Genomic DNA, 288,358 nt, shown 5'->3' with positions numbered 1-288,358 from the left:
AGATTTCGAGAATAAAGTCATAGGTTTACGAGAAACAAAAGTTGTAATATTATGAGAATTAAGTCATGATATTATAAAGTAGTCATTTTACGTGTTATTTGGAACGTGGAGCATCTTGAGATGTAAAATACTTCATATTTTGGCACATCAGCACCACATTATCATCAGTATCAGGACCTTGAAAAGATTGTGAAAGAAACTGAGTTTATTCTGAAGAAAGAACCACACGGACCTGATGGGGAAACTGACTCTTTTGTGGAGGAGGAAATTACTTTTTTTCTCGTAAAGTTATGACTTTATTCTCATAATATTATGACTTTTTTTTCTTGAAATAGTATGACTTTATTCTCATTAAATTACAACTTTTTTCTCTTAATATTCTGACGTTATTCTCGAAATCTCTGATTTTTTTTTTCCCTCAATGTGGCCCTAATACTCCGTCATAGTATGTTAGTGCTGTTCACTGTAAAATTGTCTAATCCCAAATCTTTCTGCTGTTGTCTCCTGCAGTGATCGTGGTTCTGTTCACAGCGTTGAAACGCCAAAGAAAGCAGGAGCCTCTCATCATCTCCAAGGAGGATGTCCGGGACAACGTGGTGAGCTACAACGACGAGGGCGGAGGAGAGGAGGACACCCAGGCTTTCGACATCGGAGCACTGCGACACCCGGACGCCGCCGCCACCTTAGAGGAGTCCGCCAAACAGAGGCGTGACATCATCCCCACCGACACCCTGCTGTACCCGCCGCACCGCCGCACCGCCCCCGCCCCCTCTGGCCTCATCATGCCGCCGGTCAGCGTGGCGTCACGGGATAACGGGGACGTGCGTGAGTTCATCAACCAGAGGGTGCTGGAGAACGACTGTAACCCGACAGCACCGCCGTACGACTCGCTGGCCACCTACGCCTACGAGGGCGCGGGCTCTGTGGCCGAGTCGCTGAGCTCGCTGGGCTCGGCGTCGTCCGAGGCCGAGCAGGACTACCACTACCTGAGTGACTGGGGGCCCAGGTTCAGGAAACTAGCTGACCTGTACGGGGCTGAGGACAGTGACTTCTCTTAACGAAAACACCACAAACACACACACTCACTTCCATGTCAAAGACAGGTTCAGGAGCGATTTTGAGGACATCAACGTCGTGACTACCACACACTCAATATTAGAGATTGTGAACATTACTGATGAGCTTTAATAAAATCTGTTTAAAAATACAGACAATCCACACGATGAAGCCACCTGATCCACTGCACATGGATCCAAAATGGAGCTTACCAAGTTATTTTCAAAAGGGGACAAAAGTCCTAAAGATGTGATTTTGGGAATGGGAATTAATGGATGTAGAAATGTAAATTAACCAGCACAACAGTGAAGCCCAAAATCCTTCAGTTAAACCAGTGTCAACCCCTTCAAAGACTCATTTCTGGTCTGAATAGAATCTTGAGGATCTTTTTTAGTATTTGAGAATTGGACTTAAAATATGTTCAGGCTTTGCTTTAATCTCTCCTGGGTTACCAAATAACCTTTTTTGCAGAGTGTTTCTCGTGGCTTTACATGTGCCATTCAAGGCAAACTCAATGGAGGAAAGTGTTGGGAACCAGGTCAGTCAACAAAACCCCAGTGGAGTTTTTCAGGACACTTACTTCTGCAGATAGGAAGTGAAGAGTGTGGGGAAGACAACTTTTTTTCTTTTTTTCTTTTTGACTAAGTGCCCTTCTGCTGCCCTTCGAGCTGAACTGTGGATGCCTGTAGGTTGGCTGAGACTGGAGGGGGCTAATGACTCTTAATATGATTGCGTTTTGTCTTTTTTGCTGTCTTGTACAAAAGGACCATTCCAGAGGAGCTGCTCTGAAGGATCCTCGCTTGAAAAATCACCTTCTTCGGAACACAGAGTAAAAAGAGGACAACTCATATGACTAAATGCACTGATTTCTTTACGCAGGTTTTTCGACTTTTTGTTTTGGGTAGATTTTTAGCTTCTTGATTAAGTGTATATTGTGTCAGAAATGTGGTTGAACTGAGTTATATTGGAAGTATGCTAAGTTCTATAAATCTTTAATTTCACTGCAGTCTTTTTTTTCTACAACAAAATACAACTCCGGATATCATATATGTTGAACAATGTTAAAAAATGGCTTTTCATTTGAGAATATGTTTAATATTTACATGAAGGACACGGAGAAGCCCTGCCTTCGCAGTAGAGCTGTCACTTTTCATTCAGATTTCAAACTACTGTTTGCTTTTACCAAACTCAAAAATACCAATGTTTAAGCACAATAAGCCATTTGTCAGGCAAAGATTGTGGTTGTGGATTTTGGTTACATATTAGAGCAGCACTAATCAATATTTTTATAATAACAATGGATCAAATGATTACATGTAACGTGAAAGGGGTGGATTGTAGTGACGAGCCTCCAGAGGAATACTCCAGAGTAGTAGTGCTGTAGCGCCTTTCAGCTCCGTTGTTTTGTTTTTTCCAGCCCGCAATATTACTGTTTTGATTGATTCCCACCGTTCTCATTAGCCTCATCTCCAGTAGCAGGGAACTGGTGAACACGAAGCATCTAGCAGCTAAAGAGATGGATATTTTTCCTCAGGAGTTGGTGGAAACCGAACCAGAGCTAAAAGTAGAGGGAATACATGTTGTTGCTAACCATATCTGCTGTATGTAAACAACTGTTGTTAACACATTAGCCATAACAAGAATAATGTGATAATAAAAAAGTAAATAAGCAGCCACTTAGCTTAGCTTAGCTTAGCTTAGCAATAAGCTAAAAAGGGGCAAATAGACTGGCTTTGTCCCAAGGTAACAAAATCCATCTACCAGCATCTCTAAAGCTCACTAATTAAAGTGGCAGTAGGCAGTATATTTTTGGCATTATTGGGCAAATATTCCATAATAACCTTTCAGCATATTGTAATTCAAGTGTTCTGAGAGAAAACTAGACTTCTGCACCTCCTCATGGTTCTGTTTTCAGGCTTTAGAACATCTAGCCTGTGACGGGAGACTTTGACCAATCACAGGTCATTTCATTGAGAGAGCGTTCCTATTGGCTGTGCTCCCGCGTCCTTCACGAGATTTAATAATGGCGTCACAAACTTTCTCATTTTACAGCTAAACCGTGCACTACAAGATGATTCTGAAAACATTTGAGGAGAGAAATAGGTTTTAACGTAACAGAATATTGATTCATATTTGATCAGCGCTGTCTAGTTTGACCGCTTGGTTGGAGTTCGCGAGTGATTGACAGTCGGCTCTCATAGACAGCAGATGGACAGCAGATCTCGGGTCAGCTCTGACTGCTTGTTTTCCTCCGGTCTGTGAAATCTTGCAGATGCTGTTAGGAGCACCAGAGGACACATGATTTTTTTCAGGTTACCTGTTTCATGCACTACTGTCAGGATATAGCAACCGTTTTATAAAAATAACTTATTTTTTTTAATATTAGCTCCAATCTCGCTTTAACACTGTGTATCACTTTTTTTTTCAATACAAAAACCAAAGTGTAAAACCAAACAGGTTGTGATTTTATTTTTATTCTATTTCTATTTCCTTGCTGGGTGCAGTAACTGCCTAGAGTCTCCCCCGGTTGCCCTGCAACCTTACGTTAACAACAAGACTCCCAAGTGGTCAAAAAAAGCAATAAAAGCAGGTTTAACACAAAACAGAGGTAACTTCTAAAATGTGCTAATCATGACACCAAACCATCTGAGAAGTGATGTGTGGAAGCATTGTGGATTCTGTAGACACTGCAGATGGATTCTGAAATTGTGGATAAAACTAAGGTACAACTGCCTTTACAGTAACATTATCACGACAACAGATCCAAAGTCACCTGTTAGCTTGTCACTCAGAGAGGTGGCGGAGGCACCGCGGATGAATGGAACGTCAGTTTTACAATGTACCATTAGCTTAGGATTCAGCTCTGTGGGTTGCGTTCAAATTAACTTGAACAAATTGTGTGTTCGTTCAAACTTGACCTTTTGAAAAAGTGACAGCCCTACTTCACAGCCAGCATTGCAGCTTGAATGTCTTTCAGTGACTGGTAACCTCATTTTCAGCTTCATATTATTTCCTGCTCATACAGTACCTGCTTTCTCCCGTGTACTTGCATAGTTTGAGGATGTGATTCAAATGTTTTTGCCCAAAGGTATCCTGGCACAGATTTTATTCGCTGCTTTGTCTGAGAAGAGAAAAAAAAACCAACAGCTTTCCTTATTTACTGGTTTATTTGCTTAGTTTGATTCAGCCCACCCGCGTCTCATTCAGAGACGCAAGGTTTTGTCGTTAAATGTTGTAATTAACTGAAGCTGGAAGGCAGCGTATTCATTTGCTTTGATGTCACAGTAATTACTGAAGCAAAAAGTCAAGTAAAAATCACAACATTCAACCTCAGTGCTGTGTTAAAAATAACATATTTCAAGTGAGGGATGAAACTATGAAGTTGGGATCATTTACTGATTCAGACTTTTTGTTATCCTGAATTGATATCAGGAGTTTGTATTGTGTGTTTTGGCAGTTCCAGTAAAAGCAGCAGTTTGTTCCAGTTGTGTTTTGTGACCGTGGTCTGCTCTGAAGGCTTAAAACTAAAATGTCCACATATTTTTCTTTATATTGTACTTCATTCTTTTTGTACCAAATATTTAAAGGACACGATGATGATATTCTTGGAAGGAGGGGAAAAAAATTCAAACTACTGTCCAGCTTCACTGTTTTTTAATGTCATTTTGGAGGTGTGAAACTCGCTGTGGGCAGTCTACCGTCCGTATATGATGTATTATCAAGTTGTTTCATTTTATCAAAATAAAGTTTTACAGTGAAAGAAACAGCTGCGGGGAACCATGTTGATTGTCATTGTTGACATTTATCTCTCAGTTTTTAAAAGTGCCTGTTTTCTTCAGCAGTTGAAAATCACAACACATTCTGCTGCTCCTCCAGTTATTTCTTCCATCTCCGACAGCAGAAATCAGTCAGTGTTTGGTTTGTCCATTCTGGGCTACTGTAGAAACATGGTGGAGCAACATGGCGTACTCCGTGAAGAGGACCTGCTCCCTATGTAGATATGAAGGGCTCATTCCAAGCTAACACGAAAACACGATTCTTAGTTTCAGGTGATTATACACTAATGAAAACATAGTTATGAATATTATATTTCATGAAGTGTTACATACTGTTCATTTAAATAATACCTCTAAGATAAAAAAAAAAATCTTATGTTTAAATTACCATAAAACTAATTTGCACACAGCAAACAGGTTGTTTACCATGTTTCTAAATTAAATATTATCTACAGTTTGCACTTTATGGCCATTTGTAAGGGACAGACTACATACACGAGATACAGAAAGCAGGAGAAACAGAGTGTTAAAGGTCCCATATTATGCTAATTTTCAGGTTCATACTTGTATTTTGTGTTTCTACTAGAACATGTTTACATGCTGTAATGTTAAAAAAAAACTTTATTTTCCTCATACTGTCAGCCTGAATATGCCTGTGTTTACCTTCTGTCTGAAACGCTCTGTTTTAGCACATTTCGACAGAATTGCAACGGAATTGCAACAGAATTGCGTTGCTAGGTAACAGCTTGGATCCATGTGTACTTCCTGTCAGCTGATGACATTCACATACACACTGCAACCAGAAATAAACTGGGACACATTTAGAATGTTTATGTTTAAAAATGCGTGAAGGGTCTACATTTTGTATATTTGTGATATCACAAATGGGCAGAAATCCTGAAAGCTTGTTTCAAATGCAGAGTTTCTGAATACGGGCTGTGTGTATTTCCCTGTGGATTGAGTGTTTCGATACTTTCATAGTATTTATACAGGACTTAAGCCTGTGTGACAGGCAAGAATAATGCAAGAATAATTAATTTTTCAGGCATAATTCATTTATTTAGAGAAAAGCTAATTTCTTTGTTGTCTCAGTTATTACTGTATCGGTTTCAGGACATGTCATTTCATTTTTGGATGTAAATATGCATAAAAACTGGTCACTGTAGAGACTACGCAGCACATATGCAGTGAAATAGAAAGAGGAATAATGCAGATAGGTGATGCAGATCCTTGTGTGTGTGGGTTGATTTTGCGTTGATCTGTTGGTAATGCCTCGGGGTTCCAGTAGGGGGATCGCGCTCCTCTTCCTCACTCAATACAGAGACGAGTGAAGGGAAGAGCTGCGTGTGTGATTCATTCATCCTTCTCTCTCACTATTTCCCCTGTTTAAGGTAAATAACGTCCACAAAGCACTATAACGTTGTAAACACATGTTGTTAAGAATTCGTTATACGTCGTTGTTGTTCATTATAGAGGAAAAGTGCACATTTTGTACTCTGTATTGTGTTTGAAAGTTTCTAGCTAACGCTGTTGCTATGTAAGCTAGCTGTCGGATGCATCGTGGTCCCGTCGTAGAGTCCGTCTGTTTACTTTGTCTGCGGCATTTAAGCTAGGCTGTTAAATTCATATATGTGTATGCAGTTGTTGATTTTATAACCTTTGAAGGTGAATTCATGTGTCGAGTGAGCTAAAAAGTTAAAATACATTTCATAAGAGAGACTTCATGCTGTATTTGAATTAAGAACATTTAGAAGCAGTTAAAAAGATAATTTAAATGGTTTAGAGAAAGTTAAAAATGTAATTAAGCCATGATCACTGTGGTCCAGAAACTGAGTTCAGATGTTTAAATGTATGAGTTTTGTTTACATTGCATTACATTTCAAATGTAACTCAATACAGAGACGAGTGAAGGGAAGAGCTGCGTGTGTGATTCATTCATCCTTCTCTCTCACTATTTCCCCTGTTTAAGGGGCACAACATTTGGAGGCACCGCTGGGATGTTTAGCTTGAGGACCATCACTGAGCTACAAGTGGAATCCTCTGGTTGATCATCTCCTCAAACAACCCAGGCATCGGAGAAAGGAGTTGGCAAGGCGGTCAAGGTGATCTTCAGACAAACATCTGCGACTTGTATCCTGAAGTGAGCAAAGTGACCACTAGGGAGCAGCAAAGAACCAATTGAGTCAGATAAACCCTCGTTTCACTACTTCTGCCTGCTCCTTTGATAAAATGGAGTCTGAATTCGAGAAGCTAGAGCTGGAGATTAAAGGAGCATTATACAAACTGACTGTTGAACAACTGATTAAAGTGTGCAATGGACTTCAGATTTCTGGACCAGGAAAGGAACATGTGACTGGTAAAGCACGCAGTCAACTAATTTCACACATCATGAGGTATCTTGAACGGGTCCAATTGGGCGACCGAGAGGATGAAGGCTTGTCAGAACTTCTTAACATTCAAGACATAATAGACAAAATCCAAATGGCAACAAACCTAACTGAGAGTGAAATTTTGCATCAAACTGACAGGCAGGAAAACCTCCAGAAAGAGGTAGAGGAGCTAAGACTGTCATTACAAGAAAAAGAGAATGAAATGCATGACCTCATGAACATAAGCATGAACCCCCCTGCCAGTTCCAGCACTCCAGCAAAGAACATGGTGCTAGCATCCCCTAACAGCTCTATGTGGCGCAAAGATTTCAAGATGGCAGGCCAAATAGGAGAGCCAGGACAAAAAGATAAGCTAACCTTTTCCAGTCTGGCCAGACAAATTGAAAATGGGCTCAATAAGGGCTACCCAGAGTCAGAGATCATTGATGCTGTAATCCGCGCCATCACACCAGGCCTGCAGTTACGAAGTTACCTTGAGGGGAAGGAAAAACTTACGCTGCCTGCTCTCCGCAGAATTCTCAGGTCTCATTACCAGGAGAGAGGTGCCACTGAGTTATATAAACACCTCACTTCTGAGGTCCAGAGCAGTAAAGAGACACCTCAAAATTTCCTGATAAGGGCAATGGACATGAGACAGAAAATTCTGTTTGCTTCTCAGGAAGATGAGTCAAACTTAAAATATGACCCAGCACTAGTCCAGAGTCTATTCATGCATACTGTCCTGACTGGCCTACAGAATGACAATATCAAAAGTGACCTGCAGCCTTACCTCCTGCAGACAAACACCTCAGATGAGCTGCTGCTGGAAAAACTGAACATTGCATGCATCAATGAAAAGGAGAGACAGGACAAAAAGAAACATGCTGCCCCATCACGAGCAACGAATGTGAATACAGTCCAGTCCAGTGAAGTTCCAGTGGAAAAGAAAAGCACCACCCAGCAAAACACAGCCACTTCACTTCCTCCTGATCTGCTGACCGAAATCAAAGAAATTCGCTCTGACATGGTGCTGTTGAAAGATCTGAGAGCTGAAATCTCCCAAATCAGGGAAACCATCCAAAGGTCCACCCCTGCGCCCCCACAGTATCCCCCACCAAGCAGAGAACCAGCTAATATGTCTGCCCCATATCCAGTGTTTTCACCCCCACAACCCTCACCTTATAAAGCTGAGTCAATTGCCATGCAGGTGTACCACCGGCAGCCACCAGCAGCAGCGCAGGAGTACCGACCAGCATTCAGACCTGCGCAGATGAGGGAAACAGCTCAGTTCCAACAAAGGTTTGCACCACAGCGGAATTACCAAGCACCACGCCCCCGTCCTAGATGTTATGCTTGTATTCAAGCAGGCGAAGATTACTGTCAGCATTGCTTTAGATGTGGAAGCAGTGAACATTTCAGGGCAGGTTGCAAGGCACAAAGGGTAGTGGAACCCACTAGAAGGAGCCCTTTAAACTAAGGGAGGTTGCTTCCACGGGACATGGAGCAACCGGCAACATGGATAAGTCCCAACGTTGTGCAAGTTGCGAAGAAGAAAAAGACAGTGAGGAGCTAAAATGTTGCTCAATTTGTAAAACCACACTGTACTGCTCAAAAGACTGTCAGGAAACCCACTGGCCTGCACACAAAAGACATTGTAAGCCATATACATGTTCAAGTATTAAGAAACAGGCAACACGGTCATCTGAGAAATCCAAGGGCAAGGAAAATAGTGCTCCAGAGAAAATACCTACTGTAAGGGAGTTAGTAGGGAAGAAGTGCCTCATCAGGTGTTTCCTGCACAAACTCAAAACTCAGGCACTTTGGGATACAGGTTCACAAGTTTGTGCTATAGATGAGGTATTTAAAGGGAAACACTTACCTGATGTGCCGCTAAGGGATGTAGCTGAACTTGTTGACCCTCTTGACCCTTTACAACCTGAAGCAGCCAACGGGACAGACATGCCATACAGTGGTTGGCTCGAAGTGTCCTTTAAACTTGCTGCTAATGATGATGAGTTGCTAATACCCATGCTAGTGCTAAAAGGCAGCCAACAACAATGTCCTATTATTGGCTTTAATGTCATTGAACGTCTTGTGCTGGACAGTCTGCAAAACCAGACAACACACGGAGTCAAAGAGAAGCTTGTGAAGGCAGTAAAAATGGCTTTTCCTCATCTTAAGAAAAACAAAGCAAAGACCTTTATTAATGCTGTGAGTGTAGGACAGATTTGTGACCATAATGTAAGAACAGCAAATGAGAGGGTGAGTGTGCCTAAACGTAGCTCCGTTCAAATTGAGTGTCGAGTACAGGCCCCAGCTTTCAAAGAGGATAAGACTCTGATTTTCGAGCCTCATGAGAACCCACAGTGGCCTGAAGGATTAGAGTTTTGTGATACTCTTGTGTCAGTGAAGGCAGGCGTGGCCCCAAAAATCATTGTTAGTGTGCAAAACCCTACGAGTCATGACATTACACTGTCAGGAAGGACTGTTATTGGGACTGTACAATCAGTCAGCTCAGTATATCCTGCAAATATATTTAAAACAGACCACCTAACTACTGCGTCCATTCACCATGTCAAAGCCCAGAGCTCCAGTGAAAGTGCCCCTGTCCACGAACAGTGGGATCCTCCTGTTGATTTGGCTCACCTTGATGAGCACCAGAGACAAATAGTCAGCCAGATGTTAAGAGAAGAGTCAGAGTCATTCTCCAGGTCTGATGACGAGATAGGCTGTGTGAAAAACCTGCAAATGAACATTTCGCTAAAAGATGCTGATCCAGTGTCAAGAAAATATCTCTCTGTTCCAAAACCCTTATACAAAGAGATGAAAGACTACTTACAGGACTTGATAGCACAAGGGTGGGTTGAAAAGTCTACCTCTTCCTACTCCTCTCCAGTCGTCTGTGTGAGAAAAAAGGATGGCACTCTCCGCTTATGTATCGACTACAGGGAGCTTAACAGGAAAACTCACCCAGATCGCCACCCCATCCCCAGAGTACAGGACATTATGGACAACCTGGGAGGGAACACCCTCTTCTCACTGCTGGACCAGGGCAAGGCATACCACCAGGGGTTCATGACCGAGGACAGTAAGCATCTCACAGCTTTTGTGACCCACTGGGGCCTGTATGAGTGGGTCCGAATTCCGTTTGGGCTTATGAATGCACCTGCAGCATTCCAGCGCTGCATGGAAGAGTGCTTGGACGGCTTAAGGGATGAAATATGTGTGCCATATCTTGATGATGTTCTTGTGTTTAGCAGAACATTTGAGGATCATGTCAGTGATGTCAGAAGGGTGCTGCAACGACTGAGAGGGCATGGGATAAAACTAAAGCCCAGAAAGTGTGACCTGTTTAAAGCAGAAATACGGTACCTTGGAAGAATTGTGTCTGCTGAGGGGAACCGGGTGGACCCTGCCGATACTGCTGCTGTCAGGGCCCTGAAAAACAAACATCCAGGTACTGTTGGTGAGATAAGAGCAATCTTGGGACTATTAAGTTATTACCGGCAGTATATCAAAGATTTTTCACGTATTGCCAGCCCCTCGTATGACCTGTTTAAAGCACCTGTAGAAACCGAAACACTGAACAACAAAAAGAGGATGTGGCAAACAAAACGAAACAGCAGAGGAGTTCCATCCAACACACCCATTAAGTGGACTGACATGCACCAGTCAATCTTGGAACAGTTGATAGACTGTCTCACTCAGCCTCCTGTTCTAGGCTTCCCAGAGTTTTCACAGCCATTCGTCATCCATACTGATGCTTCCAACCAGGGACTAGGTGCTGTATTGTACCAAAGGCAGAATGAAAAGCTTCGTGTGATTGCTTATGGCTCCCGAACTTTAACTACAGCGGAGAAAAACTACCATCTACATTCAGGAAAGTTGGAGTTCCTAGCCCTCAAGTGGGCGGTCACAGAAAAATTCCGTGATTACCTGTACTATGCACCATTCTTCACCGTCTACAATGACAACAACCCACTTACCTATGTACTGTCCACTGCCAAACTGAATGCAACAGGGTGTCGATGGGTAGCAGAACTGGCAGATTTCCACTTCACAATCAAATACCGTCCGGGTAAGGAAAACATTGACGCAGACAGTCTGTCCAGAATGCCTTTAGATATGGAAATATTCATGAAAGAGTGTTCAGAGGAAATATCACAGGATGTGATTGGAGCAGCTACACAGGCAGTGGAAAGTCAGGATGAATCCAGTGCATTATGGTCCATGGGTGTCTCAGTACAATGTACAGCAATAGCTACAGACACGCCCCTCATTCCACTAACAGCAGGACAAATCAAACATGACCAAAGGAATGACCCCACTGTCGGACCAGTGATTCAGTTCAAACTGGCAGAAAAACGACCATCAGGTCCAGAACTCAAACAACTCAGTTCACAGATCTTATGTCTCCTTAGAGAGTGGGATAAGTTGGAGATTTCTGAGGGTGGAGTGTTGTTCAGGAAAACTGCAAGCAGAAAACAGCTGGTGCTTCCAGAAGCACACAAAACTACAGTGTTAAAAGAACTTCACGATGAAATGGGTCATCAGGGTGTAGAAAGGACTACATCCCTGGTACGGGACCAGTTTTACTGGCCGTATATGCAACGGGAGATCGAGGATTATGTCATGAGAATATGTGTGTGCCTCAAGCACAAGAAGCCAAGCCATGGGACAAGAGCACCACTGACGAACATTGTAACCACTCAACCGTTTGAACTTGTTTCAGTTGATTTCTTGCACTTTGACAAGTGTAAGGGTGGTTATGAGTATATTCTTGTAATCATTGACCATTTTACACATTTTGCCCAGGCTTACGCCACAACTTCCAAATCAGGCAAAACAGCTGCAGACAAGATCTTTAACGACTATGCACTGAAATTTGGCTTCCCAACAAGAATACACCATGATCAGGGTGGCGAATTTGAAAACCAACTGTTCGCTCAACTGAAAAAGTACTGTGGAGTTGCTGGGTCGAGAACCACTCCCTACCACCCCCAAGGGAACGGACAGGTAGAGCGGTTTAACCGAACACTGCTCCAGATGTTAAAGACCCTCACAGAGAGACAAAAGACTAACTGGAAAGACTCACTAAACAAACTGATTTACGCGTACAATTGTACTCGCAGTGAAGTGACTGGTTTTTCACCTTTTAACTTGTTGTATGGGCGCTCTCCACGGTTGCCAGTTGATATGTTGTTCAACTTGACCTCAGAACAGGGAGACAGTAATCATCATAACTACATGGAAAAGTGGAAGCAGGGCATGGAAGAAGCGTACGAGATCACAAGACAAAATGCTCACAAAGCTGCCATGAGAAGCAAGACACACTATGACAGTAAGGTGAAAAGCTCGGTGCTATAGCCTGGTGATCGTGTTTTAATCAGGAACATGACACCTCGTGGTGGTCCAGGAAAACTGAGAAACCACTGGGAGGATACCATCCACACAGTTGTGCGTCAAGTGAGTGAAGATATCCCTGTTTATGAACTCAGACCTGAGAAAGGAAAAGGGAGATCAAGGATTTTACATCGTAATCTTCTCCTCCCATGTGACCACTTGCCACTGGAAACCCCAGTACAGCCACGCACAAAGAAGAAAAGTGTGGAGAGATATAAGGAAGCGGAGCAGTCAGAGGAAGAGGAAGATGATGAGTATCATCTTGTGACACTTGAGCAGCAATCCAAGACATGCACACCTGAGACAGTGAATCCTGTGTGCACTAGTACACCTGTGGAGATTGAATGCAGACACCCTGAGGAAAACATAGCACCTGAACCAGAGAAAGAACAAGAAACAACAAACCAAATGGAGCACTTATTGGCGAGAGAGAACAGTTATGTGGAGGACCTACCTGTGGAGGATGCTGTTCCATTACCTGTTCCAAGTGATCTCAGCAGTGAGGAGCGTCAGCGGCCTAGACGACAACACAGACGGCCCAAGTTCTTCACATATGATAAGCTTGGCTCACCTGCATGCTACAACCTGAGGACAACACCTTGGCATACAAACTTTAAAGTGCCATGGACACTCACTGTGCCGCCATACCACTTCCAGCAGTGCTATTGACATGGAAGGTAGAAACATTGCACACCACTGGACTGAGTAAATGCACATACATTACACTCAAAGAAAGAAAAAAACGGACTGTTCAACACATAATTCACATTCAAATGGACTGTTGAACATGAGGAACTTTTGACTGTGGATACACTCAACATACACATTTACATGACACTGTTGCAGTCTATCATATCACACTCATGGACCTGTATTAAAGGAGAGTGTAGTTGACTTGGACATGCTGCATAAATAGAACTGTTAACAAGGCAGCAATGGACTGTGTCGAAACAATGCGTAATGAAGGAGGTCAAACAAATGACCAAAAGAGAAAAAATGGACACTGAACGACACTGGGTATTTACCCATGTCTGAAGGAATGTATGAAAAGAGTTCCAGTCTGTAAAACTGCAAAACTGCACTATACAAGATAAAATGTAGCAGGATTGTTAGTCTGAAGTGGTACTAAGGATATATTTTGATGGTATTCACTTTAACCCTGTATTTGCACTAAAGGTCAAAGGTTAGCATGTTGAGGACAACATCTGTTTTGAGGGGGAGTATGTGACAGGCAAGAATAATGCAAGAATAATTAATTTTTCAGGCATAATTCATTTATTTAGAGAAAAGCTAATTTCTTTGTTGTCTCAGTTATTACTGTATCGGTTTCAGGACATGTCATTTCATTTTTGGATGTAAATATGCATAAAAACTGGTCACTGTAGAGACTACGCAGCACATATGCAGTGAAATAGAAAGAGGAATAATGCAGATAGGTGATGCAGATCCTTGTGTGTGTGGGTTGATTTTGCGTTGATCTGTTGGTAATGCCTCGGGGTTCCAGTAGGGGGATCGCGCTCCTCTTCCTCACTCAATACAGAGACGAGTGAAGGGAAGAGCTGCGTGTGTGATTCATTCATCCTTCTCTCTCACTATTTCCCCTGTTTAAGGTAAATAACGTCCACAAAGCACTATAACGTTGTAAACACATGTTGTTAAGAATTCGTTATACGTCGTTGTTGTTCATTATAGAGGAAAAGTGCACATTTTGTACTCTGTATTGTGTTTGAAAGTTTCTAGCTAACGCTGTTGCTATGTAAGCTAGCTGTCGGATGCATCGTGGTCCCGTCGTAGAGTCCGTCTGTTTACTTTGTCGGCGGCATTTAAGCTAGGCTGTTAAATTCATATATGTGTATGCAGTTGTTGATTTTATAACCTTTGAAGGTGAATTCATGTGTCGAGTGAGCTAAAAAGTTAAAATACATTTCATAAGAGAGACTTCATGCTGTATTTGAATTAAGAACATTTAGAAGCAGTTAAAAAGATAATTTAAATGGTTTAGAGAAAGTTAAAAATGTAATTAAGCCATGATCACTGTGGTCCAGAAACTGAGTTCAGATGTTTAAATGTATGAGTTTTGTTTACATTGCATTACATTTCAAATGTAACTCAATACAGAGACGAGTGAAGGGAAGAGCTGCGTGTGTGATTCATTCATCCTTCTCTCTCACTATTTCCCCTGTTTAAGGGGCACAACACCTGCTTTATAATAAAAACATGAAAATCTCACTTTTTTATAATATTGGACCTTTAAAGGGGAACACCAACTAAATGAATGTTATTTCCATGGCCCAGGAGTTCAATCAGTATTTATGAACATGAGCTACTCTAGAGCTGGTCCATAGACAATGAATGGGAGACCGATTTTGTGGACCCAAAGAATGTTTGTTTTCTTTTTTTATACCCAAATGAGCTTCATTCTATTGTAGTGACCTCAGCTGTGACACAGAAAATGTTCCCATATACTCAGAACTTTCCCCTGGGTGCTCTCCCGATTCATCGTCCACAGTATGGAGCAGTTCCACACTTTATACTTGATGACATCACTAATTTGAGTTTTAGCACTCTAGTTTTTGGGGGTCGTGTCTAGAAGGTGAGCTAACTCCGTGAGATGTCTGCAGAATCAGTTTGACATCCTGATATATCCTTCGGAACGCATATTGTCGCCCCTTCTGTCTGCTTCTCTCTCAAATCACGTTTTTCTTTTTTCCAAAAATGAGTTAATATTTATGCAGGGGGTGCAGTTAGTGACAGCGTGGGCTCCGTGGTAGCTCTGACAGCTTGATGGAGTAGCAGTGGGGTGCAGGGCTTAGCAAAGGGTCAATTACATAAAAAGATTCACAGAAGAAGTGTGGTAAAGCTACTGACTGATTCATTTTGAACTGTTGGGGTGTTTTTTTGTTTTTGGATGGAGGGATGTCAGATTTTCTTTTCACAGGAATGGACAGATTTTACTGTAAACCTTTAACCCTGTTCTACTCTGTGAACCACCCCTGCTCTTTTTTTCTGTTTCACCATCTGTCAGCAGTTGATGGAAAGGAGACTGTGAAAGGTAGAGTACATCAGTCACTTCAGTCCACGTTTCAATGTGTGTGTGTGTGTGTGTGTGTGTGTGTGTGTGTGTGCGGTTACCCAGTGGCAGCATTAGTGATGACAGCTGTAACTTTACCATGCTACAAGTACACCGCGTCCCTCCATTAGTGCTTCATGTTTTCTCTCTCAGTTAATCTTTGATGGGGCTGTCGTGTAAGGGGAAAAGAAATGACTGTCAAACTCACTAACCCCACCCCCGCACAACGTACCACACACACACACACACACACACACACACACGTACAGACACTGTATGTTTAGAAATGCATACACAGTTTCACTCAAAAATGGATGACCATTCATTCTTCAAGGCACGGATTGAGCGAGGTGCTGTGAAGCTTCACTGGGCTATTTTGCTTTGTGTGGCCTGCAGGGCTGGGCCTCTCACTCCGCCCACAGACACAACACCCATCTGGGTAGAAGCTGAAGAAAGGCTGCTACTGAGAGAGAGAGAGACAGAACAAGACAAGGAATCCGTTCTTTAGGCAACCATGTAACGTTGGGAAATGTTGTCAACTGGTATTGGGGGAAAAAAAAGTTCAACGACACAAGAGAATCCAATAAGGGTTCAGCCCCCAGATGCACCAGGAAAAAGTAGCAGGATGGTGAAAAAGATTTAGTCCAGAGGGGCTGGGACACATCAGGGTATAAGCATTCTTGTAACAACGACTTTGTACAGGCACAGTGGAAATGCAGTCCTACATGTCTTCAATATGTGTTGTTGTTTTGTTTATTTCTTTTAACTCATTAAGGAATGAAATGTATTTATAAAAATGTTTGTTTGGTGGCAGATTTTCCCATCAGTGAGGGCTAACAGAGTAACAGCAGCTTATGATAATGCTCCTCTGGCAAAAAAAAAAAAATGTATATTCTGTGTTGCAGTAGATGTCATTCAAATCCACACACAACCAAAAGCAGCCTCATTCATTAATGTTTGAACAAAAATGTTATCGTTGCCTTTGCCTTAAAAAGATCACCACACCATTTCTGTTGACTGACACCCTTCTGTTCTGGTCAGGTAATGAAATAATGTAAACAAATTTAAAATATGTAAGACTTTTCATTTAAAATCTGAAAGTGAAAAGTGGCCAAAGTTGAGGGCCGGATTTGGCCACCCGCTTCGAATGTTAAATGGGCAATATCAGTTATCGGAGCATAGATTTGAGGTGGTATGGCCCTACTGTACCTCCTAAATGGCTCAGTAGGCCATTATCATCTATTGGTAAGCTGGATCACCGAAGGGAGGTTCAAAATTGTTAGGCAGTGATCTCTAGTGGCCGTAGTAATTATGACGGAAGCAAAGGAGAATCACCTCTTTTCACCCTCACTCTGTTTCAGCCCTCCCCCCTCCTCAAAAGCCCATTGGTCAGCTGGCCCACTGTTGTGATTGGTCAACCGAACCAAACTCCTTGGACTCCGCTCCAGCTCCACTCTAAATAGCTTTGCTTGAGGGCGTGCCAAACTGGCCTCTAGGCAAAATGGGTTACTTGGTGACATCACCATGTTACGGAAGAAAAGGCAGGACTTCAAACAAGGCAGTTCAGGAGCAGTGTTTCTGTGGGGGAGAGAAACTTCGTTTGGCTTTATAACTTTGCAGACCTTTTACATGCACAAAAAAACTATTTAAAACACTAAAGGAAAGGGGAAAAGCACAACAGCATAATAGTTCCCCTTTAACAGTCTTTGTTCTGTGTAAAAATGCATGAGGTTTCAGCTGCCCTGCTTTATAGCAACAAGAGCAGCATGCAGACTGTGCACATATTTAACACCGTGTTGTGTTTGTGATGTTTGACCCATTTAAAATCTTCCACTGTTACAAATAGATTTTGTTTCATCTGATAACTTTAAGTCTTCATGAATTTGTCACCTATAGCATCTGAACATTTTTAAGTGGTTTACTCAAAGTTTATTATTTATGTATCATATCAGGTCATCCTGTCATCCAACACACAAAGACACACAGAGCAAAGGTGAAGTGGTAATTTTCAACCACAATTCGACCAAGTTCTTGCTCAAAAGCAAATGACGCAGTTTTACATAAAAGACATTTAAATTTAAAGACCATCATTTTCACAAAATAAGTGTAGACCTTGAAGCCAAGAATGGAATTAATTGGCTGAGATTTGACATGTAACTGCTAAGACTTTGTTGGACCACTTTGAGTGGATGAAAATATCAGATGCAACCCAGTAGAGATAAACAAGGCGGTGAAAAGAAGCAACAAATTAAAAAAAGAGTAGAAATATCAAAACCTCTAAGGCAGTAAAGTCAAAGCCGATAAAATATGAGATTAAACAAGAGACAGATGGCAGAGGGAGAGAGCATTCTCAATGTTTAATACTCCATATTTAATCAGATACCTTCTAATTAATTACAAATTGTTTAATAATATTTGCCAATGATTAAAAGATTATCCTCTGCTGTGATTATCATAACCTCCAAACATATACACGATTAGATTTTTAAATTAAACTCTTCCTTTCGCCTTTGTGTTAACGCTTAAAGACAGAATGATTAGCCAATATGAGCTTTTCTTAACGAGGCGTAGCCACTCTTTAACTTCCAAATTCAAACAAACAACTGAAAGTCAGTGTGTGTAGGATTTGGTGGCACCTAGCTGTGTGGTTGCAGATTGCAACCAACTGAATACCCCTCCGCTCACTCCTTCCTTTTCCAAGACGGCGGCTTTTGCTCTCTGCGATAATTACGGTGGCCTTCAGGTAACGTAAAAACGTGAAAGTCTCTCTCTAGAGCCAGAGTTTGGTTTGTACATTCTGAGCTACTGTAGAAAAATGGTCTCATTCTATGCTACTAAAACACAACGGTTTCAGGTGATGATACACTAATGAAAATATAGTTAATAATACTATACTCTCTCTCTCTGAAATGACCTGTTATTGGCCAAAGTCTCCCGTCACAGGCTAGATTTTTTAAAGCCTGAAAACAGAGCCATGAGGAGGTGCAGAAGTCTAGTTATCTCTCAGAACATTTGAATTACAATATGCTGAAAGGTTATTATGGAATCTTTGCCCAATGATGCCAAAAATATACTGCCTACTGCAGCTTTAAGTTGATGTGATAAGCGTGTTGGCACACAGTTGCTTACGTACACATCCAGCAGACACATTGGCATTCATTCACTATCTCTGTTTTGGTCTCCACTAACTCCTGAGAAAATGATCTGGCTCTTTAGCTGCCAAAATGCACCAGCTATAGTCTCTAACTGTATCTGTCTAGTGCTCGGTACTGAGCAGGTAGAATACAGTGGATTTTTTTAACTTTTTCAATGAAAACAGCTGCAGCAAAACAATTAGCTGAAAGATACTAAAAAGCTAAATGTTGAATTTAAGTTGAATGAAACTGCAGAGTTGGAGATAATTCTCTGTGGGATGGAGCGACTCCTTTCACATTACACAGTATAAAAATGTTGATGTGCAGCTTTAATTTATGCAGCCATATATTAGTTCAGCACTGCTTATAGGATTTGCATCAGAACCATAACATGGGTTAACGATTATGCAAATACAATGGATTAACCCCATTTATGTAGGGCTACGCTCCTGCTCATTCATGACAAGGCATCTTAATGCAGCATAAGAACACCGATTATCACCCAATCACAGTCCGTGTGCATAATCAAACAGTGTAACAGAACATGGAGCCTTACACTCTCCATTCATCCAGACTTTCCATCTAAGGGCTGAACAAGACAAGAGGAAAGGAAGAACAGAAGGGAGGGTCAGACGCTCTTAAGTGCTTTCTGGAAGATGGAGAAGTGGTGTTTTTTTCAGGTGTGTGTGTGGGGGTGTGCTGAAATTCTTAATGGATTCTGGTAAAGATGCAAAGAGAGCAAGAAGGGGCACACGTCGACGAGTTTCTTTTGTGTGTGAAAGTGTGAAGTGTGAAAACAGAGGAGAGAGTGTTAGAGTGACAGAATGAAGGAGCATCTGTTACCACAAACATGGATTCAATTTGAATACATTTTGCCAGCTCAGATCAGGCTTTTAGAAACTGAGCCTCCTGTTGGAAGAAGAACCTGTTCAACTGAACTGTTTATAATGTGGCTAATTAACTTGGAATGCATCAGTTATTATAAGACATGCGTGCAACAATTCAATTTCATGAAACACCTGTTATTAAAATGTGATTATTTTTTATCACAAATGTCTGAAATTATACTGTAAAATGATAAGTTCATTTCACTTGAAATTGTGGCTTTACCATACAGGCCAGATGTCTTACTGGCAAGAGAGTGCAGTCTATGCTGAAGACTTGTGCTTGCTGTATTTGGATTTGGCAGAGCCTGACATCAAAATGGCATAACCATCCTCCTTCTGGCTGTTGAGATAAAAATAGAAAGCCGACGATTTGAACATTTACTTCAGAGCAGACTCACTGGATCGTACTTTCTTTGGTGGGATTCATCTTGAATCAGATACACACCACAGATGGGCTGAGAGGAAAACCCGGTACATCTAGACAGGAAGAAGCAGAAACTTCCCAGCAGTGACTGATGAGTCCTCTCCAGTAAACAGTATAACTGCTTGGATACAGAGAGACTGTTCTAATGAACAGCACAATCAACGGCAGATAAAGGGAAAAGGAAGAAGAGGGAAGTCTCTCTCATATCTCATCATATGAGCAGAGATGCTTTGGAGATGTTTTCCAGGCTACTCGAAGTGAACAGACGTTGAATACTACTGTAAGGGCTCCAGCATGCTCTGTGTAGCGACCCGCGGCCTGTCTCCTCTGCAGGTGTGTGTGCACTGTCCGCAACAATTTATGTGTACGTGGGCTCTGTTGACCAGTCTTTAGCAAGCTCATGGCTGTAGAAGAAGAGAGCAGAAAAAGCCAAACGTGTCAGTTCCATGGATGTATCAAGTAAGCCCCCAGGAAGAGCACCGGGCTTTGAAACACATTACATCGGTGGAATTACAACTCCCGTTTCCGTCACGTGATGACATTGTGCCCGAAAAGACTTTTTCCCATAGTCTAACATTGCGTCTGTAAATCAGACGCGATAATAATTATGTCCTAAAAGTAGTAAAATGAACTAACAGCTGAATCCAGAGTTATTTTCCTCGGCATAATGAACGGTCATCAGACCCACGGGACTGCACCGCCCTGCACGCTCATATGACATATCAAGTTGTGCCAGCTTCCTGCTAGCTGTATGCGGCTGTAATAATGGATATATTGGCTGTAATTCATCACTTTTATTATCTTCTAATACACCCATGGCCTATGCCATAAGCCTGTACCGTAGTGGATGTATTAACGTCTCTGTTCCTAAACAACCGGCTATCGGCCAGTAGCTAGTAGTGCTAGTAGCAAGACATCAACAGAATTTAATGTAGTTGTAGGCTACTTTCTAACACGCAGGGCAAAAGCACAGGATACAACCTCTTCTACATCCATGGTCTGTGGTCTATTGGACCCTCTTCTATATCCATGGTCTGTTGTCTATTGGACCCTCTTCTACATCCATGGTCTGTTGTCTATTGGACCTCCTTCTACATCCATGGTCTATGGTCTATTGGACCATCTTCTACATCCATGGTCTGTGGTCTATTGGACCCTCTTCTACATCCGTGGTCCTTCGGTCTATTGGACGCTCTTCTATATCCATGGTCTGTGGTCTATTGGACCCTCTTCTACATCCATGGTCTGTGGTCTATTGGACCCTCTTCTACATCCATGGTCTGTGGTCTATTGGACCCTCTTATATATCCATGGTCTGTTGTCTATTGGACCCTCTTCTACATCCATGGTCTGTGGTCTATTGGACCCTCTTCTACATCCGTGGTCCTTCGATCTATTGGACCCTCTTCTATAACCATGGTCTGTGGTCTATTGGACCCTCTTCTACATCCATGGTCTGTGGTCTGTTGGACCCTCTTCTACATCCATGGTCTGTGGTCTACTGGACCCTCTTCTACATCCGTGGTCCTTCGGTCTATTGGACCTTCTTCTATATCCATGGTCTGTGGTCTATTGGACCCTCTTCTATATCCATGGTCTGTGGTCTATTAGACCCTCTTCTACATCCATGGTCTGTGGTCTACTAGACCCTCTTCTACATCCATGGTCTGTGGTCTACTGGACCCTCTTCTATATCCATGGTCTGTGGTCTATTGGACCCTCTTCTACATCCATGGTCTGTGGTCTACTGGACCCTCTTCTACATCCGTGGTCCTTCGGTCAATTGGACCTTCTTCTATATCCATGGTCTTTGGTCTATTGGACCCTCTTCTATATCCATGGTCTGTTGTCTATTGGACCCTCTTCTACATCCATGGTCTGTTGTCTATTGGACCCTCTTCTACATCCATGGTCTGTGGTCTACTGGACCCTCTTCTACATCCATGGTCCTTCGGTCTATTGGACTCCATTTTGGAGATCATTGACATGAAAAAGTTTGAGATTGCTCTCAAAATCTGCGTGCTGGATTTTTCTAACTTCCATTTATGTCCATCGCTCACTTTTTGCTCCTCTGGGAAGCAGCCGGGCAAAAAAGTTTAACAGTAAGTAAGTAAATAATAGTATGCATATTCATAATATTTTTATTGTTCAACACAGGACACTTTGGTATAGACATTAAAAATATGACAATAGAATCAAAATAATTTTGTTTTACTTTTGTACAGTACTTTGTAGGCGGATGTTTTACTGGCGTCCGGTAGTCGCTTTCGGTCCAAAATGGCGGAGGCGTAGCTCTGCTGCTGGGCGCTGACGTTGCAATGGAACGAACAACTGCCTTTCACTTCTAAGCCATATACTGTACATTCTTTGTCTGAAATGAGAGGAGAGGTGAGTTAAAAAAAATAAAGCAGTAAACAGTAAACATGGATGAGTGATATGAAACAACAGAACATAACCGAAGGGCAGTGGAGGTTATGACAACGGTGCCCCGGCTCTATATGGCAGCTTCACGGCGGGACCTCAAAAAACGTTACTTCCTGTTTAAAAGGTTCCTGAAAGTTACAGAAACGTCGTATTGTGATCACTGTGGAGAATGGCTGTGGTTGCTGAGGCATTATCTTTATCAGTTTTGTAGTGAATAGTTCAAATGGGCAACAGAGTGAAGTGAAGTGATGACAGTCATGAATGGTGATGCTATCTCTTGAGTGTGTGTGTTATGCCGGTAATGCTATGGCTTTGCTTTGGAAAAAAAAAAAGAATGAACTGCAGTCAGTGATTTAAATCTCTGAACAGAAATCAAAGAAACGATACAAACAAGCAAAGTGATTTGTAATTTCTACTTGCAGCTGAACATCTCTCGTCTGCAGGTCGCAGCAGAGAGAGTTTAATGACACTGCTGAGCCTTTTTCTGAATACAGTAATTACATCTCATCACATCCACCTGACATCACTCCCCTCGCTCAGCTAAAACACACCGCGATGCTCTGTTTCAGTCCTTCCCATTGATTGAGACCCGCTGAATGCATGTGGCCATCAAAGGCAGATGTTGCTGTGTCTAAAAATAGATTGGTTTTTTTCTCTGTCAAAAAGGCACCACTCTAACTTGATCAATACACCACTTTAAGTCAAATGCTAGCTAAGTACACCTACGTAGTTCTTTTTTCCACCGTGTAACATCAAAGACCTTTACACTGTAAAACAGACTACTTAACGTGATTATTTCTGTGCCCCTCTTTTTTCAAATTAAAGATAAATACATACAGTTCATAAAAAAAAACACAAATGTAGACCTGCCAGTGATGCAAAGCAGATCAGTCGTCTTTGTCTTCTGAGCTCATTCGTAAGCCCCAATCTGATTCTGATACAGCGAAACAAGATCTGAGGTTTGTAAAGGGATAAGATGATCTATTTATGCCTACAAGCCAGAACAGCACATGTGAGCACTTTATTTAGCACCACACTGTCAATGTTTCACAGTGCTGCTAAATTGGATTTGGGATGTACTGTAAATGTCTTGGTGCCACATCTGACTAAAACCCTGAAACATCAAAAAATGGGCTAAAAGTACATAGAGAATAGACCCTGACAATTTGTGACTCGAGTCTCTTTCTCAATCCAAAACCAAGAACACATGTAATGCAAATACATGACATTCATACATACAACACAAACACCATACTGCTGTGAATTACATTTATTTTTGTTGTTTAATAATACAAAATTTAAACTTACCGATACATATGCCATTACAACCCGCGCTCTCCCAACTCGTCAAATTCCGCTGTTTGGTCGGTGCCCCTCGGCATTGGAAACCAACGCACGGAGGCACCCTTTAGCATCAGTATGTGACGAACCGGGCTTTAAACTAACTCCAATGTAACGTTGATTTATTTTGTCACGTCGGTCTTTAGTCACGTGACTCGTTAGTATCATTAGCCTTGTGAGCCCCGTGAGTCGTTAGTCAGTGAAGTTAAGGTCAACCACGACCGTTTCCTAACCGTACCGAAGTGGTTTTGTTGCCTAAACCTAACATCCTGTGAAAACTGAAGTTTATTTTGAAAGGACAATATGCATGTACGCCGTCCAAGAGTAACGCAAGAGGGGTACCCCCGAGGGGCACTGACCAAGCGGTGGTATTTGACAAGTTGGGAATGAGGATGTGTTGATCAATATTCATTATCCAAAATTTAAAGCAAATTTTGAAGGATTTAACGTTAGGCAAGGGCCAAGCTTTTGATTTATTATGATGTTTAGATAAATATGAAAAATATTGAATTATGTTACTATTCCAACTCATTGTACCTCAAAATAACTTACAAAAGGCCCCCAAAGCACGTAAAAAAATATGCAACTCAACTGTATACTACTAACTGTGTACTTCTACTTCAGAGGAAAACATTGTAGTACTACATTTACCTTACTGGTTACAGTATTGATTCAGATTTGTCTCACAAAATAAAACAATTCAAATATGATGTATTATTATTCAGTAAACTATACAGCATCATGTTAAAAGTGAAAGTTCCACCTTGAACAGACAAGTTCATTGTGCTGATAATGCCTGTCCTACTCATATTATTTTATAACTAATATGTTTTCTTGTTCTTTTAAATAGTATTATCATATATGAGGTTGATATAAAAAAAATCAAACCAGTTTTTTTTCTGGACTCCATTCCACTTCCATTCTAAGAGGACCGTCCTGATTTCTTGCTACAACCCAGACATAATGTACTAGCCTGTATTTGGTTCACCCCATTACGTCAGAGATATTACATTATAAACTCAACACTTCACTAATCCGAATTTTTATATTAAAAATGCATAAATGTTAAACGAGACATATTTTCTCCAGGAGCTGGTGGAGACCAAACCAATGCGAAAAGGATTCAAGAGGTGGACACAAACACGACTCCAAATAAATGCTAATGCTCTTTGCCTCTATTCAGTCAAAATGGGAGGGTTTGAAGACGAATGTATCCCATGGGGCAAAGTTTATACATGTATTTACACAACTAGCTTTGGTGTCTCCATTAGAATTTTAAATGTACAGATATTTGCCTGCTAGGAAAATGCTTAAAAAATGGGGCATTTGACAGTGTGTCTTATGTAGATTTTGTGAATAGGAAGTAGAGTCAGATTTTCATTTATTTTGGTTTTGTAAGAGATAAAAAAGGCATTTTTTTAGCTTAACAACTTAGCCAAACTACTTTATGAAGTGATGAGCGGGAAAAGCTGCACACTGGCATATTGCATGATGTGTTTAGCAGAAATTAAGAAGAAGAATAGTAATGGAGTAATAGCTATTAAATCTTCCTCTACAATTTTATTTTTTAAAAACATGTAGATGTTGATGTTTCTGGACTGATCATTTCTACAAAGACCCATGCGTATTTCAGTAGCCTGGATTTGATTCGACCCATGTCCAGTCAAGTCACATAGTAGACCCAGGGCTCTTGACTCATTCATTCGCAGTAAAAAAATAAAATGTTGAATATAAGGTTGGCTTTTAAAAAACAGAAATTAATGGATTCATACAAATCTGCATTATGTTTCACAAACATATCAAAACATGTTGGGCATTTACTTTGAGGACTTTGGGGAGAAATACTGGTGTTTAAGGTCCCTAAGCATGAAGTTTAAACAGAAAAACAAATCTGTGATTCAAGTCCACCAGGTCTTCAGAGACAACTAATGCTTTTATATTCCCCAATGGAGGACACGCTGTTCTCTGCTGCACAGAGGGACCTCTGAGGCTGGAGGCCTTTCCACTTCCTGCACCTCTCTGAATTCTTCATACCTCCTTACATTCCCTGTGCTACTGTTGAATTATAGATACCAGCTGCTGCTGGCCGTTCCAACTCTCTCTACAGTGGCGCCTCAGCACGACCATTATCCATTCAGTTCCACGGAGTCCGGAAGTCCTGACAGCAGAGGTTGTGTCTCAACGTGAAGCAGTATGTTATGTGCAACATATAACTGGGTGAGCACAAAATGAGAGATGTTGTTGGAGAGCTTGTTGCACGATTACGCACTCAGGGTCTGTTCACACCGAGACGCATCGCTACAAATGTGTCGCCAGAAAAAACATTGTTTTCCTACGGTACGGCGCGCCTGCTGTGCTCTCCAGTCGCTGATCTCCCGCCCTTCTCTCCAGTCGCCGGCCTCCCATCCTGCTCTCCAGTCTCCGGCCTCCCGCCCTGCTCTCCAGTCTCCGGCCTCCCGCCCTGCTCTCCAGTCTCCGGCCTCCCATTGCCGGCCTACCGCCCTGCTCTCCCGTTACCGACCTCCCGTCCTGCTCTCCCGTCGTCGCTGTCCTCCCGTCCTGCTCTCCCGTCCTGCTCTCCCGTCGCCGGCCTCCCATTGCCGGCCTACCGCCCTGCTCTCCCGTCGCCGGCCTCCCGTCCTGCTCTCCCGCCCTTCTCTCCAGTCGCCGGCCTCCCATCCTGCTCTCCAGTCTCCGGCCTCCCGCCCTGCTCTCCAGTCTCCGGCCTCCCACCCTGCTCTCCTGTCACCAATCTCCCGCCCTGCTCTCCAGTCTCCGGCCTCCCGTCCTGCTCTCCTGTCGCCGGCCTCCCATTGCCGGCCTACCGCCCTGCTCTCCCGCCACCGACCTCCCGTCCTGCTCTCCCGTCGCCGTCCTCCCGTCCTGCTCTCCCGTCGCCGGCCTCCCATTGCCGGCCTACCGCCCTGCTCTCCCGTCGCCGGCCTCCCGTCCTGCTCTCCCGTCGCCGGCCTCCCGTCCTGCTCTCCAGTCGCCGGTCTCCCGCCCTTCTCTCCAGTCGCCGGCCTCCCATCCTGCTCTCCAGTCTCCGGCCTCCCGCCCTGCTCTCCAGTCTCCGGCCTCCCGCCCTGCTCTCCAGTCTCCGGCCTCCCATTGCCGGCCTACCGCCCTGCTCTCCCGTTACCGACCTCCCGTCCTGCTCTCCCGTCGTCGCTGTCCTCCCGTCCTGCTCTCCCGTCCTGCTCTCCCGTCGCCGGCCTCCCATTGCCGGCCTACCGCCCTGCTCTCCCGTCGCCGGCCTCCCGTCCTGCTCTCCCGTCCTGCTCTCCCGTCGCCGGCCTCCCGCCCTGCTCTCCAGTCGCCGGTCTCCCATCCTGCTCTCCAGTCGCCGGTCTCCCATCCTGCTCTCCAGTCGCCGACATCCCGCCCTGCTCTACAGTCGCCGGCCTCACGCCCTGCTCTCCAGTCGCCGGCCTCACGCCCTGCTCTCCAGTCGCCGACATCCCGCCCTGCTCTACAGTCGCCGGCCTCACGCCCTGCTCTCCAGTCGCCGACATCCCGCCCTGCTCTACAGACTGCCCCAGCTGAGTTCGCTGTTTTGTCCTCTGCCCCTTTCCTGTCAATACCGTTTTTAGACATCAGTGTCTTTTGTTGAAATTCTCAATTCTTATCAAGTGAAAGGCTACGCACATAACCAGTGGGGGGTTCGATTTCAAGCCTGGTATTAACCTTTGAAAAACTGCCGGTTAAGACGATAGTTTAACACAAATGTTACCCTTGGATTCCACCGGGGGGCAGTTACTGATCGCGGCCGCTTTAGACAATGCTTGTGAATCCACCAGACGCACTGCAACACGTTTCAGAAGCGTCCCAGAAGAGGCTCTCTGCTCTGCTCCTTCTAAAAATATGCACCTAGTCTATTTTTGACGGAGCTGAGGCACATTGCACAGAGTGTCTCCTTCGCTGGTTGAGGGGATGCACCCGAAACCGCCTCCTTCTACCCTTCTGTAGTATTTCAAGTAGGAGAGGAAACCCGAGCGTTCTCCCCCTGCTAACAGGCACTGTATGTGAATATAAATACGAAATAGGGAGGATGAATGTACTGTAACACACAAATCGTTGATCCATGTTGTTCATAACTGGACTTTTAACGGTATTAACTTTGTCTGTAAAACAATAAACATAATTAAAGCTGCAAGCAGCGATGAACGGGCCCTCGCCCCTACTTGCGCGTCGGGGATGCTGGCGGGACGCCGACCGACGCGGCCGGGCACCGTGAAACCGAAACTCTGACGAGCGCCATGACGCCTGCCGCAAGGCTCTACGACAAGCGGTTCACGAGTTATGAAGGGGGGCGTGGCTAATGTGTAGGGGGCGGGGATAACAACACCAACTTAACAGGCACTCTCTGCTGAGTGATATAACACCTCCCACAAGACTCTACGACAAACGGATCATGAGTTATGAAAGGGGGCGGGGCTAATGTGTAGGGGACGTGGTTATGAGTATATTTTTGCATTTACATATAATCAGGACTGGACCCTTATCATACCTGAGAAATTTGGGGCAGATCGAACTATGTACAGTTGAGTTAGGGTTAACCCACTCTCTGCTGAGTGATATGACACATCCCGCAAGACTCTACCATAAACGGTTCATGAGATATGAAAGGGGGCGGGGCTAACGTCTTGGGGCGGGGCTATGAGTATATTTTTTCATATACATGTCATCAGTACTGGACCACCATGATACCTGAGAGATTTGGGGCAGATCGGACTATGTACAGTTGAGTTACAATAACTGCCTGTTTCATGGTGAATGGCTCAAAATGGCCGCCACGCCACGGTCAGGTCGTTAAGTGAACACTCACCATTTTGATAACTTTTCATCCTCAAGGTCTTAAGATGGTCCTGACCAAATTTCAAGTCGATCTGATCAAATCTGTAGGAGGAGTTCGTTAAAGTACGCGGCCTACAAAACCCCCCAGAAATGGGCGAAAAATGGGCAAAATCGCACATAAAATTTAATATGGCTGACTTCCTGTTGAGTTTTGGGCATACCTCCTAGAGGCTTTTTTGTTTCTCTCCACATCTTACATCTGTCTACCAAATTTTATACTTGTAGGTGAAACCGGAGCGCGGATATCAATTTTTCCATTTCATGGCGAATGGCTCAAAATGGCCGCCACGCCACGGTCAGGTCGTTAAGTGAAAACTCACGATTTTAATAACTTTTCATCCTCAAGGTCTTAAGATGATCCTGACCAAATTTCAAATCGATCTTATCAAATCTGTAGGAGGAGTTCGTTAAAGTACGCGGCCTATAAAACGCTAAAAGTGACATGAAATCCAATATGGCCGACTTCTGGGTGGGCGGAGCTAATGAAACCCAATGAGGAATATGTTTGAAATGATGAGTGGGATATGCATACCAAATTTCATGAATATCGGATCAACTTTGACAAAGTTACGATTTCAACGCGTTAGGGGGCGCTATGGAGCCGGCTAAACACGCAAAGCCCAATCGCTTTACATTCACGTAAAGTTTACGGGTGTCCATCGTTATGCCAAATTTCATGAGTTTTCGAGTACCTAAAGGTATGTTCAAAATCTAAAAGACATAAGGGGGCGCTAGAGAGCCAACATGCCACGCCCAAGCAAAATTTCACCACTAAAATAAAGTAATTACTAGTTTGGATGTGTGTGTAAAGTTTCATTATTTTTTGTGCATCCTAAAGTCTTCAAATATGCGTTCGTAAATTTTAAAATCACGCAGGAAGTCCAACATGGCTGACTTCCTGTTGGCCGAAGAAATCTCAAAATCATTTAATCCAGGTATGAGGGCGTGAGCAATGACATACTTGAATTTCGTGAAGATCGAAGAAACTTTCTCGGAAAAACTGCGTACGTTAGGGGGCGCTATGGAGCCCCCTGGAGAAACCCGAGCCCAATCACTCCAGAACATTGAATTTCCCACCAGTTCTGACGCATACTCCACTTTTGGTGAGTTTTTGGGGATGGCTAAGGTCCCAAAAACGCGATATTCCAGCAGAAAAAGAATAATTAAAGCTGCAAGCAGCGATGAACGGGCCCTCGCCCCTTGCGCGTCGGGGATGCTGGCGGGAGGCCGACCGACGCGGCCGGGCACGGTGAAGCCGAAACTCTGACGAGCGCGACGACGCCTGCCGCAAGGCTCTACGACAAACGGATCACGAGTTATGAAAGGGGGCGTGGCTAATGTGTAGGGGGCGGGCATAACTTTCACCAATGAAACAGGCACTCTCTGCTGAGTGATATGACACCTCCCACAAGACTCTACGACAAACGGATCATGAGTTATGAAAGGGGGCGGGGCTAATGTGTAGGGGGCGGGGCTAACCATCCCCAATGAAACAGGCACTCTCTGCTGAGTGATATGACACCTCCCGCAAGACTCTACTATAAACGGTTCATGAGATATGAAAGGGGGCGGGGCTAACGTCTTGGGGCGGGGCTATGAGTATAATTTTTCATATACATGTCATCAGTACTGGAGCACCATCATACCTGAGAAATCTGGGGCAGATCGGACTATGTACAGTTGAGTTACAATAACTGCCTGTTTCATGGCGAATGGCTCAAAATGGCCGCCACGCTACGGTCCGATCGTTAAGTGAAAACTCACGATTTTAATAACTTTTCATCCTCAAGGTCTTAAGATGGTCCTGACCAAATTTCAAATCGATCTGATTAAATCTGTAGGAGGAGTTCGTTAAAGTACGCGGCCAATAAAACGCTAAAAGTGACATGAAATCCAATATGGCCGACTTCCGGGTGGGCGGAGCTAATGAAACCCAATGAGGAATATGTTTCAAATGATGAGTGGGATATGCATACCAAATTTCATGAATATCGGATCAACTTTGACAAAGTTAAAATTTCAACGCGTTAGGGGGCGCTATAGAGCCGGCTAAACACACTGAGCCTAATGGCTACACATTTACATAAAGTTCACAGGTGTCTATCATTTTGCCAAATTTCATGAGTTTTCGAGTACCTAAAGGTATGTTCAAAATCTAAAAGACATAAGGGGGCGCTAGAGAGCAAATATGCCACGCCCAAGCAAAATTTCACTACTAAAATAAAGTAATTACTAGTTTGGATATGCGTGTAAAGTTTCATAAATTTTTGTGCATCCTAAAGTCTTCAAATATGCGTTCGTAAATTCTAAAATCACGCAGGAAATCCAACATGGCTGACTTCCTGTTTGCCGAAAAAATCTCAAAATCATTTAATCCAGGTATGAGGGCGTGAGCAATGACATACTTGAATTTCGTGAAGATCGAAGAAACTTTCTCTGAAAAACTGCGTACGTTAGGGGGCGCTATGGAGCCCCCTGGAGAAACCCGAGCCCAGTCACTCCAGAACATTGAATTTCCCACCAGTTCTGACGCATACTCCACTTTTCGTGAGTTTTGGGGATGGCTAAGGTCGTCAAAAACGCGATATTCCAGCAGAAAAAGAATAATAATACCCAGAAAAACAATAGGTTCCTTGCACTTCGTGCCAGGACACCGTTGGGTCCTGGCACTTTCGTGCTCGGGCCCTAATAATACCGACAAAAACAATAGGTTCCTTGCACTTCGTGCCAGGACACCGTTGGGTCCTGGCACTTTCGTGCTCGGGCCCTAATTAAAACAAACAAAAAAGGAACTATTGACCTACATAGCTAGGCCTAAGAAGCACAAATATCAAGAACAAATTATCAAATCAACTAAAGCTGAAAGTCAACAACATCGGGCAGGCAAAACCCTCGGCTTCTGAAATACCAATAAATAATTTCGTAAAATAAACTGCTTTTTTATTTATTAATTTCACTGATGTTTATGCTATGTATTAAACATTAAATAATCCTTAACCCTTAAGTCATTGTTGTTGTTAAATCATTGTTTTATTTGATGGACTTGCTGCTCTGGCATTGGCCTTTGTACCTTCAAAAACTGACACCACCAAAGGCCAAGCGATGTAATTCCAGGCCTGTTACCAGCTAATGTAAAACCTGAGCATGGTCTAAACACGGTGGGTAACCCTTAAATGACTGTGTGATAATAATGCTGCATTTTACTGCATGAGCAGGATTGGGCCAGGTCAGTAATTGGATGGGGGTTAGCACTGCCGCCTCACAGCAAGAGGGTCGCAGGTTCAAATCCAGCTTGGGGCCTTTCTGTGTGGAGTTTGCATATTCTCCCCGTGTTAGCGTGGGTTTTCTCCGGGTTCTCCGGTTTCCTCCCACAAGGGTTTTCCTCCAGTCTGTGAAATCTTGCAGATGCCATTAGGAGCACTGGAGGACACAGAGGCGCACGACTTTTATCAGATTACCTGTCTCATGCACTACTGTCAGGATATAGTGACCATTTTTAAAAAATAACTTTTTTTAATCATATTTGCTCCATTTCTACCCACTGCAGTTTTAAGATTTCTTTCGTAGTATAACCTTTACCACTCCGGCTAGCTGAGAAGCTCTCAGTGATGCAGGTAGACCATGGCTTTGGTGCTTGGATTACGGACTACCTCACCAGCAGACCACAGTATGTCAGACTGCAGAGCAGCCTGTCAGATGTGCTGGTGAGCAACACCGGAGCCCCTCAAGCAACCGTGCTGTCACCCTTCCTGTTCACCACCTACACCTCCGACTTCCGTTTCAACTCGGGTACGTGCCACCTACAGAAGTTCTCCGATGACTCCTCCATCGTCAGCTGCATCACGGATGACAACAAGGAGGAGTACAGAGCCTTGGTGGAGAACTTCGTAGGGTGGTGTGATAACAATCAACTCGAGCTCAACATGGGAAAGACCAAGGAGCTTGGTGGACTTCCGGTGTAGCAAGAAGAGGCCCCCAACTCCCATCACCATCCGAGGGGAGGAGGTGGAGGTGGTGGACACCTACAAGTTCCTGGGAGTACACATAAACAATAAACTGGACTGGACCAACAACACCAAGGCCCTCTACAGGAAGGGACAGAGCAAACTGTTCTTCCTGAGGGGGCTCAGGTCCTTCAATGTCTGCAATAGGCTGTTGCAGATGTTTTACCAGTCTGTAGTAGCCAGTGTACTCTTTTTAGCTGTGGCATGTTGGGGGGGTAACACCAACACAAGGGATGCCAACAAACTGAACAGGCTGGTGAGGAAGGCTAGCTCTGTAGTTGGATCCGAACTGGATGATCTGGAGGTGGTGGCAGAGGGGAGAATGAGGAGGAAGCTGGACGCTATCCTGGATAACCCCTCCCACCCCCTCCATGATGAGCTAGTCATGATGAGGAGCACCTTCAGCCACAGACTCATCCCCCCTCGGCACAACACAAAGCGTCTGGGCCAGTCCTTCTTGCTGGTTTCTATCAGGCTCCACAACCAAGGCTGACCCCCACATGAAAACTGTACTATCTGGACTATCTGCATCTATCTGCACTACCTGCAACCACCTCTCCTAACCACTGGTGCACTTTAAACTTTAAACTTACTTTACACTACATCCCATATACCATTTTATAGACTGCACATATTACATCTATTTATTGTACACTACATTTTTTTATTGACGGACGGTACACGCTATGTCCATTCACTATGTCCATTCACTATGTCCATTCACTATGTATATTCTGTATTTCTATTTATGTTTTATAATCTTTTTGTACACCTGTACCTCTGTGTCTGCACTTTGCTGCTTTGAAACCTGAATATCCCCCCGGGGATTAATAAAGGTTCATCTTATCTTATCTTATCTTATCTTCATCATCTTAGTTTAGTATGTTAGCATGCTAACATTTGCTAATTAGTACTAAACACAAAGTACAGCTCAGGCTGAAGGGAATGTCATTAGTTTTACTGTTTGGTCATAAACCAAAGTATTGGACAGATTAGTGTAGACAGCTATACTGATTCAAATGAAAGAGTATATGTTTTGTCAGACATATACGTGAGAACGAGGACTGAAAAACGCGACTGACTGACATGTCCCATGTCATTTCTTTCGCTTGACTTGTCTTGAGACTAAAACTGTGGACAGCACTGAGTCATCGTTCTTTTAGTACTGCTGTTTCACCACAACACAGAGGGAAATAACCAAATCTGAAAGGTAGCATAAAACAAAACCATTAACTGCAATGCACTCCATTTGAGTTCTCCATTAAAGTAATCGATTATTTAATTTAACATGGAAGGATGCTCCATCTGACAGGTTACTGCACCAACAACAAATGAATTTAATCTCCATCTAATGTCTTTCATTTCCTCTGTCCTTTCCTCTCTTGATTAACAACTAACACTATCTTTTATCGGACCTCATTCTTCCTCCAGGGCCTCTTTTATGGAAATCTCCGCTCAGTGATGTTCAGTTGTAGAGGGAAGCCTCAGCTAAAACACTGGTTTGTCCTTGTTTTTTTATGAGTAGAAAGAGGTGTATTTTTATAAATGCAGATTTATGAGGTTAATGAAGTCATTGTACTGAATCCCCAGTGTTACAGCTTTTTGCACTGAAGCTCTTTTTACAGATACTGTAACTCTCAACACCAATATTAGCTCAGCTGTGATATACAGTATATTACTTTGTGGTTAAAGGTATACACAAGAAACCATGTTATTAATTCATTTTTAAAGCAAGGAGGGGGAAACTGATTTGATAACCCTTTTTTGCTGCAAGCATACCAAACATGAGGGCTTGTTGTAATGCTGGGGGAAGAGTCAAAGAGTAGTTGGAGCAACCCCAATATCACTGAGAGACTGTCAGGGATTAGCTGTCTGCTGTATATGTCGCTGTACAAATGAAAAATGTCATCCCAGAAACTCATGAGCTTGGGGGCAAGAAAGACGACCTTAGGTCCCCTCACCTGACTTACACTTATCACAGGTAGCAGGTAGGAAAGGAAAGATTCTGTTCAGTTTGGTCGTGAAAAAGTGCAGCCGATAGGTGACTTTAAACTGAACGGGTGTAAGTGTAGCATTGATAGAACATGCTTTGATCCTATCTAACCCTTTCGCCCATAACTCATCCGAAATATCCTCACCAGTAGCCTTAATCCATGCCTCTTTTATGTGGAGAGAAGGGGTTGCCAGAGAAAGAAGACCAACGAACTGTGAAATTAAATGTTTGGAGGTGGGGATTCTAGTCATAAGGTCATAAAAAGTTGTGTTGTTTGAGCATCATATCGAAGTGAGGTAGAGACTGCCTGAGAAAATTTCTAATTTGCAGATACATAAAAACTACAAGCCTTTCAGCCCACGACTTTTCCTAAATGTGTGTTTTTGATGTTGACTGAAGCCTAGAAGGTACTAAAATAAAACACATGATGGTGTGGCAGACCGTGGCTGTATGGGTTCTAGAATGCTGGCAGTGCTAGTGTTTCCGCGTGGCGGCTGCGTTATCTCTTGTTTTTTTATTTTGGTGTCCATGTTAACAGGTTCGAGCAGCCACACAGCCCGCGTGAGACACTCGGCTGCGTCTCTTCTAGAGATTCAAGGTCTCACCTATTTTTATGAGAGCCGCGCGCGGTTCACAGCAACAACACTGACAGTGAAAGTGATCTATTGACAGTAGGCTATATTGACATCATATCAGCAACATTACTACAGTTTCAATGTCTAGACTACCGTAGAATATGTCACAGACAGTGAAAGAGATCTATTGACAGTATATTGACATCATATAAATTCATCGCTAAATTGAAGGTGAATTACTTTTCAAAACAAGCGCCGTTGGCGGTTAGCCACTATGGTTAGCCTATGGGACTAACTAGCTTACTGCTACTTCTGCTACATCAGCAGAATATATAACCATAATAATTTCTACAGTAACACCCCAGAGAATAAGGTGAATAGCATCTTCCAGCTCATTGGTTTGCCTTTGCGGACTGCAACCTAATTGTTTTGGTTCAGTCTCTAAACTCTTATCAGCGTCAATTCCAGCAGCAGCAGGCGGTTATGTTTATGTCTGCTGGATGCGTAAATTACTGTTTGCTAACAAGTCCGCTTATCAACAGTGACGCTATATCAGTGTTGTGTTCACAACTGCTGCTGTCCCCACGTGGCCCAAAAATAGGGTGACCATATTTTCAAAACCCCAAACCGGGACACTTGTACCGCACGTTCATGCACGCGCGCACGGGGCACGCACTAATATGCACGCACCACAGGCTATGGTGACCAGACGTCCCGGTTTTTCCACTTAAATGGGGGTTTGAAAATATGGTCACCCTACCATAGGCGTTTTCATCAGGATGGCTAACTTGGCGCACCACCTGTGGCGCACCATCTACCACCTGTGGCGCATTTGAGCACGGAGTGGGATCAGAAAGAAGGCATTATTATAGGGGGGTGCATTAGAGGCTGTGACAATCATGACTTATCACATTCACTACTTTCACCCCCTTTAATCACAGGGCTATCCCCTTCATGACTCGCTGACAGTTTGGGAGTTTTCCTCAGAGGAAACGTATTGTTGTCTGGGACTACATACATCATTTTTCAACTTGTTTTGTCTCAGGCTGTTATAATTAAAATTGTGGAGCTCAGAAGACAATTTGTGATAGACTGATAGGAACGGATGGTCCTGAGGGAGTTACAAGTGGAGCGAAGTGTCTGTTGATTTGCAGAAGGGACTGTGTAGAATAATTAATCAAAACGACACGTTTCATGTGCACATAAGCACGGGGAGTCCTGTGGTTCAAATGATGGTGGTGATGTGGTGATAAATGAAATCAGGATCTTCCGTGTCCGTGCGTAATTGTGGCTTGACCGCGCGCAACATCACTCTCTATATAGACTGCAGCGGTGCGCTGTGCTGGCTCTCTTATCTCTCATGCGCACAAATTAATTAATGAGTGGAACATGATAAACGTCTATGTAAGTATAATATTATTATTTTAATTGTGGTGAAAACCGGGACAATTTATTAGTGACTGTTGAAAACCGGGACATTTGAGTGTTTTACAGATATGTGTCGGGACTCAGGACACGTCAGCCTTGAAAACGGGACAGTTGTGGACAAGGGATGTCTGGTCACTATATCCAAACATTCAGGTATAATAATTTCACAGGATTCATAAAGCTTTGTCAATTTGAGTGTTGTCTGTTAAACTATAGTACAAGATTTTGTATTTCATAAATTAAGGTAGATTGACAGCTTGTTTCTATCTATTGGGTATCTCTGCTTACAATTCAAAAGGTATCGGACAAAGAGGACAACATGTTGTTCGGTCATGTAAGGACACCAAAGGATGAGGGAACATGGAAGGTTAAAAATCTGTTGTGGCCGTGGTTGATGAGGCCTATTATCTAAAGAGTAGTCTGTCAGCATTGAAATAATTCCCTAAGATAGGCAAATAAGAAATGTCTTTGTTTTGTGTCGCAGGCACTGAATGGCTTTTCCTCCAGCCCTTGGTCCCCTAAGATCTGTGACAGCCTGTTGTCTGGCTGGAACTGCTGCTCTCTCATCCACTGGCTAAACACGTTCACACATCCAATGTGCTGTGTTCACAGCTGCTCTGGTGTAGCCACATAGAAAATTGGCTGTGATCAGCCAGGCCTGAAAAGGTTCAGAAGTTGAGATGTGTCCAAAATCGCAGGTCTCCTTGAGGCTGTCTGTCACCACCCAAGCTGAGCTTTTATTGATTTGTGGCATTATCTTTCATGCTTCACTTGACATTTTGGGCGTGGTCAAGTGTAAAAAAACAAATACTAAATCTGACAGATACACACAGTACACTAACACTTAAAGAGACCGTGCACCCTGACCCTCCCTTTTCATGCTTCTAAAAGAAGTCAGCACACTAGATAAGGCCGCCGTCCTCACACACACAACCTCATGTTACTGCAGAATACAAAGTCTTGACATTCTTATTGGCATGACAGAGCACGTGTCCACACACTCAAATACTCACAAACAGACACACCGTGCACATGTATATACGCGTGCACGCTCTAAATATGCACACTAACCCACCCACTCACCCCTTTCAGAAGCCGTAGTGCCAGCCTTGTGTGGGCTGTGAACCCTAAAGCTGTTTCTGCATCCTCAGGCTCCTCGGTCCAATCCTCAGCCTTTCCCTCTGACTGCAGCATCCATCCAAAACACTGATAACACAAACCACCAACTTCAAAAACAACACATTTGGGAGATTTTTTTTTCACTAATGCACATGTCAAAAATGTCCAATGAAATTTTTTATTTAATTTTTGCATGACTAAGATTTTTTTTCAAATTCATTCAGCTGCCCAGGACATTCAGTCCTCTACCGAGCAGAAGCCTGGGTTCAGTGTGTAGCTTAAAGGGACTCTATGTAAGAACCAGAAATTGCTTGTTAACAGCGACACCTGTGGCCGTTAAGTCAACGAAAGTCAGCGTCCTGTTGCTCGCGCTTGTGCTCGCTCTACATAGACATGAACGAGCATCGTTCAAAACAGTGAGGAGACACAAGTCAGCTAAAACCACAATATCACTCTATATTTCAGCTGCTTGGCAGTAATGTTAGCTGACCAGACGAAGGTCTCTCCATGAATCAATGCTGATCCTGTGTTTTCCTACTTCAGCCTCCCGACCGCGGTCGTAGGGAGCAGGGGAGACACCGGCACCCGGTCGGAGACGATAACGTTACTCGCTCCGGAGCCCCGTCACTTCACAAGACACGTGAAACCTCTGTTGGTCTGGAGGAGCTGCAGCAGTTATTTCTGCACAAACGTCCACTGTATATTCACTAGATATTCTCAGAGCTAAACTAACTCTTCTGCAGTGTGTAGTGCACGCATGCACGTGAGGTGGAGCGAGCTGGGTGAGGGCAAGCAGGCAGGCAGAGGAGCAAAGTACAGCGGGAGTCTCCTCCGCGTCCTCCGACCGCGGCCAACACTGTTTAACAGACGGGCTTCACTAGATATAATTTTGCGGTTTTGGTGTTGTGTGTAGTCTGAACAGCGTAGCCACACATGCGAGCGCGCAAATGCGAGCGCGCAAATGCGAGCGAGCGCGCATGGGAAACCGACCCGGGTGATCTATACGTGTAAGAAGTTACAAACAGTCCTTTTAAGTCTCCCCGTTTCACTCACTCATTGCCAGATTGTTCTTCGCCCCCATGCAAGACTCTCCAGCGCTCATTCTTGGACTGATCTCTCCGTTGCCGACCTGTTGACCTCTCATTTGACTGACTATTATTGAGGTAAGTGTCTTTTAAAAGCCGAGGAAACGTGTTTTCCTTGGTTTCAGAAGGAAAGTGTGGAAGCTACTATTTATCTGAAATGTTTGATTTATCTTAATGCCTTGTATATAGTGATTCCTCTGTGCAGCAGCAGTATTTATTGTGTTTGCAGTAGTGTTTATCTCTTTCATGACAGATGAGCTCCACACACATTGGCCTTGTGCAACCTTTCTTATTTCTCTGTGAGGTTTGCTGTGTGCCAAGCCGCGGACTGACCCCTGTGCCCGCTATTAAGTCAGGACCTAGAGTACACTAGTTACTACTTATGAAGCACACACACACTTCTGTGGCCTCACGACTGTTTATAAATAGCCAAAGGGATTTAATATAGATTTAAAGCGACAGGTCCTGAAAGCAGACTGAAAATGTAAAAAAAAAATTACTGTTAAATGTGGACCAGAAGTTGGAAGGTTAGAGACTGGTCGATAATTATTTAGAGACCCTGGATCACGGTGTGGGTTCTTAAGTAGAGGTTTCACCACAGCAGTCTTAAAGCTAGTGGGGACAATACCAGTCGTAAGAGACAAATATATTAAGCATCGTAGGTCCCAGCAATGGCCAGAGATCTTTAAAACGTTCAGCTGGTAGTGGGTCTAGGACACAGGTGGAAGGTTTAGAAGCTGAAAACAGCTTAGAGAATGATTCAAGAGAGACAGTCTCACATGTTCTAAGAACAGAGTCAAGGTATGAATATTGCACTGTAGAGTGTTGTATCTCATCTCGTCTATTTTTCTGCAGACGAAGTAGAGAAAAAATCAGCCGTAAAGGGTGAGCAGATAACAGGATTGTGTTTATTGTTGCTGATTAAGCGAGAGAAATAAGCTGCTTTGGCACGCTTTTAATTTAATACACACTTGTGCCACGAGATGTAGAAAACTGAGGTAGAGATGTAGAACATTTTTTTTAAAGTTCTGCTTGACTGTTCGGTCGAGCACATTTTGAGTCACTATTGAAAAATCTGTTGAAAAATGTATTGAACTCAACCTGATACTACTCGGTTCAGATATGTTATGCTAAAAGAATCCACTAGATGTCGCTGTGTCTTTAAATAGCATGTCTTTTCAATCCGCCTCCTTACAGGAAGTTAGCAACAAAAAAGTCACTCCAGATATGACGACTCTTTGGTCTTATTTTCAAAGGTAGGCATATTTTTTTCGATATATCCACCTTATTCTCGGAGGTGTTACTGTAGAAATGATTGTGTGTGTAACTTCCATGGATGTAGTAAAGGGACTGTTTGTAACTTCTTACACGTATAAATCAATCCAGGTCGCTCGCGTGTGGCTACGCTCTTCACACAAGACTCCAACACAAATACACGGAAGCATCAAAACCGCAAAGTTATATCTAGTGAAGCCCGTTTTGCAAAACAGTGTTGGCCGCGGTCGGAGGACGCGGGGGAGACCGTAGCTTTGGTCTCCAGGAACGGAGTCTCTGCTATACTCTGCTCCTCTGCCTGCCTGCCTTCACTCACACACCGCACTCGTTCTCGCTATTTCGCTCCACTCTAACGTGCATGCACGCACACTACACACTGCAGAAGAGTTAGTTTAGCTCTGAGAATATCTAGTAAATGTACAGTGGACGTTTGTGCAGAAATAACTGCTGCAGCTCCTCCAGACCAACAGAGGTTTCCCGTGTCTTGTGAAGTGACAGGGCTCCACAGAGAGAAACTTATCGTCTCTGACCACAACTCCGGTGTCTCCCGTTCCCTCCGGCCGCGGTCGGGAGGCTGAGGCAGGAAAAGTTAACACTAGGATCAGCATCGATTCATGGAGAGACCTTCGTCTGGTCAGCTAACATTACTGCCAAGCAGCTGAAATATAGAGTGATATTGTGGTTTTAGCTGACGTGTGTCGCCTCACTGTGTTGAGCGATGCTCGTTCATTTCAATGTAGTGCGAGCACAAGCCCAACGCTGACTTTTGTTGACTTAACGGCCACAGGTGTCACTGTTAACAAGCATTTCTGATTCTTACAAACAGTCCCTTTAAGAGAACTGGATACAGCGTTTGAGACGGGGCCCCATTCATTCCTATGAAAGTTGCTCAGTGGCACATGAAGCCTAAATGGCTCGACTTCCGCCTGGAAAAGTACCCGGATCTTGGGCACATGCAACATTGCACAGTAGCGTCCGCTCGGTCACACGACTCGGTCACGGGGTCCCAACGCCACGGCTTGTGCTCCAGCCTCGGTCTGGGTCTCATTCACATGAACGGAGGAAGGGAAATAACTCTGGATTCGGCTATTAGTTCGTTTTACAACTTTAAAACCTAATGATTTAAATAAGGACTATTAGAGTGTTCGTACTGGGGAGTTTATTTAGCTAAAATAAAAATGATCCGCTGAGTTACAGACGTCTCTTTCCCCTAGTAATTCTATGTGAAAAAGTATTTTTGGGCCCAATGGCATCACGTGACTGACATGGAAGTTGCAGCACCGCCGTTTGGCCACTACGAAAGTTGGGATCAACTACCGGCGCACTTCCTGGAGGCTTGGCAAATTGAAAAGTAATTTGCCTTCAGTTTAGCAAAACGCTGCTTTATTTTTAACAGGTATTTAACATTAAATTATCATTTTCTAAAATGTCCTTGCAGAGCTCTGGTAATTGTTGCGCTGTCCACGGCTATACTAACAACTAGACTAAAGCTAAATCTGTGTCTTCAACAACAGTGTGTTGAACATGCACCCAATACAAAGAGGGATTGTTGTTGTGACCAACGGTACAGTTTCCATCGCCTACCTACAGACGAGGAATCCAAAAGAATGTGGCTGAGAAACCTAAACTTGAACAGACCACCAGGAGAACATCAGGTATGATTTCATGTGTAGGGAGGACACAGCATTGTAGCATCTGTTTAATGACAGCCAGTTGCTTTTACTAAAAACAAAGTCTGTTGTAGTACTTTTCTACCGTTTGTTACAGTGCACTTGGTGTTTGTTGTGTATGTTCTACACGTAACACCTGTTATCTGCTTACTGTATTTTCAAAAGATTCAGGTATTTGAGGCAGAGCTGCATCTTCTTTGCAACAAAATCATCCACTAATCTTGGAAGCATTTAGGAAAAATAAAAATTCTGGAGTTGTTTCATGTGTGCATCTGTATAGTCTTTGTCAAATGCAGTGTCCAACTCCAGGTGCTCTGTATGTGTCCAGATAAGCTAGCTTCCAGCTCTGCAGGCCCAGGCACATCACTGTCAGCTGTATCTGGAAGAATAGATGTAAAATAAAATGGCTTACAATTTGTTTTTATTAAGGTTCACAAGTAACTATCACATTAGTTCACACATTATAAGTAACAGTATTTTCCACCCACCTAGAGGTAGTATCCACTTTGGGAAGAATGAGATCATTCCCATCACTTTAGCATCTGATGTCACCATTTGGCTGACCAATAAACTTTGCAAGTGACATGGCACTCTTTAGGGGACACTTGATCTCAAGGAGCTGTGCCGAGTCCCAAAATTCCATCTGGGCTGGCTCCCAACCAGGGATGGTCAGGACACACTGCCAGGTCTTTCCTCTCCACAGTGTGCCTTTGAGCCTCCATGAGCTGTACGGCTTTATCCTCATTTGCTTTTCCATATTTAGTTGCAGTATTGCCAGTGAAGGTTTGGTGCAAGTGCTCATTCAGGACTTTCTGTGGTTAGTCGTGCTCCGTTTGGGGATTCTCTTTGCTTTGCTGGCAGTCAGGCGCAGCTTCCTCGCATCATGCCACAGTTGTGGTGGACTCTGTACCTGGTTGTCTTTTGTCAACTTGTCCCTCTGAGCAGGGCTTAGTTGAACATGGAAAGTCTCATAAAAAGTGAGACACTTCTTACAGGTTGGCGTTGCACCGTGCTCAGTATGGGGCATCTGTAGATCACACTGGCTCTGTGAAGATTCATTGTTCTCTACATGTAACCTGTAACACCGCTGAAGAAGACCATCTGTCTGCAGCTGAAATAGTGGGGCCATCACAAAGGAATTAACATCATTTTTTGAATTCTCTGTGATCATTGAAAATTTTGGGGGAGATTTCTGCAGATGACACACTAATGGGATCTGGTGTTGATGCCGATGAGCCTGGATGAAAATGTATGTGCTTCACCTTTTTCAGCTCTGCATTCTTCCTTGTGCCTGTAGTCCACTTCCTCTGCACATCAGTATATGATATCCCTATCTTTCCCTGTCTGACTGCATTCTACATTAAGATTGACCATTATAAAATACACTCAGCAGTTGCACACTATAATTGAAAAACGCAATTAAAAAAAATTAAACAGAAGAATAAAATAAAATTCAAATATTTTTTATTGGAAACATTTGTGCAAAAACCTTGACATTAATACAGAATAAGAAACTACATTAATGTTACTACATAACTGCATTTTTTTCCCAAAAATGTAGTAACATTTTTAAAAACAAAAGGGGGGATAAAGTTGCTAAATATGCTAGTGTAGGTATAGGTGAGCTGTAATAGGTGGTGTTCCCACATGTTTGACAAGATTTTTGTTATACAATCGCTCTAGGAGAGACGATTAGCGTAGCGTTACCATGGAAAACGATTAAATGACAAGACGCGGAAGTTGCGCCCACAATTCACGCAAGGCATCATGGGGGCCAGGAATAAGGTGGATATGCATAGAGGCCAAGCCCCCAGGAAGTGCGTCGGTCATCGATCCCAACTTTCGTAGTGGTCAAACGGCGGTACTGCAACTTCCGGGTCCGTCACGTGATGGCCCAAAAAGACTTTTCCCATAGACTTACATTGGGAAAAGACATCTGTAACACAGCGGATAAATTTTTTTTAGGTGAATCAACCTCCCAGTACGAACACTCTAATAGCCCTTATTTAAAAAAATTAGTTTTTAAAGTTGTAAAGTGAACTAATAGCCGAATCCAGAGTCATTTTCCCTTCCACCGTTCATGTGAATGAGACCCAGACCGTAGGCTGGAGCGCAAGCCGTGACGACGGCGTGGCGTTGGGACCCCGTGACCGAGTCATGTGGCCGAGCGGACGCTACTGCGGGTGTTCCATGTGCCCAAGATCCGGGTACATTTCCAGACGGAAGTCGAGCGATTTAGGCTTCATGCGCCACTGAGCAACTTTCATAGGAATGAACGAGGCCCCCGCCTCCAAAGCTATATCCAGTTCTCTTAATACATCCGTGAAAGAGGCCTTACTGAACAGAATTATGTAACTTGATACTTAAATAAAAAGTAGAAGTTGCAAATTTTTTTTTAAAAACATGCTCTACCAAATGGTTCAGTTGTCCTTTTAAGGTAAAGGTAGTGATATATACTGTATATATGCTAAAATAATTTCATAAGTATGATTTTTTTTTACCGTCAAAAGCATGTTCGACCAAATGGCTGAATTGTAATTAGTGGTAAAAGTAGTGATGTGAAGATAATGAATTTACAGTTTTTATGAAATAGAAAACCTTAAGAACATTCCTGTTGTTAATATCATATATGTATTAATATTATTCCATAATATATTTGATGAAAAAATATGTTTTAAAAGTAGCCTACTGTAAATACGGTAAATATCTAGAATGAATACATGGAAATAATACTAGTACTGGTGATACTACTAATTTGTTACAAATTCGACACAGGTTGGTATATTAACCTACTATTACTACTAACCTATTTCTTGCATGATAACAGGTTAACATGGTTTGTATTTTACTTTTACCATGACGCAACAACTCATACACACAACCTCAGAAGACATGCACAGTTTCTCATCAAGTTTCCACAGACAGCAGTGTTGGAAAATGCCCCTCTATATATGGCACTTTTGTTTGCTTGGTAATAATAGCACACAGAAGAAGTAAAACCTGACACAATGACTGGGTGCCTGGCAATTTATTTTCTGTATAGTTCATACAAGTTCATATTGTTTATGTAAATTTTGACATTTGGTGCAGTGGATATTAATGACAGAAGTGCCTGTAATAAGCCTGTTTATTAAAACACACCATGGAGAAATTTCTGATCTGCTTAATTGGGCATTTTTTGTTATGGGGCAAAGTTATTTATTAATAGTTTCAAAATCAGCAGTGTTTTCAATAATACAGTATGCTTAGGGCTAACACTGAACCAGCATGACTGACAGCACATTGTTTTATTTACAAGCGTGGACATGTTCCTAGTTAGCTACAGCTACTTTAGCTACCCATAGCTGACTAATGACCAATGTGGTCCTGTTATTGTGAGAAGAAAAAAATACCATTAAACAACCACAAGTTATCTTCAGCTGAGCACTCCGTGCTAGTTTATTACCATGCTTTTTATGAGGCTGTAGAGCAGATGAGCATCATTTCTAATGGCTTTCTAGCAGGCCTAGACGCTGCAATGTGTGCAAGAATTAGTAGACGAACAGCAACTAACCGCAGTGGAATTTATAAAACCGTCATGAAAAAGTCAGGTCTTCCAGCAATACCTGGATAAATTGTTATAAATTTGATATCACCAAGACATGCAGTCTCATTTAGTACAGCCGTATTTTTTTTAAATAACGCAAGCTACGGACATAATGTCGTGTGACTCAGTGGCGTAGCGATGCGACAGAACGTCGTAAGTAAAAATCACTCGACTTTTGGTTTCACACGGGACACGAACACCGGTGCCCTGAGCAAAAGTCCTGTGTTGTTTGATCCATGCACCACATTACGAAAGGCAAACTCTACGTAGAAAGAAGCGGCTGGCAGTAGCGCCGCAGCAGCAACGCTGTCGGTGTGGACACCACATGCGTAAGAGATACAGTAGTTCAGCGAGGCAGTGGTCACGCGCTGCTCATGCATCCAGCGTGGCCCGGGGCTTATACTACGTTCGTTGCTCTGAGCGCCTAATAATGACGCCTATGGGTTTACATTGGAGTTGGTTGAAAGCCTGGTGCGTCTCATACAGACGCTAAAGGGTGCCTTGTACGTTGGTATCAAGACGCCGAGCGGCACTGTCTCAGTGTCGGTATTTGATGCCCTGGGAATGAGACCAGGCTGTTCAAGCTTGTGTAAACCTGAACACGCCCAGACTACTGCAAATGCTCTTTTCTCCTGTCTCAGCCAAGCAGCCCTGTCCCGCCTGGTGCATAAAAACACTGCAGCCAGGCTGCAAACCAAAACCAACCATAGATCCCACATCACACCGATCCTTGCATCCCTTCATTGGGCTCCCTGTAAAGTATAGAATAGATGTCAAGATACTGCTTATCATGTACAAGGCCCTACATGGTCTTGCACCTTCATACATTTTCAGACCTCTTGCATCCATATTCCACCTCTAGACCACCCAAATCATCCGACCAAGGTCTCTTATTTATACCCCGCTCCTTCCGCAAATCCAGGGGGTGATGATATCCATGGACTGGATGATTATGTACAGTATGTGCATGTAAAGATATCAATGTACTCTATGTACAGTGAGTATGATTTACATTGACAGTGACATATATGTACATATTCAAATTTATTTAGAAAAAAAACATATTCCTTGTCCTTCTTGTACAACTTTACTACAATAAAAAAAATGGAATTAAATAAATGGACATTGTGGATGCAGCCATGCACTGAGAACAAAGGGAAATGTAACTAATATATATATATGATCAGATATTGCTCAGATTTCTGTTGCGAAGAAATAAAGGGTTCACTTTAGACTGTCTCTGACTGATGGCATGAAATATTCCCAAAACTCCATAATATCCATGGATCAATATAGCCGGGCATTAGCTTTATCAAGCGTCAGCTTTAAGACAGCTTTATCAGGGGCCTAGCTACATTGATCCATCACAAAACTGAAAGAAAAAAGCTATTTCTGTATGTTACGTTTGTTTGTAAATTACAATCTGTAATTGTGCTTTAGCCTCTGCTAACGCTGTAACGTCAGTCTCTGCCCCCAACACTTTTCAGATACTTACTCCAGAGACAAATGAGACGGCATCATTTCCTGTAATTTCAGCCTATGTAGTACTCACATAGAACTTAAACCTGGGGCCGAGATGGGTTTTTGGTTTATGTTGCCCAGATTGGGCCCATATGACACCCAGTGTATTCCTGCATGAAACCCACAAGGCCAATTGGCATGGGGCCAACATGGAAACTGTGGACAAACCCACTTACAACCCATATGTCAGCCCATGTAGTCCCAATGTAGTACCCACATAGAACTTAGAGCTGGGACCAGTATGGGTCTTGGGTAGGTTGCCCAGTTGGGGCCCACATAACACCCATTGTAATCCTGCATGGAATCCATGTGGGCAATTGACATGGTCCAACATGGAACCCACGGACAATCCCATATAGGGCCCATTTTCAGCCCATTTAATACCCACATGGGCCCTACATTCACATGTTGGCTGGGAATTCATCACGTGAGCTACAAAAGGCAGGGCACCATCTGGCTTACTGCTCCCACATTAGGAGATGTTGCCATAGCACGTGCCGTGCTCTGACCCAACTAATCGATGATGAAATTCGTTGCCAACTATTTTCATAATCGATTTAATCTATTAGTTGTTATAGACGTGTTATACAGCCTTTTAGTGGGTGGAACTCCAGTAGATCAATCAATCCCATACTATCGTACTAGTGAAATTAATGACTAGGTAACATCAACACAAATGCATTATTTACTGCCGTTTTAGTGTTTGCCTGCACTCTACCGTGCAGATGAATGTAACAGTAGTGTTTTAATTAAATCAGTCTTCGTCTGAGGGCACAGGTGATGCCTAAATGTTTGATTTTACTGTCATAAATTGAGACGTGTGACACTCACTGGACCAGATGCTATTTTTATTTGATGTCTCTCTAACCAAAGGTGATAGCACAAACATCGCACCGGCATACAAGAAGTGATTCAGCCAAGGTCTCCATTGAAATCAGTCCCTTTGAACTCTGATGCCTGATGTTATTTTGTGAGGGGGAAAAATGATTCAGGAATTTCCAAATCTATGTCGCTCTTTTCACTTCCCATCGAATGCAATCAGCAAAGCCAAGCATATCCCTGCTTTCATCCTTTTGATCAGAAGGAAAAACAATTTACACTTTTTCATTTCAGAAGCAGTGTGAAATGAAAGCAGGATAAGGAGAGTCGCTAGAAAAGGGCAAAAGACAGAGAGAGATGGGAAAACCGTGGGGTGTTAGCGAATGGATGAAAAGCACTGAGCAAATTTCATTAAAGTGATCCATCATAAACGTGCCCAGCACACACCACACACACACAGTCACAGAATTACATGCCTCAAAGAGCCACTCCGTAGCTCCTAGAAGCTGATAACTTAGCCGACTAAGTTATCAGCTTCTAGGAGCTACGGAGTGGCTCTTTCCTGTAGAGTACATTTGAATTTAGTCCACAGATTAAATATAAGCCTCAAACCTAGAAAAGGACATATCTTCTGGCTAAAGTAAAGCCCCTTCCTCAATCGGCGCGATCTTGAGAAGGCAATTCACGCCTTATTAGCACGAGACTTGATTATTGTAATGCACTGTATGCTGGTCTCAACCAGTCTTCCCTCGCGCGCCTCCAACTTGTGCAAAATGCTGCTGCTCGCTTTTTAACTAACACTTCCAGACGTGAACGCATTACCCACCGTACTTTACTCACTCCATTGGCTTTCCAGTTCGCTTTAGAACCGATTTTAAGCTCTTGATGTTTGTTTTTAAAGCCATTACCGGCCTCGCCCCGCCTTATTTATCTGAGATTTTAACTCTCCGCGAGCATAACGGGGCTTTGCGGTCATCTGGTCAACTTTTTTTAGAAGTCCCGAGGTCGAGGTAGAGGCTGTGGGGTGATCGTGCTTTTTGCTGTCGCTGCTCCTAACTACAGAACAAGTTGCCCCCTGATATACGCACTATAACTGACCCAGTACTTTTTAAATCTAAGCACAAGACTTTTTTATTTACATTGGCTTTTAATACCTAGTAGCGTTGCGACATTTTCCATATGCTTTTTATGTACCTTTTATTTATTTTATGATATGTTGGTTTTTATTCCTGTTATTTCCTGGTGTTAATGTAAAGCATTTTGGGTACCTCTTGGTTGTTGTTAAGGGCTATACAAATAAATGTTGATTGATTTGATTGATTGATGTAGGTATCACCATATACTGTACAGTATATAAGACTTGACACACACTAGGAAAGGCTGGGGGTTGAACCGTGACACTCTTCTTCATTTTCAACAATCTTTTAATTTCTGCTAGTCCAACTGGTCCAGACTATCTTTGCCCTTTAAGAAAGCGTTCTTTTGATCAACCAAGTCTTTGAAGTTTTCTGACCAAAACAAAAAAAAGAAGAAACGTACAGAAGCATTCATGTGGAGAAAAACAAATCTTTGAAAAAGGATCACGTTATAACGTGATGAACAGTAATGAGATAAAGATCAAGTAATTATGTGAAAAATGATGATGATGAAACCAAGGTTTGAGGTTTGCCTCATAAAATACCAAATGGACACAAGAGTAGTGAGCGAACATGTTTTCCCCTTCAATTCACAGGCAGCGACCACCGCCAGAGCCCAGAAGATCAAAAATGCATATTTCCTTAAACCACAAGAGGCCACACTTGTTCTGCACCAAAGTGAATACATCTGTCACCGTGAAGTTAAAACGCTGCGATTTATTTCTCATAATAACATTTTAACGTGATCTTTGTCCAGTTTTTTTCTCCAAATGAATGGAATGGGCTTCCAACAACAAGCCAATAATGAAATATTTTGAAGAGATAATAAAGTCCTTTCACTGCTTAACATTACACCAACTGTCTTTCTTAACAAGATCTACACATTTGTGATTACAGTTTGCTAGCGTAGTCATACTGCAGATAAACTACGAACATGTCGTTAGCATCAAAATGAAGCTTCCTATTGTTCCTATATGCTAGTTAATAAGCATAACACATCAATTTTGCATTGAAACCTATCTGAGCACAGTGTTGTGTGGGACTTTGCAGGCCACATCCTGGAATGTGGAAGGTAGTAACAGTTTACGATATTACGAATCCCGCTAAGGCGAAGGCATGACCCGCCTTCCTCTTTTAAAAATCTCTTGATTCCTCTGGTGTTAACAATTTTAGACTTATTTCTAAGCTCCCATTTTTAGCTACGGTTTTAGAAAAGGCTGTAGCGGATCAACTGCTAGCTTTCATTCATGCAAACAATATTTTTGAGAAATTTCAATTGGTTTTAGAAAAAAAAACATAGCAGTGAAACTTGCTCTTCTCAAGGTCTTAAATGACTTGAATTGCTGGCCATAACTCCATTCTTGTTCTCCTGGATTTGAGACGCAGCATTTGATTGACCATTGACCATAATATCCTCTTGGGCCGTCTTGAGACCTGGGTGGGATTCCGTGGCACTGCTCTGCCAATTGCTTAGGTCCTACCTAAAAGAGAGGCGTGTCTGCGTTGGTATTGCTGATGCCAGGTCAGCTGAAATAGGTGTTCAATGTGGGGTGCCTCAAGGATGCGGTGCTGAGTCCAGTTCTCTTTTCCATCTACATGCTCCCTCTTGGCCACATTATACGCAGACATATATCAGTTTCTATTTACACGCAGACGATACTCAGATCTGTTTAGGCTGTTACCCTTGCAAACAGAACACTATCAACCTGCTAAACTGCCTTCATGACATCAGCAAGTGGATGTCACAATTTCCTGCATTAAAATGCTGATAAGACAGAGATATTTATCATAGGTTCAAGATAGTGCAACCTCCAAAATATCAAACAGTCTGGTTCTCTGTCCATTCAATAACTCAGCATTGCAGAAATCTTGGTGTCATTTTTGATCAAAACCTCAGCTTTGGTTTAATCCTTCTTTCATCATCTCGGAAACATTTCAAGGATTAGACCAATTCTTTCTCCCAAAACCTGGAAGCCATTATCCACGCCTTCATAACTAGTTAGATTGATTACTGTAATTCCTTGCTCTCTGGCATCAGCCAAAAATCCCTCTCCAGCCTCCAGCTCATCCAAAACCCTGCAGCTAGAATTTTGACACGGACAAGGAAATTGACCAGGATCCTGGCTTCCTTACATTGGCTACCTGTTGCTTTCAGAATTTATTTCACAATTTAAAATACCTCTACTCCCCTACATCTTCCTACTTTTTACTCCGCTACATTTATCTGACTTTCCAGATTCAAGATTAACAATACAGGAATATAATCAATAAATAAATGATTATTTTATTATATCAATAAGGCTTTATTGGTCCCCTGGGGGAAATTCACAAGCTACCTAGCAGTATGTAAAGTAAAATATAAAATAAAAATATAGATTAAATACATTAAAATTAGCTCCACATACCAACTGCAACATTAAAGCAACGAACACATGCATCAATAATTACAAACTAATGATATAATACATAGCCTATTATTATGCAATAAAATGTATTTGTTTATCAAAACAAGGTGTTGTTTTCTCGTTGTAATCTAATCTCAAATGCTCTAAAAGGCTTCATTTGCATATTAAAAAAAATCACTAAAACTATTTTTTACTTTCTGCCCCCTCCCCCTCTCGTATTTTTAGTCTCGTATCTTGTCACCTTTTCACTACTCAGGTCTGGCATAAGACGAGCAGTGGGAAATATATTTTTTTTTCGTTATTGTAATTTTGGTGAAACTGACCCTTTAAAGCAAAGCTGGAATGTCCAAATACCTCTGCATAGTTAAGCATCACAGGTTCCTTACATTCTACATCCTCTCTGTTTCCTCCCATTACTCTCAGTCTTTCATCTGCAGCAGATCTCCTGCTGTGTTTTGTTCATCTTCCTCTGTCTTCAGTCCCCCCTACCTACACCGAGCTATTCTGCTCTAATTTTAATCTTGCTTTTTTCTCTTTCTTTCTTTCTTACTCGCTCCGCTCATCCCTTACTGTCTGTGTTGCTACCTCCACTCATCATCCTGCTGTCATCTCCTATGGGCTACGGTCCAAACCAACACAGATCAAAGCCTTCCGTTGCTCGCAGAGGCCACCAAGATCAAAGGGTGGATATATATATGCCCACTCCCTCACACACATACTGGATAAATCCCATCCACACATTCTACACAGGAACTCTGGTCCAAACTGATAGAGTTGGTCTAAGATGATGCAGAAGACAAATTTTTTCAGCCATTGAATTTCCATGTGTCTGTTTGATGAGTTAGTGATTACATAAGCTGATGGGGAAACTTTACGTCCGCGCTGGCGACAGTAGTGGCCGAAGCCATGACGTTTTTTGGGTTATCCGTCTGTCTGTCTGTCTGTCTGTCCGTCCATCCGTCCCATTCTCATGATATTCAGAAATGCATGACAGGAAATTTCTTCAAATTTGGTACAAACGTCCACTGGATCATAATAATAACTGGATATGCGCCTCCGCTCCGCTTGCTTTCAATTTTTTCTAGTGGCACTTGCTGAATTGCAGCACGAAATCCCCAACAGCCTAAATAGAATTTTCCCCATAACGACCACTGTAAAGAGACGTCTGTAAAACTGTGACAGGAGACTCGAATGTCACAGTTTAGGAAAGCAGGTTGATGGACCCAAGTGCAGACAGATGAGATGATGAGCCATCAGGCACAGTTCAGTGATTTAACAAAGAAGAAAACTTACAAACTGAGTGTTGTGCAAGGCTCTCGGTTTCAGGAACGCCACTGATCACATTCACACAGTTACACATTCACATGTATATGTAAGCTCACTGAATCCCTTGAATCACTCTGTTGCTATGAGTAATATGGACTGTTATTACATTATATCTTGAAATGCTAAACTGAATAGTGCTCTGCACTCTCTTTTTGTTGTTTTTTAGATCTTACTAATAGGATGTCATGGTTTACTTGTAGTGCCACAGAGTATTACCAAACAAATCTGAAGTTCCCTTCAGCTCTACAGAGTGTTTAAGTGTTTTTTATGCTCATTGTTTTGATTTAATGGCACACAATATACTGTTTTTGGTTCGGACTCACTGGCTTCTCCTCAAGCTCACACCTAGCCGCAAAAGGCCACTGTTTTCAGTGAGGAAGCTCTGATAAACTGTTTGCCAACATGTTAGCCATAACATCTTTACAAGGTAATATGTCAGTGTTATGTTTACAGCTTCCTCTGCTGCCCCAAAGTAGCAGGAAAAGTAACAATTATTAGGCTACTGCTATAAAATTGCCTCTGACATGCACTGAACTATAGGCGGGCTATAATGTTTGTGAGACTCCCTGTTTTGATTGATAATAATGGCCCACCTTGAACCAGTATTATCAGGACAGAGAGGATCAACTTTCATCCACTACAATACGTCTCAAGCTATTCCCAATATATTCTCATAGTACTGCCTGTATGCAGTAGTCCATGCACCACCTGCACAGATAAATTGTAATGTTCAGAGTATGCCAAAATTAGATTGTTGTGTAATGATAGTACGTTTTAATGAATTCTTGGAATGACCCATTTTCAAGAATGGAAATTTCATGGAGTATTGTTCCTGAAGCACTGTTAGCTTGGTTATTTTGGGGGCGGCTGTGGCTTAGAGGTAGAGCCGGTCGTCCACCAGGAAGGTCGGCGGTTTGATCCCCGGCTCCTCCCGGTCACATGCCCAAGTGTCTTTGAGCAAGATGTGTGTGTGTGAATGAATATTAGATTGGGTCCTGATGGGCAGGTTGGCACCTTGCAATCAAGCCTCTGCCATCAGTGTATGAATGTCTGTGTGAATGCTGACATGTAGTGTTAAAGGGCTTTGAGTAGTCTAAAGGAACTATATAAATGCAAGTTCATTTACCATTTATTTTGATTTCATACATGTAAACAAATGTGTTTTGGAATGAAAAGACAGCATAACAGCAGGCTACATATTTCAGAGTCACTTTGATGACACATTGTATATCAGAAAGGATTTTCATTCATTTTCATTTCAGATAGCTACATAAGAAAAGACTAGTTCAGGTCTAAAATAACAAAATATAATTTATTACACTTGTGAATATCCTACTTCTTATCTACTTTATTATTAGTATTGTTATTATTATTAGTAGTAGTATAGTAGTAGTATTGTTAGATTTAGTAAAAGTGGGTTTGTGGTGTAGATATCTATATAAGTTTATAAGTTTAATAAACCTTCCCTAGCTTTTACAATTTTTATGTCCCCATTTTTCATTTCTATTTTATAAAAAAATGTTTATATTATAATAGAAATCAAATTACCGAACACTAGGAACTTTTGTCTCCTGACTGTTGTTTCTACCCGGACATAAAAACAATACTTTGTGTCATTTCCGGTGGATCCCTCGTCTCATGGCAGCTTGTAACCCGGGGTGAATGACTTCAGCTTGCTTCAGCTGCTCGAGCTGCTTCAGCTATCAAACTATTTATGAGAAACGTCATCAGACGATGTGCACGAGAGGGCAGTGTGAGCGCGTGACGTAATGAACTAAAGTCGTATCGTTAATAATCCCGGTAACGTTAACGGTAACATTAACGGAGGAAACATCCGTTGTGTCTGTTAGAATGAGCTGTGTGCCGCCGAAGAGATGCTACAAGGAGCTGCCCGGTGGGGTGGTGGAGGACCACCACGATGTAAGTTACACCTGGGATCAAACAATATGACTTCCTGTGTGTTTACACACCTAGCCTAGTTTATAACGTTAGTTTTTAATATCCTCTAGTTTTATAACGTTAGTTTTTAATATCCTCTAGTTTATGACGTAGTTATTAATATCCTCTAGTTTATACGTTAGTTTTTTAATATCCTTAGTTTATTACGTAGTTATTAATATCCTCTAGTTTATTACGTTAGTTATTAACATCTTCTAGTTTATTACTGACAGTGAACCACAGCCAACAGCAGGTGAACACATGACTTGTACTGTAATGCCTATTTCTCTCCTCAAATGTTTCCAGAATCATCTTGTAGTATACTGTTTAGCTGGTAAACTGAGAAACGTTTGTGAACCTGGCAGCCATGTTGAGAACGTTGAGACAACTACCAAGCACCGGCCCACCAGCCGGAGCACAGGTCCAATAGGAACGCTCTTCTCTCTCTGAAATTACCTGTGATTGGCCAAAGTCTTCCGTCATGGGCTAGATTTTTTAAAGCCTGAAAACAGAGCTATGAGGAGGAGGCAGAAGTCTAGTTTTCTCTCAGAACAGCTTGAATTACAATATGCTTGAAAGGGTTATTATGGGATTTTTTGCCCAATGATGCCCAAAAATATACTGCCTACTGAAGCTTAATAGCTCTGCCCTGCCACACTTTACTCTACCAACGATAGACTGCTAGACTGCGTCAGATATCAGCCTACTACAACATGGGAAAGGAGAGCGACCTCTTCATGGAATATATTTAATTTTGAAGAACCACAAACTTACTAGTCGTCGTGCCGAGGATTATCTGAGCCGTGTTTATTAACTGTAACTGCTGTGCTAATAGTGTGAGTGGCAATGCACTGCTTGCACCAAGAGTTATCAAAATGGTGATAACTTTGGGTGTTGTGTGTGTAAATGATTCCTATTGAGTCTCCTATGGTCTATTTCAGGTCTGTCTGATATGTCATTTAACAATGTAATTTGTGCACTTTTTGACAAAGAGTTAATGAATCACATGTAAGGATTATGTTAGGAAAAAATTGGTCCAATCAAATAACGTAGATATTCTACCAGTTTTCTCATTACATCATGAGTCAAAGAAGATCTTAAAATTGCTTATTTCCCTGTGTCTTTACTAGGTGTGTGGGTCATATTTATCGTGCCATTCGCATCAAGACACCTCCCACTGAAGAACATAAAGATGGTTCATTAGACTCCCACCCTGATCTGCTCATCCCTGTCAACATGTCTGCTGACACAGTCTTCGATAAGGAGAAACTCTTAAGGTATGTTTTGTTTCAAACACACAGTTACAATCCAAGCTTTTCCCTTCAGGCTGGGTCAGAGGGCTGGGACCATAGATATAAAACAGTAGATGCAACATTACACGTCATAACTAATGGGATAACCGTCTGCCATCTTACCTGGGTATTGTAACTGCTAACTGCTTTACCAAAAGGACCAAAGAGATCAGGGCGGCCGGCACCACTTTCCACACGTCAGTACAGAGTAGACACAGTTGTCTTATACTCGTTACTTTGAATACAAAACAGTAGCGATGCACCGATCAGACTTTTTTCTGTCCAGATACCGATAGCAATACCTGGGCTTTTGGTATCAGCCGATACCGAGTACCGATCCGATACCAGTGTTTAATCGATGAGCTTTATTACACGGCTGTGTTGAATACTCGATTCTGATTGGTCAATCGCAGCGTTCTGCGGCCTGTAATTTCTGTATTACAGACCGTTGCTATGTATAACAGACCGTTGCCCTTCATTTTTTTTTACGCCACTCCGCGCTTCCCCTGGTCACCGTGGTAACCCTGTTAACGTCACAACGCTATGAATTGTGGGTAATTCCCTCAGGCAAAGTCTGCAGAAATGCGGACCAACGGAAAGTCTTCGTTAAAAGTTCCCAAAATGTCTGCGACGAGAGCCCTCAAGGACGAGAACGATTGGACAGTGGGACAGCCCTAAACCCTCACGGACTTTTGTGGGAACATGTCTCTGAGTTTGTGAGTGTGGACATAGGGACAGGGCCTATCATCAGACAGGCTCAGGACGATCAATTCAGACCCCACACACGTCCCTCCACCCTGAGTCCCAGCTCCCTCCCCTCAGGCAGACGCTCATGGTCCCAAAGTGCAGGCTCAACCGCTTTAAGAACTCCCTTTGTCCCTCTGTCCATCAAAGCCATAAATAGCAAGCTGGCCAGATCAGAACCCCTGTACGCTGCCTTTTATCTGAATTGTACACATGTACAATTTGAAGTTATTGAAGCTGCTTTACTCGTACTGCACACAGTATGCTAATACAGTATGAATGACTACTGGTGTGTCGTACGATGGGCTGTATGCAATTTGTTGGTTGGTGGCATGCATGAACTGTAGGTACTGTGTGTGACTGGCGACAGTCTGTGCATGTACTGTATGTATGCACTCTGTTCTTTTGTATTTCTTAATGGCAGATACTGTATGTGTCCAAGACAAATTTCCTTCAGGACAATAACAAATAAAGCCTATCTTATCTATTTATAATATTACTGATTTTATAGTCACAAGAGTGTGAAAAAAGAGTTCTTAGCTACTGAATAAGATAAATAAATGTTCATGACTTTCAGTTTAGTGTTCAATACAGAAGGTTAATATGAGGTCCACCGTGAGGATAGAAAGTCTTGTATGATTGTATTTAGAAACATACAATAATGTTTAATGTCACTGAAGGTAATGTAATGATTAATTATGATATTGATTTTGGGTCAAGATGCCGATTCTAGATTTCTTAAACCTGGACAAATAAAACCAAAACAAGAGGCCCTACTGGTACCGGTTAAGTGAGAAAATATGTCACCTTGTTTTGGGCTGAACCAAGCCGTTAGTTGTGAAGCAGCAGCATCAGGATTGTTGCATATAACAAAGAACTGGTGACCTGTCCAGGGATGTACATTGCCTTCACCAAGTGCATGCTGGGATAGGCCCCCAGTACCCATGCATCCATACACAGGATGAGTGGTATAGGTAATGGATGAATGAATGCCTCTAAACGTCAGACTGCTACATCGTATTGGACTCCACTAATCCCTGTATGTTTATTATCTATTTATTTTCAGTGAGTTGAGTATAGAGAACTGGATAATGCCCATGGTGTATGCTGGGCCATGTGTCATGTTGTGCGTGGCTGCATCCATACTGGGCCCAGCAGATCACAGAAGGAGAGCACAGGATGGCTGTAGGAAGAGATTCGTCCACCACCACCATCAGGTAGGATGTACACTAAATAAACTAGGGGTGACCCCGAATAGTCGAGTATTCAACGGCTCGATCTTAGGAGCCTGCCCAATCCTCACAGTTGAATTGACCGGTGGCGGGAAATGTGGTTATGAAACATTCCATTGGGGATATATGGGGTTGCTGAATGTCTGATTTTACATAGAACTGCTTGGTTTCTCCCAATAAATCATAATATATAGCCTATTTTGGTATAAATATCAGCCTATTAATAATACTGTTAGGGCCGAATGTTCTATTTATAACCACAATAAGCAAGCAGCCTAAGAAACCGTGTCTCTCTGTCTGTCCATCGATTACCGCTCCGTTTCAGTACTCTGGACAGCGCCGCACCTACACACCCCACACACACACACACACACAAAACCGCACGGCTCGATTATTCAAAAACAAGCGATAGTCACATGTATCTGTTCGGTGGTTTTTATTATTGTTCTATAGACACATGAAGCTTTAACAGAAAAAAAAAAATACAACGATTAGTCGACGATAGGCAAGACTTGACCAATCAGATTCGACTGTGTAAATTCTTAGTCCAGGACGCCCCTACACTAAACAGGAGTCACATCCTCTTTGTAAAATCCTCTTTTGCTTATTAAGCATATATCTTTTAAAGGTGCTAATACAATATACAGAGCATTAATATAGCATCAAACAACTATTGTCTATGTAAAGATATAGAGGAGTGATGTATACCTGAGCAGTGAATGAAGTCTGTGTGTGTTGTTATCAGAACCTCTCTGTGCTTTGTTGACCATAACCGGGCGGCTGCGCAGCAGTCTGATTGCAGCCTCAGGGAGGGCCTTCCTGTAGAGCTTGACAGGAACGCACACATAGATCACTGGTTTTACGTAGAACAGGACCACCAAGTAGCTGCTGACCTTTTTTTCTTTTTCTTTTTTTTGCCCAGTAACTTATTGTCCTATTCGTGCCAGTCAAATCAGTGGCTGTGCATTCGGCTCCAAGTACGATGTAACTCACTTTTTGTCAAATTCTACAACCATTTTACCATGATATGTGACTTTGACGAAACAAGTGGAGCAAACTAAGCTAACTAATTGCTTAGTGTCACATTAAACACAGGTTAACATAGGTACATTTTGATCTAACAAATCTACCTAGCTTGCTAGGCTTAACAAAGCTATCTTCAATTCAACATCCATTTATGCTAATAAAGTAATGATGCTGGTAGCGTTTAATTCTCCTTTATTTTAGCTACATAGGATGATTTTAAAGGAAGGAGCTGCCTCGGATACTGGGGACAAATACTGGGTATGACTCTTGGCACTTTTTTGCTGCAGGCTAGGTGCCTACTACCAAATTCTCAATATACAAATATGTGTGCTTGAACTGCAACCATGAACCGCCATATGTCCCTCCCATAGCCTACACAAGATAACTATTGATCATATCATAAACATATGAATAAAGCTCATCTTGCTTTATTGTTGTCCGCTGACATTTTTCCTGTGTCTTTACCATGAAGTACGTACGGTAATAACAGCCACAACCAGCTGTGCAATGAGAAAATAGAGAAGAAGAAAAAGTGGGCGTTCCTATAGCACACAAGCCAATCAAAACAGTGGCTCCGCGGCTGCAATCAGTTCCGTTTCCGGCCGCAAGTGCTTTTAGTGCTTCCAGTGCATGTCAGTGTGCCCCACTGGCTAGCTAACGGCAGCGGCTCTGCATTTCAAATTGAGCACCTTAATTAAAGCCCCCCGCACATCCATAGTCCTCTCAAACAGGTGTTTTCACTTTTGTTGCGTGATTCGACTTCTTCTCCGGAACTGTTTGGGCAAAACAACTTACCCCGTTATCATTGTGCTACATATGAGTTTCATGACTTCATGTAGCTCCAGCACAGCTTCACCCAGCTTGAGCCTGACAGGAGGTCTAACCAGCCAGAGTGATTGAAAACACCCAAGTGCAAATACAGGATCTTTTAAATGTAGAACAGATCTTTCCCTTTGGTTCGTCATGAACTCTACTTCCTCTCTCTCCGTCTCCCCCCCCCTCTTCCCTCTGCTTCTCTCTGTTTCTGTGCAGGGTGACCAGTAAAGACAACTACTTCCTCAGTGACGGTCTGTATGTTTCGGAGAAGCAGCTGGAGAACTCTAAACCTCTCCAGCTGAATGTGGTCAGAGTCGATCCTGTTAAACCGAGTCACGGCTCACTCGCAGGTGTGTGAGCGAGGGCAGGTGGAAAGCCTCTAGTAGACTTTAGCAGTTGGATTACTTTGATATCCAACCAGAAATGTTTGTGCCTCAGTTGATTGTTAAAGGAATGTTTTTATTCGGGCTGTCAAAGTTAACCCGATGATAACGCTGTTAGTGCAAATTTGTTTTAACACCACTAATTTCTTTTCACGCATTAACACAACTTGCAATTTTTGTATTGTAGCAGACCTCAGTTTTAAAGCTAGAGTGAAGATACTGGCATCACATGGAACTAGAAAACCTAAAGAATCCATTGGGTACCAACCATGTCATACTAGCTTGTCGTAAAGGAGGTTTAAATAACGCCTCCAAACTTGCGATACATTTTGGCGAGGAAATGGCCATTTTCAAAGGGGTCCCTTGACCCTCTGACCTCAAGATGTGTGAATGAAAATGGGTTCTAGGGGTACCCACGAGTCTCCCCTTTACAGACATATGCCCACTTTATGATAATCACATGCAGTTTTGGGGCAAAGTCATAGTCAAGTCAGCACACTGACACACTGACAGCTGTTGTTGCCTGTTGGGCTGCAGTTTGCCATGTTATGATGTGAGCATATTGTGTATGCTAAGTGCAGTACCTGTGAGGGTTTCTGGACAATATTTGTCATTGTTTTGTGTTGTTAATTGATACATTTTCATAAAGCAGCATATTTGTCCACTCCCATGTTGATAAGAGTATTAAATACTTGACAAATCTCCTTTTAAGGTACAAAAATGTGCAATTAATTTGCAATTGCCTATGGACAATCATACGATTAATCATGATTAAATATTTTAATCAATTGACAGCCCTAGTTTTTTTAAAACAGTTTGTGAGGATACATGTACACGAGCGCATGGCAACGCAATACACTTTCCTACTGCCAGTTTGAGGCTGTCTACTTATTGAGTTTAGTCTATAAAACGGTGAAACATGCCTCATATCATTTCACAGAGCCCAAGTGGTCGCCTTCAACCAGCTGGACTGTCAGACCGACAGTTTCCAATTGCGATAAAGCAGCTTTTGTCAGCTACTTCTTTGGAGCTTTTAGATTTGTTTTGTTGGTGCATGAACAGAGCCACTTATTGGCCGTTATCACTAACGCCAGGACTCAAGTTGATTGACTCTCAGTGCCAAAACAGCATGGCAGAGTCACAGGGACCAGAGCTGGTGAATAGCAATATGCCTTGCTTTTAAGGCACATTGGTGATTTAGAACTCTCTTCAGTGAATCCAGGCCTCAGTGTGAAAAGACATGCTTAATGATTACCTCATTTCTGCAAAAACACGGCCATTGCACCGAGTATACAAAATAATTGCACCTTTTGGATTTTGAAAGCCTAACAAACACGCTGAATACTTTTTTGTACCTCCTAAAACATTCGCCTTTTTTTTTTGGAAGATTATGGAATATTTTAAACCTTCATTGTTCATCAACTTCTTTTCTCCTCTTTAAAGGAAAGGTTCCAAACTCTGTTTGCAGCCATTAGTGTTGTCACGATACTGGAATTCTAACTTTGATACAATACCTTAACAAATATCGATATTCAATACCATTTTTTTTAAACCACAGGGAAAATTTCACACAACATTGAGGGCATAAAAGTTTAGTAAAAAATGTTAATTTTTTTAATGATAAATGCTAGGGCTGTTCCAAGTTAACGCGATAATAACGTGTTAGCGCAAATTTGTTTTAACGCCACTAATTTCTTTTAACAAATTTACGCAACTTGCAATTCTTAGGTTGTAGCGGGCTCAGTTTTAAAGCTAGAGTGAAGATACTGGTATCATATGAAACTAGAAAAACCTAAAGAATAAATGGGTACCAACCGTGTCATGGTAGCTTGTCGCAAAAGAGGTTTACTAATGCTCTAAGCTTACAAAAAATGTTGGTGACGAAAGACTGTCATGGCCATTTTCAAAGCTGTTGTTGCCTGCTGAGCTGCAGTTTGCCATGTTATGATTTGAATATATTGTTTATGCTAAATGCAGTACCTGTGAGGGTTTCTGGACAATATTTGTCATTGTATTGTGTTGTTAATTGATTTCCTATAATAAATACATATATATACATTTGCATTATCAGCACATTTGCCCACTCCCGTGTTGATAAGAGTATTAAATACTTGTCAAATCTCCCTTTAAGGTACGTTTTGAACAGATTAAAAAAATGTGCAATTGACAGCCCTAATGAAAATATTCTGAGGCTTAAATAATGTTTAAGTGATTTTTCCAGTATCTGTTGTCAACAGCTGCTTTATAACGCATGAAAAGCTTCTTTTTCAGTTCGGTAAATCCTCTGCAGCCATCTGAAGTATAGGCTGATCAATACCGGATTTCCAATATCAATATTTGGTTATTTAATATATATCGATATATCGACCGATAGTAAAAGTTTTGTACATATAAACAAACAATCCTGACGCTTCTCTTATGTTATTTTATTTTTTAAATTGTGACCAAGATGCATACTGAGAGGGACGTCTAACAGTTGAACGCAAGTTGAAAACTTTGTGGTGCCCGACGTCCTGCACTTTGCGTGACGCAAAGTGTTGAGCAATGATCTGTTGATCCTTAACAAATCAAGACTCCATAGTCTAACAATGGCATGTTTTAAATTGAAAAGTTGTTCAACTTTAAACAAACAAACTAATGAGAAGGCATTATTGAAAACATTTATTGAGAAGTGATTTTTGAAAACTGACAAGAGATTAGTCAGGCCCCTGAAAACCATCTTTCTCCATCAGTTTCTTGCTATGAGCGATGGGGTCCTCTTTCTGCCAACGTTAGAACAGTCGTGGTGATTTCACATGAGAGTTTTCTGTGTTTTTGTTTTGTCTAGCTGCTTTGAATTGGAAAATGATGATATGCGCCAGGCAGAGTTTAGCAACATTTGAATCGAAATCTGATGACAGCTGCGAGGTTGTTTGCTTATGTTGCGAGGCTACTGTCTATAAAATCGGATCAAATCACACCCACACAGTGCTGAAAGAGCAGAACAGATGATTTTTTTTTTAACTGTTTACATTAAATAATAAGAAACCAAGTTTTGAGGGGCATTAAAAGTTTTTCCACTTCAAATTTATTTTATGATATAATGTAACACGATACAACAACCCTTCAGATTCATCTTTAAAACATGTCGTACTCACCACATAGAGAGCAGAGTGCGGGGTCAGACTCGCAACCTTCCACCGTTCACTATTGCTTACAATTTATTGCAAAATATACATAACATGAAAATAAGATAACAGTTATTTCAGTTTAACTGTGCCGTCGCAGAGTTCATCAACTCGCTGAGGCTGAGGTCAATGACTGGCTCTGCTGTCACCTGCCTTCCCCCCCGACCATGCGCACCATTTGACCACCTGTGGAGGGTGTAAACGTGTAAACAAAAATATAGAAAAAACAATAAACTATGTAAAATAGAAATGAACAGAAATGCGGTCCCTACACTTGTATTGAATTGGATTATGTTATTAAGGTGTATGTGGTTATTACGGTTGCTAAATTCTGGGAATATTCAACATGTAAACTTTCCATGGGGATTAATGGGAAATAACGAGCATAAAATGGAAATAAAAATGACCATGTTATATATGCACATCTTATTTTTTTTGATCCACTTAATTTGGATTTATTATCATTCATTTATTTATTTATTTATTTATCTATCTATCCCCCTGCGCAAGCACAATAGTCATGTCTGTGCATATGTGTGACAGAATGTGAAGATATGTAACATGTACCGGCATGGTAGATGTCATGTTACGTTTTGTGTACAAATGTTTGCATAGAAGTGGAAAAAATATTACTTATTATTTACTGGTATTTAATTTCTTCTTTTTATTTGTTGTTTTGATTTAGATTATATTCAAGATTATAACTAGTAGGGACCATCTGACACTGTTTTCTGCTTTTCTGTGTGACATTCTCAGAGAATAAAAGTGAAGAGGACACAGAGAGATGGTTTGCCAAGAGACCCCGTACGGAGTGTAGTCAAGCTGGGGAAGCCAGCTGCTCGGAGCTCCTCTTAAGGTGTACTGACACACTGCAACCTGCAGAGGGCAGCAACAGGACGGGCTCGGATGGTGATGGTGATGGTGATGATGATGAAGGATCCACCAGTTATGTTGTAAAGAGCATATCTGCATTTCTAAGTGAGACGGAGCCATACATCTTGGATATTGATTTGGATTTCTTCTCATGTAAGAATCCCTTCAAGGAGTTATACACAGAGGTACAGTATAATATCCTGCTTATATGCCTCATATTCTAGTCTGCAGCGGCTCCTTTCAACACATTTTGGATTGATTTTATACTTTATTTTTAACCATAATCGTGTATTTAAATCAAACATCTACTAATGCAGAGATTTTTTTACAACTAACTTCTTTTTTACACTTTTTTTGTTCATTGTTCTTGATTGGATGCAGAGATTTTGCCTTCCTGAAAAAACAGGAAGTTACAGTCAGAATAGAGTTTTGAATCATCCCTGGCCCAACAGGAAATACATCATATCCAGAAAGTAAAGACTCCATGGGGCTTTTAAAGTGCCAATCCTTTATCCAAATAGAAACTAAAGGGTTGCTGCCTGCCACCGAAATAATAAACACAGCAGGGCTGGGCTTGATTAAAGGTTCGGTGTTCTGATCTCCGAGCTCCTCCTCTGTACATGCCAACGTGTCCTTGAGCAACACAGTTAATCACAAACTGCTGTGTGTTCTGAGTTTGGCAGATGAATGTAATGAAATCTAATTGTTGTACACACAGGATTAAATAAGGCCTAGATTTTCAATTCTGGGGTCCTCAATTATAATAATAATTATAAATTCAACTTATATAGCGCTTTTCTGGAACTCAAAGACACTTAACAATATAAACAGGAAGCTCATACACACAGGTGAGGGTGAAGGCTGGGAGTAGGCAGAGGAGAAGAGATGGGTCTCGAGGCGGGACTGAAATAGTGTGAGGGCTTCAGAGTCTCTGATGTGTTGTGGGAGGGAGTTCCAAAGCCTGGGAGCTGCCCTGGAGAATGCTCTGTCCCCAAAGCTGCGGAGGTTGGACTTGGGGGTGGAGAGTAGTCCAGCTGAGGTGGATCTGAGGGACTGTGAGGGTTGGTAGGGGTGAGGAGGTCAGAGAGGTGGGGGGGAGCAAGTTCTGTGCAGGGCTTTTGTAGGTGAGGGTCAGGATTTTGTAATTGATCCGGTGAGACACAGGGAGCCAGTGGAGGTCTTTTAGGACTGGGGTGATGTGGTGCCATGATTTGGTGTGAGTCAGGAGGCGGGCAGCTGCGTTCTGGACCATTTGGAGTCTAAATAATGGAGGTAGCGCTTACGCCGTACAGGAGAGAGTTCCAGTAGTCGAGGCGGGAGGAGATGAAGTCGTGGCTAAGCCTCTCGGCAGCAGGGCGTGTGAGAGAGGGTCTGATCTTAGCAATATGTCGCAGTTGGTAGAGGGAGATTTTGACAATGCATAGTAAGTAATGAACCTGAACTGTCAAATAACAAAAATGTGTGATCAATACCTTTTTGATTGCCATTTGCCAATAGCGACTTATTTTGAATTGTGATCATCAGCGGTGTTCCACGTTAAAGCTTTATGTGGAGAGACACTGCGGAAGCTAACGGAGCTTACTGGTGGAACTGTGACAGCTTAGCAGGCAGTTTACATGATACAGACTGGTAGACAACAGAAAGCATAAACCAGCAGTTTGGCTCAATGTGTTCCTGATAGAGTAGAGTAGAGTAGAGTATTTGTCAGGCACCTTAATTAATGTCACAGAAATCTTATGACATCTCATATGACATTATCATATGACATCACAGATGCAATGAAATGCATTAAGGCTAAAAAGTGCTGTCAGGTTTGACCTATAGGAATAAACTGTTTACGACAAATTAATGAACATAACTTTATTAATCCTAAATTCACACTTTGTTTTACAGAGGTGTAGATCCAAAATATGTTTCCTTCAGTTGACCCCTGCTCCATGTTGTCTGTCTGTCTGTCTTGTCTGTATCCAGGAAGAGTACGACATCCTTAAGGAGCTCTACAACTTCAGAGGACCCCGCCCTGATGCTGATGAGGTCAGACTTATTGTTTTATATAAATGGACTCTACCACATAACTCACCAGGTGTGGTTGAACACAAATAATGATGTATCTGTGACGACTGTATGCTTAAATGCACATATCCACAGTCCACTCAATGTCAACATACAAGTCATTATTGCCTCAAAAGAGCAGTCATTTGAGTGAGTGAGTGAGCCCCAATTCCAAACCGCCCCCCACACCCTCTCCATACCCACTTCCACTCCGCTCGTACGTTAGCGTGGAGGGTCCGCCATATTAAGGGCCATTCCAAACTAATTCACGGGGAGTGGAAGTGGGTTATAAAACCCTCCAACAGCGAGCCTGCATCAATACCGACCTAACCAGCTGCCCCTTACTAACGACGCGCAACGCCATTTTTGTGTTCGTCTTGGAACACGCTCCAATGTAAGATCCGTGCAACTACCGGTACAAACATTTACTGTAAACTGCTCAAACTGAGATAGACATTTCATTTATTCTACTTTATCGTCATACAGACGTCAACAACATAAAGTAAATAGACTGTATTGAGGATCAAATATACCCGTGTCCAGTCTAGAAAACGGTAGACATGTTCATTAGATTGTAAATTGTTGTATGCGTATATATATATATACTGTATATATATATCAGGAGCTATAACCCTATAATTCAACTGTGCAATACTGACTTAACAGTACAATAATTTGGTGCAATAATCTGGTTTACTCCGGCATTAACACTGCATTTATTTATACAGTACATTTAAAATAATATTCTTATTTTACACTATTCTTGCAATTTTTATAAATGCATGCATTTATATTATTTGCATAGATCCTATTTATCAGCATTATTATTTGCACTGTTGTTATATATATATATATATATATATATATATATATTTATATTTATATTCTAGAACGGGAGCAAAACGTAACTCAATTTCCCCTTTGGGGATCAATATTGTACTTCTGATTCTGATTTCTGTTTTGTTTTTTTATGTAAATTCTAGAGCTGTCAAAGCAAATTCCACTAATTTCTTTAACGCATTAACGTAACTTGTTTTGATAATTTACCTTATCAAAACTAATTACCATGTGTCTGTGTGTGTCCAGGAGGAGCTTGATGAGTGTGTGGATCGTCGTGTACACCAGTTAGAAGACCTGGAAGCAGCGTTCGCTGATCTGCTAGAAGACGATGGGGAAGAGACGGTTACACGCTGGGCCAGGAACCCTGGGTAAAACTTCCTCTGGGTTCATTTCACACAACTGAACAATGTGCTTCCTTATTGCTTAGCATTGGTGTTGGTGCCACTTTTAAAGGGACACTCCACTAGTTGTACACATTTCTTCTTCAGTTTGCTTATGTGTACTCAACCTGTGAAACACACTTTCAATCAGGACTGTGTGTCGCTGCAAACGTTTGCTATCCACCAGGTTAAAAACATTTCAGTTCCACCATTACATCCCAGACAATGAGCAAAAGTTAATCAAAATTGAGCGACAGCAATCTTCCCAGACCTTTTTCACAGCAGCATTTTTGACTTGTGACAGCAGGAAAAGCAAAGATGGAACAGATGACAACAATGGCTCTGCTGCAGTGACGTGTCTCAGGAAGCAACACCAGTGAGCTAGCATGTACAGTACCAGAGTCCAAAGTCATCACTATTTACTAGATAGTGCTCTATATTTACCCTCTGCTATCTCATTGGGAGTGAAAAGTATGCTCTCTGAAAATGAAAATGACAAATGTAAAATGACAAGTTTTAAGCGTATGAAATCTCAATTTACTTTTTGTGCTCCAGGGATGACGTATTTTTGTAGGCCAACCATGAAGTTAGCATCGCCCTGGTTCCCTCGACAAAAAGCCAACGGGATTGTTCCGTTGGGTTTTGGATTATTGCAGAAAATAAACTCTGTAGCAAACACACGTTTATGATACTTACATGTTTTGTTCAGCAAGATAATCTCCACAAATGAACACCACTTTATGATTATTGAAGTGTGAATGCAATCGCCAGAAGCAAAAAGCTAACGTTAGGCTATAGACGAACTACAGCACGGTCACAAGACTTCACGTCACCACCACTAAGCTAGAGGCGGACTAGTATTCACCGTGATGACGTTTAGTAGTCTCATTTAGCCACTTTTTAGCAACCGCCTTTTTTAACCTTCCTGTTTTCCTCGGGTCAAATTTGACCCGTTTTCAAACTTCATTATATCATAAATATGGGTTTCTTTCATCTAATTGCCCCAAAAAATAACATGGATGAAAGTAATTTGTAATTTCTGTAGGGTTTTCTTACTCAATAATGAGGTATATTTCATGTAAATGAGGTTTATGGAGCATAAATTACAAAAAATAAAGTGTAAAACTTGTGGTAATGATTTGAAATGAGGTTAGCTAAAAAGGTGTCATTATGTGCTGCCATTGAAAATGTTATATATTATAATATTTATGATATTCTGACTGAACTTTGACATATACCCATCTGTGATAATCCATCAACATTATGTTTCTCTGATACTAACTAGAGTCAAAATAATTCATAATTTCTGCTTTTTTTTACTCAAAAATGAGGTGTAATTTCATGGAAATAATGTTTATTAACCATAAATTCCCCCCCAAAAAGTGTAAAACGTGTGATAATGAGTTGGAACGAGGTTGGCTAAAAAGGTGCAACACAGAATTGGGTGATAATTTATAGTTTATGCTTTATAAACCTCAAACCAGACTAAAAGTTGCACGGTCAACAGGAAGACAATAGAAGGGTTAAAGACTTACAAAAGCTTCAAAATTCACAATGTGGGATATTTACTGACAAATATTAAAATCTCTTCAGCTTGTGTTAACCACAGACCTTATTTCAGGCATCTAACTGAAAACCCATTGACTTCCAGACGAGGGACCCGGAAGCGCTAAAATGCTGACTCAAGTAGTGAATAAGTGAATCAATAGTGAATCATAGGTGGAGCCACCCACAGAGGTGGTGTACACTGTAGACGGGTCGCCAGCCAATCACAGGGCTGACACATAAACACAGACAACCATTCAACTACGGGCAATTCAGACTCAACCTAACCTACACTGTAGACTTTGGGAGGAAACTGGAGGAAGCCAGAACGTTGCACCACCATGCCCTCTGAATGAGTGATTTCAGACACAGCCCAGGGCTCTGGAACTAGCGAAACTACTAAAACTTCATGCCGTGCTTTTCCTACTATATGTCAAAATGGGCCCGTAGTGATGAAGTTCTGATGATAAGGGTGGAAGTTATCCAGCTCTAACATCTACAACACATCTGCTAACAGATGTCATGCTAGTACATTGTGTTCTGTCCACACCCACACACAGTCCAGAGAACAGGTCCAACCTGTCAAACAGAGTGAGTGTTGGTGGAGCGTGTGTGTGTGTGTGTGATGGGATGATTATGGATTGATGTTATATCATCCTTGCATTTATGTAGGGCACAGCTAGAGTGTATTATCTTCCTTTCTTTTTTTCTTCCATGTTTCTCAGCATGGCTCCATTAGCCCAACTGGTTTCCAGTTTGAAGTCGAGAAATCTGTGCCCCGACTATGAAATGGTAAGAATGTCAATGCGCTTATGTGCTGTAACTGTATGTACCACAACTACTGTAATTATTATTAGAGGTGTGAATCTTCACTTTTTTCGCCTCACGATTCCATCAGGTTACAATTCATCTGTCGACGATTCTCGTTACATCTCGATGGATCGCATCCTCAATTTGCTATATTACCACACATGCCTACTTTATCATCAATTAATACAAGTAGTCAGATAATTCTGAGCTCCCTTTTTATTTCGAACATGCTCTCAAAAGCCAGACTACAACAGTTTATAATATGATAACATTCAGAAATGATTTGATAATGGGAGTAGAGGGCCTTTCAAAGTAAAGGCATAAATAACTCAAATGAAATGGCAGATATAAAGTTTCATACTGGGGTATTGTTTTATTCACACTTGCTTCTGTCCTCGTCCATGTTTTCTCCTTGCAATCTCTCCTCGTCCTGACTCTCCTTTTTTTTTTTCCTGCTTTCTCCCTGTGATGTTTTTTTTGTCCTCCTCCCCGGCTCTCACCCTCCTGCTTTCTCTCTCAGGTCCATCAGGCAGGGTTAACCTGTGACTCCGTTGAGCTGCCTCACCACATCAGCACCGACGAAGAGATCGACAGACTCATCTCAGCTGTGCGGCTGTTTCTGAAGGCTCTGCCCAAACCTACACTGGTTACTATGTCCAGGTAAATAAACACAGCCACCCACAGTTACATTTGAATTCAGGCCAATCTTGTAAAAGGTATAGTAGTAACGAAAGAGAGGTTAAAGCTGGGGTAGGCAGATTGGAGCAAATATGATTTAAAAAAAGTTATTTTTATAAAACGGTCAACATATCCTGACAGTAGTGCATGAGACAGGTAATCTGAAAAAAAATCATGTTCCTCCGGTGTCCTCCGGTGCTCCTAACGGCATCTGCAAGGAAACAACCAATCACAGCCGAGCTGGAGCTTGGGACGGGAGACTTTGACCTGTGATTGGTCAAAGTCTCCCGTCCCAAGCTCGATTTTCTAAAGCCTGAAAACAGAGCCATGAGGAGGTGCAGAAGTCTCGGAACACTTGAATTACAATATGCTGAAAGATTATTATGGAATTTTAGCCCAATGATGCCAAAAATAATCTGCTTACTGCTGCTTTTAAATGTGTTTGTTACTGTGTGTGTGTGTGTGTGTGTTTCAGGTCCAGTCTAGATGAATACTGCCCAGTGGAGCAGGTGGATTCGGTCCAGAGCAGAGTACTGGCTGTACTGGAGAGCCTGTATGGACCACTGGACTTACACAAAGACTACGAAAACAGCAGCACAGAGACTCAGGACTGCCAACCACAGGCCTCCTAACAAAACGCACACATACGCGCGTCACTTTTGAATTTAGTGGATGTAAAAAAAAATGACACCTCAGATTCTGTTGCAAGTAGATTTATATCTTATGTCCAACTCTGATGTATGTAATGTGTTAACATTACAAGTGTTTTCTCATAGTCAACAAATCCCATGTGCAGACTCAAACCAGCAATGAATGAATGTTGAAACTAGGGCTGACCCGTTGCCATGGTAATCGACCTCCAAATCAGTATTCGAATGCTTTGTTTTGTTTTTTGTTTTTTATATATATATATAAGTATGTAATACTAATGTAGAAATGGCCCATGAAAGAAGGAATAATCCCACGACGTTATTCATATTCAATATTATTATTAATTCTCCGGCGGATATCGCACTGTACCGTGCACTGAAACGGGGGAGATGGAGACGGACAGAAGAACATGTCAGCCTGCTGTGCCACACCGCAATGCTTAGAATACCTTCGAATATTTCTCACCGAAGCTTCGAAGCCCAAAAAATGGTATTCGGGACAGCCCTAATCGAAACCCATTTGAATGACATGAGGAACCCCCCCCCCCAGCTGAAATCTATCCATGTAAACCTGTTTTTTTTTCTTAATCACTTAACATGATGAGTTAATGGGAGAAGTGATGGGTTTATTGAAACACAACTAGTGTCTTTCCACATGTTTCTCGACCTGCTTTAACCTTCTCTAAAGTGACAACAGATGGGTGAAATGCTTCCATTCCTCAGCTGTCTTTAATATCTTAGACCACAGCTTGCCGGAGCAACGCGCACTATACAGCTCCTCCACAGGAGACTGAGGATTTACCCTTTCCCCCCCAAAATACAAGATCATTTTGCTGTTGGCTCTAGAGAGAAATCTCCACACAGAAATAACTGTCCATTGTAAATATTCAATTTGAGGGTTGTTTGCAAAAAAAAAAACTTTATAAAAATAAATCTTGGGTTTTCCTTAAATTCTAGATATTGTTTTTCATATGGAATACAGGATAACAACTCATTAAACCACGCTGATACAAAGAGGGGTTACTATCTTGATATTATTGGGTTATTATGGGTTGTAAGTTTTGAGGTATCCCCTAAAACAAACTGAAGATTCTGTTCTGTAAGTATATTCTGTTTGGTTATTGTAGTCGAGGTTTCTGCAACACTTCTCCTGAAGGAAAACAAATGAGTACAATTTAGGGGTGTCGTGATTCACTGGTATTGACAATAACAATGATATTTTGAAATGAAATATTGATATCATGTTAATAATACACATGATAATATTGTGTAAATAGTCATTTGATATATACAGTTATGGTTACAGATTCTCCCTCCACTTGTATTTTCAGTGTAATTAATTTGCCAAAAGAGTCGAAATGCACAATAAACAAAATTAATAATGAATTTGACTAATTGCATTATTATTATTTTATCTTTTCTTTTTATAGATATGGCGATAATGTCGTTACGGGGAATTCTTTTGGCCACGATAATCGTGTAGTGATGTGTTTGAGGTCACTTAAACAGTGTTTCCATTACATAGTCTGTCCACCAGAGAGCTCAGAGAGATCTTATGTTTTTATATTTAAAAAAAATTATGATGACAGTGTATCATTATCTGATTTCTTTTTTTTCTTCTTCTTCTTTTTTACTCTCAAATATCAATATTGGCCTTAACTGAGATCGGACGATATTACTGGCTTTGAGGCTGTAGCAGGCTCAGTCTTGAGGTGAAGATACTGGTATCATATGAAACTAGAGAACCTAAGGAATCCATTGGAAACCATGTCATGCTAGCTTGTTGGGAAGGATTAAATAACGCTCCAAAGTTAGGCTATATGTTGACGAGGAAAAACTGGCGTGGTCCCTTGACCTCTGACCTCAAGATATGTGAGTGAAAATGGGTTCTATGGGTACCCACGAGTCTTCCCTTTACAGACGTGACCACTTTATGATAATCACATGCAGTTTGGGCCAAGCCATCCATCCTCTGAATGCTCTAGGTCTCTAGTTTGATCCATCCATCCTCTGAATGCTCTAGGTCTCTAGTTTGTGGCTGTAAAGTTTCATGAGGCTGTGATTATCCTCGTGGTCACCACAGGTCATTTTATACAGTGATGTCAAGTTTTAAAAAAATGGTCTCACGACAATGAAATGGTTACTATGGGGACTAACATCATCACACATGAATACAGTTGGACTCACTGGATCCACAAGAGTCTCAGCTTTTACAGTGAGACCAAATTTATGTAATTCAAGACTGTTTAGTGACCCCAGTATGCAGACATATTCAAACACCATTTTAGAATCAGCAAAAATAACACAACCTGCATGTGATTATCCTAAAGTGGTCATGTCTGTGAAGTACTCGTGGGTACCCGTAGAACCCGTTTTCACTCACATATCTTGAGGTCAGAGGTCAAGGGACCCTCTTGAAAATGGCCATGTCAGTTTTTCCTCGCCAAATTCTAGCTTAAGTATTTTTTAGTGTTCTTCCCAACAAGCTATGAGTATGGCATGACATGGTTTCCAATGGATTCCTCAGGCTTTCTAGTTTCATATGATACCAGTATCTTCACTCTAGCTTTAAAAATGAGCCTGGTGCAACCTCTGAAAAACAGAGGGTTTTTTTACCATAGGCGCTCAGTCCAATCAAAGAACATCCAATCTTTTCCATTTTCATATTTTTTCATGGTTACAAAATCCTTTTCGTAGCTTTAAAGGTCCCATATTGTAAAAAAGTGAGATTTTCATGTATTTTATATTATAAAGCAGGTTTAAGTGATATATAAATACTTTGAAAGTATCAAAACACTCAATCCACAGAGAAATACACACAGCCCGTATTCAGAAACCGTGCGTTTGAAACAAGCCGTTAGGATTTCTGTCCATTTGTGATGTCACAAATCTACAATATTTAGACCATTTTACAGTTTTAAACGTAAACATTCTAAATGTGTCCCAGTTTATTTCCTGTTGCAGTGTATGTGAATGGCATCAGCTGACAGGATGTAAACATGGACCCAAGCTGTTTCCTAGCAACGCAATTCCGTTGCCTTCCGTTGAAATGCGCTAAAACGGAGCGTTTCAGACAGAGCATGAATACAGGTACATTCATACTGACAGTATGAGAAAAATACTGCGTTTTTTGAACATTAAAGCACGTAAACATGTTCTAGTAGAAACCCAAAATACAAACATGAACCTGAAAATGAGCATGATATGTCCCCTTTAAGGCATTCACCTCCTGTTCACTTCCATTCTGTGCAGGCAAAGGGAATTCGCATATTTGCGTCTTCGCATTGCATCAAGTTCAACTTTGGTGAACTTTCAGCACGAATATCACCTTAGCAGGTGATATTACCATGCCCTTATAAATATAAATATGATGATAATGTCACCCCAAAGCTCCAGTACAAAATCAAATCATCTTCAAATAATAAAGGAAGACAATTACAGCAAGCATTATTCAATCATGCAATTTATTAGACGATTTTATTCAAACATGGAGCAGCAAATGATTAATGCAGTCAGGTGTAATCACTGTGTCATTGCTGGTTAGAATGAACTTCAAGATTTATATCTGATTGCTGCTCAGTGGGAGATGATTTGGAGTGTTTGAATCTGCATGTGTAGTCATTTAAATCTGGGTTGGGTTTTTTGGCAACCATTTTCCAGTTTAAAATTTTAACATTAGAAACCCGTCAACACTAAGTATGAAATATTGAAAGGCATCCAGCGATTTATTATTGCACTTAGTTGGGTAATATGACAATGACATTTTTCAACCTCATCTGTAAAATCTGTGACGTGCCCCTTTACTATTTCTAGTTTTTAGAAAAAAGTATGCAAAAAGTAACTATGCCTGTTTGTTGTATCTATTCTACACTGTTTTATCGATTCTACTCTAAGTAAAGCCAATAAATAACCATAGCCAGAGCTCACAGCATAGCAAGAAAAAAACGAATAAAGTTCAGAATACTCCCTCAAGCTGAATTTCTCACAGATGGATACACACAAATGGAAAGCAGCAACCAAGGACACATTTGAGAAACAATAACACAATGGTGAGAAACAGTTACAGAATCTCTTCATAACTGAAGGCAAATATTGTGGCAAAGTAGTTCATAAAGTTATGGTTCAAATGACAGGTCAGTAGGCTATTGCTATTAACTATTAATCGTGCAGTAGGCAGAATGTTTTTGGCATCATTGGGCAAAAATTCCATAATAACCTTTCAGCATGTTGTAATTCAAGTGTTCTGAGAGGAAAATTAGACTTCTGCTCCTCCTCATGGCTCTGTTTTAAGGCTTTAGAAAATCTAGCCCATGACGGAAGACTTTGGCCAATCACAGGTCATTTCAGAGAGAGAGAGAGCGTTCCTATTGGCTGTGCTCCGGCTGGTGGGCGGTGCTTGGTATTTTCTCAACTTATCTCAACATGGCTGCCGGGCCACAAACTTCCTCATTTTACAGCTAAACAGTACACTACAAGATGATTCTAGAAACATTTGAGGAGAGAAATAGGCATTACAGTAACAGAATATTGATTCATATTTGATCAGCGCTGCCTAGTTTGACCGTTTGGTTGGAGTTCACGACTGATTGACAGTCGGCTCTCATGGACGGCAGCTGTACGGCAGACTCTACACTGTAAACAATTGCTGTTAATTTACAGCAGAATTTCAACAGTATTAACCTGTTATTGCTAAAAACAGTGCTTTACTGTTAATACAAAAGAAAATCTGTTAAATTACGCTCATAGGCCGTTTTTTAACTGAACTATAATGTATTCTTAAAAAACAGCACTTTACTGCTGATCAACTGTCTAAAGTATCATGAATAACAGTTTCATGCAGTATTTTTTTAATTCTGGGAAGAGCAATTTCACCTGATCTGCACATGTGAGGCTGGATCCGTTCTTTTATTCATCTATCCCCATCTTACTGATTATTTGGTGAGTAGTAATTTTATTTAATTAATAAATCTGTGCAAAGTTTATCAGTGATGTTTCCAGTTAGTTTGCATTACAGAATATGTGCATGTCATGATAGAGGGATTCAACTGCTAGCTAGAATTTCACAGATGATTGCACATTAATCGGACAACACAAGGAGCTCATTTTAATTTCTATGTATTCAAGTTAATATCTAAGTTAATGTGCTGACATGTATTTTTCCAGTGAATTCATACATAACGACGCTATATACATTTTACAGCCTGTGGAAGTCCCTTCAACATTTAAAGTAACATTAAGACTTCAGTGCATGTTGGTTATTGGGTGGTAATTCAGCAGAGCAGATACAAAATTGAAGGCAAGTTTATTTACTAGCTAACTAGTGTTTTTGAATGGTATCTGAAAACCACATGTTCTATAGATCAGATGGTCAGAATATTCATAATTGATCAACAAACGGTTTCTCAACCAGTAATGCACACCACTCAACACAATTCATTTCAAACATTGACTAAAAATCCATGAAGTTGACTGAGGAAAATTCTTTCTAAGTTTCAGGTGAAACAGCAGGAAGCTATTGGCGCTGGATGGTCAGCCTTGAAGGCCACTTCATATGTGAAGGGATCCAGCCCACCTTCTTGATGGGGCTTGCTGCATTATTTTCCACCTTCTACACCTGCACGCTCAAATTAATCTCAAGGTTAGATACTTTCAGTAAAACCTGTATTTTTATTGTGGCATTAATCTAAGTGATTCACACAACTTGATCTTTACACAGTACCTGAAGAAACACTATCATTTTTCAGGTGCACCATAGGAATAAACCCTGAGAGGCACCAAGGATGGACAGGGCAAAGTCTTCTCAAAGAAAACTGGCAAATTCACGAGCTACAAGACAAGACTACAACCGTATATCCACATGTATCCACTCTGCTGATGGGACTCATGGACTTGAGTGGGACTTCATTTAAAATGGTGAGTTTACATTACATACATGATAAGAGGAAATGAGGGCTACACACACTGATTTTGTATGTGAGAAGTTACAATGAAAGTTATGTTGGAACTCATATATCTCTCTCTCACACAGTCAGCGGGCTACCAAGGCTGGATTGAGAGAACTGGTGTCTTTGAGTGGGCCATAAGTCATTCGCTAACTCACTCCCCCATTATCGCCCAATACTTGGACTTCCACACTTATCCATGTGCCTTGTTAGAGCCTGAATATTCATACTTGGACATGATTTCACATGTCTGGTGGTGTTGGTGCTCATTAGTATATAGACAAACTATTTTTTATTTAATGTTAATTTTGTTTTCAATTTGTACCACTGATATGCCTTAAGGCTCAGCAATATATTCAGTATATTCACATGTTACATGATATAAGGCAAAATATTATTTGAGAGTTTTGTTTTAACTCTATGATATAGCTCAACTCTCTGTAACTGTTCCACAAAGTAAGGTTAGTAAGATTGACAGATGTCTTCAGAAATGCTATTTCTTCTGAAATTTGGTTTGTTATCTGTGTCAGGTTTTTGTTGGCGCTGTGTTGAACTTCATATGAAAATAAAAAATAAAGTGCAATAAGATAAGCTGTAGATGTTCTTTTCTCACGCATTGTACATGATTGTAAAAATCAGTGAATTAGCTGTTCTTCACTCACATGTTTTTATGGTTTGCATTCTGTGCTTGTAGCCAGCTAGAGACAGACATTTTGGGCCTTATAGCCTTAATTATAGCCTTTTTCTTAACAAGTGCCTTTAATTGTATTTAGTGTGACTATTCCTATGTCTGCAACCTGCTAAGTCTATTCATCTAGGCAAAAAATAATGTTTATTAAAATGTATGTAAAAAATACAACCTAAATAGTGCATTGAAACAAATCAGTAAGATAATGTAAAAGAAAGGTATAAAAACAGCTATATAATGTATCCTTAAACAGTAAATTAACTGTAAAATACTGTGAAATTAATAAAAAAAACAGTATATACTGTATTTTTCATTAACAGTACAAAGCTGTAAATTTCAGCGACAGTATAATAATGTTAATTTTACAGTAGAATAATGGCAACCCTGCTTCCAGCTCTTTACTGTTATTTTACTGGGAAATTCTTAACAGTGTAGATCAGCTCTGACTGCTTGTTTTCCTCCGGTCTGTGAAATCTTGTAGATGCCATTAGGAGCACTGGAGGACACAGAAGGACATGATTTTTTTCAGATTACCTGTCTCATGCACTACTGTCAGGATATAGTGACCGTTTTATAGAAATAACTTTTTTTAATCATATTTGCTCCGTTTCTACCCACTGCTGCTTTAACTGACTGGACTTACTGCCTCAACTCAAAGTGTTTTACAGCTTCTAAACATAAACAAATAATTCACTATTCTGTTAATACATATTCTAAACCAACATAGATATTTTTAAATTGAAATGAATTATAAGGCCACAACATATCCAGGACTAAACGAAGAAATTGATTTTAGTCTGTTTTTGTAGTGGCTCTTATGCATGTGGTCTGGTACTGTTGCCATAAATGGTTATATATTATTACTTATTTACTTTTTTCTGTATTGTTATCGGTATATTTATGTTTTTCTTATTTTATTTTCATTATTTTCTCTGCTTTCTTGACATCCTGTAGAGCCATCTAGTGACCACATTTTGCACTCGTCATCTGAGAGTTTATTGGCCTCTTGCTCAGGTGTTTGCAATCATCAATTGTCTGTGTACTCACAGAAAGGGAAAGCTGTGTGCTGAGGGTTAAACTCTGAAGAAGGCTGTTTTTGCCGCTATGTGTGGGTTGTTACCAGTGGCGGCTGGTGGATTTTTTTTTGGGTAGGGCCAATCAATTTCAACAAACATCCTAGTACGATTCAATGCAAAAAAAGGTATCAAAAACGCATTACTACTTTGCAGTTACATTTCTATCATTTATTCCAACACTGACATAAGGACATCTTATTCATACAATTCAATTCCCCTCATGACGGCAGCCCCGTCGTACGCCTGGGCAATAAGTTTGTCTGTTTGTCCGGGTGGGAGTATGGTGCTCAGCCTCTCCATAAGCGCTGTAGCGATGGTGTCAGCGGTCGCGTTCTGGATGGTGATGTACTCGAAGAACCGCTCTTGTACATTACCGCTAGCATCTATGTAGCGTAGCACGAGCACCAGCTGGCAGTGGGTGGAAATGTCCGTCGTCTCGTCCGCTTGAATGGCGATAAAATCCGCGTTTTTGACTTCCTCCAGAATGTAATCCCTTACAACCGACAGCATGCAGTTCAGCAGCTCGTTCTGTACCGTCTTCGACGTGCCTTTGAAAACGCTGGCTGTCTCGAGGTGCTCCTCCAGCACACTGTCGAGGGACGCTACAAAGTCCACAAGTCCCTTGAACACGCCGGGGTTGTCCGAGGAGTCAGTCTCGTCATGCCCACGCAAGGCTAACTCAAAAGCCCCGCAAAACTTGACACAATCAATTATTTTTGATAAAATGTGCCGGTTTTTATCCACCTCCTCATTGTGCTTCTTTACCGCAAGCCTGTGTCCTTCGTCCAGCTGCATTGCAATGTTCACTCTGCCTAGCATAGCTAGCTTCACGGAGTTATCTATGTGCATCCTGGTGTTCTCGTGTTTTCTTATTTTTTCAGACAAGTGTTTCATGTCTCTTACTCCCGTCTCTGCCCATGCTGAATCTGACCCTGTCGACTTAAAAAGCACGCATGGGAAGCAAAATACAGCATTAGCTTGACTGCATCCAGCTAGCCAGGCCTTCCTCGCGTACCAGTCTTTACAGAAGCTCCGCATGTGTCTGTTGTTTTATGCTGAGTCCAGGAGGTTGATCTGGGCCCAGTTGTTTCACCAGGAGTTTCTCCGCCAAAGTCCTTCTCTCAAACGGGTCTTGGAGGAGAGATTTGATCGAGTTAGGGTTGAGTCTTGCAAGAGTAGCGCTACTAGTGCTTGGCTGTTCCATTGTCAAGATCACGCGAGAACTGACATGAGCCCTGACGAGAACAGAGAGAGACACACGTGAACGTGAACGTGCGCCATGGGCCAAATCAGTTTGGCCCCCCCGGAAGTCTTTTTTACGGCGCTGATTGGATGAATTGTATGTCATTCATGCTTGTAATCATATATCTTTAATCAGTGATTGGCTGTACTGCTTATTAGACCCGCCTTCCTTGGGCCAAATCCATTTGGCCCCAGAAAGTGCATGTGAGCAGCTGAGAGGTGCACTAGCAGAGAGTTCAAGGAGGAAAGCAGATATTTGGCGCAGTTATCCTATTTTACAAATATTACGGGTATATTCCATAGGTCAAAAACACACATATTGACAATTTTTAGAATTTTTAGAATTTTTATAATTAATAATTTTATAATTTTTTTTTTTTTTTTTTTTTTTTTTTTTTGGCTCAAGGTGGGTGGGGCCAGGCCCCGTGGCCCTCTATTGGCCGGCCGCCACTGGTTGTTACCCAATCTTACATGTACCAGCATTGTGTTTAGCATTTCATCATGAAGTAGCCAATTGAATAAAGGCTTTTTATTGTTTTTGCCAGAAGAGTGCCTTGGACTCCCCCCTTTTTTTGAACCTTTGTGTACCCCAACAAAGAGCACCTTCATCACACTGATTTGAACTTCCGAGCACTCTGGACTTTCTGCCTTTTTTTAAGTGAATTATCTTTTAAAGCACATGTAGGACCTACTTATAGTACAGCAGTGGTGGTGTCTGTATTTGTTGTTGTTTTTTTTAATATTTTATTTCAAAAGTGCAATACAATATATTCGCATGTTCAGATTTTTCATTACAAATCTGCAAAAATATTTTACAGCATAAAAATAATATACAAATAAATTATAAATTCCACAACAAATAAACTGTAAGGAAAGGAAAAGATGAATAAAAACAAAACAAAATTAAATTAAAAAAAAAAACGAACAAAAAACATTCAGGATCTGCTAAACAATTGGAATATATTTGAAATGTCTAGACAATTTAATAGTTTTAGTCAATTTAGAATTTTTGAGTTTAAAGTTTTCAATCATAGTCAAATATGTTTTAAAATCAGTATCTTGAATAAAAATAAAAAAGGAGGGTATTCGTTTAAGCCATATCATTTAAATGTATATAATATTTTGCTAGGATAATAATCAAATTAATTATGTAAATCTCATCTGCCAAAAAACTGGGATTGTTGACAATGAGTAATATCTCATTCTTTGTTAGAATGATATCTTTTTCGAAATGTTTTGAGAGATTCTTCTGGAAATGAAACCAAAAAGGAGTGGCGTCTGTAGTTCCACTATTCTCCTGTAGAGGACGCCATTACGCATCAAAATGCGTCACACAACTGAACCACATCAGAACTCCTCAAACCTCATTATGACAGTGAATAAAAGCACCTTTACTGCCTTTAGGTCCAATAAGTAGGCTACATTGTTGCCGTATCAAAATTGGGTATATAGTCATATGAGAGGCTGACTTCCAGAGTGAAGACTGAGCACTTATATATATTATAGTTTGTGTTTTACAAGCGTTTGCTCCGAGGCAGTGGGCGTTTACATGGAGCATGTGAAGGCAACAGTGAGTCAACGTGCGGTGGTGTTTCTCTCTCCGCCCAGACCTGACGGTCACTGACGGCAAACCAGCAACAGACCAACACACACACACAGAGAGAGACATAGAGATACGGGAACACACATACACGAAGGAGCAAACCAGCTAACATGAAGGACATTAGCCTGGCCCGAATTGTAGTTATTATCTTGTGTACGGTGGTTTTTATTGCCGTTTTAATAGTTAACGCTTTGGCCGGAACGGGCAGAGGTAAGTGAACGCAACACTAACCAGACACTGGAATGTAGAGAAGTCCTCGCGACACTGGCTCCTCCACGTCACGTTACATTAACACTGTTAAACACGTTTAGTTCAGTTTGGCTTCATTTATTACACCACGACGTGTTTTCACTCTCTGGAGTTATTCAACTGCGTTTTCACTGGTTACGAAACTTTTTTACTGGGAGGGAGGGGAGACTCCCAGTACTGCTGGCGACTCATTCTGTTACACAAAACAACATGGTTCCTACTAGTTCAAAACAACATGGTTCCTCCTACATGGTTCCTACTAGTTCAAAACAACATGGTTCTTAACTATTTCAAAACAACATGTTTCCTACTAGTTCAAAACAACATATGGTTCCTACTATATGGTTCCTACTAGTTCAAAATAGCATGGTAACTAACTAGTTCAAAACAACATGGTTCCTAACTAGTTCAAAACAACATGGTTCCTACTAGTTCAACACAACATGGTTCCTACTAGTTCAAAACAACATGGTTCCTACTAGTTCAAAACAACATATGGTTCCTAACTAGTTCAAAACAACATGGTTCCTAACTAGTTCAAAACAACATGGTTCCTAATTAGTTATAAACAACATGGTTCCTACTAGTTCAAAACAACATGGTTCCTACAACATGGTTCCTACTAGTTCAAAACAACATGGTTCCTAGCTAGTTCAAAACAACATGGTTCCTAACTAGTTCAAAACAACATGGTTCCTACTACATGGCTCCTACTAGTTCAACACAACATGGTTCCTAACTAGTTCAAAACAACATGGTTCCTACTACATGGTTCCTACTAGTTCAAAACAACATGGTTCCTAACTAGTTTAACACAACATGGTTCCTAACTAGTTCAAAACAACATGGTTCCTACTAGTTCAAAACAACATGGTTCCTAACTAGTTAATAACAACATGGTTCCTAACTAGTTCAAAACAACATGGTTCCTACTACATGGTTCCTACTAGTTCAAAACAACATGGTTCCTACTAGTTCCAAACAACATGGTTCCTAACTAGTTCAAAACAACATGATTCCTAACTAGTTCAAAACATCAAGGTTCCTACTAGTTCAACACAACATGGTTCCTTACTAGTTCAAAACAACATGGTTCCTACTAGTTCAAAACAACATGGTTCCTTACTAGTTCAAAACAACATGGTTCCTACTAGTTCAAAACAACATGGTTCCTAACTAGTTCAAAACAACACGGTTCCTACCAGTTCAAAACAACATGGTCTTTACTAGTTCAAAACAACATGGTTCCTAACTAGTTCAAAACAACATGGTTCCTACTAGTTCAAAACAACATGGTTCCTACTAGTTCAAAACAACATGGTTCCTAACTAGTTCAAAACAACATGGTTCCTAATTAGTTCAAAACAACATGGTTCCTAATTAGTTCAAAACAACATGGTTCCTACAACATGGTTCCTACTAGTTCAACACAACATGGTTCCTAACTAGTTCAAAACAACATGGTTCCTACTAGTTCAAAACAACATGGTTCCTAACTAGTTCATAACAACATGGTTCCTAACTAATTCAAAACAACATGGTTCCTACTACATGGTTCCTACTAGTTCCAAACAACATGGTTCCTACTAGTTCCAAACAACATGGTTCCTAACTAGTTCAAAACAACATGATTCCTAACTAGTTCAAAACATCAAGGTTCCTACTAGTTCAACACAACATGGTTCCTTACTAGTTCAAAACAACATGGTTCCTACCAGTTCAAAACAACATGGTTCCTTACTAGTTCAAAACAACATGGTTCCTACTAGTTCAAAACAACATGGTTCCTAACTAGTTCAAAACAACACGGTTCCTACCAGTTCAAAACAACATGGTCTTTACTAGTTCAAAACAACATGGTTCCTAACTAGTTCAAAACAACATGGTTCCTACTAGTTCAAAACAACATGGTTCCTACTAGTTCAAAACAACATGGTTCCTAACTAGTTCAAAACAACATGGTTCCTAATTAGTTCAAAACAACATGGTTCCTAATTAGTTCAAAACAACATGGTTCCTACAACATGGTTCCTACTAGTTCAAAACAACATGGTTCTTAGCTAGTTCAAAACAACATGGTTCCTAACTAGTTCAAAACAACATGGTTCCTACTACATGGCTCCTACTAGTTCAACACAACATGGTTCCTAACTAGTTCAAAACAACATGGTTCCTACTACATGGTTCCTACTAGTTCAAAACAACATGGTTCCTAACTAGTTTAAAACAACATGGTTCCTACTAGTTCAACACAACATGGTTCCTAACTAGTTCAAAACAATATGGTTCCTACTAGTTCAAAACAACATGTTTCCTACTAGTTCAAAACAACATGGTTCCTACTAGTTCAAAACAACATGGTTCCTAACTAGTTCAAAACAACATGGTTCCTACTACATGGTTCCTACTAGTTCAAAACAACATGGTTCCTACTAGTTCCAAACAACATGGTTCCTAACTAGTTCAAAACAACATGATTCCTAACTAGTTCAAAACATCAAGGTTCCTACTAGTTCAACACAACATGGTTCCTACTAGTTCAAAACAACATGGTTCCTACTAGTTCAAAACAACATGGTTCCTAACTAGTTCAAAACAACACGGTTCCTACCAGTTCAAAACAACATGGTCTTTACTAGTTCAAAACAACATGGTTCCTAACTAGTTCAAAACAACATGGTTCCTACTAGTTCAAAACAACATGGTTCCTACTAGTTCAAAACAACATGGTTCCTACTAGTTCAAAACAACATGGTTCCTAACTAGTTCAAAACAACATGGTTCCTAATTAGTTCAAAACAACATGGTTCCTAATTAGTTCAAAACAACATGGTTCCTACAACATGGTTCCTACTAGTTCAAAACAACATGGTTCTTAGCTAGTTCAAAACAACATGGTTCCTAACTAGTTCAAAACAACATGGTTCCTACTACATGGCTCCTACTAGTTCAACACAACATGGTTCCTAACTAGTTCAAAACAACATGGTTCCTACTACATGGTTCCTACTAGTTCAAAACAACATGGTTCCTAACTAGTTTAAAACAACATGGTTCCTACTAGCTCAACACAACATGGTTCCTAACTAGTTCAAAACAATATGGTTCCTACTAGTTCAAAACAACATGTTTCCTACTAGTTCAAAACAACATGGTTCCTACTAGTTCAAAACAACATGGTTCCTAACTAGTTCAAAACAACATGGTTCCTACTACATGGTTCCTACTAGTTCAAAACAACATGGTTCCTACTAGTTCCAAACAACATGGTTCCTACTAGTTCCAAACAACATGGTTCCTAACTAGTTCAAAACAACATGGTTCCTACTAGTTCAAAACAACATGGTTCCTAACTAGTTCAAAACAACATGGTTCCTACCAGTTCAAAACAACATGGTCTTTACTAGTTCAAAACAACATGGTTCCTAACTAGTTCAAAACAACATGGTTCCTATTAGTTCAAAACAACATGGTTCCTACTAGTTCAAAACAACATGGTTCCTACTAGCTTAAAACAACATGGTTCTTAACTAGTTCAAAACAACATGGTTCCTACTAGTTCAAAACAACATGGTTCTTAACTAGTTCAAAACAACATGGTTCCTACTAGTTCAAAACAACATGGTTCCTACTAGCTTAAAACAACATGGTTCTTAACTAGTTCAAAACAACATGGTTCCTAACTAAACACGGCAGAAAAATCACTTTTTAATCTAAAAAGCTGGCGATTTGTTTCAAGAACAACAATTTAGTTGGATGTAATTAAGGTAACGGTGCTCAAAGCAACAACAAAAAAACTCAACAGCAGCATCTCTGTAAACATAAATAGTTTTTATTAGAACTAGTTTCTCTAGAACAGACGGTCCCCATGGACTAACTGTTAACAGGAGGCTGCTGGTGTCCCGACACCCACAGGTGCTCTTGGAGGGGGGAGTAGTTTTAAAATAGTGATGTGTCGGTCACGAACGAGCCGGCTCAAAGAGCCGGCTCGTTCAAGTGAACGATTGGAGCCGGTTGCCATCCGAGAGCCGCTTTTAAAAAAAAAAATTGATTAATACAAGGCAGAATGATAGGATTCGCGCCCCGCACTACATTCACTGACTGTGATTGAATGCTGTGTTATTGACGTCCATGGGACCAATCAGGTGATGACAGACAAGGATCATACCATCAAGCAGGGACGGGCGGGGGTGGGTGGCACGCAGGTACAGAGCAGGAGGGGGAGGAGGAGAGAAAGAGAGAAGCAGCATGTAAAATTATGGCATTCTGGAAATTATAAGGTTTAGTATAATTATATTGAATAATTTAAGTGATATATGTGTACACATACTAATCATAGGTCAAAACAGTGCTAAATTTGGCTGAATTATAAAAGGCAGAACTATTAAAACGAAGAGCCGTTTGGGAGCCGAAAGAGCCGGCTCTTCTTGGTGAGCAGAGCCAAATGATGTGGCTCACTAAAAAGAGACGGAATTCCCATCATTAGTTTAAAAAAAGAAATGACGACATCCATGGGTTGGTAGGGAGGTAGGGAGTGGCATCAACATCCAATTCTGGACTCTCAGATGGATGGGACATTTCATATATATTGGTGCATTTATTTTTTTATAACTTTATTGAAGGAGTTTTGCTTTATATAAACATGAGCACACACATACAAACATACCAAACACCACCCCTTATTCCTCCCTAGCTCCTCTGGGACTCCAGAACTGTTACCAATTACCAAAGAATGCAATTCAGGGGAAAGAAGAAAAAAGTTGTTATATATTTGTATAGATATAAATGGTTAATAAAAATGTAAATAGATAAATTAAATAATATAATATATAAGGGATAATGTAGCATAGCAACGGTCTGTTATAGAGAAATCACAGACCGCAGAACGCCGTGATTGACCAATCAGAATCGGGTATTCAACACAGCCGTGTAATAAATATATATATATACTGGAAAAACAAAGTTCGTAAACTTGTGTTTGGTTGATTATTTCTCTATTGTTACAATGCTAATGGTCATTGTATTTTACATCGTTGGAAAGCCTGTTTATTTACCTTCGCAATTATGTCCAACTTGTAAGGATCATGCATTTGTGGGATGAGCAGCACAGCTGATTATGTGGGTAGCGCCCAAGAAAAATTTGCCAAAATGTTCCGTCAATGGTAAACAGTGTTTTAGGAAAATATTTAAGTCATAGTATAAAGAACACACCGCCGTATGCATAAGATATGAGTAAAAAAACGTTTACTTTTTTAATGCAATCAGAAGAGTGGGATCTATTCATCACAGTCCCTGTAACATCCAACATAGCACTGCTTTGAGAGGGCACATCTCTTTTTTTTCCAATGAAATAAAGTATTGACTGAGTTCATCTTTTCATGTAAACTATTAATTAAATATCGATACAGTGTTTTTGAGAATCGATACAGTATCATAAGAAATAATATCGCGATATTCAATTTTTTTTATATTTTCTTACACCCCTATTAAGCATAAGTATATATTTATTATCGGAAGTCAATTAACAACACAAAACAATGACAAATATTGTCCAGAAACCCTCACAGGTACTGCATTTAGCATAAAGAATATGCTCAAATCATAACATGGCAAACTGCAGCCCAACAGGCAACAACAGCTGTCAGTGTGTCAGTGTGCTGACTTGACTATGACTTGCCCTAAACTGCATGTGATTATCATAAAGTAGGCATGTCTGTAAAGGGGAGGCTCGTGGGTACCCATAGAACCCATTTTCATTCACATATCTTGAGGGCAGAGGTCAAGGGACCCCTTTGAAAATGGTCATGCCAGTTTTTCCTCGCCAAAATTCAGCGTAAGTTTGGAGCGTTGTAGCTAGTGTGACATGGTTGGTACCAATGGATTCTGTAGGTTTTCTACTTTCATATGATACCAGTATCTTCACTCTAGCTTTAAAACTGAGCCGCTACAACCTAAAAATCACAAGTTACGTTAATGTGTTAAAGAGATTAGTGGCGTTAAAAAACAAATTTGCATTAACGCGTTATTATTGTGTTAACTTTGACAGACCTAATATATATATATATATGCTGATTTGTAGGGATGGGCCATGATTTTCAAATAGTCAATAAATTATAAAGAAAAAGAAAAAAATTCTCCATCCGTGTGTTTTTATCCCTGCTGCTCGTTGATGGCCTCAAGATTGAATGTCTCTGTTTGTTTTCCAGGTCCCTTCCATTCCTCCACAGGTAATGTGTCAGCCCGCTATGAGACAGGCATCACTCCAGCTGGCTGGACCTTCTCCATCTGGGGGGTCATCTATACCTGGCTCACCCTGATGGTCATATACCTCACATCATTTGTATTCAGAGGGTAAGCTAACATCAAAACAGTCCCACTAGATATTCACTGGTGCAGATTGAACCTGTCTGATAGGATCGTCAGAGCAGAGCAACATGCACATGAAACTGACCTCTCTCTTCCTGTCAATAGATCCTGGGCTCAGTGTCTGCTGCCATACACCTTCTATTTTTGCTGGCTGGCCAACATGGTGATGAACATGATATGGTTGCTGCTGTGGGACAGAGAGTACGTCTGCTACTTCTACTTACTACTTTATTTATTTGCACCGAAAAACTTCAAAAACAACAACAGCAACGAAAGACGAGCCTGAGTGTGATGTGGACTTGAGTTAAGGATACTATGGGTGAGGGGAGGGCACGTTGGACAGTAGGATGAGATGAACCATGAGTGTGTATTTAGGCAGTGATCTACTACCATTGATAGGAGTAGGGGTTGAGGTCAGCGCAAGCATTTAGGTATGAAAGGAGTAAATTACTTAAGTGTATATTTATAATGAAATTGGACTTTATATTCTTCTTAAATGAGATTTACGACTGATGCCAAACGATTTTGTACATTTTCTACAAACCACTGTCATAAATTCATAATCTACTCAATTAGCTTATAAAAAGTTCTTAAGAAAGTTGAATCCGTTATTCCACAGTGGACTTTGTTTGATTGCACCTGGGTAGAATTCATCTGATAAGCTATCTCTGAAATGTGCACGTATAATGAAACAACTGACCCTGAGACTGCTGCCCCTCTCTCTTTCTCTCTCTTTCTCTCTCTTTCTCTCTCTTTCTCTCTCTGTCTTACAGGTTGATGCTGGCGGCTCTGGTTGTGTTAATCCTGATAGCGATTTCCAACTACGCTGCTCTGTTCTTCTGTTGCTTTGCCACAGATTACTATGGCCTCTGGTTAAAGACATACCATCGCAGAGACCTGGCCTGTCTCAGAATACTGGTACGGCACACTGTGTCGTTGCTCTTCATTACATTTTTCAATTCAATTCAATTTATTTTTATATAGCGTCAAATCATAACAGAAGTTCTCTCGAGACCCTTTTCATATAGAGCAGGTCTAGACTCTATACTTTAGAGACCCAACAAGCATGCATTGTTATGCGACAGTGGCAAGAAAAATCTTCCTGTCCGTCTCCTGTGAATGATGTCATCTTTGGACTGATAAATGTTCACATGTTCAGGTCCAGAATGGTTTGGCTCTCTACACCACATGGACTTCCATCGCTTCTCTGATCAACTTTTCTCTGGTTCTCCACCTGTGGGGTGTGGACAGGAGCACGGCAGCAACAGCTTCTCTGTGCATCCTGTTTGCAGAGGTGGTGGCATGGTAAGCTTTGATTGGACCGGGTTAAGTGATGGTCATTATAAAAGTAGAAAGAGTGATAGATGTGATACGACCAGATTAATTGGCTTTAGTTCTGACAATGCTGTTATCTTGAATCCATCACTCAATGTTTCTATGAGGAACTCTCATTTTGTGTTGATTTTGGCGGTCCCTGTGGACAAAACCGGTGATGTTTCTCAGCACCAGGGTCCCTTTAGAAAACCTCTCATTTTACTGCAGCGGGGTCTGACAGTCTGCCCCCGCTCTGTCCTGGTTCTGGTTCTCCCGTGCCTCGCTTCCCTCCAGTGGGCCCAGCAATACGGCTTAGGGAAGGCAGCAGCGAAGCCGGATCTGGATCTGTCTGCAGCTGAAGGAGTTCCTGGTGAACCTGCATGATTTCATCGGCATTGGACCCGCTGGCGCCGATGACACGCATTCATTTTAAGAATAACTATATAGAAATAGAGACATAGTATATGTATATAATACATAGAGACGGTTTCATAACCAGTTAAAAGTTCCTCACAGTAACTTTAATGGATTGAAGTACTAATGCTTTGTATAATAGCTGCTGAAGGTATGATCACATTACGACTTTTTTGAATCTTTGGTATGAAACTTGATAAATGTTACTAAAGACAGCAGCTGCTAAGGGAGACGTCTGGTATCAACCTTTCATTTTCTCATTCAAGTCTTCAGCAACATCACGTGGGATCAAACGTGTGCACTGCAGAACCTTTCACAGTTGGATGATGACTGCTCTGTCATGTGTGTGCAGGTTCCTCCTTGAGAACTGGGTGCTGGACCGGTGGGTGCGGTACATCCTGACGGTGTACCCTGTGGTGATCGTGGCTCTGGTTGGAAACGTCCTCAAACATTTCAACCCCGCTGATCCCACTCCGAATTCAGTGTTCATGAGTGAGTTTAACACAACCACGACCACAACTGTAGCTCCAGCCCTACTCCCATCTTTATAGCAGATAAATAAGAGGCTGCTTTTCTGTTGATTGTCTTTCTTCTTTTGTGTCCAATCAGTCGTACTGCTGGTGTTAGCGTGCGTCCTGCTGGTTTCCCGCATCTGTACCGTCATCTGGAGACACTACAGGCGGCCTCTCAACTCCCCAGGCTCAGCACGGCTGATGGTTTCACCCCTCGATGGCAGAAAATTCATGATCTTTACTTAACAACAACGGGAACTTGTACAGTACCTCCTGTCCCACTGCAGCCTTTAACCTGTCAACGCTCCATGAGGTTTTACACTCGTGTTTACAGGTGTTTAACTAGTGATGGACCTGCAAAGACAACATGGATAAGAACTGTATATCTTTCAGTAGACTGACTGAAAAAGAAAGAAAGTGAGAGTCTGTAATGGGAAGGCAGGAAAATCTCTCCTCTCCTCTCTTCCTGTTTCCTCTCTTCTCCCCTCCTCTCCTCTCCTCTCCTCTCCTCCTGTTTCCTCTCTTCTCCCCTCCTCTCCTCTCCTCTCCTCCTGTTTCCTCTCCTCTCCTCTCTTCTCCTCTCCTCTCCAACTGTAATGAAGGCAATGCAGCACTTTCTTTGAAATACTAACAAACTCCTGCGACTGTTTACCACTACTAAACCATCAATCATGTCTATATGTTAAGCACTTTTTATACAATGCATGCATGTTTTGTATTGCTATTTTAAGGCGGTTTTATTGTTGCATTTATGGCTTTTTTAATCCGTTCAGTGACAATAGACTATATACTGTCAATATATGTTGGCTTTTGTACAATATAATTTGAATAAAATACTTAAGAGCTTTGGCGATTCCGACTGTCTTTACTGTCTTTCAGAGGCTCTAGCAGGTTCACAAAACCTGAGGAATCCATCGGTACCAACCATGTCATACTAACATGTCAGGAAGGGAGGCTAAATAACGCTCCAAAGTTAGGCTAAATTGTAGCGAGGAAAAACTGGCATGGCCATTTTCAAAGGGGTCCCTTGACCTCTGACCTCAAGATATGTGGATGAAACCGGGTTCTATGGGTACCCACGAGTCTCCCCTTTACAGACATGACCACTTTATGATAATCACATGCAGTATAAATGTGTTATTTTTGCCTATTCTAAAATGGTGTATTTGAATATTTCTGCATACTGGAGTCCCTAAACAGTCTTGAATTACATAAATTGGATATCACTGTAAAGCTGAGACTCTTGTGGATCCAATGAGCCCAACTGTATTCATGTCTGATGATGTTGGTCCCCATAGGAGACATTTCATTGTAGTGAGACCATTATAAAATGACCTGTGGTGACCTCTGGGATAATCACAGCCTCATGAAACTTTACAGCCAGGGATTATTGATCATTTTAATCAATTCTTGAGTGGAAAAAAATGGTTAAATTTAGCACCAAATCTGTGTAACAAATGGAATCAACCCAAAAATTGCTGCAACAACTTATGAGACATAATAGAGCATGGAGATGACGGGAATGTTATAAACCCTTAAACACTTTTACAATTAATTTTAAATAATAAATTAATTTGTGTTTATTTCTGATTTATGTTTAGAACAACTTGTCAAATAGTGCTGAGCTGCATCAACAATTAATCTTCAGGTTCCCATCTTTCAGATGATGTACACCACTTCTATGTGACATCAACTGCTGACCTGCTATCTCCCCTAAAGACCCCCTGGACACCCCTAAAAAAGACAAAAACAGGTCTATTGTGGGTCTCAGAGGGTTAAAGCATTCTTTTTCACATCTGATGTTGTCTAGTTTCCTGAAAATGTGTCATATGAGTGTCCGTAAGTGACCGTTAACACTAATGTTAGCTACATTTCTTTGTTAATATCGCAAAGGTTATCTAATTTATTTTAAAATTAGTTAATTCAAAATACTTAAAAATTGATGAAATAAATAAACTTGTTTTCACTTTGAAAAGAAAAAAACTAGAATTCCAGTTGTCTGTCTCCCCCAACCAGTCAAGTTACAGTTTACATCCACGTCTGTCTAAAATGTCAACACTTAATCATTTTATCATAATAAACATCTGTGTGAAATTGTCATAATTAGCATATAAATTCTTGAGTTATGGCCAAAAATGTGTTTGTGAGGTCACAACCACCACCACCAAACTCTAATCAGTTCATACTTGAGTCCACGTGGGCGTTTGTGCAACTTGTGTGCTGAGTTTAATTTGAAATCCAGTTTCCATCATTTTAAATCAAGTTTAACTACATAATGATGACACTTAACCTTTACAACACCAAGTCAGTCAGAAAGAAAGCATTCACATCATCAGTTCAGTGTTCACTGCATCCATTCAGATAAACCTCCTTTGTGGTAAAACAGAGGAAACGGTGACATCAGCTGGTAGAAAGCAGCTCCAGCAGGAACAACAGAACATGAACAGTGATGAGAACGACCGCTTCAACACGGATTTCTGAGAGGAAAAAGCTCCACGGGCGACTTTATGTGTCTATGTTCAGTCATGTAACGTGAAAACTAGCAGAGTCACACATAGAACTAGAATTTTCCTGTATGTACATGATTAGTGAATATAAAATCTAGAGTATGCATGTTAATCAGTTCTGTTTCTTTATTTTACATCAAACATTATATAAAATATGAAGGTGCTGACTTTACACCAAAAATCCAGACGTAATCTGTTTGTAGTCAGTTGGGAAACTTAAGTGAATATGTGAATAGTGATATGTATCTTCTATAATATGAGAAATGGCTGGTATTGGTTTTAATCATGGATGTATAAAGAGAACTGGATACAGCGTCGGAGGCTCCCGTTCATTCCTATGAGAGTGTCTCAGTGGAGCATGAATCCTAAATGGCTCGACTGCCGAGTGATAAAGTACCCGGATCATCCGGCGATCTTCCTCATCCATCGGGCCCATAGAGCAGGAGCAGTAGTGTTTCCTTTAACTCCTCCTCCTCCTCCCAGCCCTCGCTCCTTTAACTCCTCCACCCAGTCCTCGCTCCTTTAACTCCTCCTCCCAGCCCTCGCTCCTTTAACTCCTCCTCCCAGCCCTCGGTCCTTTATCTCCTCCTCCCAGCCCTCGCTCCTGTAACTCCTCCTCCCGGCCCTCGCTCCTTTAACTCCTCCTCCCGGCCCTCGCTTCTTTAACTCCTCCTCCCGGCCCTCGCTCCTTTAACTCCTCCACCCGGCCCTCGCTCCTTTAACTCCTCCTCCCAGCCCTCGCTCCAGCCTCGGTCTGGGTCTCATTCACATGAACGGAGGAAGGGAAATAACTCTGGATTCAGCTATTAGTGCATTTTACAACTCTTAGGACCTAATGATTTAAATAAGGGCTATTAGAGTGTTCATACCGGGAAGTTGATTTACCTAAAAAAAAATGATCAGCTGAGTTACAGACGTCTCTTTCCCAATGTAAGTATATTGGAAAAAGTCTTGTTGGGCCCGATGGCATCATGTGATGGACACGGAAGTTGTAGTACCGCCGTTTGACCACTACGAAATGGGCATCAAAGCCCGGCGCTCTTCCTGAGGGCTTGGTTTTAATATGGCAACTTTATTAACTTCCACTGTTATTTAGAAATATGTGGAAATAAACAGCAAAACTCCATCGTTCCACAGAGTGGAGCTGCGACACAAAGCAAAGCAGAAAGATCTATTTAAATGTGTTAATCTACAGTTATGTTGTCATAAACTGAACTATTCTGCAGAGGCATGTTGGGTTCAGAATATATGAATGAATAATAAAAAAAAAAGATAAAATAAGATGCAGGTCCAGGTGGTGAACCTCTGTGGATCATTAGGACACAGCTGATCCTCTCAACACATCCACTTTTCTGATCACACACTCTCACAGAGATCACTATGTAAGGGATTTACAAATGGAACAGGTTTGGTTATTAGCTAATTTAATAAATAATATTCATAGAATTATTATTATTAATAAGAATTATTAATCAACATTAATAATGAACGGGGCACCACCCTGGAATCAGGGACCAATAACCAAACGTTAATCCAGTCTCATAAGGGGATATATTCCCTCCAAAGGCCAGTATTTTAACACTACTTTACACTTAGGAGGTGAATAGCGAAGGGTGAATCCGAACACTAACTCTCATAACCAGCCGTTATTACAATATGAATGCACAATAAACACAGACAACTGCTATTTAAAATAAGACCATTTATTTACATACAGTGATCTTAATCAATAATAAACACTCTAACAACATTAATCTAAATCAATATTTTATCACAGCAGTAATTACTAATTAACAACACTTTTAATAAACAAATGGATATTCTACAATGCAGCTCTAAGCCCTAAACTAGAATTAAACAAAACACAAAAGCAAAAGAAAATGTGTGTGCTGGAGAGAGAGGGATGTGTGTGTAAGAGAGAGAGATGTGTGTGTGAATGCAAATGTGTATGTGTTGAGGTGTGAAGGAAGAGTGTCTATGTGTGTGTGTGGTGTGGGAGGAGCAAAGGACGCCCTAAGTGGACGTCACCACGTAAGTGGCTACGTCACGTGAGGGAGGAGTTGCTCGAACGTTACAGATCACGCACGAACGGGGGTGTGACCCCCACGTGTCCTGTAAGGTAATGGCGTGAGCCTATGTCAGGAGGCGTGTCTATGTGTGTGTGAGTGTAGGAGGAGCAAGAGGGGACGCTCACGGTGGCGTCACCACGTAAGCAGTTACGTCACGCGAGGGAGGGGGTTGCTCGAACGTTACAGACCACGCCCAAACGGGATGTGAAAGTCCCGCGTGATCAGTAAGGTGGGAACGTGAGGAGGCGTATCTACGTGTGTGCGTGTGTGGGAGGAGCAAGGGAAACCCCGAGGCGGCGTCACCACGGAAGTGGTTACGTCACGAGGGAGGAGGTGCTCTGGTGGCGGAAGCGCCACGGAAATTACCGACTGCGTACGAACGGGACGGGGATCCCGCGTGTCGGCAAAGTGTTTGTTTGTGTGTGGTAGAAGTGGAGGAAAGAAAGGCGGGGAGCGCCTGAAAACAGTATCACAGTCAAAACAGTAAACACCGCAGCAGCAGGAATCCTAACTGCCGCGCGAGAGATGTACTAGCTGGGTTATTATTACTCAGATGCTCGTTAGTCAGCCGTGCACTGGTCTTTTAATAATAAACTACAGCTACAGATCTTCACGTTTGGCAGGAGCTAACACAAGGAGCACACAGTAATCAGACAGTCAGCAACAGTAAACAAAGCAACATAAACAAGCAAAGCAAGTTAAATAAACAAAGCAACAGACGGACTCGGCGGTCCGTACGTTCAGGATAAATCAACAATAGTTATTAACTTATTGGAATATACAGTCTCACTAGTCTCTGCCCAGACACAAGCCTCTTACTTGAATCGCTTCTTCGGAGCGATAGTGGAGTATATCGTCGTTAGTTGGTCCGGCGGCGTCGCGCTGGCTCGGACAATAACGGGCCGTTATGATGCTCGTCAGCGGGGGAAGAACGGCAGGGCTGGCTCTCCGTGTGGCAGCGGATGGAAGCAGCTGATGTGAAGACGGCGGGGCGATCGTCTCTTCCTTGGTGAAGGACGCGGATCCGGGTCTTCCTTCTATAGGTATGGTGGTCTGGACGTCTGATGAACGGCGGGCTGGACCTCCGTGTGGCAGCGGAGGGGAAAGCAGCCAGAAATGAAGGAAAAGGCGGTGCGCTCGTTTCCTTTGATGAAGAACGGTTGTCCTCGGCTTCCTTGGTGAAGCCGGGCTGTAGTCTTCCTTCTGCAGGGATGTGGATCAAAGTCTGATGGACACAACATTATCTTAACTCGTCCAGCGAGGTCAGAAAATGTGGCTCGGTCTTTAGGTGAACGCCGCAGCGTTGGGTACCTCCTGGAGCAACGTGAGTCGCAGTGGAAAGGGCTGAGATTCAGGTGAGCGTGCCTATATCTCCTGTGAGAAAAGTGGGTGTTTCACCGGAAAGACCCCACATTTCCTGTTAGCCTCATCCAATGGGGGTCCTTGTTTGGGTTCAAAATGAAATTTCACATGTAGATGCGACATTTTAAAAGATGGGCAGTTAGGTCCCCTGCTGTGATCAGGTCTCTGGTTTCCCATGTAGGCCAAGGCTCTTTGTCTCGTGAGGTCCCTACAGTCCCCCTTTGTTCTGAAGAGTGGGACGCAGGTCCCGGTCTTTAGAGCATGAATGGGCCGAACAGTCCATGTAGGTGATGGTAACCTGAGGGTTACAGTCCATATTCCTGAGTGGGAAAGGGTTGGAGTAGTCCATGCCGTTCAGCGCATGACGTTTTACAGAGGCTCTAGTATCTGGGCAGATGACTTATCTATAGCTTGTTGCATTGTTTTACATTTATACATCATTCAACCTGAGGGAAACACCAATTTTATCACATTCTTTGCTGCTCAGAGAGGGAGGAAAGAATTAGGGTTAGGGTTAACCAACTTACTCCTTGAGAGGGGTGGAGCCAGTTAGAGGTGTGGTTGATGGCTGATGTATGACGCTTGGTGACACAAACAGAAGTTAATCTAGTTTGGCCTGTAGTGTCTGGATGTACTTGTACATGCTGTGTGCAGCGATGGCCGTGATGATCCAACCACCAAGCAAAAGCACCAGGGCTATCCAATTCATCGGATGATCTTGATAGGACGATAACCCATTCATATGTGATGAAAATGTGGTGGTAAGTCCAGTCGGTTTGAGACTGAACTGAACCAATTTAGTCCCTTCAGCCAGAAGCTGCTGTTGAAGGGTGTCGCCTATTGTGAGGTCGTGACCTCTGAACGCGTCCATGATCTCAATCTCCACGTCATGTCTGTCGGGGTTGAGATGATGGAGGACAATGTCATCGATGTATATTGTAGCTCTCAATGGAATTGTTAAAAACACTGTCTGGTTAGGTAGTGTTAGTTTAGTGGCTGTATCATGGCGGTCATGACACAATAGGGCTTCGGTGGCCGATGTACTCACAAGCCAGCGATTGCCAGCCCGTTCCACCCGTGTCTCCGTGGTCTCATCCCTGATGGTCATACTACCGTGGCGCTTTTGTCCGGGAGTGTCACTCTCCGGCCGCGGAGGTAGCTTGTTACATCTTGAACAAAGGGGTTGCTCGGGCAAACCCAGTGTATGCCCTTTGTTTGGCACACATGTTCAGGTTGGGAATGAGGTAGAGAGACGGGTCGTCATCGTGGTAGGCAATGGTTGGTGGTGTTCTAAGGTGTACATGGGTGTGTTCTCTTCCTCTGAGAGTGGGGACTGCCCCCCCCCCTTTCGGGTGTGGAGGCTGCCCTCTCTCCTGGAAGTGCAAAAGGCTTAAGGTTATCTGGTCCGTGTGGATCCAGAAGGAAAGATCAGAACCTGGATCAGGTTCTGGAAAAGGCATGAGCATCGGTGGGGGTCCTCTGGACTCCTGGATGACGGCGGCTTGTCCGTCTGACCGATGAGCATGGGCTCTGCATCATGAGTGCAGATGCAAATGGGATGCACGAGAGTCATCCCCGGAAGAGTGATGGAACCCAAGTGTTGGAACACATAAGGTTTAGTTCAAAACCGGAGTCAAGCGGATCAAGGGTGCTGATACAGCTCCTTATGAATACTGAGGTGTATATGTGTGTGGCATTATCCTTGCGGACAAGGTTGCCAAGGAGGTCAAGAATGGAGGTTGCGGTACGTTCGGTGTGGCGGTCCCAGGGAGCAACGTGGGCTCCTTTGGTTCCCTTCTCCAGCTTACGACGTAAACTTTGGTGGTAGAAGAGAATGGGATCCGGCCATGTCATACTGGTGGGGGGCTGTCGTCGGACTTCTTTGGAGTGTCCGGCAGCGCTGGTTGTTGACTGGCTGTCCCAAACTGTCTCATCGCTTCCTTGAAACACTTTCGAATCATGTTTTCCATTTCTTGCCAACCCTCCCCTCTGGGGGGGTTTGGGACTGCATCATTATACTTACCTCTTTGCTTGGGGTTTTGGTCGTACTGAAACCTCTTCGGTTGGAAGGTATCAGGTTGCCATGGCCTGGCCTGATTGTGGAAGTAACCTTGGTTACCACCCCCTTGGTTCTGTTGGTTACCATGCTGGAGAGGTGGTTGGCTACCATACTGGCGAGGTGGTTGGCATCCCTGGTAAGTCACCCTGGCATTTTCCCAAGCACGAGGCATTTCGTTGCCTTCGAGTGTCAGGTCATTGCTCTCAGAGGACTGAATCCCCAGGACACGGGCGGCGTCGTCTTCTTGCCACTTAACAGGGCGTGTCTGTGTCTCCCAGGCCATCTGCGCATACCTCCTGATCTCATGCATGCTGAGGTTGTTTGACCTGCTGGACATCGTGACATCATAACGCACACTTTCGTGGAGGTTGTGCAGGAACAGGGACTTGAAAGTTTGTTCTTCCTCCAGACCCGGGGCGCTACGTCCCTGAAAGTAAGCGGCTCTCAGGCGTCTGTAATAGTCTCTCGGGGACTCATGCTTTTTATGCATTACTGCGAAAGCGCCGAGAGTGGCAGAAGCTGGATCCGTATATGGAGAATACTCCTCTCGTAGGGCATTACAGAGGGCTGAATAGCGGTCTCTGATTTGTGGTGCCAAGGATTCCATGAAGACATGAACGCTTCTAGCCGTAGTCTTCCACACAAGCTTTAGCTCCTCACGTGACGAAGCGTGAGGTAGATCAAGAAGGCAGCGCTCGATCTCCCTGAGGTAGTCGTCGATGTTGGTCCGACTACTGGGATCAAAGCGCTCAATGTCCTTTGCCAGGGACTCAAGCTGATGGGTACGCAGGCCATGACTTCGGGGCGGGTAACTAACGGTCCGAGTCATCTGAAGACCCGTAGTCGCTTGGGTCACCAAAGCGGGAAGGACGATGGCTCCTCCTTCGTGCAGGGGGCGGAGTCCGGTTGGGGTTAGGTCGCGAGCTACGTGACGTTGAGCGATCGTCCGCGTATGAGGATCTAAAACCACTCGCTTCTCGTGAGTAACTTACCCCTGTCCGGAATAGAGGTGGTGATAGGTCAAACCGCAAAGTAGCACGGCTCTGGATGGATTGGGGTACACTTCTGGAGGGCAGTGAACCTGTGTCCATCGGGCGGGCCGCTACTTGGGCACGGTGACCATCACGAGTGATGGGGTTAGATGGGGTCCAGCCAAGGGTTTGGCTGGATGGATTAACAGCAGAAACGTTCTCCGTATCTGAGTCAGGTGATTCTAAGGAGAACAGGTTAGCAGCGGTACTTACCTGTCTGGCTTGTGCCTCCTTAACTCTGGCCTCTGCTTCCTGCGTGGCAGCCTGAAGCTGCGCATACGCGGCGTCAGTCTCCTCCAGCAGCCGAGCACGATCTTCCTGTGTTCGGGAGACCTCGAAACGGTAATCCCGAACCTCCCTTTGTAGGTTGGAATTACCGCACTCTGCAGCCTGGAGCTGCGCCTGGTGCTCGGCAGCTTGCAGCTGCGCTTTGCGGTCATACAACAAGACTAGTTGACCGAGCACATCCGGGACGGTGCGCTGTGGCTTCCCGGTCGGCTGGTTGATAAACTCAACCAGCTCTATTATCTTACTTTCTACAGTGCTAGCACTGTAGCTATTAAGATAATCTTTCTCCTCGAGGGAGAGCTTGAGGAGGCCAGCGACCGCATCCTGCAGGCCTGGATCGCTGGACTCATGGGGAGTCTCGGCTCCTAACTCACGGGTGTCGTTACTACTCATTTGGCTGAGCTAGTAAACTATAACCCTGAGATATAAAGTTGATACTATGTTGCTGAAAAAAAAAATGCACAGGTAAGAGGATTCGACCTGTGGATTACAAAACTGTGTTAGATTTGTTAAAGCTATCAGGCTCAAGTGTTACTCAAATCCTTTGGATGTTAATGAGTCACTTTAGCACCTCTAGTCAGTAACAGCTTATGTTAATGGCTTAGGGATTCCACAAAAAAACAAATAAGACAAAACGAACCACTAATACACACTTAATCAGTCCACACTGATTATATGCTTGACAAATCCTGAAAAGAAAATTAATTTTCAAAAATCAAATTTTTTTTTGAAAAATTCAAAAATTTTGAAAAATTAATAAATCAAAAGTGACTATTCTGGATTATTGTACATGAATATTGCAATAACTGGTATCAGAGAGCCTCACACGGGGCACCATTTGTAAGGGATTTACAAATGGAACAGGTTTGGTTATTAGCTAATTTAATAAATAATATTCATAGAATTATTATTATTAATAAGAATTATTAATCAACATTAATAATGAACGGGGCACCACCCTGGAATCAGGGACCAATAACCAAACGTTAATCCAGTCTCATAAGGGGATATATTCCCTCCAAAGGCCAGTATTTTAACACTACTTTACACTTAGGAGGTGAATAGCGAAGGGTGAATCCGAACACTAACTCTCATAACCAGCCGTTATTACAATATGAATGCACAATAAACACAGACAACTGCTATTTAAAATAAGACCATTTATTTACATACAGTGATCTTAATCAATAATAAACACTCTAACAACATTAATCTAAATCAATATTTTATCACAGCAGTAATTACTAATTAACAACACTTTTAATAAACAAATGGATATTCTACAATGCAGCTCTAAGCCCTAAACTAGAATTAAACAAAACACAAAAGCAAAAGAAAATGTGTGTGCTGGAGAGAGAGGGATGTGTGTGTAAGAGAGAGAGATGTGTGTGTGAATGCAAATGTGTATGTGTTGAGGTGTGAAGGAAGAGTGTCTATGTGTGTGTGTGGTGTGGGAGGAGCAAAGGACGCCCTAAGTGGACGTCACCACGTAAGTGGCTACGTCACGTGAGGGAGGAGTTGCTCGAACGTTACAGATCACGCACGAACGGGGGTGTGACCCCCACGTGTCCTGTAAGGTAATGGCGTGAGCCTATGTCAGGAGGCGTGTCTATGTGTGTGTGAGTGTAGGAGGAGCAAGAGGGGACGCTCACGGTGGCGTCACCACGTAAGCAGTTACGTCACGCGAGGGAGGGGGTTGCTCGAACGTTACAGACCACGCCCAAACGGGATGTGAAAGTCCCGCGTGATCAGTAAGGTGGGAACGTGAGGAGGCGTATCTACGTGTGTGCGTGTGTGGGAGGAGCAAGGGAAACCCCGAGGCGGCGTCACCACGGAAGTGGTTACGTCACGAGGGAGGAGGTGCTCTGGTGGCGGAAGCGCCACGGAAATTACCGACTGCGTACGAACGGGACGGGGATCCCGCGTGTCGGCAAAGTGTTTGTTTGTGTGTGGTAGAAGTGGAGGAAAGAAAGGCGGGGAGCGCCTGAAAACAGTATCACAGTCAAAACAGTAAACACCGCAGCAGCAGGAATCCTAACTGCCGCGCGAGAGATGTACTAGCTGGGTTATTATTACTCAGATGCTCGTTAGTCAGCCGTGCACTGGTCTTTTAATAATAAACTACAGCTACAGATCTTCACGTTTGGCAGGAGCTAACACAAGGAGCACACAGTAATCAGACAGTCAGCAACAGTAAACAAAGCAACATAAACAAGCAAAGCAAGTTAAATAAACAAAGCAACAGACGGACTCGGCGGTCCGTACGTTCAGGATAAATCAACAATAGTTATTAACTTATTGGAATATACAGTCTCACTAGTCTCTGCCCAGACACAAGCCTCTTACTTGAATCGCTTCTTCGGAGCGATAGTGGAGTATATCGTCGTTAGTTGGTCCGGCGGCGTCGCGCTGGCTCGGACAATAACGGGCCGTTATGATGCTCGTCAGCGGGGGAAGAACGGCAGGGCTGGCTCTCCGTGTGGCAGCGGATGGAAGCAGCTGATGTGAAGACGGCGGGGCGATCGTCTCTTCCTTGGTGAAGGACGCGGATCCGGGTCTTCCTTCTATAGGTATGGTGGTCTGGACGTCTGATGAACGGCGGGCTGGACCTCCGTGTGGCAGCGGAGGGGAAAGCAGCCAGAAATGAAGGAAAAGGCGGTGCGCTCGTTTCCTTTGATGAAGAACGGTTGTCCTCGGCTTCCTTGGTGAAGCCGGGCTGTAGTCTTCCTTCTGCAGGGATGTGGATCAAAGTCTGATGGACACAACATTATCTTAACTCGTCCAGCGAGGTCAGAAAATGTGGCTCGGTCTTTAGGTGAACGCCGCAGCGTTGGGTACCTCCTGGAGCAACGTGAGTCGCAGTGGAAAGGGCTGAGATTCAGGTGAGCGTGCCTATATCTCCTGTGAGAAAAGTGGGTGTTTCACCGGAAAGACCCCACATTTCCTGTTAGCCTCATCCAATGGGGGTCCTTGTTTGGGTTCAAAATGAAATTTCACATGTAGATGCGACATTTTAAAAGATGGGCAGTTAGGTCCCCTGCTGTGATCAGGTCTCTGGTTTCCCATGTAGGCCAAGGCTCTTTGTCTCGTGAGGTCCCTACAACTACATCTTCCAGCTGATGAGAGAAGAAGAGAACAGAAGTCATGAATCAGTGTTTACAGACTCCCTTCATCAGCTGTCAGTCACTGATGCAGCACACAGTTCATTTATAAAACTATCATTGGCAAAACCAACCTCCATATCTCCGCTCACTACTCAATATCTCCAACAGTAACCACAATTTATCTTCTAACAAACTCATCAGTGTGGTCGTTCCTAAAGTCTGCACCTCCTCTGGTCGTCACTCATTCCAGTTTGCTGCTCCTAGTGACTGGAACGAGTTACAAGAGACACTAAAACTCCACACCCTCATCCCGTTACCCTCCTTTAATAGCTCTTTGGGCAGACCACATCATGGTTACTAAATGTAACCATGGTTCTATGAAATAAGAGCCAGTGATTTGAGGCTTCAGTCACACTGATCTCAGAGCTGTGACAGATATGAACTGATCAATGAGAGAACAAAGACTTTCTGATCAGATTTGATGGTACGACAGTTTGATGGATGAGGACCACTGTCTCTATACATGATCACAACAAGCTTATGGCTGATCTGATTGGCTGGAAACACATCACAACAATACTGCTGAAACCAGCATGGACCGACTGTCTACTGACCTCAGAGTCTCCAGTCTACAGTGTGGACTCTCCACAAGATCAGACAACAGCTTCACATCTGAATCCTTCAGCTTGTTGATGATCAGATGCAGCTGTCTCAGATGGGAGAGGTTGGACTTCAGAGCTGAGACCAGAGAAGCACAGCTGATCTTTGACAAATTGCAGTTCCTCAATCTGAATAAAGAATAAATGATGAAGATAAAAAATCATTATATCATTTAAATGTATAGCTTAACATCACTATGTCCTAATCAATGATCTTTTCCCTAAAATGAGTAGAGTGACTTTGTCATTGTGTTATTGTGGATCATCATAATATCAGCCTTCTACAGACATCATCCAAATATCACCACAACGTTCATTCACCTATTCATGTCAACACACATCAATAACGTGCTGCTGATCTCTGTGTTCATCTATGTGTGTGTGCTGAAGGATCAATATCAATGATCAGACATTATTTGTGGAATATGTTGAAACAATCAGACACCAGAGAAATATTTCTACTTCATGAAGTAAACTTGATCTATGTAAAAAACAATATTAGTTCAGAGGATCTTCTGTATCCAGATGTGACCATTTACCAACAATGATAACATTCATTTACTTTAAAAACTAACAGTGGACATTTTCTACACTTCCTTTAAGAAACACAAGTCTTTTGTGAATGCAGACTAAATTTACTTCAAGAAACATGAAAATATGAAGAAAAGGATATTAACAACTTTATGGATGTAAGATATGTTTGTACATAAATTAGGTTCAATTGTTAATTAAACATATAAGATCTATAACAGTAACAGAGAGTCAGTGAACTGACCCCAGAATCTCCAGTCTACAGTGTGGACTCTCCAGAAAACCACACAGGACCTTCACTCCTGAATCCTTCAACTTGTTGAAGCTCAGATCCAGCTCTCTCAGATGGGAGGGGTTGGACTTCAGAGCTGAGACCAGAGAAGCACAACTGATCTCTGACAAACTGCAGTCACTCAATCTGAATAAAGAATAAATTATGTAAGTTTAGAAGACAACGTTCCTGCTTGAAATCATTCAATGTTTAATAATGTGTTCAGAGCTGAAGAAGGTTTAGAACGTAGAAGTTTAGAAAATGTAAACTCCAAACACCTGAGGCCAACAGGATGCAGGTTAAAAACTGTAAAATACAAACAGTGAAACAGAACTCTCATTAATATTAATGACAACGTGCTGCTACTTCAATAAAGACGTAGTGACTTCACCTCTTAAACTCTGACAGCTCCACCAGTGGATCTATTGATACAAACTCATGTTGAGCAGCCAAACACAAATAAAAACCACAGAAGTTGATTCAAGATTCAACTCAAGATTTCAAAGTTTCCAAAGATGTCAGGATGGATTTTGAGGGAAAGGGAAGAAAATCAGGTAACAAAAAAATCAGCAAAAGTACATCTGCTACCTACATAACGTGGACATGAAAATGACGACTGCGTCAGTGCCATGCGCTGCTTTGCGCTGGGTGTAAGATACTGTAGGGCCCTCAGTGTGGATCAGTATAATATCAGTGTCACCACAACTTTCACATCATATTAATCTCAATACACAAGTAAAAAATGGTGTCTCACCTCAGAGTCTCCAGTCTACAGTGTGGACTCTCCAGAAAACCACACATGAGCTTCACTCCTGAATCCTGCAGCTTGTTGTAGCTCAGATCCAGCTCTCTCAGATGGGAGGGGTTGGACTTCAGAGCTGAGGCCAGAGGAGCACAGCTGATCTCTGACAACTTGCAGCACATCAATCTGAATAAAGAATAAATGATGAAGATAAAAATCACTTAATAGTCAAATCAGATGTGTTCAGGTTTATATGGGTGCTCTATAGTTGTAGCGTTGACCACGGAGATGAGAGTGACAGACGGCTCGACCGCAGGTTACCTCGATACGATAACGTTTCCTGTTCATGACAGAGTTAGCATGTAGCTTTAGCCGTGATGTCTAGCTCTGCTTTTCCTGCAATGTGTGAAACCCAAAGTGTTTCCATCCTTTACTGGATGTGTAGTGTTTACCACGCTGGATTTAACATGTGAGGGTTCAGCTCGTATCCACGCTGACCCTCCAACGTTTTATACTTTCTTGTTTCAGCTCGCTGCGGCTCGTTTTGGTTGGAAAGGATATGACGTCACGTTACTCAGACTACAACAATAAAAGCGATAACTTCCTTCTACCTCCACATAGACTCAGATGGAGCAAATATATTGATTCTGGCACTAAAACATTGATTTCAAAATTGTAAAGACAAAATTGCGATAGACAGGTGAATCGATTTTTTTTCCCGCCCCTATTTTTTTACCAAAGTTACAGACTGTTTAGTACCAAATTCCCTCTTTGAGTTACTAATCCTCCTGCAGGTCAACAAGGAAACTGTCAAACACAACATACTGACTGGATACATACTAAGGCTGGGCAATATATCCGTATTATATCAATATTGTGATATGAGACGAGATATCATCTTAGATTTTGGATATCGGAATATCGGAATATGACATAAGTGTTGTCTTTTCCTGGTTTTAAAGGCTACATTACAATAAAGTGATGTAATTATCTGAACTTACCAGACTGTTCTAGCTGTTCTATTATTTGTCAATTACACTTTGTCATGAGATCCACATTACTGATGAATATTTATCAAAAATCTCATTGTGTAAATATTTTGTGAAAGCACGGTCAATCCTACAATATCGTTGCAATATCGATATCAAAGTATTTAGTCAAAAATATTGTGATATTTGATTTTCTCCAAGTCACCCAGCCCTAATACATCTACCTCAGACTGCTGAAGACTCCTATTAGTTTAAGATCAACTTTACAGATCATTATACTTAGAACAAGACTGGATTTTGTCCTCATCTCGTAACACTCAGGTTATATGGGGATTGCTTCACAGATAGAGGGAATGATGACTGACATAAATAACTCTTTGAATGTACATATGAACATGTGAGTATTGTATGGAGATAGACTTGAAAAAAAAAGAACCTGCAAAGATGTTTCTGATGCAGAATATTTATTTGGTTTTTGATGCAATCGAAATGTCTGCGGCTTTAAATAATTAGAAAACGCTGACATGAAAACAGAGCACAGTTAGATCTGCTGTCAAAAAGAACCTGTGAATAACTTAGAACCATAGAAACCTCTAATTTGATGGTGTCGTTCATAATCATCACTTATGTGCCTGTTGGTGCAATACGTGTTTGTTGAAGAGTGCTGCACCTTTAGACATGTTCAAATAGATTGCTACAGGAATGAGTCATGGATGTATTAAAAGAACTGGATACAGCGTTGGAGGCGGGGGCCCGTTCATTCCTATGAAAGTTGCTGAGTGGCGCATGAAGCCTAAATGGCTCAACTTCCGTTTGGAAAAGTACCCGGATCTTGGGCAGTAGCGTCCACTCGGTCACATGACTCGGTCACGGGGTCCCAACATCAAGCCATCGTCACGGCGTGCGCTCCAGCCTCAGTCTGGGTCTCATTCACATGAACTGAGGAAGGGAAATGACTCTGGATTCAGCTATTAGTGCGTTTTACAACTTTAAAAACTTATTTTTTTAAATAAGGGTTATTAGAGTGTTCGTTCAGGGAAGTTGATTCACCTAAAAAAAATTTATCCGCTGAATTACAGACGTCTCTTTCCCAATCTAAGTCTATGGGAAAAAGTATTTTTGGGCTCTATGCATCACGTGACTGACACAGAAGCCGCTGTCGGCCACTACGAAAGTTGGGATTGACGACCGGCGCTCTTCCTGGGGGCTTGGAATGAGTCCTAAAACCCAGAAATTAGTTAGCATTTTAGCACTTCCTGTTCCCTCGTCTGGAAGTCAATGGGTTTTTCTTGTATGGATTTTTAGTTAGATGCCTGAAATGAGGTCTGTGGTTAAAGGTCCAGTTTGTAGGATCTGGCGGTATCTAGCGGTGAGGTGAGGAGATTGCAACCAACTGAAGCCTCTCCTGTGTGCCAAGTGTGTTGGAGAGCTGCGGTGGCCGACGCGAATACGCGGAAAGTCCCTCTCTAGAGCCATCTGGAGGAGAGCCAGTGTGTAGAGAGTGTGTGTACAAACTACATAAGCTACAGTCAGTGAACTGACCTCAGAGTCTCCAGTCTACAGTTTGGACTCTCCAGTCCAGCAGAGATTGGCTTCACTCCTGAATCCTCCAGGTTGTTTACACTCAGGTCCAACTCTCTCAGATGGGAGGGGTTGGACTTCAGAGCTGAGGCCACAACTTCACAGTAAGTATCTGAGATCCCACAGTCTGAAAGTCTGTCATGACACAAAAATTAAAAAATATGTTATTATGAAAGAGGACAGCTTATATATACTTCATGCATTTGATGACTAAACAGTTTGATATATACTTCTTTGAGTAACATTTTGCTTTTCACATCAGCATTCAGCTAATCTTATCTCACTGTTTGACATGAAACAATACTTCTCATCACTCTCTCAATTCTGCAGACTTTTAATCTTTGTTTTTCGTTAATCTTGCAGATGAAGAGAGAAAAAGTAGTTACATTTAGGCTTCCATAATGTCCAGACTGACAGTGTGATCTGATCCCAGGTCTGTCTCCACAAAGTTAGCATGAGGCCTTCTTCATTAGAAAAGCATTTTTAAAACTCAGTAAATAAGTAATAATAATACAGTTGAGAAAGATGATCTTTGCTAGCTACCTGCTGCTGTCAGGTTCACGTCCATAAATGGCAAAATTCAGTGACTGCTGCCAAACGGTAGAGGAATGAAACAAATCGCGTAATAATAATAGACCTGTACATAAATAAACATTTATATAATTACCTCCGCCAAGGCCAAGTATGTTTTCACTGGTGTTGGTTTGTTTGTTGGTTTGTTGGTTTGTCTATCTGTCTGTCTGTCCGTCTGTCTGTTAGCAGGATTACTCCAAAAGTCCGCAATGGATTTGAATGAAATGTTTTGGAGGGGTGGAGTGTAGCACAATGAACAATCCATTAGATTTTGGTGGCAATCCGAATCATGATCTGGATGGATTCCGATCAGCCTGAGCATCAAGACCACAGGGTATAACACATGCGCAGTATAACTTATAAAGCGGTGATGACGCGTGACCCCGCCTCCTTCTGAGAGCAGAGAGATACATGTGTGGATGAGTGGCGAGACATCGAGGTGCACCGGCAGCTGCTGGCCGTCCGCGGTGAGAAAGAAAAAAACGGTAGTAGACAGGATGAGAGACAATGTAGTGTAACATTATACAGACATAACAACGTTCTGGCAAATTAAAACGTAGCCTACATCAACAACCTGTGCCAAAAGAGTCACAGTGCTAAATCCAGCCTGTATTGCATTATTAACTAGAATGGCACTCGGAGAGCGCAGACCGCCGCCAAGATGCGTGACTTTAAAAACAGATCACAGCTCACAGCTGGCTGTACCGTGAAGTGGTCGGCTTATTATTAACACGGTGTGTTTCCGTGTAACGTGTCGGCGGATGCTTCCTTCATTCAGCAGCCTTATTATGTCTGTATAACGTTACACTACGTTGTCTCTCATCCATCATCTACCGGTTCGTTCCTTCTCACCGTGGATGCACAGCAGCTGCCGCTGCACCTCAAAGTCTTGCCACACATCCACACACGTATCTCTCTGCTCTCAGAAGGAGGCGGGGTCACGATCCGGATCGCCACCGAAATCTAATGGATTGTTCATTGTGCCAGACCCCACCTCTCCAAAAAATTCATTCAAATCCGTCGCAAACTTTTGGAGTAATCCTGCTAACAGACAAAAAACAAACCAACACACCAATGCCGGTGAAAACATAACCTTCCTAGGCCTTCGGCCTTGGCGGAGGTAATAAGCAATATGATAATGTGATTAACGTAATATTATGATATTATGTTTGTTTATTACACAGCTGTGTTGAATACTTGATTCTGATTGATCAATCATGACGTTCTGCGATCTGTAATTTCTTTATAACAGACCGTTGCTATGGGCGCAGTTCTGATGTCAGATTGTGACGGACCGTTTTTGTGTCAAAATATTGATTTCTTCAGTAAGTAGCCTTGTAATAAGCGTGATAATGTACAGCTAGTGGGTCATTGTTGTGAGAGAATCCCCTTCAGGGTGTTGGGGATTCTTTCACAACAATGACCGGCTCGGTCATTGTTGTGAAAGAATCCCCACATTATCCCACATCATTGTACATTATCCCTTACTTATAAACAGACTAACGGAGCCACTAGTGTCCGACAGACCGTGAGCCGAGGCTGGTGGAAGGGAGGTGGAAGAGGTTTGTTTACTAGAGAGTTCATGTGTTTTTTTGGGGTGACGAAACGAGACATGGCAGAGCTGGTCTCAAAGAAACTAAAACTTTAGATTGATGTTGTTGTGCAACTGACATTACTGAATCACTTCACTGACTTGATGAATATTCTCCACTTGTGCTACCAAATCACTGTTAGCATAGCATTCAACATTACCCCATAATTGTCACTTGTGGCCACAGTGGCTGCTTCAGCTAAAGTTACATACTCAGTCAATAAGAATAAGAAGAAGAAGAAGAACAATAGTAATAAGAAGAATCCATCTATACAGCACTTTTCAAAAACAAGTGCTTCAAAGACATAAAAAACAGAATATATACAGAGCAGTTACAAAATAGAATAAATACAGTGGAAAGCAGTTTGGAGGCAACAGAAATTAGTTTTTGATCCAGGTTCTTTAAAGGTGCAACATGTAAGATCTGGCCAGAATTTCAGTTTGAAAATAAAAATTAACATTATCATTATCAAAAGAATATGTAGAAGTAACAGTTTTGACGTCATGTCAAATACATCAATGTATTGTGCTGCAGAGATATCTACTGCCAACCAGCAAGGTCCAGCCCTGACTTTCTTGTAGTACTAGCCTACTTGTACCTCGAGAAGCTATAGTGAGTCACTGTAGCGTCCAGTCTACCCTCAGTCGAACAAGAGAGGACCAAGAAGTAGAGCTGCACCGAGGGCTCGTCAATAATACACCCAGGGTCTGTGTGCATTTTGATAGTTTGTTTATCTGACTTTAAAACAAGGAATCTCTGTCTGTGTGTCCTTCGCATATCTTAAGAACAGCTCATGCAATAGTGTTGCACGCTATACCGATACTAGAAAGGTATCGTGATTCCCCGTTAGTACCGATACTTTAAGAATGACAGTGTTTAATATGAGCTGTGAGTTGTGTTGATGAGCGACCACAGGGCCGCGTGTGTGTGCAATGCTCTGGTTTAGAGGACGCCATCAGGATTGGGATCCCGCTGGAGCAGGAAGTTATAACTTTGATGCTGGTGGAGCAAGAGGTCAAAAAATAAACTGTAGTGATAACCAGAAGGATGGAGCAGTTTGGACACGCATTCAATATTATTCAACTTTGAATAAACAAGCGACCAGCACTCTATGTAGCAGCGGGGGCGGGGCTTCAGGGCTCTGAAGACTGAGTCCAGCATGTTGTCCACTTCTATTGTATTTCACCGGTGTGACCGTGAGTAAGCTGTGACCTGTGTGTGTTTTTCACCCGTGAGTAAGACGGTATTTCCCCGGTGTCAGACTTGATACTAACAAATAACACTAATAACGTTACCTCCAGGAAAATACCTCTGATAATTAAATCAATGCTCTACTTTATAACCGCGGTGGTTATGTCAAAGCAAGCAACTAATACACCTATTTGGAGATTGCCTCCGCTAAGTGTATTTCACCGATGTTTTGACTGTCAGTAACAGCTACCGGGGTCTGTTTTTTCCTGTGAAACAGAGTGTATTTTACCGGTGTTCCTAACCGTGAGTAGCCGTGATTTGGGTGTGTGACGCAACTATGTCATGGCAGGTGTATTGCTCAGGATCCAAGGAGGCACAATGTCGAGTGGGAAGTTTGTACGAGAAAGCTGCAAGCATTCGGCCCGTTCTGAACAGACAAGCTCTGAACGGACACTGCACCGTCTGGATTAAATCAGAAGAAGTTGAAACGAGAAATCGACTCGCCGCCCTGCCTCGTCCTCCTCGCCGCCGGGAGGCTGCTCCGCCGGGAGTAGAGTGTGCGGCAGCTCCAGGAGACGTACCCCCAGTTAGCAGTTAGCTCAAATTCAGCCCTTGCAAACCACAGCACCACGGCTCCAATCCCAGGACCGCCCTGACTCCCCGCCGGATCAGCAAACGTTCTGTTGCTGCCGTTACACCGGTTAGACCCAGCGCTCCACCAGCTGATTTTTTAATTTGTTTTACCAGGTTCACATGTCGTCTCCATCAGCCAGAAAGATTAATAAGAAAAAAATTTTAAATTGAACAATTATTAGAAATAAATAGAATAAGTGTGTTCAATTAACTTGACAGCTAGAAACACAACCTACTGAAACATTTTTGAACTCAACATTTGAAACAGCTCAAGAAAATCTGTGACAAAATACAATAAACACGTGGAACACTTATAAGGATATTACATTTTAAGAATAATATATAGTGTGTATATTTGAAAAACTAAACTACGAATCTACACTGATTTATAAAGTTAATCACATCTGGACTTACTGAGCTTTTCTGCAGTTCCTCACAGCTGGAATCAGTCTCCGTCGTCCCTCCTCTGATGTCATGTACTTCTTCAGGTCCAACTCATCCAGAACCTCCTCTGACATCTGCAGCATGTAGGCCGGAGCTGAGCAGTGGATCTCAGAGAGGTTCTTCTTTGATCTGTTCTCTGACTTCAGGAACTCTTGGATCTCCAGATGTACCGAGTGGTCGTTCATCTCCGTCAGACAGTGGAAGATGTTGATGCTTCTGTCAGGAGAGGTTTCGGTTTCATATGTTCTGTTAAGTGGAACTAACACGTTCATCCTCTTCAGGTTGTCGACGATTCTCTGGATGCATCCTGAACAGCTCTTTGTCCGACCCATCAGACCTCCTAAGAGTCTCTGGTTGGACTCCAGAGAGAGGCCAGGAAGAAAGCGAACAAACAGGTCCAGGTGGCCATTTTCACTCCTCAGGGATTTCTCCATGGCTCTCTTCAGGAAGTCATCCAGGGTTGAATGAACATAATTTTTTCCCAGGAAGTCCTCCAGTACCTTTGTGTTCCTGTTTGTGTAACAGTGTAACATGTAGACTGCAGCCAGAAACTCCTGAATGCTCAGGTGAACAAAGCAGTAGACTGTTTTCTGGAAGATCACACACTCTCTTTTGAAGATCTCTGTACAAACTCCTGAGTACACCGAGGTCTCTGTGACATCCAGACCACACCGCTCCAGGTCTTTTTGGTAAAACATGATGTTTCCTTTCTCCAGATGTTCAAACGCCTGCCTCCCCAGCTTCAGAAGAACTTCCCTGTCAGCCTCCGTCAGCTCCTGTGGACTCGTCTCACGTCCCTCACCGTACTTCTGCTTCTTCCTCTTTGTCTGAACCACCAGGAAGTGTGAGTACATGTCAGTCAGGGTCTTGGGCAGCTCTCCTCTCTGGTCTGTAGTCAACATGTGGTCCAGAACTGTAGCAGTGATCCAGCAGAAGACTGGGATTAGACACATGATGTGGAGGCTCCTGGATGTCTTGATGTGTGAGATGATTCTGCTGGACAGCTCTTCATCACTGACTCTCCTCCTGAAGTACTCCTCCTTCTGGGCGTCAGTGAAGCCTCGTACTTCTGTTACCCTGTCAACACATGCAGGAGGAATCTGATTGGCCGCTGCAGGTCGGGAAGTTATCCAGACGAGAGCTGAGGGAAGCAGATTCCCCTGGATGAGATTTGTTAACAGCACGTTGACTGATGACTTCTGGGTGACATCAGACACAACCTTATTGTTCTTGAAATCCAGTGAAAGTCTGCTTTCATCCAGGCCGTCAAAGATGAACAGAATTTTACAGACAGTGAGCTTCTCTGCTGTGACCTTCTGTAATGTTGGATGGAAAACACGGAGCAGCATGAGAAGACTGTACTGCTCATCTCTGATCAAGTTCAGCTCCCTGAATGAAAGCAGAATCACCAGACTGACATCTTGGTTTTCCAAGCCCTCTGCCCAGTCCAGAGTGAACTTCTGCACTGAGAAGGTTTTTCCAACGCCAGCGACGCCGTTCGTCTGAACGACTCTGATGTGTCCCTGTTGGTCAGGTAAGGCTTTAAAGATGTCATGGCACTTGATTGGAGCATCATGGAGGGTCTTCTTCTTGGAAGCTGTCTCAAGCTGACTCACCTCATGTTGGGTATTAACCTCTTCACTCTGTCCCTCTGTGATGTAGAGCTCAGTGTAGATCCTGTTGAGGAGGGTTCCACTTCCTGTTTCATCAGTTCCTTCAGTCACACATTCACATCTCCTCCTCAGACTGATCTTATGTTCATCTACAACATCCTGCAGACCACTATCTGCTGAAAGAGAGAGACAAGTTTGAGACAAAACAAAGAAACATATTATTTCCGATGCCAATATGAAAATAATCAATACAAGAACATATAAAGAAGTAAAGGTTATAAAGTCATCATCCCTTCTTGAAGTCAAAACTAACGTAAACCTGATTTTTACATTTATTGTTAATAGTTTATATTTTTAAAGAGAAACATCAGAAATGCTCATTTTTCTCTCAGCCTCTGACTGTGTGTTGGTGTACATGTTTGATTGACAGCAGAGGAGGTGGAGCCTCAGCTGCTCGCCAGCAGCTCTTCATCTAAACAGCTCACTGTGGCTGTTCCTACCTCCCTGTACAATTTAAAACTGATCAAATAATGCGGAATATGTTCATGTCATGTTGTGTAGACCTGTATTTACTGAATAGCACCTCTAACAAAGAACCGTGACTCTCGTTGACGAATAAACTGCATTTCCTATAGCTGCTTCAAAATAAAAGCCCCACGCTGGTGGAGGACTATTATGTGAAGCAGAAGGAAATGTTGAGTTTTCAGCAGTAAATAAATAAACCTCTGATGTGACTACAGCTCAGTTCGGTTTTCCTGCAGTAGAAGTGCATGTATTCATGGCTTGGCACAACGCAGAACAGAAAACAGCAAAAGACAAAGTAAACAAATGTGCTGAAATCTGAAACTTACCAGCTGAGTGCAGACAGTGTTTTTTTAGCAGAGGAACTGAAGTGACAGGACCATGTTAAACATCTAAACTAACCAATGTTGATATTAGATATTATATCTTAACCCTTTTTAAGGTGTTTAATGTGCTGCAACTGACTAGATAATTATCACTCTATTGTAGCCTGAAAACTGATGTTAGCAGTGCACCTTTCCTCAGTGGGTGTTTGTTTGGTTGCTTGTTCAACGTGTCGCTCTGCAGGACCAGACGTGTGTTTCTAAGTTAAAGAAGGAGACTTTAGAAGGAAAGCTTATGTGGGCTGTTGTTCAAAGTCTGTGGCTCTTGTTGTGTCTCAGGCTGCTGTCTGGCTGTTGGCAGTCAGTGTGTCAGTCTGTCTGTGATAGAACAGTGATGTTGTTGCTTTACAGTTTAATAGTTCTCCATCTGCATCTATGCAGATGGAGAACAAACATCATTCTGATTGGTTAATGCAAAGATGGAGTGCTATCATAAAAACAAAACATAAAAATATATAATTGTTTTCTTTTGGTTCAGATTTTCTCTCAAAGGAGAACAAAGTACAAGTGATACAGAGCAGATATGTATGATGGAGAAGATCTTAAACAGTTGTCACAACAATAGTCAGTGTATTAAAACAACAAGTCCTGTTTCCAGACATGAAGACATCATCTGACAGAGCTACATGCTTACTATGTACAGTGCTGGTCTGACTGGCTGTCTGCAGTCCAGGTCTTGTTCTGGATCTGGACATCAGCTCCTCCACAGAAGCATGACTCCTCTTCTTTTCTCTGTGGAGACATTACTTTATAACTAAAATGATTTGTTGATTGTTCTTGAACAATATCAAGAAACTGAAGCTCAGATTGTCACAGGGAAGAGTTATAGTTGTGTTGCTTTTCTGTTTGAATTCAGCATTCAGTCTGTAATGAAAATGTTCCTTTATTTTAACTCTCCTGCTTTAATTAACAAGAATTAGCTTCTTTTCCTATCTGACTGTCTTATTAAACATTTAGTGATCTGGCTGAAGTTTGTTTATTAAAGAGGAACAACGGCAGTTTTTAAAACATTGATATTATTCTATTCTTACTAGGAACACCAGGACACCAGCGTTACATGCTGTGTGTCTTAGACCGCTGGTCTACCTCAATATTTAGATCACTTCTAACCTCAGTTCAAACCTAACTAATTCAAACTAAACTGCCCAAAGTGACTGTGAATCAGTAAAGGACATAATCAGCTCTCTTTAATGGAAGTTTTATACAGTGAAGTAGCTGCAGAAAATGATGAGTTTTTTATTAAAGGAGAACAACGGACATTTTTAGAACATTGATATTATTCTGGAGGCTGTATATCATGATGGAAAAAATACTGCAACTTGCTCATGTACGCGCATATTGAGAGGACGCCCCGGGAAACCACAAGGTGGCAGCGTCATCACGGTCAACAGTGACTGCCTGTCAGTGGTGATATGAATGGAGTATAGAATTTCAACATTTGCAATATAGTAGTAATAAAGTAGTGGTAGTAGTGGTAGACCAGCAGTCTAAGACACACAGCATGTAACACTGGTGTTCTTGGTGTTACTTTTTTCAATGTCAATATGTTTTCTGCCACTTTCTACTGTCAACTAACAAATGAAGGCATGAACTCAAATATTCTAAAAAACAGAAGTAGTACAAATCTACATTTGACCATTTCATGCAATTTGTCTTTGTTAGCAGATACGTTTTCACCAAAGATGTTTGTTCCTGACCTTCAGAAACAATATGTGGTGCAGAGAATCTAAGCTCAAAGAACCACTTACAAATAGTCCAAAGCTTTTAACGGCAAGCTCTGAATGATTAGTAAGTGGACCCTTTGAGCAGATTTTTCCTTCAGCAAATTTTGCATACGTAGTGAAAGAACAAACCATCAACACATATGATCAAGGTGAGCAAATATTTTCTACAAATGCTTTTTCACCACATGTTGCACAATTATGATGTGCACTGATTCAAGATGACACCCAGTAGGTCATAACAGCTGATTTTAGGAAAAGTCAAACCAACAAAATATTTTGAGGACAAATGAAATTGAAAATGAATTACACATTTGAAGCACATTCTTCCAGATTTTGAATAGTCGCAGATCTTTAGATCATTTCATAGTTGTAAACGTAAACATTCCAAATGTGTTTATTTCCTGTTGCAGTGGATCTGAATGAAAACATGATTTTAAATTGTAAAATGGAGGTTCTCAGGTGTTTTGCTACAGAAATACCATCAGTAGTTTGTGTGTGATCCATCTTAGGTTGAAAGAGTATCTGCACTAATAGTTCTGCATCAGGAATATAAATCTTTTAGTCTCAATGCATCATGCCCCACCAGGTCAGCTTACAGTAAAAACAGTCTCTTACTTTGTGTCTGAGGGTCCAGGTTCATTACTAAAGTTCAGAAAATCATCTATGGACTGGTCACTCTTCATAGACAGACAGCTGGGTACTGGAGACTCTGCTCTCTGTCTGTACTGAACTCTGAAAACACCAAAATGACTTTTATTCATATCACATGAATCCTTGTTACATTTTCTGATGACAAAGCCATTTCAGTAGCTCTAAACACACAAACTACTGCTACTGTCAATAATAAGGAGGTTTAAAAGTTTGTAGCCTTCCTATTTGATTAGATTACATCTTTTCTAGGTGACTGACAGCTGTCACAGATACTAAGAGGAAGATGGCACAAATGATTTAGCTTTGTCTGTGTCACAAAAAGTTTAAATTTTAGTTAACAAATAAACTTCAGTAGAAACTTTAACATACAAACAAAATCACATAAAACATTGGCAGAGAAGCTGAAAAATTAGTCATGTAAATGAGTTAGTAGTATCTCTTACTTTGTGTCTGAGGGTCCAGGTTCATTACTGAAGTTCAGAGGACGATGTTTGGACCGGTCACTCTTCATAGACAGACAGCTGGGTACTGGAGACTCTGCTCTCGGTCTGTACTGAACTCTGCAAACACCAAGATGATTTTATTCATACTGCTTGAATCCTTGATGAATTATCTATTTTAGGCCATGAAGGTAGCTCTAAATACACAAACTACTGCTACTGTCAACAATAACACGGTTTAAAAGTTAGCCGTTTTCTTAAATTAGATTACATCTTCTCTAGGTGACTGACAGCTGTCACAGATACTAAGAGCAAGAGTTTATTCAATGAAGTCTGTTCAATTTTAGTTGGCAAATACATTTGTGTAGACATTTGAATATACAAACACAACATCAACAGAAAACATGGTACTGTCAGAGGTAACTAAAAATGAGTCCTATTAATGAGTTAGTAGCAGCTCTCTTACTTTGACTCTGAGGGTCCAGGTTCATTACTGAAGTTCAGAGTATGACCTTTAGGCTGATCAATCTTCATAGACAGACAGCCAGAGACTAGAGACTCTGCTCTGTCCTCCTCTTCCTCCACACAATCACTCATCTTCTAATCTGAAGTCAGTCTGAGAGGTAACACAGGAACACTGACTGTGAGCTTAGAACATTTAAAGGAAACAAGTTTGTTCAAGACTCACATGCAAGACTGAGAGAACAGGAAGTAACACAGGTTGAATTAAAATGAGTTTTGGTCAAATGTTATCTCCTTTTTATGTTTAAATCAATTTGGTTAAAACCTAAAGTGCTTTTTCTGTAATATTTCTGTTTGTTTTTTTCAGACTTATATGACTAATATTCTTCTCAACATCTGAAAGAAAAAACTATTGTCTGTTGCATAATAATAAATAATTTAAGCCATTTTCCTGAGTTGCAACTCTTTTTCATAATCCAAACATAGATGTTAGCCAGAAATGACATTGAGGTGTTCTTGGGGGGCGTTGAGGTGTTCTTGGGGGGCGTTGAGGTGTTCTTGGGGGGCATTGAGGTGTTCTTGGGGGTCGTTTGAACTTTACACCAAAGATTCATGACAAGATGAGTTGAAAGTTGCAACTACTTGCAAAACAACGTGGGCTGCAACATTAGAAAAGCTGCCAGTTTACACCAACACAACTAGATGAGACGGTGGATCATCTTTACTTCCGTGTTTCTGTAGTTGCTCCACATGCTGCCTTCCTTGGAACGGGACATCAGAGTATCATCTCTATAAACGTTCACCCAACATGGCGTTTACTGTGTCAAGTCAGGAAAATGGACGCTCTCTTCCTTGGTATTAACCGTGGAGGAAATTAAGAGTTTCATCCTTTTGAAAACATAAATTTCTCACGAGGACACACGGTGAACTGAAAGTTTATCGCCGTGGTTACACATTTACAAGGGGGATATTCCGCTGTCGGACTTCCGTTGAACACAATTTAGCGTCAAGCAACCAGCCACACACAACCCTCCCGTTTTTACCGGGAGACTCCCGTTTCTCATTGCTTTCTCCCGGTTTCCTCCCGGGGTCACAATTCTCCCGTATTTCTCCCGATTTATGTCAAATTTTCACACTTTTTTTTCCTTTCCTGTTTCTGGAACTGAATGGTAAATGGACTTGGACTTATATAGCGCTTTTCTAGTCTTCTGACCACTCAAAGCGCTTTACACTACATGTCAGTATTCACCCATTCACACACACATTCATACACTGGTGGGAGAGGCTGCTAAGGTACCAACTTTGCCCATCAGGATCTAATCTAAATACTCATTCACACACCGATGGCTATGCCTTTGGGAGCAATTTAGGGTTAAGTGTCTTGCTCAAGGACATATCGACATGTGACCTGGAGCAGCCGGGGATCGACTCACCGACCTACCGATTGGTGGACAACCTGCTCTACCCTCTGAGCCACAGCCACCCCAAACATCCGACAGTCTGACACTTTTACAACATTCAAGTTCACACCAGAGGGGCCAATTATTCAGTTTCCTTTCCTGGGAGTTAAAGGTCAAATTAAAAGTTTAACATAAAATGCAGTTGCAGTCAAGTTATTATTTTGTTATTTTCACTCTTTTAAATTCTCCAGAATGCAGGAAACAAGGTCTCTGAAACTCTAAACCCCCAGACCCCACTTTGGTTTAGAAATCCTCCCTTTTTTTAAGGTTTCAAAGTTAGCAGGTATGTTTGTGATACCTAATTAAAGTCTGAATGTCAAATTTATAACTGTTGCAAAACTCATAAATATATATTCTATTCATATGCTTTTTTAATAATACAACACAGAATAATAATAATACAAATAATAATATAATGAGAAAATAAATAAATAATAATCTACATAATAATAATAATAATCAACATTAATATTTGAGAAGACAAATAGCCTATATTTTATTTGATGGGGGCGGTAAGGGACCTGGATAGTGGATAGGGGGGCGCTAGGCCAATAAAGGTTGAGAACCACTGTTTTAGCAGAACGTTTTATCTTCATCTTCAATGCATCATCGTCCACCAGGTCAGCTTACAGTAAAAACAGTCTCTTACTTTGACTCTGAGGGTCCGGGTTCATTACTGAAGTCTGGAGTATGACCTTTAGACCCGTCACTCTTCATAGACAAACAGCCAGAGACTAGAGACTCTGCTCTGTCCTCCTCTTCCTCCACACAATCACTCATCTTCTGATCTGAAGTCAGTCTGAGAGGTAAAACAAAAACACTGACTGTGAGCTCAGATCATTTAAAGGAAACAAGTTTGTTCAAGAGTCACATGCAAGACTGAGAGAACAGGAGATAACACACACACACACAGTATTACAGGTTTAATGAGTATTATTCAGCTAGTCATGACTTTGTGTTCACAGAAGAATCAAACTTGTTGAGTTCATTCTAACATTTCTCTCCTCTACAGTCCACAGGGAGGAAACTGACTCAGAGACTTTGACAGTGAAATAATAAAATGTTGGATTAACACTCACCCTGCTTCAAGTCTTCAGTCTTAATCCTTCTGCTCTGTTGACTCTAAATGGAGTCATTGAACACTTTAAGAGTCAGGCTTCTCTTCCTGTTCATGTACCTGGATCACCTGCTAAGTGTTGCTCCTCCCCTCTCCATTTACAGGAAGTCAGGTGAGTTTATCTGAGTGTGTGTGTGTGTGTGTGTGTGTGTGGGCAGGTTGCCATCAGTGTATGAATGTGTGTGTGAATGGGTGAATGTTGACATGTAGTGTAATGGTAAATGCTAAAGCGTATTGTAACAGTAGAACAAGTAGAGAGCAGTAAAACCGTCGGTAACTGACTCAGAAATGTGTGTCATACAGCAGCATCCAACTGTCTAAAGTCTGCTAACCGTTAGCTAACAGTAGCCACAATAAGCCACTTGTAATACCAGACCAAGAAATGGTGTAGCTGGAAAAAAAAATGTGTATTGAATTGAGCAAGGTTGTGATTTATTAATTATGAATTCAACTTTTCATTTGAAAGATAGAAAGAAAGTGTTATTTCCTCTTTCAAAAGTTACAACGGAGTATTAGGGCCACATTGAAGGAAAAGAAACTCTGAGATTAAAGTCAGAATATTACGAGGAAAAAGTTGTAATTTAATGAGAATAAAGTCATACTATTTCAAGAAAAAAAAGTAATAATATTACGAGAATAAAGTCATGACTTTACGAGTATAAAGTCGTAATATTACGGGAATAAAGTCATAACTTTACGAGTGTACAAGTAATTTCCTCCTCCATAAAAGAGTCAGTTTCCCCATCAGGTCCATGTGGTTCTTTCTTCAGAATAAACTCAGTTTCTTTCACATCTCTTCCAGGTCCTGATACTGATGATAATGTGGTGCTGATGTGCCAAAACATGAAGTATTTGGTTATTTGTGAAACCTAAACTAAAGTATAACTTCACAAGATGCTCCACGTTCCTCATTGTCACACTATTTCCCCTCTAAAATAACACATCAAATTACTATTTTATAATATCATCATAATATTACGACTTTTTTTCTCGTAAACTTCTGACTTTATTCTCGAAATCTCAGATTTATTTTTTTTCCTCGATGTGGCCCTAATACGTTAAGTTACATGGTCTCAGTTTAAATAAAAATAATTATGAGCAAAATATGTTTGAGGGGTCTTCAATCAAATTATATTGCTTAAGCCTCGAGCCAGTCAAGTTTTCATTCCTCATTTTCTTCTCGTTTCAGAGGTCATCGTTTGCTTTAAGTAAAGTGAAAATTAATTTGACAATGTTTTGTGTGTTTGTTCTTGCATAGATGTAATGATGGTTTTTCCACTTTACTTAAAGCAAACAATGACCACTTAGAGCAGTGGTTCCCAAACCTTTTCTGAAGGGCCCCCCTTTTGGAGATAAAAAAACATTTTCAAGAGAGTAACTTGTAATGCATCATAACAGTGATTATAATGCATTATAAAACTACTATAATGTATTGCAACTATGGGAACTATAATACAATTAATTATAAAATGACATTGAGTTACCATCGATTATGAAGTATTATGATACTTGACCTTATAAGTCATTTTAAAATGCTTTATAACGTGTCACCATTATTGTTATACATCATTATGATTATGTATGAGTGCTTATAACTATAATTATACAGTGTTATAAGCAAAATGAAAGCTTCAGTAGGCAAAACACTTTTTGGCATCATCCAATAATAACCTTTCAGCATATTGTAATTCAAGTGTTCTGAGAGAAAACTAGATTTCTGCTCCTCCTCATGGCTCTGTTTTCAGGCTTTAAAAATCTAGCCCGTGATGGGAGACTTTGACCAATCACAGGTCATTTCAGAGAGAGAGAGCGTTCCTATTGGCTGTGCTCCAGCTGGTGGGCAGTGCTTGGTATTTCCTCAGCAGATCTCAACATGGCTCCCGGGTCACAAACTTTCTCATTTTACAGCTAAACAGTACACTACAAGATGATTCTGAAAACATTTGAGGAGAGAAATAGGCATTACAGTAACAGAATATTAATTCATATTTGATTGACAGCCGGCTCTCATAGACTCCAGATCAGCTCTGAATGGTTGTTTTGCTCCATTTCTACCCACTGCTGCTTTAACAGGGACTACAATTAAAGTGTAAACCTTTTTGATGCAACAACGAATTGATCAAAACTTAAACAGGAATCAAAATTCAAGTATATAATGTATATAGCATATAAACATAGTATTAAATTGAATAGATCGGCTCCATTGTCACCGATACCAGATCCAGCTATTTGAGTCAGTATCGGCCTGATATCTGATCCGGTATCGGTATCGGTGCATCCCTAGACCTATAGCCCTTATGGGCTGACATCACAGTGACACCACAAATGAATATGAACCAGATGCAGAAAGCACATAAACACCATAAATCGCTCTACTTCTACTTCTGTACTTCTACTTTTACTTTGTGGCAGCACCCAAGCGTCGTAGACTGCAGATATGATCACTTGTCGTAGGTTGTTGAAAATGCAATTGGATTAGGTTTTAAATTCCATTCACTTTCAGTATCCAACCATTTAAAATGTGCATGATTACTCTGGTTGTGATACGCATTTAAAGCTGATTACGTACTGTAGAAGTAATGTTGATATGAGGGCTGCTTGGTTAGTTATTGGGAGTGCATTTTGTTTGCTTTGTTTTTCTGCCCTCTAGTGGTCATAATGCTTAATGCAGATTTAGTAACATTTATATTACGGCATCCTAACCCCTCATATTTTACACCACTAGTTAAAGGTAAACATCTGCTTTGAGACGACAGATTGGGGCGTTCAACGTACTCTAAGGTTTTAACCCACAGCAGTGATCTATCTTTTTTCTCCTCCATGCAATTCATATTAATTTGACACAATAGACTAACAGCAACTAAATAAGCAAATCACACACATTCAGAGCAAATCTTTAAACAGAACAGTGCACTTTGGGCTCAGAGGAGGAATCAGTAAGTGTGCAATAATCATATGTTGGAGATCCCACAGAGACAGGCTGTTACAGTTTAATATCAGTGAACTTAACACTGTTGAACCATCAGGACTTAACGAAGACGTGTTTTTTATAGCCTGAACCGAGCCTTACTTGTTACCTAGCCATATTGCTTGGCACAGGCTATCTACTATTGTTTTCAATAGGAGATGATATCATTATCTATGATAGGGATGTTTTATATCCACTTATTTATGTCTATTTTATTTACTGATAATCTGATTGTAGCCGACTATAGACGGGAGCTCCTCATTAGGGAGCGGTATTTAAGATATTTCAGATCTTTATGATATTTGGATGTTGGATGTATTTATCTTTATCGTTATTTATCATTATTATTATTCTTACTAAATTATTTTTTAGATTATTTTTAACATTTAGACATGTTTTTATTACCTCTTTATTTTTTAAGGGTGCTTTTTAAAACCTTTAACCTGAGAAAAACATGAAAACCGAATAAAAAGAGCATGGTCACTTCAGGGTCAAACTTCACCCCTTTGCCTTCAGGATAGAATGACAATACAATACACCGTTAGAACGGCAAGATCTTCAGCTTTCCATCGGTGTGTTTATCTTTTCATTAGCAGTAAAATTGACAGAGATATCGCTGGATAAATCTTTGGGTTGCCAGTAACCTCTAATCACAGTTAAAGCTATACTGAACTTTGGTAGAATTTTGGGTTGTGTTCCTAACTAGCCGTGATATAAATTATGACCAACTAAAGGAGCTTATCATCATCAATTGCTCCTATAAAACGGCAAGATATTCAACTTTCCATCGGTGTGTTTATCTTTTCATTAGCAGTAAATTTGACAGAGATATCGCTGGATACAGGTCAGGATTGCCGGTAACCTCTAGTCACAGGTCACATGAGACCTTTTTAGTTTGGGTAGGCGCTTCAGGTTCATACGACAATGTTTTTTTTTGCAAAGTTTGGGGGCAAAGTTTGACCAAAAGTAATCAAATTTAAAAAAACAATAACTACTAATAAAAAAGCCATACTCCAGCACATTGTTTACACTAATAGGGGAGGGTATTTATTTAAGAGGAGGTGAGTCTCAGACCTGTTTGACTCTGATGAAGACGCAGTCGGCGCCGAAACGTTAGTCTTTAAATAAAGTTGACTGCCTTAAATCTGTGTGCTCCAGTGTGCTTTGAACCGGCTCTCGGAAGTCTCTCCAGTTTAACTACAAGTACCTGGGCGTCCACTTAGACAATTAAATGGACTGGTCTAAGACTCTGTACAAGAAGGGTCAGAGCCTTCTCCTGTTTTTTCACAGGAGACTCAGATCCTTCAACGTCTGCAGATGATTTATCACTCGGTGGTGGCCAGCGTCATCTTCTACGCTGTAGTGTGCTGGGGCAGCAGGGTGAAGGCAGCCTCTCATCCTCTGCACGCCACACTGGAGTCATACCAGAACACCTTCAGCCGTAGACTGAGACCACCGAGGTGCACCACAGAACGCCACAGGAGGTCTTTCCTACCAGTGGCCATCAGACTATAGAACTCCTCCACCTTCTGCAGGAAGGACAGCTGAAAACACCGGACACTGACAACAACTATAATATCAATATCATGTGCAATCACTGCATATCACTGTCCATCATGTGCAATGTTACTTCTTTTCTCATCATATCCAATATAACTTCCTTTTCTGTTTTTTTTAGCATACTTTACCTTTTTTTATTTTACTTATCTTATTTACTAATTTTACTGAATGTATCTTACTTTATTGTTATTCTAGTAGGCACTGGTGCTAGAAATAGTACTTTTTATTTTATACATTTGAACTTGTTTTAATTTTCAGCAATCTCTGGCACAAGAATTTCCTTTAGGATTAATAAAGTTCTATCTCATCTTATCTTATATCATTCATAGAGGCTATTTACAACAGAGAGACTCCACAGGATGAACAACAGTAGCCCTCATACATAAGCCTACAGGGAAAGAGGGCTGAACCTGGGATAATCTTTAAATATTAAAGGGACTGTTTGTAACTTCTTACACGTATAAATCACCCGGGTTGGTTTCCCATGCGCGCTCGCGTGGATATGCTGTTCAGACAAGTCTCCAACACAAACTACACGGAAACACCAAAACCGTAAAGTTCTATCTAGTGAAGCCCGTCTGTTAAACGGTGTTGGCTGCGGTCGGAGGACGCGAGGGAGACCGTAGCTTTGGTCTCCAGGGCCGGAGTCTCTGCTGTACTCTGCTGCACTGATCCTCTGCTCCTCTACCTGCCTGCCTGCCTTCACTCAGCTCGCTCCACCTCACGTGCATGCGCGCTCACTCCACACTGCAGAAGAGTTAGTAGCTCTGAGAATATCTAGTGAATGTACAGTGGACGTTTGTGCAGAAATAACTGCTGCAGCTCCTCCAGATCAACAGAGGTTTCCCGTGTCTTGTGAAGTGACGGGGCTCCGCAGCGAGAAACGTTATCGTCTCCGACCGGGTGCCGGTGTCTCCCTGCGGTCGCGGTCTGGAGGCTGAAGCAGGAAAAGCCAACACTAGGATCAGCAGTGATTCATGGAGAGACCTTTGTCTGGTCAGCTAACATTACTGCCAAGCAGCTGAAATATAGAGTGATATTGTGCTTTTAGCTGACGTGTTTCGCCTCACTGTTTTGAGCGATGCTCGTTCATGTCTATGTAGAGCGATCACAAGCCCGATCCCGACGCTGACTTTCATTGACTTAACGGCCACAGGAGTCGCTGTTAACAAGCAATTTCTGATTCTTACAAACAGTCCCTTTAATGACCTGCTAATTGTGTTAACTCTCCAAAACACACACATTCCTTCTTCTTTGTGCTGCCAATCTACCAGACCTCCTCTATTCTCCAGTCCGCTGGGTGGCGCTGATGAAGCTGTGCACGAATAATACCGAAGAAGAAGAAGAAGAAAGAGGAGGAGGAGGAGGAGGAGGAGGAGGCGGAGGCGGAAGTGAAGAAGTGAGTTAGTGACTGTAATGAACTGGACCCACCGGACCGGACCGGACCGGTACTGCTGCTAGTAGCTCTCTGCTGACCACTACGCTCCTTGTTGTTGTTTTGTTTTCGCGTTGAACAATCTTTACTCTCGTGTCCAACATGTCTAAAACTACCATTTCCGACCGGTTTAGAAAAGTCGACGTAGATGAATACGACGAGAACAAGTTTGTGGACGAAGAAGACGGAGCAGAGAACCAGGGAGGTCCGGACGAAGCGGAAGTAGAAGCTCTGCTCAGACAATATCCTTTAACTTCTAATGAATACAATGTGTATTTAAGATAACAGGGACCGGTGTCAGGGCTCAGGACACTCTGTTTCTGTTGCCCCGGACCGGTCCAACAGGTGAGGGCGTTGGCCCTGGATTCACCGACGTTACAGTGTTAAGGTGCTTCCCTGTTTCCGGGTGTCAGTGAAGGCCTATAGAAAGGAGGCGAGGACAGGCGTCATCAACACGGTATAGCTCCGGGGTACCGCACATGCGCAGTACAATCTGGTCTGCACTCGCAGACATTGAGCCAATCAAAACCGCAGCTTCAGTGACACTGCGCATGCGTAAAACCCCACATCCCAAGAGCAGTGAGCCAGCCTCCTTTCTATAGGCCTTGGTGTCAGTGCTACTGTAGGAGGGTGTGGTGTCTTTAATTATTCAGTACAGTAATATTCTGGTTCTGATGAGCCTAGATAGGTCTCAGTTAGCTAACAGAGCAAGCCCAGCAGCGGTGCTTCAGTGTATGAAGTGTTTATGTAATAGAAGACATGTATCTGTGTGCTGCTCCTTGACTGTTGTTTTGCAAGGGGAACATGAATGATGCTCTCCACGCCGTGCTCAAGAATCCTCCAATCAACAAGAACCACAGCGCCAAGGTACATTTATATTTCTGGTGATGATGGTAGAGAAAATGCCTCTCCACTCTGAGTTGTGACATCCTTCACCTTCAGTGATACATCCAGGGTCTGAAATTAACTTTCTTCACTATTCTATTTTTTTTTTGTCTGCCACGCAGTCATTATATCTGCCACTTTTCAAATTTCTGGCTAAATGAAGGAATTACATTTTAGATCTGATGTCATTCAATGTTCGATATATTTTGCATGAAAAACATTATATTATGCATGGTAAATTACAGTGTTCGAGTTACACCCGGGGGTTGGGAGGGTACTCTACACAGTACTGTACTTTGTTTTTGTATCTATAGTGGTGATTTGCATTAAAACACAATTCAAATGATTAGGAGATAAATGATTGCATTTTTATTTAAATATTTTTGCTTTGATTAAATGTCATAATTCTCTCTCTATTATCTATGTTATATTGCTGTGAAAACATCTTCAATCAACTGTATTTATTCAAGTTTCATGAGATTTACATTTGAACACATCATGATAACGTTAGAATGTACCTTCGCCCAATACTCATTTTTACTGAACAGAGACGCACCATAATGTAACTCAATGGAACCTCTGTTGACGTTAGTAATTCTGGTATTCAGCCAGTCAGGACTGTGCTGCCCACCGGCTGCTAACAGCTAACATTACTAACTCTCCTCCTGCTGATGTCAACACAGATTTGTTGTTCACAGTGAAGCATTATTAGGGAAAAATAGGGTGAACCCTCAGGTTTAATAGCACCACGCTTTTGAGTGCTTTTTTTTTTCTCTACGCCTTGTCTCCGATCCCAAACAAACTGAAACATGATACAGCGTGCGTATGCCGTTGCGTCATTGTGCATGCGTAACTGTCTGTAAGCATTAATACAGAGGAATCGATAGACACGGAGGCATGAGTATCGCGATATTACGTTTTGTGATACTGTATCACACTGTATCGATTTTTAATTACATGCAAAGATGAACTCGGTCAGTACTGTATTTAATTTGCAAAGAGATGTGCCCTCTCAGTGTATGTGTCCTCTCACAGTAGAGCTATGATGTTGGATGTTATGGGTACTGTGATAAATGCAAATCCCACTGTTCTGACTGCATAAAAAAGTACACTCTTTTTACTCAGATTGCATGCACATGGAAGTGTCTTCTTTATACTATGACAGTTTTCCTTAAATTAGGTTTAAAAAAATTGCAATAAATGGTATTGCTTACGGTATTGTAATATATTGAGTCGTAACCCCTGTATCATGATACGTATCGTATCGCCAGATTTTTGCCAATACACAGCCCTACTGGTCGCAGTGGCTCGCCTACTGATAGAAGGGTGTGGGGGGGGTCACATTGACAGTGATAAAAGAAGGACTTTGAGGGAAGTTATTGCAGGGAGTATATATGAGTTCATACTGTAATATAGGTCTATATATTTCGATAGTTTTGGGCTCCAGACCCACCCAGCAACCTTCCGGGTCTGAGAAGTGAAGCCAATGTGGAATTACCATAAACCTGCATTCTTTCTAATGGCCAGCAGAAATTATTGGATGTACAGGTATTAGGCGTTTAGAGCAAGTTTTTACACCTGTTCTCATTGTTCCTGTCAACAAAGCCAAGAGAACGTCCAACTCAGTCTCACAGCAGTTCGTGAAACAGTCACGAAATTGAATCTATTTGATTTGTGTACATAGACACAAATTTCCCTTTTTTTTCGTGACGCTCAGCACGACTTTCAACAGCTTATTTTTCGTGCGTTTTCCTATGAATGTCCAGCAACATGTGACGCACGTGTCTTATTTCCGCTCCATTCTTTTCAAAATAAAACTACTTAGTTAGGTTTACGAAAAGATCGCGGTTTGGGTTAAAATAACACCGGAAGCGGTGTAACTTAAGTACGGAAGTTACGTGACAAATAAATCAACTTTGACTTCTGGTTTCACACGGGACACGAACAGCGGCCTATGGGGGGGAGGGGAAGTCCTGTGTCCTGTTCACCACTCTCTACACTCCCTGCTTCACAATGAAGTGGATTAAATACAAATTGATTTTGTGCTACATTTAATTATAACATACATCATTTTGTGACTATTTCACAAATTGCTGTGCGACTGGACTGCAATGTCTCTTTCTGTTTTAGGAGCGAGTGGAGCAGCTTGTGGTCACTGTGCTGAGCAGTTTTAAGAGCAGTGACATAGAGAAGGCGGTGGGCTCGCTGGACAAAGCTGGAGTGGACCTGCTGATGAAATACATCTACAGAGGCTTCGAGAGCCCGTCTGACAACAGCAGCGCTGTGCTGCTGCAGTGGCACGAAAAGGTACGCAGTCACCGACCAGAACAAATGAAACTTATACAAGTTACAAATGAAACGCATGTTATAGATTAACAAAACGGCTTATTGTTCCAGTTGGGGAGGTGTCTGTGAAGTTGTACACATACTGTGCATTATTGGATGTGTTATGCGCTTCGAGCAGTTCTTACTCCTCAAATGTGTTTTCATTAGGGCTGTCAATCAATGAAAATATTTAATGGTAAATTAATTGCGCATTTTTTATCTGTTCAAAATGTACCTTAAAGGGAGATTTGTCAAGTATTAATCCTCTTATCAACATGGGAGTGAGAAAATATCCTGCTTTACGCAAATGTATGTATATATTTATTATTGTAAATCAATTAACAACACAAAACAATGACAGATATTGTCCAGAAACCCTCACAGGTACTGCATTTAGCATAAAACAATATGCTCCAATCATAACATGGCAAACTGCAGCCCAACAGGCAACAACAGCTGTCAGTGTGTCAGGGGTTAACCCTGAAGTTACCTCGCAAACCCCAAATCCTGCTTCCTAGTACAGGTCTCTGGTGCAGTATAATCCAAGTCTCATTCATCCAGTCGTATTTACCTTCACTAAAACCTGACTATTTACAACACTCGTTTTCCTCCGGTCTGTGAAATCTTGCAGATGCCATTAGGAGCACCGGAGGACACCAGAGGCACATGATTTTTTTTTATCAGATAACCTGTCTCATGCACTACTGTCAGGATATAGTGACCATCTTATAAAAACAACTTTTTTTTTTAACTCATGTTTGCTCCATTTCTACCCACTGCAGCTTTAATGGTCAGTGGTTGTTTTAGAACTTCATTTGGAAATAAAAAGATGTTTTGCTACACTACACCTGACACCAGCTTTTAATGTGTGTGTGTGTGTGTGTGTGTCCACAGGCTCTGGCAGTGGGAGGTGTGGGCTCTATAGTTCGAGTTCTGACTGCCAGGAAGACCGTGTGATCCTCCCAGAACCCACAGAGTCCATCTGTGAGCCGACGTTAGACAGTAATGTGGCCGAACACTACAACACCGGAGCTGACTGCAGCTTCCTGTGTTTGGACTTGATTCCCGTTTCTTTTTCTACTGAAGATGAGCGCCCTCCTCGTGCACTTCTTCCATCTGGTTTCTTTTTCTGCATTCACTATTTTCAGTCCCACCTCTGGAACCTGACGTGCTGTCAGTCAGTCAGTCAGGCAGGCAGGCAGGGAGGTGTGTATGTGTGTGTGTGTGTGTGTGTGTGTGTGTGTGTGTGTGAGAGAATACCTTTCTAACTGCCTCAGTGCTGCTCTGAAGCCTCTCCAGGCCGAGGAGTGGAACAGATAGTTCTCAGATGGAGCGCCACAGACCGGTCACCTGTCCACGGTGTTTCCCTGCCTTTTACCCAGTGCATGCTGGGATTGGACTTATTTTTTTTTTTTTCCTTATCATTCTAACTTTGTGAACATCTTTGTTTGTTGACCATTTTTTTCTACTTCCACCACATCGTTGTGTGTAGCCTGGCTTTCAGGTTCTACTGTTTTTATATCTGAAAAAATAAGCAACAAAATAAAGAACTACAGCTGGATATGGACTGATTCCTTCAAAAAGTCAGGACTCTAATAATCTGCTTCTGTTCACTTAAGGCAATACATCTTCCTCATTTTCTTATGTCTATAATTTATTAGTGACCATAAGAAAACGTCACGCCCAAGCTACCAGCTAGCTAATCAAGTCAAATGAATGAAATTAAATGGCAGCTATATTCATTATTGAGTAATTGTCATTTTCATCAAGCCAAAAAATCCCAGATGTTCTGGTTCCAGCCTCTCAGACATGTCACATGAAAGTGAATATTTTTGGATTTTTTTTTGGGCTCATCTTGGGCTTCCATCACTGGAATCATTGTTTTTCTGAATAAACAATGAATGGAGAAAATGAGTGGCTGATTAATCAGTAATGAACGTAGTTGCTTGTTGCAATCAATCAATCAAACTTTATTTATAGAGCACCTTTCAAACAAATCAAATGCAATTCAAAGTGCTGGACAGACGACTGACAAAAATGTTCAAAATGGATTTAGAGACTAATGCACACCAAAACAACCAACATAAAAGTTCATTGAATAAGAAAGCACTAAGAGATGGGTATTTAAGATAATAAAAGATAAATAAAATACAAGGAAATAAAAATAACAATAAAAAATAAATAAATACAAATGATGAAACTACACAAAATAAACAGATTTTATTAAAATAATATTTTTTTAATAAAATAGAATAAAAGAGATAATAATGATCAACAATGTAATGTTGATTAAACAAAATAGAGTAAAATAAACACTATAATGATGATGATGATGATAAATAAAATAAGTATATCAAATAAAAAACCATAAAATTATAAAACTATAACCCACTACATAAAAGCCAGACTAAATAGATGGGTTTTTAGTTTACGTTTAAAAATATCAATATTTTCAGCTCCTCTTTTGTTCTGCTTTGTGGAACAACTAAAAGAGAAGAACCGGAGTATCTGAGTTCATCCTGGTTCATAAACCAAAAGCATTTCTGCAAGGTATTCTGGTGCAAGGCCATCTAGTGCCTTAGAAACTAATAAAATAATTTAAAAATCAATACGAAAACTAACAGGTAACCAGTGTAAAGACTCTAAAATAGGAAATTGCAGCCGTAGCCTGGTGGAACAACTACATGTAGCGATGCGCAGCTCCCTCTGGTGTCTCCTGGAATCAACCTGTCATATCATTCCTAGTTGCATTTAATGACTTGTGTGAATTCTAAACTAGCAAGCAAATTGAATAGACCTGTAGGATCTGTTGCCGTATCAAGTGATGACTAAAAAGAAGTAATGATCTTCCTCTTACATCCAATAATAATTCTGCATTAATGCCAACTAGTAAGTACTAATAAATCCCCGATCGTGGTTCTGAATCGAGTTTGTCGACTCTTGAAATTCTAAAAGTCTGAACCGTCAAACTGCCGGCACAGTCAGGAAAAAAACGTGTACGGCAGTGAGCCGACTGATGACATGCTGGCACTCTACACTATCCTTTCTTCAGTTCTATACTGCGTGCTGCACGTGTCAGTGGGGAGGATTAAGACTTGTGCTTGCTCTTCTGTTCCATAATAAGATCACTTCTGTTGTAGGTCACATTCAAATGAAGCGGCCACATTAATAACTTCATTCATACACTGTATATCTGCTTTATTTTCATGACAGGAGGAAAAACTGCCGACTGTAAGTCAGGATAAAAGACAGCTGGATATTAATACATAGACAGACAGTAGTGCTACCAATATCTGAGACCGGCTCTCAAAATGAAAACACTCCTCGTCCGTGTGTTTTAATGTGTTGTGTCCATGTGGAGGCACGCTTCATATTTGATGCTGAGAGCTCAGTGCTGTAGTTTAGTCCACTCGAGGGCTGTCAATCGATCAAAATATTTAATCGCGATTAATCACGATTGTCCATAGTTATTCCTGATTAATCACAAATTAATCATTTTTTTTTATCTGCTCAAAATGTACCTTAAAGGGAGATTTGTCAAGTATTTAATACTCTTATCAACATGGGAGTGGGCAAATATTCTGCTTTATGCAAATGTATGTATATATTTATTATTGGAAATCAATTAACACAAAACAATGACAGATATTGTCCAGAAACCCTCACAGGTACTGCATTTAGCATAAAACAATATGCTCAAATCATAACATGTCAAACTGCAGCCCAACAGGCAACAACAGCTGTCAGTGTGTCAGTGTGCTTGACTTCACTATGACTTGCCCCAGAACTGCATGTGATTATCATTCACATATCTTGAGGTCAGAGGTCAAGGGACCCTTTGAAAATGGCTATGCCAGTACCAATGGATTCTTTAGGTTTTTCACATGATACCAGTATCTTCACTCTGGCTTTAAAACTGAGCCTGCTACAACCTAAATATCGCAAGTTGCATTGAAGAGATTACTGGCGTTAAAAATGAATTTGCGTTAGTGCGTTTACAGCCCTAACACTGTTTTTCCACTGGTTTAGTTTATTATAATAACCCTGCTTCAGACAAGAGTTCATTTAATCCACTTTTACTCTTTTGTTCTTCATCCAACATAACAGTTCCTCTCCTCGTTGTATTATGAGTTCAATACGGGGAGGTTAGAAGAGTGACACGAAGGAAATCTACATTTGAATCATTTTACATGAATAGGTGATAAGAGAGTCTACGATCCCACCTGAGGAGATGCTGTAAAGTGTTTTTGGTGATTTATAAAAACCAGACAATGAGAACAGAAGCAACAACACTCGGTGTTCCATGTTGAACACACAGATTCAGGTTTATTGTCCAAACAGAAAGATGCAGTATACAGGTCCCCCACACACACAGACACACAGACACACAGCCAGGTACCAGATGAGATGGGGTGAAGCTCTTTCTGACCTTCGACACATGCCTCAGGCCACTTTAGTTTGTGGAACTTGCTCTTTCCTAAAGCTGGAAATCTGATGCAATCCTTCAACGCGTGCGGTCGGCTACACTCGCATCGATAAGCTTTTAACTGAGTTGGCACATTAACAAGTAGAACAGGAGCTTCTGATCCAAATAAGAATCGGACAAAATAATCAGAACTCTGCCTGCCGATGAAGACCGTGAGATGCGGTAGAAAGCTCCACAAAAAGCTAACAAGGACCAAGATGAATGTGGAGCAGTAGTAGTCGCGGTAGTTTCTAGGTTTGGGGAAACTGTAGTACAGTCTCACAAATATTGACTGATCCGTCCTGAATGGAACTGAATACAGTGATATATTTATCCAGGAATGTGACGATACTGTGCTCTGATTATGTAGTCTTCATTTAATCCATCAGCTGACGCTGCAGGTGTTAGGACTCCTGAATCAAATAAATGAGTTACGTTGCAACCGCCCCGCCGAATATCAAACATGTGACATCAATGACGAGAGAGGGAAAACGTTCCAGCCTTTCATGGAACAATGAATGCTGCTTCTGACCTAAAAAACATTGGATTTTTGTAATGAGCCCTTGGTGTCCATGAGTCAGACATTAGTGTAGGACATGATATGGGCTGTTAAAGATTCATTTCAACATTAGTGTATGTGCCTCCTAGTGGCCGTTAGCATGAGCGTTAGCGCCCACGGACCACAAATGACATTTCACTGGCATCCTCCTTGCAATACTGCACATCAACGTAAGGGGCTTCATACATGCAAACTTGACATTTCTCTGCTATGGCGACACACACACATATCGGTGCATCATCTTACCCACAAACAGAAAGGCCGGTTTAAAAGAGCAGTTTGAAACTCATGTATGTGTTAGTGTAACGGTTGTGGTTTATCCTGTCCAAGATGAAATGCAGAGTGTAGTACAATTATGTCTGGCTTCACATCCACTCACTCTTGCTCTCTTATAAAGTGTCACTAATTCCCCGGGGCTTCTATTCTGGTGGAACTTTCAGCCCCCTCAGTTAGTTAGCTACATGGAGACTGGAACACATTATTAAAATATTTAACCAAACCCTGCCAAAAACAAAGGGTATAGCCTGGTGTATTCTGTGATGTAACATCTGAGCTGTAGATGAAGACCTTCCGCTGGTGAGGAGAAGGTTTGTGGAGATAGTGAATACTTCAACGGTCCATCTATGGTGCTGCAAAAAATACCCTCCCACCCCACCCCGCCTCCAATCAAACACACTCATTCCTCTCCATGTTACAAAAAGACATTTATAAAAGAACAAGCCACAGATATAGATAGACACTTTTGTTTCTACAGGCAACAGATCAAGACAACAGCTACGAGCTTCTCCGTCACAATTCACTTCCTCCCCCACTGGAGTCTGAGCCCACTTATTCTGCCCTACACATATTCTAAATACGGACAAAAGGAAGAGCAGCCTGCTGATGGTGCAACTGGATTGTTAACACGCGTTCACACACGTGGTGGTCAAAGACTGGCCAGAGCTCCATTCAGTCGGTGCTCTCCCTTGTTCCCCAGTATAGTGATTTAGTTCCTGACAAAAAGATTAGCCATTCAAACCTTTACCGTTCTCTAGTTTTATTTGAAAGACGTGTGTAAAAAAAAAGAAGAAAAAAAAAGGTTTAGAGAACACTTACAACATTGTCGGAAAAAAACAAAACGCCTGAGGCAATCTTTGTAGCTTCATATCATTATATAGATGCAACTGGATGTGCTAGCACTGCCCACTGCTGGTCAAAACTGTCATGTTCCTCAGTGTGAACGCACATGGTAGAATTCAACATATGGTCTAACAGGTGCTTTCTCAAAGGCCCCTCTACACTAAGCCACATGGCTTTAGGACTATCTGTGTCTGACTGTCCCATATCAGTTTAGAGGATCGGCTACGGAAGCAAAGAAAAGGCCGTAACCATTTGAATTTCATAAGCAGTTATGAAATGTAAACATTTTACTTGAATAACACATGAATATTTTACTTTGAAAAACTTCCGTCTGAATTTCCCTCTTGAAAATGTCGCAAGTAGCTCATTTCACAATTTCAGACAGAAAAATGTCCCAATATTCAAAAACAAATATATTTAAGATTCAGATCCAAAAGTTTCAGTAAAATAGTGAACATCCAAGTTGCTTATATAGGATTTGAGAAATTCACAATGACATTTTTTTAAACTTCAAACTAGAGTTGGTCATCTTCAAAAAACATTTGTTGGAGTCTTCCACCAGCTGCTGCCGACAGCTGTGAGCACTAACAGCAGCCATGCTGGTGTTTACGTTCATTATGATCATTTCAGGGGAGTGGCTCTGAAGGGACTGACTGTCAGTTGTTTCTCTCTAGATTTAGGGCTGGGTTCTTAGGTTGGATCATTTTTTTTTTTTTAAATCTAGTGTACTCTTGCTAGTTTCCCAACATTACCGACCCTAGCTTTAAACATTCGGGCTATAAAGGATAATCAATGGGGCCTGGATCGGTCTGATCGATTTCATTCATCTCAGAAAGAAGAGTTCAGATGAACGACTAGCAACCCCCAGACTCTCGAAACTATTTTTTAAAATCACAAAACCTGAAATGACTTGAACATTTCAAAGAGGGGAATCCAACACACATGCAGGCAGATAGATAGATGGCTCTCAGAGTAAAATATTTCTGTTACAAATTCAATTTCAACATGAAGTGTTCAGTAGTGATTCCGTCTCATAATAATTAGGTCTTCAGTGAACTCTGAAATTTATTACGTTTTCCGAGCTCCAGTCCAATTTTGACAATATGGTCCTTAATTTCAGATGCTGTAAGAATGTTGACACGGGTGGTCTTGGTCTCCATTGGTGGAGGTGTCTCACAGTGACATCACTCTTTTATCTGGAACAGACCAAATCCCCTAGTATAAAGGGGCCTTTGCTGAAGACAAATACAGTATAATACAATGTTTCTATTTGGGAAACTAAACATCGCTGATTCAGACTGTGAACGGACTGTGGTTTTAAGAGTTGGGAGAGAATCTACAAATACTGTTAACAGCCCGATACCATGTACTGTACCTACTGGCTGCTGTACTGATCTGCTACCTTCTACTGAGAGAAAGATAGAAAGAGACACAGAGAAAAGATACAGAGAATATAAAACAGGGGTTTTCTTTTTACAAGAGTCCTTTTAGAGGGTTTCACCAACCCCTCTCATCTCCTTCAGACACACATATTCCTCTCCTCCTCTTTCTGTGTGTGCAAGTGTAGTCAAGTCCATTATGTTTACTTCCTACTGGTGAGTGTGTGTGTGAGTGTGTGAGAGTGTGTGTGTGTGTGTGTGTGTGTGTATGTGTGTGCGTGTGTGTGTGTGTGTGTGTTTTATGTGTGTCTACTTGTGTTCTTTAGTGGGAGCAAAGTAGAGCTCCATGGGTTTGTTCACCTTCCAGTACTTTTCGCTGACCAGCTCAAGGGAGAAGGAACCATTGAGAACCTGTGGACAGAGTTTTAACAGTTGAAACATCCATAAGGGTTCCCACTCTGACCCTGACGACCTTTTAAAGAGCCTCTATCAATCAAACATTCTTCTGCAACCTACTACAGTATTTCTTAGTTGGAATACTTTCCTGATATTCCCCAACTTCCTTTGAAAAGTTCAAGATTCTAAAGAGCAACATTACACCCTGTTTTAGTTTGAACATGCCTCTTTTACATATCGTCGCTGCCTGGCGGAAACCATGTATCTCTATAAATCAATGCCGTTGGTCCCCCTTTACATCTGGTTACGTCTGTGGGTTTTACAAATATTTAACCAATGAAAAGTTCTCGTAACTCCATCAGATTCTCAAACTGCCGGCTAGGGATGTCACGAGAACCGATAGTTCAGTACCAAGTCGATGCCAAAATTCTAAAAACGTGACGGTACTTGTTTTCTACAGTACCGAAGGTACCGTACGATGCCTGCAGAGTCCGAAATTAACACCCGCCAAGCGCCAAATGCGGCTGCTTCTGTCCTCTGCTCTGTGTCGGAGTTTGACACACACAACAGCGCCATGCAGCAGCGAGATCCAGAGATGCAGAGATCCTTTATGTTCAAGAAGAGGATTCACTCGTGGGGGGAAAAAACTGAACCGAACCGAACAAACGGAATTTCTATCTTTTGTTGCTTATTGATAAATCTCTGAAAAGTGGCGTTTTGTTTTTGTTTTTTTTTTAACTTTGGACTCTTTATTTCCGGTGAATGTTATTGGGACTTGCATTTGATTATCTTACACTTAACTCCCCAGATCCACTTTGTTTGAACCAATCCAACAACATCCAATCAAGTTTCAGGAGAAAACCATGAAGAACTAACGTTACGTTACTGATCACCAGATGGATCCAGTTACTCTGCTGTTAAAATGACGTTACATTTGACGAAGAGCACATATGGCCTGTTTAGGACTCAAGACCTGAGTTGGGACTTGAGTCACAGACTTGAGACTTACTTTTGACTTGCTAAACAATGACTTGGTCCCACCTCTGGTAGCCTATAGCCAGTGAAATATCACCATGTCAGTGAATTTAAACTACTGCTTGCAATCTGAGGATATATATAGACACATGTACATTGTGTATTGTTTTTTTACCGTGGTATCGAATTTGGTATCGAGAATTGTGGAAATTCACTGGTATTGATATCGACTACTAGATTTCTGGTATCGTGACATCCCTACTGTCGGCAAAACCTCATAGCTCCACCCTGCCTCCTTCTTGAATGAAGTGCTGCACACAGCAGGGCTGAAGGTAAACAGTGACGAGGCCATTTCACCTGACTTCGTCTGAGGCAGTGTTTTACCGCCGTTTCATAATGAACCAAAACAATTTTACACTTTTCAACAGCAGTCTGCCTGGAGGATTCAACTGGGCAGGTCAGGGATGGCTGCTGGGTGCGGGAGGACCCCCCCCCCCCCCAGTGCTGGCTGACCCTTGTCGGACATTTCCTCTGTGGCAATGCGCCTCTGTGACCGCCGGCTCTAGGTCAGCTTGGAAAGGCCCTGGGTTATGGTGGCTCACGGCTCTGGCGGTGAGCTTTGCAGCACTCCTCGCCTGGACCTCTCCGCTCAGTTCAAATTAAGCAGTTCATCACAATTAGCTCTGACGCTAACATTGTGGTTATAGATGAAGTGTTAGCTGAGGAGAGCTAGCGAATTAGCAATGTATAACTCCATTTGAGCTTGATTTTGGTAAATATCAATAATATAATGAGGCAAGTATCCGACCTGTATATAAAGACACAATACCAACTTTGATGATGCAGTGTTCAATTATCTTAAAAATACTATTTGTTTTCTTTAATTCCTGAAAAGTAATGGTTTTGGACATACGAGGTTTCCACCTGACAGCCACGATATTGAAATGATTTCAAACCTAGAGCGTTTTAGTTGGAGGTAGGGAGGATGTAGATTTGCTAGAGTTCAGTTCAGTGAAATAGAGCATGGAGGTATGAATGACTCATTTTCTCAGGAAAAAGGTGAAAGACTGCAGGAATGGTGCATTTGTGTGGAAAAATTATGCCACCAAGGGAAGTCTTTGGTGTAAAGATGATGACGGCCTGTGCGTGTGTGTATACTCACAGTGAACTGGTTTGCAGCAGTAGGGATGTAGATGGTGTACTGTTTCTCTGAAGCTGCCTCCACATTAACAGGACTAGCCTCTGCGTTTCTTCTCAACTCCTCCAGAGCCAGTCTGACGGCCAGGTATTTAGACAGGTGATCCACTGTCGCGTTGCCGGACGTCTTAATGTAGCGAGGGACAAACTCCACGCTGCAGACACACACGTCCATTCAAACGGGCGTAAATGATGAGTACATAGTAACCTCGTAGGATATGGATGTGGTTAGGTGTTCAAGACTGATGTCGTTAATCCTACATGGACTCTAATGCTGTTCTAAGCTGCTTTGTTTTGAAATGATGTTGCAGGAAGGGTTCCTACTTAGCTCACCAAACACAACAACGTACAGTTACAAAACAACGGCTATAGAGCGGTTCTGTGCACTTTTGTCAAAACAAACATTCCTACATTAACTTTAAAATGTAGCTACTATATTTCCTCTATCACATTTAGACAAAATAGCAGTTCAAGTTTTTGCTGTTATGTGTTAACATTAAGTTTAGGGTATGTACAACTGTTTAGCCACTGCATTATTCTTTATATTTGCCATTTAAAATTGTACAGTTATGGTACACTAGTATCAAATTGGTATTGGAAAATTTAATTCTACTCCTGTATTTTATTTGAGAGACCAGTGTGAGCCTTCATTGGAGCAGTATGTGTGTGTGTGTGTGTGTGTGTGTGTGTGTGTGTGTGTGTGTGTGACGCTACCTGTTGTGACCGTCATCCTTCTCCATCAGGGTGGGATGTGGCCTGAACACCAGTTCTATTTCGCTGGCTCCACCATCGATCACAGAGTCCCCGCCCCCGTTCTCAGCAGCGTTATCCATGTCCAAACCGCTGTCGTCACTCGTCTTGGTGCGCTTAATGCTCGGACCTGCCTCCTGGGGGGGGGGGGGGGGGGGAATGTTCAGAAACACAGCATTTCTACGATGACAAAACACACCAGGAAGAACACAGGTCTCATCCCTATTTCACCGTATGCTTATATTAATGTGTTCTAACCTGTCATTCACATTGTGCATTTCATTACACCCAACGTCACTAAATATTTTCATTTTTTAATTAAAAGTTTACATGCAAAGATGAACTCAGTCAATACTTTATTTAATTTGCAAAACGATGTGCCCTCTCAGTGTATGTGCCCTCTCACAGTAGAGCTATGATGTTGGATGTCAGAGGGACTGTGATAAATGCAAATGCAGATCCCACTGTTCTGATTGCTTAAAAAAAGTTAACTTCTTTTACTCAGATTTGATGCATATGGTGCTGTGTTCTTTATACTAACAGTTTTCCTAAAATTAGATTTTTTTAAAAATCGCAATATATTGAATTGTAACCCCTGTATCATGATACGTATCGTATCGCCAGATTCTTGCCAATACACAGCCTTACTCCCAGCAGTGTTTCTAAAGGTTAACACTTCCTTAGCTTGTTACCTGCGCTTTAATGTCAAAGTTAGTAACTGGGACACAAAATGCAACCATATTGTCCCATTTCATATAATGTGAGAAACATCATACAGTACATTAGCAACATACCTGGTTACTGTGGACAGAAGCGTTGCTACAGTGGGAGGAGTCTCCGTTGTCCTCAGCTCCACTACCATTCTCCACTGTGTGTCTCTTACCACGCTGCAGTCTAACAGAAACAAGTGCAAATTCTATTTCTTACAGTAGACAGTTTTAAGGGTGTATTTGCATTATTTGTGTGTGTGTGTTGAGATTAGCATTTACCTGGTCATGGCCTGTATCTTTAGCCCCTCCTCTATGCTGTGGGACAGGGCTTGCTGGTTGTTGTGTTTGCTAATGCGAGCCAACACTCTCTCTTGGTGGGCTTCGTACTCGTCGCGGCTGGGATAAATCTTGCCTGAAATGGGATAAATTTATATAAAATTAATACTAGCAAATACATTTTAGGATTCTTCAATACTAGAATATTTTTACACAAGTATTTTGACTCACAATTTTCACTTCATCCAGATTTTTATCGTAGTGATTAACCTATTAATAATCTGACGGCCCCTATTCAGAAATCTCCATATGTCAAAAGTTTTTGATCCCAAATCACAGCATGGCTTTTTCTTTGGTGTTCCTCAAGGTCTTGGTGTCTTAATGTGGAATTTTGGAGAGATTTTTGATTATTTTTATCGATTCTCGAGTGGTACATTTTTTTTTTAAATTTAGCACCAAATCTGTGTAACAAATGGTATCAACCCCAAAATTGCTGCAACAACGTATGTGACATAATAGAGCATGGGAATGACCACCATATACTTCTATCATAACACACTTTTACAATTTATCTAAAATAATCAATTCATTAATTATTTTTTATTTCTGATTAATGACTAGAACAACTTGACACACAGTGCTGAGCTGCATCTCAAATTAATCTTCAGGTTCCCAACTTTCAGATGATGTACACCACTTCTATGTGACATCTACTGTTGACCTGCTATCTCCTCCTGAACATCCCCCACCCATACCCCTTTTAAAAAAAGGGGGGGCAGAATGGTACAAAGTTAAACCTTCTTGTGGTTACTTACTAATTAGAGCATCAAAATTAGGGTCTGGACGCAGCGACCTCTTGGACACCAGCTTCTTACGACAGGTGGGACACTCTTTATTACTGCAAGACAGGGAGGACACGCAGACATTTTGAAACATTCATTGATAACCTAAACTAAAACAATAGTGCAAATGCAACGATGTGAACTACTATTATCAATGCAACACATTTCAAAAGCTTTAAAAATCAAACAATGCAGTTACGGTGAGCCTCTGAAGAACTAGGCAAACCTGAATATGCACAGGTGCTTCAGGCTTCATGTGGGTACTTTAGAGCAAGATGATACATAACTGATCTACATGAACCTTTTCTTTGGCATTCCCTCAGCACCCTTTTAGAGAGTATTATGGTTAAAAGCACATTAGAACAAATGTCCCTGCTTACAGGAATAAGAGTCGCTGACTATCGGGTCTGAGCTCATGGGTTTTGTTGATGACATAGAATGTAATAACATGTTATTTGCCACGACTAGCTAGCTACTTCTAAGCAAATACGTGCAAAGGTGAGTAGACCTGAATACATTACCCAAAGAATAGTTCCACATTTTCTTTTCAATACTCACATGCCCATATGTACATCGAAAGAGTTACTGGTTGCTGTAATTGTTCTTACTGTCCATATTGGCTGTAATTTAATATGTACATCATGGGGTATAAAATCCACAGTCCTCGTTCTGTGTAAAAATAACACCCAGTGTTCAGCTAAAGCTAACAATTTGCACAGAAATAGGATGGTGGATTTTATCGCCCATCATTTACTTTGATATTGCTTTAACAAGGGATCTCTTTGTGGCTACAATGGACAGGAGGAACAATTAAGAGCGCTTTCAATATATGTTTGGGCATGTGAGTATTGTTTTAAGACATACATGAAGAAATGTGAACCCCTGCTTTAAACAACAATGCTCTCTTTTTGTACATACTGTATGCTCCAATATATCCCCATCAACTTTAGACTTTGAGTGACATTAGCTTCCACCACTAGTGATCTAATAAAATGGTGACCAGATAGAGATAATGTCTGATACTGTCCTTTCCCTCAGATTCACCACTACTTATTCTCTACAGCTCTGACTGAGTAAGCGGGTGTTCCCACCCTGGGGCGAGATCGTGAGGAAACCTGAATGCCACTACAGGGACAGAGAGGGCTCTCCTGGTTTCTACTGCATGGTAAAAACGTACCCAGATCTTAAAGCTGTGATGATACAATCAGCGCAGAAGCGGTGCAGACATTCTTTGGTTGTCATTGTATTCTTCAACATGTCCAGGCAGATAGGACACATAAGTTCGCTGTGCAAGGACCTGGGCGACACTGCAATTTCCAGTCCATCTGTTATAGCCTCCTGTGCCAGTACGAAACAGATCAAGATGAAGGTTAGTACACACAAAGATACATCTATCTGTGGAGTCGTACAAGGCCGATACAGCTCTGTTGATGTTTTTAGGTGAAGTCCTGAAGACCTTATAACCACAGCAACTGTAGTGTCATTATTTTAGATATTGCACACCTCAGTGTTCTATTTTCAGAACCTTTAGATCACTGTGTTACAGGGATAAATATAATAAATAACTGATATGAATTGACTATGTGCTTTAGGTATGTCTGCATAAACAAATGTCAACATGGTGTGGGATTGATAAAAAGCTGTTTAAAAAACCAACTAAAGCAAAATGACACTTATTTAATTAATGAAATGATATCCTATGAATTGTTACCTGTGGAGTTCTCTGGAGCTCATACAGACTCAGCTCCCAGGTCTTACTGAGGGGTTGAACCCCGTTGGTCTGAACTGTCTGAGTCATCACTGCAACACTGAAACACACAAAAACAAAATTACATTTTCTTGGAAGGATGTAGGATATAATGATTACCTTTGGTGTTGATTACAAGAGATACGAGTAAGTTTGACAAGTGGGGATTTTTGGTTGTCAATATAAAAACTTCAAGCCAAGCTTCCCTGTCTTCCTTACCAGCCACCTGCTGATCAAAGTGAAGGGGGTTAGCTCTGAAGTTAGCAACAACTGCGGCTCAGGCACACTTAAGGTGGGCTGAAGTGGAAATTAAACGTTCAACCAAGTTAAGCTGGTTTACTAAATGGATTTCCATTCTAATGAACTATTATATAACAAACATGACCAATGTCAGCATTTAAAAGAAAAGAGAAGCTATGTTTCATCTTTGGTGGCAAGAGCGCCGCCATGTTGCAGTACTCCAGCCTGTGACGTCACCAGGTTGGTTGGCTTTGCTGAGTTACACAGATACAACAGTAGAGACCGTGAAAGACGGAGACTGAGGAGACACAGGACAGAAGAAACAAAAGAGGGGACACTATTGTATTGTTCCTGGGTGTAAAGATGAGTTTTACATTTTACATTGTTAAAACCAAGGACAAAACAGTCCATTTCATAAATTGCTGCTGAAACAGAGATCAGTAACATTACTGCAGCGCTGGCTAGTGGCACTGAAAGTCCAGCTGCAGCTGACTGTCTCCCCATCTCCTGTCCTCTCCCCTCTCTGATCACCTGTCTCTCCTCCTCTGCTGTCTCATTCAGACCGTTCAAAGACAGGGTCGCTAAGAAAATAAATGCCTGAATCACTACTTTATTCTAAAGCCCACGTTATAACGTTTTTTACGGAACTTGCCGGCAGCTTCTGCTAGCTAGCTAGCGACAAAGCCAGTTAGAGACGAGCTGAAGCGGAGTCCGAAATGTTAGGTTCCGTTGACCAATCACAATAGTAGGCCAGCTGACCAATCAGAGCAGATTGGGCTTTTCTGTTTCAGACAGAGGGTGAAAAGAGGTGCACAGCCAGTATGAGAAAAGTAAAGTGTTTTTTGAACATTAAAGCATGTAAACATGTTTTAGTAGAAACTGCTTTTCCTGCAATGTGTGAAACTCAAAGTGTTCCATACTTTACTGTATGTGTAGTGTTTACCACTTTGGATTAAAATGTTAGGGTGCATGTCGTATCCACGCAGACTCTCCACCGTTTTCGGATTTCTAGCTTCGGCTAGGTCACACGCGGTGAGTAATTTATATACAAATGGTCATTTTAAGGGTGAAGTATTCCTTTAAACATATGGACAGGGGGAGTGGAACCACCAACCCTGCAATTAATGGACAACCCGCTCTACCTCCTGAAATTAGCCACCCTTGAATAATTTAATTATATTATTATTTGAAAGGTGTGAGCACTGGTTTAATGTAAACACCTTTCTGTATAGTTGCCCTGTTTTTATAAATCAATGTCAACATTTTCTAATTTGTACTTTAAACATCACTTATTTAGATAATATTCAATTAATTTGCTTTGTCTTGTACATTTCATAGAGCAAGAAGCTTAGGAAGTTAGATCTGATTCTGAACAATACAGCAGCTTGCATAACAATGCATCGAGCATGTCTTCGAATAAAAAGACAAAGAAGAGAACAGCCTGTTGTAAGAATTCAATCCATTTCTACAGCTGGTGATAGTAGGTCAAAAGACTTTAGCTACTACAAAATAAATCTGGGGCCACATTTTTGTGTTTGTTATCCACAGGCCCACCGTTTTATCATAATACGATATTCAGAAATTACACAGATCCATAAGCTGATGTTCTCACACAGTTAGCAAAACAATTTTGTTTTTATTTGTGTTCATGCTTTGTAAGACTAATAAAAAAATTATAATGCAATAAATGGAAAACTTCCTAAATAGGCTAAATGAAATTGCTGTGAAATAAATAGAATTAGAACATTTTCTGTCTGTTTTATTTACTCATACAGATTTGATTTCCAATTGTACAAATTACAGTAAACTCTACTGGTGAGAAACTGCATCTCAATAACACATATTTGGATTCGTAAATCTATATGAAACAGCGATGATTTACATTTAATAAAATAGAAGCTGCTTCAGTTTTATTTACAGTAGACACACGAATGGATGGAGGGCGAGAAATACTGGTACACCCACCTGTCTCGAGAGGTTCTTACTATACAGATGGATACTACACACAGTGAGTGAGGATTCTCAAGAAGATTAAAACATATGAATTTGACACTGTTGTTCTTTATCATGACTGTTCATTAACATTTGTATCCTGTATATGTTCATTGCTTCTCTTATCCATGTCTTGTTTTGTAACACATTTAAATTCACAATTTAAGCCTTGCATAAAATATGTATTCTATTGCAATTGACATTCTTTCATTTTGTTTATTAATTGTGAAGAACAAATTACATTACCAGAGGAAAAAATTAAGACACTAAGTTGTGAATTTAACAGAAAGATCTCGAAGTTAAATCTTTGCAATTAAGTATTTCTTAAATTAACAATTTCTTGACAATTCAAAGAACTGTTTTTGCCTCTTTGTCCATGACACCTGAGACCTTTGAGTGGTGCATAGCTTGAATTCATGACCAAAATATCTTCAAAGTCAACCAGGGGTAATGTTACCCCACAATGGGTATTGGGCATGATGGGCTATATGTTACATATGTCACATAGCCTTTAGAAAAGGCAGATAGATAAGCCAAGAAAATACAATTTAAAAGGAAAACTGATATATATTTCCACTAAAGCTAAAAAACAACAACAACAACTGAGACATGAACCTTGTGACGCCTTGACCACAACGTGCACATTCTCTGCAACTTTACCGCAATCAGCAATTCACGTCAATAAAAAAAACCCAAATGTGTTATAACTACTGACTCTCACTAGATATACATGTTCTCTACGGTTGTAAATAGTAGTTGATAGTTTTGCAAGCAAGAACACAACACGGAGTAGCTATATATTGGCAATCGATTCAGTCCATCTTAATGGTACTAGCTCAGGGATCAGCAACCTGCGGCTCCGGAGCCACATGCAGCTCTGTAGCCCCTCTCCAGTGTCTCCCTGCGGATTTTTAAAAATGGAAATGAATAACTATTTTTTGTTTACATTTTCATCTTTATTTATCATTGTTGTAGGTCTAATGTACGACAGTTCAACGGAGTATTAGGGCCGCATTGAGGAAAAAAAATAAATCTGAGATTTCGAGAATAAAGTCATAATATTATGAGAATAAAGTCATAGGTTTACGAGAAACAAAAGTTGTAATATTATGAGAATAAAGTCAGAAGTTTACGAGAAAAAAGAAATGATGACTTTATTCTAGAAATCTCAGATGTTTTTTTCCCTCAATATGGCCCTAATACTCCGTAGTACGTCTCGTTAAGTTATGACTTTAATCATGTAATATTAAGACTTTTTTTCTCGTAAAGTTATGACTTTATTCTCGTATTACGACTTTTTTTTGTTAAGTTATGACTTTATTCTCCTAATATTACGCCTTTTTTCTCGTAATGTTATGACTTTATTCTCCTAATATTATTACTTTTTTCTCGTAAAGTTATGACTTTACTCTTGTAATATTGCGACTTTTTTTCTCGTAAACCTATGACTTTATTCTTGTAATATTATGACTTTTTTTCATAAACCTATGACTTTATTCTCATAATATTATGACCGTTTTTCTCGTAAAGTTATGACTTTATTCTGGAAATCTCAGATGTTTTTCCCTTAATGTGGCCCTAATACTCCGTAGTACATCTCGTTAAGTTATGACTTTTTTCTTGTAATATTAAGACTTTTTTCTCGTAAAGTTATGACTTTATTCTCGTAATATTACGACTTTTTTCTTGTAAAGTTATGACTTTATTCTCCTAATATTACGCCTTTTTTCTCGTAATGTTATGACTTTATTCTCCTAATATTATTACTTTTTTCTCGTAAAGTTATGACTTTACTCTTGTAATATTGCGACTTTTTTTCTCGTAAACCTATTACTTTATTCTTGTAATATTACGACTTTTTTTCGTAAACCTATGACTTTATTCTCATAATATTATGATCGTTTTTCTCGTAAAGTTATGACTTTATTCTGGAAATCTCAGATGTTTTTCCCTTAATGTGGCCCTAATACTCCGTAGTACATCTCGCTAAGTTATGACTTTTTTCTTGTAATATTAAGACTTTTTTCTCGTAAAGTTATGACTTTATTCTTGTAATATTACGATTTTTTTCTCGTAATGTTATGACTTTATTCTGGAAATCTCTGATGTGTTTTTCCCTCAATGTGGCCCTAATACTCTGTAGTACATTGTCTCTGTGGCCCTCACAGCATCAGACTTATATACTATATAATTAGACTATAAGCTATGTTTCCTTCATCACAATGATCCAATGTTTTGCGGCTCTAGACAGAAATGTTTTCGTTTTCTTTGCCTAAACTGGCTCTTTAGATAGTAAAGGTTGCTGACCCCTGGACTAGCTGATCAGTTGCGGTTAATAGACGACGGACTCCCGCGCACAGATTTCACGTACAATCTCCGGAGCTCGGCTAATGCTAACTAGCTAGCATAGCAGCTAGCTGTTCTTCTAACACCAGAGGACAACACAAGCTGAAGATGGAGCACGTTTTGTAGCCGCCAGAGGACAAAGACTGCACGGGCGTGCGAAACATTTAATTATATGAATTGTACAGCCAATGATACAGAAAGCTAATAGCTCAAATACAGCGAGGGTGTCGTGAGTGTAATGTGTCGCTGTGACAGAGAGGAGAGAAACAACAACAGAGAAAGAGCCGACGCACCAACCTCCAACCTGAGGTTAGCTATATGTGGGTGTTTTTAGTCGTATTCCTCACGTTTAAACAGTTGCAAACTCGTATGCGAACAGGTCATTGATACACACATACAGGCATAAGAACAAGATAGTCCTAGCTTGCATTAAATATGATTGTTTCTGTACTTACATTTTCAGTTGTATGTACGAACCGATCCAGCCAGCGCGTTTTAGGCGAAGGCAATATGGCGGATATACAAGAAGCGGTGTAGTCTGGGAAATTGAGGCGCTATGGCAACGGGGGCCCGGGGTCCCGAATCAGAGAGAGAGGTGGAGGTGGATGATACCTGGAGAGCCACGGGCCGCCTGTCTTTGTGCACATCCGCTCTGCAACAGCTTTACATCTAAAACTACATTATCTGAGAGGGAAAAAAACAACTTTAATGGGCTGAATCTGAGCCACCCAGTTTTTTTTTGTATTTTAGAAAATATAAGCACATTAATAGTATATATATATATATATGTATATGTATATATATATACATATACATATATATGTATATATATATATATATACATACATAAACTGCTCATGTCAGGAGTACATTTATAAAGTAAAAAAAATAAATAATAATAATTAAAATATCTATTTAAAGAAAAAGTAATACAAAATTTAGAATATATTCTCATCGGTCCATAAGACATTTATGTAACACATAATTAGTTTTAATTGCCTTCTTGTTCTTGATATTTCTTATCATGGTGACATATTGACGCAGTTCTTGATAATGAATGTTCAAAAGTTGGTTTGGAGTCCGCCCATCTCTTTTTGTGAATGTGGAATTTTTCCCAGAATTAACTGTATACAGATAACATGATATATTTTTCCTTCTCTTTACTTTCAAAACATATAAAAATGTCTAAGCTGAAATGTAACTGTTTGCCCAGTTTTCTTTCTTAAATAGGCTAATGTTGAACATCCACCGAAAATATTTTGACATTGATAAAATAAATGACATATTGTTTTATTTTATATCTTGATGTGTAGCCTATAACCTGAATTCTGAACGTTTTTTGAAACTGAAATTAGCAAATCATAACGAGATGGTGGAGAAGAGGGAAGCTGCAGGCTACTAGCCATCTTTTTACATATTGAGTCTCTTCCCTACAGTCTACATCACCCCTTCAGAGTCTCAGATCGGGGACTTCATTTATTCAGTCATTCAGTAGCCTACTCATGCATTGTGATGCAGTTTACATTGTTACCACTAGAAGACGTTAGAGATCTGGTGTAGCCTAGATATGGATTACTGATGTCAGTAAGGTGGTTATTGATTTGGAGATTTGCAGGTCAAACAATGTCTGTAGCTATAAATTGGCAGTTGTGAATACATGCAGTCAATGCTGAAACACTGCATTTAAACAGCATAGTATCATGTCCTCATGGCTGTGGGAGTTGTAGGGTGTTAAGGTGATTGCCCACTCACCAAGTGGAGCAAAATAAAGGATAAAATGTTTGGATTAAGTGCAGACACGTCTGAGGCTGTAAGGGACATATACAATGTATGCTACAAACATTTGCACAAGGAGTCATGGGTTCTGCAAAATTGTGCAGAGAGGTTATAATGGCAATTAGTAGAATGACTAGGTTAATAAAAACAGATAGGAAGAAGCTGATGAGACTAGGTATGCAATGACTCAGTGAGTGGGATGACAGCTGACATTGTTGGTGAATTATTAGACATAATAGGCCTGGAAAAACATTTTTAGAAACTGACTAGGAAGATCTGGAGACCAACCGCATATTGTAATTCAAGTGTTCTCAGAGAAAACTAGTCTTCTGCACCTCCTCAAGGCTCTGTTTTCAGGCTTTAAAAAATCGATCTAATCTAAGACCTGTGATTGACTTTGGCCAATCACAGGTCATTTCAGAGAGAGAGAGCGTTCCTATTGTCTGTGCTGCGGCTGGTGCAACAAGGCTGCTCATAAACTTTCTCATTTTACAGCTAAACGGTACACTACAAGATGTTTCTGAAAACATTTGAGGAGAGAAATAGGCATTATTGCAGTAACAGAATATTGATTCATATTTGATCAGCGCTGCCTAGTTTGACCGTTGATTGACAGCCGACTCTCATAGACGGCAGCTGGACGGCAGACTCCAGATCAGCTCTGACTGCTTGTTTTCACAGAGGAACATGATTTTTTTTTCAGATTACCTGTCTCATGCACTACTGTCAGGATATATAGTGACCGTTTTATAATAATAATTTTTATAAATCATATTTGCTCCATTTCTACCCACTGCTGCTTTAATATCAAATAAAAACGTTTGTAAAATATAAATTAAATGAATTTATTTGTGATGAAGAATGTTTGCCTATATCATGTCCTATTAGTCCTATAGTCTGTACCATAACCTGAAAAACTACTCAAAATATGTTCAGATCACCTTGTACGAATTTCACAAACAACGGCCCAAAACAATTGTAACTAAAACGAACAAATAAAACAAATAATAAATAAAAATATTATTATAACATAATAATATATGATAATATTATTATATATAATATACATGGACTACACATCAAATGGATGAAATAAAAATAGTATTATAACATAATAAAATATAATAATATTATGATATATAATATATCATAATATTACTACATATGATATACCTGGAATACACATCAAATGGTTGAAATACAAATATTATATAACATAATAATATATAATCATATGATTATATATAATATATAATCATATGATTATATATAACCATATGATTATATATAATATACCTGGACTACACATCAAATGGATGTGAAGAATGAATCCCCAGTGGGGGTGTAGTGTAGTGTGCAATGCGAGCAGAAGGCGTAGCTCCATCAGAAGGGGGTGGAGGAAGGAGAGGAGCGAGGAGCAGAGCGGAGGTAAGGGGAGGGGAAGTGTAGTCGGTCCATGACATGAATGAACCATGTTCGGTAACGGAGGCTTAGCTCTCCCGGTTTGCTCCTTTCTCCTACTACATCTCCCGGTTCTCCCGGTTCTCCCGCTCACCAACAACTGGCCCGTTAAGGTAAATAGCTCACGGAATAGCTGCTTGTTGTCCATTTGCAACACGGTTCAGAGTAGTGAAGTGGGACTGGGCTAGTTTCTCTCTCCAGCGGGAGAGTTGTTACTCTCACAAGTCTGTCACTTTGACTGGACGCTGTCTAACTTTCACCGTAAATTAACTCTTGGAGCATTTTCATTTCGGCTACGATATAATGAACCCAGCAGCGATACTGTGTGAATTAAAGTTCAGTCCTGTAGTGTAGCAGGCTTCGAGAGACCACAGTGTAACGTTAATTATGTGTGTGTGTGTGTGTGTGTGTGTGTGTGTGTGTGTGTGTGTGTGTGTGTGAAGGTAGGCTAACTGTGAGGGGGGATGTCACGGTTCTCCTCGGTGAACCTCCCTGAACAGTTGATAGTTTGTTGGGTTGAGTGTGGTGGGATGCTCGGTGCATGTTGCACCAGGAATGAACGGTAACGACCTGTGAAACGACTAACATGTGCTCACATTAGACGACAAAACAAGGCAGCAGTGAAATGACATAAATCACGTCATTTATGAATGGGGTTTGGTGTACCCTTCCTCTACATCAAATCAACCTGTTTCTAGCCTATTGTGTGGTTTATCCTAATAACCAGACTGAAATACTTGGTGAGTGGGGTCGATGTTTGGTCTGTCTGTCACTCTACTCCCCCCCCCCAATTCAACTTGCCCTGTTTGTTTATGGTGGAGGAGCTAAAAACGGCAACTTTGCTGAACTTCGTCCACTTCATCCATTGGATGGATGGAACAGAAGCAATGCATGTAAACTGTTCCACATGTTTTATAGAATTGAGGCAGATGGTTGCAAAATGCAAATATGGTTCATTTGAGATTCTAGTTTGTGTTTTGTCTTCTAACTCATCATTTTCACATTGTGTTATCTGTGTGTTTGTCTCTCTAGTATACTCCTGTCACTCCATTCAGAACTCTGGCAGCTTGATTGTCAGAAAAACAAACATGCATTACTGTAGGCTACTTGTTGTGGCCCACTCGTAAAAATTAGACATTTCGGTAAAATGAATAACTAAGTTCTTACATCTAACATTAAAGTGGCAGTATATTTTTGGCATCATTGGGCAAAGATTCCATAATAACCTTTCAGCATATTGTAATTCAAGTGTTCTGAGAGAAAACTAGACTTCTGCTCCTCCTCATGGCTCTGTTTTCAGGCTTTAAAAAATCTAGCCAGTGACGGGAGACTTTGGCCAATCACAGGTCATTTCAGAGAGAGCGTTCCTATTGTGACCTGTACTTGGCGCTCCTTCAAGCCATCTCAGTCTCTTTTACAGCTAAACAGTGCACTACAAGATGATTCTGAAAACATTTGAGGAGAGAAATAGGCATTACAGTAACAGAATATTGATTCATATTTGATCAGCGCTGCCTAGTTTGACCGTTTGGTCGGAGTTCGCGAGTGATTGACAGCCGGCTCTCATAGACAGCAGATGGACAGCAGACCTCAGATCAGTTCTGACTGATTGTTTTCCTCCGGTCTGTGAAATCTTGCAGATGCCGTTAGGAGCACCGGAGGACACCGAAGGACACAGAGGCACATGATTTTTTTCAGGTTACCTGTTATCCTACTGTCAGGATATAGCGACCGTTTTATAAAAATAACTTTTTTTAATCATATTTGCTCCAATCTCGCCAACTTCAGCCTTGACTTACTGAGATACTGCTTATTACAATGTAATTGGATGAACAGCCACACACTGAGAAAAAAAATTATGAGCAGTTTTGTCAGCAACCAACAATTTCAGTGATAGTTTTGCTTCACATATATGTACTTAACGGTTTTGTTGATTTTATCCTTGGTAATCCCCCCCTATCTAATCTATATAGTGATTCAGTAATTCAGTCTGTCAAATTAACTTAAAATGTAAGGAGGCAAAAATGTGATTCCAGTCAGCTAGATCGCAGGAACATCTCTGCCTTAAAGCAGCAGTGGATACAATGGAGCAATTATGATTAAAAAAAGGTATTTTTATAAACCGGTCGCTATATCCTGACAGTAGTGCATGAGACAGGTAATCTGAAAAACATTATGTTCCTCTGTGTCCTCCGGTGCTCCTCAAGGCATCTGCAAGATTTCACAGACCGGAGGAAAACAACCATGTTGAGATCAGTTGAAGAAATACCAAGCACCGCCCACCAGCCGGATCACCGCCAACAGGAACGCTCTCTCTCTTTGAAATGACCTGTGATTGGTCAAAGTCTCCCGTCACGATTTTGTAAAGCCTGAAAACAGAGCCATGAGGAGGTGCAGAAGTCTAGTTTTCTCTCAGAACACTTGAATTACAATATGCTGAAAGGTTATTATGGAATATTTGCCCAATGATGCCAGAAATATACTGCCTACTGCCACTTTAACGTTACATCACTGACTGACCATTTGGCTGCTCTCTTCACTGTGGGCTAAAGACACACTCTCATACTGATCTTCTGCCTGACCAAAAGGCTAACAGGGTCTGACTGTTGAAACTGAGTAAAGAAGACAACATGGTGACAGCCAGCAGCCAGCCAGCCTATCAGGGTGTCTTTGGGTCTCATGGTTGAAACTCTAAACAGATGCATTACCAAAGGCTGTGCAAACAATTGTTTGCAGACTCTTTTTCTTAGCAGCACTCACAGCTCTTCTTCTAAACCATAAACACTGCTTTGTTTCTTTGCACATGTATGGACTGAATGTTAATGCCCTAGAGACAGCTGATACAATGCCCCATATTTGTCTGTTCAGCACTGCATTTATCATTCAGTCCATTCATTGTTGCCAATGAAAGAAAAAAGCTCATACTGTACAGTGAGCTGGGTTTCTGCATGTGAAGCTGAGCTTTGTGGATGAAGCTGACTACACATACAGTCGATGGCAACAGTAAAAAAGGAAAGTTGTGTAGTGAACACAAAAACTGGCATGACATCTAAAATCCTTTGTTGGCAAAGACAGTTGAAAGACAGCGTCTTCCAACAGTGCTAAAGCAAGTCTTTGCACATTATTACACACAAACGTAATGCACCATAGCAACAATGAGGTAATGCTTTCTATTTCAAGGTTTGAATTTATTATGTTGTTAACATCTCTTAACATTTCTCTTTGAAATAGCAGTCATTATTGTTCCTATCAAGACGTGGAGAGATGACTTGCTTAATTCAACTGCATGCACTACACTCTATGCAGGTGGGCCAGTAATGGCACCGATATTTGAGATGAAAAATCTGATAATAATAGCACTTAAAGGTGCTAAATTTGAAATTCAGAGCATTAATGTAGCAGCAAACAACTATTGTCTATGTAAAGATATAGAGAGGAAACGTCTACCGGAGCAGAGAATGAAGTCTCTCTCCCTCTGTGTGAGTTGTAATCAGAACTTCTCTGTGCTTTGTTGACATTGCCGGGCCGGCCGGGCATGTGAGCGTGCCCCACTAGCTAGCTCACGGCCGCCGCTCTGCATTGCTCTCATACGGCGGGCCGTCACTGATGTGTAGCACCCACCCTCTGGTTCCTCCCCAGGTTAACACTGTTAGCTCTTTCAGCAATGTTGCCATTGTTTGCGCTGTTAGCGCTGTTAGCACCATTAGCTGCTAGCCGCTGCCGTAAAGAACGTATATTGCCAAGAAGTAAAAGTCAATTGTTCGTTCCATTGAAACATCCGCGCCCAGCAGCAAAGCTACGCTTCCGCCATTTTGGACGGAAAGCGACTAACGGACACCAGTAAAATGTCCACATACAAAGAGCCGTACAAAAGTAAAACAAAAAGATTTCCTCTTCTATTATCATATTCTACCAAATTGGCCTGTGTTGAACAATAAAATATTTTAGATGTAATAAGCGTTTTCAGTCCAAAATGGGGCCAGCAGCTGTTGTAAAAAAAAAACCACCAGAGTTTCGTCTATTTGCTTCTATACTCTTTGGCTGCTGGCCAGCTGTCACCATGTTGAGAGCCATGAGGAGGCAATCCCTCAATCATAGATATGCTCTGAATTTAGAATTCAGCACCTTTAAACACATAAACATTTCAATGAGATCCCTGGAATTTGTTTATTACAGAATAGTGATAAGATACTGTACATACTGAGGACATCTTACAGTTAAAAAAGATAAACTTGTGAGTGCTGCCTGGTGGAAAAAAATAATGGTGACACTGTTTCTAAATTACCTTAAACCCATCCTATTTGGCATTTCTCTTCATACGGCGATATAGATGTGTCTATGGTAAGATGATATTTGCTTATAGTATCGACCAGGCCGATATCTGCTGGGCTGTACTCCATACTTTCAATCTGTTCACAATCCTGCAGCTGGATTTAAACTAAAATGTTGTGTTTAACTTTCCAACATTGTTGATTCATAAGCAATGCAATAAATGGTCATTTCTACATTGATTTCTATCATAAGCACAACAGTGTAGGTCAGTGCTGTAACTTATTCCAGCACGAGAAGACTGTAGTGAAATCCCATTGCAAGGTATATGGTTACATTACAGGTTATCATAGAAGAGCTTCCTTTGCCTATATAGATTTTGATCTCAAACCCCCAAAACCTTACTCTGGAAGAGGTGTGAGCAGGGTTGGAAAGTTTTGCTTCTCTCACCAGTCAAAAAAAACAATGGTAATCCATTGAGTGGCTGGTAGATTTTAGAATCCACCAGCCACAGTGGCAGGTGGACAAAAAAGTTGATTTCCAATCCTGGGTGTTAGCATGCTTTTGGTACATAGACTTCTTTCACATAGGATGTTTTCAATTCAACACTTTGCATAGGTGATCTCCAGCCCTTCATTTATGGTACGTGTCCACCGGGGAGTTTTTTTATTGCGAGGGCACACGCCGCTTCCCAGCATTGGATGCTTGGTGGGCTGCCACTAGACACAACACACTCGGCACCTGATTGGACGAACGCTTTCCCTCCGTGGGCTGCTGCTCCCAGCTTTCAAACCAGAAACAATATGGAGGCTCGGTTGAAACTTTCTTCTCTTATTTCACGAAAATAGTTCACTGAAACGTGTTTTTGAAAACATTTGAGGCGAAAAATAAGCCGAATCTGTCTTTATTTTGGATCGACAACTTTTATTTTAAAAGGTCGTCGGGAGTTTCGAGAGGCGGCGAGTCGCGTCGGACGCCCGTGATTTGCATAAAGTAGACTAGCCCTCAACTTTATGCAAATGAGGAACGGCCGTAGTGACGTTCCGTCTATCGAATCGCGCCGCCACGCCACCAGAATGCATTGCACGGCTGCTTTCATAGACAATGAATGGGAAGCGTGGAAAGGACGGATCCTGTGGACACGTACAATTAGTCACTGAACCAAAAAAATGCACTGGCACTGTTGCAATGTGTCATCCCACCAAACATAAGGTTGTCTTTTTTTTTTACGTCTGACCCATTGTCATCCTAGAAACACTTTGATTGCCATAACTTTGATAGTAAGCAACTATTACTGTCTATTTTCAGCTCACAAATCATACACATATCGAAACACACACACACACACACTATAGGGATGTGTGTGTTAGTGTTTATGTGTTGAATTAGCCAGAGGGTAATCTGAGTAGGGAGCCTGTGTGGGCTTGTTTAGGACCCTGTTGAGACAACACAGTCGTGGGGCTTCGAGCCTTGATGTGTGTGGATGTGTGTTTGTCGGTTGAGGGATTAAAAAAATACCACTTTACTGAGACTTCACTTGAAACAAATCACATCTTTCTGATACATGGCAAACCAAATCTCCACTTCTAGCTCAATGTGGAGCAGACTTGTCAATTTAGGGGAGAAGGGGAGTCTCCTGGGTACCCATAGAACTAGGGCTGCACAATATATCGTTTTTTTTTTATCGTCATCGCAATATCAACTTGCGCAATAAACATGTCGCGAAAGACTATGATATCGCACTGTGGGATTTTTTTAGTTAGTTGAAAGAGAGTATCAATTAAAAAAGTGCAATTTAAAATGCAACTATTATTCTTTTTTTGTGTCTTTTGTGTTCAGTTCAATGTTCAGTATAACAATGTTCAAAATAATTTCCTTTAATTCTTTTAATTCAACAAACAATTTGTTGTATTTTAGCAGAAGCTTAGCTTATTTATCGAACGTACTTTTTAGGAGACCAGGCTGCAGATAAACAGACTCGGTTCTGCAAAGTTGTACTTGGCCGAGATAAAATAGTTCTATTTAACCTCGTGTGCAGGTTCAGTAGAATGCGTTACAGCTGAACTCACACGTGCTAGCTAATCACTGCAGCGTAGAGGTCGGCAGATACAACTCTTAGACGGTCAGGTAAGGTCATTTCAGCCAGTGAATTAAAAGGCTCAGTTGAACTAAATTGAAATTTATGTTTTTGAGATATCCATATATGGACAGATGTATAGATGTCAGTGCATCCACCCTAACATATGGGGGTCACAGAGTAAATATGATCCATGTTCATGTGTATGTGTGTCTGTGTGTGGTGTGTGTCTGCCAGGACAGAAGTGAAGGGAGGGTGGAGCAGCGTAACATCCATCTACAATCATACAGCTTTGGAAGTCACAATGTCGAACAGACGAGCACCAAGGTACTGTAATCACACTCATGTCTCACTTCTGAAATGTGTAACGTAAATGTAATTTGCGTCTGACTGTGACACGTGAGACAGGTAGGTCATTTTAACCTTGTGTCAAGGGACAGACAGACAGACAGACATGTGTCAGTAGAGTTTCCTGCCTAGCTCCAACTCCCAAACTGCAATTTGATACGTTATATGTGGTAATGACATGCTTGATTGTGTTGTTGTTTTTTCTAACCATTGTATATTTTCTCCCAGGAGGAGGTGTTTCAGTGGTGGGGAGAGTGGTCCAGTTGGTCCTCTTGTTCCAGGAGCTGTGGAGGAGGAGTGAGGAGTCAGGAGAGACACTGTCTCATACAGAGGTAGTATGGTTGCATACACACATACTGTATAGAGGGAGAATGATTCATATGTGACTCTTCTTACTAGGGAAACTGGGTGCAAGCTGAAACACAAGCATAGCCTCAGGGTGAATGTGACCAACTAATTCAATCACCTGTGGTAGCTCAAACCAGGCTCAGCATTTGAGGCATTATAAGTAGTAGGAATAAAGAATCAGGTGGAGATGGGGGAAGGGGGACTGCAGTAATGGTTAATTGGAGGAGCTTCACTCATCCCCTTTAAAAACAGTGGGAACGGACCAGGAGCTGTGTGGCTGAGTATGAGCTGTGTATGAGAAATAAAACACTGTGAAGTCCCAAAATACAAATCTACATCATGAGAGGTAATATATATCGCCCCATATTTTCTGTCAGTTGCAGACGATGTCCGTTTTTGAGCTGAATTCATATTAGTGAGTGTATTGGTAGGCCTGCCTGGGGAACCTTTGTTACTATCTGCCTATGTTTTTGTTATTATTTACTTAAAGCTGAAGTAGGCCAGATTGGAGCAAATAAAAAAAGTTATTTTTATAAAATGGTCGCTATATCTTGACAGTAGTACATGAAACAGGTAACCTGAAAAAAATCATGTTCCTCCGGTGTTCCTCCATCTGCAAGATTTCACAGACCGGAGGAAAACAAACAGTAAGAGCTGATCTGAGGTCTGCTGTCCATCTGCTGTCTATGAGAGCCGGCTGTCAATCACTCGCGAACTCCGACCAAACGGTCAAACTAGGCAGCGCTGATCAAATATGAATCAATATTCTGTTATGTTAATGCCTATTTCTCTCCTCAAATGTTTCCAGAATCATCTTGTAGTGTACTGTTTAGCTGTAAAATGAGAAAGTTTGTGACGCAGCAGCCATTGTGAAATCTGTTGAAGGAACGGCAAGTTCCGGAGACCGGAGCACAGCCAATAGGAACACTCTCTCTCTGAAATGACCTGTGATTGGTCAAAGTCTCCCGTCACGGGCTAGATTTTTTTAAAGCCCAAAAACAGCCATGAGGAGGAGCAGAAGTCTAGTTATCTCTCAGAACACTTGAATTAAAATATGCTGAAAGGTTATTATGGAAGTTTTTTCCCAATGATGCCAAAAATATACTGCCTACTGCCACTTTAAGCGATTAAAAAGGCTATATGTTAAGTATGCTTTCGTGTACACTTCCACTACTGAACATATTGTCAGACGTGACTGCATGTGGGGTTTGGACTTTAGCTTGTAATCAAAATGCCATCCTGAACTCCATCAAAACTGTAAATAACTTCACTGTTGAAGTTGGAATCTGTGTTAACAGCTTATTAGTCTGGTGTGTAGAAACACACTGAACCTCCTTTCCTGTTAGATTCAGACCAATCCTGAGATTTAAATAATGAATCAAGTTACCGCTGCATGACATCATTAATAAGAATCAGCCATTAATCTGCCTTTTACAGAATCTGATTAAAACCACATTCATTTTTTTTTTTTTTTAAGTAGCCGAGAGATTGCGTAGTCAACTGGAAGAGAGACGATCTCAACATAAAGGTTGTTATTTTGTGATTTTTTTCTTTTTTCGCATCTCTGCCATCTAAAGCCCCTAAAATCCTGTTTGTGATGAGAGGCGGCCTAAGAATTTAATGTTAAAATGAGCACCAAAATAGCACTGCACCGTCCCCTTCTGAATAAACAGAACCTCAGCTGCACCACTCAACCCACCTCAGCTCAAGCGGGTTTGTTTGGAGCCAGGAAATGACCAAACAAGCGTATACGTGGACAACCAGACGTTTGCATTGCAATCGAGTTTGTGTAACCGTTGGCCCTGTCTGGAAGATAGGGCCCAAAGTCTTTAGAATGAAAGACACAATTTGATGTTAAAAAAAGAATCACCGGCTTGGGTATTCATGAGGATTCATGCATGTCTTGTCCATACGGTCCATGTATAGACAAAGGAAACATGTACATTTATGCACACAGCAACAACACATAGTGGAGGAGTGAGAAGAGACATATACAGAGGGAAGTTAGGGAGAATGTGTGTGTTTGTAGCCATCTTGTTACCTTTGACCTCCCCCCTGTCAGACTTGCGGAAATGTCTGTCAACCAAGATTAACGCCACTCTGCCCTCACTGTTGGCCTTCTTCCCCCTCCTCCCCCTTTCTTTGTTTTTCTCCTTCCCAGTTTCTCCTCTCATGTCTGCCCCTTTTACTCCTCTTTCCATTTTTTTCCTCTCCTCTCCACTTCTTTTTTCCACACTCTTCTCCTCTTCTTCCTCCCTCCCTTAATCGCCTCTCCTGCTTTTTTTCCCCCTCTGTCCTCTTCCTCTCCTGTCCTACCCTCGTCACCTTCTACCAATTAGATGTGACACTCTCACACAGTGACCTCCCGCTCACCTCCTCCTGCAGTCTCTCCTACTTTACCATCTAAACAGTGTAGGAGGATGGGCTGAAGAAAGAGAGACACAGATAGATAGGCAGAGGAGGTGTGTGTGGGGGGTGCAGTTAACATGGTAATGAAAGACAGATGCATTAACTCCATGCTGGACTCCTGTAGGTCCCTCCTAACACACACACACACACACACACACACAGAATTAGGATCATGTTAACCATAAACTACAGCACTCTTAGACTGATTTTCTTGGTACAACTGTTGCAAACACATGTTACTTGTTGCGAAATTTTGCAAACTTGTGAAGTTCTGAGACCCTTGAGATGTTTTCCATCAGCTGGTTTAAAGTGAATAAAGAGGTCCTCACTCTTTCACTGTTAAAAGTACATTGGAGTAGTTACTGTTCTTCAGAGTCGGCTAATGTTGTTCGCATGTCATGTTTCCTCTGAAGACATGAATGTATGGACTTGCTGGTAGTCACACAAACACAATAGAAACCTACAGTAAACACACACACACACAGCAATAGCAGGAATGACGTGTGTACCTCATAATGTCCACTTTGAAACTGTACAAAGTTTTACCATTCAGCATTCACCTACATCATCACACCCATGACCTTTTATCGCTCATTTGTTAATGAAAATACTCATTGCATTTATTTAGCTGACGCTTTTATCCAAAGTTACTTAAAGGCCGTTTATAGGAAATTCAGATATTTGTTTCTAAACACATTATAAATTTTGGAAAATAATGACTGAAAACATGTTGCAAAGACTGTGAACATTGTAGTACTGGATTGTGGAGTTAGAACGTTAAACTGTTTTTCGCCAGTTTGGTGTTCAGGATTTTTTAGGCGGGGCTGAAATCATGGCTCGATGACGCAGTGGAGCCATCCTTAACATAACCCCACCCGACATTTTACAGGGCCTTTTTACCCCCCAAAAAGGCCCTGGTCGGGGATAGTACTTTCTGAAAGTAGTGGAACTTTCGGGGTGGACTTTTGCAGGGATGACCGTCGCTGATTGGTGAAACGCACAAAACGCAGCGCCGCCGCTTCAACTTGTGTACCGCTTCACACATAAACAAGGAAGTACTCTAGTATCGATTTAGGACCATTTTAGGACAAGGGGAGAGCATTTCTCTCTGTTTAATAACATTGAAAGAAAAGTTAGGCTCTGCTGTCGACCTCCCAACTCATTGAGAAGAGAGAGAGAGAGAGAGAGAGAGAGAGAGAGAGAGAAAAACAGTTATTTTCTGATTGTTTCATGGCGGTTACATTCTAAAGCACAAATAAATAACCCTAATTTCATTCATTACATCCAACGTGCAGCAGTAAATGTTGTCGCAGTGAGATAAAACCTAACGTTTATATTTTCCCAGCGTGTTTCTTTTAGATGAAACAGGCGGGTACACTGAACTACAGGCTGCAGTGTGTTTACCTCTGTGATCACCAGCAGCCCTCGTCTCATGTCATGTTGCTTTTTCATACGTCAGCAGACTGATTTGCCTAATCTTCGCAGGTCTTTAGACCGCGGTGGAAACGCAGACAACAGTGGGGTGAAGGAACCTTTTAGTTCCTTGAAAAGTAGTTAAAGGGACTAAAAGTCTTTTGCTGGAAACCCAGCTAATGTCTGTGGCAGAGTTGGGAGGCATGAGTTGTAGGAGTCAGGTGAGGGGAGAGCAGACAGGACAGATGAGGGAGAAGAGGAGCAAAGGTTGAGGTGGATAAGGATGTGTGGAAGAGAGAGCTTTGGGAGCTTGAAAGAGGGGTAGAGAGAAGGATATGAAGTCGTGGTACGAGACATGAAGAGGAGTTACAGAAAGATTAGTGGTAGGGCAGAACCTGGTGAATATCAGCTTTGTGAGTAGGATGAGTGAATAAAGGTTGTAAAGGTAATAATGATAGTAAGATTGTGCGCTGATTAATTTAGACAATGTTTACAGCATACCAGTTCAGCTTAGAGTGGTATTACCTTTTTAACTCACTCTAATCGAGCTGCTGAAAAGTGGTTGAAAAGCAGCCTTTATGGAAAGAGGTGCTTCTCATTTGGAGACGTGGAAATATTTGGTGGTAATGGTGATAAATTTAGTGTTAGTTAGTAGTCAGTGTATAAAATGTGAGACAGTAAAGGGGATAACATCAGCATTAGTCAGCATGGAGCACTTTGAATGTGTAGTGGGATTTTTTGCCAAGTGTCTGAGAGGTGTATATAAGTACTGTTTGCTCATAGCGACAGCTGCTCTAGCTACTCATTACAGAAATAAACTCACTTTTCATTATGAGCACCAAATGTCAGTGAATCACTACAAAGTAGTGTTTATTTCACAAAGAAATGGTAATGGGTGATGGGTAATGGGAGATGTCACGTAAGCCGTGTGGGCATAATGGAGTGTATACCAGAGGAAAGGTTTTGGAAAAAAGATGGTTGTGGATGGTAACGTTGGTTTCATACATTTTCTAAACACCCACTAAGCCTTGGCTCTTCAACTGGCAGCCCACAGGCTTTAGGATTTACCTGCGCTTCGATTCCTTGCTGTTATTAAGAGATATTTCATTCATAATATTTCATCCATCACACAGCGATAGGTATGTGACGAAGGAAAACCCAACATGAAGTTGTTTTAGTTTAGTTCCTTCAACAGATCGTAGTGCTGTCAAACACATCACTGCAAAATCTCCCATAGGTGTTTAGTTGGGTTGAGATCTGGTGACTGTGAAGACCATAGCATATGATTATTTCCTCGCCAGCTTTGCCTTGCAGCCAGTAAGAACAGCCACTATTACAGCCCGGTCAGTCACTGCTGTGGCGACATGACACAAAAACATACAAAAACAGTAGTCTGTGTATTTATCTTGCAGTGAAATTGTTTCTGTGATGGATTCATTTACAGCTTGATTAAGGTTCCCGTGGACCTCACCTTACTTGACTCATCCTGCTTGTTAACAAAGACACAACTGGAGAAGTTATTTTTACCTCCGCCAAGGCCGAAGGCCTAGGAAGGAGGTTGTGTTTTCACCGGCGTTGGTTAGTTGGTTTGTCTGTTATCAGGATTACTCCAAAAGTCTGTGATGGATTTGAATTAAATTTTTTGGAGGGGTGGGGTGTGGCACAATCAACAATCCATTAGATTTTGGTCGCGATCCGGATCATGATCCGGTTCGGTATTTTTATATTATACATATTATTCGATATTTGATTAGCGCTGCCTAGTTTGACCGTGTGGTCGGAGTTCGAGAGTGATTGACAGCTGCTCAGAGACGGCAGACTCCAGATCAGCTCTGACTGCTTGTTTTCCACCAGTCTGTGAAATCTTGCAAATGCCTTTAGGAACACCGGAGGACACATATGCACATGATTTTTTTCAGATTACCTGTCTCATGCACTACTGTCAGGATATAGTGACCGTTTTATAAAAATAACGTTTTTAATCATATTGGCTCCATTTCTACACACTGCAACTTTAAGTGCTTCAGTTTTTGAATAGAAAGGACACCAAATTGAGGAGACACAAAGGAAATTTGCCCTCTCTCTGATGTGATACTGGGATGATAGTGTTGACAGCGTATTAATCATATTGTATCCTGTCTCCTGTATCCAGGTTGTCCACCACCCAGAATGTAAACAGCTCATATTGTGTTGGCTCTCCTAAACAGTACCAGCTCTGTCCAAACCAGGTATGATGCTACACTGATACTGATGCTATACGGATTCATTCTCTATTGAGTCCTTAACTGTAGAACACAGAGGTTAATGGAAGAGGTAAAAAAAAAAAACTCTTTAAGCTGCAGGTATCCTTTTCTGTATGTGTTTGTGAGTGTTTCATTGTGCTTTTCAGCCCTGTCCGAGCCCCAGTGTGAGCTTCAAACAGCACCAGTGTTCCCAATTCAATTCTAAAGCCTTTGGAAGAAGATACTACCAGTGGATACCTCTTTATCCAGGTATGATATCAATCTATTGTATTCTATTAGTCTTTCTTCTTCTTATTTTCCATCAGTCTGCCTGTCAGGTATCAATCTTTAACACAGTCAAAGGAAATCACAATGCCATACTCTCCTAGCTGTCTGTAATTGTCAATGGAGCATATTCAGATAATCATTGAGCTTGATTGCTTTCATTCAGTCTTACTGAGTCCCAGCAAATGTGAAAGATTGAGGTTACTTGTCTACCACCTTCACTTAAAGCTGCACGGGGCAGCTTTGCATTCGGCCAGTCCAAAATGATAACCACATGTAACTAATTGAATTTTGTAGACTTCATTGCACAGAAATCCTTTAATGTCATGTCACTAAAGTAAATATCTTTTCTTTTTTTTTTAATATGTCATTTCCTGTGTAGCTGATTACATCAGCATCTCCAATAAGCCATGTGACCTGCAGTGCACAACCATCAGTGGTGAGCGACAGCTGCTAGTTCCTGCCCACGATGGTACATTCTGCCGCGATGCCAAATACCATGGAGTCTGTATAGTGGGAATATGTCAGGTAACCCAACAAGAAAAATGTCATGATTTTATTTTTCTGTTAGAATTAGATTTAGTTTTTACACTTCTTTATAACAAATGTTTCTTGTTGATGAGAAAAATCCCCCCGGCTGGACGAGTGAAGTCTCTAAACAACTACCAACCTAGCTGTCCGTTCTCCTCCAGCCTGTAGGTTGTGATGGGGAGCTGTACAGCAGTAAGGCAGTAGACAGATGTGGAGTGTGTGGAGGCAACGGGACGTCTTGCCAGCGCGTCTCTGGATCATACAGGAAGGCACTCACACAGTTAGGTAACACACACACAAACACACAAATGTGCATACGAGTATAAATTCTGAACCGTTATGATTAAAGTCAAGTTAGCTGGTGTTGAATCTGGTTACACTGAATATGCTGGATTCACATTCTAATTTCTATTTCACTGATAAGCCAGCTGCTGTTTTCTAATGAAAACAGTCATCTGGGCCTTCAGGAACCCTCTCATCAAATTTCACTGTAATTAATTCATTGCAGAATGTCTAGAAGCCTGAAACTGGTGGGATGACTATGGTATAGCTTCCCAAAGACTGTTGTAATACCACTTTAACCGTTTAAGTTGTAAATGCAGTGCTTCTGGGTGACAACCACCAGGCTGTGCATGGAGGGATTCTTAAAGGGGCAGTGTGTAGGATTTGGCGGCATCTAGCGGTGTGGTTGCAGATTGCAACCAACTGAGTACCCCTCTGCTCACTCCTCCCTTTCCAAGACTACGATAACGTGAGCCGTCGAGTGCAAAACCGTGGTAACACCGTTCGCCTCTCTCAGAGGCCGTCCATAACATAATAACACTACTTTAGGAGCAACAGAAGTCAGAGGGCGGCTGGCGGTACCACGGTTTAGCACTCTGCGGCTCACGTTAACGCAGTTTCACAAGCCTGTCGGAGAACTACGGTGGCCTTCAGGTAACGTAAAAACGTGAAAGGCTCTCTCTAGAGCCAGTGTTTGGTTTGTCTGTTCTGGGCTACTGTAGAAACATGGCGGTGCACCATAGTGGACTCCGAGAAGAGCACACGCTCCCTATGTAGATATGAAGGGCTCATTCTAAGCTAACTGACCACGAAGCAGCTGAGATTGATGAACTGAGGCGATGCATACTGTTGATCTCGGTATCCTGGTTGTGTCGTAACAGAAACGTGTTCGGGACATATTTAGCCACGTTGGTATCTTTGGTTCATTTAGTACACACTGTTCTCTGATGATTAGTTCCCCACTGACAATCGTGCCTGTGTGTAAAAGTAGGTGTTTTTGTCATCAGGCTATGTGTTCATCACCAACATCCCAGCTGGAGCTTCAGACGTTCAGATCATAGAGAGACACAAGACTGAGAACATCCTGGGTGAGAACCTACAACTTCTTTAAGGTCAATAAACTGAGTATGAAATCAACAGATTTAAAACCTAAAAAGAAACACTGTGACGGTGGTTCTAGGATGTTTTTTATTATAAAATTATACATATATATATATATATATATATATATATTAAAGGGGACATATCATGCTCATTTTCAGGTATTTTTTCAGGCTTGTATTTTGGGTTTCTAGTAGAACATGTTTACATGCTTTAATGTTCGGAAAACATTATTTTTCTCATGCTGTCTTACACCTCTGGAGGAGAGGGGATGATAGTGGCATCATCAATGAGTGCAAAAACGTAAAATGAAATCACAGAATGATAATGATGTTTCCCCTCCTATCTAGCCCTGTCAGATGAAGCTGGCCATTTCTTTTTCAACGGAAACACTGTGTTTGACAATCCTCAAAACTTCCACGTGGCGGGAACAGTGTTTAAATACCGACGTCCGAGCAATGTGTTCTCTGACGGGCTGGAGTATATCATTGCCCAGGGACCAACACTTCAGGGCCTGAATGTTATGGTAGTAAACACACACACACACACACAGGACAAGTATATGTGTGATGCATTTTAATATAATAATAAAGGAATGAGTTCAGTTCCAGTATGAAGTAGTTAACCTGTGATTTTTCTCTTTGGACATGAAGTACTACAACCTGAATGGGAAGCTCCCCCACATCACCTACGAATACACCATCCCCCGCACATCTCATGACATCACTGCTACAGAAGGAGGCGTCACCACAGGCCCCTCCCACTCCCATCTGAACCTGCCCTATAACTTGGTAAATGAGGAAGTCAGAGTTCATGTTGGAGCGACCAATCACACTAGAGGGAGTGTGACATCTGTCCATCACTACAACACCCAGCTGGGAGCTGATGACCAATCAGATGTCCAGCTGCAGGACGAAGAAGAAGAAGAAGAAGAAGAGGAGGAGGAGGAGGAAGAGGAGGAGGAGAAGGAGGAGGAGGAGGTAGTGTGGGAGATCAGGACACCCAGCCCTCCACCGCCAGCTGCCATGTTGGTCTACAGACCGGCGAGTGTCACTAGTCATGTATTCAGCCATAATGACGTTGAGGAGCGAGGACCTCCAGTACCATCTGGCTACCGTGAGTCACAGACCAATCTGTGTTCTTTAACACATTAGTCTGCAGAGATGCTGCCAATAGACGGTGCTTCAGCTGACAAATAATCAACCATGGAGTAAAAATGCTCATAGCATCACTCCTCTATAGCTTTACATAGACAATAGATGTTGGTTGCTTCATTAATGCTCTGTATTACGGAATTTAGCTCCTTTAATTAACTGTGACCGAGTTGAGGGATGCCTCAAACTATCTTTGTGCACTGCAATTTCTTGTTACTTATTAGTTAACATAAGCCAAAATAGAAAATAGCAGCGAGCACGTCTCCAAATCTTGAACAGTATCGTTGTACCAGGTAGAGGTAAGAACAGAAGAAACAAATCACCGCCACTCACAGATAAAAAAGTATTTTTTGGTTTATTCTGGGCAATCAAACAAACGTGTTTCAGCTATAAGACATCATCACGCTGATGATATTGTTATCTTCATAACATATAAGCCAACATGATATATCAATAATAAGCTAATAGAGTGCTACAGGAATGAGTCCGGAAACCCAGAAATGAGTTAGCATTTTACCACTTCCAGTTCCCTCGTCTGGAAGTCAATGGGTTTTTAGTTAGATGCCTGAAATAAGATCTGTAGTTAACACAAGCCAAATACCTCACTCATGACTTTTGAAGCATTTACGTGTGTTAAAAAAGGCGGTTGCTCACAAGCGGCTAAATGAGGCTACTAAACGTCATCACGCCGACTCGTCCTCCTTTACAGCCTCATTGTGTATACTCACGCTCATGTGACCGTGGTGTAGTTCATTTATAACCTAACGTTAGCTTTTTACTTCTGCCGATTGCATTCACGTTTCAAAAATCATAATGTGGTGTTCATTTGTGGAGATCATCTTGCTGAACAAAATCATAAACGCTTGTTTGCCACAGAGTTTATTTTCTGCAATAATCCAAAACCCGACGGAACAATCCCATTGGCTTTCTGTGGAGGGAAGCAGGGCGATGCTAACTTCCTGGTTAGTCGACAAAAATACATCATCCCTGGAGCGCTCTATATGGCCAGTATATTGGTCTAGCTCTAATACACACCGGGCTGATGACAGCAGAAGGCTGGGGTAACTGTCCAGACAGACAGATGTGGAAAGTTCTACAAAATTGGCCCCCTGTCATGCTTTCAGAAACATCTCTTTTAGTCCAGACAGCCCTTCATTAGGAGTATACTGTATACTGGCCTTTACATGACCAAATAACCTCTTATCTGTCCGTCTGTATCTATCTAAATGTATCGATTTGTCTCATTGTCTCTCTTTTTGTTTTTCCGTTCATTAAGGAAGTTCCTCCAACTCGATAGACGAGCCATCCGCTGCTGATGACAACACTCTGGTGCTCCCTCTGCCTGGTAGGACACACACATGAAGCCTCACAGCTCGGTGTGGAGCGTTTAAATACCTTTAGGAAAATTAAACATTTGTATACTGTATGTTACACTTGAAATATTATGCTATGATACACAGGGAAATGTCATGACAATTGAGGCGATCATTTAAACACATTTTTTCATAATACATTTTACACATTTTTATGAAAATGTGACTTTTGCCTGTGTTGTGGGGTAGTGCAGTATGGTGAGTCAGCACCACTATATGGTGTGGGATAGGCCTCAATATGGCAACTCCTCCACACAAAGGGATTGGATAGGATGGGAATGAAGCATACAACAGACCATCTAACTCCAGTGTGCTGTTCTGTAGCTGTCCCTTGACCTCTGACCTTCATGTGAAGAGAAGAGGCCATAAAAGTGACATTTAAACAGAGAAAAAACAAGATGTTAGTTTAGTTTAACAACTATTAAAACAGACAATCAATAGTTCTCCATTTTTAATACGTCTGTTTATCTTAATCTATGAAATAATTCTTCATTATTTTACAATAATCTCACTGGTATGTATCCATTAAAACCTCCTGGCCAACATTACTGTCTCTAGGAGGCTGTAATGGGCTTAGTTTTAAAGTATCATAAAATAAATAACGCTGCAAAGTTACGCAAAATTTTGGTGAGGGAAAACTGGCATTGACGTTTTCAAAGGGGTCCCTTGACCTCTGACCTCAAGATATGTGGATGAAAATGGGTTCTATGGGTACCCACGAGTCTCCCCTTTACAGACATGCCCACTTTATGATAATCACATGCAGTATAAATGTGTTATTTTCTCCTATTCTAAAATGGTGTGTTTGAATATGTCTGCATACTGGGGTCCCTAAACAGTCTTGAATTATATAAATTGGGAATCACTGTAAAGCTGAGACTCTTGTGGATTCAATGAGCCCAACTGTATTCATGTGTGATGATGTTAGTCCCCATAGTATTCATTCATTGTATTGAGACCATTTTTTTAAACGTGACCTCACTGTATAAAATGACCTGTGGTGACCTCTAGGATAATCACAGCCTCATGAAACTTTACAGCCACAAACTAGAGACCTAGAGCATTCAGAGGACGGATGGATCAGACTAGAGACCTAGAGCATTCAGAGGATGGATGGATCAGACTAGAGACCTAGAGCATTCAGAGGATGGATGGATCAGACTAGAGACCTAGAGCATTCAGAGGATGGATGGATCAAACTAGAGACCTAGAGCATTCAGAGGATGGATGGATCAAACTAGAGACCTAGAGCATTCAGAGGATGGATGGCTTTCCTAGCTAGATTGACAATAAGGGGGTTTCTGAGCAGTTTACTCAACAGAAGTGCTCGCCATCCAATCGGCGAAAAATAACTTTCTTGCAGAAATCTCCAAATGACAAAAGTTTTTGTTACCAAATGACAGCATGGCTTTTTCTATGGTGTTCCTCAAGGTCTTGGTGTCTTAATGTGATATTTTGGAGGGATTATTGATCATTTTTATCAATTTTAAAGAGATAAAAAATGGTAAAATGTAGCACCAAATCTGTGTAACAAATGGTATCAACCCAAAAATTGCAACAACTTATGAGTGAGCATGGAAATGGCCATGATATACTTCTATCATCATGTTCTAAGACCTAAACTTTCAACATTTGAATAGGTGCCTAACCAAAACACAATGGTTATCTCTGATTAATGACTAGAACAACTTGACACAGAGTGCTGCCTCTCAAAATTAATCTTCAGGTTCCCAGCTTTCAGATGATGTACACCACTCCTATGTGACATCTACTGCTGACCTGCTATCTCCACATAAAGAACCCCTGAACTCCCCCCTAAAAAAAAGACAAATCTGGGTCTAAGTGGGTCTTTTAGAGTCATTCATCTGTTTCTATCCATTCACAGGTAGTCAGAGTGTTCATTCTGCAGCCCTGCCAGAAGACGCCCCCTGTCTGCTCCTGGAGGACTTGCATTACAACCACACACACTCGGACACACACTCCCTCACACAGTCAAACACACACTCCGTTAAACACACACTCGCCGAGCCACAGTCGCCGGCAGAAACACGTGTGCAAACGTCGTCTGCCACAGACACAGAAACACACTCAGACCCTCAGTTGGAAATGCTCACGGTTACTGACACACACTCTGTTACACACCCAGAAACGGGCACACACTCAGACACACCCGGAGCCGTCTTGGTACAGCTGCAACAGGTGCCTGCAGTCCAGGCAGCCAACACAGAGAGGTATGAGGCAACAGCTGTCGAACACATCCAGTATTTGCTTGAAGGGAACCGTCATGCTATAAGATGCCATTCACTACACATTTATACCAAATCAATTTCTACAGCTTATTATCATCCATTTATTCCTTGCTTATAGTTTATAATGAGCAATACTTTACCATCATAATTGTTACATTACTGGGTTTTTATAAACTGAACTGGAAAATATCAGGTTTCAAAATGTGCCTGCGTGTCTCTGTCTCTCTCCAGTAATGACTTTGATGTGGGTCTGGACCCAGATATCAGTCTGGCAGACATGTATCGCTGGAAGCTTTCTGCTTACGCACCCTGCAGCTCAACCTGTACAACAGGTAAACACATTTACAACATGCAAGTACACCAGTATGATGATACCCACACTGATTTCTATTAGTACTGATAATGCAGCTATAGAACATACAGTATGGGTGTGTGGTCGGCTGGTACTGAAGGGGTCATATTGCATATCAGGACTCCTCAGACAGAGTTCCAGACCACAGTATAACATTATAATAACCATCATTTATAAATGGTATATTGATAAATCAATAGTTATTTTACTGTTAACAAACACTTAAATGATAATTAACCATGTTTACTAATTATTAGCAATGCTATAAATTCATTTTTTTATCATTAGTTTGTGTAATATGATATAATTAGTTTATAAATTATATATTGAATCATAGCTGATAAGAAACAATATCAATTACATTCTGATTACATTAGTAAACTACAGTTTACTGTTGCACACATTATAGCATTTTACATACTATATATTAAGTATTTATTAATGATTACCGAATAATTTGTAAACCTTTAAGAAATTATTTGTAAAGCATCTATAAACATTACATAGATAGATGGACCAGAAACCAATTATCAACCACTGACGAAGTATTAACTATCTATCTAAATAATGTTTATAGATGCTTTACACAGTATTTATTAACCATTTAACAAGGTATTAACTATATCTAAATGATGTTTATAGATGCTTTACACAGTATTTATTAACCATTTAACAAGGTATTATAATCATCCGAAGCAACTTTATAATAGCGTCCAAATAATGTTTATAGATGGTTTACAAACCAGTTATTAACCATTAACAAAGTGTTATCAATATCTATCTATGTAATGTTTATAGGTGGTTTACAAAGAAGTTCTTAAAGAGCGACAAATCATTTCATAATCATTAACAAATACTCAATATTGTATATAAGATGTTGTCATGTGTGCAACGATAAACTGTTAAAATAAATTATAGCATGACTAATAATTAGTAAACATTATTAATTATCATTTCATTGTTTGTTAACAGTAAAATAACTATTAACTAAGTTTAATTAACTATCAATTTACCATTTATATATGATGGTTATTATAAAATTATAAAGTGCTACCAAACAGGGTTCTAAATCAGTGTGCAGCAACACATCACACTGCATCACCAGTTAACTCTCATTGGTGAAACTGATTACTAATGTTAGAAATGTTAACACACCTCTCTCCTTATTCTTTGTCAAGTGTCCGTTGTATTAGTGTGATGATGAACAACGAGGTGTTCTAACAGAGAAAATGATGGAGCAGTGTTCTATTATTGTCCTGTATCAGCTGCACATACAGTACCGTGTACTGTATGTACTGCACTGGATTGTATGTTGTTGACCTTTATGTGTTTGTGTGTGTGTTGCCAGGTATCACCACTAGCTATGCCCTTTGTGTCCGATATGATGGTACTGAAGTGGATGACAGTTACTGTGACTCTCTGACCAGACCTGAGCCCACACATGAGTTCTGCACTGGGAAGGAATGTCCTCCGAGGTACTGCCCTTACTGATTTAACTGACTGACTGACTGACTGACTGACTGACAGACAGGTTTGTTGAACTAAAACTTTGATGTGGATTTCGTCAGACGTTGGCACAGTTTCATTTGCAAAGGAGTGATGATTTTCTCGTGTTAGAGATCATAAAAGCAAATACATTTCAGTAGCGACGGCATGCCTTGGACATGTCAGGTTAAAGTGATCTACTAAATTATAGATACAGTATCTAGTAAGTATTTTCCTTTGCAAAAAGGTATGTGCAGGATTTGAACATTTCTATCATTGACGATCCCTAGTGGTAGTTACAGAAAAGACACTGTGTCAGGCGGGAATGCACATCAATCATCCCCCAACTCAATGCCCCCTGCAGACCTGACCCCGGTACTCTAAGATGAAGGGGTTCAATGCAACATACACATGCATGTTCCTTAATTAATCAAACAAGAATTTCATACTAAAAATTCAAAACATTAGCAGACGTAGGAATACCATCTCTTAAAGGTACAGTGTGTAAGATTTAGTGACATCTAATGGTGAGGTTTCAGATTGCAACCAACTGAATAACCCTCCAAGCGTGTCGGAGAACTACGGTGGCCTTCAGGTAACGTAAAAATGTGAAAGTCTCTCTCTAGAGCCAGTGTTTGGTTTGTCCGTTCTGGGCTGCTGTAGAAACATGGAGGACTCTGTGAAGAGGACCCGCTCCTTGTGTAGATATAAACGACCCATTCTAAGGTAACGAAAACACAACAATTCTTAGTTTTAGGTGATTATGGAAACAGAGTTATGAATATTATTCTCAATCTCTGCAAATAGACCTTCCTAAATCCTACACACTGGTCCTTTAATGTGACTGAAATGGTTTTATTCACCAAATATCGCTGAAACTGTGTTAAAGGAACAATATGTAGCACTAATAGCTAGCGTAACAGCAGTCCAAATTCAAAACATTGGAGCCGTGGCCCGTCCGCTCCTCTTGTGTGACTGATAGCAGTTAGTGCAAATCTTCGCAAATTGAGGGTTACCTTCTGGACACGACCACGGTAGCCTCTGACCAGCAGTAACGTTAGTCAGAATCGCTTCAGCGGCTGTGTGTCCCAAATACTGGCTGCCTTGATAACCAGCTGCACACGGACCACAGAGAGATATGCTGAGGCTCGTTTTCAGGTTGGATAGGTCATTTCGTATGTGGCGATGGGGTGTTGAAATGGGCGGTTGACAGCATCACACAAACAAAAACAGACGTTCCGGACCGGAATGGAAGTTTCAAAGGAGAACATACTGGCTGTAGCGTTGTTGTCGGAGAAGCCAGTACAGTTTATCACAGTACATATATTACATATTGGTCCTTTAAATGTGCGACCTCACTGTACCAACTGCACCATCTTTTGTCCTCAGATGGGAGACCAGCGGTTGGAGTGAGTGCTCTCGGACCTGCGGCGAAGGCGTTCAGTATCGTACCGTGCGCTGCTGGAAGATGCTGTCGCCCGGTCTCGACTCATCTGTCTACGATTCACTGTGTCTGTCACATGACCTTCACAAGCCGGCCAATAGGAAGGTCTGCCTCGGCCAGAGCTGCGGACCCCAGTGGGAGGTGTCCGAGTGGTCTGAGGTAATACACCAAGCCACAGTGTTTCTCGTGTAGGGGAACGAATTGGTAGCGAGTCTTTTCATGGTACCACACTTCAGATTGGGATCTTGAAGATTGCTCTCTGATATTGTTGTGGTCAAAGCAGTAAGAACATAAAGCAATGGCCAAGAACTGTCAGCATGCATCCTGTTGACCTATATAGTTCATGAAAAGCTTCAAAGATTTCAACACCACCAGTATTGATGAGACATTTCACATACTAAAATATGCATTATGCAGTCATCATTAACACAAACTAACAAACAAACTCAAAATATTGGTGGAATCTTTTCAGTAGCTGAAAAAAATAAAAATATACTAGAACTTAATTCTAAGACGTAAAAGTGAAAGAATAAAAATAATAATAACTAGGGATGTTAATAATTTACCGTTAACCGACATTAAGCATTTTAACCGATTAACGCTATAGGTTAAAAGAAATGCTAATAATTAATTAAAAAGCTGAGAAAAACTCATCAGTTTAAGGAGAAAAGCTTGTCCACCTTAAGACAGTCTGAGGCTGAGTTACAGATACAGGGAGTTGGCTCCCGTCCAGCCCAAGCCCCCAGGAAGAGCGCTGGTCGTTGATCCCAACCTTCGTAGTGGCCAAACGGCGGTACTGCAACTTCCGTGTCCATCATGTGATGCCATTGGGCCCAAAAATACTTTTTCCCATAGACTTACATTGGGAAAGAGACGTCTGTAACTCAGCGGATAATTTTTTTTGAGGTGAATCAACTTCCCAGTACGAACACTCTAATGGCCCTTATTTAAAAAAAATATGTTTTTAAATTTGTAAAATGAACTAATGGCCGAATCCAGAGTTATTTCCCTTCCTCCGTTCATGTGAATGAGACCCAGACCATGTACATGCATGTAAACAGTGCGGTTAATGATAGTGTGAGTTGGTGCCCATACTATTAATAACAGGACTGCTGTAATACTATTGCAGACGTGTGTGTGTGTGTACATAATGTTTGTGTGTGTCACTGTGTGTGTGTCAGTGCTCAGCGCGTTGTGGCTCTCGGGGTGTCCGGGCTCGGGAGGTCCGTTGCTCCATGGAAATGAGACTGTGTAACAAGTCTTCTCAGCCAATAGAAAGTCAGGAATGTGAAGGACCGCCCTGTGACAGACGATGGACGGTTTCTGACTGGGGACCTGTGAGTTAACAACACACACACACACACACAGCTTCAGCGTGGTGCACGTACACACACACACCAGCATTTTAACACTTTTTAGTGTATGAAATGAAACTGTCTGTATATGTGCCAGTGCTCCGGTGTGTGTGGAGAGGGAAGAATGGCGCGTGCAGTGACGTGTCGCTCATCGGGTGGGGTAGTGATGTCAGAGGAGCAGTGTGACCAATCGCTGCGCCCGCTGGCCGTCTATCCCTGCGGCGACAGAGACTGCGCCCCCCACTGGGTGGAACAGGAATGGCAGCAGGTAAACATATGAAGAAGCAGTCCATGGAAGGGCGCTGGTGGGGGAATGTGTGTCTCTTTAACAGCAGCAAAATGACACACACATATATATATATATATATATATATATATATAAAAGTTTTCTTGTGTGTTTGTTGTGTATGTGTGTGCCAGTGTAATGCTACGTGCGGGCGCGGTGTTCGCCAGCGTCAGGTGGTGTGTGCCGGGCTGGAAGGGGGTGTGTTCAAAGAGTTTCCAGACAGCAGCTGTGACCACACCAACAAACCAGAGAGCAGCTCCTCCTGCTTCCAGAGACCCTGCTCAAAGTGGTTCACCACATCCTGGTCTCAGGTAACCGTCTCACTGTATGCCTACACCTACTGCAGCACAGTACACAAGCACAGTGATCTCAGAGCGGCTGAGTGCATACATCATTCTCACCGTGTCTGTGTGTGATGTCTACTCATTACATAAAGTGTCTGTTGGTCTGATCATCAGTAATATGTCGAGCAAAATGTCCCCTCCTGTGCCCCCCACAGTGCAGTAAGACCTGCGGGAGTGGCGTCCAGGTTCGTGAGGTGAAGTGTTACCAGGGGGAGGAGCTGGTAACCCGGGGCCACAGCTGTGACTCTGCCCTCAGGCCAGAAGCCAGACAGAGCTGTGACATCCAGAGCTGTCCGACAGAAGCGCCAGGTACAAAAACAAACGTGCATTTACTGCAGGTGATGCAACCATTTCAGCGAGTTTTCTGCTCCGTCAACGGAGGAGAAATCAACTCCCAGATGCGTCACTGTGAGAAAGTGTTTTTCTTCAGTGCCCTAATGAATTAAAGGGTAACTTTTAGTCATTTTCAACCAGGACTCTATTTCCAACACTTTTTGAAATCCAGTATTGAGGGAAAGCACTGCAGATGGCAGCAGCTAAACAGGCTGTAATGTATCGGGGCAACTCCTGAGCGTCAGTTTACGTCCACTAAAAGTTCTTGCTTTTGCCGCTAACAGGCTCAGATTGTTATTATCCGACTTAGACCGATTTGACTGTCTTTCTGAGGCTGTAGGACATTCAGTTTACAGACTTTACAGCTATAGATATTATATGAAACTAGAAAACCTAAAGGCCCTGACAAACCAGTGAGCGTCTGTCGGTGTAGTTTTTTTTCGGCTCTAGTCTGCCTTTGACAGAGTTTTTTCGGCCGACTCAGCGTGTTGAATCGGCGGCGGCGCCCGTCGGTGAGAGAAATCCCTCTGATTGGTTGTTCAGCTTAAACGAATTAGTGCACGAGAAGAGAAACGGAAGTGAGGAAAGCAAGCCGACGAGTAAAGTCAAGAGGACACACACTGAAGGCTCTTCTCATTTTCATCTTCATCTCATCTGATCATTCAAACACACGGATATTTTCAAAACGACATCTGGAATGAAGCTAAGTGGTGAGTAAAGTGAGAAAATGGTCAGCAAACGCCACTTTGTTTCATGTTCGTATCATAACAGCGGCTTGTGTATCCGCCGTCCTCGGTCTTCCGGTTGTAACTGGCCGTCGGCTGTAGTCGTTGCATGTTTTTGGCGATGCAACGCAAGGTGACGCGACTGGTGGCCTTCGTCGCCGCTAGTTCTTTGATGTTGAGTTGGTGTGTCTGGGCATTGAGGAATCTATTGGTAACAACATGTCATGCAAGCTTGTCAGGAAGGAGGCTAAATAACGCCCCAAAGTTAGGCTAAATTTTGACGAGGAAAAACTGGCATGGCCATTTTCAAAGGGGTCCCTTGACCAAGCAGGACTGCGCTGCCCACCGGCTGCTAACAGCTAACAGCTAACCTTACTGACTCTCCTCCTGCTGATTTCAACACAGATTTGTTGTTCACAGTGTCGCTCTATCAGGGGAAAAGAGGGTGGTCTCCTCAGGTTCAGTAGCGCCATGCTTTTGAGTGCTTTTCTCTCTCCGCCTAGTCTGCGGTCAAACAAACTGAAACATGATACAGCGTGCGTATGCGTCGTTGTGCATCAATAAGAGGAATCGATAGTCACGGAGGCATGAGATGCCAAGAAAGCGGACAACTACGGTTCTCTATTCCCATCACCAGTGTTTTCCCTGCCTGCCAAAGTGGTGGGTGTCCTGATGATTTCAGACCCTGAGCGGATGCCAACGGTATCTGTTCTTGGGTTGCCACCCGGAGTTTCATCTGACAATTTAATGTTTGAGACTTTTTATGGTCAATCCGTCACATGGATACATGAATCAGTGCTCCAGACGCTCTGTCATGAACCCACTTCTCTTAAATCAGTACCACCAGACAGAACGCAAGCATGTTATCAAGCCATTTTCTGAACTAGTTGTTCCCATTAGTCACTTGGATACAAAACATGGGAAAATATGGTCCAGTGGTTAAGTGGAGCGTTTAGACTTTTCCAACATATTTCAAACTTGTCGTGTCTTCTGTGTGTTTATCCAGCGGCGGCAGCCCCAGCAGCAGCATCAGTAGTAGTAGAAGACTCCTGCCAAGACAAACCAACAGCCAACTGTGCCCTGGTCCTAAAGGTGAAACTGTGCTCCCATTGGTACTACAGAAAGGCCTGCTGCCAGTCCTGTAAGGCCCTGAGACCCTGAAGTCAATACTGTAACCTCTCACCTCAACCACTGGTACCAAAGGTCCCGTTACATTCATATTGGTGCTACACAAAAGCCTGCTGCTAGCAATGTAAGGCCTTACGACATTCATTTTAACCTTGTAACTCTTCCTCCTATCGCTGATGTCAAAAGTCAACCTGTGGTCACTGGCTTTACCTCCTACCTGTCAATGTTATACCTTTTAATCTTGTTTCCTCACACCTACAATTTTTGTTTTTGTACGAAGTAGTGTCATCACTACTAAAGATGACCAATCAGAATGACTCCCAGTGCTTCCTCAGAGTCCTCTGTAGTGGTTTTGCAGATCCTGCTCTGGAACTGGAAGCATAAAACAGCTCCAAACCTCTTCATGACACGACATGCTCCACCTGACGGAGGCCCCTGGCCATTTACCCAGCGTGCTACTAAATCTGCTCACTGACCACCTCCTCCTCCTCCTCCCCCGGACAATGTGAAGACTAGCTTTAGGACACACTGGGCTTTCTCTTCCATCTATTTCCTTAACTCCATAAAAGAAGGAGCAAAATAAACACCCTCCCTCCACTCTTTATTTTTTTCTTTATTCCTGTCCTCACTGTCATACTCAGCATTTTAACTCTTCATCCATCCATCCATCCATCCCCTATGTCCATCACTGCAAGTAACTCCCATCCCATTTTAAAAGTGATGCTACCTATAGCAAATGTCTGTAATCGATCCATTCCCTCACTTCCAAAAGCAACAGTCGGAAACTTTAATAAAAAATAACCTTTTATCATATTTGCTCACTTTATCCTGAGAGTAGTACATAAGACAGATAATCTGTGTAAAAAACATGTTCCTCTGCCTCCTTTTAGGGCTCCTAATTGCATTTGCAAGAATTCAGCGCCCCGAGAGAGTGCTCCGGCCGGTGGGCGGTGGCTTGGTTTTTGGCTTGACTGTTTTCAACATGGCTGCCGGGTCACAAACTTTCTCATTTTACAGCAACAACAACAGTACACTACAAGATGTTTCTGGAAACATTTGAGGCAAGAAATAGGCATTACAGTAACAGAATATTGATTCATATTTAAAGGGAACACCTAAGCACAGATTTTCATCCGAAAAATTCACACGGAAATTTAAAAAAACTGACTCTTATGTAGACTCTTATGAATGCTTGCTCAACCCTGCGGAACATTCGTGCGGGTTAAAAATATTCAGACGGACCTCGAGTTCAGCAGATTCTCTCCTGCGGAAATTTATGTTTGATCAGTGAAATCCTTTGTTCCAACTGATCGGCATCATTCTACATAATAACTAGAATGGCACTCGCAGAGCGCAGACCTCCGCCAAGCTGCCCGAGTACGATTGCCCCCCCTCTCCGATCAGCTCACGCCATCATCCATGTGTATTTTTGTTTATGTTGAGATCAGCTGTACGTAGCGGAGCATCGTAAAACACTTCATTCAAAGTGAACAGAAACAAAATAAAACTCACCTAAACTGTCGTTACTCTTTCCTACAATCACCAAGTGTGCTTTGGTCCAACTCAACTGTAATTTCAACAAGTTGATTTGAAAAAAAGTTGCCCCCCCTGCTCTCTGTCTCTCTCTCTCTGAAGGAAAGAGGCGGGGTTATACGTCATCAACGTGTCATCAGTTCAGTTCACCCCTCCAAAAAATTTAATTCGCACTTTTGGAGTAATCCTGCTAGCAGACAAACCAACGCCGGTGAAAACATTACCTCCTTCCTAGGCCTTCGGCCTCGGCGGAGGTAATTAGCCATGTGCTTCTGTTTGTTACATGGAGAGTGTGTATTTCCGGAACAATGAACGGGCTATTGGTGTTTGGGAATAACAACGGGCCATCCCCTTTTCAAAACCCAATAATGTACGACAAACACAACTACCTCAACAACCAAATAAAGGACAATACATGGCTTGAGATCGCCACGCAGCTGAGATACGATAAAGATGGTAATGTGGCTGATAGGCACTTCCTAATGTTATATGTTGGTCACGGAACGTGGCTAGCTACAACAGCTAGCGCTAGCATGAAATTTGGGGTCCGATTATTGAATGTAGCCTTGTAGACATTCTCTGTCTGGTTTTTGTCGTGTGGAGTGGACACAGGCTCTTTAGAGGAAACTCATTTACGAAAACGGAACACGACAACGTGGATAATTCACACTGGGACCGGTGTGCATGGTTGTCACGCGGAAAATTTCACACATGGATTTTCCGTATTCCTGCACCAGAATGGTGAGAAACTTCTTTTATTACACGGCTGTGTTGAATACTCGATTCTGATTGGTCAATCATGGCGTTCTGCGGTCTGTAATTTCTGTATAGCAGACCGTTGCTATGGGCGCAGCTCTGATGTCGGACTCTTGTGGATTGTTTTTGTGTCAAAATATTGATTTCTTTCGTAAGTAGCCGTGTAATAAGCGTGATAATGTACAGCTAGCGGGTCATTGTTGTGAAAGAAACCCCTTCAGGGCGATGAGATTCTTTCACAACAATGACCGGCTCGCTGTACATTATCCCTTACTTAATCAGCGCTTCTTAGTTTGACTGTTGGATCGGCTTTCACGAGCTTCGTGAGCAGTGATTGACAGCCGGCTCTGACTGGTTGTTACTCTTCTGCGTAATCTCGCAAATGCCGTTAGGAGCACTAAGAAGAGGCAGAGGAACATGATTATCTGTACTACTGTCAGGATATAGTGACAGTTTGAGCAAATATGATAAAAAGTCATTTTTTATAAAAGTTACCTACTGCAGCTTTAAGGTGCTATGTTCCGCTAAAGAGAGTGCATCCAAGCCCAGAGGCAGCTTTGTTGTTACTGTGGCAACAGACTGGACCAGGGTCCTCCCTCAGCCTCGGTCCTGCTATACATATACAGCCCTATACTACCACTGGTGCCATGCTGATATGTAACTATACTTCTGCCACTTAAAAAATATGTATTTACGCAATGTACAGACCCAACACAGCCTGCTACCCTAGACTGACTAATGTAAGAGAGTTACTCCCAACTTTACTGGTGCGACTTTATCAACACAGCACCGAAAAGCTTGCTGCTTCTTCATTGTGACCATCTGATCCAGCTAACCGCAGCATCTCCTCACATGGCTTTCCTTTTGGAGCCACACAAATCTTTCAATCAACTTTTTTTTTCACATATTCAGTACTGGAAACATACCATGTGAAGTATGCAAATTTTCAGACGCAGTAGCGTCTGAACACCTGATTCTACTCCCGTAGACATCTCAGATGTGACGGTTCAACGAGGAGTTAAATGAAAGTACATCACTGGAGATGCTGGCCTGAGAATAGAAGGGCAGTACAAACACGGCACAAACAGTTGAGGAAGCAGGACTGTGGCTGCCGGTGCAAACCGTCTGTGCCAAACTCTCATCTACACTGTGTATACACTTGACTGTCGGAGTGTTGTTTACCTGTCGTTACAGTAGTCACAGAGCTGCTGCTGTTCACTGTATCACACGTAAAGAATAAAAGATCAGCAGTTTTTGACAAGCATCTGTGTCTGACCTGTGATTTCTGCTCCACTTGGTGACAAACACTGGAAACACAAGGACCTACTGAAAGGCTGGTAATCTAAAGAACATGGAGCTATTGAAGAGAGCATGGGACTATTGAATAACAAGGTAACAAGACCTGAAACCCAAGCAACTGAAAGTATGAGTGAAAAGCTTTAATTTCAGTGGTTGCCACCTTAACCATGGTAATTGAAGCTGAGTTCGTATAGAGGAGATGAATGGTTATATACTCTATGAATGAAGGAGAATTTAACTGTGGGTCCTAATTAAGCTCTCACATGAAACATGACCTGTTTCCTCTGCTGTGTGTGTACGTGAGAGTGTCATAATTGACTCACCTCCCCTCACCATGCACAATTAACATTGTCATGGTTACAAGAGCTGGGATCCCAGTGGGTGACTCCTTGGTGAAACCAAATGAGACACATGAATGCACACTAATTACTCATCTGAACTGGTCTCCACAAGGCTCTCTGTGGATCCAGTAAGAGGAGCTCCAGGTAGTTACATTTATATAGAGAGAGAGGATCCCTGTGTATCTGCAGGTAAAGGCCAACAGCTCCACAGACAAGGTGAGTACCTCCATCTGGACTAAACACATCACCTATAGCTTTTTCTGTGTATTGGGGAATGTTGATGACGGGTAATTTATGCTTGATTTACAAATCATGTAAACGTAAGCAAGCATAAAACACAGTTAATAACTTTTTTAAAATGGTTATACACAGTTTGAAATGCACTTATTTAACAATCAAATCTTTAAATTAATACAAATGTAGAGATAAAGAGGAGAATCTGTTAAAATGCAGTTTTTGATAGCATAGTCAATACCTGTGGTTTTTTTCAGTTTATGTATGTAAAGTAGTTCTGCAAAATGACAAAAATATTTCTTTTATTTAGGCATATATTTTCTTGCAGTTATACGCTTTTTAAATGGATTATTAACAGTATTTTTGATGTATTTGACAGTGATATATATATCTGTATAACAAAAGTATTTTTTGTAAAATTACAGAAAATGCTGCTACTTTTATCAATAAAGAATACTTTATTTGTATGGTTAAAATTAGCATGCAAATGCTTTTAAAAAAACAGATCTTTAATGTATTCCATTTATACAGATTTTGTTTTTTGTTAAAACACATGACACATTTCAATAAACAGTTCATTCTTGTAATTTTAACATGATTTTCCTGTCATTTTGAAATACAGGGGGAAAAAAAATTAAAATTTATTGGGAAATATTTTTTTTTTAATATTTTTGTTTTATAACAACCTGTGTTATGAGATATAAATATATGACATTTAAATCAAATTTGACTTAAGGGTTAGTCACTCTAAGTACAATTCCAAAGCTGGAACTCTTTTGTCTGTGCTTCTACAGGTGTTTTCTAACGGTTTGTAAATGGCAGCGTGATCGTACCAGGAGTGTGTCAACATTTTGATGTCGGTTTAAAATGAACAGTTGAAGTTAGTGTGAAGTGAATCCAATAATAGGTTCGATAAACAGGAAAGAAGTTCTCTTTTGCTGACATTTCCATATTCCAGAGGAATAAAAGGCAAACCGGTTATGAACGTGTAATTATTATCTGCACTGGAACTTTCAATACATGCCTGAGTGCTATAATAATGTCGTATGCTCGACCTTGTTGTATACATTTCTCAAAGCGTACCGTAGTGTTGCAGGTTTCTAACTCTCTTCCTACCATCCAGGCGTACCTCAGCGTGCTGTGAACATTCAATTTGCCAACATTTAGGATAGGGACTGTAATATCAGATTTTCACTACATAATTATTGTGGCCAAAAGAAGTCATGATAACAATATTATCACAATATCTATAGAAAATTTGATCATTCAAATTCATCTCTAACTTTACTAATTGTGAGTTTACTATCATATGTGTATTATTAACATGATATCAGTATTTCATTTTTAAATATCACAGTTATCAATAGTGGTATGTCACAAAAAAGACTGTTTTTCTTCATAAGTTTAGATATAGTTTGATGCCTGTATTTAAATGAGAATGAGAAACACCCAGAATTTATTGCTGGAAGAAGCGACCAAATTCACATTATTATTATTAATTTTCCAAGCAGGACTTTCTGCCCCTGAATAAAACTTTGCAACCAGAAATTAAAAAAAGTGACCTTACAATTGAAGGCAGATGCATGTGTGTGCCCATGTAAATGATATTGCGATATCTCTGCACCCCCCCCCCCCTCCACCCCAACAAATAACTTATTTGTTTATTTAATTTATTATTATTATTATTATTATTACTTTTAAAATTATTTTATTCTATTTGTAATTAATTAATTATTTATTTAATTTTATTTCAATTTTGAATGCTGATGTTGTATTCTCCAGTGTACTTATTGTGTTCGTCTCTAAGCTCAATTACTTAAAAATTGGTTTATAAACTATTGTAATTACGAACTGTAAATTGCATATAGGAAACAACCTCAAAAAAAAGGGGAAAAAATTAAGTATATATATATATATATATATATATATACAGACGTAGGCAAAGTTGTTGGTAACGTTCCGTTAAAGAGAGAAAAACCCACAATGGTCACTGAAATAACTTGAAACTGACAAAAGTAATAATAAATAAAAATTCACTGAAAATTAACTAATGAAAATCAGATATTGTTTTTGAATTATGGTTCAGCAGAATCATTTAAAAAAACAAACTAATGAAACTGGCCTATACAAAAATGATGGTACTCTTAACTTAATATTTTGTTGCACAACCTTTTGAGGCAATCACTGCAATCAAGTGATTTCTGTAACTCTCAATGAGACTTCTGCACTTGTCGACAGGTATGTTGGCCCACTCCTCGTGAGCAAACTGCTCCAGCTGTCTCAGGTTTGAAGGGTGCCTTCTCCGAATGCATGTTTCAGCTCCTTCCACAGATGTTCAATAGGATTTAGATCAGGGCTCATAGAAGGCCACTTCAGAATAGTCCAATGTTTTGTTCTTAGCCATTCTTGGGTGTTTTTAGATGTGTTTTGGGTCATTATCCTGTTTGAGGACCCATGACCTGCAACTGAGACCAAGCTTTCTGACACTGGGCAGCACATTTCGCTCCAGAATGCCTTGATAGTCTTGAGATTTCATTGCACCCTGCACAGATTCAAGACACCCTGTGCCAGATGCAACAAAGCAGCCCCATAACATAACCGAGCCTCCTCCATGTTTCACATTAGGTACAGTGTTCTTTTCTTTGGATGCTTCATTTTTGCGTCTGTGAACATAGAGCTGATGTGACTTGCCAAAAAGCTCCAGTTTTGTCTCATCTGTCCAAAGGACATTCTCCCAGAAGCTTTGTGGCTTGTCAATATGCATTTTGGAAAATTCCAGTCTCGCTTTTTTATGATTTGGTGTCCTCCTGGGTCGTCTTCCATTAAGTCCACTTTGGCTCAAACAGTGACGGATGGTGCGATCTGACACTGATGTACCTTGACCTTGGAGTTCACCTCTAATCTCTTTGGAAGTTGTTCTGGGCTCTTTGGTTACCATTCGTATTATCCGTCTCTTCAATATGTCATCAATTTTCCCCTTGCGGCCACGTCCAGGGAGGTTGGCTACAGTCCCATGGACCTTAAACTTCTGAATAATATGTGCAGCTGTAGTCACAGGAACGTCAAGCTGCTTGGAGATGGTCTTATAGCCTTTACCTTTAACATGAAGGTCTATAATGTTCTTTCTGATCTCCTGAGACAACTCTCTCCTTAGCTTTCTGTGGTCCATGTTCAGTGTGGTACACACCATGATGCCAAACAGCACAGTGACTACTTTTCACCCTTTAAATAGGCAGACTAACTGATTACAAGTTTGAAGATACCTGTGATGCTAATTACAGGACACACCTTAGTTTAACATGTCCCTATGGTCACATTATTTTACATCTTTTCTAGGGGTACCATCATTTTTGTCCTGGCCAGTTTCATTAGTTTGTTTTTTAAAATGATTCTGTTGAACCACAATTCAAAAACAATATCTGATTTTCATTAGTTCATTTTCAGTAAATTTTTATTTATTATTACTTTTGTCAGTTTCAAGTTATTTCAGTGACCATTGTGGGTTTTTCTCTCTTTAACGGAACGTTACCAACAACTTTGCCTACGTCTGTATATATATATATATATATATATATAAAAAGAAATAAAATAAAAGTTAAATATTTTTTAAAGGAAGTAATGTTATTAGTAGTATTTGTGTTAGTATTAATGGCTTAAAACGTTCACAAATATGGGCATACTAATGGCCATGCTATTGCTGGATTACCAACACTTAGTGACAAACTGGCAGCCTGGAGAATAACACTTCTCGGTCACTGCCAAAGACATCAAGAACTCCCAGCAAGCATGCTGATGCTGCGGGAACCAACGCACGGGCATCGATCACAGGGACGTCCCATACCAACACACATGGACGTACTGAGGAGAGATGCTGGACAGTGTTGGCGAGCTAGCCAGATGTATGGTGGACTGAGACAGCTGGAAGCTCCGCTTGAAAGCCCGTCTGAGGACGACCCAATGACATCAATTCCGATAGTTGTATTATCACTCTTTCCATCCACCACTATTGGTTTTGTGTTATCAGTCCTACTTGTATTAGCTATTACAGCTGCTAGGCTACTATTTTGGCTGCTTCTCTCTCTCTCTCTCTCTCTCTCTCTCTCTCTCTCTCTCTCTATCTATCTATCTATCTATCCCCCCATCCGGTCTCGGCAGATGGCCGCCTGCCCTGCGCCCGGTTCTGCTCCAGGTTTCTTCCCAGTAATCGGGGAGTTTTTCCTGGCCACAGCGCGCTTGGTGGATCTTGTTGGGTCTTTAAACTATGGTGTACGGTCATAGACCTGCTCTATATATAAAGCGTCTTGAGATAACTTCTGTTGTGATTTGACGCTGTACAAAAAATAAATTGAATTGAATTGAATTGAATTGCATCATATTTGCATTTTGTGTAATCAAATGTTCTTGCGGTCAGACCATTGACCCATTGAGATGACCTTTTCATAAAGTAGCTTTAATGTAGGTACGAACTCAATTCAGCGTAGCCCAACTGCTTTTTACTGTTGCATTAGGAACAAAGCTGGCAATATTCTGTATTTTTCTTCTTTTACCACGACTAAACCAACGCTGAATGTATCTGCCAACAAGTATTGTGTGTGTATCTAAAGCCTGATATCTCTTCTTCCTCTGTACCATAGAGCTCCGTTAAAACAGATCAGTGAGCCACACTGTTCTCTCTGGACAGAGGTGGAAGAACTTCAGTAAAGGTACCAGCACAGCAATGTAAATAATACATACAGCCCAATACAAATAAAAGTCCTGCATTCTACATCCTACTTAAGGAACAATACAGAAGTATTACCAGAAAAAAATTACAAAAGTTACCTGTTACCTGTCTGACATTATTAGACGTTTAACACTGATGCATCAATGTTAGAGCAGCATGTTCCGGTAACACTCTATAATATCATTTATAAATGGTAAATTTATAGTAAAAAATTAGTTAATAGTTATTTTACTGTTAACAAACAACAATCTTATATATATATATATATGTATATATATATATAAAAATAATAATTGATGTTATTTTAACAGTTAATTGTTGCACACATTATAACATTTTATATATACTATATTGAGTATCTGTTAATGATTAGGAAATGATTTGTAAACCTTTGAGAAACTGAATGTGAAACATCTATATACATTACATAGGTAGATATTTGTAACACTTTGTTAATTGTTAATAATTGGTTTGTAAAACATTATTTGGATAGCTATTATAAAGTTAAAAAATGATGATTATAATACCTTGTTAAATGGTTAATAAATACTGTGTAAAGCATCTATAAACATTATTTAGATAGATAGTTAAATGGTTAATAAATGGTTTCTGGTCCATCTATCATGCTACTGGTGTTACGTTGGTTACTTCTTGTTCCTCTAGGAGGAATAACCATTGCAAGCATTTGTTAAAGACCTGATTTCACCATCTATTTTTTCACCAGAGAGAAAAAGTTTGTATTTTTATGCCACATGCATATCAGACATTTATTCCAGCCCATGTTCTCCACTAAATAATGCTGTTTCCTGTGTGTGTGTTTCAGATGCCTCTTAAAGCCATGATGTTGCTTTTAGCCGTGGTGTGTGTGTGCTGCGTGGAGAAGTGTGTGTGTTTCCCTAACGGCTCAGTGGCGCTCTCCTGTGGCAACATGATGCCCATACACCCGCCCTTCACCCCCTCCACCAGCAGCCCGCCGTTCACACTGTCTACATCTGGTGGCGCCTACAGGCCCGGTGGAGTCATCACGGGTACATCTGTCCACTACAACGCTGTCAGGAATCTTTTGCTTTATGTGATTCTATTTAACATGTTCTGTACATCATACAAATGTTTTTTGTGCGTCTAGGCCAGAAAAGTATTCCATTATTTGTAAAACAGAAAGAATTAAATCAAATTCATAACCCACGTACTGTTATAATGCTAGTATTCAGTGTACCAACATATGTCAATTTGGAATTAGTAGTATTATTTCCACGTATTTATTCTAGATATTTACATACAGTACATTGAAAACATCCCAGAAATGGTGAAAAATCATACTAATATATTTTTTCATCAAATATATAATGGAATAACATTAAATATATAATATTAACAAATTAGATTAACCACAGTGAATGTTCATCGTTTTTTTTATTTCATAAAAATCCAAAATGTGTTATCTTAAAATCACTGCTTTTACCACTAAATGGCAATTCAACCATTTGGTTGCACATGTTTAGAGAGTAAAATATCATACTTCTGAAATTATTTCAGCATATATAATAGAATAACATCCAATGTATCATATTAACAGCAATTGATGATCAGAAGTTTTTCATTTCATGGCAAAAAATTTGCCTACCTTTGAAAATGAGTACTCATGTCTGGAGTGACTTTTTTGTTGCCAACTTCCTGTAAGGTGGCGGACTGAAAAGACATGCTATTTAAAGACACAGCGACATCTAGTGGATTTGTTTTAGCATAACATACCTAAACCGAGTGGTAAAGGTGGCTCAATCAGGTTGAGTTAAAGGGACTGTTTGTAACTTTTTAAGCGTATAAATGTACCGGGTCGGGATCCCATGCGCACTTGCATATGCGCGCTTGCATATGCGCGCTTGCATATGCGCACTCGCATGTGGCTGGAGTCTCTCCTCCTCTGCCTGCTTGCCTTCACTTACATAGCGCGTGTTCTCGCTGTCTCGCTCCACCTCTAGACGTGAACGCGCGCTCACTTCACACTGCAGGAGAGTTAGTTTAGCTCTGAGAATATCTAGTGAATGTACAGTGGATGTTTGTGCAGAAATAACTGCTGTAGCTCCTCCAGACCAACAGAGGTTTTCCGTGTCTTGTGAAGTGACGGGGCTCCGCAGAGAGAAACGTTATCGTCTCCGACCGGGTGCCGGTGTCTTCCTGCTGGCGCAGTCGGGAAGCGATTATGTTTCTCTTCCTGCTTAAGCCCCGGCACCGACCCGCTTTTCCTGCTTCAGCAGAGGAGGCTGAGGCAGGAAAAGCCAACACTAGGATCAGCATTGATTCATGGAGAGACCTTCGTCTGGTCAGCTAACATTACTGCCAAGCAGCTGAAATATAGAGTGATATTGTGGTTTTAGCTGACGTGTGTCGCTTCACTGTTTTGAGCGATGCTCGTTCATGTCTATGTAGAGCGAGCAAGCGCGAGCCCGACGCTGACTTTAGTTGACTTAACAGCTACAGGTGTTGCTGTTAATAAGCATTTCTGAAAGTTACAAATAGTTCCTTTAAGTTGAACACATTTTTCAATAAGATATGGACAAATTCGGCGAAATGCCGGAAGTAACCAAGCCGCCATTACTGCGGTGGCGTCTTCCTACAATACATACACGTTTGAATGTGAGCTGTCCTTCGAAGTGACACAATGTTTTGCCAAAATTACAAAGCCTTTAATAAATGGGCTTAGCGTGCGTTTCATCTCACAGTCTCCTTCATGGCATGACTAACTCCATGTGTTCATGTATTCCTCTGTGTTATCCCACTTCTCTTCTACTCCTCCTCCTCATGCTCTCCCTTCCCCCATCCATCACTTTGTACTCCCCTCTAATTCACCATGACCCCGCCTTCCATCCCAGGGGTGGTGTTGTGTAACAGTTCAGAGGTCAAAGGTCATGTTTACAGGAACTCACTTTGACTTCTCTCCACCACCTCCATCAGATGTCAGTGAACACGTTTCTGTCAATAAGCAGGACTAGCTGCACGTACTTTTTTTTCATTTATTTTATTTTAATTCAAAAGCTCCTTTCCTTCCTCCTCCTCCTCCTTCTTCTTCCTGATAACACACTCTTCTCTCATGTTCCCATGATGCCCCTCTCTGCCTCCTGCTCTCAGTCTGCCTCATATTAACAGGGATCCTTCCTCACTCTCTTGTTGCAGTGACGGTGGAGGTGGTGAAGAACAGCTCCACAGAGTTCCAGGGTTTCTTGTTACAGGCCAGGAGCAGGCAGGGACACGGTAAAAAAAAATAACCGTTAATGTCTGCCACCCTCTTTAGTGGAACATAGTGAGGGAATTTAGGTTTTATGGGAACAGATTTTTACCACAACACCTGTGTGAAATGAAGTCTCTGTTTCCTGCTTCCAGCTCTGCTCTGGCCTGTAGGAAAGTTCACCAACATCAACACCACCCTGTTTACGGCCGTGCACTGTAAAAACATGGAGGTATGTGTGTGTGAATGCTACATTTCAAATGAACATCATTTCTTATAATCTACTAAAAATATTTCTCTCTTTTCTTTTTGAGTAGCAAACTGAAATGTTTGGTGGAGAAAACTGTAAAACAGTAATTCAAAGAGAAGGGGGGCTTATGTTTCTATCTTTGTGAGGACCAATCTGTGTGTTTTTGTGTGTGCAGAACTCGAGTGTTAGTCAGGCGTCAAGAGTCAAGAGGAGGAAAGTGCAGCTGACCTGGGAGGCGCCTAGCAACAGTAACTACGGAGATATTTACTTCAGGTAGACACAGTTGCACTCACACACAAACACACACACACACACACACACACACATGATTCCTTGCTGACTAAACTATTTCCTTAAACCAAAGTCCAAACTTCTGAAAGCAAACCTCTGAAACGTTCACTAATAACTGTGGAAGGACATGCTGCATTCAAAAGATGGAAAAAGCAACAAAAAAAAAATAGGCCAGGGAACATTTTGTGTTTATATGAGTGTTATGTATTCATACTTAAAAGTTTAAGTGCAAATTATTATTTTTGCATCAAGAACATTTACACACTCCTTAAATTAAAGTTGATACAAAACTTTCAATAAGTGGTGTGTTACAATTTATCCCTGGTTGAAGTGTATGTTTAAGTATCTATTGACTGCAGACATGCCATTTTCCCCCATTTCATGCTTGGAACACGTCATACATTTCTTAATGTAGACTACTGACCATACTTGCTACAGTTACATATCATATATTGCTGGATTCGGCACAGTCATACCATTCCAGCAAATCCTGATTGGTGTTTCTGGGACAATCCCAGCCAAAGCTACCTAAAAGTAAAGGAATACATTCATCATAGACCTTCATATTTGATATTTCCGCTTATTGTACTTATGTGTCTGTATTTCCTCAATGCATCAATATATTCACATTCTGTTTCTTCACACATGTAGAGGAACACTCAATCAGAGCTAGCATTCTGAAGTTACATGAGTTTTGGTGTACCATCTCCGATTCGGCCGGGCTTTATTTTGCACTTATTTTAGTTATGGGTTATGTCACAATATCTGTCAATTTAACTACTTTTGCAGTAAAATATTTTTATACAAGAATCCATTTCATATGTAGGAAACCTAAGAGAAAATAAAAAAAACATTGTTGTGCTTTGTTCTACCTCCGGTAGGGGTATCTCAAAAACTAAAGCACTTTTGGGGGTCTTCCCTCTAGCCCGGGGATTCTCAACCTTTTGTAACTCGAGGCCCACTTCCGATTGTTAAAAATTTTCTGAGGACCACCTTCCCAAATAAATGAGCTATGAAACAATGTGTTATGCCACTGTCAGGTGTAATGACCCACATAGATATTCAGCTTACTCTCACCCATCACTGCCTGGCATTATGAATCCAAAGTATTCAGGGTCATATTTCCTCACCACACGCTTTTACTGGTTTCAAAAAGTGCTTGATTTTGTGTCACTGCATCTGTGACATATATGTCTGTAAAGGGGAGACTCGTGGGTACCCATAGAACCTATTTACATTCACATATCTGGAGGTCAGAGGTCAAGGGGCCCCTTTGAAAATGGCCATGGCAGTTTTTCCTCGCCAAAAATCAGTGTAAGTTTGGAGCGTTATTTAACCTCCTTCCCGACAAGCTAGCATGACATGGTTGGTACCGATGGAGTCCTTAGGTTTACTAATTTCATATGATGCCAGTATCTTCACTCTAGCTTTAAAAGTGAGCCCGCAATAACCTCACAAATACAGAATAGCGGTTAATCTAACTATTTGGCAGCACCTTCGCGGCCCACTAGGTGGCTCTCTGAGGCCCACCAGTGGGCCGCGGCCCAGTGGTTGAGGCTGCTCTAACCTATAAACTATCATAAATCTGTGCAGTCTAGTGGTCATTAGTGGTACTGCAGCTGGATGCCACTGACAAGGATCCATCAAACAGCCTCACATCTTTATAATACTTTCATACAATACTTGTTGATCTCCCACATCATTCATTAACTCGTGTCCTTGTTGTCGTTGTCGTTGATGTTGACATGGCAGTGCCACTCTGGTCCAGGACTACACAACATTCTGGGTCCAGCTGAACAGCAGCACTCTGAGACTGGACAGCAGTGGAAACTCTGCAGCAGGAGTGAGTACCGGCTGACTGTAGCAGCTACTGGTGGGCTGTGTTGACGGGTTGTGAGCAGAAGCAGCTGACTGACTGACTGACTGACTGACTCAGTGCTGCTGGTGGAGCTGAACTGGGATGCTGATAAGTCTCTCTCTCTCTCTCTTCAGGTCTTTTCCTCCTCAACTCTGCTCTTCATCAGTCTGCTGAGTCTGTCTGCCTACTGCTGACACACACACACACACACACACAAACACACACTAGAAACACCCCACACACACCCCTCCTCCCTAGGGACCAGTCACGTCATGTCTATTGAAGGGCTGTCAGTCAATTAAAATATTGAATTGTGATTAATCGCAAATAAATTTTGTACATTTTATACATTTTGTTCAAATGTACCTTAGAATCCCGTTTTCTTTTACATCATTCGGATGGCAACTAGTTGGAGGTGTCGACTCGGCCTCCAAATTCTCCAGATCTCAATCCAATGGAGCATCTGTGGAATGTGCTGGACGAACAAGTCCGATCCACGGAGGCCCCACCTCGCAACTTATACAGGACTTAAAGGATCTGCTACTGACGGCTTGGTGCCAGATACCACAGCAGACCTTCAGAGGTCTAGCGGAGTCCATGCCTCGACGGGTCAGGGCTGTTTTGGCGGCAAAAAGGGGGACCTTCTCAATATTAGTCAGCTGGTCATAATGTTATGGCCGATCGGTGTATTGTGCTGTTAGCCATCTGGTCACTGTGCAGACTTTAAACATGATAAAAAGGTTTCAGGATCAAATATTTCCTCACCGTTGCTTTGTGTGTTCTCGTGTTTCATTTTGTTACTTTTGTTCTTGGTGAAGTAGTTTTGTAAGCTCAGTTTTAAATGCTATATATTGTAGGGTGAACCTTTACGAGTCTTAACAGAGGAGTAACTTCACCTCACAGCTCAGTTTCATCAGTGATTGTAATACAGTAGCCTTGACAGTCATTTCAGCAGCTGCTTTCAGATAGACATTAATTATTGCCTTCTAAAATAGTATGTATAACTTCCTACCGCTGACTCTGAAATTCATAATGACCTCCTTAAAAATAATCACACACACACACACACACACACACACACACAGAGAGAAGAGAGGAGGCAACAGCCAAGCAATGTAACAGTTTATTCAGCATCGCTCTGTCTACAGCGACTGGAACACTACACCGAGTAAACAACATTACAGAGCAGACACACTGATGAAATGGCAGGTGCACATGCATGTCACAGTGGTAAGGTGTGTGTGTGTGTGTGTGTGTGTGAGGGGGGGGGGTACATCCTTGTGTCCATTATTTATCCAGTAAACTTTTCTTTTTAGCTTATCTATTCTGTGGAAGTACGTCGAGAGAGCTGCATAAAAACCGAAATCAAATTCCACGTATGTATGTTTGTAGTTGGCAAAATAAACCTGATTGTGATTCTGATAGGGTTTAATAAGTGCTTCGTACTGTTCTACATGACTAGACTGCAGGATTGTAGAGACATGATGTCACTTTGTTAAAACAGTTGATTATCCTCCACGTATTAAATCAGCCGTTGCACCAGCAACTGTCGGTTCTCCATCGGCACTGCTGGCCAACAACAGAAGCAATACATTCAATAATAATAATAACAGGCAACTGTTCTTTATTGTGATTAGTTTTATTATTTTTTATTTCAATGAATATAATCCCTTCCTTTCATTTTACGTTTCAACAAAGAAACAGTATATCCCACATTCAGCAGGATATGGTAGTACCAGTCCACCGCTGCCTTTGCCAGACAACAGCGGGGCACACATACTGTAGCTCCAGAGAGCCGGGAGGAGAGAGAACAAGCGGGCGGGTGGATAGTGCCAATATCTTACATATTGAAATTGGATGATCCGGTGTTCTATACACCAGGTGGCACTGTTCCAGGCACTGTTCCAGGCACTGAGGGGCCAATTCACAAAGAATGGATCGCGGCCGCTGACAGCACCATGAATCGAGCGTCACAGTAACCGCCAGCTTCCCTGTCTCGAGGTCCGATAAAAGATAATGATATTACAGCGCAACCACGCCCGTAAAGTTTTGCAGCTGAGTGCAAAGTAAATGTGGCAAAGTTTAATGTGCTTGAGACCAAATGCGTCGGTTGTGAGGGATGAGAGTCGTCCCGAGCCTGAAGCTCGTCGGGACCCGACGATTCGGGTCGGACTCGGTCGCGCTCATTTAACCTATATACGCCTCTGTGCTGCAGAGCACACATGACCCCCCCTTATGTGCCCCAGTTACAACCAACTCTCTGAAGATGCTAATAATTTGACTTATTATTGACATGTCCAACTGGTAAGAGGCCCCGGGGGCAGACCCAGAACACGCTGGAGAGATTATATATCTGGTCTGGTCTGGGAACGCCTCGGGGTCCCCCAGGAAGAGCTGGAAAACATTGCTGGGGAGAGGGACGTCCCTGCTTAACCTGCTGACCCCCGCGACCCGGCCCCGGATAAGCGGAAGAGAATGGATGGATGGATGGATGGAAGTAGCACTGAAGCATGGAGACGCTGTTTGCTTTGCAGTGCAGTTAGAGGTGCATTTCACCCTTTACAGGTGCTTTGAGAATTACACATTTTGTCCTATTTGCACAGGTTTAGCAGCTACAAAAGCCGCACAATCCTTTTTGTGAATTTGTGGATTTCAAATGAGTCCATTTAGGCTAGAGAGTAGTAGGTGATATGTTGTTTTAAAACACAAGGCTTAAAGACAGAACAATTAACAGCAGTTACACCGGACAAACATATCCAAGTGTTGAGATACACACAGTGACCTTTGTTAGCGTGTCTTAAAGCTACTTACACAGGAAGAGTTGGCTCATATCGTGTACTTCCTGTTGTGTTCCTGCTGGTGTGGAATCTACAGCTATAAGACAGCCACCAGCAGAGAGCTACAGCGTGGTTACACTGGAGGAAACTGCTTTAGAAACACAAACCAATGCTCATGCACATGTTTGGACATTAATACACAGTTGAATGATAGAACATTTACTACATCATAAGGCTGGTAGGGAAAGTGTGGTGGAATGGGGATTCTATGTTTATTCTATGTTATGTGTATAAAGGCATCAGGTGGAGGGTTTGGTACTGTATGCTTTATGGAAGAGGGCCTTTACAGGTGTTTAGGTCTCTTGTTTGGACAGGATACATGAGGATAGGTTGAGCTGTAACAGTCAGGAGGTTGACAGGTTATAAATGCTAAATAAAAGCACCTGCTCAGGCAGCAACACGAGTGTGTTCTGCTCTTCTTTGTTAGACAACTGGCAGTAGGGTCAAAGTGTTTCAGTGTATAACGACATATTACAACACGTTCTCACTCCCAACATGTCAAATACAGCAGCTTAATCAGCTGCCATACGCTTCAAATGATGACGCTAGACTGTTTCTACTTTTCTGCTCTTTACACGCATACACTGTCTTTTCAAAATAAACTTCTGTTCACAGGAAACAACTTGGTTAGGTTTAGGAAAAGAGTCATAGTTTGACGCGTAGGGCCACTGACCAAGCTGCCGTATTTGATGACTGGGGAGTGAGAACGGGCTGGATATTAAGTACATATCAACACCAAAGAGCTGGGTTCAGTTTAATTTAATTCATTCAAAATATTACACAATATTTATTATTGTTTTTTTAAAGATTGAATGTAATAACTATATATACTAGGGCTGTCAATCGATTAAAATATGTAATTGTGAATAATCGCATGATTGTCAATGATTAATCACATTCAAATTGTAGGGAGATTTGTCAAGTATTTAATCCTCTTATCAACATGGGAGTGGGCAAATATGCTGCTTTATGCAAATGTATGTATATATTTATTATTGGAAATAGATTAACAACACAAAATAGAACCCATTTTTATTCACATACAGTATCTGGAGGTCAGAGGTCAAGGGACCCCTTTGAAGATGACCATGAGCGTTATGTGGTTACATGGTTGGTACCGATAGATAAAAATCGCAAGTTGCAGAAATTAGTTGCGTTAAACGAGCATTAAACGAGTGTTAAAACAAATTTGCGTTAACTTTGACAGCCCTAAAATATATATATATATATATATATTTATATATATATATATATATATATGAGGAGTTGCTACTGGTTTTTAATAATGGCTCAACCTGGCAGTATGCTGCATGTATGTCGCCGGGGACAGACAGTAAAAATGAGCTTTCTACAGTTTTTAGTCAAGAGGATTAAAAGGTCAAATTAAATGTGTTTAAACGAGCAGACATTCCCAGTTAAGTCGTCCCCACAGTCTTTCTCTAAGGGACGTGACTGCAGCTACAGACCCCACTCTGACCACAGGAAATGATGTCAGAGGTCCACTGGGAGACCTGGTCATCGACAGACTGAGGGTACAAACACACAGGGAGCGGTGAGCTCCTGTTCATTTCAATGAGAGGCAGCCAATCATTCATGAGGAGCCTCAGAGGATAGCTAGAGGCAGCCAGAGCACTGTGACCCCAAAGAAGAGGAAGATCACCCCTCAGATTATGTCTACTGGAAATAAATGTAGTTTTGAAGCCAATCAGACGATGTGAACAGTGAACAGTGGGATGGACAGCTCAGTGGTTCTGTGTGTTTCTACTCAAAGCTAGCTCCGTGTTTCAAAGTGACCTCCTTCTTCTTCAGCCCAGGGATTCTGCTTCACACCAGGGGCTGGGTGGGGTGGTGGGGTGGTGGGGGGAGGTGGGGGGGGGGGGCATTTAGAGGTCGTAGAGGATCTCCAGCACAGTGGCCAGAGACCAGGCTTGGGTCTCACAGCTGAACGGGCAGCACTGGCCATTCTCATTGGTCAGCTCTGGCAGGCCCTTCCATGGAGACCTGAGGAGGCAGAGGGAGGGGGGGGGGTCAGAGCTGACAATCCACTAACAATGAAAAATAAAATGATTCATTAAACATTACAAAATATATATATATATATATACTGTGCCTTCCATTCTTTCTGTATGCCTTTTGAAATTCTCTTAATGCTACAGCGCGTGACAAACTAAGACATTCACATAATGTGAGCTGCTTCAGCAACATTCACAATATACATATCAGCTTGTTTTTATTACTCCCTTCCCTTGGAAGGAAGTTTTGTTTTCACCGGCGCTGGTTTGTTTGTCTGTCTGTCTGTTAGCAGGATTACGCCAAAAGTTTGCGATGGATTTGAATGAATGTTTTGGAGGGGTGGAGTGTGGCACAATGAACAATCCCTTAGATTTTGGTGGCGATCCGGATCATGATCCAGATTCAGGAATTTTTTTAAGGATTCCGATCAGCCTGAGCATTAAGACCACAGGGTATAACACATGCGCAGTGTAACTGATAACGCGTTGATGAACACGTTGATGAACGCGTTGATGAGCGCGTTGATGAGCGCGTTGATGAACGCGTTGATGACGCGTGGCCCCGCCTCCTTCTGAGAGCAGAGAGATACGTGTGTGGATGTGTGGTGGGACTCCGAGGTATGCCGGGAGCTGCTGTCCGTCCGCGGTGAGAAAGAAAAAAGTGGTAGATGACGGATGAGAGACAACGTAGTGTAACGTTGTATACCTTGGTGGAGGTATGCGCTCTCTCTGAGTGAGATTTGAAAATGTGTAAAAAGAAGTTACAGGGGGGTGAGAAAGATGTTGGATCATAGTGCTGACATGTCATCTGCCATGATTTTATGATGTGAAACAAAGCAAAGCAGAAACAGTCGTACTGTACCTCTCCAGGTGGGTGTAATGTCGGGACAGAACATTTTTCACCAGGGTGACTGTTTTAGAGTACGTTTCTTCTCCCAGCTTCTTGGCAAAGTAGAGTTTAGCACGCAGGAAGTAGCCTACCGGCCACAGCCACTCCTACACACACACACACACACACACACACACACACACACACACACACACACACACACACGCACACACACACACACACACACACACACAATATTAAAATTGTGCTGCAGCACCATTAAGAGGAAACATCCTGTCACAACCTGATTTACATGTCGGGGAAAAGTTCTCCAAACACTTGAGTTGAAGTGAGGATGAGTAGCTTTGCTCTCTGTCTCTTGTTAATGGCGTCTGTGTGAGCTGAGCTTCCTGCTGCACACTGTACTATTCTAGCCAATGGACTCAACTGCAAAAACAAAACATTCATTTCAAAATATGTTGTTATAAAACGCCCTAAATCAGCCCTGATACAGAGAAAGTGACTAACATGTCACAGTGTATTTTGTCTATAGTTGTAGACTGAAACGTTAATGAATGAATAGCTGCCTGTGTGCTAGAGTTGAAGATGTATGGCTGCTTCTTCAGTTCCCTGATCCTGATGTCTATCATTTTCAATACAATGACAATAGAATGAGTGGTCGGTTAGCGCTGCAGCTCTATAAGCAGCAGTGTTTCTCTTATTGAACTGCAGTACAGGCTGAGCCACACTCACCGGTCCTTGGTGGTAGTTGAAGCCTTTTGTCAGGTTGTAGTTGTCGTTGTCCAGAGCGTTGTCATAGACACCGCAGTACACCATGTCACTAGGACGACACAAATACAATCCGTCAGTATGAGACTGAAAGAAGAGAAACTAGTAATCCTCCCACTAAACGTGTCATGATCACATTTACAAGCAGGGATGAATACAGTAGATCTCCCACATGGCTAAAAACATCCATGTGTGTGTTGTGAGTGTATGAAGGTATATATTACTCAGGGTCAAGTGTCTTCATTCCCAGTGGTCCCAGTAGTTTCTTCTCAGCCACCTCCAGAGCCTTCCAGGCTCTCTCCACTGTGAACAGCTCTGGAGACTTTAAACACAGAAGATCACGTCAACCAGCCAATCACAACTCAGCGATCTAATCACTCAACAGACCTATCAGCTAACTAGAAGAGTGAACTCCCCTCACAAACAAAGAACAGTTGAATCTTCCATTCCGGCTCCCATACAGTCAAGATGGAGGCAAAGAAAACAAAAACAGGGATTTATTCATCTCATATCGTGCCTAACTTTAGTGGATCATTACATATCGGGTATGGAATTAATCTGCAGATGCTCCGGTTCAAAATGAGACCAGACTTTTCTATGGATGTCAGTTTTTGAGCCACAACAGAGGCCAGAATGTGGCCTGCAACAGACGAGGTAAGGCCTGGTTTTTAGCCTAGCTGATGACTGGAGAGACCTTTTGCTGATGAAGCAGTTGTTGATCACTTACGCCCCCTACAGGCGGGTTAAGAGGGGTGAGGAGTGAAATAAGTAAAGGGATAATGTACAGCGAGTCGGTCATTGTTGTGAAAGAATCCCTGACAGGGCGATGCTGCACCCAGACGCGAAGCGGAGGGGTCTCTCATCGCCCTGAAGGGATTCTTTTCTCATTTTCTAGGTTACAATACAACCTGTTCACACATTGGCAATAAAAAACGATTTAAAATGTTTTTATACGTGTAAAAACTTACATACAGTCCCTTTAATGTCATACTGTACACCATAACTTGAGCAGAATCGACTAGTTACAAACAAGTGTTTTTGTTGAGTTGCCTCTTCGTGAAGACTCTGAATGACTTTAGTTCCCTCTAGTAAGCAGTGTTCCAGTGTGTGTGTGTGTGTGTGTGTGTGTGTGTGTGTGTCCGGGGAGTTTATTGTGAAGGGTGGAACAGAAAAGGTGAAGCGGAGATGTGCTGTCTTTGACAAGGTCTTGCCGTCTTGGTGCAGACTGAGTCTCCGTGTTATTATCATAAAGTACTGGAGCAACTTAACCCCTCGGCGACACAAGCTAAAAAAAGCTGTCTGAATGTAATCTAAGAACAGGAGGAAGAACTGATGTCTGTTCTTCATTCTTTTTAAACGTCACTCAGCATTTGATGTCAGGAATATGATCTATTTTTAGATTTGTTTCCAGTGAGATATTAATGACTTTATATGGTAACTTTGCTGTTGGAAACATTACTGTTGCTGCTCTAGAAAACAACCTTTAGTCTAGTTATATTCAAAACATTTGATTCTAATCCGGTTCTGAATGTAAAGCCATCCAGGCTGACGTAAGCATAGCTAACATGCACATTTCAATATTTGTTTATTTAACGCAAGTCATATCGGCAGGATGTCTGTTGATTGGATAGAAATTTAAACAGGTTTACAAAGTGACTTTGCGTTATGAAATTTATATTCATAGTCTTTGAACCTTTAGCGAGCCGCTCAAATGGGAGAAACTGCGAGCTACTTGTTGGAGACACCTGAGTTACACATCAATTCAGAGAAGTGGCTGCAGGTTTCAGCTGCGTCTGCTTACCACCACCATGGCAATAGTGAAGTTGGGTCTCAGCTGGTAGTCACACCAGGGGCTGGAGGCTCCATAGCTGTCCTTGTAGATGCCTTTTTTGTGCACCAGATCAGGGTGCTTCTCATTGGGGTCATTTGGGTCGCCAGACACCCAGTAACCTGCTTCAAAGGACTGCTGGAGCTGCTGGTTCCACTGGGAGTACGAGATGAACACTTCTTTACCTGGAACACAACGAACGGAAAGTGTTTGTTACACACGGCTGCTGTAATTCAGAACGAGTGCAGGAGATGTTTCTTTTATCTGAAAATACAAATAAAACGTGTGTGTGTGTGTGTGTGTGTGTGTGTGTGTGTGGGTGTAAATTACCATCTCTGTGTACTTTGGCTCCATCATAAGGGAACAGTCCTTCGGCATGGAGCTCCACGACCCAGCGAACAGCTGACTTACTGAGACCGACTATCTCCACCGCCGCTCCATCTCTGCACACAAAAGGAGTTACAGAAAACAAATTCACTTCAATTATTTGATTTATTTAGTTTATAAAACATCGGAAAATAGTGAAAAACCAACGTACACAATTACGTTGATGTAAAACTGAGGAAAACACCTCACATTTGATCAAAATCTGATGCAAAGTGCAAAGAGAACTTACCTTTTTCTAACTGGCTTTCCTAAAAAAACCTGTGAGGGATTTGTTTTGTGAAGACAGCTGCTACTGAGGGTGGGTGTTTGTGTGTGTGTGTGTGTGTGTGTGTGTGTGTGTGATCAGTTAGTGTGTTACCTTGGGGTAGCAGGCATGCCTTTGTTCTTCGCTCTCTCGCTCTCTCCCATTTTGTCCATCCATGTGCCACAGTTAAAGCGGTTTCCTCCAGTCACAAAACCTGTGGCCGGATCCACCTTAGTGACCACGTTGAACCCTGGAGAGGAGAGGAAGAGCTCAGAAACACTGGTGTTGGTACTGAAGGTACCATGTGTACATTATCTTTTACTTGTATTATTTGTACGTAGTATAGTTTAAACAACACACACACTCTCTCTCTGTCCTACCTTCATCTTTCATGTGCATGTCTATCTTGGGTCCAGCGTTTCTCTCTCTGAAAGAAATTCCCTCTAGGTGGCGCTGCAGAGCCTCCTGGATCACATCATACAGAGGCTGCTCCTACACACACACATGAATATATACGGTACATGTGAAGTTGCACATTACTGTGGTGCTGGTTGAGTAACTGTTTGATTGGAATTTGTGTGTGTGTGTGTGTGTGTGTGTAGGATTTGGACATCTTTAACTTTGGTGACTCCTAGTGGTAGCGCATGCTGCTAACCTCTATCTGTGTGTGTGTGTGTGTGTGTGTGTTTAAGTTGTACATACCACCTCTCCAGGTGTCTTGGGTTCACAGTCATCAGTAGGGTACATGCGTGTGACGGGGCAGCGAAGGATTTCCTGCCCTTGAGGAACGTGGGTAGCATAGTCCTGAACAAAAGCACATAGTAATTACTTAGAAGTCAGTAATAAAGTACATCATTAAAACATATTAGATCATACATTTATGTAACGATGCATTATCTGTTTATTTGAATAATGAGGTTAAAGGTATAATATGTACGAATTTTCTGAAAAAAAACGTTACCTCCCTCTTTACATCTATTTTCCCATGACTGTGTATGTTAAGATAAGATAAGATCAGATATTTCTTTATTAGTCCCGCAGTGGGGAAATTTGCAGTGTAGAGCAGCAAAGGGGATAGTGCAAAAAACAAGATGCATCACCTAACACAGTGTAACAAAATAAGAACCATTTAAATAGAAGGAAGTATAAAAATAGCAGCAGTATATACAGTATTGACAATAAACAGACTATTAACAAAATTGCACAAGTGGAAAAATTATATTGCACAGTGAGAATTAAATGAAATTCCACCTGAAAACATTTGCACAGTATGAATTACACCTGTGTAGTAATGATATTGCACTGTCAGTATACAGTATAGTGCAGTTGTTGTCAGTTTTTGGTGTGTAAGTATAAGTGGTTACAGTGTCCTCCTACCTGGATGCACTGCAGCCACCACCACACAGCATCACGACAGTTGAATCTAGCACAGCGACCCTCGCCCAGCAGGTTGGGGATCAAACCGTGACGCAACGTTCCCGCAAAGGCCAGGATGATGTTACTATGGAGACCACGAGACAGAACGGTTAATTGTAGAGTTTAGTTACAGAAGGGCAGATACATGTGTTAATGTAACCCAGAATACCACAACTACTAATTTACTCAAAATGTCTCATCAGAAACAATGGAGGTGATACACACACACACATGCATACGTACCGAGCCTCGGTGTGTCTCCCGGTGAGCAGCATCAGTCCTCTGAGAGCGATGAAAGTATCTCTGCCCCAGCAACGGAAAATCCCAGCGGAGAAATGAGGAAGACCTAAAGAATGTATATCAGTTAAATCAGCCATCTACATACTGTATATATGTATATTATAATGATTTAATTTAATCTTCATCTCACACTCCTGATGATTGAAAAAAACATGAAATGGTCAATTCATTGTTAAAGTTTTAATTTCACTTTTGTAAAAGATTCTTTCGGTTTATTTTGTTGTAAATTTTATCCACAGAGAGAGAGACGCCATTAAGCGTCTGTTGCTAGGCTACCTGCAGCCAATGAGACACAGCACTGCTCCTTCTGGCCTGTGATTGGACTGACACGGTAGGGAACGTCCTCGAGTTTCGTAGAAAGGGGAGGGAGGGCGGGCAAGTGTCCGACGCCACACATCTGAACTGAACCCAGCGCCAGGTAGCGAACAAAGCTGGAGCCGTTCTGGATGAAACTGTTTGGACGAGGAGATGGAAAAATGTCACTTAACTGCAACAAATCAGTCATATCGAATTCATAGTTTTAGACTTTTCATTTTAGATCTCAACAATGTAATTTCCATAATTCCTACCTGGACATGAGTTTGTTAGATGCGTCCAGGGCTGTAGTGTAGGTTGAAACCAGGATGGCATCAAAGTAACAGGGGATGAGGTAGCGTGGGATGTGTTTCAGGTAGGCAAACATAGCTCCCAACCACTGACCCACCTGCAGACACACAATGTTACAATGTTACAGAATCGGCTTCAGGACTGCGGACACTTATCATAGTGAAGAAGCCAACACACACTTACAGGTTACAGGTTCTCTATATGATATTCAGAGCATTAATAAAGCAGCAAACAGTGTTTGCTATGTAAAGATATAGAGGAGTAATGTCTACCTGAGCAGAGAATGAAGTCTCTCTCCCTCCGTGTGTGTTGGAATCAGAGCTTCACTGAGCTTTGTTTATGTAGCTGGGAAGGCCAGGCATGCCTTTTAGTGCATGTGGGCGTGCCCCAGTGGCTAGATCGCCGTTCTGCACTGTCCTTATGAGGCGGTTACAGCTGATAACACCGCCTGACCCACAGTGGCATCGCAGAAGCGTAGCACCCACCCGCTAATCCCCTCCCCCCCCTCCCCCCCCCCCCCCAGGTTAGTGCTGTTAGCACCATTAGCTTTGAGCACTGTTAGCTGTGAGCCGCCAGCTCAGCCATCTCCATGTCGAGAGCCGTGTGAAGGCAATCCTTTAATCATAGATATGCTCTGAATTTCGCATTTAACATTTAAACCACACACATTTAACAAATAAAACAAAAAAAAAAGTATTTTTGTAATTTAGGTGACGTGGCCCTTTAAGGCTGTAAAAGCCTCACCTGTGCCAGTGGTTCCTCTCTGCGTATCAGTCTGTTGGAGACAAAGTCGATCAGCCAGTCCCCTTGTCTGAGGTTAGCACACACAGGATGGCCCAGGTCATTGTTGGGACGGATTTCAGCCAGCACTGAAATCAGACCTGCACAGGCACAACAACAACAACTACATTCACACTCCTGTCACAGTAGGCCAGTGATGTGAGAAATACCAGGGTCAAATATCAGTGTGAAAGCTAAACACGACTGCCAAGAGGTTTTGGTCATACTTACTACCATACTGGTGTGAAGTGAAAAACTAAAAACACCAGTGTGTACAGTTGGTTCTTTTGTTGTTGTTAATGCATGTGTAAAGAAACTGAGCGAGTGATTGTTGTAAGTTATCATCCTTTATCTTTGCTGCATGTTCAGCATAATCCCAGAGCAAGTGTCAGGATCTAATGCTCAAACTACTAATCTAAATACTCATTCACACAACGATGGCTATGCCTTCGGGAGCAGTTTGGGGTTCAGTGTGTTGCTCAAGGACGCATCGACATGTGACCGGAGGAGCCGGGGATCGAACCACTGACCTTCCGATTGGTGGACGATCTGCTCTACCCTCTGAGCCACAGCCGAAAATCACTGCAGCTATGGGTAACTTTGATATTTTTCAACCTGGACCCCATCTTCCCATTTTTTTTATGTTGAAGTGACTAATGGGGACAATTTTGAAATGAGTCCAGTATTGTGAGAGTGCTGCAGCTGCCGGGCTGCAAGGGCAATTGTGCAGTATCAGTCCACTAAAATGTGCTTGTTTTTGCCACTGACAGGCTCAGGCTGTTATTATTATAAGTGTATAACAACATTATGGAAAGAGTCCTACAAAGAAGGAGGAGAGGAGGAGGCTCGTTCTGAAGACAACGGTGGATGCGAGTGAGAGTTGGAGAGAGGAGAGCTGAGAAGAGTCTGTTGTGTTGGAGACCAGTACAGAAAACGTAGCATTTCGATAATTTTGATAATGTGGTTCAGGTCTTTGAATTTGATGGCGGCCCGTATTTATTTGAGCTGGAGTATACAGATGAAGAGCTCCTACAAATTGAAGAGCGGACGAGGAGAGAGAGAGAGAGGCAACAGGCAGAGGAGGGTGAACCAGCTGCTGTAAGGCCTCGGAGCTCAGGAGACTGGTGGTGTTCCTGTGGGTTCCTTCTGCCCACAGAGGAAGAATGCTTTTAAGAGTGGGACCTGTTGCTGCCGGATATTCAGATTTCACAACGAGACTGCTCTTTGAGCGAGACTTGGTTACCCACAATAACAAACTGACCGGATCAAGTGAAAGGAAAGAAAAAGGTTTGATTTTTTCTGTAGGGTCCTTTCCATAATGTAGTCAGATACTTATAATAACAACCTGAGCCTGTCAGTGGTAAAAACAAGAAGTTTTAGTGGCAATAATGTTACATTGACGCTGCACAATTGCCCTCGCAGCTTGTTTAGCAGCTGCCGGTTACAGCGTTCTCTATCAATACTGGACCAGTTTCAAAATTGTCCCCATTAGACACTTAGGGTCCAGGTTGAAAATACCAAAGTAACCCTTCAACACTGCTACAAAGCTGCATAGAATGTTGTAATTGTCTTTCCTTAGCACTTAGTTTGTTTCAATATACCTAATGAACTAGAAACTGTGTTTAACTACCTTGTAGTCCAGCGTATTTGAAGCTCTCCCATCCTGGAATACTGTAGCAGCCTCCACCATCTTCTTGTTCTTCTGCGTCGCAGCGGAACAGCAGGACATTCAGGTCTGCTAACGTCAGCTTGGACATCAGCCTGTGAAACACACACAGCTTTCAAATAAACAGTTCAGAATGGATGTGCGGCTTTACCAAATGAGATACTGTACATGCAGGTGCTGCTTTTTCATATCATCATCTATCATCTGTTTTATTCCTCACAGTATGTATCATATACAGCTTATATATATATATATATATGTGTATATATATATAAACATATTTATATATACATATATATATATATATATATACACATATATATGTGTATATATATAAATATATATACACATATATATATTCTGTGTCTTCTGAGATTGTACTCACTGTGCCAGGGGTTTCTGCAGTGCTTCTGGTGGGTTATCATCTACTGCACTGCCTCTCCTATATTTTGGGCTGAACTGTGTCAGATAATACCTCAACACCCCCACCAACTTCTGGGCCTTGGGGTCCAAACTAACCCTGTGAGGAAGAGAAAGAGTCACAGAAAACGTTGTGACTAACAACTGATCCAAATGTACAATGCTAATAAATGACCTTTAGTTAAACCATGGAGAGGATGATAACGTGCCTTGTAGAGTTGCCTCCGATTAGGCCTGAAATGGATCAGGTATCGGCGAGTACGGGAGTGTGTGCACCGATCCGATAACACGCTATCATATCATTTATCAGCTCATTTATGCTACACAGGAACAACAACAGCAACAACGTGTCGCTCGCTACCTGATCCGTACATCATCGATTTCGGACGCAGCGATCGTTTTTTCCTGGAGCTGATGATGGAAGTAGCTAACGAGTGAGCCGTCTCGCTTCTTTCTCTTCTCTGTTGAGATCTGCACATGCACAGTACTGATCAGGCAGGTGCTCGCAGAGCGTGTAACGTTAGCCAGAGCTTTCAAAATGTCAGCAATGTGTCAATATTTTACAGTCAAGACTAGAGTTGGGTCAATTCCCGGTTTTGCCGGTCCGGTCCGGTGCACAAGCTTACACCGGTTTGACTTCATGGCTAACCTGTTGAACCGGCATTTGTCATTATGACACGTTCTGGCAAATGAAAAAGTAGCCGACATCAGCAACCTTTGCTGACGACGTCACGGTGTTAAATCCAGCTTGCATTGCATTAGTGATAAGCAATATGTGATTAACATTATGTTTGTGTATAAACGGACTAATGGAACCACTGTCGCAGTTTTCGACATAACACCGGCAACATGACAGAGATCAAATTTCAGTAGAGGAGGGAGGGGGAAGGGGCGCACTACGCACATTGTGTTTTTTTACTAGAAAGTTCTTGTGTTTTTTGGGGTGACGAGACAAGACGGGTTTCCGTCAGTGTACTGCAAGCCTGGCGGCCCATAACGTTAACGAGCGTGCAGTCGAGAGGGACGAAGCGAGCGTGTGACGGTGAATGAAGTTAACACTGACGTTATAAGTGTGAACATAGCAGTGCAGTGTGTGTACAGTTTAGACTGTCGGTGCTACAACTCCTCAAGACCCAAACCAAGTTCCTGTGTCTTGCTGACTACCTGCTGATTAAAGTGAAGCCCTGAAGCTAACGACAACAACGGCCCAGGCTCACTTAAGGTGGGCTGTTAAGGTGGACCAGCTACTCTCAGTTTGTGACAAGCGGCTGCTGAGTTTAGTGCGACACCTGGTGGTAAAATTTTGTATACCGGTCCGGAGTTGTGGCTTAATATCAAACTGGTTTGAAAACGTTTACACCGGCCCAACTCTAGTCAAGACTGTCAAACTAGATAATAAAAGAAAGTTCTATGTCATTCATTCTCTGAATGCATTTGTTCATGTTTTACAATGGGTTTAACCTGAGTTAGGCGATACAACAAAGATAGTCATCATATCACATCCACACAGGGTCAGTAGTATACAGCTGTTAAATAATAATAATAATAAAATATATTTTGTTTTTAATGCACTGGTATCTGATCGGAACTCCGTATCGGCCGATACGGTAAGTTCAGATAAGTTCAGGTATCGGGAAGGAAAGAATGGTATTGGAACAACTTGCGATGTTTCTTCAACGCTGATGCAAATACAGTACTGGTTTCACTTTGTGCTGAGGTTTTGTGTCGGTGTGTGTGTGTGTGTGTGTGTGTGTGTGTGTGTGTGTGTGTGTGTGGTTTACCTGAAGGCGATGACGCTGCCAGGTGTCAACTTCTGAAAGGTGATCTCCTGCACAAACTCTGATCGATCTTTAGATATCACTCCAGCTTGCTTCACCACTGTACTCTCCTGTAACTATATAGATATATATATATATAGATATTATAATTATTTTATTGGTATGCTCATTTATTTAAAAATGATCATCGCAATATTTACCGATATATGCTCCTTTATTTCCACAGTGTATTCTGGCATGCCGTTGATGTGTTTGTCATCCTTCTTATAACTCCCAGCAGGCCTTTCCACTGTCCTCGCCTCCAGTACCACTTCCTCTATCTTCCCTGGAGAGAGAGAGAGACACAGAGAGAGAGAGAGAGAGATATTCTCAGCATTGGGAAGATTTGTTGGAAGCCTGATATTTAGAAATACATGTTTGATTTCTAATATAACGGTGATGATGTTATCGTCATACCAGGTATGAACATGGGTGGGACGTTGGTGTCGTACTGGTGGGTTTTGGGGTTCCAGAAGGCTGTCCTGCACACCGTCACCACAGACTGGTGTGTGCTGGGACAGTGTCGAGTAACTGCAACAATATCCGCATCAACCTGGTCTACAAACACCTGGAGAGGAAAAAGATTAGAGATTCAACTTGGACACGCTAAGTGATCTCTATGAAAGGTAGTGAGGAGACACAGCAATAATCAGCACCAAAGATGGAGCTATTAAAACTGCTTCCTTTTTTTTTTACTTAAAAACCTTAAACAGATTGCAGAGCGAGTTAATGTGTCATTATATCAAACACACATGCACAAGTACATTATGGTACCTGTGAGAATCCCTGGAAAACCAGTTCCTGGTGCAGCTTGTTGAGTGCCAGTTTCCCAGCTATGATGCCAGTCTGGGGTCCAACCTCACCAGTGGAAGTGGGGGGCGCTGACGGGTTCCACTTGGGGTAAAAACGCTCCTCCTTCACCACAGAGATCTACACACACACACACACACACAGTCTGTTAATCTACTGATACTACAATATCTGTTCCAGTTTGAGCGAGTTGCGCAGGTGTGTGTTGTGTCCAGTATAGATGCTAGGTACTGCATGTAGACGATAGATTATATCAGCCCATATACAGCACACTATTACTCAGTGCTGGGGAACGGTTTCTGAGTTCAGTTCAAATTCATTTCAGTTTATAATAATAATAACAACATATGAATTAATATTTGTTTTCAACTCTTCTCTGAGTGAAAACCCACAGAATGAAGCTAAAATCCACTCAAATGTATACAAACAAAAAGCAATCTGGCTAATGTTATTTTTCCCACATTGGGAAGTTCGCTGTGTTATACGGCTGCTATTTCTGAGAAAGTGTGAATACCTGCACGGTAACATTCTTGGAAAAGTCCTATCAAGGAAAATATCTCTTTCCCCGGTGATTACTATTGTTGGGGGCCCTGACTGATCTGAATCTTCCCTCCAAGAGGATAAGGGTTTTTTCTTAACCTGGCCATCACTGATGCCAATAGATGTATCACATCTAAGTGGAATCATGAGGATCCCCCCAATATTACTCAGTGGATTAATGAGGTAAATTAATGTGCTCCCTTGGAAAAAATAACCTATGCTATAAGAGGTAGCCCACCGTTTTTCTATAGGATATGGGATACATGGATCACTTATATAGAATATACTTAACCTGCTTTCTATGGTATTTACATAATTACTATTTTCTATGTGCTGTTTTTTTTTACACTTAATTAACTAATTAATTAATTAATTAATTAGTTTATTTATTTAAGGTTTCTATCTTACTACCATGAATTATATTATTGTAGTACTTATTACCTTTAATTTTAACTAGTTAATTAAATTATTTTTAAAATTATTTTTATTTTATTTTTTTCTGTAACTTTACCTCTCGGGGTGGGAAGAAGGCTGGACCTGTCTCTGTGTGGAAGTGGGAAGCGATGTGTATGTGTGTGTATATATGTATGTACACATTAAATGTTAAATGTAAGACATCATTTTTTGTATTATGGCACCGGTGTTATGTTTTGTTATGTTTGTTACGCTATGTTTGAAAAAAAGGAATAAAAAAGAAAACCTGCACGACTAAATAAATGCCCACTTAAGGAAATACAAAATGCTTTAAAGATAATTTGCCATGTTTGGGACTCCCTAAAAACATGGTCTTTTTTAGAGTCCAGTAGAGGGGGCGGAGCCTGTGTGAGTTAGAACTAGCATCAACCATATTTTTATATTTGCAATAAATAAGCTAATATCGAGGAATTCGTTTCTTAAACGCTCAAAACAAGCCACAAATATGGTTAAACGCTAAGAAATACTGTGGAGCCAAAATGATATTCATCAGATGGAAGTAATATCTTGTGTGTGTGTGTGTGTGTGTGTGTGTGTAAATAACCTGATGTGGCACTAATTCATCATATCCTCTGGTGGAACCAGTAGCACAGCAGGCCATAGAGACCATAGCAGAACTGGGGAGGGAATCCAGAGCTGAACGCAGCTGTATGACAAAGAGAGGCAAACCCACAGCGATTACCGATCGGATTAGCGATTAGAATTGTATACATGGCAGGATTTATGAATCAGTTAAGAAGGAAAAGCCACAACAATTACATTCTAGGGAAACATTCAAAAAGGTTGATGTAAAAAAAATAAAAGATAATGCATTCTAAAGCAAACGGTTATCAGCATCTTCAGTCATTCAACCCCATCCTAACCTGACCCTGACAGAGACTCACCTGTATGGGACACTCGTTGTCATGGGTTACATCAAGAAACATGGCATGGGCAATGGTGGGCATCAGTGGGCGGAGACTGGGCTGAACACAAGCTCCAACCGGCTCGCCTCCGTAACGATAGACCAGCCGGCCCTCTTCGTGGCTGTCGCCGGCTGACATGGCCTCTGTGGACGGGACAAGATAATGAGACATGAGAGGACAGTTATCACAACACACAATCCATTCTGCTGCAGCGCTGTACACCACTTCACACATTCAAGCGCTACGTAGTGTAATTCAGGGTCACATTCCAATCTGGCAATGCAGCTGTTGATGGACAACACAAGCTCACAAGCTTTAGGACGCAGGTTCACCAATGTGTGGACTGTTGGTTTGTGTACAATGCACCGAGCTGGCCGCAAACAGGCGAGAGGCCGTGTGTCACATACTGACGCAATTGAGACGCATATTCCGAATGTGCTGTATTCATGTCCAAAGAATGCTCCTAAAACCAGAATAATATCGGCATATCCCACATGTTTTAATCTGAAAATGCTCCATTCAGAATAAGGCTTTATTCAGAATATCCAAACGAAATATGTTAAAATATGTTGTTTATGTGTCTGTATTCAATTCAGAGTATTGTCATTCGGAATAACAGTGGAATATTAGTGGGCATGTAAACGTAGTCTCTGTTGAGCCCTGGATTATATTGTGTATGTAAGTGTATGCAGTGTGTGTGTGTGCATTTTGAACATATAAATGACTGTACCTCGTATCAGCGATGTGATCCCTAGCTTGGTTACGAAGACATTATCCAGCTCCTCGCTGCCGGTGAACAGTTCAGCCACCACATACAGGTTAGGACAAACTGTTCTGGCCACGTCCAGCATGAACTGGTCAACCACAGCAAGGCAACACACCAGAACCAGTGCAGTCAGTGCAAGAGAGGAGGTTGGGGGAAGAAACAAGAAAGGACAGATAGAGGAGGAGGAGGAGGAGGAGGAGGAGGAGAGGGTGAATGCAGCCAGTTAGTGATAACAGGCCCACAACATGCAGTCATTCAGTCCATGAACATGGAGAGTCAGAGTAAAGAGATAAAAGGAGAGGGGATATGAAGAGGAAGAATGCAGAACAATGCAGTGACAAGAGAAGAAGAAAGAGACAAAAACACAAAGTTAATTCATGCAGAAGAGTTGTACCTCGTATCAGGCTGCTAATTCCCAGCCGGTTCACAAACACATTGTCAACGAGCTCGCTGCCTGTAAACAGTTCAGCTATCACATACAGATTGGGTCTGACCGCTCTGGCTGCATCTAACATGGCCTAGACGAGACAATACAGCAGGGAGAAGAGAAGGGTCTGCTGTTAACACTGATATACAGGATGCATCTACCTTTATACACATAAAGTAACATAAAACCAGTCTGCAATCAGATTACATCTTCCTTTCCTTCTTAAACCATGTAACTCTACAATATGCAACTTTTATTATGTTAAAAACACAATAAATAAACAGGATACTAGCAAGTGTCCTCTCTCTGTTTATGCCTAAGTTCACCCGTGGCATGAACATGTCTGTCAGTCAGTGTGGTCGGGCAAGTTTACAGCACTCTTTCCTGCAGGTATGTCATAAGAACGTGACCATAGTGAGCATCACTGTTTTATTTTGAACTAAAGCTCATTCTCAGGCTAGACAGTACCAGCCAGCCGCTGCAGGAGGTTCAACATGGACTCCAGGATACTCTGCAACTTCTACAGGTGCACCATCGAGAGTATCCGGACCGGCCGCAGGTACGGCAGTTGCGCCGCCCCTCAACTGAAGGGCTCTACAAAGGGTGGGGTGAAAACTGTACAACACATCAACAGGACGGAGCTGCCATCCATGGAGGACCTCTACACCCAGAGGTGCAGGAAGAAGGCCAACAGAATTATTAGAGACCCCAACCACAAACTGTTCTGCCTGCTGCTGTCTGGGTGCAGACGGTACTGCAGCACCAGGCTCAGGGACAGTTTCATCCCACAGGCCATAAAACTGTTGTACTCTTGAGCACTTCACTTATTGTTACTTTACCCTATATAGTTTTACTTACTGTTTTACAACCTGTTAACATCTGTGTGAGTGTATGAAATATATATAAATATATATATATATATATATAAATATATATATATATATATATATATATATATATATATATATATATATATATATTAGGGCTGTCAATTAAATTAATTAAAATATTCAATCGCGATTAATTGCAAATTAATCGCACATTTTTTATCTGTTCAAAATGTACCTTAAAGGGAGATTTGTCAAGTATTTAATACTCTTATCAACATGGGAGTGAGCAAATATGCTGCTTTATGCAAAAGTATGTATATATGTATTATTGTAAATCAATTAACAACACAAAACAATGACAGATATTGTCCAGAAACCCTCACAGGTACTGCATTTAGCATAAAACAATATGCTCCAATCATAACATGGCAAACTGCAGCCCAACAGGCAACGACAGCTGTCAGTGTGTCAGTGTGCTGACTTGACTATGACTTGCCCCCAAACTGCACTTGACGCGTTATTATCACGGTAACTTTGACAGCCCTAATATATAAACACCTATAAGGTCTAATGATTCTTAATCACAAAAGTTCAGATGGGTCAGGAATAGGCGTGGTTTTAAATATTAATAGTTATTTGCAGACTGTGTGAGCTAAAAGCCTAATTCTCCTTTACAATAATTCACTACATGTTTACAATCAGGGACCAACTCATTACAATATGCTAAGATCAGTGTATATGATGGAATAGTGGCATTAGCCAGAGGCCCCCGGACCCCTCTAGCTGGCTACTCCAGATACTTGTGGAGAGCCCTGATTGCTGTACACAGCCTGCTTGTACTCTAAAGTTTCAAGTTTATAGTTTATTTGTCATATGCATTTAAAAGTACAGTGTACAGTTTACCCTGGCTCTCTCTCAGCCCTTAAAATCTAGAAATAGTACACTAGATAAATACTACAATAGATAAGACAATACCTGAGAATAAAAATTATAAAACAACCCAAAAAAACATTAAAAACAATCCACAGCTCTGCATTCTGCGGTCAGACTACTGTTGAGCAGTCTGACAGTCTGCCTGAGGGTAAAAACTGTCTCTGAGGCGAGAGGTCCGAGCTCTGATGCTCAGTAGGCGCTTGCCTGAATGGAGATAAGAGAACAGAGTATATGCTGGATGACTTGTGTCCTGCATGATACAAAGAGCTTTCTTCCTGCAGCGAGTGGTGTAAATGTCCTGTAACTGTGGTAACGGTGATTCAATCATTTTTTAGATGCTGTTTTCACTGTCCTCATCAGGAGTTTGTGGTCATATGATGTAATGTTGCCAAACCAGACCAGTTAAGATGCTTTCTATCGTGGACCGGTAGAAGTTGATGAGGGTTTTAGTGGACATACCATGTTTCTTTAAACACCTCAGAAAATAAAGTCTCTGTTGTGCCCTTTTTATGACACAACTGATGTTCAGGGACCAGGAGAGGAAGTCAGAAATATGGATGCCTAGGAACTTGAAGCTGTTGACAATTTGGACAGGAGTGTTATTTATATCAACAGGTAGGCCCTCTAAAACAGAAAACAGTGCATGTTATAGCTTACAGTCCTAAAGAACACTCATATTAACACCTGTCATTGGCGACCAACCAACATCTCTTACTGACCCCAAAGCAGTGTAGAACCGGGCCTGCTAGATATGATGTTTACACACGCAACACATAGGCAGGATACTCCAAAACTCCATCACAATCAGGATACAAGTGTGTATGTACACAATGTACTCATTGTGCCCACCAGACTTATGTATGTGGAGGAACAAAAAAACTATGTTGTCCACAACACCACCACAATATACTACACCCTGAAAATGAAAAATGTAATTCATTACAGTGAGTGCTGTACTGGTCAGTCAGTGTCTTTAAGGACATCTACTTAACTGCATGATAATATGATAATGTATGACAATACCTCGGCTACGTGTAACGGCGTAGAGTGGCAGTTGTCCAGTCTGACTCCGTGGAAATATCTGGCTGTGATCTCGGTGTATTTCTGCATGTGGGCCCACAGGTAGGGGCAGTCCTCAGGCCCGTTGCCGTAGCGGAGTTTGACGCTGTCGCCCCAGCACACCAGCTCCCGACGCACGTACACATTGGAGCCTAGAAGAAGCACGGACACAGACCAATGCTGATACAAGGAATCACAACTTCATCAGTGCAGCCTGTTACACATACTGTACTTACAACCTGAAAATAGCTTACAGTACATTACACTGAGATTCTCAGACCCATATTAATGGACACCAGAAATTCCAATGTGTTTTACCCCATATAAAAAGTGGATAAAGCTCGATGACAGAGGGAGGAACGAGGATCCCCCTCTTCACCCTGGTTTACTCCTCTCTTCTTATACTCTCTGTACCCAACTGTTTTCTAAGAACTTTAATATATTTACCTGGCTCAGCAAAGTTGCGCAGTGGATCGTCTCCCATCACCCAACCGTTGTGAGCCAGGAAGTGACACATCTTCTCTGGCTGGTCCAGCAGCTTCATCTCCTGCTCCAGAGTCATGTCTTGATATGGGAAGGTGAAATACCTGAGACAGACAGATGAGAAACACTGAGATCCACCGACACTCACACCCTGTGGCATTCTCATAAACCTCATATCCCTCTTTATCTGTTTAGGATGGAGCTATAACATTTACCATGCGTCTGTATCATCCACCTCGACCGTTACAATTCACAAAGAAGGTTATCTCCAGTAGCTGCCATGCTGCATACAACATGGCTGGTAAAGTATTCCCAGAGTATCTTCTGGGTGTATGTGGATTAACACCAAACTGTAACATGCATGTTGATGTTCAGTGAGCTCAAAGACATGAGCATCTGACAAAGATATCTTTGTCCCCGACCCCGAATAGTCGACTATTCAACGACTCGATATAACGGAGCCTGATTCGACTGCCAATCTCACGGCTGAATCGCGACAGGAGGGATGGCTGCCGGGTCACAAACTTTCTCAATTTACAGCTAAACCGTGCACTACAAGATGTTTCTGAAAACATCTGAGGAGAGAAATAGGCATTATAGTAACAGAATATTGATTCATATTTGATCAGCGCTGCCTAGTTTGACCGTTTGATCGGAGTTCGCGAGTGATTGACAGCTGCTCAGAGACGGCAGACTCCAGATCAGCTCTGATTGGTTATTTTCCTCCGGTCTGTGAAATCTTGCAGATGCCGTTAGGAGCACCGAAGGACACTGAGGAACATGATTTTCTTTTTCAGATTACCTGTCTCATGCACTACTGTCAGGCTATAGTGACTGTTTTATAAAAGTAACTTTTTTTAATCATATTTGCTCCATTTCTACCCACTTTTTTTTTAGAATTTAATCGTATTCCTGTTTAGTCATCAGATTATATTGAACATTTCTGTCATTTTAGTCAAACTCATTTCACATAAAATATTATCTTATCATTATCTGATGAAGAATACAGGTTGAATGATAAAGAAGAGTCCTCCTGACTGCGCTCATTATTGATGCGCGGTTCGGTGGCACCCAGCGGTCCGTTATGAGAGCCAATCCGTACACCCAACATGTGAAAATATGCATTACTCAACCGCCAGAACCCGTCCAGACCCACAAACCACCAACTTTATGCATTACAATAGCACAATTGTCAGGATTGAGGTGTGAGACAGAGACGGACTGAGCGCCACAGCGCTGTGTGTGTGTGTGTGTGTGTGTGTGTGTTTGAGACAGAGACAGGGGAAGAGAAGGTGGAAGGTGACAAAAATAAGAGATTTTAGTCTCGTCTTTTTCCGTCAAAGTTATTGCATGTTTGATATCATCACCGTCGTGACGAACATCATTGTCGAACATATTTTATCATAGTTTTCGTTAACAAAATGAACACCGATTGCTTCTACATATATAAGCCTTATGTGACTACAAGCCAATGATACCAGGGGTCAGGTGTAAATGGACTCATTGACTGTGTCATCCCATCTGTTCTGACTCCCATGGACAGTTGTTCATGTAGCAACATACAGCAGTCCCACATGGTCCAATGCAGTGCAACACTACAGGAATAATGGCAGTGATTTTTCAGCTGGCATCTCAAATGAATAGGGAATCGGCCTAAAAAAGGATGTATTGTACTGTATCAATCTAATTCCTTTTCCACTCTCCTTCAACTCATCTCTATAACTTCCTTACCTGGTAATCAGAGGGTCTTTCCTGCTAACAGGACCAAGTTTGGGGCCGTGGTCTGCCAGACGCTCGTACAATACGTTTCCCACAATACAGCTGGCAGCCTTGATGAAAGAAGAGGAAGAACACAATGAAACACTGACTGATGCACTGGATGCATTATGTATTCTGGGAAACTCTCAATGTGTGTCCAATTCCACACTTTATACAAATACTATGCAGAATACACTGCGCTCTACTGCTGACAGTGCACTATTCTGGTCGTCAGTATACAAGTAATAAACATATTTTGACATGAGGCATTTTAAAATTTCCAGTATCTATGACAGCATCTCCTTCATGACTCCACTGAGATCATTGGCAACAGGTGTCAGGTTTGGCTCCAGCTGGCTCCCACGTGCACTCATACATGTCTGACCTTCCTTTAGTGCTTGGTCATGCTGTACAACTGCATTCTAATTATTACTTGTATAGCAGTAACCCTGCCTGGTGGTACATGACACACTCCCTTACCTGCTCCTGATGCTGGTGCATGATGTGGTGCTGTTCTTCATTCAGCTCGTTCAGTTTCTGTCTCAGCCAACCACAGCACTCCTCAATGTGCTGTGGGGAGGAGCTAGAGAGAGAAGGAGAGAGGTAACATAAATAAAAAAATACCACCACTGTACATTCTGCAAAGTGCTACATACAGTACACATACATATATGTATACATTGTGTACTTAATTGTAGAAATAGTATTAAAGGGCCTGCCAGTTCAGGATTATGCTTTTGAGCCTGTTCACACACGTCTCGATGGTCATAAACTGCAGTGGTACACAGTATTTGTGTGCTGCATATGTTCTTGCTTTTAGTTTATGATTTATGGTTATCAATGGAATGTCAACCACAAACATATAATCCTACTTTAAATTTGTCATTTGTTGTTTCTTTCTTTTCAATGCATGGCAATAGTGTCACACTTCAAGTGGTTTCCTGATATTTTAGAGTTGGACATGTCAGATGTTAGAAGAATGATATTAATTGGGTTGAAAGCGAAACCTAACTGAATGGATTTATCGAGCAAGAATATTCTATATCTCCAATTTTATGTGAACAAAATCTCATTTGTTCAGAAAAGCAAGGGCCGTTAGCAGCAAACCAACCGCATGTTAGTTTCAATTTTCATGAACTGAATAAAAGAAAATATAAACAGACAACATCTAGAACATTATTGAAATATTGCTAGTGTTATATCATGTTCTTGTCTTAGCAAAGTTAACCTTTCAGCAGTGAAGCCAAAGAGAATTGACTGCTTGTCAAATCCCCAGCCACTTCATACAAAAAAAATGGAAAGTTTGAACAACAACAGTAGCTTTAGGTTTTGAGTCATACCTGTGAGGTACAAAGGTCTCCAGAGCGGAGTCCATGTCCACTGTGTTGCCATAACGACGGTATTTGGGGTCCTGAATGATCCTCAGGCCCTTCTTCTCTCCGGTCTTACTGTGGTCTGGTTTAGTGCCTAAAAATACAAACATACAAAGGATATTATAGCATGATCAAGGTTATGCCCATGTATAGTGCAATAAGTCGATAACGTAAAATTATTGAGGATAGGTCCATATATCGTAAGATCAGCTGCTAACGTAAAAATTATGGAGGTCATGTCCATATACAGTGCGATAAATCGATAACGTAAAAATGATCAAGGTCATGTCCATATATCGTACGATAAGCCGATAACGTCAAAATCATTTTGATCATGTCCATATATCATACAATAAGCCAATAAAAAAAAAAATTATCGAGGTCATGTCCATACATCATACGATGAGCCGATAATGTAAAAATGATCAAGTTTATGTCCATATATCGTACGATAAGCCGATAATGTAAAAATTATCAAGTTTATGTCCATATATCGTACGATAAGCCGATAACGTAAAAATGACCGAAGTCATGTCCATATATCGTACGATAAGCCGATAACGTAAAAATGACCGAGGTCATGTCCATATATCGTACGATAAGCCGATAACGTAAAAATGACCGAGGTCATGTCCATATATCGTACAATAAGTCGATAACGTAAAAATGACCGAGGTCATGTCCATATATCGTACGATAAGCCGATAACGTAAAAATTACCAAGGTCATGTCCATATATCGTACGATAAGTCGATAACGTAAAAATGACCGAGGTCATGTAAATATATCATACGATAAGTCGATAACGTAAAAATTATTAAGGTCATGTCCATATATCATCCGATAAGTCGTTACTGTAAAAATAATCCTGGTCATTTCCATATATTGTAAAATAAGTCGTTAACGTAAAAATTATCGAGGTCACGTCCATATATCTTACGATAAGCCGATAACGTAAAAATGACCGAGGTCACGTCCATACATCGTACGATGAGCCGATAACCTAAAAATGATCGAGGTCATATCCATATATCGTACGATAAGTCAATAACATAAAAATGATTGAGGTCATGTCCATATATCGTACGATAAGCCGATAATTATCGTGACTGGCCTATCTGTCAGTTCAATACAATACATTGGATACTCCTCATCAATAAGCACAGATGATTGTGGCTGCATCTCAGTTGATATCCCTGTAGAACACTGTTGGAATACTTTACAGCTGTGGCAGTTTTTATTAAAACAAAAGTTCCTAAAGACTTTCAGCCACATTTTTCAGTCGTCTGTCTCATGCACGTCTGGCAAATCAGATACACTTCTATTTGCAGTGACAGTTCAAAATCTTCACTGATCTACAGTACAGACCATTTTGTAATAGGATTCTGAACTGCTCCACAGCATTGTCCACTTTGACCTGGTAGAACTCCCACAGTTTGATATGTGGGTACACGTCCTCCCACAACACGCTACGGATGGCCTGATACACACACACATCAACATACAGAGAGAGAAAAGCAAAGACACAGATGCTCTCTATTATAAAACAAGCCTTTCTTACTATACTCTCTCACTGGCTGGAAAACATTGCTGAAAACATTTACATTTCAAATTAGCAATAAATCGTAAGGGTTTGGCAAATACACCTTTTCACAAAGTGTTCCAATAATAAAGTGTACAGTCAGTAAACAGTCAGCTATAGCAGCATCACATCATGCCCATGTTTCCTACTGAAAGCATGCAGTACTTCTAACATAGTCAGTAACAAGAGTCGAATTGAACTAATATGGTTTCTCTGTGTTATCCCTTTGAGGATGTGGTGTGGACATCACTTCACACCTGGCATTAACAATGCGTCCTGGGTGATCCGATCACAAGTGGACAGCTGTAAGTACCGGTGTGAATGCACCCAAGATGCATTGAGGACACACTGAGATCCGATCGCTCAGACCACATTCAGAGGTGGTCTGGGCCGCATATGGTCACATTCTTTTAGTAGTGTGTACTTGAATGTGTCCTAACAGAATATTGATTCATATTTAATCAGTGCTGCCTAGTTTGACCGTTTGGTCGGAGTTCGTGAGTGATTGACAGCCGGCTCTCATAGACAGCAGATGGACAGCAGACCTCAGACCAGCTCTTACTGTTTGTTTTCCTCCGGTCTCTGAAATCTTGCAGATGCTGTTAGGAGCACCGGAGGACACAGAGGAACATGATTTTTTTCAGGTTACCTGTTTCATGTACTACTGTCACGATATAGCGACCGTTTTATAAAAATAACTTTTTTGAATCACATTTGCTCCAATCTCTCCTACTTCAGCTTCAAGGTGTGTTGATTGATTCACGACATCATCTCATGCATTGAGTAACATGCAAGAAAACATTCCACCTTAAAAGTTGCCAGTGGCCTTTGAGCGGCACAGTGGAGTAAGTTGTTTGTTCTCAGTCTGTAGCTACTGCGTCATTTTGCTCAGCACAAGTAAGTAAACGGAATCCTTCAAAACAAAAACTGGTTAAAAACAGCAACTCGTTTGGTCTTCAATCTGAAATGATGTGCGTCTCTATTTGCGTATAGAGCGGGGGAAGTGAGATCTGATCACAAACGGTCACCGGAGACACATTCTAACGGCAGGTGTGAACTGATTTACTCAGAGCTGTCCATCATGATCGGATCATCCGAGACGCATGTTAATGCCAGGTGTGAACAGGGCTGTACTATGGCAGCTCTCTAGTGTTCAAATGGCACAAAGAAAAACCTTCTACATGTTTTTTTACACTTGAGCTGTAAATGACAACATTATTTAACTCCATGTTCCATTTTGTCTAAAGTTTGTACTGCAAAATTGAATGTGTGCTGGTCTTTGTTATATCTCAATGGCAAGACATGATGTAAAGACTAACCAACGTGTGTCATGTCCACTCTTTTCATAGTGTGTACAGCTGTGCGGTGTGTGTCCAGCTGAACTGTGTTTACTCACATTCAGATGACTCTCATTGGTGATATCAGCAGGTAGTCCTTTAGCTTTGTAGCGTCCCTCTGCTATTCTGGTGGTTAAATGACAGATAGCTCTATCTAAGACCCAGGCTGGTCGCAGGTGGGGGGAGTTCACCAGGTTGTACCCACACTCTGGATGTTCTTTGATCCACTCACTGTTAGCAGCTGCAGAGAAACAGAGAAACCGCCATTTAGACTGCAGAGATGCTTCTTATTCATTATCTACACAGAATGTTTCCATTACTGGTGAGATAATACTCAGTTAGCCAGTACTGAGTGTTGTCACATTATATCCATTTGTATTGTTTCAGCCTATTTAGCATGACAATGTCCTGAATGTTCATATCTTTAAAGTCTTGTCTTAGCCTATGTTATCCCTTTTGGTGCAAGACGTGTTTTGCATTGTGTAAGTTAATGTATACTCAAAATAAAAAACACGGTAAACAATCTTTTTATTTCAAAAACGCCCTTAAAGAAGTTGCCTCATATGTATCTTTTACCATGTGTTTACAAAAATATTGCGATAACATTCAACTTTTTCTTATTGATCTTTTATCTATGTCCTTGAATTCAAAATGAATAATTAAGCACTTGTATACTATGTGACATTTTTTGGATATGCTCAAATATAGCAACGCTTAATCAGAGTCTGCACAGCTGCATTTAAACGGTAATATTAGTGGGATATTCATTTTCATTAGCCATATAAACAGCTTAGTAGGAATATTTTCTTTTTCAGAATAAGGGCAAAAACTGTTGTGAATGTGAACGTAGTCGGTGTTCCCCTAGATTCAACAGCCTGTCATAACTGTAACTCCCATGAAAAAGATAATGGTAAATTGAAATTGATACTCTTAAAGCGGCAGTAGGCAGTATATTTTTGGCATCATTGAGCAAAAATCCCGTAATAACCTTTCAGCATATTGTAATTCAAGTGTTCTGAGAGATAACTAGACTTCTGCACCTCCTCATGGCTCTGTTTTCAGGCTTTAAAAAATCTAGCCCGTGACGGGAGACTTTGGCCAATCACAGGTCATTTCAGAGAGAGAGAGAGCGTTCCTATTGGCTGTGCTCCGGTCATGTTACCAGAACATGGTGTTCCTTCACCAGATTTCACAATTGCGTCACAAACTTTCTCATTTTCCAGCTAAACCGTACACTACAAGATGATTCTGAAAACATTTGAGGAGATAAATAGGCATTAACGTAACAGAATATTGATTCATATTTCATCAGCGCTGCCTAGTTTGACCATTTGGTCGGAGTTCACGAGTGATTGACAGCAGACCTCAGATCAGCTCTTACTGCTTGTTTTCCTCCGGTCTGTGAAATCTTGTAGATGCCGTTAGGAACAACGGAGGACACAGAGGCACATGATTTTCTTTTAGGTTACCTGTTTCATGTACTACTGTCACGATATAGCGACTTTTTATAATTTTATTTGCTCCAATCTCGCCTACTTCAGCTTTAACGGAAAAGCAAATTACATTTCAATTTTCACGTTGCATCTGCTTTGAGATTACATGATTTCTCATAACATTTGCTACATTGGCAAATCTAAAAAAATGCTATGTTTTTTTGTGAACTTTAAAAAAATAATAATTGGAAAACAGACTCATTATTAACATAATCATAATATTTAATCCTATATTTCAGCAGTAGTTGTGTAAAAACTGCTTACATTCCTACTCCCGTTTTTTTGCAGGAGTTTGTAGAGATCTCCAGATAGACCGCCACGCAGTCGGACAGTAAATCTACCAGTCACTCTTTAACCTTTCGGTCAGGCTCATTTTACTGCTTGACCTTTTCTGGGAAAGGGAGGGAGGACGAGGTGATAAGAGTAGGTGGCTAAACAAGGAGAGCACATACACTCCTACATGTATGTTAGAGCTGCAGCGTCCTCCCACTTACTGTACCTTCATGTTAAAGTGTGTTCATTTTGATTCATAAGCTACATCCCATTTCATGCACTTTAATCAGCTACTGAACACAAAACAAGTTTATGATGATCTTTCTGAGCGCTTGTGACTGATGACATCACAACGGTGTGGATCTATATTCTTCTTTTTAAAGGAGCAGTGTGTAAGATCTGGTGGTATCTAGCGGGGAGGTTTGCAGATCGCAACCAACTGAAGCCTCTCTCCCCGTGTGCCAAGCCTGTAGAAGAGCTACGGTGGCTGTGAATAGGGAAATGCTGACAGTTTCTCTCCTCTATTATTGTTAATAGTGCTGTGGTTTTCACCATTGCACTCCTGGTTGAGAAACATAAAAGCAGTGCTGTAGTCATTCTAAGTTAAGTGGACTTGGATGGGAGAAACTGTTCTATCGCCATCACGTCCATCTGTGAAGCACTTCATTCAGTGTGGTCACTTCCTCTCCTCTTAGTTCCCCCCTACGGGCTCGTTACTCTGCTCGACAACTCCATGCCAGTGGCCTCTTTAGTGATGTGAGGTTAGTTCTTGGTTTAGCATGCTGCTCACACACACCACATACTTCACAATGTGTGTGTGTGTGAGAGAGAGAGAGAGAGAGAGAGAGAGATAGAGAGAGAGAGAGAGAGAGAGAGAGAGACACACACATACAGGGAAATTCTATACTCTGAAAGTTGAAAAAGGCAAAAGTGAGCATGGGTCAATTACCCCCGCTCACCGCTTTACCCCTACTTTAGGCCAAAGGTTTTGCCCTTTTGGAACTAATGGAATTAGTCTACTGAGCACAATCTAGCTTGTTATTAGCTCATCTTCCTCAAGTCCAGGGCGGACAAAATTTTTTAAATTTTGGCCGCCCTGGACTTCTAACCCCCAAAAGGTGCAGCTAGACCACACTGTCAACCATCATATCAAATTTGATGTTCCTAAGTTAAATAGTTTCCGAGTTCTGCTCCGGAAACGAAATTGAAGTCGAAAAAATCTAATTTTTTGGCCAAAATTAAAAAAAAATTTGGGCACCTTGGACTTGTAAACCCCCAAGAGAAAAGGCACAACTAGACCACACTGTGAACCATCACACCCAATTTGAAGCTCCTAAGTTAAATAGTTTCCGAGTTCTGCTCCAGAAACAAAAGTGTGACACGCGAACGAAAGGACAAACGAAAGGACAGACGGAAGGATGGAAACGCGGAGCGCTACAGTACATACCCCCAACTACGTTGTCGCGGTGGTATAATAAAATCTACCACAATCTTATTCATAGTTGTTTTATATGTCTCTCTCTCACGTCTTTTCTTCCAGAAGCTTCTCCTACAGCAGCAACTGGAGCTACACTGGACTTTATAGACCTCTGCTGGTTAATCAGAACATCTCCGCCCTAACAACGGCAGATCTGTCAACGCTTTGTTACGCTTTGCATTCTCGTTTGCTGTTTGGCTTCAGATTGAAAGATTTACTGCTGAGGGACAGAAAATAAATCACACACATGCTCTCTAAATTCTGATGCTGGAATATAGCAGCTGTTTCTGCACATTTCCTTTCATACAGTTCCACTTAATAGGTTGATAAGAGCCCCGCAACATGCTTTCACTCAGGCACAAACAGAATCTCCCATTAGTGCTACTACATGTTACTTTAGCTGTAAACGTATCATGATCTACAAGCACTGGATTATATTCAATTTAAAATAGAAGTGGAAACTTGAATACATTCACATGACTTGACTTGTAAGGAGCACTTACTGTACGCTCCACACACTTAGCAGTATGATTAGAGACTGTGTCCGTATTAAAGCAATGGTTCATAGATTGGCCCTCTCCATCGATCAAGCAGAAGCACTTTAATACCCACTAAATGTTCTTCTAGGTGTGTTATATTTCAGTCTGGTCTCCACTCTGGACTCCAATTGGAACACAGAGTGCACAAACATACTGTAAGTAGACGCACAGAGTCACTCACCAGTGTGATTATACACCACGTCTGTAATACACAGCATGTTCCATTCTTTCTTTAACATCTCCACCAGCTCCCCCACATCTTCCCAGCTGTAGCTCTGACCGTCGGGGCTGAACTCCGGGTTAAAGTTCAGCTGGTCCGCCAAGGAGTAACAGGACCTGGACTCTCCTAGAGTCTGCAGAGGCGTGAAGTGGATCATGTTGTATCCTGTGAGAGAAACCCACAAACACACTATTATTAAGCAAATGCACCATACTGTTTAATACTACTACTACTAATGATGATAATGTGTATCCTGTGTGCTATGAAGTAAAGCTGGGCGATATGGCTTATAATTAATATCTTTAAGCTATGCCACGATATGTATCTTGATATTTTCCTATTTTCTCCTTTTGAGTCATCTGTCTCAGGGTTAAGTCAAGTCGAGTCTTTTATCAATGTCAGTCAAGCAAGTCTCAAGTTCGCGACTTGAATCAAGTCATGTGACTCGAGTCCCCCACCTCTGCTCTGAGGTGATGTACTGTCCTTTTAAAGTAGGATTGGATCTTTGGAAATGTATTCTTATCAAGTTTGACTAATTATTCACACAAGTGAGTTTGCAGGTGGTAGATTTTTTAAAATTACCCTGTCATTCATTTTATTTAGTATTTAATTACATTCATTTTGTCATTTATTTAATTGTATATATTTATTTATTATTGATAGACTGACAGACTTATTGAAAGAATGTGAAATTGCCTATTACATTCACCGGAAGATCTCTTTTATTTTGAAGGTAGTTCTTGGTCGCTTTTATTTTATTTTTTTACACGCTCTTACCGTAATGCCTAGTATATACACGCACCGCAAAACAACCTGGGGGCTAATTTGATCGTCTTTTGCGTCGTGGAGGCTGGCGTCTTCCATCACGATCACAACCCGTATAAACTAAAGCATCAAAGCTAGAATCTTGCTGGCAGCTTAAAAAAAAAAATGACACTACAATTAATATTTGTACTTAATGTTGGCGATATAGTCATTTACTACATCCCACGTAGAACAATCCGCAATACATTGAGCATATCCGATATATTGCCCACCCCTACTATGAAGGTTCCAGCCTACTGCCCTGTTAGGGATGTTAATAATGAATCGTTTAACTGTAACATTAAGAATTTTAACCGATTAACGCTATCGGTTAAAAGAAATATTAATAATTAATTAAAAAGCTGAGCAAAACTCAGAGGAGCGGCTCGTCACTTAAAGGAGAAAAGCTGGTCCACCCTAAGAGAGACTGAGCTGGCGTTGCAGGATACAGGAAGTTGACTTGAGGAGTTGAGCTCGCTTGAGCTGAGGAGCTGTAGCGTTTATTCACCGACAAATAAAACTGTACACGCGCTGCTACACCTACGCTCACAGCTATAACGCCACCGACAACCCCACACTCACCACCGTCACACACACACACGGTCTGTCGGACACTCGCTAAAGCTACGTCGCGCTGACAGAGCGTATATTTGTGACAACGGTGGGCACGAAGCCACCAGCAACGATACAGCTGCTAACGTAGCACAAACACACACACACTGTTTGTCGGACACTCGCTACCGTTACACCGGGCAGACACACAGCTGACAACCTGCTAAACTAAACTAAATGATGTTGTGGAGAGTTACTGGGAAAGTGGCTGCATGTGTCCTCGACAATGCACGCAGCACCGTGGCTGCTAACTCTCCCAAACGGGTGAACTGGGGACTCAGTTGTCTGTTGTGCTCATACACTGCAGCTGGCGCACCGCTGCATGCGACGCACTAATCTTGTCGGTTAAAGGGACTGTTTGTAACTTTTTAAGCGTATAAATATACCAGGTCGGGACACATGTGCACTCGCATATGCGCGCTCGCGTGTGGCTGAAGTCCCCGCTCCTCTGCCTGTTTGCCTTTACTAACACAGCACGCGCGTCCTCGCTGTCTCGCTCCACATCTAGACGTGAACGCGCGCTCACTACACACTGCTGAAGAGTTAGTTTAGCTCTGAGAATATCTAGTGAATGTACAGTGGACGTTGCTGCAAATGCTGCAGCTCCTCCAGACCAACAGAGGGTTCCCGTGTCTTGTGAAGTGACGGGGCTCCGCAGCGAGAAACGTTACCGTCACCGACTGGGTGCCGGTGTCACCCTGCTCCCTCCGGCTGCGGTCGGGAGGCGATAACATTACTCGCTGCGGAGCCCTGCCGCTTCAGCTCCGACCAAAGCTCCGGTGTCTCCATCTGGGCGCAGTCAGGAGGCGATAACGTTTCTCTTCCTGCTTCAACTGAGGCAGGAAAAGCCAACACTAGGATGAGCATTGATTCATGGAGAGACCTTCGTCTGGTCAGCTAACATTACTGCTAAGCAGCTGAAATATAGAGTGATATTGTGGTTTTAGCTGACGTGTGTCGCCTTACTGTTAAGAGCAATGCTCGTTCATGTCTATTTAGAGCGAGCAAGCGCGAGCCCGACGCTGACTTCCATTGACTTCACGGCCACAGGTGTCGCTGTTAACAAGACATTCTGAAAGTTACAAATAGTCCCTTTAACGGTTAATAACCGGTTAACGAGGGTCGGTTATCGGTTACATTTTTTTTTCAAAATTAGTATCCCTAATCCCTGTACACACACTCACACACACCACAAGGGTAATGATTCATCTGAGTTCAGCCATTTGAGATCAAGGTACTGTAAACAAAGACTGGCTGTCAATATGATGACCTCTCAGGTTCAGGTGGAGGGTCAAAGGGCATTCTGACAAATCTTTTTTTTTTTTTTTTCCTGAAGTCACTAGCTCTCCAGGGCTCTGCTACCTGTATGACACTGATCCATTTCCACGAGAAATGAAATAAAATACACCCACCTGACTCCTTGGTTACTCTCAGTCTATCTGGCCAGTCATCTAAGTGTCCCAGACATTTGGACAGGTAGGTCTGGATAGTGATGCAGTCTAACGGGAGGACGTGACTGTCTGTTCCGACATGAAGGACTGGGTCGACCACGATGTATCCTCCTCCTGACCGCTCTTGGTCTCTGTGGAAAAAAAAGAAGTAAATAAAATATGATAAAAAACATTCTGGACAAAGTGGATGAGAAGAAGCGCTTGAAGACTGTCATTATACAACACGGGGTTGCACAACGAAATGCAAGTTGTAGTCCCTTTATGCTGACACAAGAAAAAACTAAAGTATTTTTTTATGGTAGAGTACGGAGGATGAGTTGAGGAGTCTCACAGCCTGAGGAAAGAAGCTGCTCTGTGGTCTGGTGGTACAGGAGCAGATACTTGTGTATCTCTTGCCAGACGGCAGCAGGTGAACAGGCCGTGGCTGGGGTGGGTGTTGTCTTTTAGTATCCTTTGGGCTCTGCGCAGGCACCTCACCTCACCGATATCACTGACTCTCGGTAGATGGGTAAATGATGTTCTGGTTGGTTTTAAATCACGCGCTGCAGAGCCCTCCTGTCCCGGGCCGTGCATATCCCATGGCAGGTTACAATGTTTTCAAGTAAAAAAGATTTCGAAGGTCAAGAATGAATCATTAAAACTTTTATGCTTAGCTAGTGTCATGTTACGTTATGAACACTATCGTACACCCTGATGAATTCTTTGTCAACGGTCCTACTTTCAGAACAGCCTATCCACAAACATCATGTAATGCTGTTCTGACCACAGAGCAGATTTATGTATCGGTGCTAATTTATCTTCTGATGTCCATTATCAGGAGGGTCTTACCCATATCCAAAGTAGTACTGATAGGACCCGGCGATCTTGAGGTCCAGAGAGCAGTACTTATCAGAGTCATCCTCTCTTCCTGTTGGGTAGCTCCACGCCAAAACACGGAAGTTGTTTCGTTCAAACTTCTGTCCTTCAAGTGGATAGTTGGTGTGCACCCTGACCCTCCTCCCCTGTAGGCTCGGACCGAGGCGGAACTGGAGCTCGAAACCTGAGGGGACAGAAATGTTTGGATTCATTGCTTTGCTTTGACACATGAAAAACAAACCGGGACGTTTAAATACTTATGGCTGTGTCGTTAATGTTTATGTGATTTTTGCATCAATTTCATATCATGAGCCTGGTTATCAGGTTTGGGCGATATGGTATATATACCGCCTGACGTTAGAAATGGATCCACCGGTACAGATTTGGCAATACCGTTTCCACCGCGGTAACAATTCTCACGTGATCTCGTGATGCCTCGCAAGGTAACGTGATTTGGGCAGACATGGAGGAGGAGAGTGAAGTAGAGCAAGAGGAGGCATCCCAACCAACCCAAGATGAGGAAGAACTGTAGCTACACGATTACCAAACATTTACACACTGTAGTTTATTTTGTTTTGTCAGCCTTTTGAAAGATGAGCAAATCCTGCAGGAAAATTAAAGTCTTTTTCTCTTTTTGGTGTCTGACTATAAAGCAAGGAATCTCTGTCTGTCTGCTGTCTTTCTGTCTTTCTGTATGTCCTTTGCATATCTCAAGAACCGCTCATCTGATCTACTTCCACTTGCTGGGTGTATTGCTGGGAACCCAGGAGATGGCAGTGTCGAATGTCACAGTTTGACCAGATGGTGGCGCTATAACAATGAACTTTACGTTTTGGCCTGTAACTTATGACTTTTATAACTTTCAGAACCAAAATTCCTGGATGCTGTGGGTCCAGACCAATCTATCCATATAAGCCACGCCCATTTGCGTCTCAATGGATTTTCCATCATTCGGAATTGTGTCCAAATCAGATTTTTCACTGCTCCTTTGAGCAACCGTCTCCAAATTTGGTACAGAGCATCTAATGACCAAGCCAGAAAAAGTTACGTTTTTGAATAGTTGATTGGGTGGTCATGTGTAGATATGATGTCTGAGTGACAATGACAAATTTGGTGCCATCTGGCCGATAGGTGGTGCTGTAGCAGCATAATCTAACCATAAAGGAAGTATTCTCTATTTCTCTGTGTATATATGACTTCCCTTTGCATATCTCCAGAACCATTCATCCAGTCAACTTCACACTTGGCGGGTACAAGCAGCCATAAGGCGGTTCTCAGACAACGCTGCAAGCACAACTTCTGGGGGCTAAGCAATCGGACAGGCACACGCTCCAAACGGGCACTGCACTGCTGCTCTAAAATACTAATTTTTGTTTTATATTGTACTGACTGAAGTCAGGCTGGTATTTATTTATTGGCACCTGTTAACCTTAAAACCTGTAACACTTAACATTATTGTTTACAGGAAGCTTTAAGCTTTTATTTTCAAAGAGTTTTAGTTTTACTGTTTTGAGTCTTATGTTTTATCAAGTGTTGTCTCATGTGAGCCAGTTTGTTTGTTTGTATGGAAGTTACAAATAAAAGAAGAAAATAATCAAATGTGATGAAGTACGGTATGGCTATTTTAATTAAACCATTTACTGAACAATTACTGTATAATGATACCGTTCCCGTGATATAAAATTACATATACCGTGATTTTTGCCATATCGCCCACCCCTACTGATTATTTGCTTCCTCCCCCCCACCCCCACACTGGCCTTCTACAGTCTTAACATCAGTACTGTAACAACACTGCAGGATAATCCCTCTTTCAACACACGCAGACTGAAATAAACAACAGGAATACTTTACAAATATGACAGTCACTCATAGTGGTTCAAGGTTTATCTAAATATAGTCCAGTATAACAGCCAGCCCACTAAATCCCTATCGGGTTCAGAGTGCTGTAAATGTCAAATGGTACACTTCTGCCTCCAAACCACAAACACACACACACACACACACACACACACATACACGCATACACACATACACGCATACTCCATTACTGCTAATGGATGTCTTTATTTTAAACAAATTTTGAAATGCACTACAGATTTAAAGCAGGACTTCTTAATTACTTTTATGTCATGACACCCAAAGAGACGACCATTAGACCACTGACAACCTATTTAAAGGTCGTGTAAAGGATATTCAGAGATTTGTTTCTAAACACATTATAAATGTTGGAAAAATAATGACTGAAAACATGTTGCAAAGACTGTGAACATTGTAGTACTGGATTGTGGAGTTAGATCGTTCAACTGTTTTTCGCCAGTTTTGTGTTCAGGATTTTTTAGGCGGGGCTGAAATCATGGCTCGAAGACACACTGGAGCCATCCTTAACATAACTCCACCCGTCTTCAGAAACCTGAACCTTTTTGAAAGCCAAAACAGAAACCCAGACAATTACCAAAGGTTATTTTTCGCTAGCTCAGTCAGTAGAGCATGAGACTGATACATCCAGGGTCATGCGTTCGAGCCCCGTGATGGGCGCTGATATTTCCATGACTGTTTTTGTATTGTATTTTTATGATTGTAATCCATCCCATGTCCTATTTATATTTATTCTTTTTCTGTAAACTTGTAAAAAAATTAAGTCTTTCAAAAAAAAAAAGAAAATGACAAAGTGTCAGAGTATGGAGTACCAAGGCCACGGATGTCTTTGATACTACCAGCACCACAAAAGCAAGCACTTTGTCTTTGTCCACTTTGTTTATTTTTGCTTTACTGAAACTTTAAGCATTCATAAGGTCATTTAAAATGATCAGACGCAAAATTTGAGACTTGTTTTCTCTATCAGCGCTAAAACCAAGAACGTAAACGCATGAAAACACACAAAACAGGAAGCTACTTGTTTCAAGCCTGGTGCTCTTCCTCAGGCACTTTATGGTTTTAATAAAGGCCATTTTCTCTAATTCAGTAACTGTACTGAGATTACTGAAAGCTAGTACCAACTTCCACAATTATGTGAAATAAAAAAAAACACATTGTCCAAGGTCTTATCCTGAGTCCCTGCATTATCCCTTGTAAATGTCAAATATCTGTCAAAAAAGCATTTTGGAACATTTATGGTAAATGGACTGTATTTACATTACAGCACCTCACTGGACGAAGCGTTTTACAGTTTGCCTCTCATTCACACACACATTCATACACCAATGGTGGCAGAGCCGCCATGCATTCAATCTTTTGGATGGCTCATTCTGCCCTCAGGTCATAAACATAAATGTATCCCATCAAATGGCACATGTGTTTTGATGTGGATTGGCAAGAATTGTGTTTACATTTCCAAAAGGGCGTGGTTTCGGTCTAATCTATTAATTTGTCCCTGCCCCCCCCCGCCTCCTGGACGTATGGATGGAGTCCTCTACAGCTCCATATCTCTCTGGACTCTCCACAGACTCTTAAAATCACTCAGTTGGTTTTGTCCACCACCAATATGTTTATGCATATAAAATAGAATACAATAAACATAGATAGATCCTAGTACATAATTTGCAAGGCTGAGCAGCCTCCCTAATCCATTCAGGCATTCAGTAAAGTGGAACAGTGAAGGAGCAGTTGTTTAAAAGAAACATTACCTTGCTCAAGTCTGAACAGGGTCCTCTCTAAATTCTCTTTGCCGTTCAGCATCAGGACTCGGATCTGTTTCAGGTGCTGCGGCAACATCTTAGGAAGATCTTCAAAGTTAACCGATCCCTAACCTCCTGTAAGGAGGGAAATACAGGTTACTCAATGGTTAGAACTATTATATCAACCACAAGACACTTTTTCAAAATATTAAAGCAAGTTTTTTGCTTCTTGTCAATTCAGTGGAATTCCACATGGTTATGTGGAGCAACCATAGACTGTATACAACAGGCGAGATGCATTGGCAGTATGTTGGCACTGACAGTGGATTTGTGCCACACTGGCACTGCACTCAAATAGCCCTCAGGCTGTACACCGTCCAACGCTCTGTCCACTAGTGGTAGACTAGTTCACCGGTAGGAGAGCGGTCGGTGGCTCTGTAGTCTCTTAGCAGCGGAGAGTGATGGATGGACCGTTTAGACCAGCTGGCCACCAGCCCGCTGTTTGGCTCATTTTCTGTAACCAGTGTAGCATGAAAGCATGGTGGAATTGGCAAACTAGCTAGCTGACACTACTTCTCTCTCTCACGGAAAGCGAACACATTAAGCAGTTATTCATTTATTCATTTATTTATCTCCGCCCCTAACATTACTCATTCTAGAGACCCCCATAAAGCTCAGATTATAACTGGAACCCTGATTGCAGTGGATCGTCATGTAAACAACTAATATTTATTAACATTAAATTGTCAGACAAACATACTCAAAATAGAAGCATGTATCCGTAGTGCTGTTTGTACAACCTAATAGTAATGTCTGGCTGTACTGCAGTCTATTTCTGCTGACCTTTATTTTCCATTACATGTCCCCTACACACAGTAGAGAGGAAATAGCAAAGCTATACATACTGACCGTACTGATCCGCTTTAAAAATAAAAGGCCTTTGTGGAACAGCCGCATTTCATTGATGCCTACATGACGTGGCGATGTATTGCTATGCACTTAGCTAAACAAAAGACATCATGGTTTTTTTTAGATATAACTCTCCATCAATTTTAATACTTAGATAACTGCTGCTCTTCAGTTTATCAGCTTAGACTGTTGAGTTGAACCAATCGACAAAACAACCACCAACTATACAGAGACAAATGGGTTAGACCACACAATAGACTCTGAAGTAACAAGCATAGTTACAACACCTGCAACAGAATTGTGTCATACAACAGGAGGTTGAATGCCGACTATCTGCTTTTGTCAGCTATCAGAGGTCTGGCAAACAGTCATTTGATCAATATGGAAGTTTTTAAAACAACATGAGCTCCAAAGGAGCCAAATCATCTGTGACCAAACTCCAGATGCACCAGTGAACTAAAATCTAAACTAACAAGTGAAGCAGGAAGTTTGTGAAATCATGACAACATATCTCTAACAGAAAATGTTAAGGATGCACCGACACCGACACCGGATCGGATATCAGGCCGATACTAGGGGTGGGATAAAAAAAGATCGATTCACCTATGTATCGCGATTTTAATTTTTACGATTTTGAAATCAATTTTTTAATGCCAGAATCGATATATTTTCTTCATTTGAGCAAGCCCCCACCCAGGAAGGGGGATCGGTGCATCCTTACAAAATGTACTGACCAAATTGATCAGCATTCACAATTTGAAACTAATCAACACGTACATGACTGACATGAATAGCACATAAAAGTTTGCCAAATATTGCTAACTGCCATGAAGATAAGAGGGGTTAAATGTTAAACAAGGATTTTGAGGCAATGACTTGATTGAGACATGTGTTGTGCAAACTGTTGTAACACAGCACAAGGAAGTTAGTCCTTATGCTTTACTTACCATGAAGTATGTACTTTAGTTCAAACTGACAACAGCTGCTGCTAAAACGGATTTTGGACACAAACTTTCGTCAGTCAGTCAGTCAGTCAGTCGGTGATCTGGCTTCATAGACTGGAGCATTTTAACTTTTTAAATGTAGGCTACATTTTACTAGCCACTATTTAGCAGTAATGATCGAACATGATTGATGGCCTGTTAAACATCTGGCACGACAGCAATAAGTCCTAGAAGATTATGATTTCTAAGAACATATGAGATCATTTATGACATGATCAACTGTGTGACTGACCATATCGAACGGAAATCAATGACAAACAAGTGGAAAAAATAAATAAACCAACAACCATTTTCATCGAAAGGAAGTTAGCATCGCCCTGGTTCCCTCGACAAAAAGCCAATGGGATTGTTCCATTGGGTTTTGGATTATTGCAGAAAATAAGCTCTGTGGCAAACAAACGTTTATGATACTTACATGTTTTGTTCAGTAAGATAATCTTCACTAATGCACACCACTTCTCTGATTAATGAAGTATGAATGCAATCACCAGAAGTAAAAAGCTAACGTTGGGCTATAAAAACAACTACACCATGGTTGCATGAACGTGAGTATACACAACGAGGCTGTACGGGCAGACAAGTCGGCGAGATGACGTTTAGTAGTCTCATTTAGCCACTTAGACACGTAAAAGCTTCAAATATCTAATAGTATTTATTGATGTATTTTATATTGTAGAACAAAACGTTAAAATCTCTTCAGCTTGTGTTAACCACAGACCTTATTTCAGGCATCTAACTACATAACCAATTCAAAAAACCATTGACTTCAAGACGAGGAAACCGGAACAACTAAACGGTTAAAATGCTAACTCATTTCTGGTTTTAGGACTCCTTCGTGTAGCACTCTATAGGGTAGTGCAGTAATGGCATCCTGAGTAGAGAATGTGTCTGTGTGTGTGTCGTCATCCGAGCTTCTCTGTTTGCCCTGTTCGTGCTGTTAGCACCGTCGGCAGCTAGCCGCCGGCTCAGCCGTCGCCATGTTGAGAGCCGCGTGGAGGCAATCCAAGATATGCTCTGAATTTGGAAGTTAGCAAAAAATGTAGCAATTTCGAGGTACTTGTGAATGCATCTCAGATTTTTTATTTGAAGTGTTTCATAAGGTGACATTAAGTACCTTCGTCATTACGCACATTCAAAACGAATTAATTAATAGACAGAATTTTGAATGTCTATCAACATTTCTTGTTTCAAAACAACTGACAATGTATTTCTGCTACTTTATACTTGTACTTGTAAGGGTAAATATAGTACTACTGCAAATGTCGTACTTTATATTGTAATAACATACGGTGCTCAGCTACACACTACCCAGAAGTACATATGAAGTAGTTATAATTGGCTCTGCCGTGACCAACTACAAAAGTTAAATGTTGCACATTGCACTTCTACATTAATACATTAGTGATAACAGATATATTATATACAATAATATAACACTTTGACAGGGGCCGTTATGCATAATGAGCATTTACTTCTGATACTATTAGTGAATAGCCTACTTGTTCTGGAGTATTTCTGGATGTGCATTACTACTCTTATTTCAGTAAAGGATCTGAATACATCATACACCACTGACTATAAACTAGAACATGCTTTTAGTAGATGGGACATTACATTTCACTTATATCTGAATCATAAACCTGGAATGGCCCTAACAAATGGCTAGAATCACACCTCACATCCTGTTTTATAGGATTTAAGTCTAGCAACAATCACAAAGGAAAAACATTTTTAAAAAATATTTTTGCCAAGGACTTCCTGGAACTCCCACGTCCACAAGTAGAGGCCCTGGATAGTAATGTAGCCTACTTGAACAATAGTAGTAGCCATAAACTAGCCGAGACTTCTCCACACAGCACCAGATCACACTGTGGCAGCTTTGGGTTCATTTGGAGAAGGTGAATGCATCCTGAGTCACTGAACTCTCCTCTGAGTCTGCGCAGAGCTGCAGTCCGACCAGAACAAGGTCAGGAATCCAGCCTTTAATGTCAAACTATCTATTTATAAAACCCTGGCACATCGGCTCCATACCAACCACAGAATAGTTATATAGACGTACAATATCAAGATGACGGTAGATAATCATTCGCCACGGTGCTGCAGGAACCTGCAAAGCTAATGTCCCGTTTGAGCCAAACTCCCATCAAAATAGCGGCCATTTAATGTTGCCTCGCTTATTAGCACACATTTATTCACCGTAAAACATAATGCAAAGTCCTGATTTAGTTGTTAGTAACCACTTGGCAATTCGGCATACGTATAATTGACCTAAGGCCCCTTATTCATATAAAGCAACGCAGTTAACTTGTGGTTCACTTGGTACTTCTTACAGTCGGCCCCAACAGAATGTATGGAGTGGGCGGTGCCGTCAGGTTGATATTTTACTGACGGAAGTAATGCAGGTTTGGTCATATTGATTACAAACTTGAGAACGGGGACACAATATTACACGACAATGCAAAGAGCATGTGTGAATGTCCACTCCCACTCACCTGTCAGTTGTGTCTTGGGTCAGTCACAGCAACAGGAGGACAGTTTGGAGTGAGACAGCTCTGTGTCTCTGGGATGGACAGTGTCTGAGCTGAGGGGGCGTGGTCCGCAGACCGGAGGCCTTTACCGTAATAACCCGAGTAAAACGGAACAATTAAATGTTTTTTAAAGGTCCCATATCGTGCTAATTTTTTTTCTTTCTTTAATTTATTTTTCTCTCCATTTTGTTTTATCCATATTTCATTTTATTTTATTTCGTTATGAGGAAAGGGAAGAAAAAGGGAAAGAAAAAGAGGGAAAAATGTATATATGTATACAAAAACAAAAAAAACAAAAACAAAAAAAAAAACTCAACTGGCCAGGCCATGATGCCTCAACACCAACCTGGCTCCTCCTCCAACGATTTCCTATGGATCAAAAAGGGCATAAGCCCTGAGCTATCAAACCAGGTTCACGAATTTACGATACCATAGGATATCGTGCTCATTTTCAGGTTCATACTTGTATTTTGTGTTTCTACTAGAACATGTTTACATGCTGTAATGTTAAAAAACTACTTTATTTTCCTCATACTGTCTGCCTGAATATATATGTATTTACCCTCTGTCTGAAACGCTCCGTTTTAGCGCATTTCAACAGAATGGCAACGGAATGCGCTGCTAGGAAACAGCTTGGGTCCATGTTTACTTCCTGTCAGCTGATGTCATTCACATACACTGCAACAGGAAATAAACTGGGACACATTAAGAATGTTTACGTTTAAAACTGTGAAATTGTCTAAATATTGTACATTTGTGACATCACAAATGTACAGAAATCCTGACAGCTTGTTTCAAACGCACGGTTTCTGAATACGGGCTGTGTGCATTTCTCCGTATATTGAACGTTTTGATAGTTTAACAGTATTTATATAGCACTTAAACCTGTTTTTTAATATAAAATACCTGAAAATCTGACTTTTTACAATATGGGACCTTTGAAACCTGTATTTGTTTAAGCGAGAGATTTGTGCAGCGCTCATTTATTGTGAATATGAATTCCATAACATAACATCATAACATAGGATGTCTCCTGGAAGCTGCCCAGTAGCTTCAGTCAGTCTTGCACTTTATGGTATATACCGGTTGTCCTGAAGTAGTTGGGAACTTAGTGCCTTGCTCATGGGGAATTCAGTGGTGGTTGCTGAAGCACTGAACTAATTATTTACCTTTTACCACTTGCATTTGTATTCGAACCCTCAACCCCATGGCAAAGTTTGTCTATTTGTCAAGTTTAACACGAAGTCTTACTAGACAATAATTGCAACAGTAGGCTATGTGTGCAATGATGGAAACATCAATGCAATCTTGTATATTTACAGCAATAACAAATTGATTGCAATAGGATATTGCTGCCAAAATGCTCATGAAATTGCATAATTTCTGTTGCGCAATTTCTAAGCTTTACCAGACACTTCAACACATCACGTACACACATAAACAGACAGGGGAGTTACATAAGCTGGCACTGCAGTGCAGACGTTGGGCAGACAGAGAGCAGCACACCAATGGTCTGTACTGCAGGAGCACTAGCTAGGAGCATAATGTCAGGATTATGTCATCCATCCATTGACACAGATAAAGTCAAATAAAATGTAATCGGAAATCATGAAGGAATTGCCTCTGAGTTTCTGTAATCAGATTATTGTTACTGATTATTCTTGGTAAACATTATTAAAATGATATTACACTGTTTAAGCATCTCTTCTTTTTTTAATTATAAATGTCTCATTCACTGTATCTTTCAACATCACATCCCACCATCCATGCTAAGTTTTATTTTACTGTCTATATATTTCATACACTAACATGATATTCTGTATATTCAGTGATTCATCTATACGGTTGTCAGGGTGGAAAAGCTTGAGAAAAAGCATTGTGAGCATCATGGGAAACTAAAATTTTATTTTGAACAAATGTTCTTCAAGATGACTCAGCAGGCCTGGTCATTAGAAACGCTGTGACACATTACTGTCTTTCGATACACTATTCATTTACAAAGCAGAATTTGAATGCTAAAATGTGCACATATATTAAATTCTACTGCACATTCTCTGTTCAGGGAGAAACGATCATATCAGAGAGGAAAGGCTGATAATCAAAAACCTTTCTAGGACTATGTTACTGACAAGCTGTCTGTGAATGTGATGTGAACTAATCTCTTGCCCAGCGAAGACTCCTCAGTGTAAATGATGAAATGAGTGTCCCTTTCATACCACCAGTGGGAAATCTTCTCCACACACACAACAAATCCAAATTTAGAATAAAATCCCAAACTAGGAGAAGCTCAGGCACACTGAGTGGGAAAATGTTTTGACATGGTTTGCAGCATTTTTCTGGTTGAACAACATATATGTATAGCCGTACTTGCACACTACTCTATTAATATTCAGTATGTAGTGCATTCACACTGGAAAAATAACAACATGAAGAAAACTAAAAACGCTAGTATGCAGAATGAAATGTTGAACACTACTGACCCACAATGGCAGTACAATGAAAACTAGAATGGCACTCGGAGAGCGCAGACCTCCACCAAGCTGCTTGACTTTAAAACAGATCACAGCTCACAGCTGGCGGTACCGTGAGGTGGTCAGCTTATTATTAACACGGTGTGTTTCCGTGTAACGTATCGGCAGATGCCTCTTCTCTCTTTCAGCAGCCTTGTTATGTCTGTATAATGTTACACTACGTTGTCTCTCATCCGTCATCTACCGCTTTGTTCTTTCTCACCGCGGACGGCCAGCAGCTCCCACACCACGATGTCTTGCCACACATCCACACACGTATCTCTCTGCTCTCAGAAGGGGGCGGGGTCACGAGTCATCAACACATTATCAGTTACACTGCGCATGTGTTATACCCTATGGTCTTAATGCTCAGGCTAATTGGAATCCTTAAAAAAATTTCTGAATCCGGATCGCCATCAAAATCTAATGGATTGTTCATTGTGACACACTCAACCCCTCCAAAAAATTTCATTCAAATCCATCACAAACTTTTGGAGAAATCCTGCTAACAGACAGACAGACAGACAGACAGACAAACAAACAAACCAACGCCGGTGAAAACATAACCTCCTTCAAGGCCCTTGGCTTATACTGTATATATATATATATATATATATATATATATGTATGTATATATACATATACTGTATATAAATATATATGTATATATATATACGAATGAATGAATGACTTTATTTCGAACATAAAAATAAATAAAAACAGATAGAAAATAATAACAAACAAAACACGATATAACACAACCCTTAACACAACCCTTCCTTATCCACCTCGGACAAATGTCTTTTTTGTATAGCTTTTTAATTTGATTTAAATTTGTGCTCCGCTTCAACCCATCACCCAACCCATTCCACAAATCCCCCCCACAGACTGAAATACACATACTCTTCTTTGTTGTACGAACACAACGCTTTTTAAAATTCAATTTTCCTCTTAAATTATAACCCCCCTCCCTGTCACAAAACATTTTTGAATATTGCCCGGAAGTGAATTATGTCTTGCTTTGAACATAATTATTGCGGTTTTAAATTTGACCAAATCCATGAATTTCAATGCATGTGATTTTAAAAACAGTGTGTTTGTGTGTTCCCTATATCCCACATTATTTACTATCCTGATTGCTCTCTTTTGTAGTATGCATAATGGTTGTAAGTTGCTTTTATAAGTGTTACCCCAAACTTCCACCCAGTAATTCAGATATGGTGATACAAGTGAAGAATACAGAATGTGCAGTGATTTATGGTCCAGTATGTGTCTTGTATTCCCTAAAACTTCTACACTCTTTGCCATCTTTGTTCTTACATCATTTATCTGAGGTTTCCAGCAGATTTTGTGGACCAGTATTACACCCAGAAATGTATTTTCATATACTCAATATTAACATCATCTATCATCATTCGTACTTGTATGTCTATTTTTTGGTTTCCAAATAACATAAATTTAGTTTTGTCCAAATTTAATGACAATTTGTTTCTGTCAAACCACCGTTGCAATTTTCTCATTTCTGTTGTGGCCACCTCCAAAAGCTGCTATATATATTATTCTGTGCAGCTTATGGCTTATGTACAAAAAGAGAGCAAAAATAGCAGATTCCTGGTATGTGTAGGCTCCTCATACATGGCCAATAAAGCTTCTGTATGTCATATATAATGAAAGGCATACAAAAATACATTCAAAGTGGGATATATTACCACGATGTGTCTAAATAGAGATAGCTATATAGCCAAGATCCAAGACACATGTAATGATCATGTCATGTAATGTCTGAATTAGGGTATTGGCACCTTTTTTGGTCCAATTCAGGCGCCGTATGTACAGTAGGCCTATTATCTGTAAATGGAATGTACACGTGATGGGGTAATGAAACCTGCCCCGGAGGCAAAAGTCTTATCAGGATGTTCCAATAGTTCATCCATCAGGTTGTAAAAACTGCTGTAATAACACACACACACACACACACACACACACACACAGGACACTGGGAAAGGGGAAATTATATTGCACTCACATATATATATATATAGTCACACTTGGACATTTTTCCTTCTACTGCAGCAGGAACAGTGGTGAGTACAACAACCTTATCCCTCACTTTGATTACCAGTTTTCCTTCTTGAGGTTTCCTCTAAATAAGGGGTTTCAAAGTCTGAGACTGTGGACCTCCCGTCAGACAAAGCTAAGAAAAAACGCACCCGCACATCCCCCCTTTTACTTGCTTAGTTTCACTCAGGATGCCTTTGGGATATTGATTATGTTATTTGATCCCGTAGACACTCAACAATTGAGTCAAGATAGCCTGATATTGCTGTTTGACATAAAAAAGGTCTGTCCTGAGGCATTTTTTTGACTCTGGGAAAAACTGTAAAAATTTCCCAAAACTGCTGTATCTCTGATCTATCTCTTTAACCACGTTTAGGCTATTCTGTGTGATCATCTTTTGATGACTACTGTAATAATTAATGTCATATTGTTTCGCTTCCGTTCACTGAGCCAAAGAGTCAAACCTCTGCTCTAGAAGTAGCTAAGCTCTTTCTTTATTTGGTATATTTTATGACAGTTTTTACAGGTGGTGGCCCACCAGTGCCCCGGGATTACTTAACAAGTGTCTCGTTGTCACAAAGGCCATCATTAAAAATGGATTGCAGTGATTAGAATAGAGTGGAAAGCCTTCTCCTTAGTGTTTAAGTGTCTGTTTGCTGTTCTTTCTGTTAAAAGATGTGTCCTGAAGAATGTGTAGGGTCACTGAGGCCACAAATGTTGAGATGTGTTTTGATCTGACTCAGAGAAGACAGTGTGTGCGGAGAGCTGAGGTCTAATGAAAAGATGCTGATGGTTGCATCATGGGAAGTGTAGGAGTTTTTTTTGTAGAAGCCTCTACTGCATCAAGTTGACCATTCTTCATTATTCTGTCTCTTGTGAGTAGCCAAACTTCACAGAAGTGCAATACTGACATGAAGGAGAGCTTCAGCTGCTGAATGGTTTATCCTTTGTAACAATGACAGTGTGGATACAACTTGTCATATACAGGAAACAGTTTGTAAATAAGTCCAGAAATGTTGCTCGTGGTCATGTTGAATTCATTCTTTGGAGGAATGTGTGATTTCTTTCTTCATTTCAGACTTTGTGGACACCGCGTAGCAGCTGATACTTCACCTGGTAGATGTCTCCCGTGGGCTTGCGTTGTCTTCTCTTTATCTCTGTTGTGGTGTGTTACTGGGTGCCGGCAGGCTGCTATGCCGACGGCAAGGTCACCAAAGTCTGTGACAGCATGGAACCCCACCATGGTGTCCCCGGTCAAACCACTCACAGCCCCTACCGCCTAGAAACCAACACCACCACCACGTTCAGTCCAGGAGACCGGATCCAAGGTAACTAAGGACTGTGACAGAGTCAGTCGCCCAAGACCCAACACTGCCAATGCATGCATATCAATGAAACCCATCGCTATGATAAAGCCTCTAATGTGAAAAATGTAATAGGAAATCCACCCTAAAAACAGAATCCATACTGTCAAAGTTAGCAAAAACAGTTTACTATAAGCTTTTTAATTATGCAGTACTCCAAAAGGAAGAAGCCAGCGAGCATATTCTTTATAAATATAAATATAACACAATGACCAAACTAATCAAATTTGAGGCTCCATTGAAGATGAAACCTGGTCAGTTTAGAACCAGCTGAATGGAAATGATTGATAATGTTCATATCATTTTCTTTTTATATTTAATTTTTTGACACTTTTGTAACCTTTTCCAGTCATCCTATCCGGAACATCGTATTTTGAGGGCTTTCTGCTTCAGGCCAGAGATGCAGCCAATCAGGGCTCAGTATCCACCGTTGGCACCTTCACCCTGACCAATGTAAACAAGACACAGCTGCTCCCCTGTAATAAGCACAAGGTACATACGCACACATGCACATAAAGACACATTGTGATGAAGTACTATGAAGTTTAAATACCAAATCAAAAAGTAACACATTTAAAAAGTAATTGATAACAAATTTCAGCTAACACACTCATAAGATTATTGAACAAAATGTAAAATATATGAAAAATACTATTTAAAATCTTTAAGACCTGTGTGTTTGTGTGTGTGTGTGTGTGTGTGTGTGTCCAGGGTTCAGCAGTGAGCCATACGAGTGATGCCAGACAGACAGAGGTTATTGTCATCTGGAATGCTCCTAAAGATGCTCCCGGACAGGTTCAGTTTTTGTGAGTTTTTATTCTTTCTAAATACTCAATCAAAACTTATGAAACTCTCTTTGAGCAGTGGCCACTGCAGTCACAAATAATGGTTGATTACGGCACAATTGGATACACAAAAAAGTAGTTGCTCCAGTAGCACCATAAGAGAATTAAGTCGGCAAACTGACTCAGCAAGGGCAAGTGTGTAGCATATGTTGGGGGATATATTAGCAAAAATATAATAAATTAAATATAATATTCATAACTATGTTTTCATTAGTGTATAATCACCTAAACTAAGAATTGCTTTGTTTTCATTAGCTTAGAGTGAGCCCATATCTACATAGGGAGCAGGTATTTTTGCCATGTATATTTAAAGAAATGTTTGTATGACAGTGTGTCTTTATTCTAAAGGCTTGTATTTACTTTAGGACAGAATATTCCACAATGTGAGTGTATCTATGGGTATGTTTTCCAGTGTGACTGTAGTTGCCCACTACAGTGTATTTTGGGTGAAGCTGCCTGGACCAATCATCTATCAGCATGGTGTTACTCCCCAGCCACCTCAGTCAGACACTACACCTCCTCCAGTACAACCTACGACCACACCCCCCATCCTGCCTGGGCCTGTGAGTGTTACAGCATTTGAACTTCTGATTGTGACAGGGATTTCCTGTCTGCAGTAATTAATACATTTTAATGTGAAATTATGTGTAACACTTAAGACTAATAACTCCCCCCTCCCCGTCTTACACCTTTAGTTTACTTCTGAGGGATGTGGCCAATCGAAATCCTGCCTGCTAGATCCTCCAGGCTGTGATCCAAAAGAAGATCCTCACTGCTTCTTCCTGTCCATGACTACAGATGGACCGGACAAAACGGTTTGACTTTTAACTGTTTAAATTAAAGGTGCCAGTGCTACATTAAGCATTTTAACATCAATAGATCCTTACAATATTCAAACTGAGCAACAACATTCTCACTCCCAACTCGTCAAATACCGACACCAACTTTATATGACGCTCTAGGTACCCCTAGCATCAGCTTTGGACATGTCAGTGCTGGCCTGTCAGTTTCTGCCTGTTACATGCAGAGTGTCTTTTCAAAATAAACTTCCAAGGTAGCTTTACAGAGTTTTCAGGTTTGCTTACGCAACAACAGTACTTGGTTAGGTTTAGGAAAGATCGTGGTTTGGGTTAAAATAAGTATGTTTGTTACGTAAAATAAGACGCTTACAGTTTTTTTTTTACGATTGCTTAACTGACACCATATTAATGTTATCTACTGAATCTTAACCACATTTCTCTGCAGTCTGTGATATTTGAGCTGAGTGGCCCAGCGGAGGGATACATTGCCTTTGCATTGTCCTGGGACACATGGATGGTAAGCTAGTCCCTTATTGTAACATTTATATATATATTTATAATCAAAAAAATATCTCCAGCTTTGATCAAGAACGACTCCTTAGAGTGCTGCATGAGTTCTGAGAGGTAACTATACTATACTACTATAGAAGTAACATAACTTTCCGTTTTGATCTATTTGCCAACATGTTACACCTATATTAACCTGAATATGTTAGTAAATACCGTATGTATTTTGTGTTTATGCTTGTGTGTGTGTGTGTGTGTGTGTGTGTGTGTGTGTGTGCGTGTGTGTGTGTGTGTGTGTGTGTGTAGGGCAATGATGATGTGTATATGTGTGTAAAAGATGGAGATAGAGTATCAGTGAGTGCTGCCTTCGTGAGTGGACGAACACACCCTGAGGACCAGTCACAGGTGACACATGGAACACTTTCTCTGAATAAATCCAGTGAAATATAAATGGGAATAACAGGAGCAGGGAACATTGAATACTACAGTAGATCTCATTGAAAACCTAAAAGAAAATAGACTTTTGTACTTCCAAAAACATACATGGGGCTCACTGCATGTAAGCTGTAAGGTCTAGATATTTTTTTTCCATTTTGTCAATCATTTCTTTTTTATGTAATCAAGTGCTGCCTAAATATTGTTGTTGTTTTTGTTTATATCTATATAAAGATGATTCTGATTCTTCATGCTAAGCTAAGCTAACCACATCATCCATACTTAAAGGGCGGGTCCATTATAGTTTTTCTTTTTTAGGTTTTTATGTCATTCTGTAGTTTTCATAGTGGTGTTTCTTATGTATTCAAATCCGAACATTCAAATTTTGGACAAAGTACATATGTTTTAGCGTCAAATTACTATTTTCCCAAGCCCTTCTAAAAACGTTTTCCCACGTGACCTGACGTAGGTTTTATGCATGATGATGTTCTACATATATATACATATAGCCTTATCCATAGTCAGTGTGTATATACAGTACACACAGTAACTTAGATGGCGGTCGGCATGCTACCAGTTTGGAGAAGCAGTGAAAGTGGTTATATCGCTCTCTTCAAAGCCACCAGACTACATTCACAAAAACAGTCATTTTACCTTGCAGAATGAGGGAGTATACAACCCCATAAACGTCACTGCTTTCTGCTAACGGCGGAGTGGACCTTTCCATTTGGAAAAGAACACAGATGAGTTGGCATTTAAAGCTGAAGTAGGCCTGATTGGAGCAAATATGATTAAAAAAAAGTAATTTTATAAAATGGTCGCTATATCGTGACAGTAGTACATGAAACAGGTAACCTGAAAAAAAAATCATTTTCCTCTGTGTCCTCCGGTGCTCCTAACGGCATCTGCAAGATTTTTAGGACCGGAGAAAAACAAGCAGTAAGAGCTGATCTGCGGCCTGCTGTTAAGCTGCCGTCTATGAGAGCCGGCTGTCAATCACTCGCGAACTCCGACCAAACGGTCAAACTAGGCAGCGCTGATCAAATATGAATCAATATTCTGTTACGTTAATGCCTATTTATCTCCTCAGATGTTTTCAGAATCATCTTGTAGTGTACTGTTTAGCTGTAAAATGAGAAAGTTTGTGACGCGGCCGCCATTGTAAAATCTGTTGAAGGAACGCCAAGTTCTGGTCATATGACCGGAACACAGCTCTCTCAGTGAAATGACCTGTGATTGGTCAAAGTCTCCCGTCACAGGCTAGATTTTTTAAAGCCGGAAAACAGAGCCATGAGGAGGAGCAGAAGACTATTTTTCTCTCAGAACACTTGTATTAGAATATGCTGAAAGGTTATTATGGAATTTTTGCCCAATGATGCCAAAAATATACTGCCTACTGCCACTTTAAGATGCAGACAGGAGATTGATATCTATCTTCTCACAGAGAAAGCAAAGTCTTCCTTCCTGAAATTGTATTGGATATGAAGGCCCTAACCACCAGATTCTTATTTATCTTATTTCCTTCTTTCTGTGCGTGTGTGTGTTTGCAGTCTGGTCTCTCCTTAGTGTCATGGCGACTTGCAGATGGAGTGATTCAGTGCAGGCTGAGTAGACCAGTCCAAACTGGCCAATCAGGAAGCAGCCCGCTATGATCTGGACCAAGACTACTATCTGTTTCTAGCCAACGGACATGCTGAGTACGGTGAGAGAGTCTGCACACATACAGTACGTGTTACCTTGGAAATGGAACCCATTGACCCTAGCAGTCGTCCTGTGTCTTCGAAGGCCAATTACTGCTCTTATCAAGCTGTCAAAGCTTTATTATGTCACACAGCAGTGTGATCAGCATCAACTCGTGGAATGGTATCAGTTTTATTTGGGGAACAGGATGTCATTAACAGGAAATGATGAGCACATAAAGTACAGTGCTTTTCCTTACACTCTGGTTAATGGTCGATTGGCCTTTCAAGATTGAAGTGATTTATGAATGCATGGCACCAATGAATTCCCACTTTTTTACTCACTTGCAGTGTTGCTTTACTCCAAAGAGAAAATGTTATGAAGATGCTGCAGTCTGGTAGAGTAGGTACTGTAACACTTGTGTGTCCCATTCTTAACACACATTTGATGGATGAGGATTAATTTTTGTATTGCTGTTTGTTCAAAGGGTGTGTCAGTCTGCTGGTATTGTCAGCAATATCTGACTTCAAAAGCTCTGGGATTCCTAGAATGACTGTTAAACAGTAACATTGAGAACTCTTATGTCCCATTTGCCTTGAATGCACCAGGGGTAATAGGGCATTTAAAAGTAATACTTAAATTGAAATTCCTTGCAGGAATAAGCACAATTCTTGTATCTCTCCTCTAGGTGAAATATGGAAACATAGTCAACAGCCATTAATCTCCACCCATAGAAAACACATCACTGGACCCCCTGAGGTCCTGAGAGGCTCCCGGGGACCCATCATTATGAAAATACATGGTTTGTTGAGTGCTTAATTTTTACATTTAGGTCACTGAGAGTGTCTGGTGCAGTCAAATTAGCCCACGGATGTGTAACCTAGGCTCTATCAGTTACCTACAACATATGTAAAATATGTAAATGCAATCATAATCACATTTCTTCAGTGATGCACACACTGCCAAGTGTCAGAAAAGACATTATTAGATAATCAGATAAGATGATGATATCAGTCTGCCAGCGGATTTTGGTCAGAAGGAGCAGATGCAATAGTCTTGCCATTATGATGTTGCAGGGTAGTATTAAACTATTTTAAGTGTAACATGTTAGTGTTTTACTTTTGGAAGCGTTGTTTATCAGTGGAAAGTAACTGCTGAATTGCCTCTACTTCTGTAGGTGCACTAATGCTATTAGCCTGGATGCTAACAGGAAGTGTTGGTACGTTCATTGCCAGCTTCTACAAACCTGATTGGGCAAACCAAACTCTACTCGGCCAGAAAGTCTGGTTCCAGGTAGATATTATGCACATGCACGCACGCATCCACACATTTACTTAGGTCACTTTTGGGAACATTACATTGACTTACATTCATTCCCTGGAGACTTACCGTAACCCTAATAATAACCACTACTTGCCCAACCCTCACCCTTATACTAACACCCACACACCACTTTCCAAGTTGTTGATTTTTTTGCCTTTAAAATGGTAATAGTTGATTGTTGGAGCTTTTTCACTCTTTCACTCTTGACTTTGGACCCAGTTCCTAATCTTACTATATATATATATTTTTTTTAAGTTAATATTAACATATATGTGTATATTAACTTATTTTTTTCTTATTATTTTAATCAGTTAGATAGTTTTAATAATACTTTCTTATTATTTTACATTCAGGGCTCGGACACGTTTGGGTGTAGTTCTCCATACAAAAAGAGTGACTATTAACTAGACTAAGACCTGTGCCGGTACATTTTTCATGACCCCAGTCATGGTTGGATACAGCTTTTGAAGGCTGGGCCCTGTTCATTCCTATGAAAGTTGCTCAGTGGTGCATGAAGCCTAAATGGCTCGACTTCCGTCTGGAAAAGTACCCGGATCTTGGGCAAATGGAACATGCGTAGTAGCGTCCGCTCGGTCACATGGCTCGTTCACGGGGTCCCGACATCCCGCCGACGTCACGGCTTGCGCTCCAGCCTCGGTCTGGGTCTCATTCACATGAACTGAGGAAAGGAAATAACTCTGGATTCGGCTATTAGTTAATTTTACAACTTTAAAAACTTAATTTTTTAAATAAGGACTATTAGAGTGTTCATACTGGGAAGTTTAATAACCTCAAAAAAAATTATCCGCTGAGATACAGACATCTCTTTCCCATTGTAAGTCTATGGGAAAAAGCATTTTTGGGCCAAATGGCATCACGCGACGGACACAGAAATTGCAGTACCGCTGTTTGGCCATTACGAAAGTTGGGATAAACGACCGGCACTCTTCCTGAGGGCTTGGTATAGTCCCCAAACCTAACCCAAACAAGTGACCCAAAAATCAGCTTTTTCCCAAAAGGGGCATGGCTTTTGTCTCCAATTGGACAAGCCGTCCCCAGTTAACTGGTCTTTAGTCTCACAGTCACACACACACACCAGCTTTGCAAAAAAAGAAGTGAAAGAAATGGCAATACCATGATGTTGAATGCTGTTAAGGTGTGTGTGTGTGTGTGTGTATGTGTGTGTGTCTGTAGGTTCATCGAGGCCTGATGATGCTAACTGTGACTCTGACCATTGTAGCCTTTTGCCTCCCATTTTTCTACAGGAAAGGTTGGAGCAAGGTACAGTACACACACACACACACACACACACACACACACACAGTCAGTGCATAAAGTCCAAGTTATTCATTTTGTACAGTTACACATTATGTATTCCAATGATATAATGACTGAGTGTGTGTGTGTGTGTGTGTGCAGCATGCAGGTGTCCATCCATACCTCGGCTGTTGCGTTCTAACATTATCTCTGATTCAACCAATATTGGCTGCAATCAGACCGTCACCTGACTCACACAGGTAAAATACCTCTTACATTTAAAATCAGAAGCAACTGCAATGTTTCCTCAGTTTCTGAGGTAATCTGAAGCAGCCGGTTAAAGGACAGGTACTGTATATTGTTATTACAGTATAGGCTATTAATATACTGATATTATTTGTATCTCTGTCCAGGAGATATATCTTTAACTGGGGCCACTGGGGAGTTGGGTCTGTGACTGAGATCATGGCAGGTTGGTGTGCATTCAAATTAATCTCCAAAGTTTTTTTAATAACACCTTTCCTACCTGGCTGATCAAAGTTACATTGTGTCCTCTATGTGTCTACAGTGGCAGCCATGTTCCTGGGGACGCGTCAATCATCCCTGCTCCTCCCCCAGCCATGGGCAACACATGTCCTGATTGGCTATGTGACATGGCTGGCCTCATTTAGGTTCCTCCTCCTGATGCACAAGCACCTCTACATCAAGAAAATGTATTAAAACTTGATTGAAGTCAATTTTTCATTTTGTGTAACATAAGGGTTTTACTGCAAGACGAATTATTCTTCATGACATGACAGAGTATCGAGAGCACTGTTGAGTGATCTCCATATACCTACATGCTACTCTAACTGTTGTTTGTTTGACCAGCAGCTTTGGGAGCAGATGACCAACAGGCCATCCTCTCTGACCAATCAGTGCATGGTTTCTGGGTAGGTATGAGCTTCTATCTGTGTGCCCTATACTATTCTGAAGCTGGATCACTTTCATTGCTTACTGACACTTAAATGAACGGAGTCATACTTTGTGTTTAGTGATGTGTTACACCTGTGCTTTCCTGTTGTGAAGTCTAATTAGACTTTTCTCAAAACAGAGTATTCCTCTAATTTCGCATGTTGAACTCGGGAGTCCAAAACTCACAATAGCCTACACTAAATTTGCAATAAGGACTACAGTGTTCTTGCTGATATCAAAAGCTGTTATTTGACAAAAGTCAACTTATATTCCATTTAAAGGTGCTAATACAGGATTTCTATTGCCTCTCAACGGCTCTCAACATGGCAAATGGCGAGCCGGACGGCTTGCAGCTAACGGTGCTAACAGCGCTAACAACGACAAACAGTGTTTACCTGAGGGGGAACCGAAGGTTGGTTGCTATGCGCTTCCGCGATGATGCTGTTGGTCAGAGCAGCATTATCAGCTGTAACTGCCATATGATTGCAATGCAGAGCGTCGGCTGGCAGCTAGCCCATGGGGCACGCTCACATGCAATAAAAGCATGCGCAGGCCTGCCCGGCAATGTCCAACAAAGCACAGAGAAGCTCTGATTACAACACACACAGAGGGAGAGGGACTTCATTCTCTGCTCAGGTAGACATTACTCCTCTATATCTTTACATAGACAATAGTTGTTGATGATATATTAATGCTCTGGATATCGAATATAGCACCTTTAACTACCTATTTTGGAGCAGTGAGATGCAGTCAATAGATACACCTTTTAACCTGATCGTAAAGCATATTCACATGAAACGAAATGTTATATCCTTTAGACCCTTTGACAGTTGGTAAACAATAATAAGGTATGTAAGTATGCGCTTACAGTTTGGCAACAGAAGTACGGTAGAGAACCTTTAATGGGTTGTAATCAATTAGTTCTATTAACAATGGATCACATGATTACTTGTATATGAAAGGTGCATGCTTGTAGTGACAATCTGCAGCTGTTTCTACAACTTTACTGTTTCGGCCAGTTTACACTAGGCCTACTTGCCTAGCACCAAACATGCTGTGGAGCATTTTTTTCTAAGGAGTTGGTGGAGAACAAAAATAGAACTAAATCAATATCTAATTTTTAAATGCTAAAAAGACTACCGGTGTGAGGGCTGTTGGTTAGGACCCAGATGCAGACACAGAAACAGCTGGATGGTGGTTGAAAAGCAGGTGGATTTATTATAATAAAGGTGGTATGGGCACTGGAGAAGGCAGGGGACAGGCAGGCTGCTGAGCAGGGTGGAGTGGCTGGAGGAATGAGCTGAGGCGGCGTGAGGATGGCTTGATGGGAGGCTGGCACTGGAATCCAGAACACAGGAGAACACAATGTTAATACTAGAAGCACAAGGAAACACAAGAATAACTCTGGTAATTATAATACAGAGTGGCCGAGAGAATACCAACTGGTAGGCAGAACAATCTGGCGAGGACTGGCAGGAAAAGCTGGTGTTCTTGTACTGTGGGTTGATTAGGTGATCGTTGACAGGTGCAGAGTGCAGAGTGGAGAGTGAGACCAGGTGCCTGATGAGGAAGCCGCGCCCCTGCCACACCCACAGGCAGGGGAGGGGGAGACCCAGGGGAAGCAGAACACCGGAAAACTACTGGAGTCAAGGCCAGAGCCGTGACAAACCGGTACATTACCAAAGGGCTTGCTGAGATGCTGGGATACCTTTCTAACCCACGTTCACACAACTTCCAAATCATCCTGGACAACATTGGACACAGTTGCTGCCACGTTGTTACCTGTGTTGGACTATGCCTTTGCTCAGACATTGCATATGATTGATACAGCTTACCATGCTTCCCTTAGATTCATCACAACCGTAAAGCCTTGACTCACCACTGTGAGCTGTACTACTGGGTAGGATAGCCTGCCCTGGCAACCTGCAGGCGCACACACTGGTATACTTTTATAATTTTTTGGGGCTGCTCCCATCCTGGGAGCCCAGGAAGAACATCTGCTGCAATGCTGTAGCTGATGGGGATCCTAATAAACTAAACTAAATCATCCTATCTATGTATTTATATTTCACAGGAGAACGCTGGAATGTATGCTTTGTGGTCACAGGACTTTTACATGTTGTCTGTACCAAATATTCATACAGAGAGTGGGAAAGGGGCATTTAGGTATTCCACACCCTCGGACTTTAATACATTGCAGATGTTTTAAAACTCTACGATTTCTTTGAATGCTTTTTAAAACCATTTGGAAAGCCTAGGGTCAGAATCTTTGGGGTCTCGGTGCTTAAACTGATATTTTCGATGTGTGGCTTGTACTGCATCTTGGGATGTTATGTATTGTAGTATTTATCTGTTCTTCTGTCTTGTGTCTGTTTACAAGTTGTGTATGGTGTGCTGCTGCCTATCTTGGCCAGGGCTCCCTTGAAAGAGATTTTTGATCTCAATGGGACCTATCCTGGTTAAATTAAAACACTCCGTTCGGTTCGTACTTATCTCAATGTGGACTGACTGCTCTAAGTAGGGTCTATTAGCAAAGGTTTCAAGATCTTGAGTCTACTTTCTAACTTCTACTTTACTTTCTGTTTCAGGGGTCCTTCATAAAGTCTCTCATCTTGGCTGCCTTGGCTCTGGGAAACTCTGGTCTCCTAATGGCTTTGCTGTCTTCTATTGCGGATGTGTGACATTTAATGGCAAAGAAACTCTAACTTTCAAGACCATGACCATTTTTAAAAGGTGACTTTCTATGCAAGGCTTGGAATACCAGTAAATTCCAAGTTCAGCAAGGCCTGAGGAGAGAAAGAATGAGGAACTTTTTTTCACGACGAACACACAATCATTATTTAAAAACAAATCAATGTTTCTTTTTTGTTTATATTCAGATTGTTGGTTGTATTTGTGTAGTTATAAGTTTGAGTTATTCCTATAAATTTTCTAATTCAATGTTCATATTCTAATTTTATTTTAAGTGGCATTTTTTATGTTTAAAGGTGCTATTGATTGAGGCACATTGATAACATCTATAACATTTAGCTACTAAATGTTGCATTCTCCCTCCACCTTTCCATTGCATTCACTTAACAACAAATGGTTGCCAGTTCATTGTACAACCTGCTTATTTAATGGTCGAGTGGAATGTGTATGCACCCCCTACACTTGAATTACAATATGCTGAAAGGTTATTGTGGAATTTTGCCCAATGATGCCAAAAAAAGATGTTGCCTACTGGAGCTTTAATTAAGTCCAACTGAAGTTAAATAGCATTCTTTCTGTCTGCTACAGTAACATATCTGCTCATTTGTCCTGTGTTCTCCTTCCGGAAAAAAAATCTGATAGCATAAGATTGAAATTATATTTTATATATTAATTATTGTTTTCTTTTTTTTGGTTTCCCGATGGTGCCATGGATGTATGGATGGCGCCCTCTACGTAGATGGGGACCTTATTTTGATTCAGCCAATCAAATCTTGCATAAAGCAGTAACGTTAGCGTTGTATCGCAGGCAGAGCAGGACGGTCACACTGAGCCAGACAGCCAAGAGCCTCAGACTCACTAGCTTTCTTGCTAAAGTCTGCTTCTTATCTCACTTACAAACATGAACACAACCGTCTTGTCCTACACCTCAGCTTGTTGAATGAGACAAACAAGTCACTGGAGAAAAGTGCACTGTTAATGTCAGTTTGCAGGCTAGATAGCACATTACATGTAAATGTAAGTATCAGTTGCAGAACGTGGTCTCTTCTTCAACAACACGCTGTCTGCCCACCACATGTATGATCATCCATTTGTTTGCTTGTTTGTTGCTTGAATATATATGCTGACTATAGTGCCCCAAGGCTTATGTTGTGCAGTGTTTGTCTTATCTGTAACTATTACGAATAAAAATTGCCATGACATCACATTGTACTGTACATCAGTGTGTTACGTAACATTCTTAACCCGAGATAACACTGCATGTAAATCAGTATGACATCACAAATCACAGCTTTTCCACGCCTGTGTGTGGAACACAAGGACTGTGAAACGCTGCAACACAGCATCACAGTGATGCAGCAACGATCGCAGTTAGACAATGAGCCTGTAGGAGATTATCAGTTGAAGTTATACGTCAACAAAAAAACCCAACAACACGCTAATCCTCTGAAAGGTTGGATAAGACGGTCACGGATGACAGATGTGCTTTACTTTACTACGCATAATGAAAGAGCGTGTGTGTGTGTGTGTGTGTGTGTGAGAGAGAGAGAGAATATTGTGTATGCCCGTATCCGTGCTATAGATAAGTGTGTCAGTGGTGAGCCTGAACATGTGTGTGTCGCAAATGTCGCTAAAGCTTGCTGTTTTCTGATTGGCTACTGCCCACACACACTCAATATGCACCCCGCTGGCACTGAGATGTGTGCGTGAGAGAGATAGAGAGAGAGAGAGAGAGAGAGAGAGAGGGGGATATAAAGGGGAAGACAGGAATAATTATAAGAGAGAAGAGAAATAGCAATAGAAAACAGAACTACTCATGGCTTTCATACCAGTGTAACCAGAGTTGACATCACACCACTTAACAGCTGGAACAGCAGGTGAGTCACACCTCTCCTCATGTTTCAGTGCTCTTGCTTGGCTCGAAAGTTTTCTGAGGCCTAACACGTTGACAAGACTAGGGATGAATAACTGCTGCAGGAGATTGTTGTGGTTTTTCTGTGTGCTTTCTACATTTGAGAAGAGATCCATCCAAGGTGTTCTGTTGTGAAGCTCAGCTGTGTATGTTATGATGATGAGTATGATGATGATATTCTTGTCCAGTTGTGTGTGTGTGAATCTATTCATTATGAAGAAGTCTGAGAGTTGACATTTTGTATTTATATTTTATATTGTGTTAATATTCCTTAAACTTAAACATGCAGCTCCAGTTTGTCTTAAAAGGTCAGAGACAGTCAACATGATACATGGCCAACAAATTCATTTTGAATCTAACAATGAAGCGCTTTTTCCCTTTATCAAACTTTTCACCCAAATCATGAAATGATCTAATTTAACATCAGTTGTCAAAGTCAGGTTCGGTTATCAGTCCCTCCGAATCCAGGACTAGCTTCTTTCTAGCAATTCCTTGTTGCACAAATGTCCAACAATCCTCAGTAAAGATGTAGATGTCTGTACCAACAATGGCCTCAACACACACCCGACAAGATGAATGGTCAGTATCCGTCCTCGATAATCCTTCCTTGAGCAACTCTGCACTTCATATGCAGAATAAGCAGGACAAGATTTTGATATTGGAGGCGCTCTGGCTTCAATTTGTAGTCCAAGTATTGACCAATCACATTCGAGCAGGCTTTGGTTGAATGCAGATTAACAGTCCGTGTGGAGATTAAAAGAGGCAGAGTGCATTTGCTGAAATGCAATCTGGGAATCCACCGGTTATATCGTCTGACGATGATTAGCTTTTTTATTGGTTTAAAATAAGCTTGTAATCTGGCTACTTGAAACAGTCCGGTCGTACGCGTCGTCTCTTAAACTTTCCATTCTTGCTTCTCAAGTCGCCAATCAGACTGTAAACACTTGACAGGAGCACAGAAAAGGACGTCTTGATATGTTGGATTACAAAATATCTGCATCCTAATGTTATGCACTTTACAACATTGCTCCATAAACCTCGGAGAAACAATTGAATTTGATCCACGTGTCATTATGATACCTACAACATGTGAAACAAAGCCTACTGGTGGCCTTTTATCTCTAACCCTTAAGGGCTGAATGCCTCATGGCTCGATTGATCTTTGGAGTGTTGAATACAGGGAAACACTGTTGGTGACCGCGCATAATGAAAGAGCGTGTGTGTGTCTGTGTGTGTGTGTATGTGTGTGTGTGTGTGATAGAGCTGGCAGCACAGTGTCATCTAGCTGTGACCATTGTACTGGATCTCATCTACCAGTCAAGAGAAAAAGCATGTAATGATTTACACTGTTGGAAAAATCCAATAAAGCCATTTTGATACATCACATAAAAGTAGGATTACAGCCACATATGGGACTGCTTGATTAAAAAAGGGGAATCTGATCCAGTCAGTAACCTCCGCCGGAAGGCGATGATGTCCTATATGGCGTCTAACATGTTGGACATTCATCCAGTCATAATCAACCATTGTGTGGCCTAATTCAAATGGAATCAAAGTGTTTCTGACATCCAGCCTGCTGCAGTTTCATAATGATCTGAAAATATTTTTTACACTTCTCACGGTGGGGGAAGATGGCTCGCATCTCCGACCGTGAGTTCTACAGCCGCCATCGCCCCGGACCTTGACCCTTCCCGGCGTTCCCTGTTTCTGTGAAACGGGTGGACTGTCGTCAGGGAGCGTCCAGGGATCTGTGGTGATTTTCGGCAACCCATCCGACCCATCTTGAAACGCGGAACCCTTTCTGAATAAATTGTTTTACAAGAGCACTAAGTTCTTCACAGATCTAGACTCTTCATTTTCCTCTCAAAGTGCACCTGATTGATGCATTTACCTTTAAAATATACAACATTTTCTCACGGGGGAGCATGACCTCGGACACCAACCATAGTCTCACAAAATCCCGAGGGAGACTCTGTATTATGTCATCCAAAGCCGGATGCCACATTCCGGTGCCGCTCCATGACGGGTGACAAAAGAAAGTAAAAACCGTAGATTTCTCCAGAGTATAGAGCGCTATACTGGAGAGATGAACAGCATTCCTCCAAACAATGCTCCCTGTTTTGATGATGGTGGTGGAGGGGGAGGAGGTCGTTATCATAGACAGTCCTTCCAGGAAGATGCGATCGCAACGTAACACAAATTCAACAAATCCTTGTGAATTTTGCTCAACCTTGCATTTTTGTCCAATCACCGCAACTTTTCCGCAAATTTGGGCGATCACTTCCTGATCGAGAGGGGGGAGGACGGAGATGGGGAGACAGAGACAGGTGATCAGAGAGGGGAGAGGATGGGAGATAGGGAGACAGAGACAGGTGATCAGAGAGGGGGGAGGACAGGAGATAGGGAGACAGAGACAGGTGATCAGAGAGGGGAGAGGAACGGGAGATAGGGAGACAGAGACAGGGTGATCAGAGAGGGGGGAGGGACAGGAGATAGGAGACAGAGACAGGTGATCAGAGAGGGGAGAGACGGGAGATGGGGAGACAGTCAGCTGCAGCTGGACTTTCAGTGCCACTAGCCAGCGCTGCAGTAACGTTACTGATCTCTGTTTCAGCAGCAGTTGAAATGGACTGTTTTGTCCTTGGTTTCAACATTGTAAAACTCATCTTTACATCCAGAACAATACAGTAGTGTCCCCTCTTTTGTTTCTTCTGCCCTGTGTCCCCCTCAGTCTCCGTCTTTCACGGTCCTCTACTGATGTATCTTGTGTAACTAAGCCGAGCCGACCAACCTGGTGACGTCACAAGCTGGAGTACTGCAACATAGCGGTGCTCTGAAACCATTTCTTTAAATGCTGACATTTGTCATGTTTGTTTATATAAAAGTTCAATTAGGGTGAGAATTCATTTAGTAAACCAGCTTACTTGGTTGAATTTCCACTTTAAAGTTATTATTTCAGCTATTGTCAGTGTGTGTGTATTTTTTCTTTTTAGAAGGGGAGTGGAGGGTGATGGTAGTAGTATCTATTGATATAGTTATTAGTAGAATTCTTATTAGTATCAATGTTATCTAATGAAAATAATAATATTTCCATTGTTTTTGTTATTATCAATATTGCCATCTCTTCTGTTTTATTGCTATCAATTTTATTGTTGCTACAGCTAGCTATTATCTATACTACCGGTTATATGACTTGCTCATCTAATTGATTAATATATTGAGCAATTCATTTATTTGTTTATTTCATTTTTTCCAAGCATCTCTGAATTCAGTCTGAGAGAAAAATGTTTTATTTGTTTTATTTTTTATTTGATCGTATCTCATTTCTTTATTGCATGTCCTTTATTGATTATTCGTATTTTTGTTTCCTCTTTACCTTTGTTACGTCTTTATTTATCTAATTTATTTTCTTCTCTTTTTCCTCTTTATACATTAGTCAATCTATTCTCTGTCTTCTAGTATAATATGCTGTTATAGTAACTAATTTTTTATTTTTTTATTTTTTTTTATAGTAGCAATTAACTATAGTAGCTATTAATAGTAACTATTAACAATAAACTGTTATGCATCTTCTCACTAAATTAAAAAAAAAGAAGAATTCAGTTTAGACATTTAGACTTTTTACAACATACCTCAGGGACACCAGTTAGATTTGCCCATTAAGGACATCACTGTATTATAATCTGTAGCAATACTGTCGTAGAAAACTGCTCCAACTAATCATTATATACTGCGTTTTAAAAAAAAATAGTCCCAGAGCTGCCCAATACACTTCAAGGCTTTTATTTCTATTAAGGGTTAGAGCCGATTGTGGCCAGATTAAGCCCAAGTCATTACATCAACAGTCTAGTTTGGTGGCAGTTCAATGATGGTTTCCTATCTGAAGGTCAAATCTGGGTTTGCTTCCCAGTGATGTCTCCCTTCTGTCTGTTCATCTGGTCTGTCTGTCTGTACCCTCTCTAATTCTCTAGTCCTTATGCAGGGTGACTGGCACTCAGTACTTTGTAGTGTGTGTGTGTGTGTGTGTGTGGTCTGTTCAGCCAGATGAGATCTGGTGTGCAGACACTGGAACCTCACCTCACCTAGCTCACAAACTCTCTCTCAAACACACACACACACACACACACGCACACACACACCACACACACACACACACACACACACACACACACACGCAGACGCGCACACACACACAACGCACACGCACAGCACACGCACACAGCACACGCACACGCACACGCACACGCACACAACCACACACACACACACACACAACATAAACAGGCCCTGTTTACACCTGGCATTAACATGCCAATTGGATGATCCGAAGTTGATTCACCTCAAAAAAAACAATTATCTGTTTGTGTTACAGATGTCTCTTTCCCAATGTAAGTCTATGGGAAAAGTATTTTTGGGCCCAATGGCATCACGTGATGGACACCGAAGTGTAGTACCATCATTCGGCCACTATGTAAAATTTGCTTCAAAGCCCTGCATGGCACACAAAACATAGGGCCACATTGAGGGAAAAAAAATATGAGATTTCGAAAATGAAGTCACAATATTACAGTACGAGAAAAAAGTCGTAATTTACTGCGTATAAAGTCATAACTTTACGAGAAAAAAAGTAACTTCCTTCTCCATAAAAGAGTCAGTTTCTCCCCTCAGTTTCCGTGTGGTTCTTTTCTTCAAATAACTCAGTTCCTGCACAATTTCTTCCAGGTCCTGATACTGATGATGATGTGGTGCTGATGTGCCAAAAACATAAGTATTTGTTTATTTTGTGAAATTAAAGTATAACTTCACAAGATGCTCCACGTTCCTCATTTCACCACAGGCGGCACGCTGCTCCATTTCCCCTCTAAAATAACACTTTTTAAAAAAATGTACATTATAATATCATGACTTTATTCTCATAATACTACGACTTTTTTATCTGTTAAATTTATGTCTGTATTCTCATACTACTATGACTTTTTTCTCGAAAACTTATGACTTTAATTCTCATAATATTCTGACTTTTTTCTTGTAACCTTCTGGATTTATTCTCATATTACGACTTTTTTTCTCTTAAACCTATGACTTTATTCTCATAATATTCTGACTTTTTTCTCGTAAACTTTTGACTTTATTCTCATAACATTATAACTTTTCTCGAAACTTCTGACTTTATTCTCATAATATTGCGACTTTTTTTTCTCGTAAACTTCTGACTTTATTCTCATATATTACGACTTTTTCTCGTAAACTTCTGACTTTATTCTCATATATTACGACTTTTTTCTCGTAAACTTCTGACTTTATTCTCATAATAATTACGACTTTTTTCTCGTAAACTTATGACTTTATTCTCATAATAGTACGACTTTTTTCTCGTAAACTTCTGACTTTATTCTCATAATATTACGACTTTTTTCTCGTAAACTTATGACTTTATTCTCATAACATTATAACTTTTTCTCGTAACTTATGACTTTATTCTCATAATATTATAACTTTCTTCTCTTAAACTTTTGACTTTTATTCTCATAACATTATAACTTTTTTTCTTGTAAACTTCTGACTTTATTATCATATTACAACTTTCTTTCTCGTAAACTTCTGACTATATTCTCATAATATTGTGACTTTGTTCTCGTGAACTTCTGACTTTTATTCTCATAATATTACGACTTTTTTTTCTTGTAAACTTCTGACTATATTCTCATAATATTGTGACTTTTTTTCTCGTGGAACTTCTGAATTTATTTCATAATATTACGACTTTTTTTCTCGTAAACTTATGACTTTATTCTCATTACATTATAACTTTTTCTCATAAACTTATGACTTTATTCTCATATATTATACTTTTTTCTTGTAAACTTATGACTTTATTCTCATAATATTATAACTTTTTTCTTGTAAACTTCTGACTTTATTCTCATAATATTACGACTTTTTTTCTCGTAAAACTTCTGACTTCATTCTCATAATATTACGACTTTCTTTTTCGTAAACTTATGACTTATTCTCATAATATTACGACTTTCTTTCTCTTAAACTTATGACTTTATTCTCATAATATTACGACTTTCTTTCTCTTAAACTTTTGACCTTTATTCTCATAACATTATAACTTTTTTTCTCGTAAACTTCTGACTTTATTCTCATATTACAACTTTCTTTCTCGTAAACTTCTGACTATATTCTCATAATATTGTGACTTTTTTTCTCGTAAACTTCTGACTTTATTCTCATAATATTACGACTTTTTTTTTCTTGTAAACTTCTGACTTTATTCTCATAATATTACGACTTTTTTTTTCTTGTAAACTTCTGACTTTATTCTCATAATATTACGACTTTTTTTTTCTTGTAAACTTCTGACTATATTCTCATAATATTGTGACTTTTTTTCTCGTGAACTTCTGACTTTATTCTCATAATATTACGACTTTTTTTCTCGTAAACTTATGACTTTATTCTCATTACATTATAACTTTTTCTCATAAACTTATGACTTTATTCTCATAATATTATAACTTTTTTCTTGTAAACTTATGACTTTATTCTCATAATATAACTTTTTTCTTGTAAACTTCTGACTTTATTCTCATAATATTACGACTTTTTTTCTCGTAAACTTCTGACTTTATTCTCATAATATTACAACTTTTTTCTCGTAAACTTCTGACTTTAATTTCATAATATTATGACTTTTTTTCTCTTAAACTTCTGACTTTATTCTCAATATATTACGACTTTTTTTCTCTTAAACTTCTGACTTCATTCTCATAATATTACGACTTTCTTTTTCTTAAACTTATGACTTTATTCTCATAATATTACGACTTTCTTTCTCTTAAACTTATGACTTTATTCTCATAATATTACGACTTTCTTTCTCTTAAACTTTTGACTTTATTCTCATAACATTATAACTTTTTTTCTCTTCAACTTATGACTTTATTCTCATAGTATTACAACTTTTTTTCTCGTAAACATAGGACTTTATTCTCATAATATTACAACTTTTTTCCTCATAATATTACAACTTTTTTCTCTTAAACTTCTGACTTTATTCTCATAATATTATGACTTTTCTCTCTTAAACTTATGACTTTATTTTCGTAATATTCTGACTTTATTCTCGACATCTCATATTTATTGATCTGTCCTCAGTGTGGCCCTAATATACTCCGTCCTATCACCATCTCAGTCCAGTCAGACAGGGATGATGTTCCATCCCTACAGGCCTATAGCCTACTTGTTCAGATGGCTATCTTTTACAGTGTTGGAGGCTGGAGGGCGGGAACGGATGCAAGGGATGCAGCACGCGCGTGCAGAGGGATGACAGATAGAGAGAGAGAGAGAGAGAGAGAGAGAGAGAGAGAGATGTACAATAGTGTGCCAATACAGATTGATCCGTTCCGCTCTAATTCCCGGCCCAGGTCGATCCATCCTTCCTCTCTCTCTCTCTCTCCCTCTCTCCACCACACACACACACACACACACACGCGCCGCAGCCGTCAGCCTGCATGCGTCCCTACTCGCGCCAGCGGGTGGCCGCCTGGCTGCTCGCGCTGCCGCCGCCGTTGGGGAGAGGTAGAGAGGAATGCGCGCGCCGCGGCCGCCTGGAGATGATCTCGTTCTGGCTGCTGTGCTGGAAGCTGTTGGTAGGTAAATAACGAACACATCAACAAACAAACAACAACAACAACAACACCTGCCCCCCCCCAACCCCCTGCATGTCCGTGTCCTGCTCAGCACGCGGTGCAGGTGTTGTGGAGCAGCGTGTTTAGCAGAGGTGTGTATGCGCGAGGCTGGCTATACAGCTTAGCTCGAGCTACCATCAAAGAGCCCGGCTTTCTTGGCTTTTGCATGCGCGCTTATCTGTCACGATTTTGGTGCTTTGCCCGCTTTGAGGATGCTGTGTTGCTGTGTGATGTAACAGTGTTGTCTGCTGACTGCAGGATCTCGTCAGGAGGATGAGGGAGAGAGGAGAGAGAGAAATGTTGAATGTTTACTGAATGATGAGGCGACATATACATTCACTGATGCCTCATGTCTTCCACACATGATATCTAAAGCTGCTCTGTAATCCTCCCACACACACACACCCACACACACCCACACAGAGGTGTCTGATTAAATGGTGCTGATGAGAGGCTGTCTCCAGCTGTTAATGGAGGAGAGGTTTGAGGCTGGAAGTTAATTCACTTACAGGCAATTTAATTCTGTGGTAGAAATCATCTGTTTTAGATGTGGAGTTCAAAGAGAAGTTGTGTAAGTTGATAGAGGTCAGATAGATCCTCCGGATATCCTAAAGGTCACTGGTTGAGATCCAGGCCGGCAGTGATGATCGGAAGCGTGAATTAGAGCCGAGAGCTTCTGGGCAACTAATAACTCTCCAATCCTTTCCATATGGACTGTGGACCTTCTCTGAAGAATTTAGCTATAAATTGATTGAATGATTGCAGAAGCATCTATGCAACTGTCATTAATGTCCTACATAACTCCTCCATAGCGAAAATGTGAATGTTTTACTCTCACAATGTCTGCTGTATATTTTAATTATGTCTTATTTTAAATGGTAATGGACTTTGCATTTATTATATAGCGCTTTTCTAGTCTTCCGATTAAAAATATTTAATCGTGATTAATTGCAAAGTTATCTGTTCAAAATGTACCTAAAAGGGAGATTTGTCATGTATTTAATACTTTTATCAACATGGGAGTAGGCAAATATGCTGCTTTATGCAAAATGTATATATATATTTATTATTAGAAGTCAATTAACAAACACAAAACAATGACAAATATTGTCCAGAAACCCTCACAGGTACTGCATTTAGCATAAAAAATATGCTCAAATCATAACATGGCAAACTGAAGCCCAACAGATAACAACAGCTGTCAGTTGTGTCAGTGTGTTGACTTGACTATGAATGCCCCAAACTGCATGTGATTATCATAAAGTGGGCGTGTCTGTAAAGGGGAGACTCGTGGGTACCCATAGAACCCATTTCCATTCACATATCTGGAGGTCAGAGGTCAAGGGACCCCTTTGAAAATGGCCATGACAGATTTTCCTCACCAAAATTTAGCGCAAGTTTGGAGCGTTATTTAACTTCCTTCACGACAAGCTAGTATGACATGGTTGGTACCAATGGATTCATTAGGTTTTTCTAGTTTCATGTGATGCCAGTATCTTTACTCTAAAAATTGCAAGTTGCGTTAATGCGTTAAGAAATTAGTGAAGTTAAAACTAATTTGCGTTAACCACCTTTATTAACCTTTGACAGCCCTACTTACAATCCCCGTGTCATTCAAATACGTCAATTTTGTCTGTTTTATATGGAAAAGCGGAGGGATTTAGGACACAACTTAAGTATTTATTAAAAGTGCATAATTCTGTAGTTTTAGTTATTCTAACCTTAAACCAAACCATAACCAGTTCTGTGCTCTTTCAAAAAAACACTGACTAACTAGGCCATCCGGCGACAGGATGGATCCAGAAAACAGTCATATTGGTCTTTTTGGAACAAAGAACTTATTCTGTTGGTTTGGTGGGAGGACTTTTTTGGCTATTGCAGATCATGGTTTTGCTACTGCGTGGTGGTTTTGTGTGTCTGGTGGGTTATTTAGAACAAACTTGACTGAACAGATGTCTTTTTTTTTGTCTTATAACAGCCCAGCGACTGGTGCTTTCATCCAGTCAGTTGAAGAGAGGGTTCACGCTAATGTTTGAGCGATGAAGAGAGCTGTTAGTCATTGGCTGTGTGCGATGAACTTAAAATGAAGCTTGCTCCCAAGAAATGTCTATTGAGCCTTTGCCAAATCACTCGTAAATGAGAGCTGGAGTTTCAGTGCATCTGTACGATGAACGTGTGTCATTCAGAGATTCAGAGGCGTTACTGATCTTTTCATAAATGGTTGAATTTAGTCTCCTGTAGCTGGGCTGTGACACGTGTTAACTGAAAAGAGAACTGACTTTAGCAGCTCGCCTGCCTCTGCAGCTATACTTAGTGTTACCATAGCAACACCTTTCGTCTGTCACCAGCACATGCCTGGAACGACAGACCATAATAATCTGCTAACCACTCACAGCAACGCACTGCCACCATTGGTAACAATGTGAAGACTTGAGTTAACCCATCACACATTAACAGGGCATATACACTGCTGTGATCGACTCTACTGTGTGTATGGATTGAGTGTGTCTGTATGTGCATATAACTGTATGTGTGTCGGGGGGGGGCTTAATAATACACTAATGATACAGCTCAGTATTGAAGTTGATTTTTCTATTTCCTTTTATTTTTTATATATTCTAAACAAACCACATTTGTTGCTTACATTAAGCAATACAGCAGTTTAACAAATCTTCAGGTTAAATCACTATTATATCAATATGTGGCAGAGAGAAGCATTAAAAAGTGAAATTTGTGTGAAATTTTGCATAATGATGTGTATAAAATGATTTATGGAAGCCCATTTCTGCCAGGAAAGGAAAAAAAACTCATTGTGAATCCAGCAGTCGTCAAACTTTTGACTCTCTAAATCAAAATTACAACACTTTTAGATCATTCAAAAGTCAATGAGGGCGTTTTCATATTATCTCCCCCCTCTCCCTCTACACCCTCTACAAATTTTGAAAAATGTTCTTAACCGATAACCGACCCTCGTTAACCGATTATTAATCGTTAACCGACAAGATATTGTGCCTCGTACCAGCTGCAGGAGCACAACAGATATTGGTTGACGGAGTTCCCCAGTTCACCGTCCGGGAGCGTTAACTTAGCAGCTACGGTGCTGCGTGTAGTGTCGCAGACATGCAGCCACTTTCCCAGTAAAAGTCTCCACCGCACATTTAGTTTAGTTTAGCAGGTTGTCAGCTGTGTGTCTGCCAGGCGCAGCGATACTTTGTCTGCTCGGCATAACTTTAGCGAGTGTCCAACAAACAGTGTGTGTATTTGTGCTACGTTAGCAGCTCTAGCATTGCCGGAGGCTTCGTGCTCGCCGCCGCACACGTAGTCTGATTAACTTTAGTGAGTTTCCAACAGACCGTGTTTTGGCGGTGAGTGTGAGGTTGTTGGTGGTGTTCTAGCTGTGACGTAGGTGTAGCAGTGTGGTGTTCAGTTTATTTGTCGCTGAATAAATTCTACGAAACTAAAACTCCGCTTCGCTCAAGTGAGCCAGAGACCGGAGCCGACTTCCTGTATCCTGCAACTCCGGCTCCGCCTCTTAAGGTGGGCTGTTAAGGTGGACCAGCTTTTCTCCTTAAAGTGACGAGCCGCTCCTCTGAGCCGCTCAGCTTTTTAATTAATTATTAACATTTCTTTTAAAAATGATTTTAAAATGCTTAATGTTGGTTAACGGTTAAACGGTTAATTATGGACATCCCTAGTTTTGACTTGTCTCACAATTCTGATTTAGTAATTCAAAAACTTGACGCAGCATTTCTCAATTTTGACTTCCTGTTCCTGACTTTGACGTGAAAAGTCTAAATGATGACTTGGCCTTCCATAAATTTGTCTCCCGAGTATTTTTATTTGGTAATAATTTTTTTGTCAGGAATGGACCTCCATACACTTATTTTATTAATAACCACAAAATGTTTGAAATGTATTGTTTTGTGTCCACAGAGAGCAACAGCTGGGCTAAGGAGGACAGCTGAGCTAACGGACCGGTAACCAGGACAACGGTAGCCCCGCGACAGTAACCCTGTCGACGACTCTCCCACTCCTATACAGCCGACGGATCCAGTTACTATGGAGATCAGCTCGTCGCCACCGCTAACAGACATGGAGAGAGAAAACTTGGTTAGCTGGCGTAGCCAGGAAGTAGAGGAGCTCCATTACCCAGCGGTCCATGGGGTGAAGCAGGAGGGAGAAGAGGCTGCAGAGAAAGAAAATGGAAAAGGAGATGAGATGAGGTGTGACTATCTGTTTTTGAGATAGGAGAGCGGAAGGGAAGGTACGAGGAGGAGAAAGTGAAGGAGGACAAGACACCGAGAGAGGAGGAGAGGAGATAGAAGATGGAGGAAGAGGAGAAACAGAAGGAACGGAAGAAGGGAGTGGAGAAACAGAGAGGGAAGATGGAGGAAGGGGAGATACAAAAGAAGAGGATGCATGGATTGGAGAGACAGTAGGAGAGATGAGAGACAATGCTCTGTCGGAGCTCCTCTTCATCTGTGGCAGCCAGCGTGTCCTTCATCATCAGAGCCCCCGATTGTCACCTCAGATCCTTCAGAGCAGCCTGCAGCGGCCATGTTGCATGAGGCCTGGGGTCACGACCTCAGCAACAGAGATGACCTTAGCGACAGTCACCTTAGTGACTGCCTCCAAGCGGAGCTGGCTATCGTGTACTCGGACAGCGACGCAGGGGAGGACCAATGGGCTGGCTTCGCGCCCTGTGATGTCACCGACCAGGAGGAAGCAGGTGGAGGTATTCATGATAGCATCGGTGATGGAGAAAGCAAGGAAGAGGAGAGAGGAGGAGATGGTGAGGAGAGAAGGGAAGAAGATGATGAGGCAGAAGCAGAGAGAGGAGCACAGGAGAAGAGAGAGGAGGCGGTAGAGGAGGAGAGGACAGGAGGCAGGGATGATGATGAAGAGCAGATGAGGTCAAGGAGAGATCTGTTCCTGAGGTCTCCTTCTCTCAGCTCCTCAGCCAGCTCCACAGACCCCGAGAGGAAGGTAAGACCCTCCCTCTCTTTATGGAACATTCGGGTACATTTCCAATTTAAATCTTCACCCACAGAAGATGGGATGATAAGTGAAGGTTTCAAACTTTATACCACTCATCTTTTATGCCCTGTCCAGTAGCCCTAGGAATTACATTCATATTGAATGTCAGCTCGAAAGCGAACACAAACTGTGTTGATATGCAAAAGAAAAGTAGGAAAGGGCTTCAGATGGCGCCGAAATCAATAAATAAATAAAACAAAACTGTTACAAACTAGAACTTAAAATCCCAGCTGCGCTGGCAAACAACAAGATATAAACAAGAACTAAAACCAGGGTCTGAAATGAACTTTTTTCACTTCCTGCCACTGTGGCAGACAAGTATTTTTTTTTTGTCTGTCACCAAGTTGTTATGAAGTTAAACAGGTCATAATTCCCTCTCTAATATCTATTTTATATTACTGTGAAAACATCTCCTTCAAACAACTGGATTTATTCAAGTTTCTGAAAAAAAACAAAACTTAATTTTTACGAGATTACATTTGAACACATGGTAACGTTATAATTTACCTTCGCCCAATAGTCCTTTTTGCTGAGCAGAACAGTGAACGTCTCATAATAATAACTAAATGGCACCTCCTTTAACGTTAGTAGCTCCGCTATTTAACCAAGCAGGACTGTGCTGCCCACCGGCTGCTAACAGCTAATGTTACTAACTGTCCTCCTGCTGATTTCAACACAGATTTGTTGTTCACAGTGTAGCATTATCAGGGAAATATAGGGTGCGTCCCCTCAGGTTTAGTAGCACTACGCAGTTGAGCACTTTTTTTCTCTCTCGGCTCCGGTCCAAAACAAACTGAAACATGATACAGCGTGCGTATGCATCATTGTGCATGCGTAACTGTTGGAAAGCATCAATACAGAGGAATCGATAGACATGGAGGCATGAGATGCCAAGAAAGCGGACAACTACTGTTCTCTATTCCCATCACTAGCATTTTCCCTGCCTGCCAAAGTGGCAGGTGTCCTGATGATTTCTTCCGCCACTGCCAACAATTTACCCGCATTTGGCGGGTGCTAATTTCAGACAATAGTGGCAGCCACCCCTTTACCTAAGGTATCTAAACATCTGAAAATGACTAACTGAAAGTGCAAAGTGATATGTGCCCTAAACTTAAAGCTAATCCCTAGCCCAGTACCAAACAAATTACAAATGCTTCTATACTTATTGAGACCAAGATTACCATCAAACAACTAACAATACACAATGTACTCAATACAATCAAGTTAGTTAATTTAACGCAGAGTCAAACTACAACGAAGAAACATCGAGGTGGACTGATCAATGGAAATCACTGCAGCCACCGTGCCGTTGAGCTCCGGGCCTCTTTTATGCGTCTCAAATGGCTTCCGCCCAGCCACGGAGTGGTGGACAGCAAATTTAACAAATCTAAATCAAATTTTTGAAAGCTTTTGTTCTTTCTAGCTCTGCTTTCCTGCAATGTGTGAAACCCAAAATGTTTCCATACTTTACTGGATGTGTAGTGTTTATCACTTTGGATTTAACATGTGAGGGTGCAGGTCGTATCCATGCTGACCCACCAACGTTATCTACTTTCTTGTTTTGGCTCGCTGCGGTTTGTTTTGGTTGATGGATACGGAACGGATATGACGTCACGTTACTCAGACTACAACAATAAAAGCAGTAACTTCCTTTTACCTACACATAGACTCAAATGAAACAAAGATATTGATCCTGGTATTAAAACATCCTTTTCAAAATCGTATAAAAAAAAAAAATTGTGATTCATAGGTGAATCAATTTTTTTTCCCACTCTTACTATACAGACAGCATCATGTGTGAATCCTCCAATACTTCAGTTATATTTTCATATTCTCCTTTGTTCTCTGAAGGTCTTCATCTTGTAGCACATTTGAGAATGAATTCAGTCACTGTCCAATAGTAATAAAGTGTGTGTATTAAGATGCATTTCTAAGGTGGGTTCCTTCAACGTCTGTTTTGAGACTGAAAAATATCCCCTACCGTACTGTATGTGTTTGGTAATCTAATCCTGAACCTGCTCTCTCCTGTCAGGTTCCTGTAGATTTCTGTGTCCAACAAGAGACCCACAGTGAAAACGTCTCCACTGAGCATGTGGACTTCCTGTTGGCCCGCCAGCAGTGGAGGAAGATGGAGGAGGAGGTCAAAGGTCAGCCAATCCCCAAACCAGGGCTCAGAGCTCAGGGGAGCTTCCAGGGCACCCACACTTCACTGTACCCCCCTACACGCAGCCCCCGACTCAAGCACAGGTAGGAAATACTGGAGCTACTAATTAAGATTTTTTTGTTTGCAATTTAATAAATGATAACATCAGTCCTTATTTAGAATGGTTGCTGCTTTATTAGAGAGCATGCTGTAGAGCTGAAACAATTAGCTGATAAAGCAATTAGCCTCTTCCCCTCATTGAGGGCCATCAGTTGACTTTATTTTATTCGGAGGCTATAGCGGGCTCAGTTTTAGAGCTAATAGTTAAGATACTGGTATCATATGAAACTAGAAAGCCAAAGGAATCCATCGGTACCAACCATGTCATACTAGCTTGTCAGCAAGAACGCTAAATAACACTACGAAGTTACGCTAAATTTTGGCGAGGAAAAACTGGCATAGCAATTTTTCAAAGGGGTCCCTTGACCTCTGACCTCCAGACATGTGAATGAAAATGGGTTCTATGGGTACCCACGAGTCTCCCCTTTACAGACATGCCCACTTTATGATAATCACATGCAGTATAAATGTGTTATGCCCAAAATTCTAAAATGGTGTATGACTTGACCTTACTGTATAAAATGACCTGTGGTGACCTCTAGGATAATCACAGCCTCATGAAACTTTACAGCCACAAACTAGAGACCTAGAGCATTCAGAGGATGGATGGCTTTCCTAGCTAGATTGACAATATGGGGGTTACAGTATGATATTATATTTATTTTCATTTGGAACGTGCAGGGGGGGTTGAAAATATTGCAGCACTCCAGCCCCTCAGCATCCACAAACCTTCCGATTTCCATTTGATGGAATGGTGTAGCCATAAATACATGAAGTACTTAGTTTGAATATTTCACTCAGTGTTAATATCCTGACATAAACGAAGAACTGGAACAAGTTCATACACAATATAAATGAGTAACTGTCAGATGGAGTAGAGAATTTTCTTTTTGTTTTTTTGTTCAACGGATGTTCAAGTTCAACAACTTCAAAGTCAACAAAATGTGAGTGTAAAATCAGGGTTTATGCTGTTAAAAATATGTGAATAATAACTACTGATAACTAAACAGACAACAGCAAACACTATTGAAGTTCATCTTAAGTTAAGCTGGGTTTCCTCCTGTCCTCTCAAAGGGAGATCCATCCACCAGTACCCAGGGAACCCCCCCTGTCCTCCACCCTGTCCCCCAGTTCAGAGGACTCGGGCCTGGATGACTCGCTGTCATACCGCAGCCCACTGGAGGAGTCAGAAAGTGCCGTGGAGAGAGAGATCCGACTGACTCTGGAGAGAGAGGAGCGCCACCGCAGGGAGAGGGGGGTTATTACACACGGCCTCACTATACCCAGGTAACAACAGATAAACAGGGCAGAAACACTAGTGTTGTTTTGTTTTATGGTTTTTTTTACATTGCAGCTACACTTGACGCCAATGTGCTATAGCACAATGTGCCATTGCAGACTCTTACACAGCAGCATAATGCAGTCTATGTGGTGCAGTAAGAAGAGTATTAATGACTGGGTTTGCATCGTGGGGGGGTGGTGGGTTGGAGTGATTTTCACAACATGATGAATATAAGGACAGTCCTTTTGGATGTGACCCCATCACCAAATGATCATCAGCTGCACATTTTAACTACAGAACAAAATGTTTACCTAAAGCATTAAAGACTATGGCTGCGGTCGAAAAGTCCTTTTCTTTAAGGAAGGTTCCTAATGGAGTGAAATGACCCGGAAGTATCTCAGTAGCAGCCATGATGAGAGCTGTTCAAATTCTCTAAATGCTGAGGAAAGGAGCTTCAATGCTTCCTTTATTATCTCCTTTAGCATAGGACACACTGGACCATCCTTTAAGAAAGAAGAAGAGAGAATAACATCCCACAATTCCTTGTGGTCGCAGCATTTAAAGCGACACACCATTCAGCCGTTCATAATAACAAACGATATGCTTATCTTATTATTTTCATACGCTCATACACTAATTGTGATTCATGTTTAATATGAGTGGACAGTGACAAGTGTCATGACCTTTGTCTGTTTGGTGCTGGGCAGGTAGTGTATTGTGGGTTCGTCAGAGCTTTTTTTCTGCTGAAAACAGCTGCCTGTTGTGTCATGTGTGTGTAAACCAGCATGGGAGGCTGGAAAACCAAAACAGTAAGCTACAAGAGGCTAAACTGCCAATTCAAAAAGCTTGATTCCATTTTGTTTCCTTCTACTGGGAACCAGAATGAAACTTGTGTCAGACTGATTGGTGTTTTCCTATTGTTCTGTGTTCAGACCCTCCACCCTGCAGACAGGACGATCTCCACCCAGACCCCCAGCCTGCCGCACCCCTACCTTGTCTATCTCCCCATCCCCTTCCTGCACCTCTTCCCTGCCCCGCTCTGTCTACCATGAAATGACAGCCAATAATGTCATTATCCTGGAGCCCGACTGCTCCAGCTCCGCCTCCAGGAACCGCTTACTCACCTCCACAATCGGGGGCCTCTCCGATTGGCCCACGAGCCAGGACGCGGTGACCTCCGCCAACGTCATCGTTGTGGAAACCTCCAATCTCATCATTCGCAGCGCTTCCGAATTCTGCCTAAACTCCACCCCCGTGTCCGTGGAAACGCAGGAGAGCACTTTCTCGTCCAATCCGTTCTTTAAGCTACGCTCCCTCAGCAGCCAATCACTGGTGGAGCAAGAGATCCGCATGGTGAGGCAGAGGGAGGAGGAGTGGAAGAGGCAGAGGGAGGACATGTGGAGGAGGAGGAGGGAGGAGGAGTGGAGGAGAGGGAGAGAGAGGTACGACACTGTGCTGGTGTCTCCAGGCCTGAACGATAATGTCAGTTTCAATGGTACGTATACAAATCAGGACCACTTATCCAAGTATCGGGAACATTTGTAGGGACATGAACAACTGAACATCCTAGAAACATTTCTGCTGTGTTGTTGTTGTAGCTCGGTCTCGTTCCCGGGGCGTCAAATACAACGTTTTGTCATGGCCAGGGTCTGAAATTAGCACCCACCACCCGCCAAAAACAATTGTAAATTGTTGGCAGTGGCGGGTAAAATCGTCAGGCCATCCGCCACCTTGGCAGACAGGGAAAACGCTAGTGATGGGAATAGAGAATGGTTCCCGTTCAGAACGGGTTCTTAGTTGTCTGATTCCTTGTTATCTCATGCCTCCGTGACTATCGCTTCCTCTGTATTGATGCTTTCCCACAGTTACGCATGTACAATGACGCATGCACACGCTGTATCATGTTTCAGTTTGTTTTGGACCGGAGCCACGGCGGAGAGAAAAAAAAGCGCTCAACAGCGTGGCGCTTCTAAGCCTGAGGGGATCCACCCTATTTTTTCCCTGATAAAGCGACAATGTGAACAAAAAAATCTGTGTTTAAATCAACAGGATGAGAGTTAGTAACGTTAGCTGTTAGCAGCCGGTGGGCAGCACAGTCCTGCTTGGTTAAATAATGGAGCTACTAACATTAACGGAGGTCCCATTGAGTTATTATTATGAGGCGTTCACAGTCTGCTCAGGAAAAAAGACGATTGGGCGAAGGTAAATTATCATGTAAATTATCATAAAATATCATGATGCGTTCAAATTTTATCTCGTAAAATTAAGTTTTTGGCGAGAAACTTGAATAATTCCAGTTGTTTGAAGGAGATGTTTTCACAGCAATATAAAATTGATATTAGAGAGAGAATTATGGCCTGGTTAACTTCCTATCACTAGCTCTAAGCAGCTTGCCAAAATTTGTTTAATCAAAACAAATACTGAAATAATAATAATCATTTGAATTGTGTGGTTTTATGCAAACAACCGCTATAGATGACAATAACAAAGTACAGTACAGTACTGTGAAGAGTACCCTCCCACCCCAGAAAAATAGGGCTTCCCCAGAAGCTACAGTATGGTGTAATTCCAACACTGGAATTTACCATGCATATAATGTTTTTTGTGTTAAATATATCGAACATTGAATAACTCCGATGTAAACCCATCATCATCAATATTAGACGCTCAGAGCAACTGAGTCAGGAGTCAGGTGGCGTAGTATAAAGTCCGGGTAGAGAGGAGGTCGGGGTGGATGGATGGGTCAAACCAAAAATCAACGTTGACTTATTTTGTTGTTATTGTTACGTAAGTATGTTAAGTAAAGTACTTATTTTAACCCAAACAACAATCTTTTTCCTAAACCTAACCAAGTAGTTTTGTTGCCTTAACCTAAGTGACACCAAAAGGGTCCTGACCAAGCGTCCGTATGTGATATGAGTTGGGAATGAGAATGGGTTGGTAGTTCAGCTCAAATGATTCACTTTCAAAACTTGTCAAACGAGGTCATAGAGTTCAACTGAGCACCTACCAAACTGAACCACTGCTCTCCTCCACACCATTTAGTGATAGCCATTTTGTGGCCCTCGCTTTTATTCAGTAGATTTATAGTTGGGGATTCAAAACAGTGTCAGTAATAGTTCAAAGGTTTGCAGATGATGGTGTGTTTTCACCATTCAGAACATTAGTCAATACTGGATACAGTGTGTGGGATGAGAAATTTATTTTTTAAAATCTGGTTTCTGTCTGCGATGATCTTATTAAATGATATAGAATAAGATAATTCTGTTTCCCAGTGGGATTAAATTGTCTTTTTGATTCCAGTGCCAGAGGTTTCAGACAGATGTGTCTCCTCCCCTTCATCCCCATCCAGGACCCGCAAAATTGAACGATCCAGTATGTCTTGTGACCACAAGGTTGGCTGACACACACACACACGCACACACACACACACACACACAAAAAAAACTCTATTTACAGTGCCTGTCTATTTGGAGACAGAGTTGCCTGCTGCTGCCTCTGTATCAAAATGAGTAGGGAGTCTGAACATCTACATGTACTGTATAGCTACAGTATATCCAGTTAACTGACTGGACAAAGGGTAGTTTATTCTAGTTTCAAAAGTACTTGGTTATAGAAACTAGGGCTGTCAATAATAATGCATTAACGCAAATTTATATTAACGCCACTAATTTCTTTAACGCAACCTGCAAATTTTACGTTGTAGTGGGCTCAGTTTTAAAGCTAGAGTGAAGATACTGGTATCATATGATGAATATAAAACCTAAGGAATCCATTGGTACCAACCATGTCATACTAGCTTGTCAGGGAGGAGGTTAAATCTAAACTTACGCTAAATTTTTGGCAAGGAAAAACCTTCATGGCCATTTTCAAAGGGGTCCATGACCTCTGACCTCCAGATATGTGAATGAAAATGGGTTCTATGGGTACCCACGAGTCTCCCCTTTACAGACATGCCCACTTTATGATAATCACATGCAGTTTGGGGCAAGTCATAATCAAGTCAGCACACTGACACACTGACAGCTGTTGTTGCCTGTTGGGCTACAGTTTGCCATGTAATGATTTTAGCATATTCTTTATGCTAAATGCAGTACCTGTGAGGGTTTCTGGACAATACTTGTCATTGTTTTGTGTTGTTCATTGATTTCCAATAATAAATATAAACATACATTTGCATAAAGTATATTTGCCCACTCCTACGTTGATAAGAGTATTAAATACTTGACAAATCTCCCCTTAAGGTATATTTTGAACAGAAAAAAAATGTGCGATTAATTTGCAATGAATCGCGATAAACTATGAAAAGTCATGCGGTTAATCACGATTAAATATTTTAATTAATTAACAGCCCTAATAGAAATATTGATGAGTGCAGCTTTAATGATATATACAGTACACCAACGAGGAAACATTACCATAAGATTTTATTCTCTTACAGTAATATTCACTCAAACATGTCATGTCCTTCCAGATACAAACATATATACGAACTATAATGACTGTTGGGATGTATGCCGTTACACTGCAGCTGGTTGTATTTCACTGTGTTGGATTGCTTCATGTATCAGTACATGGCATGAAAATCATATTCAAAGTTTTACATTTTTTTCTTTTGCAATTTCTCTATGTTGGATAATTGATTTCTTCCTTTACTCATTCATTCATTTGTTATGTTTATTAATTGTGAACTTTCTGATTTGTTAATCAGTTGGACTGATTAATTTTTTAATCCATTAGTTCACAATTTAGTAAATATACCCATTATTAAGCTAATTTTTTCATCTACCCATCTCTCTTGCATTCATCTGTCTAATAATTCCCCCCCATCTATCCAATCCTCTGTTTATTTCTCTTTTGTCCCATCCATCCATCCATCATCCATCCATCCATCAATCATCCATCCATCCATCCATCCATCCATCCATCCATCCCATAATCAATCCAACCGTATCCATCTATCCACCCATCTTGGCTCCAGTGGTTCAGCTGAATCTCCCCCTCCCTCCAGTTCCCCCCTTTCCTCTCTTCGGTGCCAAGACGACAGAACGCCATGGCACAGCGATGGGAGGCCTCCCTATTAGCCAATCAGAAGAAGGAGTGAGCAACGACAGCGCTCAGCTGTCAGTCATTTAAAAGCCCAAATGAAATCTTCCTCCTTCTCTCCAGAAACTGTTTGTTAGTTTGTCAAAACTATGGGTTTGAACCAACGGGTCACAACTGTGTTGCCCGTAGGATGATAACCCTGAAAAGAGGACTGTTTCTTTCAGTAAGCTTGGTTTCAAAGATTAACGTTTGGGTTTCCATAATGCTTTAATGTCTGGAGAAGTCCTGCTTTCAAAGTCAAACTGGTCTGTTGCATGACGTCTGAAACAGTATGACACAATGGAACTTCCAGCTACGTCACAGTTTAGACATTTCTCTTACAATAACCTTTGTGGACTTGTAAGGTCGCTCCCAGGAGGCGTATCACTATATGATAAGTGAGTATAAAATTGCAATCGTAATAATACTATTTTTGCGACCCAGATTTTATGTAAACTTTGGAAGCACATCTGCGGTATTCTCCTTTAATATTTAGCCTACAGCACTTTGAGTTCTAGATGTTTATTAATTATGGTACCAGTACAACTGTTGATATTTATTGTTTTTGTTTTTTTTAATATGACTGACTGTAATGCAGTGATTTTCAAACTTTTTTTTCTGAGCAGTCACATTTTAATTTCAGATATTAATTTAGTCTCTATATTTAAAAAAAGACTAACAGCATACAGCATTTATTTTAAAATATTGTAGCTATGCAGAGGTTTGAGAAGGTACATGCAAAAAAATGATTTAGCATGTTGTGTTCTTTTCAAATGACAGTTTTAGACGTGCCAACCCAGACTTTGAAAATCACTGCCTTAGTGAAGTGTTATAATGAGCCATTGATCCAAAGAGTTTGGATGTTCCAGGTTTCCATGTCAGCCATGTTGGCTAAACAGTGCAAGCTGCTAAATGCACTGTATTTTGGTCACAACAGTTGCACAGACTGGCTTTTGCCTCTTCTTTGGAGAGGTTGGTTGTAACCCAGATAGAGAACGGGGTGCACTTTAGTGGGCTTCTTATAAACAAAGTGGAAAGAGCAAAAATGCACTCTCTTTTTTGAGGATATTGTAGTCTCAAAAGTTGCAAGCCATGCTAGTCATCTTTACTCCTTCTTCGGCATGGTATGCATGGCGTACGGCACAGGACATGGGACATTTTTTGATGAAAGCTGTTGATGTTCTACACTAAACCAACAACGGTAGCCTACAAGTTCAACCTGAGCTCATTTTTAAAACAATGAAACCTTTATCAGCTAGCTATCTAATGTAATATTAAATTTGGTTAGCTTGGTTTACACATTGGCTTCTGAAAAAAACATCTGAATACAGGCTCTGATGTTGCATCACAAATATAACAGTCACAACTGGTGACAGGAAAGCTACAACATAGCGCTACAGGAATGAGTTCTAAAACCTGGTTAGCATTTTAGCACTTCTGATTCCCTCTTCTGGAAGTCTATGGCTTTTTTGAATGAGTTTTTTAGTTAGATGCCTGAAATAAGGTCTGTGGTTAACACACAAAAAAGGCAGCTGCTAATAAGTGGCTAAATGAGACTATAAAGGTTGTTGGGGACATTAAACGTCATCACGCCGACTAGTCCGCCTTTAGGGTACAGCCTTATAGCCTAAACGTCATCACAATGAACACAGAGTGGTGATGTGAAGTCATGCGACCGTGGTTTATATATTTATAGCGTATATAATGTTAGCTTTTTACTTCTGCCGATTTTTTTCATCAACATCATCATCATCTTGAACCGCTTATCCGGGGTCGGGTCGCGGGCCGTTTTTTTTTCCTTTTTCCATATTGAATATGACTGAATAAACTTTAACAAAAACAAACGAACAACCAAACAAAAAATTTCAACAGTCTCAAATCATTCAGAATTGTGAGTTTCCTAAAACTCCATATAGGGGCTCCACAAGCGAGAATAGTTTTTGTCTTTTCTTTTTACAACATAAGTATAACAGTAAACAGTAAATATAACATTAGATGGAGTCTAGCCTTTTTATTATTCCAGATGAATTAGTTCAATAAATCATCAATGTAAGGAAATTGTTATTGCATTAACACTTCAAAAATCATAAAGTGGTGTTTATTTGTGGAGATGATCTTGCTGAACAAAACGTGTAAGTATCATAAACGTGTGTTTGCCACAGAGTTTATTTTCTACAATAATCCAAAACCCAATGGAACAATCCACATTGGCTTTTTGTCGAGGGAACCAGGGCGATGCTAACTTCCTGGTTGGCCTACAAAAATACGTCATGTGCTGCTGCACTCAATAACTGAGCTACCGGTAAAAAACTTCCAATATGGATGCCTAGCACCTGACACACATCGCTATCTTACAACTAATGTCTGTACAGATGTTACATTAGCTGTTTGGGGCAAATAGATGAACAGGCTGTAAAAACACTCCAATTTATGTGAATAACTTGAGGTGAATATTGACATTCAGTCTGAACACGCCTTTAAAATGAGCTGTCATTACCACATACAGTATTTACAGCCAAGATGTTTTATTTTTTAGAAGTGTTAGCATGGTGCATAGCTATATAGCCCAAACATGCTTTTTTGTGTTGATTGCTACAACCTGGCCAAACTCTGTCCGTCCGTCTGTGGCTCTGCTGCTTTAGCAAAATAAACCTGAGCACTTCTGAAATAAATCAGCTGTTCTAATCTAGTCTAGTGAAGAGTCTCGGTTCCTAAAAAGAGATTTCTTGTATTGTATTTTTGCTGCATATATTTAGGAATTGAGCAACGCTTATGAATCCTTAAAGCTTTTATTTGTAAAAAGGTTTATAATATATTGTGTCGGAAACTCAGAATGACTGTTTTAATTGGAAGTCTGCCATATTTTTTAGGAGATGACTTTTGAGTTAGTGTATGTGTGTGCATGTGTGTGTTTTATAGTAATCCATCCTCTATACATCAGCTAGTCGGAGCTTACTTTAGTTTGGCTTCTATAGCTCTAGAACAAGCACTGGTTTCTCCATTAAACTCAACTTGACTGGGCTGTTGAATAAAAGGTGCATTCAAGTCAACTCAGAAATGGGAGATTTTAACTGCCAGGATGGAAATAATACCAGGTGAGTGAAATGCTAGTCAGTTTTAGCATCACTATATTTTAAATGCTATAAGCTTTGATGTGTTTGCACTGCCGTGTTACAGTATAAAATATATTACAAAGGATCAAACTTCCTCGGTAGCTATAAACTAACTACATTTGAGCTGTGAGTCACTGAGCAACCTGAAGCTGTGTCTATACATGTATACATGATATTTTCTGCATTTTTTAGAGGCTAGGTTTGACATTTCTTCAGATCTATCTTAGTACAATACTACATTTCATACGAAAGAGTTGTTGGTTGCTGTTTTCTTCCTCTCCATGCTGGCTGTAAACGGAAGTGCAACAGGCTAACACTGTAAGAGACGAGACACAAAATAGTCCTCATTCTGTGAAAAACAATGCTTTCCAAAGTTTAGCGGAAGTTAATGAGGCTTCATCAGTCTGACTTCGCCAAATCAAGATGCAGAGTTCCGTTTCCCCTTTACCCAAACCCAATCTTACAGTATACTAGCTGAATTTACATGGGAGATATAAAAGCAGGTAAATCCTTGTCTTTATTGATTTTGCTTCTTGCACACCAAAAATATAATTTTGCACAAATGACAAACCAACAGTTGAGTTGTGTTTCTTCCGAAATACTCAGGAACGAGTGTTTGCCCATTGAAATCCATGTCCTCTAAATGATGTTGCAGGAACGACAGCGAGGCCATAGCCTGAGTTTGCCATTGTTTCTCAAACTACCTAGTCTACATCTTATTTAGTGATTTATTTTATGAAACAAAAGCAGTTCGATAAAGGGAGAATGACAGAAAACGAGGAGGAGAGATTACAGCAAAAAATGTGTGTCTAATGTATTTCAATGTACCTACGTATAGCATTTGCAGCCCTAGTCACGAAATTCAATGTATTGATTCGTGCACATAGACACAAATTTCACTTTTTTTTTCATGATGGTCAGCACAAAATCAATTTGTTTGTAATCAACGTAATTGTGAACTAGGAAGTAAAGAGAGCGGCGAATGCCACAAAGGGAGGAGGTCGGGACGGATGGGTAGGTCAAAAAACACAGGACTTTCACCAGGAGAACAGTGTTGGTGTCCCGTGTGAAACCAGAAGTCAAAGTTGATTTATTTGTCATGTAACTTCCGTACTTAAGTTACACCACTTCTGGTGTTACATAAATCCAATCCACGATCATTTCCTAAACCTAACAAAGTAATTTTGTTGCCTAAGGCTAACCAAGTTGATCTATTCCTAAACCTAACTGAGTAGTTTTATTTTGAAAAAGACTGGAGCGAATACAATGAAAATAATACATTGTTGAAAGTCCGGCTGAGCATCACGAAAAAAAAAAAGGGGAAATATGTGTCTATGTACACGAATCAAATAGATTACATTTTGTGACTATTTCATGAACTACTGTGAGAATGAGTTGGACGTTTGAGTATTGTATTAAGGTAGATTTGATATCCTTTCAGAACAAAAGTCTTAAGAGCTGTGATGTCATATGAGATTCTGGGATGTATTGAATGGACAATAATAACTGCTATGTCAGATTTAAAGTTGAGCATGATGATGTCACTGTGTCAGATATACTGTATAGCACATATTACATACTACTATTGGTTTGTTGTATCCACATCCATACCTGGTTTGGCTCCTGTTTTAGTCTTAGTACAGTTTATTTGCATCAGCTTAACTTTCTAAGATACTTTATTACTCCATAACACTACTTTTAGTTTTGTAGAAGAAAGTGCATAAAGCTCTTTAACATTTCTGATCTTTTCCTGTCAGGTGTGGTAGTGTGTTCATGCCACTTCTCAATGAATGCAGTGAGGTAACACTGGGTGACAGAATATTCTGTATAGACTCATATATACAGCTTTTTCCTCGCTAGCCGAGCGTCATTTATTCTGGCTCTGTTTATTTATTAGTTTATTTGCCTTGAGTTTCAGTTATTTATTTATTGCCAAATTAAAGGTCTGGTGATGACATCTTCAATAAAGTGTGTGACTCAAACCTAAACCTGCTGTGTGTGTGTGTCTGTTTATCTGTCAGCAACTATTTTCATGGTCAGACCCAAACATATTTCTTTAATCTTGATAACTTCCATATCAATCGATTTGTTTATTTATGTGAATATCAGATTTTAATTCGGCTAAATTAGGGTCATTCTCCAGCGTCTCAGTAACAATAGCAAATAAGGTTTAGACATGAAGACAGGGAATCTGATACTATATCAATCTAGCACATAACACATGGTGATGGTGGTTGTCATGCTTCATCCAACAGTTGCAGCATTATTAATGAATTGAGCTTACTTATAATCACACACACATATATATAAAAATTCACTGATAGAATCACTGTGTGATTCTTGTCACAATTCAAACGGGATTAAAAAATTATTTGACTCGCCATTGACTACCGTACATATTTTTTCCGAAATAAGGTTCCATGGGGACACTGGAAGGGGAGGGGCTTCACCTCTCTATACCTGGAGGTATGATCACTGGGAACAAAGGATTTCATCGGTCAAACATATATATCCATAGGCGGAAACCCTCTTAAATATTTTTTTATCCACACGAATGTTCCACAGGAGTGTGCAAACTTTCATAAGAATTCACAAAATCCATTTTTATTGCGAATTTTTCAGATAAAAACCCGTGCTTGGAATGAAACGGCATTAGTATCAAACTGATACTGTAAATGTGGGGCAAACACTAATATGATTTTGTATTCCTCATCTTCACCAGAAATTACACCCTTGGGGTTTAGGATGATACAATCTGTGGTTTTTAATGTTTCCTAAAAAAAAAAAAAACAATCAAGAAACTCTGACACATAAAGTCTTTATTGTCAGACTAATGAATGTACACCATAACAAGCTCAAAGGACACAAGGAAGTTGACTTGGTGCTGTAAGTAAATCCATCAGATTTCCCCCACAACTGGAAAGGCATCCAATGTAAAAATGCAGTGAGGAGGCCTGCAAGCGGATCACCTTCTCGGTGGTGATGCCATTTGTTAATGGTGATTAGATTCAGAGTTCATTTTGTGGCACCATATTGATGTCAAATTACTACATGCAGCGTCATTTCATCTTTTATTTCACTAAACCAAAGCTATTTTAGCTAAACTCCCAGATCAGAACATCTCCAGTTTCCTCTCTCTACACTAAATGCTTCTTGTAGTGTTTAAACCACATGCTGGACATATCAATCAACCAGTGTAGGTTGCATAAACACATTTAGCCATTCCTAGATGTAATTCACCTACAGTGCATCACTATTGTTGAAGGTCTACTGCCAAGATGAGAATCACAAACAACTATACTTTTAACAACACCCTAGGCGTTTAGCCGACAGGGCTAGAAAAGGATGCTCAGGCATTTCCATTAATAAAGAGAACAAAAAGTAAAATGTTGAAGGTCATTAGCCGTCTTACAAAGAAAGAAAAGTTGTCTGAAGGTTGCACAGAACAAAGCATCAGCGTTAGAAGTAGAGAAAGATGCAACATGCTTTTGATACGCAGTATGAAGGCATAACAGTGGAGGCTGAGCAGCAGGCAGTGTGGTCAGTTAGGGATCACGGCAGGAAACAAGGACCAAGGAAACATCTGGAAGTTTCTGCATGTCAGATAGATGGGCCCTCCTCCATCACTCCTCCTCTGTACCTGAGGTAGAACAACACACATACCGTCATCAGAGAAGCATTATACTGTGCAGCTCCACTCTCACACTGACTGAAAAGGTGCTTGGCTCAAAGGCAAAATGGTGAAAACAGAAATGATTGCATTGAATTACACTTCACAAATGGCACATACTGAATAGTAACGAGGCATAACAGGGGTTTCAGGTTTGATTCTTCACTATTGAGATACATTAGTATCTGTTTCCATGAACAGACTGAAACAGGAGGGTGATTGACGGCTAGTGACTCAAAAAATTGGGGAGGACAGTAGGAAAACCAACCCACAAGTCATATAATTTTATTTAGCTTGTGTATGGACATACATTTGGGCATACATGTTTCTTTGATTTTTTTATTTTATTCTGTAAATCATTTAATCTGGAAAGCACTTTGTGCTTAAGTTTGACAAGTGTTGTATAAATTATTATTATTATTATGACTGCACTAGTTTGCTACTTATCTCTACTTTCTTATGTAAAATGAAAAGCTAAGCAGTAAAACAATGGCTTACAAATTTCTTAAAAACAATCACTGCAGCCTCAGGGTGGGAATAAACCTTGTGTGTGTATGAGTCACTAGAATAAGGTGACCATATTTTCAAACCCCCAAACCAGGATATACCAGCTAATATGCACACACCATAGGTGTTTTCATCAGGATGGATTATTTGGGGCCCCTTTGGCGCATTTGAAACTTTACAAGGGTTCAGATTATTTCTTCAAAACACAAGTTGACATGAATAAAATCAACTCCACTTACTTGCTTGTTCTGGAGCTTTCCACCAAGTCACTCAGCTTTCATCAGCAGAAGTTTGATCAGTTGTCGTGGAGATATTCAAACTGTTTATTGTTCTAATTTTAAAGTTCAAGTTGAAAAAGCAAATCTATCTACTGATGAAGATCATGTGATTGTGTTGAAAGTTCCGGAACAAGCAAGCCGACTTTGAGTTGAGATAGCTTTGTGAGCTCCACAAAGACTGTCTTTTTTCTTTGCGGTGCCTCGAGCTGGTAGTGTCGTGGTGTTAATGTAACCTGTGGACTGAATGTGTCCTACAGCCACAGACAATGGTGCCATTGTATTCAATGACAAATGAATGTTGTCTGTCTGTCAGTGCCAATGATACAAGTACTGTCATTAATGTCATTAGACCTGATGCTGTCAGTTACAGGATGTATCCTGTACACACACACACACACACACACACACACACACACACACACATCCCTGTACTTCTCTCTTTGTGAGGACACTCATTGACATAATGCATGCCCTAGCCCCTTACCCGCCTAACCTGAAATCATCACTACTAAATGCCTAATCTCAACCCTTACCCTGAACCTTAAAACAAGTCTGAATCCTCAAGAAGAAGTGAGGACTGGCCAAAATGTCCTCTCTTTCCAAAAAATGTCCTCACTCTGTTGGTTAAAAACTTGTTCCAGTCCTCACTGTGTAGCAGTGGTTGTGGGCCTGATCTCCGACAACAACGAGAAGGCCTACCTGGAGGAGGTGGCAGACCTGTCACTCTGGAGCCAGGACAATAGCCTCCTCTTGAACGTCACAAAGACCAAGGAGCTGATTGTGGACTTTAGGAGAGCACAACAATCGACGTATACACCACTGAGGATTAATGGGACTACTGTGGAGAGGGTAAGCAGCTACAAATACCTGGGAGTCCACATCACAGATGACCTGACATGGTCTTCACACACACAGACACTCTGGTGAGAAAGGCAAGGCCGCACCTTTACCACCTCCGACAGCTGAAGAGATTCAGAGTCTCCCTGAGGATCCTTCAGTCTTTCTACTCTGGAGCTGTAGAGAGCATCCTGACAGGAAGCATCGCTGCCTGGTTTGGCAACAGCTCCGCGTAGGACAGGAGGGCTCTGCAGAGGGTAGTGCGTTTGGCCGAACGCACTACTGGAACCACACTCCACTCCCTGCAGGACCTGTACACCAGGAAGTGCAGAACCAGAGCCTGTAGGATTATGATGGATCCTCACCACCCAAACTACGGACTGTTCCAGCTGCTGCGGTCAGGCAAGCACCTCCGCAGCCACGCAGCCAAAACAGAAAGACTGAGACGGAGTTTTCTTTTCCCAGGCCATCAGGACTGTGAACTCTGACCTCACCAAGGCAGACCACCAAGCGCCACACGCTGACCCTCTTATCTACACACGTTCATACACACACACACACACACACACACATACATAGGGCTACATACAGAGAATACACATACACTTATTATTATTATATTTACACCTATATTTCTATTCCACATAAAGCCCCCTCTTAATGTAAAATAATGCCATTGTCTCTTTAATTTTTATTACATTTTAAATATATTTGTGTAGTTGTTGTTGTTGTTGTTTGCACAATCTTGTGAGCACTGCCACTTTGCATTTCACTGCACATCCTGTATGAGTACGTGACAAAGAAAACTCTTGGATCTGAATCTTGGAAAGTATCAGAACACACTCACACACACTCACGCACACACACACGCACACACACACACACACACACACACACACAGAGTGGTATAATGAGATGGCATCGGTGTCAGTATGAACTAACACAGACTGATATCCAGCATGACTCTGTGGGGGACATCTGAGCTGATTCACATCAAACAGAATTAATGTCACTCACACGCACACACACACACACACACACACACACACACACACACGCACACACACACACACGCACACATACACACACACACACACACACCGTGCTGTGCTTATTCCAGCACATAAACAGAACGAGCTGTTAACATTAATCTATAACAAAGGTTTATTAGTGACATCGTTACACGTGCTCATTATCTGACATAGTGTAGACAAACATGTGCAGTTCAAATATTTGAAGTTAGTATCAAACCGTGACAAGCACCAGCAGTTAAAAAAAAAGCTATTGTTGCCCAAGTCAAAATAAAATAAAAAAATTTAATATAAT

General features: G+C 41.3%; 11 protein-coding genes across 20 annotated transcripts in view; 8 read left to right on the top strand and 3 right to left on the bottom strand.

The window, feature by feature from the left end:
• cdh6 (cadherin 6) overlaps positions 1-2,913 on the top strand; it is a 118,757-nt gene extending 115,844 nt beyond the window's left edge. For both annotated transcript variants that reach the window (XM_037788091.1, XM_037788092.1), the window contains exon 12: positions 511-2,913. In XM_037788091.1, coding sequence (XP_037644019.1) covers positions 511-1,058 — 548 coding nt within the window. In that variant the 3' untranslated portion in view covers positions 1,059-2,913. The remainder of the gene's footprint in view (positions 1-510) is intronic.
• Positions 2,914-54,294: 51,381 nt separating this feature from the next.
• On the top strand, positions 54,295-72,495 carry c12h5orf22 (chromosome 12 C5orf22 homolog). The gene is given in 13 exon segments (XM_037787979.1): positions 54,295-54,605; positions 55,755-55,779; positions 55,781-55,820; positions 55,823-55,898; positions 57,724-57,766; positions 57,768-57,874; positions 59,948-60,081; positions 64,038-64,339; positions 66,126-66,188; positions 67,293-67,414; positions 69,697-69,763; positions 70,302-70,441; positions 70,935-72,495. Coding segments are annotated over 13 exon segments (1,347 nt in total). The 5' UTR covers positions 54,295-54,534; the 3' UTR covers positions 71,092-72,495.
• A 9,122-nt stretch (positions 72,496-81,617) lies between these two features.
• Positions 81,618-91,368, top strand: si:dkey-29d8.3 (uncharacterized protein LOC556220 homolog). The gene is made up of 7 exons (XM_037788361.1): positions 81,618-81,870; positions 88,116-88,260; positions 88,381-88,476; positions 89,049-89,193; positions 89,435-89,580; positions 90,356-90,495; positions 90,613-91,368. Exons 1-7 carry the CDS (start codon positions 81,771-81,773, stop codon positions 90,759-90,761), a joined length of 921 nt encoding a protein of 306 aa, XP_037644289.1. The 5' UTR covers positions 81,618-81,770; the 3' UTR covers positions 90,762-91,368.
• Positions 91,369-93,882: 2,514 nt separating this feature from the next.
• Positions 93,883-118,071, bottom strand: LOC119499453 (protein NLRC3-like). The gene is made up of 10 exons (XM_037788774.1): positions 118,013-118,071; positions 116,999-117,076; positions 115,301-115,391; positions 112,112-113,913; positions 107,670-107,843; positions 105,151-105,324; positions 104,370-104,543; positions 103,550-103,723; positions 98,435-98,440; positions 93,883-94,400 (listed from the first exon to the last, which is right to left on the bottom strand). Exons 1-10 carry the CDS (start codon positions 118,069-118,071, stop codon positions 94,379-94,381), a joined length of 2,754 nt encoding a protein of 917 aa, XP_037644702.1. The 3' UTR covers positions 93,883-94,378.
• Positions 118,072-126,424: 8,353 nt separating this feature from the next.
• Positions 126,425-131,247, top strand: LOC119499278 (actin-related protein 2/3 complex subunit 5-like). The gene is made up of 4 exons (XM_037788551.1): positions 126,425-126,718; positions 127,274-127,343; positions 129,492-129,668; positions 130,581-131,247. The coding sequence occupies exons 1-4, from the start codon at positions 126,579-126,581 to the stop codon at positions 130,641-130,643; spliced, it is 450 nt and encodes a 149-aa protein (XP_037644479.1). The 5' UTR covers positions 126,425-126,578; the 3' UTR covers positions 130,644-131,247.
• A 2,738-nt stretch (positions 131,248-133,985) lies between these two features.
• On the bottom strand, positions 133,986-149,282 carry rnf2 (ring finger protein 2). Of its 3 annotated transcripts, XR_005209145.1 has the most exons (10): positions 149,135-149,282; positions 144,066-144,162; positions 143,532-143,698; positions 142,328-142,410; positions 141,516-141,648; positions 141,321-141,420; positions 140,491-140,663; positions 139,742-139,931; positions 135,257-137,619; positions 133,986-135,167 (listed from the first exon to the last, which is right to left on the bottom strand). XR_005209145.1 is itself a non-coding variant. In XM_037787604.1 (9 exons), exons 2-9 carry the CDS (start codon positions 144,150-144,152, stop codon positions 137,518-137,520), a joined length of 1,035 nt encoding a protein of 344 aa, XP_037643532.1. In that variant the 5' UTR covers positions 144,153-144,162; positions 149,135-149,282; the 3' UTR covers positions 133,986-137,517. The 3 variants fall into 3 exon arrangements, 2 of the variants coding, with proteins under 2 accessions (XP_037643532.1, XP_037643533.1); XM_037787604.1 differs by having other exon boundaries at positions 133,986-137,619; XM_037787605.1 differs by having other exon boundaries at positions 133,986-137,619; positions 143,532-143,692.
• A 2,592-nt stretch (positions 149,283-151,874) lies between these two features.
• si:ch211-267e7.3 (ADAMTS-like protein 2) lies at positions 151,875-180,031 on the top strand. The gene is made up of 20 exons (XM_037788790.1): positions 151,875-152,029; positions 158,500-158,589; positions 158,839-158,942; positions 164,933-165,008; positions 165,170-165,272; positions 165,670-165,815; positions 165,980-166,103; positions 167,108-167,188; positions 167,552-167,727; positions 167,855-168,317; positions 169,632-169,700; positions 171,614-171,959; positions 172,209-172,309; positions 173,678-173,804; positions 175,204-175,417; positions 176,440-176,595; positions 176,711-176,881; positions 177,034-177,210; positions 177,399-177,552; positions 179,308-180,031. The coding sequence occupies exons 1-20, from the start codon at positions 151,928-151,930 to the stop codon at positions 179,460-179,462; spliced, it is 3,135 nt and encodes a 1,044-aa protein (XP_037644718.1). The 5' UTR covers positions 151,875-151,927; the 3' UTR covers positions 179,463-180,031.
• Positions 180,032-181,875: 1,844 nt separating this feature from the next.
• LOC119497949 (putative ferric-chelate reductase 1) lies at positions 181,876-194,247 on the top strand. The gene is made up of 8 exons (XM_037786392.1): positions 181,876-183,110; positions 188,227-188,295; positions 189,139-189,343; positions 191,487-191,564; positions 191,694-191,770; positions 191,964-192,061; positions 193,832-193,922; positions 194,072-194,247. Exons 3-8 carry the CDS (start codon positions 189,139-189,141, stop codon positions 194,129-194,131), a joined length of 609 nt encoding a protein of 202 aa, XP_037642320.1. The 5' UTR covers positions 181,876-183,110; positions 188,227-188,295; the 3' UTR covers positions 194,132-194,247.
• A 4,292-nt stretch (positions 194,248-198,539) lies between these two features.
• On the bottom strand, positions 198,540-239,028 carry agla (amylo-alpha-1, 6-glucosidase, 4-alpha-glucanotransferase a). 3 transcript variants are annotated; one of them, XM_037786955.1, is made up of 35 exons: positions 238,892-239,028; positions 234,496-234,621; positions 230,843-231,053; positions 229,976-230,145; positions 227,109-227,312; positions 223,205-223,386; positions 221,595-221,706; positions 220,194-220,320; positions 219,334-219,436; positions 218,827-218,924; positions 217,060-217,199; positions 216,577-216,764; positions 213,758-213,881; positions 212,577-212,740; positions 212,237-212,338; positions 210,643-210,798; positions 210,286-210,436; positions 210,030-210,154; positions 209,833-209,945; positions 208,017-208,151; positions 207,596-207,726; positions 205,930-206,066; positions 205,149-205,282; positions 204,856-205,031; positions 204,523-204,625; positions 204,241-204,364; positions 203,566-203,667; positions 203,244-203,355; positions 202,978-203,113; positions 202,563-202,675; positions 202,206-202,417; positions 200,629-200,726; positions 200,369-200,456; positions 199,649-199,782; positions 198,540-198,775 (listed from the first exon to the last, which is right to left on the bottom strand). In XM_037786955.1, the coding sequence occupies exons 2-35, from the start codon at positions 234,581-234,583 to the stop codon at positions 198,658-198,660; spliced, it is 4,611 nt and encodes a 1,536-aa protein (XP_037642883.1). In that variant the 5' UTR covers positions 234,584-234,621; positions 238,892-239,028; the 3' UTR covers positions 198,540-198,657. The 3 variants fall into 3 exon arrangements, with proteins under 3 accessions (XP_037642883.1, XP_037642884.1, XP_037642885.1); XM_037786956.1 differs by lacking the exon at positions 213,758-213,881 and adding an exon at positions 213,328-213,451; XM_037786957.1 differs by lacking the exons at positions 198,540-198,775; positions 199,649-199,782 and adding an exon at positions 199,855-200,062.
• On the top strand, positions 237,809-256,568 carry frrs1a (ferric-chelate reductase 1a). The gene is given in 18 exon segments (XM_037786959.1): positions 237,809-238,365; positions 244,574-244,823; positions 245,209-245,351; positions 245,571-245,665; positions 246,117-246,267; positions 246,400-246,519; positions 246,950-247,021; positions 247,318-247,416; positions 248,997-249,065; positions 249,067-249,148; positions 249,815-249,928; positions 250,304-250,419; positions 251,644-251,730; positions 251,869-251,966; positions 252,120-252,178; positions 252,275-252,419; positions 252,577-252,638; positions 255,249-256,568. Coding segments are annotated over 16 exon segments (1,677 nt in total). The 5' UTR covers positions 237,809-238,365; positions 244,574-244,615; the 3' UTR covers positions 252,596-252,638; positions 255,249-256,568.
• Positions 256,569-257,086: 518 nt separating this feature from the next.
• Positions 257,087-282,380, top strand: LOC119498966. Of its 5 annotated transcripts, none has more exons than XM_037788098.1 (7): positions 257,087-257,228; positions 268,894-269,946; positions 272,030-272,244; positions 273,335-273,547; positions 274,475-275,037; positions 276,846-276,937; positions 278,554-282,380. In XM_037788098.1, the coding sequence occupies exons 2-7, from the start codon at positions 269,380-269,382 to the stop codon at positions 278,644-278,646; spliced, it is 1,743 nt and encodes a 580-aa protein (XP_037644026.1). In that variant the 5' UTR covers positions 257,087-257,228; positions 268,894-269,379; the 3' UTR covers positions 278,647-282,380. The 5 variants fall into 5 exon arrangements, with proteins under 5 accessions (XP_037644026.1, XP_037644024.1, XP_037644025.1 ...); XM_037788096.1 differs by lacking the exon at positions 257,087-257,228 and adding an exon at positions 264,607-264,921; XM_037788097.1 differs by lacking the exon at positions 257,087-257,228 and adding an exon at positions 264,607-264,925.
• The last annotated feature ends 5,978 nt before the right edge of the window (positions 282,381-288,358 follow it).

The sequence above is a fragment of the Sebastes umbrosus genome, chromosome 12 (assembly GCF_015220745.1).
Source record: "Sebastes umbrosus isolate fSebUmb1 chromosome 12, fSebUmb1.pri, whole genome shotgun sequence".
Taxonomy (NCBI): Eukaryota; Metazoa; Chordata; class Actinopteri; order Perciformes; family Sebastidae; genus Sebastes; species Sebastes umbrosus.
Note: the sequence above shows the minus strand (reverse complement) of the source record. Positions and strands in the feature narration are given on the sequence as shown.

Bases quoted from the DNA above. Each gene is read 5' to 3' on its own strand.
- si:ch211-267e7.3 (XM_037788790.1), top strand. From the start codon at position 151,928: ATGTTCGGTAACGGAGGCTTAGCTCTCCCGGTTTGCTCCTTTCTCCTA. The intron at 169,701-171,613 runs GTAGGACACACA...ATCCATTCACAG, and splicing joins TCTGGTGCTCCCTCTGCCTG to GTAGTCAGAGTGTTCATTCT. The intron at 176,596-176,710 runs GTGAGTTAACAA...TATATGTGCCAG, and splicing joins CGGTTTCTGACTGGGGACCT to TGCTCCGGTGTGTGTGGAGA.
- rnf2 (XM_037787604.1), bottom strand. From the start codon at position 144,152: ATGACTCAGACAGTTCAGACCAACGGGGTTCAACCCCTCAGTAAGACC. The intron at 141,421-141,515 runs GTAAATGCTAAT...TGTTTCTGTTAG, and splicing joins AAGATACAGGCCATGACCAG to ACTGCAGCGTGGTAAGAGAC. The intron at 140,664-141,320 runs GTATGTTGCTAA...CCCCCCCCCCAG, and splicing joins CTTCTGTCCACAGTAACCAG to GAGGCAGGTCCGAGCATTAA.
- LOC119498966 (XM_037788098.1), top strand. From the start codon at position 269,380: ATGGATTGGAGAGACAGTAGGAGAGATGAGAGACAATGCTCTGTCGGA. The intron at 275,038-276,845 runs GTACGTATACAA...TTTTGATTCCAG, and splicing joins CGATAATGTCAGTTTCAATG to TGCCAGAGGTTTCAGACAGA. The intron at 276,938-278,553 runs GTTGGCTGACAC...CCCTCCCTCCAG, and splicing joins GTATGTCTTGTGACCACAAG to TTCCCCCCTTTCCTCTCTTC.
- LOC119499278 (XM_037788551.1), top strand. From the start codon at position 126,579: ATGTCTAAAACTACCATTTCCGACCGGTTTAGAAAAGTCGACGTAGAT. The intron at 126,719-127,273 runs ATATCCTTTAAC...GTTGTTTTGCAA, and splicing joins GTAGAAGCTCTGCTCAGACA to GGGGAACATGAATGATGCTC. The intron at 129,669-130,580 runs GTACGCAGTCAC...GTGTGTCCACAG, and splicing joins TGCTGCAGTGGCACGAAAAG to GCTCTGGCAGTGGGAGGTGT.
- agla (XM_037786955.1), bottom strand. From the start codon at position 234,583: ATGTTGCCGCAGCACCTGAAACAGATCCGAGTCCTGATGCTGAACGGC. The intron at 210,799-212,236 runs GTTATTTACACA...GTGTGTGTGTAG, and splicing joins ATGAATTAGTGCCACATCAG to ATCTCTGTGGTGAAGGAGGA. The intron at 210,155-210,285 runs GTATGACGATAA...CTCTCTCTCCAG, and splicing joins CCCACCCATGTTCATACCTG to GGAAGATAGAGGAAGTGGTA.
- LOC119499453 (XM_037788774.1), bottom strand. From the start codon at position 118,071: ATGAGTGATTGTGTGGAGGAAGAGGAGGACAGAGCAGAGTCTCTAGTC. The intron at 115,392-116,998 runs GTAAGAGACTGT...ATGTCTCCACAG, and splicing joins CCTGGACCCTCAGACACAAA to AGAAAAGAAGAGGAGTCATG. The intron at 104,544-105,150 runs GTGAGACACCAT...TTCTTTATTCAG, and splicing joins TGTAGACTGGAGACTCTGAG to ATTGAGTGACTGCAGTTTGT.
- si:dkey-29d8.3 (XM_037788361.1), top strand. From the start codon at position 81,771: ATGAAGGACATTAGCCTGGCCCGAATTGTAGTTATTATCTTGTGTACG. The intron at 81,871-88,115 runs GTAAGTGAACGC...TTTGTTTTCCAG, and splicing joins TTTGGCCGGAACGGGCAGAG to GTCCCTTCCATTCCTCCACA. The intron at 89,194-89,434 runs GTACGGCACACT...TCACATGTTCAG, and splicing joins TGGCCTGTCTCAGAATACTG to GTCCAGAATGGTTTGGCTCT.
- LOC119497949 (XM_037786392.1), top strand. From the start codon at position 189,139: ATGCCTCTTAAAGCCATGATGTTGCTTTTAGCCGTGGTGTGTGTGTGC. The intron at 191,565-191,693 runs GTAAAAAAAAAT...TCCTGCTTCCAG, and splicing joins CAGGAGCAGGCAGGGACACG to CTCTGCTCTGGCCTGTAGGA. The intron at 192,062-193,831 runs GTAGACACAGTT...TTGACATGGCAG, and splicing joins TACGGAGATATTTACTTCAG to TGCCACTCTGGTCCAGGACT.